Genomic DNA, 247,102 nt, shown 5'->3' on the forward strand with positions numbered 1-247,102 from the left:
CATTGTATAATACAATAAACATAGGTATTTTAAGAAATAGAATTCCTAGCAGAGCAAACTGATAGACATTAAAGAAACATGGTTCTTGAGTCTCATCTCTTCCTTGAAAGGAGCTGGTATAAAAATCATTCTAGCATAAAACCACCATCAAGGATTTCATATTAATTTAAAAATAAAAGGAAACTGTTTGAATACAGTGTGATACTAAAAAATAATAATTGCCATAATTGGAAGAGCACATAAAACATCTATTCTTTGAGAGGGATCAAAATTACTTCAGTCTATCAAACCTTACACGGATAAGTCATGGTGCAGTATGAAATGCTGTGTGCAGTTTTATAGGCATGTAACAGGCATCACATTGACAAAGAGATTCAGCTGAGAACACTTTAGTAAAGTTTTGACTGTTAAACTCCACCTAGATAAAATTAGAGCTTCTTTGTGAAAATACTACTTCCAGCAACATTTCTGCTAAGAAACTTTTTTTTTTCTTCAGATCTGTGGGGCTGCATGCCCTGTTTTTACCCTGTAATTTGAGTTTGGGTGGAAGAAAGAAAAGAGATATTGGAGAAATCAGGTCATTGCCACAGATTTCTTAGAGGTAGCAATCCACGCAGCACAGTAGGAGTGTTTCTAACTGTCCTGCCTGCAGTCCACGCAAATGGCTGCGCATGTAACATTCATGGACAGTGAAATCAAGATGCTGTTTACTGCTCAGAACTGCCCCACACCAGGGAGACAGCTGTGCCCATGAAAACCTCTCTCTTCTCATTTGAAGTTAATGAGTCCTTGTGTATTACTCCCAGATTTCTGTCTAGGACTTTCTGGACCGGAATGCAGGCATCCTGTCCTAAACAGAAAGAGAAGAATATTATCTTTATCTGTTCAGCAATACTGAGAAAGCTCCATTCAATGAAATCTATCATATAAATGTTATGGTTTCTGTTCATTTACAGAAAGGAAAACAATGTGCTTCACAGCTCAATGGCTTGAGCATTCAAGCTGCCAGTACAAAGCTTGAGTGAGACTTTTGTTTTTCCCACATTCCAACAAAGCACCAAGGGAGGATCTGCTAGCAGCCACACAAGCATCCTAATTACTTGGCAGTGGCTAACATTTTTTCCGTACACACAAAAGAAACCAAGCATACATTTCTAGTATGTATTTCTCATTTTCATTAAATGAAATTTGATTTTACAGCTAGCACTAGTTGTAACTAAGACTTACAACCTTAAGAATCAGCCTGGAAAGCAGAGAAGCACATCCCATTCAAAGAGCTCTCAGAGTAATGCATCCAGTTATCTTTTAGCTGGGAGGGAAAGCTCAGAGACTAGAAGAATTCCTATTCTGTTCATAAAAAAAAAAAAAAGATGTAATATGAATTACTACATGATTGAGAAGTTAAAATAACTCTTAACCATCTGGATAAAATAAAGAGGAATATGGTAAATCAAGAGAGAGGAGGAGCTGTAGGCACTGAACCTTATTTGTCACACTTGAAACATTGTGTGCTACGAGATGTAGGAGAGGTTCACGGGCTGTATAGCCCGTTCTGCCCATAGTACTTACACAATTACACAACCGTTTTACACTGCTCCATGCATTGCTCCTTTCCAGGATGCCATCATTTTGTTCTCCTGGCAGTCTGAATTGCCTGACTGAGTGAACATCAACCGTGTCTGCCAAGTTCTTGATGTCATCTACCTACAGAAAAAAAATCAAATCTGTAAGTCACCTAATTCTGTGCCCATTTGCTCTTCTAACAACTACATTATCTTTAAGCTGTTGAGGGCAAGGAGAATTCGTGTTTTTAACTCAGATTTTATTTTTAAAGTTATTTAATTTACTCTCAAGTTCTTATGGTACTGCAGCTGTGGTTTGTTTTTTTTTTTTTTTCAAATATACAATGACTTGAACAGCCATATGTTTCCAAACCAAGTCTGTGCTTTATACACCTTTGTCAGCTCTCCTGATGGTGGAGCGCCAGGACTTCGTAAGAGAAATTCGAAGGCTCCCAAAGACCTCTTAGTGTAGACTCCACCAAGGACAGGTACACTTCTGGGAAGTGTTTCATCTGGACGCACCTGCAAGAAACCCTGACCAGTGCTGGGGCACTGCAGCTTCAGGGAGAACACGAAAAGATACCTGGCCCTCTGGACAGAGTTCCAGTCTGAATTCATGTGCAATACCATGACAACACACTGCATTAGATGCTGAGTAAGAATTCTAGAGCATATATATGTATTTGGCAAACACACACAAATACCCATCAAACATCTTGGTTTTAAGTAGTGCATTTGTGTCTTCACCAGATAGAGTTCTTCCACCTTGCAGCACACATTTTGGATGTCTAGTATCCAGTTCCAGATTTAGGCAACCGAGCTGTTATGAACACCTTGTTTTCACAGGTCTGTGAAAGCAGAATATATTCGGGGGGAGGGGAAAAAAAGAGTTTTATTCTACAGCTTTGAGAAGAAACATATACACACAATGCCCAACAGGAGCTATGCTGGGTCCTGAAATGGATTGCTGTATGTTTAATAATGCTGATGTTTCCTTTGCAATATCTTGCTTTCACAGAATGCATAATTCTTAGTAAGATTTTTGATACATGTTTTATTAGGATGTGCTTTTTATTTAATTGAACCCATTCAAATTAAAAAGAAAACCCTGCAAAGATGGCAAATACTAACAGAAGGCACATTTGAAAGAGGGAGGCAATAGAGGGTATTTAATCCATAAAGACCTTGCCCTCTAGCTTAAGTAAGAACAAATGCACTAGCCAGATTCTGAAGGGACTCTGAAGTTAACTAGGCTATCTTATGGGGAAAAAAATGACAACACATTTTCATGTTTCAAAGTCAGTCTTCTGTGCCTATTTGCAATGAGACCTTTCAAAATTATTAGGAGTTTCTACACCAGCTACAAAGTACTTTCAGGTCAAAAGTTACAGCTAGTTCAAAATGGCACAACTCCATTTGGACCTATGAACTTCAATCACCTAAAAATTTGGACCTAAATATTAAATATTTTTATTTTATTATTATTTTTGAAAAATAAAACAGTATCTTTATGTTTTATAGAAAGGAGCAGTAGGAAACTATATAGCCTGTGGAGAGAAGAGAGATTGTATCTTACACAGAATGAAAAAGTAAAATTGAGGTTTTACTTGAAAAGCTTCAGTTACAAAAACATGTCTGTGCCTTTTTCAGTTTAATTTTCTTTATTATACAACCAAAAAGGCACGTTGGGTGAATACAAAACCAAATTCCCTAGGGAATATTCCCTGTGTAATCACTATCAGAGGCAGCTGAAATAATCAGAGGTTTCAGGCAAATGTGAGTAGCCTCCAGCTGGTTCTGGCAGAGTTATACGCAAGTCATATGCTAGGCCAGGTTCAGCCTGATGCAAACCAGATAAACCAAAACAAGGGCAAAAATGTCAGGAAAATACAAAAAAAAGGCAAATTGCCTGTTTTTGCCTTTAAAAAGAAAAAGAATAGAAGTGTAAGTCCAGCACTGTGCAGCTCCAAAGCTCAACTAAAACATCCTAGAAAGTTCTTCTCACTGAAAGAACATCCAAGAACGCATGTTTTGGATTATATCACTCTTTTCAACAACTGTTCACCAACAGTTTTTAAGGTTCCAATCTTCAAACATTTATCTGCTTCAAGAAGTTGTTCTGCTTTTTAATTTCCTCTTTGTGAAAACTTGAGGAAAGAGATTGCCTATATGCGTAGCTCATTCCCTGCATGGAGCAATGAGTGACATGCTTTCACAGCCCGTGGGTGGTACATTCTGAACTGTGAAAAAGCACAGCTTCCCATGTGCAATGCCCAGCACCACTGCCATGCCTCTAGCAAAAATTAAAAGCAACCAAAGAGAAGGATTTTTTTTTTTAAGCCTGCACGATGTTTATTCATGTTTAGTAATTGCTTAACAAAAATTTCCACTCAAATAAATACCCCACGCATTAGAGAGGCAGAGCTGCAGAAAGGGGAACAGAATGGAACCTACACCAGACCCCATTAGCAGAGGCAGAAGGAACAGCAACCAAGCAGGTCTTGCAGAACAGGACTCACCTCACCAAAATAACATATCCCTAGCCAGTAGGGAAGAGGGAATTGGTTTGGATGCTACAGCTCCAGACCTCATCCACACCTTTGTCCTGGTATCACCCCTTTGTTTCTCGTCAATACCACATGCATTTGGTAGCTGTAAAGAACAGCCTTCCCTCCCAGCCCTCACGCAATGTAGGGTGAGGAGGTGGAAGAGGTATGATTCTTATAGCATTATCCATACCTACATTTTCTATGAGCATGGCTTGGACAAGGTGAATACCTTGTGAATCAGACTGTACAAAATGCTGTGGGCTCTTCCCACGCTCACAAGTATGAGAGGCTTTTGGTCACTGGTCCACGGCCAGCAGGTGCCAGGCAGGGCCATGGCTCAGGACAGGCCCTGCACAGCACACAGTGCCGTCAGCATGGGGAAGGATGAGGTACCAACACCACAGCAGTAGCGATGCTGATGGCACATTACAAGCGCATACCAGCTACCCATATAGTCACATTATCCATGATGGTAGCTTTCTGCTTCACTCTGCCACCCTACACAGCCCACTCAGACCGTCTTTTTTTATGCTTAACCCTGCGGCATCCCTGCCCCATCTCTTCTCTGTCTCCAGGCTGTGGCAGCGCTACCAGTGTGATAGGAGCAGGGAAAGAAGAGGAGCCAGAGCCAGACTGCGCTCCCCCTCCTCTGCTGCTAGCTGTTGGCAGTCCTGTGATTCCTGAACAAACTGCTGGAGCAGAGCTGCAGCACTTCCGGGATCAGTGAGGGTCCTGGGCTGGGCGGGGGGCAGGAAAAAAAATGCTTTTCTGTTGGGGAAGGAAGAGGTTTCCAAGCTGTTGAAGGGGGAGAAGGAAAAGCAGCCCCAGGCCCACGGCTGCACATAGATCTATAAGCCACCAACATCCTTGGCAGAAGAGCTCTGGAGCTAAACCGGGACATCCTGGCAAGGGAACTCAAAGGAACCAGCAAGAGGTGTTTGCCCTCTCTGCACTCCCCCAGAGCTCATCAACCTTTCTCCCCCACCACACACAGGACAGAAACCAAGTTTTCAGTGGCTTAATTTTAGTGTCAGGATACTCAAATGCCCTGCCCCTCCAAAAAGAAAGGTACTAAACCCACAGGTCTCCTTCTGTGATTAGAACCTTCTATGAAAAGGACACCAAATAAAGCCTCCAGGCCTTCACTTTCAACTTTTAATAGGTGCCAATACCAAAGGCATGAGACAAGTAACCAACAGGTCTGAGCAAAAACCACGTTACACTTCGACAGTATTGGCTGCTTGCTCCTCTAGAACTGTATACCAGGTCTTTTACATCTCGCATACCTGATGTACAAATTTTTATTGCGTACATACAAAGGACCACATGAATTGACAGCATTAGTCCCATTTGACATTTGTGTTGGAGAGGGAGGGAAAAAAGTTATAACCCTTTAAAAGTACCACCCCTGCCAACATGACTTCAATATTCAGCAAGTCCTCTCACATCTTCAATTCATGGATTGAAAGTTCTGATTTATATGAAAAGGAAGCAGAACCAGAACATTAAAAATACAGACAGCTGAAGACCGGTAAGAAAGGTATGTAGTAAACACTTTTGGAAGTTCATTTCTAATACAGCTAAACAAAATCTATTGAGCATATCCTGCTGTCCTTTCTGCCTGGAGGCGGCTACTACAATGCCAGGATGCCTTAGTGCTGCTGCAGTTCTTTTACAGTTACCTCCTTTTCATCACTCACTTATTTTTTAAGAGAAAGAGAGGCCTTAAAACCTTAGCTAGCTGTAAAGCTCTAGATAAATCAAAGGATTTAGCAGGATTAGTTTCACCTGACTTGTAGTGAAGTCTCCTGCAATGAGAAAAGCCAGAACTGCTGGTCAATGTACAGCATTTCTGCTATGACTTTCAAATATGGCTGGAAGTACATTCTCCTCAGCTACATGCCTGAGGTGAGTAAATGTTTTGTTATTTAAATGGATGTTATATTTTTATTCATAATTTTTTCATAAGTTTGTACTTTCATATTCTTTTTCTAAATTACAATGAAATATTTTAAGAAGATATATAGTTCCAGCAAGAATTTTACGTGCAGTATGGAGTTGTTTAGCAAGATAAAATGAAAATGCAGGGACCAGAGAAATCTATGGTTTAAACGCTCTGCTTATATATATAGAAATATATCATCTACTCTGAGAGTAATAACACTGGTCAGTTGAAACATGAAGGGTAATAATTATTCACCAGTTTTGTGAAATAAAAACTGATTATATTGAGATGAAGAAAATAAGTTTTAGTTAAATTAAAACATTAATTTCTGCAACTGTCATTTATGGGCAAGATAGTGGTTTTTTTTCCATTTTTCAAATTACCATTTTGCCTTCAGAAGTTGGACACTTTAGACTGTATATCAAAAGATATTTAGAAATGTATTTTTAATGTGTTCAGAATTTTGTCTTGTACTGGCCTCAAACTCTATATTATTGGACAAAAAGAAAGTTTCTTCATAGTGAAGAGTTAAACTTTTGTTGTCTGATCTAATTGAATGCTAGATTGGTGGTGGTGGGTTTGTTTGGTTTTGCTGTTTTTTTCCTTTTTTTTTTTTTTTTTGAGTTGCCCTCTTTCAGAACCAGAAACTCTTACTTGTAAATGTTACATAGTGTATATGTTCAGATTTATGCAAGATGTTTTGATGTTTTCATGGTATACATAGAATTCTGAACCCTGTAAACACAATAATGGTATTAACAAGGACCAGATGTCAGTTGCCTTTCTCATATAGAAAAATCAAAGGTATGAGTTCTGACTATTTGAAGAATTTAATGAATAGGTGCTCAGCAGCTATAGACTTTTATGACTTAAGATTAATCCTACCAAGGTTCCAATAACATTAATTCCATTTGTTGAGGGAGGATGGCAAGTTCAGGTAATTTTTGTGGTACAATTAAATCAACAATTCACTTCAAGTAGCTTTAAATGGGGGCGGGGGGGAACAAAGTTTGTGGTAAAGTTGGTTTTGGGTTATTATTTTCCCCCCCTTCCCTTCTAATTCCTTTGCAACAAAACATATACTGGATTTATTGTGAAAAAAAGAGTAGAACTACTGAGAACATTACAATACAAAACGTTGCAACAGAGAAATGAGGGAGTATTAATTTAATCCTACGAGGTACTTAATCCTTTTCTACGTTTAGTTAAAAATTAGATGTAGTAGAACAGTTAGAATCTGTTTTGGAGGTTCCAAAACACTAACATTGCAGCCTGGTTTAATGCTTAAATACACCCCTCAAAGTGCATGACATCTCTAAGATGTGAGAAGTGTTATGACTGTAATCCACATAAACAAAGCTATGAACGCAAGATATAAATCAGCTATGTCATTAAAATGTTATTTTTCCTTTCATTGTCATGACTATCACTAGAGTTTGCAATTTAAAATTCAAAGAATTAATGTAAAGAATGTAAGAATTGAAACACTTCCTAAACCTCATTTTATATATCAGATGTATACTGTGTATATATTTGACATTTTGAGGCATAATGATGCACCACAAATTAGTTATGCAATGACCAGCAATATAGCAGGTACTTCAGTAAGTAATGAAAATATTTTTCCCCAAAATCCTTACAATTCAAGGATTCAATCCTAAAAACCTATCATGGAAGCAGAGTTGAAACAGATGCAACAAATTACATATCCACAAAATATTACTGTCAGTAATTAATGTATACCTGCCAGATTTAAGTTTATTTTGCTATTGCCTCCTTCTTCCCTGCATTATCCCAAATGCCCCACTCTACCTGTTCTGTTCTTGAAGCTCTGTTATGAATACTGTACATACTCTCTATTCATCAGAGAAGTGAAATAAATTTTAAGGACACATGTTCTAATGTTTTACCACTGATTTCAGTATAAGCAGGAGCAAGACAAATAAGTTTATAAAGTAAATTTGAAACATTCAGCCTTCAGTTAAACCCCTTTCTGATTAAATACAAAAAAAAGCTGCGATTAACTCTTGATGGGTAGATACCTTTATTAAAGGAGCATAATGAGAGATGGCATGGATTTATTTTTAAGCTCTTTAATCAACATTTTGCCTAATATTCTTCCAATCTCAATGTTTTTAATATTTTCAACAATTCTGTTATCAACATATTCTATATATTTCTTTCCTCTGAGGAATAAGGCATTTAAATTGCAAAGCAAAATTCATATCTCAGATTAGGCACATCATCAGGGAGGAAATTCTGAAAGTTAGGGCAACAAATAAAGAAATATGGTTAAATCTGCCTGGAATACTTTAGATCAAGGGAGTGAAAGACAACCTACATTATGAATTTCATAGAAATGAAAAAGAATGAGGGAATGACCATGGCATCAGTTGGACAACATTGCAAGCTTCTGATGTTTCTTGTTATTGCATAAGCCTAACATGTAAATTTAGTCCTAACCTGTAGCTGCATGTTGATGTTACTAGTTTTGACTGCTTCCACTGAAATTGTATCCTTTGATTTCTCAGCTTTAAGGATAAACTATGAAACACCAAACCTCTCAAGCCTAAAGATAAGGCATTTTTTTCTGAATGGATGTAGTATTATTTTACTAAAGTGTTCTGCAACTATTCATAATATTTTACTCAAAAGCAGATCTATTTCACTTGTAAGCACCATATCACATATCACTTCTCCAAATGCTAAGGCTTCTCTGATCATTCTCCAAATACACCTGTCTTCTTCCTTGTTTATTACAGGAGAAACTAGTTTTCTAGCTGTGCGACTTCACAGAAGTAGCAGTAAAACTGCCTCCCACTGATTTTTCGCAAAGCTAGGTGTGCATTAAGTCTTATTTGTCATATTTTTGTTGCATCTACTCACAACAACAAAGAATTAGATCAGAAAAAGAGGTTGTCCAAAGACAAGTGTTACTTCTCTTGGAGAAGAGCAGCAATACTCCCTCCAGATTGTCCTTCTAGCAAACGTGCTTAGATCACCTGCCAATGTTACCATCACAGCAGACACCCTTCTGTCTACTAAAATCAGCGAGAGTCTTGTAAATGATATCAACTTGGCTTTATGCCAGGCTTCTTTCTCATTCAAAGTTTTCCAGAAGAGCAATAGTTCCCTGATAAAAGCATTTGCAACTGAGGGAAAAAGTTATATTCTTATATTTTATAAATGTGAAGAGACAAGGGCAGACCAGGCTGTTTTCTCTCACATAAGCACAATCTCAAAATCAAAGAGATGTTACTGAGAGGAGTCTGATCTCATGCACCCATGAGAGACATCAAGTCCTTATTCTAGGGTAGTATGGGTCAGTTAAAATATGATCTGTAACTATCCACAAACTGCTCAATGGACCTTGCAGAGATCCACATCCGAATGTCCTACAGACCACATGTGTTTCCAGATCCTCATGGGAACAGGGAAAAACTCCTTGTCTCATCCCAGTCCTAATGCAACCAAAAACATCTGCAGAAAGATGTGCATGTGAGGAAGGGTACCAGGTGCAGGTTTGAGGCAGTCAGGAGAGAATCAACACGCTGTGCAGTGTTGTGTTAGGGATGTGATGAAGGGTATGGTGAGGGAGCCAGGAGAAATTTTGAGAATATTGAGAGGATGGTAAAATGGGGGGAACAGATGAGAGCAAAATCTTATGGTTAATAAAATAAAAATAATGAAGCCTAATGGAAAAAATAAAAGTGAACAAAGGGGAAATAAGAGTCTGGAGATAGTTAAGAAGAAAGGACTCTGGAGAGTCAAGGAAAATCGGAAACAGTTGGGTAGAAAAAGTAGTGTGAAAAAATAAGTGTCATAGGAATTTATGTTCGTTTGATAGTACAGAAGGGGAAGAAAAAACAACTATGGAAAGAAGGAAGAAGTAAGGAAAGAAAAAGTTTTTCTTTAAAAAACAAACGAACAAAAAAACAATAGAAAACATAAGCCAGACAGGGAGAGAATAAAAAACTGACTGACATCAAAGAGAGGAGGAGGAGGCACACAAATGCAGATGCACACACAGGTTTTCCACAAGGTTGCAATGGCTGGTACTGTGAATGCAAACCAATGTTCCTGACAATCTAAGACACTCTCCAGAGTGACAGCTGAGCTTTATTTCAAAGAAGCACAGAACAAATCCCTGGGATTTTTTTTTTTTGATTTTTTTTTTTTTAAAGGAGAAAGGTTGTAATTATCTTGTAATTAAATCCCATAAATGTTTACAAAGGAGATACAAATTTTGTGACTTGGTGCTGGAATAGAAGCTAAGAAAAGAATCATGCCTTAATAAGCACTGTCTGAAAAATAGGTTTTCCTTTAAGGGAAATTTTGGACTATGCTATTTTTCAATTCAAAAGGAAAAATGTTTTGAAGTTCTAAAATGGAAAAATAAGAACAGTGTTTTCAAAGAAAGGAAATTGTTTGATACCATAGATTTCCCCTGCAGATATCAGGGCAAGATTTTAATTGACATTTTTTCATTTTGAAATATTTAATTGCTTTTAAAATTTTTGATGTGATAATTGATAATTGTCAATTTTAAAAACTGAGAATGTTCCAACTCATAAAATTCAACTGGTTCTACCGCTATGTCATTTATACTCATCACCCAACAAAACTGAAGATAAGTAGAGACGGATGAATGAAAACATCATACACTGTGTTCATGTCAGCCTATCTTTCTCCCACTGTCCTAGGTTACTTCTCACCTTCACCACACCGCACATTTGCTCATTCGCTTTGCCTCAAACATTGCTCCTCGAGCATCTCAAACATGTTCAGTAACACAGAAGACATCTTTTGCCCATGTTTCTGGTCGCTGGATGTGTTTTTCCTTTGTGCAGATACTGTTGGAGGGGTAGTCCCTAAGTGCTCCAGGACAAGCTACATTCTGGATGCTTTTTGGAAAAAGGAAGGCTGTGCGCTGTTTCCTTCAGTAGGAACAAAACAATCCCCAAGTGTTTCTGCGATATTTTACTGACAGAGTAGCATCAAACGTGATGGCTTCTGAAGACCTTTTGCTACATTTTGTCTGTAGAAACAGATAAGCAACATCCAATCTGAACTAAGTTGACTAAACTGATGTCACAAAATCTGTGTAAAGTTATCTACAGATTTCAAATCCAAAATGGAGAAACTAACTTTGAATTAGATAATCAAAGGATTACAAGCAAAACAGTCTACACATGTGAGACTGCCCCACACGTCCCAGTTCCCATGATACAAATCATGGCATTATACGCAAGCTTGAACAAATAACTGGTTATCTGCCAGCTGGCCAAGTTCTTAAAGGTTTCTACTGGCTTCCAAAGCACTGCGGCTTGGCCAGAATTAGCTGGTTTCCTATTAAAAAAACTTAGGGAAAAAAATATGATGAGGAGCTATTACTGCCATACTAAAGCAACACATCTTAGTAAAAAGCTATTAATTAGCTTTAATTTAAAGTCATGTTATAAATGTGAGGTATAGCTGCCTCTTATTCCTTTATGATGTAAGTACTAACTTCTTAGTTACTACTCTGATTGCACTTAGGGATTTTAGTTTGACAATATCAGAGCAAAACATAGGAAAAAACATTTGTCAACTGCTCTTCCAAAAGAGACATCTTGGATGCAGAAAGTTTTCATTGACTTATACAGTCTTTCCATTTGGAAAAAAAAAAGATGTGAAAAGCCCCCTTGCCCCACCCCTGTGGGATTTTGAACACTGGAAGTCTACATCAGCACCGTAAATTTGCTTCAATTAATGATACCCCGTATCTATTCTCATTGATATGGTATGTTTATGCAAGTCTTCTGTGAAAAGTTGAGTTTGGGTCAAATTTTATTCTCCGGTTCTAATTATCCTCATGTAAATCTGGAATTGTTGCACTGTGACTTTACAACTGCTTTTGATGTCTTTATTTGCAAAATAAGGTGACCTTGAATCAGGAAAGTATACTAATCCTAGTCACTTTTAAGCATTTAAATATTCTAACTCACTTTATTTTAAATTGTGTTGGCAATCTGTTAAAGCACATATTTATGGGCTTTTTGTACCCTTAGCATTTCACCTTCCATATGTGTGTCATATATTTATTTTTATTATTATTTTTAAGTGGCACAACCCTGACCTCTTTGTTGTTCTGTTTCACTCTGGGGCAGGAAAACTGGAGCTGTGACACTGGGGAAACATGAAATCTCCAGAAATTGAGGATTTATTTTTTTTAAATAGCTAGCTATAATGGAATAGGCATCCAATACTGCTAGTAACAGGAATTTCTTAGAAAATTAACCGTGACAGATATCTAGGAGAATAATACGAGCGCAGTATTTAAACCAAGCAAATACATGGCTGCAGTCAAAGTGTTCTTTTAAACTCATGATTTTTGCAAGTTTTTCCAACACATGGGGTGTGTGGAGTTGTTCCAGCAATTCCCATCTCCCCATGCTTTTTACAAATGCTTGTAAACCTGCATCCTCAGCTCATGTTATCTCAGTGTGTTCTTTCTCACCTAAACTACCATGTTTTAGGAGACATACCGAGAAAAAATAAAAAAAGAACAGCTAAAGGAGGTATTTTTCCTATTCAGGAATAATCCTTGCTGTGTTATGAGATCCAAAGGGAACAGTGAACAACTGCCTTCACAAACAGCTTGTTAATCACACAGACACAAAAGGAGACACGACTTTATTTCATATTAGCCCCCCCACCACCACCACCGCATTCAGCATATAAAAACCTATTGACACTTTGTCACCTATTCTAAACCAAATCTTGGTGCCCTAGGCTGCAGCTTTGTCAGTGGCTAAACATCTTCATGATTAATTATTTCCATCTATCCCATTGCACAGAACTCAACCAAGTAGGTATAAAAAACAAAAACACCTTGTGGCACACGTGAGGCACACATGGCTGTAAAACAGCCAGCATAAAGTATTAATATACCATTACAATGTACAATTGTAGCATACGGAAAGCACAATTATAGCCTTGAAATTGAAGAGGGACATTTGATACATTTCAAATAATTGTGTCCCACTTCCAGTAAACTCATCTGGTTTTTGCACATGCAATTATTAAACTTTAAAACACACATGCACACACAGACAACAAAAACCACCTTTCCTCCTCTACGTTGCTCCTTTTTGTTGCTCCAGCTATAATTATCTCATTGCAGCAGAGTTTTAACACACCACTATTATCGCATTCAGGCAACTGCTGCAGATCTGCTCTCACACATACCCAGCATCTGCAATGATCCCTCAGGGAGTGCAGCTGCCCGATACCGTCCCTTTGCAGGAACAGGCCCTGAATAAGGTCTGACGAGCATGATTTCTACCAGCAGGTCTTTTCAGTTGTTCCCATTACATAACTGTTTCTACATGAGTGACAGAAAATAACCCTAGCTGCCTTTCCTCTGCTTGCCATCAGCTGAAAATGCCTCTGCCTGAAGAACTGCTGCAACAGGACTGTCCCCCTGGTTTTCAAATGGGAAGAAGAAGGCAGAGCTGAGGGTCAACTTTCCAACAGATTTTTTCAGACCAACAGTTAAACAGAGAAGGGTGTTCAAAAAAAAGAAAAACACTGAGAAGAAGCAGAAATCCAAGTAGAAAAGAATAGCCTGTCCATTGTGGTTATAATTTTGTCAGCTAATACATAGAAAAGACTTCTACACTGCTTGGGAGGAGGTGGTATTGAAAAGCAGGCTGCTCAGCAGTGAAGAGGGACTAAAAACAACTCCAAAAGCTTTGCCTATATTCTCTGGCAGATCAGCAGAACAAGGGGAGAACAGCCTGCTTTAAGTTTCATTTAAGCCTGATAAATAGAATAACGGCTTGCTAATTTGGTAGGACCAAAATGTTTAACCTCTTCTGCAGGGCATTTAACTTCCGCTGTATTGCTTGGATGTAAAAGGTTGTGTTTTACAGCTACATTGTACTAGAGATATTTGTCTTCCTTTACATTCTTACCAGTCGCGCAAATCTATCTTCATTGTGTGGGAAGCAGCAGAGTTCTAAAACTGTCTTTACTTTGATATTTTTCTTTTTTGCTCTTTTGCATTTATTTGCTCCCGTTCTGTGTTTGGCTGCAAACTCTTCTTTTTCAGCATCGTCCACGGTTTAGAGTGCCTTGATTCTGTTTGATCTATCTATATCTTGAGTTTTGTTGCAAATTGTGCTTTAGTTTAGTTGACATATATCTAAGTTTTTTCTGAAACTATTTGTTTTAAATGTTATATTATCTCTATGCACTACTGTATTATGATTTTAATGGTAAGTACATTTCCGAGACTCTATTTCTCCACTGCTTGAAGAAGTTGGCTAGAGTTTTAATTTTTGTCCTCCAAGCGAAACAAATAAACTTACTGCATGACACTGAAATCTTTATTTTCCTGAAGCTTTTATAATTCCTGAATGATTTTAAGGCTTTACTGTCCCCCAAAATAAAATCTAATGTTTTTTTTCTTCAAACTTTGGATTGCAATTCTTTTTCTAATTTGCTCTGTAAATTCTCTCTATAGCACATAGTATTCATAATTAGTGTTCCACAATTAGTATTAATAGTATTAATATATTTCTTATATAAAAGATATTAAAATATATTTTGTTCATAATATTATGATATAATTTTATGAGAATTAAAGCAGCTTTGCTTGCTTGTATGTAGACATGATTTATGATTGCCATTTTCAATACCAGCATTTTTCTTCACAATTTAATTGTTGGTTTTTATAGTGACTTCAGTTTATCTGTACGTTTCATGACATTTTTTATTTCCCTAAAGAGATGCATTCATTACTGCTGTCCTGATATTTTTTGTTTGTTTTTCTTCCCCCTCTTCCTTTCTCCTTGTATAGGAAACTGCTCTTTTTTCTTTTGATTTTTAGCCATATGATGAAAGTAATAGCTTATCACATGCTTCAAAAGTGAATTTGTTGCTTCTCTGATATTTTCATAGTTTCTGGACCATCTTAATATCAGAAAGACTTCTGACTGAGACAGGAGGATTTCTTTAAAGACAGTATTTGACTGTAGAATCTGACTTCTTTTTTTAATAGTTGCATGCATTTTATTTGGATAGTTTGAAGTCTCCTCATAACATCTTGGGCAGTTGTTTTCACTGTTTCTCTCAAAAGCTCTTTGGAGGCTACATGTTTTTTTGGTTGTTCTGTTGTTTGGGTTTGTTTGTTCTACAAAAAACATGCACCTTTGTTGGGTTTCCAGATATTAAGGCTGCACTTCCCTATGCATCTCCCACTCTATGGGAATTGTTCTTCTATATTGAAACAGGCTCAGAAAGCTTTAGTGAGTGTTCCAGCTCAAACATAAAAATAGAAAAGCAATCACAGCTAGGGAAGATAACCAGAAAAAAAAAGATACAGTTCTCATATATGCAAGAAAAACTATTCACTTTGAAAACTGGAAAAAAAATGTCAACTTCAGTATAGGTTTTTCTCATTAGTATTTCCTTTGATCTGTTATGCAGACCTATATGCATAATTAGTTCTCTGTACTTTTCAGGGTAAAAATCTACTAAAAGTCTTGTTGAGGTAATTAACATCTTGTTAATTAAGCATGTATATGTGCTTGTGTTGTATACATACTGCATAGGAAACTTATTGCATTGCTTTTTTTTTTAAGAAGTTTTTCATTTGCTGTTTTTCAGAAATGTGTTAATGGAAAAAGCCACTGACTTCTTGAATAGCAGTTGCAATTTATTTTTCAAATCACACTTTCTTTTCGATATTTTTTTGACTGTGGGTTAAAATTTTAAATATACTTAATTCATATTAAATAAGAGACCAAAGGAAGCAGAAGGCACTATGGAGCAGTGTCCTGCTCCAACAGGGCTCACTATACCTTTTCACTCACTTCTCTCTGCATTTTTAACAACTCGTGACAAAAAAGCATCTCAAAAAAAAAAAGTCACTCATTTGCAAATACTAAGGAAACCATTATATTAATAATAGCATTACTTAAGCATTTCAAATCTATTTAAATCATTTTCACCATTTAGCAAAATATTAAGCAAGTTTCATCCCATCGATAGAAGTATTCAGTTTAAGATATGTGAAAGTACTCATATAAACCCGTAGTGTTTTTTTTTTTTTTGCCTGTAAAGCACACTTTTTAGTGGATTTTGCCACGTGTCCACCACTGATGTATTCCCTGCACCAGTGTAAAGCAACCCTGCCACACGGAGCTGGGCTCAGAGCAGGCTGCAGGAGCCAACGGCTGATGGCAGCAGGTAGGTTCTTTCAGCATAGAGCCCTTACAAAGGCTGCTGCCGCCAATGAGACACATTTATAGGTGGCAGTAATATACTTGCCTTAAAAAACAAATGTTTTAAAGGTGACAAATCCTACTGAGAGGAAGCACGCACAGTAACCCACACGGAATCATCAGTTGTGACATTTGATAAAAATCAAATAAAGCTCTGCGCTGACCAGATGCAGCTCATGCCTGTAATCAGTTTTAAAAAGTTAGAAAGAATCCATACAGACACCTTTTCAGATCCCAAACCATGCTGGATCAGCAGAAGACTTACTTTCTATCTTCTTTTCATAAAAAGTGGCATAGAAGCAGCTCCAGGCAGATCATCTGCAAACAATACACTTTGCATTTGAGGGAATACAGTGTACAGACAAAGTACAAAATTAACATATACACACACACAATATTATTTAGGGATTTGCCCTAAACTTTTTAATCTTTTGAATGTTGAATTTCAAAGCTTGTTTAGCTTGTTTTCCCAGTGTATGTTCTCTAGGATTCAGAGGCATGCTGCTTAAGTATGCCTGACACTCAAGATAAAAACAGTCAATTTTCCTGGAGTTAGAGGGGTTTCAGAGATCTCAGGGTTTGAAAAAAAAAGTTGAAACACCACACTTTGAAATAAACAACAGGGGATATATGTTGAGCCAGTAGGAAAACCAAACATGGCAGTGCAATAACAGCAAACGCCGCATTTTTGTCTCCAAGATTACCAGCGAGAAGTGTACCCCTTGCATGCCTGAGCTGAAATGAACGTTCCTACTCCTGGCACAGGTTCAGACACTTGTGAAATGATAAATAAAAGTGAATGTCTCACTAGTAGTTACTGCATAACACAGACAATGATGTAAATACCAGCAGCTTGGCTTAGAATTTTCATTTCCTAGTTCAAAGAAAAAAATCTATTGTTTTAAGTCTTTGTAGTAGAAAACTCATTTCAACCTTTGAGCAGTTGTTCTAAAACATAATTATTGATGAACCAGAATAGTCAAGAACTTGGAAATACTTTAGGCCTGACTTCATCTCATTGTATCTTTGCCATTTTGCTCGAAAAGTCTTCTGCCACTCCCTCCCCCCCATCCATACCAAGTATGTTCAGTGACTGAGACATTCTACAGTTTCTCTTTGATATTAAACAGATTGAGCTTCAAGAGCTCTTTTCAGACATGCTTTTCCATTCCTTTGATCATTTTTGTTTTATCCAAACTCTTTCCACTCAATGAGTGTTCTTCTTGGAGTGTTGTTCAGTAATAGCCATACCAATGTCAAATAAATATTCTCTCCTATTGAAGTCAGTCCTCTTTTCTCATTCGAGTGCTACATAAGCGCTTTTGACCGTAGTCTTGCACTGGGAGCTGATTTCCACCATAACTCCCAAAACTTTTTGATTCACTGCTTTCCAGAAGAGAATCTCCCCATCCTGAAGGCATGATGCTTATTTTTTCTTAGATTCATGACCATATTTTTTTCCCATTTTTAAAACATTGTTTTCCTATGGGTAGTTTATCAATTAATACATATTTCAGCCATTTGTCCTCATCCTTATTTACCGCTTATGGGGCACACATGGATTTCCCTTCTTCTACAAAAGAAGCTGTGCCTTGAAGCACTTTGTAGAGACAGTTCAGATCCCTTGTTGATCTTGCGTAGATACCAGAGATTGTTCCAACGTCTTTCTTCCATATGGTACTCTATGTCTGACTCACTGATGCCAGGTTTCTCCACACACAAAGTTAGTCATAATGTTATTTTCTCACTTCTAAAAGGGTACATAACTGTAACAAATGATTTACCTTAAGTAGCAGCAAACTCCAATGGCTCCAACTGCCATTATTTGTCCAGAGCATAGCTGTGATAATATAACCTTGCTTAGATGTGGGAGGAATGTCTAGAAACCTCAGTCTTCTACACATGTACCACACAATAGAAACTACTACTAGCAGTAGATCTGCTATTACTCATTTTGCTTTCCATCCACTGCAAATGGATATCATATTACACTCTGAACACTTCTTCCATTACCTTCCCAATAGAAGCTCTGTCCTCTGATTTTCAAGCAAATCTCTTAAAATTAATCAACAGAAAAAGCCAGAGCGCTATTTTATTTCATTTTTACTATTAGATATAATTTGATCATTGCTCTGATTTACCATTTTGCTGTCATCACCAAGAAGATTATAATTGCCCAAATGATTTCTGAAAGTATCCAATGTCAGCCTCTACTAGTCACAAGTTAAGTATCTCACAACTCAGATCCTTAAAAATAAAATAAATCACCACTTAGATGTCTTAGTTGTAACATAAAGCCAATCTGTTCCAGAATATACAAAGAGAGTAAAACCAGCACACAAATCTAAGACAACACAGGTTTTATATAGAATAGAAATAGGAAAATTCCCATGCTCAAACCCGTAGAGCCTCTGACATAATCACACATAAGGAAGGAAGAGAGGGACTTGTCAAGAAGATCACGTCTGTTAATCAAAGCAGTACGTGAACTTTTAGAAAATAATAAGTGAATGAGAATTGCATGTAGTAGTCTCTCTAGAAAGCGAGCATAGAGCAACCATAGTTTTACAGCTTCTGCTTTCCTACATTCTTCAAAGATGTACTTTCCCCATTTCCCATCTTCTGAAGACATACAATTAGACAGAGCTGAAAAAATATATATATTTCTCCCAAATAAGCTAGGCAAAACAGAAATTGAGTTCAGAACACTTTAAGGAACATTTTATACAATGACCAGAATCCCAGTACTGAGGTAGGAGCATGCTTTCAAACAAAGAGTCCTGCCCTTGAACTTCAGAATAACTTGAGAACCAGAATGTTGCTTTAAAATAAATACATTTTAAAAATAAAATTAAAATAAAAATTAAATAAAAAATAAAGATTTTATAATAAATTGATGTTAGTAAAAATAAAGGAGAAGATTAGAACTGCTTACAAACAGGAAGCAAAATGATAACCAATGCGGGCAGATTAGATTCTAAATGGGGCTCATAGATAACACGGGAGAAAAGCCCCCCTAATCTGTATCTATTACACGAGAGAATATGACTTAAGCTAAAAAGAAAAAAATAAAATAAAAAACAAACACAGAACAAGCAAAATTAAAAAAAAAAAAAAAACTTTACTATTGGGGTAAAAGAAAAAACACTCAAACACACTTTACATTCCACCAGTTATTCAGAGGACAGGTACTGAAGCTGTTTTAAAACAACCAGTCTAAATCACTTACCACAAAGCCTTTAACAGTTCAGCTTACAAGCAGGGACTATCTCATAACTGAGAGGAGAATTCAGCATCAAAGAGGAGCACTCCTTCCCCCTGAAATCCTTAGGGCAGGAATCTGGAGTTCCTTCTGTAGTCAGTGCTTTAATTGATCAATCCGCTCACCCATCTTGCTATAACCCCATGGTTTCACCCTATACTGGTGGAATCGTTTCCTCTTTGAAGGAAGACTGGGTAACCAATTTAAAGCAGGTGCTACCTGTTAACTGGAGAAGCTGGGTGGGAAACATTTTCAGTAAGTCATGGAACAGCTAAATAATTTCTTATAGTTAAACAATTACATGGATAATAAGGCCATCACATGTGTGTTGGTTTGACAGAGATCTTAGAAAAACTGGAAAAGGACTTAGAGAGCTTGATTTACAAAAAACTAGAGTAGAGTAAGGAGATCACTTGTCATCAGCAAAGTCACTAAAGGAACACTACCTCTGCTTCTAATGCAAAATAGATAACTGAATAATGGATATATCCACGTGGATAACAGAAGTACTGAGAGAAAAGTAATTTATACTTCTTTTATAATTTTATAATTCTTTGGGCTCAACCTGTTCACCTGAGCCAGAAGAATATTAGGAAGTTACCTGCTCAGCTAGCCATCTCTCAGGAAGAGAAAAAAAAATCTACAGTGAAGAGAAAGGTTTAGAAGGATTCAGGTCCTGGAAAATGAAATTGAAGCAATCAGATTAACAAATCACCAGAATCTTTATCACTTGGTTTAATTAAGAATTAAGCAGTGTAATCCAGGCAGGGTCTATTAATTAAGAATTAAGCAGTGTAATCCAGGCAGGGTCTATGGCCTGCCACAGAATAAATCAGACCATATGATCTCAGTGGTCCTGTTTGGTTTTGTAAGCCTGTAGCTTCACTACAACTTTGCTCTCCCCTAAATATTTAGCAGCATATTGTTTACCCAGTCTTATTGTAGCAGCTTCTGATTATTTTCTCAAGAGCTCTTCTAAATCGTCAGTTCAATAGTCACTTCTAAATCTAATATAAACATACAGTAACAAGCCTAACAGCCATGTTACAGGCAGTATCCATAAAACAATCTACAAGAACCCCATCCTTCATACTGATCACTACAAATTTAAAATTATTGATTCCCTGTGCCTTCTCCACTTTACTGGAACAACAGCTCCCATCATTCAAAGTTGTTTCCTTCAATATTATTTGTGTCTAATTGTTTCCATTATTAACAGACTATTCTCAGTTTTAAAATTCACTCCACCCTCACTTATAGTATCTAACATCTGTATGAAACGTGAAATGAGGATCCACCCCTTTGCTTTACACACACCATCACACTGGCTAGTTTTGAAGAGGGTGTAATTTTGCCTGCTTCATTGATTTTATATGTGTTAGTTTTAAATGTAAGTGATACAGCAGACCAGACTGACAGATGTATCTAATTCATTCCTCAATATCTCTGACTCTGGAGAATGTATAATTACCTCCAGGCAAGCTATTCCAATATTTCCCTATCACAAATATTGGAAAGGTTTTCCTTATACCTCATTTAAATATTTTCTCCCATAATTTAAATCTCTGTTTGTTGCCCTTTCCATCCTGAACAAAGAAAGCAGCGGACAGAGATGGCTCTAGTAGGCTCTGAATGAGCAATAGCAGGGAGAAGAGCAAGCAGTGAAATTTTTAGTGAGTTATAGCAAGTGTAATGGAAAAGTTTCTCTCCTAATAGGACTCTAATCCCAACGCAATTGATCTCTGAACCCCAGTGAGTCATAGATTCTAGCTACTGTAAAGACTGATTCTCATACTTTATTACCGTACTAAGACTTGAGCTACGATGAATTTATGGCACAGGGGGCTCTGCTGAAAATCTTCAAAATGGAAATTTACTTTCTTCCTTTTCAGCCCATCTGAGCTCAAGTGATTTTGTTCTAAACTGTGTGGCATATATATGTGGTTTATATAATTACAAGGGTTTTGACAGACCAGTGTAGCTGCAGAAAATGAAAATAAACTCAGTGTAGTTTGAGGGAGTCTCTGTGTGCTGAGTTATCCCCCACTTATATAAATACATAGAGAGTTTAAAATGACTTCATTTATATATAACGGTAATAAATACAACATCTGTAAATCAGGGATTTTAAATATATATAAGCCAAGTCATGGTAGACATCGTGTATTCCTGCATGACAAATCTGTGTAGATTAGCTGGGTGCCTCACTTGTCGCTCTGAACTGTGCTCAGGAAGCCTCAGGCAGCCCATAAGCAGGGTTGATGCAGTCTGTACAACTTCCGCAACTGCAGCTGTGTGTATAGGGATCAGACACAGAAAAAAGGAAGGGTCTGTTTTCTTCTGGTGATCAAATGATGACTACTTTTAACAGGAGTAGACTGCAGAGAATGCCATCAATGTTATATACTGATGCTTTTGTAACATACATGCGTGATATGAGATATTTGGACCAGGAGCACGGTGAATAGAGAGGGCAGGGCCCGGCAGTTCATGCAGGCCAGGCGAGCAGGGAGTGCACTGTCACTGCTGTTTTCCAACAGTGGTTGTAACCTGCTCGCAAAGAGCCCAGCCATGGTATCCACCCGGCAGAAAGCCTTGGCCTCTGCATCCCTTGTGACCTCTCCAGCCACATCTAGCGATGTGGCTACCATACAAAGATCTCAGGGAAACACGTGGCCGTCTGGGTCTTGGGCTGCAGGGTGAGCCTGAGTCTTCTGTTGGTGTCCGACAGCAGCAGCGGTGGGTATGTCTGTGGGAGGTGTGCCCAGGTTGAAGAATTGCTCAGCCTGGTGGCAGAGCTTCAGGAGGAGGTGAACAGACTGAGGATCATCAGGGAGTCAGAGAGGAAAATTGACTGGTGGAAGCATACTCTGCCCATCCTGAGACAGACTCACGAGACAGCCACCACACAAGACACAAAGGTTCCCCTATCCCACCAGGCAGTAGGAGGGAATCTAGGTCATGGGGGGGGAATGGAAGCAGATTTCTGTTTGGGGTGGTAGGCATGCCCTCTCCCTGCCTACCTCGCCTTCCTGGGTACCCTTACGCAAGAGGTATGAGGCTCTGGAAATTGGCAGTCAAGCAAACGACGATGTAGACGAAAGCCCATCCCAGTTGGAAGGGGTGCCTAAGACAAGGAAACCTACCCCCCACATCACTACATCTCCTACCAAGAAAGAAAGAAGGGTTATCATCATAGAGGACTCCCTTCTGAAAGGGACAGAGGGTCCAATTTGCTGTCCGGACCCAGCCCACAGGGAAGTCTGCTGCCTCTCTGGGGCTCGGGTAAGAGACATAGCTAGAAAAGTCACTCACCTGGTACAGCACTCTGACTACTACCCACTACTGGTTTTTCAAGCTAGTAGTGACGAGGTAGCAAGGAGAAGTCCAAGGGCAATCAAAAGGGACTTCAGGGCTTTGGGGCAACTGATTAACGGATCAGTGGCACAGGTTGTGTTTGCCTCCATCCTTCCGGTAGCAGGGATCAACATCGAAAGGCAGACTCGGCCCATCAATGCATGGCTCCAAGACTCCATGGCTCCATGAGTCTGGTGCAACCACCAGAACTTTGGGTTTGTTGATCACGGGAAGGTCTATGCGACACCAGGCCTGCTGGCACCAGATGGGATGCACCTCTCTCAGAGGGGGAAAGGGATTTTTTCACATCATGCAATGGGTGAACAACTGGCTGACGGGTAGGGCTCAAAGGGTTATGGTAAATGGGGCTACATCAGGCTGGCAGCCAGTCACCAGTAGGGTCCCCCAAAGCTCCATTTTAGGGCCAGGTCTTTTCAGTGTTTTCATAAATAATTTGGATGTAGGACTAGAAGGTGTTTTTGAGTAAGTTTGCTGACAATACTAAACTGGGAGGAGCTGTTGACTCTGTTGAGGGTGGAAAGGCCTTGCAGAGAGATCTGGACAGATTGGAGAGCTGGGCTATCACCAACCGCATGAAGTTTAACAGGAGCAAGTGCTGGGTCCTGCACCTGGGACAGGGCAACCCTGGCTATATGTACAGACTGGGCAATGAGATGTTGGAGCGCAGCCCCGCAGAGAGGGATCTGGGCGTTGTGGTTGGCAGCGAGCTGAATATTAGCCAGCAGTGTGCCATGAGCCAGGAGAACCAACCATACCCTGGGGTGCATCAAGCATGGCATTGCTAGTCGGTCAAGGGAAGTGATTGTCCTGCTCCACTCTGCGCTGGTGCAGCCTCACCTCGAGTACTGTGTGCAGTTGTGTGCACCACAGTACAAAAAGAACATGAAACTGTTGGAGAGTGTCCAGAGAAGGGCTACAAAGATGGTGAAGGGCCTAGAGGGGAAGACATATGAGGAGCGGCTGAGGTCACTGGGCCTGTTCAGCCTGGAAAAGAGGAAGCTGAGGGGAGGCCTCATCGCAGTCTACAGCTTCCTCACAAGGGGGAGTGGAAGCAGGCGCCAATCTATTCTCTTTAGTGACCAGAGATAGGACCTGCTCACCAATTACAATCACAGGAAAAACAGACTTGGCTTGGGGAAGATTTAATTTATTGTCAATTAAAAATAGAATGCTATAGTGAGAAACAAACAACAACAACGACAAAAGCAAACAACAATTTCCCCTACCCCCTTCTTCCCAGGCTTAGCTTCACTCCCAGTTCATAGAATCACAGAATGGTTTGGGTTGGAAGGGTCCTTAAAGAACAACTGCTCCAACATGGGTCACCCACAGGTGGCAGTTCCCCCCACATCCACCTGCTCCACTGGGGGCTCCTCCACGGGCTGCAGCGTGGAGATCTGCTCCATGTGGGACCCATGGGCTGCAGGGGGACAGCCTGCTCCACCAGGAGCCTCTCCACAGGCCGCAGGGGAACTGCTGCTGCATGCCTGGAGCACCTCCTGCCCTCCTGTTGCTCTGACCGGGGGCTGCAGGGCTGGTTCTCTCAAATTTTCCTCGCGCTGCATCGCACTGTCACTGTCGTGATGTGATCAATACATCCAGTTCTTTTCCTTCTATTATTTGAAATCCAAAAGTTGTTAAGTTTGGATTTTTTTTTCACTCAAACTGTTTGTCAAAGTGTTTGTCAAAGTGTTTGAACTTGGCCTGTGTACTGTGACATATTCAATTTCTACTCTATTCCTCAGGAATATCCAGTTGGGAATGATGAGAACAGGGTAGGGAAACAATGAAAGAGTACAAAAAGGAAAAAAAATAAATGCATGAAAGGCATTTTTCTAAGGAATCTCCATGTCAAAAGCAACAGGACATAGGGGATAGCTGAAAATGAAAAGAAACAAAAGGTAGAACCAGAAAACAGAAAATAGAAATAAAAGAAGTAGGGGAGCAAGAAAGGTAGAATGAGTTCAATAACTTCAGCAAGATGCTTAAGTTAAAATCACACTGAAATTTAACAAGCAGCTTCAAATGCTTGTCTCTGCACACTTGTCTCTGTACACTTTTCTCTATACAACATGCAGAATTTGTTTTAGTAAACTCATTGTGGTTAAGGTACTGAAAAACTAGAGAACAGATAGTGCCTGGTGCTGGGCCTCTGTACCTGGGAATGAAAACGAACAAACAAAAAACTAGGGGAAAAGACTCTGGAAGGAAGAACAAAAGTAATGAGAATGAATTGAAAGAAGCCCTCCTATGCCCTTTGCCAGACTTGACTCAATAGTATTTCATAGCCTTTCTTCAATTTAAAGAGGAAGCAGAAATTTAGATGTATCACATTGGCAACCTATGAAAATTTTAATCCTAGAAATTCACGTTATTTTTTTGGTTAAAAACAAGTTAAGAATTGCACTGTTTTCTGCAGGTGATTAAGGATTTACTTAAACCCATTTTATAAAAGGGGAAAACTGGGTTCTTGCTGCCAGCTGGCCACAGCAGGGAGTGGATTGGTGTCCTGCATCGCAGGGGCATCAGGAAGACACACTCATCTGGCAGCACGTTGGGCAGATGAATGAAATCCCCAAGCTGCAGATATGTAACCACTGAGCTTCACCTGCAGTTCTGCCTCCAGAGTAACTTCTGGAAAGCCAAAGGGAAAATAAGTAGGTTGGAGAAGAAACAGAGCTGATACCAGTAAGTAGAGGCATTAGAGGAGAATTATAAAAATAGTCTCAGGGTATGTCTTGAAAATACCCTAAGCAGAAAAAAATAAATAAGTAAAAATAAAAAAGGGATTTTTGATTATGGTCAGTAGCAGATGGGCGATACACAGGATGTTTTCCACAGAAAAAAAAGCCTTTCACACCAACCTTGCACTTATGGCCAGAGGGAGGGGATAGATGTGTGCACAAGGAGACCCACTGTACTCCATTCTGTCTTTGCCACATGCAGATTGTGTGGATAACAAGTCTGTAAAAGTACTTTTGCTATGATGATTATTGATGGTGATGGTGCCCATCCACACAGCCAGCAATGACACTGCCAAGGGAGGCCTTAGGCCCATTGAGAGGAACTCAGATTCTCAGTGGAGCAGTGATATATAAAAATCTGAGGTACTCAATGTCTTCCTCAGCTTTCAAAGGTCAGGTCTGCTTTTGGCCTCCCAGGTGCCTGAGCCGAGAGGCAGAGCCTGCAGGAACACAGCACTATATACTGCAGGCAAAGATGCAGTCAGAGGGCACTTAAATCAAGTGGATGTAGGAAAGTCCGTGAGACCAGGCAGGGTGCATCCTAGGGCACTGAAGGTACGAGTCAATGCCGCTGCCTCTGTTTGTTATCATCTTTAAAAGGTTGTGGCAACAGGGGGAGGGTCTCCAAAACTTGTCAAAGGTATGTTGATAAAATTGCTCAACGCAATAGCAAACCATTGCTGAGACTCATTTCCTTGCTTCTTTTCTACATACAAGTTTTGACTGATCTTGTTTTTTTGACAATGGGATTTTTTCTCCCCAGGATGGAAAGAAAGAACCTCTTCCTGAGCCTATTGCTCTGCTACAATTTGCTCAGAGCTACCAAGTCTCACATGGTAATCGAGGAGAAGATAGAACGCAACCTGTCAAGGAACAACAAAATGAACCTATCAGATCTCCCACCCATCTCCATAGTAGGTTAGTAAAATCTGCCATTCGATGCCAAATTAGCAGCACTTCCAGAAAGTACAGCTGTTGATTAATATGTACTATTTTGATAGCTTACTACAACATTGCAATTTTGTACAATGCCTTAGTACTATACAGAAGTGCAATAGCAGTGCAGGTGCAGTATCCAAGAATGGCAATGTGGCAAACCACAGTTAAGTGTAAGAAGAAGAAAAAATGTAAGAAGAATAAAAAATCTGCCTTTTGCATTCATCCTTCTCCTATATGCATATAAACAGAATGAACATTTGACATCCAAAATACAAGAATAACTCCAAAGAGTTATAATATTCTAAATAATATAATACAATACAATATGCTCAGCTAAAACTGAGCATATCTTGGCATAATGCTCACCTTTTCTGTAGACTGCTATCTTGGTTGATTATTCCAAAAAGGAAAATACAGATGCAAAACTCCCTGTACTGAAACTCTTGTACTCCCTGTACAAAACTCTTGACCATGGCTGTGCTCACTTTCCTGTGGCAAGAGGCATCTACAGAGGTATCTCAAGGACTTCCTACAGCCCAGTTGTTCAAAGGTGAGAGGCCAGCCTGATTCTCTGCTGCCTCATATCTACACTTGGAACAATACAAAGTGAGTAAGAAAACTGAGACAAATCATTACAATTTTTCTCACTCGGTAGAATAGACATACCTTTCAAAACAGTTTACTTTGGAGCTCAAATGGCACATGCTCAAAACCTTTCCAGGTTTTATTTTAGACAATTGGAAGCCATGATACTTTTATCATTTACTAGCTAATAAATAAATAAATAAATAAATAAATAATTTGAATTATAACTTGCAAAGCTAAATATAACAGTCCATCACTTGCCTCACTCCAGCATATTGTGAGATGTAACTAGAAGCCTATCCTTTTCCCCTTATTTTTGCTGGGCTCTGTGCATTACACAGCAGCTAGATGAAGAAATGGAGCTGTGCTGAAATGAGTGTACACAAGAGCATGAGAGGAAAGCATTGCAAGAGGGAAAGAGCAATGATTTGGAGCCAGTCCTGCCTAGAACAAGGGGAGAAACAAATGCAAATGGGGAAAGCATCTGGGAAAAGCAGCCGGATATTGAAGTGGGCACAGAGATGGGTGCAACCAGCAGTGCAGTCCTACAGCAAGCTGCTGCTGCTTCCACTGCTCAGGGATGAGGGTGATGCCGCATGTGGTGGTATTTATTATAACAACAGTGCCGTGGTAAGAGGCAGATGGTATGGTCTTTCCCATCACCACCACAGAAACAATTAATTCAGAATTGATAGTAAGAGTGTTTAAATAACCAAAGCCTACTCTCTACTCCTAATACATCTAAGGAGTTGATTTCTTTACGATTTATCAGAATTTATCGTGGTGATCCACATAATCTACTACACGCAAACAGAGACATTTCTCATCGTCTCTGTTTTAATATTTACAATACCACTTCCTATCCGAATCACATTTTCTTACAAGTCCTGCTCCTTCTGATCGGCCACATAGAACAGGGATGAGGTACTCATATTTACAGCTTATTTTTTAAATGTTGCTATAGCAATACTCAAGTAATAAACCTCACTTGCAATCAAGTTTACACACCTGCCAATAAATCACAGTGGTCATGGTATCAAAGGATGTTATGAGTGGCTCTAATTCAATAAAACCTGAGATTGGAATTGAATCATGTCTTAAAACATAAGCAGAGGAATTCCTAGCATCAACTAGAACATGATGCAATCATCTAATTAATGCAGGGTTTTTATTGCAGTTGTATCAGCAGAAGTTAGAGGTATGTATTATTGATATTTGCACAAGCCTGTATTACATTTCCCTGTATTTTCATAGATGAGATTTGTAAGGAGCTGGTTAATTAAGCAGTAGTTGAAAACATGGTAAGTAGAACATGAGGAATATGAAATTACTGGCAGGTGTTTTACTTAATGCAGAGGAACTAAGGAAGAGATGACTACAGCACAAATCCTTCAAAAAAAACATTTCCTTGTTTCCCTCTCAGCTGCCAACTGGGCATCATTTTCTTTGCCAAATTGCCTGGAACAACTAACACACATTTTTGTCACAGCAATGTATAAATCTCAGTTTATGACATCATACAACATTTAAATAAACAAAATGAAAACAATTCTGTAAGTAAAACATTCCAATACAATTGCAGTTGTAATGTAGAAAATTAAATGAATGTAGAATTAAATGACTTAGAAGCAACTCAGTTACCAAAGGGTAACTCAGTTTCAAAGGACAGTATAACAAAACCAACACAATGTGCCAGCTGGAACTGGATCTAAACCCCTAATACCACTTGGTGCGATGCCTGCTTAAGCCATGCTCTTACTGAGTGGCCTGAAATTCTTTATGCCTGAAATACAGTTGTTCCTCCCATTGTCTCTTAGAGACAGATGTGTAACTCTATAATAATGCAAGGATAGTAAATTAAACTGCCAAGCAGTGCATTCTTAATTGTGTAATTCTGCAAATTCTGGCAATTATTAAGTGTTCACATAAATCTCTATAGCAAATTCTGGAAAAGACAAGAAGCCACTATTCATCAGTGGGCACATGTAAATCTTTTTATGCCAGTCATTCATTACATGGAGCTTGTGCTTATTACAAACCTCACACGCAGATAACCAAGATTTTGAAAATACCGTGATAGATTAGTGAGACAGGAAGTGTCTCACACTTTAGCAGAAAAGTCTTGCTGTGTTAGATCCCAAGAAAAGTCTTAGTCATGAAGTTAATATACACTAATAAATAATTTTAGAGCTGATATAATAATAATGCTAATATTCCTCAAAGGATAGTATGGGAAATTTCATAATACTGGTGTTTTCATCTAAAAATAAAACCAAAACTTTTACAGTAGGCAGTCTGAAATTCTCTCTCTCCACCCCGCTCCCCCTCCCCCCCAAAAAAAAGTACCAAATCAAAAATCAACTACCAGAGTTGAGAACCCAGAACATATTTGTTAATTCCTGACAAATTTATGTAGGTAACACCTCCTCCTACAGAACAAATTTTGGAATTCTGAAGGTTTTTCCCATTTTTGTTCATGTGACTGATGTGCATTAGCACCCTAATTTTTTTACAGAGAGCCCTTGAATTTTATTTATCTGAAACTATTGTTCACATTGGTCCAAATATCTAAAAAACACATTGGGCAAACATGGAAAAAAAAAAAAAAAAAAAGGCTCCTAAAATACAAATGTCAGTGCTCTTCTCTTTTACATGAGCAACAGTGACAGCACAAGTTCAGATGCTACTTTTAAGTGAGGACAGTTCCTAGAACTTCATTACTGCAAAACATTCAGCTGTGGACGACTGCAGTGGTGTGGTAGCAATGCAGGTTATCTGCTTTCTGTTGCACAAAAATAGTATCAAGCATCTCTATTAAATTATATTTGCTGTAAGACTGATTTAATAATATGTTTTGATATTCTCTTTGAAGACTTAACTAAAAGATCCCAGAGAGTCAGCAGGAAAGAGGCAGAGAACAAGAAATCTTCCAAGGTAGGTGGCTGTTCAGAAAATATCATCAAATTGGAATGGTTTGCTACTTCTGTAATTTTCCTCAGTGCATTCATTTGAAAAGCTTTTACAGTCATTCTCTGATTTAAATAATTTGCATACAGTTTGAAGCTTAATACAGTAGAAACAGATGAAGAACATGAATGATGGAAAGAAAAGTATGATCTTAGATTTGTTACAGGTTCTTGGGTTTTGTGTTTTGTTGTTGTTTTTTAATTGGTTTTGGTTTGTTTTATTTCACAGTCCTCTTATAGAAAGGTAACTTAGCCTTGAGTTGCTTTAAGTATTTGAAACACTGTTTAGATATCTGCCAAAAAATATACCATTCCCAGTCTTGCCATGTAGGTTAACTGTCCAGGCTCTGCAGCCCAGGGGCATAAACCCACTGTCTGCTCATTTTTAACTACGGGTGCTAAAAAATATAACTAGAGGCATCCAAAGAATTTCCTATTTGCTTGAAAAATATTACCAAGTAATTTTATCAAATCTGTAGATACAGATTGATAGATTTCTTTAACCTGTAGCCATTAGGTCTTAAACGTGAAATATTACCTGGACCAGACTCCTACATTTTTAAAGACTCTCTAGGAGAGTAGAGAACAGCATTCTTATTTCATTTTTAGTTTGTCACGATAGCCATCTACAGTCACGATAGCCATTTACAGCCAAACCAGTAATAGCTGCAACCAGAAACATTTAGAGCTCCTTCTTTTCCTTTCTAATTGATGTCTTGTGTGGTCAACCTTCCCTGGAACACTTCCTAAATCCAAAGGATGGCTCAGATTGAAAGAGGCCTCAGGAGGTCACGCTTTTCCACTTTCTGCTCAGAGCAGGACATTCTGGCAATCAATCTGTGTTCAAGTACTTGGTCTTAAAAGTTCCTAAAGCATTTAGAGACCACATAATGTTTTACCTCACAACTGAAACTTCTGGCAAACTTACCAAGTTAGAAAATTGCCTATAGCAGCTGTAGCTGGAAGGCTCCAGAGATCCTGCCCAGGTCCCAGGCACATGCTGACCAAGCCAAAGTTTTCTCCCTTTCCAAATCATATTGTACTAACACTCTTCAGACAGGCTAGATCTTTTTCAGCTCACTCAGCTGTGTCTGCGTTTAAGGATTCCCATGCACAAATCTGATGCACAATTGATTACCGAGCTCCAAAAGCAGACTGACAAACAAACCTTGTGAGGTAGAGTATTGCCAAACAACCTCCCCTCTCTCTCTCAGCCACACAGTTCATAAAACAAAGTGGATCCCATCCCCACAGATGACAGGGAGGTTCCACTCTTCCATTTGAAAATTTTGGGGATCCAAGAGTAACTTGTTACCTATAACAATGTCACCATCTTTGAAGATTCATGTGTCCCTTTCTTTGCTGATGCCACATTCTTCCCTTCAGCGTATAATCCAAAGCTCTATCCAGTCACATTTATAATTACTTATAATATGGGACTCTTGTGGTTTTACCCAGCTGGGCTGCCAAACTCTACCACAACTGCTCTCTCACTCCCCATTATCAGAAGAGGGGAAGAAGAAATTATGCTGGAAAGAAAAAAGGCTTACAGGTTGAGATAACTTAATTAAAGAGAAAAGGAAGAGGGGAAAAAAGAAAAAAAAAAAAGGCTGCGTGGACACAGAGACAGTAAAAAAAAAAAATATTCTCTACTTCTCACCAAGGAGCAATGTTTGGCCACAGCCTGGGAAGCAGGGCCTCAATACACGTGGAAGTTGTTTGGGAGGACAGTCGTCTTACCAATGAGAGGCTCCCCCCTCCGTCCCCTTCCCCACCTTTTATTGCTGAGCGTGACCCCATATGGTATGGAATATCCCTTTGGTTGGTTTAGGTCAGCTGCCCTGGTGACGTTCCTTCCTCACTTTTTACCCACCCCCTGGGGGGGTTAGAAAGAGTCCTGATGCGGTGCCAGCCCTGCTCAGCAGCAGACACAACACTGGTGTGATACCACTGCTGTTCCAGCTACAAGTGCAGAGCACAACACTGTATGGGCTGCTGCAGGGAAAGTTAACTCCGTCCCAGCCAGACCCAGTACAGGCTCATGCAGTTGTTACTTGATAGGCTGCGGCAAGACAGTATTTCCCGTGATCCAGTCCCACCACATCAATTCTATATTGCTACCTAATATAGGTCCCACTGCTAGCAACCACCTACTAATCTCAAGCCACAAGTTCCCACACCTCATTTTATTTGCATCTACCCTTTATTCTGACCCATACTTGTTTTACATTTGTATGAATTTTCTTTTTTGTTGTTGTTGTAGAAAAAAGCTGAACTGAAGAAACCTCCAAAACCAAGGCCCACACCTGCAGCTGACTGCGTGCCAAACTTCAAAACCTGCAAACCACACTTGAATTCATGTTGTAACTACTGTGCCTTGTGCAAATGCCGAATATTTCAGACCATCTGCCAATGTCTAACGTTAAACCCAAAGTGCTAAACCAAACCAGGAACACATTACGGCTTCTGTCTTTCATTAGCTTCTGAAGTGTATATGTCAAACTGTCTAATGTGCATAGCAATTTAAGTAGAGAGCTTTGATGCTGGTAGGTTGGATTTGCTCCTCTTCAATGGACAATGGTAGTTTTCTTCACGTGGATAATTCTGTCATAAACAAGATGGGTTTTTAGTGAGCAGACAACCAGGGAGATAGATCTTAAACAAGCATTTTTAGCAAAACTAACCTACATTTAAGAAGAATTCTGGGTTCTTGGTTTTGTTTTGTTTTGTTTTGTTTTAGGGTTTTTTGATTGATTAGTGGAATTTTTTGTTTGTTTTTGAAGGGTTCTGTTAACCAAAGAATTCAGTACAGTCTAACCAGCACTGCAAAACCTGCACCAACAGCACACAAAGAGTCACACTGAAATAGGACTGGTTAATCCAGTGAGGGACCAGAGCTTGGGTTTGCCAACACACACACTGTTTGACAGCACAACACTAGCTTCCAACAGAGCCATAACAATGCTGAAAATGCAGGTTTCAGGGTGAACTCCTTCCTTACACATTGAGCAAAAATGAGGACTCAAATCTACACAGGTTACTCTACATAGAAAGATGTGCACAAAATAATAAGGCATTTTTAATCATCCCCAGCTGCGCATCAGTATCAGTACATCCACCTCCAGAGTTTTTAGTCCTTCTACCAGTAACAAGTATGTCCAAGGTGTATAACCTACACATATTCAAACCCTGAATGTACCCATGACTCATGAGTTAAAAATCTGAATTTTTCCCCACTCGTAGCTGTAGGAAAGAAGTCTTAGGCCAGTCTCCTGCTTCCATAGAAAAGTTCTTATCACTTCACTTAGAGTACAAAAGCAGGGACAAATAACCAGGACTTTGAGGAAGAAAGGAACGATAAACAAAAAACGAATGTGTTGCCCACGTGTATATCTTGAAGAAAACCATTTAAAAGCAATCAATTTATCTTTTGAGTCCACACATTCATTCCCTTTTATGTTCAACTCCCAGCAGCTACCCCAGGCATGAATTTATGTGGTAAGCTCCACATGCGGCATGCAACCAGTGACCACAGGAGAAAAATTATCTAATGTTACGTCAACCTTTGAAGGTTCAGAAACAGCCTTGAAGGTATGGATGAAGCTCAAGGCAGCAGCAGCAGCAAACAGGTGGCTAGAAACAAGACATCTTCCTCTTGTTCTTGAAGCTTTTTGCTTAATCTTGACTGAAGGGGTACCTTCCACCAGACCAGGCTGCCCAAAGCCCCATCCAGCCTGGCCTCAAACACTTCCAGGGATGGAGCATACACAGCTTCTCTGGGCAACCTGTTTCAGTACCTCACCACTCCCAGAATGAAGAATTTCTTCTTTACTTCTAATCTAAACCTGCCTTCTTTTAGTTTAAAGCTATTACCCCCTTGTCCTATCACTACACTCCCTGACAAAGAGTCCCTCACCAGCTTTCTTGTAGGCCCCCTTTAGATCCTGTAAGGCTGCTGTGAGGTCTCCCTGAAGCCTTCTCTTCTCCAGGCTGAACAACCCCACTTCCCTCAGCCTGTCTTCGTAGGAGAGCCCCTTGATCATCTTTGTGGCCCTCCTTTGGACCTACTCCAACAGCTCCACATCCTTCTTGTGCTGGGGGTCCCAGACCTGGATGCAGGGCTCCAGGTGGGGCCTCAGGAGGGCAGAGCAAAGGGGGACAATCACCTCCCTCAACCTGCTGCCACTCCTCTGTTGAGGAGGTCCCAACAGTCTGTCCCAACAGACCTCTGAGGGACACCACTTGTCACCAGCTTCCACCTGGACATAGAGCCACTGACCAGCACTCTCTGGCTGTGGCCATCCAGTCAATTCTTTATCCACTGGATGGTCCACCCTTCAAATCTGTATCTCTCCAGTTCCGCTGCCTGTGAATTTCCTTATACACCTCAGTTTGACCAGCAGGTCTTTTCTCAACCATGCCAGTTTCCTGCCTTCCCTGCTTGATTTCTTACACATGGAGATGGAGAGAGCTCTTACACTCTAAGAAGAGTCCTTAAAGAGTTGGCAGATCTGATCAGTTACTCTGTCCCTAAGGGCAGTGTCCCAGGAGATTTTATCCACTAATTCTTTAAAAAGCTGGAAATTCACTCTTCAGAAGTTCAGGGTCCTGACTTTGCTCTTTGCCATGTCCACATTCCTCGAGATCATGAACTCAACCAGGGTGCAGTTGCTGCAGCCCAGGCTGCCTCTGATCTTAACCTCTTTAATGAGTTCATCTGCACGGGTGAGCACCAGGCCTAGTAATGCTTCTCCTCTGCTTGGTTTGTCTAACACCTGGACCAGAAAGTCATCCTTGATGCACTCCAGGAGTCTCCTGGATTGCTTACAGCCTGCTGTGTACCTTTTCCAGCAGACATCCAGATGGTTGAAACCCCCCATCAGGATGAATGTGCAAGCATGATGCTTCATGTAGTTGAAGCAAGAAGGCCTCATCAACAGGTTCCCCTTGATCAGATATCCTGTAGCAGACCCCAGCCACGAGGTGTCCTTTACTGATCCACTCCTTAATTTTCACCTACATGCTCTCAATCAGTTTCTCAGAGGCAGCCCTTTGCAATATATCCATTTCTTAACATAGAGGGCAACACCCCTACCCCTCCTTCTCTGCCTCTCTCTTCTGAAAAGCTTGTAGCCCTCTACTGCAGTGTGTCCAGTTGTATGATTTGTCCCACCATTTCCATGACAGCAATTAGGTCAGTTTTCTAATTGTACTGTGGTTTCCAACTCTTCCTGCTCATTTCCCATGCTGCGTGCATTGGTGTAAAGGCACTTCAGCTGGGCTATCAGCCACATCACCTTTTTAGAGGAACCCTCCCTAATTCCTTTGGGACAATTCACAGGTATTTCCCCGCTGCTTCCTAAAATGTCAGTGTTCTCTGGTTTTCTCTGTCACTCCGAAGTGCATCCCCTTCCCCTGCTGAATCCAGTTTAAAGCTCTGTTAATAAGGCCAGCCAGCTTGCTGCCCCACTTAGTCAGGTTCGTCCCAACTAGTGTCAGCATGCCCTATCTCTTGAAGGTGTATCTGAGATCCTGCTACTTCTCACATCTGCCAGACTTCACCTCTCTTACTTTTAAAATTCTCTGTTGCTCTTTCTCCCCCACTCCTGTACAATCCTTTTTCATCCTGGGAGCCTTACTTGATTTTAGTCTTTTCCCTTCCTCCCACTCAATGGCCAGTCACCTGAGGAGCCATGTACACCCCCAGAGCTAAACTCAAATCTTTTGTGTTCACTGCTTGCCTGCAAGAGGAGCAATGTTCCTGCCAACACCTTTTTGCTTTCACAGGCAGATATTTTCTAATGATGAATTCCTAACCCCTAAACCTGAATTTTCTAATGCTCTGTGCAGGTCTAATTTGGAGGAAAATTCTCTACTGATTTATTTCTAAGTATAGCTAGGGGGTACAAAATCTTCCAGGAAGGAAAAGAAAATATAGGTGACGAATACTCTCTAAAGTGGCTCAAGCCATACATACTTTTTCCTTCTAACATCAGTCCGAAGCCCAGAGCTTTAAACATAGGCCAGGTGTTGACAGAAATATCTGTTCACCTTCTTAGAGAGAGATACAGTTGACAGAGAGATTAATCTAAGAAAGAGCCTAAATGATGACAGGATGTCATTGTGTTCCTCATCTTTTATAAAATATATCAGCTGTCATATATGGTGCAAGCTTGAATTCTTTTAAATGTACATAACTATTTCTTTTAATCAGATATTTTGGCTCAGGAATCCATAAGCTGTAGTTAAGAAGAGGATAAGAAGGAGTACATTATGATGGGCTTAAGAAACAGAATTTGGCCCCATCTTTTACTAGGGAAGCTGTAAATCCTGACAAGCTGTTTCAAAATTTTCATAAGAAAGCATCCTAAGTTGATACTAAAATGATATCAGTAATCACACAACTTCAACCATGGGAAAAACATCCTTGTCTTATCAGAACATCCAGCTGGTCATAAAAATTGTACTTTAGCAGGAAAGAGGGGAGCAGTGGAGAAAAATGGAAGGAAGGTGAGCCAGAAATCAAACAGCTTGTGCTGTCATCTTGACAGCAGCTTCCACTCATGCTTGGTTGTCAGCTAAGGAAACAGAAAGTGCTGAGGCCCACAGTGAGGAGCTAGAGACATTGAAGCTGAACAAGCAAAGTCCAAGGCAGTGCATATCTGCAATGAAAGAAACGATTTTTTCGTATGAAAATAAGGTCATTTGTTTTTAAACACATAGGCATATATTTTTAATATAGCATTTATCCATAGTGCATTTTGACCAATTCCATTTAGTAATAAACCTTTCTTTTTTTTTTTTTTTTTTTGGTAACCAGAATTGATTAGAAAGAGATTGTGCTTTCTCTGCCATTCATCTATCACACCAAATAATATATATAATCAAGCATTCTGAAATTGTTGTTAGTCTTAGTGACTTTACTTATCTAGCTAAAGATCACATTGCATGAGGTATTGATAGGGTACAGAAATCAGTAAAATGTGTACAACTGCTATATGCTTCCTGTATTTAGTTTGAACAGATATTTATACTAAGGAGTTGTTTGTAAGTACAAGAGTGCCCTAAGGGAAATGTCATCAGCACACATATGATAAAACATATGCATGACAAAGAAGAACTGTTTAATTTTTAGTTGTCACATGCCAAAATAAGTCTGAAAACTTACCGGAATTCAAGGTTAGAGACATACCCAGTAATGCTGCAAGACAGAGACATCTCTCTCCTAAAGACTAATATAAATTTTTCCTCGATTACAGCTTAGTAGCGTTAGGTACAAATAAATCGCTATTGGCTTTTCCAAATATTGCCTGTCTTGTGGAAATTTAAAACAAATACTCCCACCCAAAGTCCCAACTTGATTGCTTATAGTCACACTCAAAGATGAGAAAATCCAACTTTACCCTGGTGGATAAAAAAATGGTAGAATTAACATCTTAATGACTACATCAGCTCCAAACTCCTCAGTAATTCACTTGGGAAACTATGAAAGTGCGTGGGAGACCACAGGAGGAAAACAAACAACTCCCCATGGCAGGCTTTAGGATCTTCTCACAAAAGCAGAAATTGTGGAGCCCAGAACCACACAGTATTCAAGGTGAGGCCCCACCAACACCAAACACAATCACCTCATTTCACCAGCTGTCTATGCTGTGTTTAATGCACCCCAAAATGCGTTTTTTCCCCCTTGGCTGCCTGGGCTCGCTTCTGGCTCGTGCTGAGCTGCTGTCCCCAGCACCCCCATGCCCCATCCAGCTGAGCTGCTCTCCAGCCACGCATCTCCCAGGCTGTGCCCATGTCCGGCACTGCTCTGTCCCAGGGATGGCACCCGGCCTTTCCCTTTGTTGACTGCCCAATGCTCTCATCTATCCAGACCCCTCTGCAGGGAGTCAGCAGCACCTCCCAGTTCAGTGCCATCAGCAGACTTGCTGAGGATGCGTCCCACTCCTGCCTGCAGATCACTGATAAAGGTGTTGAACAGGCCTGGCCCTAGAAACGAGCCCTGGGGAACACCACTAGCGATCAGCCACCAGCCAGATGCAGCCCCGTTTACTAGGACCCCTTGATCTGTGAGGGCCTTACTAAAACCATAAAGCTTATATTCACTGCCTTCCCTTCACCCACCAAGAGGGTGACCTTATGACCGCTCATGACACAAAGCTGGGAGGAGTGGCTGATAGCCCAGGGGGCTGTGCTGCCATTCAGAGGGACCTGGACAGGCTGCAGGGTTGGGCCAAGAGGAACCTCATCAAGTTCAACAAGGGCAAGTGCAGAGTCCTGCGCCTAGGGAGGAATAACCCCAAGCACCAGTACAGGCTGGGGACCAACCTGATGGAGTGCAGCTCTGCAGAAAGGGACCCGGGAGTCCTGATGGACAGCAGGTTGAGCATAAGCTAGCAATGTGCCCTTGTGGCCAAAAAGGCCAGTGTTTCCTGGGGTGCATTCAGAAGAGTGCTGCCAGCAGGTCAAGGGAGGTGATCCTGCCCCTCTGATCAGCCCAGGTGAGGGCACAGCTGGAGCATTGTGTCCAGTTCTGGGCTCCCCAGTACAGGAGGGACATGGAGGTACTGGAGCGAGTTCAGAGGAGGGCTACGAAGATGATCAGAGGACTGGAGCACCTGTCGTACGAAGACAGGCTGAGAGAAGTGGGCCTGTTTAGCCTGGAAAAGAGACTGAGGGGAGACCTCATCAGTGTGTATAAATATCTGAGGGGAGGGTGTCGAGAGGATGAAGCTGGTCTCTTTTCAGTGGTGCCCAGCAACAGGAGTGGCAACGGGCACAAGCTGAAGCACAGGAGGTTCCAGCTCAATACGAGGGGGCACTTCTGTACTGGGAGGGTGGCAGAGCACTGGGACAGGCTGCCCAGAGAGGCTGTGCAGTCTTCTTCCCTGGAGATACTCAAACCCCGCCTGGATGCCATCCTGCACAATGCGCTCTAGGTGATCCTGCCTGGCAGGTAGGTTGGACTGGGTGATCTTCAGAGGTCCTTTGCAACCTCAGTCATTCTGTGACCTTATCACAGAAGGAGGTCAAATCACTAAGGAAGGACTTTCCCTGAATGAATCCATTGACTGTGCCTGATAATAGCTTTGTTCTTTAACCGCCTTTCAATATCCCCTAGGACAACCTTCTCCATTACTTTTCCAAGGACTGACGTTAGACTAGTAGGTCTGTAGTTTCTCATTTCTTCTCTCATATCCCTCTTTCAGATGGGTGTAACATTGGCCAGCTTCCAGTGAGCAGGGGCCTCCCCAGACTCCCACAAGCTTTAGTAAATTGTTGGGAAGGGTCCAGCTATAACTTCCACTAATTCCTTCAGTACTCTGGGGTGAATCCCACCAGGCCCCAGAAGACCTCATCTTGAAGATTCTTCCACGATTATAAAAGTTCCGGGGGAGGCACCAGTCTTGGAGGCAACCATTGATGACCTGGGCTTGCCTGTTTCTTTCCCTACTTCTTGCAGTTACCTGGAGGATGCCATCTGTGTTTGAGCTGGGATGGGCTGGGGAGGCCGTGGGGGCTGCAGCCCCTGCTGACGGTGATGGCATGCCCACCCTTCTCGTGCCAATGACCTTTTCCCAGAGTGCCAGGGACTCCTGACCCCTCCCCCTCACCAGCTTCTCACCTGCAGCAACTGCCGCCACTATTACAGGTCCTTGCAATTTGAAGGAGCTAAGAGGAGGGATGTGAACATTTGCCCCCTCCACCTTCTCCTCCCACCCCCCAGTAACAGACTTCCCCCAAAAGGAGCTGTTCAGCAGTGTAAGTGCCCAGTGCCATCTTAGACACATTAGGGTACCAGAGACAGTCACTTAAGGCTGGCAGATGTGACATGGGACCCATAGGAGACTGTCCCGAGCTGGAAGAGCAGCACAAGACCAGAGGGAAACATTAAGCTGTCCAAAGGAGCAATTAACCACTCTCAAAGTACCCTTCTTAAATTTGTTGTGCCTGCAGATCACTGTCTGAGGTAATAAAAAGATTTTATTGGCAGACGTCTCAGATGATAGCCATATGTTGGCCATCTGAATAAGTCCCTCTCTCACATCTCCCAGAAGAAAAGGTAGGTTTTCAACATTTCTGCAAGATTTCTCAATAAAATGAAAAAAGTATATACAATTGCTGCACGACATACACATGTATTTCTATCCAGGAAATCCTCTGAGATGATGAAATCCTGGCCTGAAATACAGAAGCCCTAAAGTGGCTGTAATAGTGTTGTAACACAATTCACACGTGGCATTCATTTAATACAGACAAAGGCAGGAAAAGACAAAAATATCATAGCATGGTTTGGGTTAGAAAGGACCTTAAAGACCTTCTAGTTCCAATCAATCCCCACACCATAGGTAGGGATACCTCCTACTGGCTACATATAGCCACCCCAGTGGTCTGGTTCAGGCCCCTTTGCATCAGTGGAGATCTCCACTCTGTGCAGCTGCCTCAAACAGGTAAAAAACAGCATTATACAAATTAAAACAGTAATAGTCAGAAATCAACCATGAAAATACACCACCTCTCTTCCTTGTGTTCCATAACAAGCGTGACATTAAAAAATTTAAATTCATGAAAAGACTTTAGTAGATCTTTCACACACTGATGTTTCATAGCAACTTCATTTAGGAAGTAAGTATTTGCAGCACTAAATGAGCGTATCAGATGTTTACTTCCCTTTATTCTTTTCAACTTGTTCAATGTCCCTCCATTATTACTGCTTTCTTCCCAGTGCAAGCATTTGGCCAGATGTCACTTCATCTACAAAATGACATCACAATAACAGATTAGACAGCATCTCAGGCAAAGGACATAATTGCCAAAAAGGATCAAAAAATTTGAATTTACCTGTTAAAAAACAAATACATATAGGAAGCAATTTTGGAGGGGAGGAAAACCAGGACCAGCATCTCTCTGTTCTGAGTAGAAATTACATTAACAATGCAGATACCTACAATAAGCACACACTCAAGACAAAATTCTGTGTGCCAGCCTCATTACTAAGGATTTCAAGGTGCTTCCAACATGCACACATAAATAGTGCAACTAAAATGCTGTTCCATTTACTTCAAAAATACTGGTTTTTTTTTGTTTTGTTTTGTTTTTAAATCAGGGAAAGAGACCACAGGGCTTTGAACATAAAGCCCATTTAGTATTCTGTTACAGAAAAGATTTCCCAATTGATGAAATCAAAACCAGAGCGCTGCAGAAAACTAACAGGTTTGCTGAGAAGTGTCTCTAGACCCTGCAGAATGTGACAAAATTTTGGAAACTTTGCTACAGACTTCCTAAATATCCGCAAGAGCTGAATTGACTTTCTACAGAATTTCAGGGAATCAGACAAGCAGAAGGGATGCCAGCCCCCATTCAGTTCAAAAGGATGCTGCAGAATTGTAAATTCTTTATGCTTTTACCTCGGAAGTATTCTTCCTTCTGGAAGTATTTTTCCTTTTATTAATATTTTTTTTAAACAGGTAGGCAGGACTTTTTTTTCCTTACTTGGCCTGCAAGCCACAAGCAGTCACAAATGGTTAGTGACTTAAAGAAAGGGAAAAATACTTAACTGCAATTGACACTTCCTACAGTTGTGCAAAGTTGTTCAGTGGCAAACAGTGCTACTGAAAAACTACTGGGGCTTTACAATGTACATTTACTACATCTGATTTATCCTGACAAAAAAGGCCTGAAGGCTAAAAAAAACACATTTGGCCTCTGAGAAACTTCAGATCATCTTCAAGACGAACCACTGTTATGAAAACAGGCTCATACATGAATCATGAAGTCAGTGTAACTTTCATTTGCCCATTCTTTGTTCTCAGTGATCCTTAGCATTAGCCTTAGGAAATAAGGATTGCTGCTATCTCTATACAGCTCCATCAATCTCCATTTCACAGAACATCTAAGCCACACAAAAAAACAAAGAGCAGGACCTTGCTAGACTGTACTGAAAGTCAGCTGCCTCTTTTTTTTTTTTCCTAATCATAGAAACTAGTGTATCAGGTTGAGACAAGCGGTGAAAAACATTCTGCCTGTTCTCTCGCATTGCTTCTGACTCAATGTTGGAGGGAGAAATAGAGGCAAGCACTGTAATATTTAAAAGAGAATAGTATTTTTACTGGTAGCAATAGGAAAAGTATTAACAGAAAATGAATCTGACAGGCATTTAAGGAAACATGTTCTTGTTCTTCCTGGCCAAGTCACAGACCTGTCTAAAAGCTAGCAGTACAATCCGTCATCATTAGTTTCATTTCATTTTACCACCAGGTTCAGTCATTCTGCAGGGGCAGGCTGCCCACGCAGCTCCTTGCTGTCCCAGGACAGCCCAACCACACAAAAGGCATTGGCAGTGGAAACTGCTTAAGGCACTAAAAAGCAAACTGAAGTGTATAGGATATAATCCAGAACTTTTCCAAGTGTAGTAACTGGGTTTATTTTAACACTATTACTTTTTTTGCTGTTGTTGTATGTTTTGGTTTTGATCATTATCTTTTTCTGTCATTACCTGACTGAGCACAAAGTTAGTCCCTCCCCCCTTATCTTTTTTTTTTTTTTTTATAAGCCCCCTTTAAGTATTGAAAAGCTGCAATAAGGTCACCCCGGAGGCTTCTTTTCTTCAGACATGTATTCCTTGTGCTCTCCACATTCCTCTAACATATCATACACACTTTCCCGCTTTTCCAAACCGGACTTCCCTTATGCACTGTTTGATATCTCATGTCTTTATTTTTGCCTTTGAAAATGAGCCTGCAAACAAGACTGAGGGAAGCAGCTGATGCACTGGAAGGCAGGGCTGCCCCAAGCCTTCCTATGCCTGGCCGGCCTGGCTGAGGACACTCATGAGCCCAATGCAGACCGCAGCCGAGCTCCTCACTGCTCCCTAACGGCCTCATTGCTGCACCTTTCAGGAAGAACATGTGCAGACATGCAGTTAAATGCATCACCCTGCTTGCCCATCCACCAAATCTGTTGAGTTCCATACACTGAGTAGGAAACTTGCCTTTGTTCCTCACTTTGTACTTCCGCCCCTGCACATGTGAAGGTCTCTCTAATTTCAACAGTGCAATGGTCTGTCCCTACTTCTTTTGGGATTCTGTGCGTCGAACCCAGAGAGCCTGTGGCTTGCATTTCACCCTGCTTATGTAACATTTGCTGCGCAGAGTTACCAACATGGGAAAAGTTGTAGTTGTGTTACTGTCAAATGACGCAGCAGGCCAGATGTGGGATGCCATGCAAACCGATGCGTGGGGGTTCAGCACTGGGGAGCGAGGAGACTTGCAAACCACAGTACCTACAGATGCTGTGCTCTCTTCAGTGCTATTGTTCATCATTCATTATGTCTCCAGCTAAAACCACTGTAAGGGAACTGCAGTACGATTGACGATCTGTATTTAGGCAAAAATGAGAAAACTGATAAAAAAAGAGCTGATAAAAGATTTAGTTACAGCAGATGTGCCAATAAAAAGCAAGCAAGCAATAAAGCTGTGTACTTTCCTTCACTATGGATCAGACACCAATTGAGACACCAATTTAGAAAGCAGTAGGGAATCAAGGCAAGATAATATGCTTTTTTTTTTTCTTTATAAAAAAATCAGCTACTACACTACAGACCATGTTTCAAAGTCTTCCACCCATTCTGGAAAGCTTCTGAAGCAGAATTGAAATCTTACTGCAAAGGTTATTCAAAACTGTCCCTGAAGAAGGGTTCAGACCAGAGCAACACCTAAGTTTGGCCAAAGTACTAATTATACTTGTACCAGCCTTTAGGAAGATAAGCTGCAAAGCTGTACCTGACAAACAGCTATACAGTGCACAATGACAGCTGAACAAAAATATGAAATAGCACCTTACATTAATGCTGCTGAGTCACACATACTGTTGACAGGTACTGTGCATAGCTTTTCTTCTACAGGCAGCACTAAAACACAATTGCACTGTGGGGAATGGAAGGGAGGTAGAGAAATTCCACCAGTGGTTTTATTAGGTGTGTTTGATCTAGTCTTCTTGGATCAATAGAACAGAAGATCTAACAGAACATATTCCAAATATAATTTTTATATTTTATCAACTCAAAACACATTTCAAGTCAAATTCACACATTGTTACCTTGCTCGAATTATTGTATTTTCAGCAGTAAAGAAAAAATGGTTGGGATCTATCAATGAAAATGCTGCACTGGGAAGCCACCAGCCTGTTCTCTTCCCCTTCAGCACACTGGCACCTGGCTCTGCAAAGCTGACAAGATGTTTCAGAGCTGGTCAAGCTGCTGGTGCCTAGACATCTCCCTGACGCACTTAGAAAATCACAATTTCACATGCTGAAAAGGAGTCTAAACAGAGGCTGAACAACAGGAGTTTGCATTAGGCTCTCCAGAAATGGTTCTGCACACAGAAACTCTTCCTAGAGATGCTTTCTGAAACTCAGGAGCTGCAGCCCCTAATAATGTTTACTAGGCTTCCCTAGAGCTCTAACCACCAGGAAACACAAGACCTCAAGGTCTTTCTGTAGAAAACCAAACACACGTGTATACACACACACACAAATTCCTCTATATATTAAACATGATTTCTGCAGACAATCTGTGACTAACAAACAGCAGTGTGAAATAAGCCCTGACCTCCTACCTGTCATTAAATGACAACGAAGCATCATTAGCACAGAACTGGTTGCTAATCCCTGCTCAACCATCCGACGAATCTTCCTGAAAGATGATTTCTGACAAAAAAAAAAAAGAACACACTACCAAGAGTGCTGTGCATTGATCACCTAGTGTAGCATATACTTCACAAACTTAGGGTATCAGCTAGCCCTGTTTAACTTCTGTGAGGCTCTAATTCTCTGAGAATTGAGTCAGAAGTTTATGGACCAAGTGTAAGAGGACAGACTAACACAGGTTACATGGTGGTATGTATCTGATAAAGACCACCCAACGAGAATAGGAAGCAGCTGAAAGCTTCTTTAGGTAGCTGGAAGAAGCCTCTTGATAGCAAACTCCACCCCACAGAGACTTCATTTCAGCCACCCCGGTATCTGCTGGAAAGGCAGTAGGGTTGGGCACAAGCAATCCAGGAAGTTTAGCACAGCAAGGACAATTATGGACACAGGCAGTCAGCAAGCCACCTAGATGAAGTGTTCTGCTGGACATGTTACTCAAAGAAAAATTGGTCAAATATGTGAAAGTAGTCTTGCCTGTAGAGACCGTGGAAGTCTTTATCCTAAGCTATATCAGCAAAAGTAGAGCCAGCAGGTCAAGACAAAGGAATCTTCTCTCCTGTTTTGACACTTTAAAGGCATCTGCACTCAGCTTTGCTCCCCATTGTGAAGACAACATTGACATACTTGAGAGCAATTGAGATGATCAGAAAGCTGAAGAATAGGATGCATGAGGAGACAAAGACCTGAGTTTGTTCAACCTGGAAAAGATGAAGGGGAATTTATTGCTATGACTGCCTAATGGGAAGATGTAGCGAAGATGGAGACAGACGATTCTCAGAGGTGTATAGGGATAAAAGAAGCAATGAATATAAGCTGTAACACAGGAAATTCTAGGTAGATGTACAGAAAAAAATTGTTCATCTAGAAGATAGTCAAATATTGGTTGATAAGCTTAAGGAGGTTGTATGATCTCTATCCCTAGAGACAAAGCCACCTGCACAAGCTGATCCGCAACTTGTTATCATCAGTCCTGGTTTGAGAAGGATGGACCACCAGAGGGCCCTTAAATTATTCAATGAATTCATAATCCAGATAGAAGCGATCAAGTCCAACAGCAGAATTACAACCCTGGACTTCAGGAAAGCAGATTTTCAGCAGAGATGGCTTTCAAGAAGACAAAGCCCAGCTAGAGAAGAGTAATGAGGAATTTGAAGGGAAACAAAAGAGACAATATCCAGTCCTTGTTTCCCTATTTCATATGTCTATAAATTTATAGATAATCTTTATTCCATCACATACAGATATGTATGACAGAAGGTGACTATCTCCTGTCATCTACACTTGGATGTACACTGCAGCTGTGTGTGTGTGTTGGGGTGGAACTCTATATACATGGATTTAAAGGATTACTGATACTGATTATGGTTTCATTTATCATGTCTTTGTGAGATCCACACTCAGTTAAAAATAGTGCTCTTTAGAGGTTGACAGATTCTTTGCAGAATGGAAAGCAGTAAAACAGATGCATACCAAGCAACACCTTGGTTATTCATCCCCTTTGTTTACTTCTTGCAACAGTTCATACCTACCATTTGTTTTAATCACTGACATCATGACCTGATGCTTGAACATGAATCCCAGAGCACTACAGCTATTATTTTTTTTTTTTAGTATCCTATCAGATATTTTAAAAATATTTTTAAACCTTCAAACCTGTTTCTGGATATAAAACCATGAAATATCCTACCAAATATTTCACGGTTTTATATCCAGAAACAGGTGGTCTGCTGTATAACATTAACTGAAGCAGACAGTGGCAAGAGAACTTTCATGACATACGGAGAGCAAACTGTGAGTAGAGGTGTCGCATGATTCCATACCCCCTCATTCCAACCCATTCCCCGCCCTTCATCCAGCTTTTCAAATACACTTAAATTCAGGAATGTCTCTCATCTCAAGTATATGATGCAGGTTAGCCACAACACTGGCTATTGCCCTGTGAAACCACAAATGGATAAATAAAATTGTTTCATTGGCTTAAAACACAGAACTAAATAAATCCATGGCAAAACCCAAAGCATCTTGACAAAACAAGTCAGGCCACAGTCACATTTTTAATAAAAGCACTTTGATTCAGTGACAAAAGATACAGCAGACATAAATCAGAAAATCAAGTTTTGGGTAGAAGTGTGCTCCTGGTGTTTTCGTACGATCAAACAAGATCCCTAAACCTAACCATCCCCTCAGTGGTTTCTCAGCCATTCACGACACACTAGAAGGCTGCTAAAGCAAGTCACCCTTGCTTCACCCCTTCCAGAGTTGCTATGGAAGCAGGATATAAGGGTCTTAGATCTGACCAAAATCAATGGAATAGGTTAAGTCAGAAAATAACTCCTGTTCTAACTTGAGTAGATGATTATGTTGATACTATAGGAGGGAGACCAAGCAACCTACAGAAATAGTCCTCCCTACCTCCCCCGGTTTCACAAATGTACATTTCAGCTATGGCACCTTTGTGGAGAGAAGCCTGACACAGCTAGCCTCATAACAGGATTTATCTAGTTTGAACAGGGCGTGGCAGAAAGCATCTCTGTAGAAACTGTTCCCCATCTTATTGATTAGTCTATTCAAATAGGCAGCTGGCCTCATGTTTGAGAAGAGTAGGCATTTTCATCTAGCATTCTCTTTTGTCCTGCTCCTCTTATTGGGAGATTAGAAGCCAATAAAAGGAGCATAGGATCCTTTTCACTGTGACATTAGCAAAGTAACCAATTCTAATTCCAAGAGTCATAGTGATCCTCTTTCACTAAGAAAACAAACCCTGAAGCTCCCTGGGTAGGGGGATGAGTTCTGCAGCACTGAGAGGAGGATGGTGAAGGGCTTGTTCTTAGAATCCCAGCACACACCAGAGCTTTGGAAGGTTGTATCCCTGAACTTTGGTCTTTGGGTACTGCCACCTGCTCAGTATCTGTAGTGGTCTGGCTTGAATGGCCCATCCTTTGACAAGCCTAGGTATTTGGCCTGCTTCTCACTCAGCTTTGTCAGCTTCACGCACAGTTTATCCAGATGAGCAGCCGCCACAGCTTCATCCAGCTGGAAAAAAAGCATCAAGAAAAGAACATTAGCTTCAGTTCAGGAAATCATGGCCAACAATGAGGAATGAATGCCTGAAACCAATAGCAGTCCCAAGGAAGATTTAACAGACTGACATAGATGAACAGTCACTGAGCTCTCTTCCTGCTAACATTCAACTGCTTGAGTGCAGAGGCGTCTAATCTTGAGCACAGAACCATTTTCATATGTAAAAGCTCCAAGCTTTATTTGACTCCCTCAAAAGCATAAGTGAGACAGACAACTATGTATTAAAGCCCATTTCAATCCCACTTACACATTCATATCCACCAACAGGTAAAGAACTGAGGTAAAACTATTCAAAAGATAAGAATGTCCAGTTCAGTAGAATGGAAAAGCCCCAGTCATGTTTCCACTATAAATACACCTGTACATTCTAGACTATCATCTTAATATTTTAGAAACATTCTAATACTGGCAAAAGAGAATGCATTTCCTTTCTAGATATACCATCTTTGGGGTATGTGTGTTAAGAATATTCATTCAAGAATCATTAATTCAGCAATAACACTATTATCTATTGTCATGGTCTTCATGAACAATAAAGCCAAAGTGGGCAAGTATATCATATTTTATACCCAACTTTGAGCTTTTCTTTATGCCAGAGGTGTTAGACAGCCATGCAATTGAAAAACGTGAGCAGAAAGTTGGAAGATAGTTAAGTACCACAAGGGAAGAGTCAGAATACAAACAGTAACATAGAAAGCTTGCTACTATGTTAAATGGGAAGGAAGATCCATAAAAGATATTCAAAGAGACAGAGCAGCATTAAGGAGGGATGAATCAGTGCTGCTGAGTTACATATGATAGAAGGACAAGTCTTAACATCATTCTTAACTCCTGCAATGTACAAGTAATCATTGCTAAAGAAACACAAACACAAGATAAATCTAAATTCCAGCAGCAGAGAAAAGACTGATAATATTACCTCCATGCTAATCAAATGGATGTGAAAAGTCGCAATACATTTTGTCAATAACATCAACAATCAAGGGACAGATCTTTAGCTTGTGTGAACAAGCACATCCTAAACAAGAGTGTGCTAACAAACCACTACTGTAAAGTAATCCCACTTCAATAATCAGGTAATATGACAAAAAGCTACATTTGAACAGAGTAATTCAGTGCAGCTCAACTTGTTCGTAGTAACATGGAGCTGTTAAAACCTACTGAAAACCAGCATAGCCGAAGATGTACAAGACAAACAAAAACAATAAATGAAATATTTAAAGAATGTGGAAGTTAACCGCGAAAGTTGCAGAACGCTACATAAGAGTCAGGTTTTCTTTCTTTCTTGATATTCCTAACTGGAAGGACTGTATTTAGAATGGGAAACAAGTATTTAAGCTTTGTAGACCCTGCCGGTTAGAAAAACAGGAGGGTTAAAAATCAAATACATATCTGGTTGAACTGAAGTGACATAACGAGATCTGACAGGTGCACTGCCAGCACTGTTATGGCAGATTACACCTACTTGAAAAAGGAGCTGTTACTGAGTTGCTGACATTTCCCAGATCAGGTAGGTTCTCAGACTGCAGCAGAGAGAAGCTGTTTCACAGCTGCTTCAGCTTGTGGACTTCAAGATTTAAAGATAGGCTGATATTCTTACCTACTGCACACTTAAAATCAGGAAGCTGAGCATAAAAGAGGGCAGGTTTGGCACCAAGAATATGGATGCAACAGCTTGCCTAGATTTCCAGGAAAATACATTGCAGAAATACACGCATGTTCCTAATAGCTAATCAAAGCAATAGTTTGCAGTCAAAGAAAACGCAACATTATTTAGCAGTTCTTAGATTTACATTTGGATCTCAAAGTTACTACACAGAACAAGGAAAGATACTAGCCAAAAAAATTATCAAAGAAAACGCTTCTACCCGTCTTTTGTTGGTTCTGACAAGAAGACAGCCTTACTCATTCAAATTATCTGCAGAGCACAGTTGGCAAAGATGATCATTTTGTCATAGTACATGAACCTGAACACATCATTGCTATATGCTGCACAAACATGCAACTCTATTTGTAAGCAACTGATCTGGGTGTTACTTCTCCTTTTCAGTTCAAGTATGATTACTAAAAACTGTTATTCAGGAAGAATACGAAGGCACATTTCAGTGCAATGTTGCTAATATCTCTTTTTGAGGGAATTGTCAACAAAACTTTTCCTCTGAAGATGATTATGTGTGTGAGAGCTTGCTGACCAACTCATATTTCTGGTACACTTGGATCATTAACGGACATTTTTGGAAGCTTAAGAACCTGAGCAAACACTTCATAAATAAGCCCGAACACACAATTTACACTTCCCAGATGAAAAGTGTTTTCACATTTAGTCTCACACCCAGCTGCATTTCAAAGGCAGTGGGATTTAACTGTAGTATCTTTTCAATGACCATCTCAAATTCTCAGGCTTGTTTTGGAAAATTAAAACCAGATTAGTCTTACAAAGGAATTTGCAAGTTATGACATGACCCAGATTTCTCCAAGAACAAAGAACCCACAGATAAGTTTAAAGGGAAACACACGGGAATTTGTGCCATGAATATTTTGTGAAACTATTAGGATCAGATTGTGGTAAGCTCTGCTCAGGTGCAAATAGGACCCAGGCTTGCTCTCAACCACAGTAAAGAGACTTCTAATTTCACTCCAGCTTTAACCCTGCCCCACTAGACTTTGCTGTTGGATAGGCATGTGACAGCTTGCTGTGAATGCTGACACTCAGCAGAAGGAACATGTTAGCTGGGAAGAGCTTCCTGACTATCCTGAGGCAGCACAAGGCTTCATCTGTTCTTCACAACCTCCTAGGCACAAAAAGCAGCCCACTTCAGACTCAACAGGCTCAGTGTGACCAAAGGTGAGCACTTACTAAGAGACAGAAGCTCTTTGTAACATTCAGTAGGAAAATGAACTCAAGCACAAACAAAAATCTCTATTATCACATCTGAAGTTGGCTTCCTTATGAGCTTGTATCTTTCTACTATTCTACCTCACCTTCTTTGGCAGAAAATGGACTCCAACAGAGTATTTGTCACTATTCGTCCACAGCTCAATCTGTGCCAGCACTTGGTTGGTGAAGGAGTTGCTCATAACAAAGCTAGGGTGACCCATGGCACAGCCCAAGTTGACCAGTCTGCCTTCTGCTAGCAGTATAATGTGACGGCCATTCCTCAATGTATAGCGATCCACCTGGGTGGGAAAAAGCAAAAGCAGTTGTTAGAGGCAAAGGCACAGACAGCATTTTAACCCATGCAAAACTTGGTGGGCTACCTTCCCACATCAACAATTTAGCAATGGGCTTGGAACGTGGACTTTTATTAAAATTGAGACACCCCTCACAATTCCCAGCCAGCATTCAACAAAGCCTGTAACTACCCTGGGCTTCACACAACATGAATCTTGGCATCCGTTTCATGCCTAACCAGTTATCCCATTTTTTCTGATTCTTTCACACGCATATCATCTCAAGTATCTGTGGTAGGGAACATGCTGCCAGCAGTAACATGTAATTCATGTACACAATTATACAACAGTATGGAGAGCCTGGAGAGGGTACACCTCTGCATCCAACAGTTCAGAGGATTTGCATCTAACACCAGGGTAAGAGCCAGTTTGCTCAACCTGCTGAAATTACTCCCCAGTAAATCTTCCCACTTCAGTAAGGCAATCGATTGACAATTGAGACATGCACAGTTCGTTTCCTAGGTACAGGCTGCTGTAGGTATCTACAAACTCTTTGGCACCAGATTCTAGGAGAGACTGCTCCTTGAAGCCCTTTGTGGTTTGACAGCTCATCTCCTGTGATGAGGCCAGGCCCATCTGAGAGCAAGACAGGTCCAAAGACATGATGCAAGAGGATCTTCCCACTTATCAAGAGAGCAAGTCACATTGAACCTGTAGCTGTGAAGAGCTCGTATAATAAATGGCTATCCTAGATTTCTAGTACAACCTCCCCACTTTGCTCTCAGAAAAAAGCACAGACCTTTGTTCAAACTGATTTCCAGGCTGTGCTGGGGACAACCTAAAACCAGATTACTGGTTTTAGCATGTACATAGACAGTGACTATCGCAAAGAGAAGCCCTAAATAAAATTCTTAATTTCTCCTGCCCAAGAGCAATACAGCAAGGTAGAGTTAGTAAGTTTGGTTTTTTTTTGACTGAGCAGTTGTATTTTTTTATGGATGTTGATTCTCCAGTGGGGACTGCAAGAGGCAGCACTCAGTTCACCCATAAAAAATACAACGTACCACCAGAAGACTGTGGGAAGGAATAATGAAACAAAGAAAGCAGCAAAAGCAGCATGCTAAAAAAACACGAGAACTACAGCATTGCTGACAGTAAATGCTGTTTACAGATTAAATGGTTACAATTAAGTTTTGAGGTTTGAATCTGGTGGTTTGCGCGTCAAGATGTTGCATCCAGATATCAACCCAACACACACCTATACAGCTGCTGGCTTGTATGTGGTATCACATACCTTTGGCAATCTGCTGACATGACTGATTCAATGCACAGGGTAATGCAGAAAAATGCAAATTAAAGTTTTTGTACAGAAGGAAATGCAGAATAGTGGTTGTACCAGCAGAGGTCTAAGTCAGTACTGTGAAAACAAGTCTCACCCATGGGCAGATACACCAGCTCACTTATAAGGTCAAGAAGCTGCTAGAGAAGTACAACTCAGGTCATCCAAGTGCTAAGTTCACCTCCATAGTTAAACGCCTTTCCCGTCTGCATTTAGCTTACTCTGGACTTTCTGGCTGCTTTGCACTTCCCTCCATACCATAATATATACATAAATGACTTATTTTCAAAGCAAAAGCTCATCGTTCCTTGAGCTTTCCTTCCCCTCAAGAGCAACGTTTGTGCTACATATCAGCGTAATACCACAATGCAGTTGAGGGGTACTGCACCCAGTGCAAGCACATATTCAGAACAACCTGCCAGCTTTTTAAGAATAAGCCTATTTCCTCCTCAGTTGTACTTTGAAGGCAACAGATGAGTCTTATAATGGCACATTAAGACATTTTCCTATCCCAAGTGTTAAAGGTTTCTTACGCCAGCTCACAACTAGTAAACGGGGACCACACGTTACTGAAAACTACAAGGTTGGATGCTTCCATAATCACCCTTTACCTCCAGCTGATGTCTAGCAACCATGTACTCAGCTCTGGTATTAATTCTCAAGAACAAGAGACAGATGTCTTCATAGGAGGGTTTTGATCATGGATAGAGATTTTTGGTCTTGTACTATATTCCCCTCCTTGCTACAGGACATAGAAAAAAGTTGCTAGGTCTTATTAAAAATTCACATATGCAGAGAGTTGGTATTATAAAAACATACGGGTCCCCTCACCTGATGTGGAAAAAAAATGCAATTCTAAGGATAAGCACACCTTTAACACAGGACTGACCTCTGCTTGAAGCTCTGAAGACGACTAGGGACAAGATGACCAAAGTGCCCCTTTAATGAATTTGAGCAAAACTGAGAAGCCAGCAATGGCTTAACTGGCAGACCAGTAATTTCCTTCCCAGTCTCCAGCATAGGAGCGATTCTATCGATTTCTTACAGTGACTCAGCACTGTTGCTCTGAAAAAGGTCCTAACGCATGCAGATGAATTCCCACGCAGGTGGTGAGAGAATGAAGTTGCCACCTTCCTTAAAGTTTGTTTCTAAACCCGTAAGTACAGCCTGTCTCCAGCAGTAAGCAGTAGATGGGTAAGGAAGAACACAACTAACTTCAGGTAATTACTTTAGCTACTTTTAAATGTAGATGTTCATGTCCCTACAGCATCCCAGGCAGTGGCCTCTGTGTGAGCAGGTGCCTCCTTTGGGTCATTCTGAAACTCTTGCTTGCAACAGCGATGGTTTACAGAACAGAGATATTCAGGGTAGGAGGTATATCTTCGGCATTAAACCATATGGACTACCTTGACCATAACGCCAGCCTTTTAAAAATAAAACATTTGTCTTTAACCAGATGCTTTTAATGTTTTTCGTTCCTTGAACTACACTGCATCTCATTGCTCAGTGTACCCAATACATTTGTAACAGGACTAGCTCCTTCTATATGGAATATATAAAGGAAATGAACTACTGCTTCCTCCAAACTGACACTCAGATTTTCGTGTGGATTCAAAGAGCCACACTGAATGGGCCTGCACGGGTAGTTTGTACATTATCACATTAACATCCATTTCAGCCTTTCACAATGCTTACGAACAGCTCCAGTTTTAAAACCTGAGCTACCTGAAAGCAAGCAGCCTGCTACAAGCTCCTTTAGGACAAAACCTAGAGTAAGCCAGCTCTACACCAAGGCCATGGGCAAGAACAGACCTGAATATAGTAAGAACTTGAGAGTATAACTTCATACCTAGTTCAGCCCATGTTTAGTATCCCAACAGCAAATATGATACTGAAAAGACTTGCAGCTGCTTATTAAGAGTTTGATGTGGGTGCCCAATAAGCCACAGGGAAGTTATGAAAATTGGAAGAGCAGATTGAGATTTAAGACATACACTTGGATGTGGTTAAAAAAGTTAAAAACCTGTCCCAGAATCCTGCTATCAGCAACAATTTCCTTTTCAAAAGGTATGCCAATTTGGACAGAACCTGGTTTGCCTTGTGATGTTCTCCCTCAACATTGTTGTTACAAAATAATTTTGATATAATTTAGTTTTGTTTCTCTATTCCAGGACACAGCTGAAAAGCTGAAATTTTTTTTAGATGCCTACTTCCCTGTGTGTCTACTACCACAATTTGAAGTAAATACATACTGAGAATGAAAGCTGAGGAAGGATAAAATATCCTGCCTTTTCTACCCACGCTCAGACTTCTGGTCTCCACAGGTTTCTAAAACGAAGCCACTGAGCCTGGAAGAGAAGTCTGAATTTGGCAGAGCTCCACATAGGCTTTCCTGAGGCTTCAATTTCCAAACAAAAAATGCTTTGAAAAGCAAGAGGTGTGATTTTTTCAAACCTTGACAGAATCCCCAGAAGACATTCCCTTGAGATTTATTCTAATATCAGCACCCTGGCATCAGGGCTTAGACTGTTCTGGTGCAGGGCAGCTACATCAATAAACAGCTTCCTTTGAGGAAATTCAGATCAGCCACTAGGCAATTCATAAGCTCTGTTCCTAATAAATTTTATACATTCTCTTAATGGTCTGTTTTGTATTCGTCATCTAGCTTGTTTCTGTTCTGTATTAAAAAACAAGCTAGGTGATGAAAACTGAGTTATGGCTTTGTTTTCAGCTGGTGGCTATCAAAAAAGCACATTTCTATACCTCTCTCAATACCCCACACATCAATGATGACCTCCAATAAGGAACAAACTTGATGCAATTGTCTACATGACCAACATTAAGGCATAGACTCCTGTTTGTCCTGGTAGTAAGAACACGTGAACAAAAATGCATCCATACCAGGCGCCTCTTGCCAGAGACCATGCTTTACTCCAAGACAATGGCTGGAATCAGTTGCTTTAATACCAATGCAAAAATAATACGCGCAACTTGTCCCAAGTTATACAGGCAAGAGCAGATTAGAATTCACATTCTGATCAGCCCAGAACAACACTGCTTCCAAAAATAAAAGCTAGAAATGCAAAGAGAAGCAACTGAAAGGAAGTGTCCCCCTTTCTGGAAGCAGACGCTGACTTGCAATGGGGTATCTTCTGCAAGGTCTGTCTCACCTGAGGTTTAACATTCACCACCTCTACTGCATTTTCATTCAGCCACTTTGCATCAACTTCCACATCAAAATGACCAATATTACACACTATGGCATCATCCTTCATCTGCTCGAAGTGTCTGCAAAAAAAGTGTTCCATTAAAAGTTAATAAAAAAGTGTTTCTCCAAAATCAGAAGATGCTCTGGTCCATAGCTTTACTCAAGAAGTGAAGAGTCCCTGGATCACTGTAGTTGATTCTCACAAACATGAGATACGTGGGTCTCGTAATCTTTTAGATGTGAAATCTGCTGGAAAAAAAACTTCAAGCCCCTAAAAAAGGGCCCTTCCCTAGAATGTAAGAGGTTATTGGAAAGAAAGTATTGTCCCAGTATGGAAAGTAAAACATTTTTTTTTAATTGGTCAATTCCAAAAATACCTGTAGTTATTCTGTTCTTTCCTACACAGAATAAATCTTTCTCCATGACTTTAAAGTTACCAGCAGTTTCACATCTCTGAAGACTAATGGCTTTATCTCCTCCCATTTAATCTGACCTTGCACTACAACACACAGAAACCTAATGGCAAAGACAGGAATGGGTTTGTGAAGACTGTAGGGACTGTAAATTGAGATCTGAGAAGTGATAAAAACCAGCAGGGTATTTTACTGAGAACACATTAGTTTCAAGTCTGTTGTGCACACTAACAGATGGAATCACTTTTGATCTTTACCTACCTCCCCTTTTGTTCACATTTATCTAACAGAAAACTCAGACCTGCCCTTTCATTTTCCAAAGTCTATCTTTCCATCTATGCCTTTTGTTTCTCCAGCATTAGGTGCTGTAAGACAAGTGCAACTTGTCAACATCCAACAGAACTGAAAGATTGAAGTCCCAACCTCTCATTAAATTAATGTTAAGACCATATTGCTGGCAAGTTATGACTGTCTAACTGTACCAGGATGTTTTCACTAAAGCAAGTGGCTAGATCATACCTGCCCTGAACAATGTCAGTGCATCCAGTGGTGGTAACAAAGATATTTCCTTCTTTACAGGCCTCCTCCATAGTAGTAACTTCATAACCTGAAAAAAGAAGAAAGATTATCCCCCTGCCCAACCACCAAATGTTGTTCAAAAATGGGCTACAATGTTATCAGCAGAAAAGTATAAAGAACTATGAATAAAAGAAGTCTGTGCCTGGCCTACGGAGGGTGCATGATAGCGGGTGTACTTCTCTTACTAAATACCAAGGTAGCACAAAAATCTCTCTCTCAGTATTTCCAGTATGTAGATCTATACATTCAGCATCCTGTGTCCATCGGTGTAGTGTCTGCCACAGCTCTCAGATTGGATTCAGGGGCTCATGCTTGCCAAGGAAATGCACCCACATACCTGCTGGTTCTAATCCGTTATGAATGGAAATGGGATAAACTGGTACTGAGAACAGCTACATTAAACACCCACAGAATAGCTAGAGCACAGCCTCATGTTGGAAAGGCAGAAAGCATAGCACTGGTCTACAAAAACATCTAATGAAGATAAGATCTGGTGTTTTAGTATGGAAATATTCTAGCAAAGTCTTAACCCACAGTGGAGGTAGTTGCCCAAGTTGAAGATAATCAAGTTATTCAAAACTAGACAGAGCATTATGAAATTAAGGGCTTACCCCACAATGGTCTTTTTATCTTGGACTACAAATGCATCTTCAAGGCCTATACTAATGAACTCCTTCGTAAGGTACAAAAAGTTCCTCATGTCCTTAAATTAAAGGGGGAGTCACATCTACATCTACAATATAGACAGGGCTGAAATCTACTGAAACTTCCTTGACCGGGTATCATTTATTGCTCTACATTAACACAGACAGAACCAGTAGTAATTTCTACATCTTCAGTTCTCACCTTCCATGGCTGCCTGCAGCGCGTTGATGGGATCAATCTCAGTGATGATGACTCTTGCTCCAAAGCTCCTCAAGGCCTGAGCACAGCCTTTGCCCACATCACCATAACCTGCCACCACTGCTACTTTTCCAGCAATCATAACATCTGTAGCACGTTTGATACCATCAATGAGGGACTCACGGCAACCATAAAGGTTATCAAACTTGCTCTGAGGAAGAAATGGGAGTAGTTTCAGAACAAAAGAACTGCCTGGAACTGAATAGAGCATGCTAACTCAGAAGAGATTTACTGACTGGATTTAAAGACATCTGGACACAAACCTCATGCGCACCTGAAAATCCCACTATAATTCACGTGCATCCCAAAGCATCAGCACCCTCTAAATACCATTCCTACATAACCCTCAATGGACCAGCATTTATCTTAGAAAGCAGAAATACAGCTAAGCAAGGGATATATGCCTCCTGCTCCATCCTTAGGAACTGTTGCTTGCAGAAATACGTCAGACAAACCAACCTTTACCAGTCACAAGCTCATCTAGGTCATTCACTTTCTTTTCCAGCTGTTACCTGCCGCCTACCTGTGGACTTTAACTCGGTGTTGACAAGTTCCTTGACACAGAACCTAACTGTAGCCCAACAGAGGCATAATTTCCAGGGTTGTTTTCATATTATTGAAATGCAAAAAAAAAGAATGCATGTCCTTGCAAACAAACAAGCCCTGGATGTTCTAAAAATGGGATATTTACAATGGAATGTCACATTTGAGTGTGGTGAGGCACAGGTACAGGTTGCCCAGAGAAGCTGTGTATGCCCCATCCCTGGAAGTGCTCAAGGCCAGGCTGGATGGGGCTTTGAGCAACCTGGTCTGGCAGAAAGTGTCCCTGCCTATGACGGGGGGGGTTGGAATTAGATGGCCTTTAAGGTTCCTTCCAATCGAATGGATTCTGTGATTAGAGGCAACACAGGCTCTATATGCTAGAAAAGGATATATGCTGAAAATCTGCTCAGTACCACATTAAGCAGATGTAAGTCAGCAAGAGAAAGAATACTTGTAGGGGAATTACAACATCCCAGCACCAAACCAGCCATTACAACATAGTAGAAGTGTTCTAACTGCATTACCTTGGTGACAGAGTCGTTAACATTGATAGCTGGAACCTTCAGGGTCCCATTGGCCTTCATCTTGTACAAGTTGTGAACTCCAGTGGTTGTCTCCTCTGAAATACCTCTAATTCCTATGGGGAGAGTAAAATGATTCATCTTAGTTGGAGTTAATGCCACTGCAAACCAATACATTCAAGTGACAGAAGCAATTTTCACAGGCCTAGGTTATAAAATCCTTTGCAGGAAGCAGGGAAGAGGTCAGAACCCTCATTTGGATCCTCCAATAGCAGTATGAAGCTTCAAACAAGTTTCTTCCCCATGGGACTTAAAACAGCAAGACAAAATATTTTTTTGAAAAATAGAAGGGATCGATTCTAGATCAGAGAGTCAAGAAAGAGACAGTTCTATTTTCCCACAATCTGAGCAAAGAATTCTTCTGCAAAGAGCAAGATGTTCACTTCAGTGATGTTTCTAAAGCCTAGCCCAGTCTTGCAAGATGGCTTCAAAGGAGGTGATACGTAGATAACCGCATTTAAATCTAAAGCACTTGGAACAAGAAAAATTCAATTTCTCAGTTCACCATTCCCAGTCCTCCTGTTGGTAATCAACTCCAGCTCTGATTAAACACCCCAGATCTAGACACTAGCTACAGGAAAATTCAGTTTCATAGGTATTACTACCACAGTCAAAAAAGCACTGTTTCAAATATATCCTTGTTTGAAAATAGTCCAGAAGGTGGAGGCCAGAGACAAAGGACTGTCTAGAAACACAAACATCATACAACAGAACAAGATCTTGATATGACAGGAGCTGTCATTCAGTCAGTTTGCTCCAAATTACCAAATTATCCAAAAGCCAAAGCTGTAAGTGTGCTCCCTGCTTTAAGGGCCCTGACTCTTCAGACCTTTTGTCAGCCTTGAGTTTTGTCCTGAACTGGCATAACCACATATGGTACTAATTCCAGATATTTCTCCTCCCTACTGTAACAGGAATATCTCATTGCATGTAAATTCTCTGTATGCTACATTGGGCAAGCCCCCAATTACTTACAAAGCCTATCCACACAAAAAGCTACTCAATTTGTGACAATCAGAACAAATCTGAAACAAACCTATGCAGCCTAGCGGAATATCAGTAGTAGAGAATATGGTAGCTATGTTCTTTAAGGTCTGGAAGCATACTATAAGTTAATTATTCTGTAACTGTAAGAAATTAGGGGAACATTAGGTATTAGGTGAAAATAGAGGAACTGTTAAATCAGGCTGAAACCACCAACATGAGCCATATCCCTTGAAAGAGATCCAGGTGGACACCTGGAAGGGTGAGTGTGAACCACCAACAATCCCAAGCAAAATCCAGAAGTGTTTATGCAGCCTATTAATTTTGGGGATCAAAGCATCCAGGCCTGGCCAAGCCCAGCAGCACACACGAGGGGCCTGCAGGCTCCAGGGAGGTTTCTCGTGGCTGCAAGAATGACCGCGGCCTTATGTGCTCTGCAAGGGCACCCACCCAGTGCCGAGGGCAGGAACCACTGCCTTTGGCTCCAGCTCAAGCGCATGTTTCAGGGCCCTGCTTGCTCAAGGCACAGCTCCCCCACAGGCTATGTGAATGGGCTCCTGTGGAACAGGATGTAGGTGCTCGGCAACAACCCTCTGGTTTCATCTGCCTAGATGAAACGAGAGCCCCTGGAGAGGCTGGTCTCCCCTCTGGCCATCAGCCCAAGGCCACCTGTGCCAATGGGGCTGCAAGGGAAGAAGGGAGAACCCCAAATTAGTACCAGAGCTGAGTTAAGTGACAAACAAAATCCCTTGAAGTCATCTCCAAAGTTTCACAGCCTCCCCCTCGGGAAGCGTGGCTCGCTGTGTGCCCCAGCCCAGGCCATTGCCACCTCACGCAGCACCCAGGGAAGCTGGGCCCCGCCGGCCCTGACCACCTGCCGCAGACCAATGCCGCCCCCTAGCGCCCCCCTGCCAAACCAGGCCCTGGGGATGCCATCCCCCATTGTCACTCCTGTGGCAAATCGTTAGTGGAAAAATGTTTATTGATTTATCTTCCAACATCTTTACTCCCTTAGAGCACATAGATGCTGATTTCTGTTCAAAATCATCCTCAAAACCCGCTGCGATATGACCTAAGCCCAGATGAGCCATGCAAACCAAGAACCCCAGCAACTTTGGTTCAGGTCTCTGTGTGATTCAAAGCTGTTTTCAAACTGGGATTTTTACAGAGCAACACGTCTTGATAGAGTCTAAAAGACAGCCTCCAGGCCTCCCTGTCACTTCCCAGCCACCAGTTATTAATAATGGTGCTGTCACAAAGAGAAATGGGAGACCAGCACCTCTAGAAGGAACTATAGCTCCATTAGGTCAGTTGTCCCAACTGGTATACCATCACAGACCTCAGACAGCCATCGATTACCACATTTCACTTGGTTATCTGCAGAGAGAATAAGTTCAGGTTTTAGCACAATGAGGGCAGGGAGGGGACAGGACAACCTGAAGAATGTTGTCTGGTGCACAGTGACATACAGCATCTATAGCAAGTCTCTCTAAAGCAGCATTTTCCCCAAAGTAACAATTTCCCAGTGCAACTGACTAGATCAAGGATAATCTCCCCCTTCTGAAGGAAATCTTTGGGAGTTGATGGCAGAAACCTCGAGTTCAAACCTGCCCTTTCTTCTGGCCTATCTCCTAAAGAGAAGCTTAGCAGACTGCCTTTAAAACTGTGCTAAGTGAACCTCATGTTAAGCATCTCAGCAGCTTCCCTTCCCTAAAGGCCACCTGCCTGCTGTCCCCAGGAGACACATACAGCTGGTCTAAGCTGCCCTCAAACTCTGCCAAATGAGACACTTAGTTTTAATGCCTGAGTGACTTCAGAACAGAGAAGGGTCTACAGCAAGGAAAAAGTTGAAGTAAAATAAAGAAGCCTTGCTGAACATTCAGGCCTGCTTTGTTCTCCCGTATTTCCTACCTGAAATATGAGCTCTAACAGATCACAGGTCATCCCATCTTCTCAGTCTTTTCTGAACAGCAGCCTCTTGCAGAGATGCCAAAGATGACCTCTGCACAAGTTCAGATGACCTTCTTCTTTGGTTCTGAAGTTTTACCCCCTCCTACCTTTACCTATCTTGGTTTTAAGAGCATTTATCTTAGTGGAACAAGAAAGTAGTACAAAGGCCATTCTGCCCTCTAATTGCAGCTGTGAATAGGGGCAAGGAAATGCTCTGCAAGCTTTCCCACGCAGCTGTTCAACACAGCTGCTAGCTGAAGTAGACTTGAATGAATCACAGAGCCCTATTTTCAACTGCTCATTGCACACCAGGACTGAACTAACTCCTGTATAAATTAGACATGGCTGAAACACAGAAGACAGACAGTTCCCTCTAAAATTAAGTCAGGAAACTTGTCCAGCCTTCAAATAGCAAATGATGCACTCAGCTCATCATTGCTGTGCACACAGCTCAGCTCCACAAGCTGTTCTGCTCAATTCTCAGCTTTCTCCATGTCTCCAGGGGAGAACAACAGGGGCTGCAACATCTTCTGCGCTCACAATCCAGCCCTGCCAACTACTGTGCATGCTCTTATGTGACTGTCATTCTACCTCCATCCCCAATGAGGCCGTTGAAATGTGACGTCAATCCATTTTCAATGGCCTTCAAAAATCACAACAAGCCTTTAGCGTTTATTAGCCTCTGTTATCCTCAAGGCATGAAAAAAATAGATGCTGCACAGCTTTTTTTAAGCAATTTTTGCAACAAAGGGCTAAGCACAGATTTTAAATGCAACCAAGGCTCTGTACTCAGTGGGTCCCATTCTCAAAGTTTTGCTGCTTCTGAGGAGCATTGAACTGGGTGGTAAAACACACCATGTCCTGTTGCCTTCCACAGAGATTAATCTTAACTTACTGAACTGCTGCAAGGAGGCTTCTCAGCTACAATCAGTGCAGATACTACACGCATTTTAGCGAGGGAAACACTGACAGGTATGACATTCTGTCTAGACCCTTTAAAAACCCAGCTGAAGAGCCACTCTGGAGTTGGGAAGCAACCCCAGACAGTAGGGATGTTTTATGAATGGCAGACCACAGATGGTTGCTGAGAGAGAAGACAGCTGCTGCCCTGCTGCAACGTATCACACTGGTCCCTTGCACAACAGGAACACAAGACAAGTGAAGGCACAAAGGGGCAGATATCAGAAAGGCTGGTGGTGTGAAAGGAGCTCAGTGTAAACACCCTTAGGAAGAGAGACACAAATTGAGGTGTTTGTTGCAGGTATGTGGCAGGAGAACAACCCTGCTAAACAGAATCAGAGTATGAAAATGCATTTTGGGCCTGTCACAATGCCAGAGAGACGTGACTGGTTGTGGTATTCTTTGGCATTAAACAGCAGAAAAGCAAATTGTCATGAATTTCAGGCAGAGGCAACCTAGAAAGCAAAAGAGACCTTTGATGGAACAGAAGGGATCCCAGGACGGCTGAGCAAACACCAGTGAAAATCTTGCATTAGTTCAAAAAACACCAAGATGTTCGCTGCTGGAGAATTACTAACATGAGGTTCAGGGTCAAGGAGAAAGCAAGGCCTGTCTCACAGATGCAGTTTCCTCTCTTCCTTGTGCCCCTACCTACACAAGGGCACAGATGGCAAGTAGACCCAGCCTCCTTCCTTCACACAGCCCTGTGTCCTGACTCCTGATTTTTCCCTGTTCAGGCAGCACAAGGCTCAATAAAGTTGATCCAGCAAACTTTACAGCAACCCCACCTCCAAGGACCAAGAATGAACAGCAGCAAACCCAAAGGTGTCAGCTTAGTTTCTGCTTCGTATGCCCATCCAATTATCTCCACACATTCTAGGTCAAAACATATCCTTTGGCAATAATAGGCCTCTGTGGTTTGCAGCAGCACATATGATGGACACTGGCAGAGCAAAGAAGCTGTCATACTTGCCCAGCACAGATGAGCCTGCTACTAAAAGTCATGTTAAATTCCCTTCAGATACATCATTTTACAAAACATGCTAGCCACACTACACTGATGTTTTCAGTTTTACTATCTTATACCAAAGGTAATAAATCAACAAGAGTCCCAAACCTGACTCTGCCATCATCTTTGCTGACATAAATTGGATGAGTTAATACCTTGTAGTTTATACACTGTAGAAAACTGCTCCCTTACCAGGAAAAAACTACATGTTGTCACAAGTTCATCACAAGTTCATCTAGAGATGCACTAAGAGGATAGGGAACAGAAGAACATTAATGACAAAAAATATGTATTAATTGCTAGCTGACATTAAGCAATTCTAAAACACAGCCCATTTCCAGGAAGCTTTTGACCAGTCAGCAGCAGCACTGGTCACTCAGGTAATGGATACAGTGAATGATGGCCAGAAGGATACATTAATGTAGTATAAGTACTACAAAGCAGAGATGGAAACAACAGTTCCTGCAGGTAAGAGATTCTGTTTTTTGACTGTACGCAATTTTCATGGACACATCCATAGCCTGCTGGCACATGCATTTGCATCATCCCTCCACCCCTTTTACACAGGCAGGGAATTCCCACAGAAAAAATGCTTAAATGGCCTCCCAAACAGAACAGTGCCTGACAAAAACTGCAAGTTACCTTTCAAGAGCTGTGGGTATTTAGCATGAACGAGGTTGGTAAGATCTCCACCATCATCCAAAATCATGTTGAGGGGCTGCCCATCCTTGAAATAAAGAGTCTGTTCAATGCACCACAAATACTCCTCATCGGTCTCCCCTTTCCAAGCAAAAACTACAAAGGAACAAACACACAATTAGACAGTTTCTTACTCAGTGTGTAATAAAGCAGGTAAATAAAGATTTCATCAGCAGCACTCAGTAGCAGAGCCAACAGACATTATTATCCATGCCTGCAGGCCAGAAGAGACATTTGCATTGGAAAAAAAAGATCTCAGAATGGAGAAGTAAAATCACTTTGCCTTCTGTTCCAGGCCACAAACTTTATAAAAACAGACTGCACTGTTCTCCTCGTTCTTCTGCATTAAGAGGGAAAAAACAAAGCAAACTAAAGCAGACTCGTACCCACAATGCCCCCAGTTTCTCCCTTCATTCACTATGTTACCAGGAATTCAAAATAGCCAGTGGATATATTGATGCCAGGTCCTGCACTTTGGCCACAACAACCCCATGTAGTGCTACAGGCTTGGGGCAGAGTGGCTCAAAACCAGTTCAGAGGAAAATGATTTGGGGGTGCTGACTGATGCTCACATGAGCCGGCAATGTGCGCAGGTGGCCAGGAAAGCCAACAGCACCCTGACTTGTGTCAGGAATAGTGTAGCCAACAGGAGCAGGGAGGTGATCATCCCCCTGTGCTCTGCTCTGGTGAGGCCGCACCTCGAGTGCTGTGTTCAGTTTTGGGCCCCTCACTACAAGAAGGACATCGAGGCCCTGGAGCGTGTCCAGAGAAGGGCCTGGGACACAAGTCCTGTGAGGAGCGGCTGAGGGAACTGGGGTTGTCTGGTCTGGAGAAGAGGAGGCTCAGGGGAGACCTTATTGCCCCCTGCAACTACCTGAAAGGAAGGTGTGGGGAGCTGGGGGTCGGCCTCTTCTCACAGGTAACTAGTGATAGGACTAGAGGGAATGGCTTCAAGTTGTGTCAGGGGAGGTTCAGGTCGGAAATGAGGAGACGTTTCTTCTCAGAAAGAGCAGTCAGGCATTGGGACAGGTTGCACAGGGAGGTGGTGGAGTCACTGCCCCTGGGGGTGTTCAAGGGAAGGTTGGACGTGGTGCTTAGGGACATGGCTTAGTGGGTGACATTGGTAGCAAGGCGATGGTTGGACCCGATGACCTTGAAGGTCTTTTCCAACCTTAACAATTCTATGATAAATAAAAACACAACTACAGCATTCTATAGCACAGCAGAAAAGAGGCACCAGACTTTAGCATGAACAAAGCACCAGAACAAAGACCACAAACTCTCCAGCAAATTTGAGTTTAAATTCTAGTCTCTAGCACAGTGCTAAAATCCAAGCTGCCGTGATTCCGTCATTCTTATAAAGGTGTATTTCTAGATCAGTACATCTACCACCAGGTTTCAACAACTAACATGTTATATCTAGCAGTACCTTTGCCTTTCAGGCATTTGTACCTGCTTCATGTTATACTCAAGCCCCAGTGATAACAAGCTACTCAAACTTATTAGGCATATGATTTATATACCCCAACATTGGACACCTGCTAAATTGCCATGTTTTCCACTGTTTATACTGAAAACTTCAGCTCTGAGCTACACGGAGCCAATCCTACAACTGATCCTTCTGCAGAAATGTGCATTAGTATCTCTCATTGTACACAAAGGTTCGGCATTCCTCCAAGGTCTCATAAATTCAGCATGTGAAGTGTAATATTAACAAAAAAGAGCAAGTTCCACCAAGCAAGAATACCAAGGGCATAGGTCAAAAGCTTAAACAAACACTCCACCTATAAAACTGCTCTTCAGCTGAAGTTTTGAGTGTTGAAAGCAGTGAGGGAGGCAATATCTTAACATCATATCTGGAAAGTCTTCACTCATCCTTTGACATCACACACCAGCAACAAGCAGGAGCTGATGCCTGCAGCTAGTAATGCCACAGAAGCTAATGAAAGAATTGCTTTCTTCTGTTGCCTGAAAATGGACCACAGCTGAGGAAAGACTTGTGGCAACAGCTAATTATAACAGTAATGAAGGACACCTCCCAAAGCAGAGAACCAGGCTGCCAGAAAACAGATTTAGCCTCTGCCAACACCCAGGCTCAGACCATGTACTCCCAGTAGCCATGAGGACTGGATGTCCTTCAGCATGTTAACTACGTGGCAAACAGCTTAATGTATTTATACTGATCTGCAAGGAATTGCTAACAACTGGAAGATGACAGTAATAAAACAGCATTTTGATAGAACGCTGCAGGGATATTAGGCTGCAGTACAACTGGCCTGGCTTTAGCCTTAAAATATCTTGAATATTGACCTTGCTACTGTAATAGGGCACATGGCAGTAAATATCCCTTCCCCAACCCCTGTTAGAACCAAGCTTGCTGGAAACCACCAAACACCTGTCGATCACACCTACACACCAGTGTCTATTGTCCAGCCCATTTAATCATCTTACTGACCAGGCTTAAAGCTGGTTAACAGACAGCCCAGCTCTTTTGCAGTCTACCACATCAGCCATTGTCAGGAGTGCTAGACTGTCTGATGCAATTCAGCTAGAATCAAATGTCCCATTCTGTAATAATCACTGGCTTTGATGGGCTGTTTCTATCCTGAAGCTTATTCAGAGAAGCTTGATCTGTACACAGTTCGATTTAGCTAGAACAGACTGTATACCCCAATTCATCAGAGCCAAATTAGGACATGAAAACTTACCAGGGATACCAGCTTTTGCAATAGCAGCTGCAGCATGGTCCTGAGTAGAGAAAATGTTGCAGCTTGACCATTGTACCTGGAAAACAACTCAAGTTTTATTTGCTGAACAAAGTTCTGAGATATCAGGAACTCTATATCCAGACACAGAAGAGAACAAAAGCAGAAAAGCATATTAGTACAAATTCCTGCCTAAGTAGCTCTGCAAAAGTTGAGATGAAAACTAAGTATTTGACTAGGACAGGGAGAATAACGATACTTGGGTGGATAACATAATGGAGCTTTAGCTGTGCCACATATTCAGACATCTACTTATGAGCACTTGTGCCAGACAGCCAAAGCACACATTTAGCTATAGATCTTCAGCAAGTGCACAGTATGGTGGGTTTAGAAAGTCTGGGTCAATAAGTTCAAATTTTCAGAACAGCCTCATAGCAAGTGTCCAGCAAGGGATAGCTGCACAGCAGCACACCTGCTGGCACTCAGGAAAGTCAGAAACACAGCTGAAACACCACAGTCCATCAGCAGGCATTCTCTGAGATTATGCTCACCCGACTCCCACTCTGTGCCGCAGTCATGGAAGCTTTCCCAGTGAGCTAAGCATTTTCCACAGATTTCTTAACTAAGCTCAGGCACCTAGAAGAGCAACAGCATGTTGCTGAGTTGCATTGAAAAGAACCTGCACACCTACTGCAGCTCCCCAGTGGTGGCTCCCAGGTCCCCAGTGTGACCTGACAGACACACATTGGAGCTCTTGCTCTGCTCCCTACCGGGCTGACCAGCAGGTAGATATCTGCATGCTTATTTACAGCGGACTTTAAGGAGAGAGGAAAATCAGGTACAATCCTTCAACCTGATTTCAGATATTCATCCCATTGCATCAAGAATCGACACTTCAAACTAAGGGTTGCAGTAGCATACCCTGTTTTCTTCCATCTGAGCCTATAAAACCAACACTTAAGTGTTGGCAACAACGCTCTCATCTAGGGAAAACTGATCCAGAAAGAGCACAGAAAAGCTGAATTCAAAGTTAAGCACTATACCTCCTCACCTGTGTTTTTCTGATCTCCCTCCATATCAGCATAGATGACATCAGAAGGTGTCATGAAATTCAAAGCATACTGAATACCTATATACCATTTACACTTGGAGCACTTGATACAAGCCACTTTTCAACTCTGCATCCTCAGATCTGTAATGCCAGTTTGTGGTAATGGCATAGACCCAAGAATTACTGGAGTACTTGATGGGCTCAGAGCCTAATATTTACATCACACTGGTTATGAAGAGCATGTATTGCTATTACATAATATTAAAACTTATGTACACTGAAGGCACAAAGTATTTACTCTTTGTAAGCCTAACCACAAAAAGGGATACCAAGATCACTACACTGCAGCTACATCCTCACTGTGTAGGATATAGTTTCATTGTAGTTTCTCTCTTCCCTCCTCCCAAGCACTGAAACTCCAGTAGAACAGATAAACCAGGGCTGAAACCAAATTCAAGGCGAAGTCTAAACTTACATGCAGGCATCAAGACAAGAAAGGAGCTCACAATTAACACAATCAAGCACCAAGCTAATATAACAGCACACATCTTAGAGGCACAACCCTAATTTACGCTTAGAGGAACCAAATCTTTGTAGGTACCTCTCTGAATGACTTGGATGAGTGCCATATGACACTGATTTTGAGCTGCACTCAGACTAAAGCAGTTTAGCAATATTTAAGCATGCACACTGCTGCTGCCTAGGCCAGCCATACTGGGATACAGCAACAAACAGGAGCAGCAAGGAGCTTCATAAAGTTCAGCTGCTACCACTTGCTTTTAAATCCTGAAAAGGGACAAAAGTTTCATAGTTTCATAGGAGTTGAAATAAACTGTAACCAGGACTGTAACTCAAAGCTCTCCTTCAGGGCTGCACTATTTGCAACAACTCTGACCAGACAGAAGACAACCTCCACACACAACAGCACGTGTAGTCCTGGCACTCTATCTAGATCTATCCCTCCGACTTTTTGAGGAAATGCCTTAGCTGTTATAGAGAACTTCCCCTTCTACCAGTGCTTTTTGGTCAGCATGACGACGCTCGTTTCCTGTAACCATTTCCAGGCATGTACTCCCAGGAAGGGATCCCATACAGGGCATCTCTGGGCAGCCAGGGTGCAGGCAGCTAAAATTCAGGAAGAAGGAATTTCAGATCACATCCTGTGCTTTACATAATTCATCATCAAGCTCCAGCCAGTTCCCTGATCAGCTCACAAGCTATCTGGATTGTGCCAATTTTGGACTCCATTCTGCAAGACAGGCACAGGGCATGATGCAGCAAAGGGCCTATAGGTATCTGAGTCTTTAATACAGACCGGGGTAACTGGTTCAGTCACGCAGTGAATTTCAAGTCAGTAGAGTCTCCACCCTCCATCACTGAACCATGCTGCCTCTCCGGTGTTTTCTGCACAGCTCAAGGGCTATCAGGAGCTCTCAGACAGCTTCATTAGTTTTTGCTGACTTTGAGGGCACAGGGTCATTCATAACGCAGGCTAATCTGCGCTGGAGGCAGTCACTGGAGATTCAGCATTACCAGGATACCAGCAACAGCACTGCATGCCTGAACACAACACAACCACATGGGAGCAGCTTTTGGCACCACTCCTCAGGGTGCTGTGCACACCGCTGAGGGAGCTGCTGAAGCCAGTGACCCAGCCCAAAACAGACACTTGTGAAGATGCCGCCTGTCCAGAGGGAAGATACACATCACACCCCAGGGGTTTTTGCTTAATGAAAGAAGAGATAATCCACCCTTCTTTAGACTGCAGCACAGTCTCTTCCCAAAAAGGACAGAAATTTGCGAGGATCCCCTACAGTAGATATATAAATTGAAGCAGTGCCCCAGGCAGAGTGTTACCTAAGAGCATACTGATGGAGAAACTCAGACACTTTACCTCAGCTCCCAGCTTTATAAGGGTCTCTATGAGAACTGCCGTCTGCACGGTCATATGAAGGCAACCGGCGATACGTGCACCTTTCAGCGGCTTTGATGCAGCATACATCTCCCGCATCTTCATCAGCCCTGGCATCTCATTCTCTGCAATCTCAATGGCCTTGCGACCCCAGTCTGCAAGGCTGATGTCAGCTGCAAGAGAAGGACAGGTGTCAGAGCTGAAATAGCTGAGGCCTTGGTATCCCTTCACACACTTATGGGTAGGAAACAGCTGCAACAGCTGAACTGAACACCAAGCAACAGCATGGAGATAGAGCTGAGGGAAAAACAGGCCCTATCGCAGTTACTCCCTGCTTTTGCACTATGGTACACAAGCTTTCAAATAAGTTTAGATCAAACAGTCCTAAAATAGCAAAGCTCCTGTACAGGCGCATTAACCAACTGCGATCTATTGCTCAGGAGTCCTGGGGCCCATTCATTCATTACACTCCATCTTTAAGCACCCATTCCTGCAGATACTGTCCAAGGGTCTGTCACTTTCCAGAGATTTACTTTCACAGTATTAAGATTTGCACACGTGTAGGGGCTGCCTGTACAGTAACAGCTTCTGCATGTAAGAACAGACACAGAGTATTGTGCTCCCTGCCAAGGGCTCCAGGGGCTGAGCCCCACCCAGCTCCCCCCATTAAGGACAAAGCTGCAGGGCTCCCACCTTGGCTCCACAGAGGTAGTTATTGAAGCATCATTAGTCACAGGTCTGTACAAAAGGTTTCCAACAGTCTAGCGCGGGGTTGAAAATACTGCACCTGCATACAGGTATACAGACAGTATACAGAGTATACAGACTACAACCTCACCTACAAGATCAAGGGCCAAACGGCTAACACCTAGGTGCTCTATCCCGCAGCATCATTCAGTGCCAAAAGGCCCTGACACTTTTTTTTTTTAAATCTCTTCCAGAGATTTCAGGAGCTTACTGTTTCATTACAAACATGGTCAGCTATATTTCATTCAGCTACCTAGCAAAAATGGGCCCTAGAGAACATTCAGGAACACCAAGCCAGAGTGCCCAGGTTCATACTGACGAGCTAATTGCATTTTATTCCAGGATGAAGCCCAGGGCCCACTGAAACTCCAGGGCCTGGCCATTACAGCAACCAGGTCTGAAAAAGCCTAGGAAATGGATGGGCATTGAAATGATGATGACAGGGGTGGGCAGGGACTTTCTTTAATCTCACCCATCTTAAAAGCTCAGCAGTCTTACCAGGGGGTGCTAAAGGAATCTCCTGGAGTATTTTAGGTTTGTAGCTCTCACATTCTTTCCTCCAAGGCAAGTTGTTTTTATGAACTAGAACCTTATGGACTAATGTTTTCGGTCTTAATTTAATCTTCAAAGACCACAAAACTCTTTAGAAAAATGAGTGGGTTTTTTTTGTTTGTTTGCATTAGTTATCGTTGTTGTCATTTACATGAAGGTTCAAGATTACAAACCTACCCACTAAAATCGTTGGGGGGTGAGTCAGATAGGCCCCAGATTTAAGGGCACTCTCCCCTTCACAGCGCCCGGTGAAGGGCTCCTGGAGGGGAGGCAAAGCTGGCGCAGGGCTGCGGGGGCCCCGGGCAGGCGAGCAGCACGAGCACAGGCGGAAACCGCGCTCGTGCTTCCCCGCACCAAGCCCCGGCGGTTCGGGAAGCCCGCTCAGCCCGCCCGAGGGCTCCCCCGCTCCTCCTCGCTGCCCTTTGGCCGCGCAGCCCCCTCCCGCAGCTCCCGGGGGCTTCCCAGGCTCCGATTCCGCCGAGCGCTCCCTGCCCGCGCCCCCCGGCAGCTGCCATCTTCCCCCGGCGGCCGCAGCCAGCCGCAGCCCCGGGCCGGCGGGGCCCCGGAGCCTCCCGGAGCGTGGCGGTGCCGAGCCCGCGGCGCGCACTCACCCACTTTGTAGGGCAGCTTGTCCGACATGCTGCCGGGCACGGCGGCCGCCGGAAGAGGAGGCGGTGCCGGCCGCGGGCCCGCTTTAAGCAGAGGCGGCGCCGCCGTGTGTGTGCGCGGGGCGGGGCCGCACCGGCTCGTGTGCGCCGGGGAACCGGCCCCGGGGGGGGCTCTGCGTGCCCCCGGGGCAGCGGCGAGCCCCAGACCCGATGCCCGCCGGTGGCTGGAGCGGCCCGGCCCGGCCACCAGCCATCGCCGGGACCGGCCTTGGAGTGCCCGCGGCCCGGAGCAGGCCCCAGGCCCCAAAGCAGAGCTGGCCGCGGAGCCGCTGTGGGCGCAGAGCGGGCTGTGCTCCCCGGCCTGCTGGCCTGGGGCGTTCGCCACACAGTCACCTCCCTGGTCCTGCTGGCTGCGCTGTTCCTGATACAAGCCAGGATGTTGCTGGCCCTCCTGGCCACCTGGGCACACTGCTGGCTCATGTTGAGGCGAGCATCAACCAGCACCCCCACATACTTTACCTCTGCACAGCTTTTGAGCCACTCTGCCCCAACCTGTAGCACTACATGGGGTTGTTGTGCCCCAAGTGCAGGACCTGACACTGAGCCATGTTGAACCTCATCCCATTGGCCTCTGCCCATCCTGTCCGGGTCCCTCTGCAGGGCCTTCCTACCCTCTGGCAGGTCAACACTTACCCCAGCTTGGTATCATCTGCAAACTTAGTGAGGGTGCACTCAATTCCCTCATCCCAAGTCATCAATAAAGATAATAAAGAGGATGGGCCCCAACACCAACCCCTGGGGAACACCACTGGTGACCAGCTAGATGTCACTCCATTCACCACCACTCTCTGGGCCCGGCCATCCAGCCAGTTTTTAACCCAGCACAGAGTGTACCTGTCCAAGCCATGGGCTGCCAGCTTCTCCAGAAGAATACTATGGGAGAGTGTGTCAAAGGCCTTGCTGAAGTCTAGGCAGACTACGTCAACAGCCTTTCCCTCATCCACCAGGCGGGTCACCTGGTCATGGAAAGAGATGAGGTTGGTCAGGCAGGACTTGCCTTTCATGAACCCATGCTGACTGGGCCTGATTCCCTGGTGGTTCTGCATATGTTGCATGACTGCATTTAAGATGACCTGTTCCATCACCCTTCCTGGCACCGAGGTCAGGCTGACAGGCCTGTAGTTCCCTGGTCCTCCTTATGGCCCTTCTTATAGACAGGGGTCACATTAGCAAGCCTCCGCCATGACCACTGATAGATGATGGAGAGCGGCCCAGCAATCACATCCCTCAGCAAACTCCCTCAGCACCCTCGGGTGGATCCCATCTGGCCTCATGGACTTGTGACAGTCCAGGTGGAGCAGCAGGTCTCAACTGTTTCCACCTGAACTGTGGGGAGGTTCTTCTGCTTCCCCGTCCCAGACTTGCAGGTCGGTAGGATGAGTACCCCGAGGATAAGTGGTCTGGCTGGTAAAGACAGATGCAAAGAAGGCATTAAGAACCTCAGCCTTTTCCTTATCCTCAGTGGTGATGTTCCCCACTGTCCAGTAAAGGACAGAGATTCTCTTTGGCCCTCCTCTTGCCATTAATATATTTATAAAAACATTTTTTTGTTATCCTGCAGGGCACTGTGCTGATCAAGTGGCATGCAGCACAGCCCGTGAGCCGCACTATCTGCCTGACCCTTGGACTTGGCTGTGGCCTGATCTTTTTTCCAGCTTCCAAACAGTTTGCCAAGTGCTGGGGGGGGGGGGGGGGGGGCGCAGTGCAGGCAGGCCTGCTGGCTCCTGCCCCTGGCCACAGCCAATGCCTGCTGCACGGACAGGAGGCAGAGCCCTGCCTCAGCCTTGCCTGCAGGTCAAGCATACACTTTGTTCTTACTCCTGTTGTAACGTGAAAGGTTTTTCATAAGCCTCAGTCATGAACTGGGGCAAACTATGCAACCAGTTTGTTACACATCTTTTATCTATGAAATATTTAAAGGTGAGGATTTCCTCACACTTACCCACAAATTCTTGTTGAATTATTTTGCAAAGTTTGGAAGTACTATCCAAGTAGATCAGTGCAGAGTTCACCTCCACTCCACTCAGAGTACTCCCTGTAAATGAGGTTCAGTATTTGTTATCTGAGCAGCAGTTGATCCTCAGTCCTACAGTGAAAAGTCCACATAGAAATAGAGCAGTCCTAGTAGAAAATCTGTAGTCCTACAGCCACTACACATGAAATGGTAATATCTGTGTTTGATATTTGGAGTGCTGCAGGTTGCACCAACACATCTGACAGCACTCCAAGCAGTTCTGTAAGTCAAAAGGTGCCCAAAAGACTGACGTATCCATAGCTCTAGGACAGGTTCATCTTGGTCATGCTTTTGTGGGTTTACGTCACTACAACCTTTTCACCACAGCTCAAACACACCAGCTCACATCAGCAGGACAGCAGTTCACACTCTAGCAGTTTCCATCTGCTCCCCTGACACTGCATCCAAGCATTACATTGCTGGCTGACCACAGTTTCTGTGTTCCTGCATGCCTGCCTCTGCTGATGTACAGGCGAGGGTCTTGCCAACAGCCCTACATTATATAATGTGGCCTAAGGGCAACAAAACACCTCATGTAAGCTTTCTGTTTGGTGCCAGCTCCTCAGCAAACCTGATAGTCTGTAAGTTATAATGAACACTGTAACCTGCGCTAACACACAGCAACCCCTATGCACAAAACGTCCTTCCATAATTAATCAGCAAGGCCAAAACATAGACATCATTTCATATAATTCCCACTAATTTCAGCTCAAAACATACCTCCCTGTGAATGCTGGGCCCAGCACCTGATTACACCTAAGCCTACAGTGGGTGGCAGGAGCTAGTGGTGTTGAGTGTGGACAGGTCAGCTCCACCTAGTGTGAAGATGCTCCAGTGCTTGGGAAAATAGTATCAACTGTTTGTAACTGCATAAAGAGCACTTAAAGACAAGTCAAGCAAATGTCCTAGTTTGCCCCAACCCTCTGATTTCAGAGATTGAGACCTCATAGCACTGTGTTATACTATATCAATTTAGTAGTCAGTGCCTTGACTACTCGTGTACTCTCTGGTCCTTTCAGTGTTGCTGTCACTGCGAGGCTTGGGACGCCAGATGGCACAGGATAGGTGCTAAATCATAGGGAATAGGGTGGAACGAAGCAGAGAACAGGGAAAAGAACAGAAGAGTTAAAAAAAAAACACTCCAGTAGTAGAGTACAATAACAGTAATAGGAAGTTATTCATGTTATACATCCTGCTACTGTATCATTTACCGTAGTATTTTCAAGTAGGGAAGTTCTGGGTCTCCGAGTCACTGACGAGGTGTAAAACTCAGGGGAAAAAAAAAAAGCAAAAAAAAGCACTTTTTTTTTTTTTAATTAGAGTATGAATTTTGAAGAACAATGTCAAAAAAAAAAGGGGGGGGAGGGCCTTACTGGCTTGGTTATAAAATACTGTAGAGTTCAAGACTAGGAGAAAACATCAGTCTAAACTTCTGTATAATACAGGAGATTCTTCACACAGATACTCCATACTAAGCCAGTTAGTTGCTTGACTAGGGTGATGTATGTATTACATACATTATAAGAAATGTTTTATGTAATCTGACAGGCTCTTTCATAAAAAGAATGCCCATAATTTGTTCAACAGGATTCTCTCTTAACAGCGCACTGAGAGGATCTGTACTGAGTGTGAATTAGAAGTGTACAGAAAATGAGGTTGTTACCTGTGGGGCCTTACCTCATTTGTCACAGAAGGTAGAAGATGGGTATCAGCAGCATGAATGGTTTGACAATTAATCTAGAGCAGTGGGAGCATGGGGATCTGGGTTCTACCCTACCACAAGCACAGCCTTGTGCTGCCTCATTCCCCTAGGACAGGCTTTGCATGAGTGATTGTTAATTGCATAGTCCTCATTTTCTAGGCACCAGCATCAAAATAAACAAACAAACAAACAAAATATCTGACACCACATTTTATTTTGCATACAGGCCTAAGCTGTTACTAATTCCAATCTTCACAGGCTTTATGTAAGCTTGGGAGGACAGCAAGGGAAGAAAGCTTGGCTCCCACTTAGTGGTACCTACAGGTCAGCCCACACATCTAACCCAGAGCAGCTGCCAGGTAGCCCATCACTCCTCTGCAGGATGTCAGTGTCTGCTAGCAAGTCACACTGTCCCTCACTGCTGCATGCTACAAAAGCAGAGGGGAAATATGGGATGCTGAATGTCAGGCTGTCCTTCAGGCTGGGGGGTGCACTGCACCCAAGCTGCAGCTGTCCTGGAGCCCATGACAACAGGCTATGCTCTTTTGTGTCCCCCAATCAATGTTTTGCCAGGCAATGTGGACTGAAGTCCAGAGTACCTCATGGACCTTAGAAAATGTGTCACAATGCCAAATACTCTGACAAATCAAATACTGCATGTCTGAAAGTGGTACCCACAGGCGGGCAGTTCACCCTTACCCACGAAAGGCAGACAATGATTTTACTTTCCCACAAACTCACACAAACACTATAAAAATAAATTAATTTCTGTCTGTGAAGTGCAACGATATTGTGGTGGCAGCATTCAAGAGCTCCTTGAGTTAGGAGACTAATGTTTTACCCTGCATGGGGGTAAGAAGGACAGAAGAATCCCTACCCAGAACACTGCAGATGAAGGAGGGGCTGGATAACTACTATTTCAGCTAGCACAAGGTGTTCTGTTCAGTGAGGCCGGGAGAGTGTTTGATCATCCATTTAGGTTGTATCATGGTAAATATCACAAGGTGCCTAAAGAAGGTTGTAACAGTGCTGCTATCGCTGCCATCTTCTAAGTAAAAGACTTTGCTCTGTAGACAATGTTCTCAGCCAGAGCCCACAGGAGGGCTGTGAAGGACCCAGCCAGCAGCTGAAGGTTGCAGCAGCTCTTTTACATGCATGCTGTGACTCACACTGGTAATTCACCTTAGTGGGGGGCGCATGTGGTCTAGAGCTCTTGTTCATGCCTAAAATTGGCTTTTAATATGGTGTTGTTATGGGTATCATAGATATACATTTATAGTACTCGCAAGTGTGTTACAGCTCATGCTGCAAGTGAACTCTGCCAACCTGCCTCAAGCATAAACTCATGTATTGCCTCGTGTATTCACATAAAGCCCTTTACCATGAGGTTTCACACCACCACCTTGTGCAGCAGTACTGAATAACAGCACTGGGGATCCAGTCCAGCTTTGAGTTGTACTATCTCAATCCACAGCTACATTTATATTACTATAACTAGCATTAGCATGCTAACAACAATAACGTTTGTCCCAGCGATGTTAAATTCAACACATTCCACATTCACCACAGTTAACTTTCTCCTCCCCTCTCCTTAGTAAAGACTTGCTGCACTTTACCAGGTTTTGACTGTGTTTATGCTACCACTTTCCATCACTAACTGCCCAACAGAGGGCAGAAAGAGCCTTCAATTCGACTTCCCTGCGGATAAGCACTACCAACACTTAAACGAGAGATATGCATGACCAAGCTCATTCCATTTGGGAGGAGTATTGGTAGTCCAAGGGTTAAAAGGAGGCTATGTTTTTGTTTCAAGAGTGATAGAAATTAATTACTTGAGAACATCCTGCCTGTACAGCCAGTGCAGGCATGAACTGAAGCAAAGAGCTAGAAGAGAATGAGTGAACTAGATGGAGCCATACTCTTTTGCGGAGTTACACAGGGACGGTATGAAGGGCAAAAGGCAAGAGTTCCAGTAAGTGAAATTCTGGTTACATATAAGAAAAAAAAATCACTATGCAGGGTGTCAAATGCTCAGCCAGGGGTGTGAAGAGGCTGTGGGATCTCCAACCTTGAAAACGATTTTAACTCAACTAGACAAGGCCCTCTGTGCAACCTTAGTTAGTCCTGGTTTGAGCAGGAGATAGACCTAGAGGCCCACCTAAATCCTTTATATTTATGTGATTGTCTGGATTTTTGTGTGCTTGGCTAGCATTTTCATACAAAAATCCAGAAAATCACAAATCCTAAATCATTAAACACTTGTCAAGGAACTGAGAAACCCAGTTCAGTTTCTATCTCTGACAGTGACTTGCTGTGCCACCTTCAGTAAGTTAGGTAATCTTGGAAAAAAAGTAAGTTTGCCATCTGTGAGGCCAACGGGGACCTGCCGGTTAAGAATGGAGCATGGGAATGAATGAATGCAGGGTCTGTTTCAGGAAAGGGGCTCTCATACTCTCAGATAACAGAACAACCTGGGTGTCCAGTGCTTCTGTTATGTGGGCCAGTCCCAGCCCCCAAGCTGAGGGAGCCTAGGGCTTTGAGGTTTCAGAGAGCAATATCCATTTATAGGCTCCTGTTCAAAAGCCTAGTGGAATTGCAATATTTTAATGATATTGTAGGATTTTGGCAGGGAGGCGTGGAATTAATTGATCTTTAAGGTCCCTTCCAACACAAACCATTCTATGATTCTATGATTATTTTTTTTTATTAACACAACATGAAAGATTCAAACATGGAAGTGATTTACACAACTCTGCCACACAGACCCTTAACTTCGGTGGCTTCCCAGTCAACTCTGAGCATCAATGGTGCTAACTCAATGTGCTAGTTCTGATGGAAAGAACTCAGTTAAGGTTGCATTAGTGATTTGAATAATATTACTAAGAATAGCATCTAGAAGCCTGACTGTAAATAAATACTATACATATTCTGTCACAAAAAAAATCTCTGCCTTGGTGACTTTGAAATCTGGCTCAGACTGAGAAAGAATGTGAAAAAGTATTACCGATATTATCAAATATTATCTCTCAGAAGTTAACTCCCAGAAGCACTGCTTGACCATTTCAAACACAGGAAATCTGAAAAGCTATACTGTAAACACGGTTTTCCTAAAACCCTTTGTACAAGATCATTCTGCACAGATGTTGCAAACTTTCCTAATCTGTTGCAGTTATTACTGGTCAAGCAGAAGTTATGACAAAAGAATTGCAAGAGAATTCCATCCCGCCCGAGTATCTTATAGGAAGTGTAGGAAAAAATGAGCTAATCAGTAGCCTCCTCTTTTTCCCAAATAAGTAGACAAAGCAGCAGAAATCACAAGGACCAAAAGAAAGGTAAAATTTTGTATACAAACCACTTCTGCCACTCAGTTACATTATCTGTGCTTGCCATGTTGGTTTGATGTTAGTTTATTTTTTGGTGTTCCCATTCACTGATAGACCATGATTTTTAACAGGGAAAATACTCTCTTTCAGAGTTCGAATGTGAAAATTGCACTACATTCATCTTGAACTGGCAAGCATAACTAATCAGTAGCCTGGGCACCTGGAATACATTCTTCTCATGAATTTTACAGAGCACCTACCACTAGTGGATCTTGAATTAAGGCATCTGAAGCAGAAGAAATAAAAAGATTGGGGTTGCTGAGGTTGAACAATAACATTTTTCCCAAACGTCAGCTACAAAAGGAGGAAAACAAAATGATAACACAGAGGACAACTTATATGGTGTGCTTGACATGTGATACTGAATGTTATTAATCGACATTGGCTTTAGCAACCTTTACCTTAGCAAAGGTAAGACAGAAACAGAGACTGCAAATGACCACACTGCCCAAGTGATAGATACATATATGTTGAGCACATAATTGTACTTGGGGTAGCATTCAGCTCCTTCCTGCAAACACTAATCTTACACTAAAGTCAAAATCAGTTCAGATGGCTGGGGTAAAAAGTCATCGTACATCTAGAGAATCATGCCACAAGCACTCTGCAAAAACAAGCCCAGTGTTATAAACAAGCTGTGAGATAGAAGAATGCACCACAAAGGAAACCCAGCCATGCAGATGTGGAACTCCAGGTAAAGTCAACCTGGGCTTTACTGTCCTGCCAGGACAGGATTCTGTACCATGGCAATGGATGAGAGATGGCTGCTTAGAGGATGCATGAGAGAGAGATTTATGCAAAATTCATTTTTATTAACATGAATGGAACATTGTAAATATTAAACTGTAAAATGTGTATCTACAGTCAACTATCTAGGTCAAGTATCTATAAAGGAATGTAAAAACTTAAAGGTTTATGGAAAAACTTCATAGGGAAAAAAAAACTCAAATTAACTTCAGCTCTTCAGTTGGATGCTTCTTATATTGGGTTGTAATCTTGGCTTCAAACTGGCTTCCCAGGGACGTGCACTTTTTTGACAAAGCCACATGCTCTTCTGACTTTTCGGTACTCACAGGCCCTGACTGGGCAGCATATATTGCTCTGTGCTGGAACTGATGCCTCTGCTTGAAGTTATGTGCGTATATTCCCTCATCAAACACAACTGCAGGTGGCCATTGAAACATGGGTACAATTCAGCTAGGGGAAAACAGAGCTGTTTTCTAGCCTAGGCCTCATATACAGAAATGCTAACTTAATTCTAGCCATGGGATCTTTCTTACTGGGGCTTGTGTGTAACCTAGGGAAGATTTTCAGAGCCCTAGCAGTTGCAAGAAACCTCCCTCCAAACTTTGCACTTGTAAAGTAATTTTGCTAAAATATCGGTGAGGTTCTTCTCCTACTCTTTAAAAAATTAGTCTTTTCTCTGATTTCAGAGCATGGAAACTGACCCGTTATACCCCGCTGTTAAACGAGGAAGTGTTCTGTAATTTCTGTGCATTCAAAAGCGCGTTCTGATTCTGACAAAGTCACTTTAGACAAACACACACACAACAAACCCACCCTATACAAAGTAAAAACGGTATCTTAAATATCTGCAGCGGACACGTTAGGAACACAAAGCCCTAGCTGTGTCTCACTGCTGCCCAGCTGTCCCAGCTGCTCTCCCGACACCAACCCCCCAGCATTTCCCCTGCACGTATCAGAAATCCGTCGGTGCCACCCCGACAACCCGCAGCCCCAGACCCTCTCCCCGCCGCTCGCCGTGTGTCTGCTGCCACCTCCTGGCACGGCCGGCGCCCGGCACCCCGCTCCCCGCCCCCGGCACCCCAAAGCCGGGCACGGGCATTTTTGGGGTGTCTCTGCTCATTGCACCCCTGGCAGGGCCTGGGGAATTCCTCGGCAAGCAGCAGCCCCCAGCGCAGGGCAGCTAATTGTGGTCGTGCTGATGCTGTTCTGCAATCCAGGCAGCTGGCAAGAAGGTTTTTACTCTTATTATTATGATTATTACTATTATTATTTTATTTATTCTTTTTCTTCAGTGCTTTGCAAGAATCTCGACCCTAGATGAAGCCTTTGAGCCCTCAGCAGGAAGAGGTGCCGAGCTGGGGGTGCGATGAGCTCCCGAACACCCAGGTGGGATGAGCGTCATCGGGGTGACCCCAGCTGGGCTGCCCGGGTGAGCGTGCGTTGTGGGCAGGAGTCGGAGACGAGGGATAAGCAGCAGTGAGGCTTTAGCTGTCACACGCCGAAGCTCCTGGTCGCAGTTAGAGATGGGGCCTGGGCTCTGAAAGGATCAATCCGCCTGCAGAAGACATGAGAAGAGCAGGGGGGGCTGCCATGGCCCTGCCCGACCGTGGGTCCCAAGCAGTAGGGTGGGATTTGGGGCAGGCTGCCTCGTGCGAGGGAAAGGGAAAGCAGAAGGGGCAGGGATTTCTGCTCTGCTGAAATATTGATGGCTGGGGAAAAGTGTGGGTGGGGAAAGTTTTAAGCCTTGTTGGTCCCAGGAAGGGATTAGCTGTAATAAGGCAGAAGCACAGCCTAAATGCAGAGCTTGGAGCTGCCTAATTTTGAAACAAGCTGCAGGGACCAGTGTGAGGGGCAGGGTGCTGCGTTGTCCCCTGCCCCATGGAGGACCCAGAGGCAGCCATCAGACACAGCCTCTGCTCCCGGGGGTAAGCTGCTGGTGAGCTCTGCGCTCGGGCATTGCTTTGGGAACAAGCAGTGCACAAACACACAAGAGCTTTGCCATCTGTCTTTGGGAGGAGGTATCTCAAAAGGGACAGGGTAGAGCTGCACCACCAAATACCAGTTTGGTGCTGGAAAGCAGCGCGTCGCAGCCACAGCTCCATCCTGCCCTGCGTCCCGAGGGCAGGGCACGGGCAGCCCCAGAGCTCAGTGGGGTTTGGCATGGACAGGGATGGACACGAGTCCAGCTGTCCCCAGAGCCAGGCTGGCACGAGGGGTGGGGGTGCTGGGGGTGTTCCCACCTCGGTGAGCTCAAACTGCCCCAGGAGAGCCGGGGTGCTCCCAGTGCCAAAAATCTCACCCAGGGGTGTGCCCTTGCCCCTCCATTGCCACCCTCCCAGCGCAGGGAGCCGCAGCAGGAAGGAGTTTAAGGGCGTTTTGCCCAATGTTGACGTTGCCGAGGGAAAAGACCCGGTTTTTAATCACGGACTGATTATTTCGAGGAAAGGCAGGGAAGCGGGGAGTGGAGGTGGGCCCGGAGCACACCAAGGGAACAATGGGGCCAGTGTTGGGCTGAGCGCCGCGGCTCCCTGCAGAAACGCCCGGTGAGGAGTTTTCAGCACATTTTGCTTACCCGCTCAGGTATAATTACAGCGGGGAACAAAGAGCCCTTCAGCCCTGCCCGCTCCCTCCGGCACAGCCCTGGGGGGCTGCGTGCACGCACGCACACACATGTGCCAGCTCTCAGTGGGGTGCAAGGGGATGGTGACCGGGTGGATGGCCCAGTCTTTAATTCTCTGTTTAATTCTCATTAATTCTCTTTTTTTTTTTTTTGGTCCATGTCTCCCACTCAGCCCACACCCCGAAATCCTGGCGCTGCCCAGCCGTCCTTGCCATGCCAGCACCTGTCCTGGTTGCAGGGAGCAAGGACACATCCCTTCGGGTCGAAGCCCTCCAGTTGCTGCTGCCGCTTCTCCTCCAGCACCATCCTGCAGAGCCCAGCACCCATCCAGACCCCCGGCCCTTTTGCAGGAACCAGCTGGGGTGGGCTCTCGAGACTGGCCCTGACACAGAGGTGAGAGGCACCGATGTCTGCCTGGGGCTGTGCCCCCTGCAGCTCCCCAGCACAAAGCAGGGCCAGAGACAACTCCAGTTTCAGATTTCGGTCCCCAGTCCCGCACCCTGTTCTTGCTGCTGCAGGTCTGTGTGGGGCACGTGCCCGCAGCCTGGTGGGGTCCCAGCCAGGCACCCCGCAGCTCCCTCCCCAAGTCCTCACGGGCTCCCAGGCAGGAGCTGCACCCCCTGATTTCTTTCTCAGCACTGAGCCTACCCGCTCTGTAATTGTCTGCTGGTTTGCACGCATAACTACAGCAACAGTGCATGGAAATTAGGCCTGCGTTTTTCAAGCCCGGTTGTTTATATAAACTGTTTAAAAACCCACTATCCCTTCCCAGTGAACCCTGAGAAAACCATCAGGGTGGTTCTTCCGAGATGGGGATCAAAGCAGATTGCCAGCTCCCTCCATCCTGCCCTGCTAGCCTGGCTCCCCCCGCTGTGCTGCAGCATGGGGCTGGTTTTGGGAGCCATGTCCAGCCCCACAGCGCGGCTCTGCTCGCCCTGAGCCCCCCATACAGCCACCAGGCCCTGTCCTGTCCTGTTCTGCATCCCATTGGGATGCTGCCAGCTCCCGGGCTCAGTCCTTCCCCGCACTGCAGGGAGTATGGAGCTTGCCAGGAGGCAGCTTGTTTAAAACCTGTTTTTTCTCGTTTTAGGGAAAAAGAAACAACCCAAACCCTGATTTTCCACAAGGCTTTTGACTGCATGGACAAGGCTGAGTGCCTGGAGCGCGGGCACAGAGGCGTGGTGGTCTCCAAATGGCCCATTTAGGGATGGGGTTAACAACACCCCCACCTGGCACCGAGGGGGACACAGGCATGCATGGGTGTCCCCAGCCCTCTCTGTCCTTAATACAGCTTTAGGGTTTTCTGAGCCTGGCCAGTGGTGCCACACACCTGGGCCATTCCTGATGCACTCGGAGTCTATCAAGCAGGTAATTGCAATTCCTCAGCAGCCCGGCTCAGCTTATTTTGGCCTTGGCATCGTTCTGCATCCTGCTGCCCAGCTGGGTTATTTATCGTTCTGCCAGATAAAGGATAAAGTCAGCACAGGTTTTCTGGGCACTGCACAAACCTACAGCCCCATACATGCAGCTCCACTGCCTGGGGCCGGGGGTGCCCTGGGGGGCTGCTGGGGTGAGGGGACCTTGCTGGGGTCCGCACGGTGGGGCTGGGACCAGCGTGGGGGCTTGGCATGGAGGCAGGGTTTGGGCTAGTGGTGCAGGAACCAGCCCCTTGGTTCAGCTTTGGCTGAGGTCTGCTCATTCACCACGCCAGCCCTGGGTGTCAGGAGCACAGAACTTCCAAGAAAGGCACTTTTATCTGCACTTTTCCCCCTGCTGATGAGCAGAGCTGCATCCCCACATCCTCACCCTCCTGGGGTGAGATTTACACCAAACAGTGTGGCTGGGGATGCATGGGCAGCTGCTCTGGTGGTGGTGGCCCCGCGTTCCCCATGTCTCCAGCGCTGGCTGCTGCAGCCCTTCCCAATGTGGGGTCCCAGGGGATGCTCGCCGTGGTCCTGCTGTCCTCTGGGGGGGAGCTGCCACCCCCTGGGACCTCAAGGCGGGAGGTGACAGAGCTGTGACAGCAGTGGGACCTTCCCTGGGCTACCCCTGCCAATGCAAACACCTCGCTGGGTCACAACCAGGGCTGGCAGCAAGCCCACCTGCACCGAGCCCTGCTGGCACCGGCCAGCTGTCCTCCTACAGCCTCCCCTGGCCAGCCTCCCCTCTCTGCCCACCCCTCACGCTCAGAGAGATGCAAAATCCTCTTTAAACCCATTTTTTCCAACCTTTCTATAGGCTGGAAAACCTCCGACTGCCCTCTAATCAAGCCAGCCCTCTGGCCACCTCAGCTCAGGGAGCGGTGTCGGTGGGCTGGATGCGAGCTGGGTGAGCAGGAGATGAATGCTCCTGGGGGACCACAGCTGCCTCTCGCTCCCCGAGCAGTGGGTGCGATGTGGGGCAGGGCAGGGCTGTCCTTGTGGGGTGCGGGGACAGATCCTGCAGCAATGCGGGGCCGCAGGGCACGGGGTGCTCAGTGTCGCAACCCTTGCTTGCCATTAGCCGGGCTCTGTGCTGTGCTCCCTTCCTCCCCCTCGGGGCATTATTTGGAAAAAAAAAAAAAAAAAAAAACACTCCCCGAACCTGCTGCGTGGTTTGGGGCAAAATGCAACGGGTCCATGTTTAAAAAAAACAAAACAGCAATCCCTCGGAGCCGGGCTGCAGCCGTGTGCTGGCTCGGTAGGTGGCAGCAGCCCCTCTTGATGTTTTTTAGAAAGGTGTTTTGGGGGGAGAAAGCCAAGATTTTGTTTTCCTCTTGATGGTTTTGAAGGTGCTATCGCCTTCAGGACCTGTTTATATATACATATATATATATATTTAAATGTATATATATAAAGCGCCCATCACCATACTGAAGCAGGAGCAGGGCGCTGCTGCTGTGATTTCCCATTGCCTTTGGGCATTGCCATCACCCGAGGATGCTCACACAACACCATGGCCACCCACGGTGTAAGTTATTCTGAGTGTCCCTAAAAACATGTGATGCTTTTTGTAATTTTGCACCTCCTGGGGTGATATGAAAGTTTTTTCATTCTTCCTTTTAAACCCACATTTCTGGCCACCTTGGGGATGGGGGAAAGCCTGTATGTGTAACTCAGATAGTCCATAACGTGGCTCAGGAGCACAAGAGATGCCAGAGCAGCTCCACCAGGGCCCGTGGGGACAATCCGTGTGCGTCCCCATGTGTGCGGGGTCCCTGAGTGATCCAGCAGAGGTGGGTGCTGCTGACTTGCTGGTGAGCGAGACTTCACAACCGGGTGGCTGGCGCCTATCCGAGACAGTTTGTGTTAATTGGGGATTATGCAAATAAACAGCTCTGACAATGCTACCAGCCCAGGCATGGAGCATATGCTCGGGGAAGCGACTCCTCCCAGAGCTGCAAAGCTGCCCCTTTCCACTTGTGGGACCTGCTGGGAAATGCAGAGCCCCGGATAGATGCAGCCCACGGCTGGCTTTTGGGGGGATGGAGGAGAGCCCCACCACGGTTCCCCCAAGGCTACCCCAGCCCTCCCATCTTCCCTTTCCTCATGTGCTTTAAATTACTGCAGATGTTTGCTGAATCCAGCAGGCTTCAGGAATGAGCTGCTCGGTGCCTTCTCGGCCTCTCCAGCAAAGCCTCGTGCCGTAAACACAACAACGCAGGCTTGTTCAGAGCCCTTGAAGTCAACAAGTCCTCCTGCCTCCAGGGCTGGGCTGCTACTAAATATAGCGGAGGGCGCTTTCCATTCATAAAACAGGAATTATACACGGGGAGGGGGGGCCGGGATGCAGGCATGGGCTGAAACGCTTGGCCCCATCCTTCCCCCGAGCTCTCTGCGGACACAGGGGAGGAAATGCTTTTGGGGAGCTGGGAGGAATCCTCAGCTCAGGCATTTTGTCTTGGATAGGGTCGATTAAAGGGCTTTTCTTGGAGTGCATCATCAGTTCCATTAGCCGAGGGAGATTTGCAGGGGAGCAGGGGCTGGTGGAGTGGCCGTAGCAATGTGTGGGTGAATGTAACATTCTCCTGCCTTTTTCCTCCACCAGCAGCAGCCCTGGTGATGCACTTGCACAGACACAGGGGTGTCTGCAGCAGCTTCTAACCCTGTGTGGGTTTGGGGGGAGAAGGAGCTCCATCTCCAGACTGCTGGGGGCCTTAGGGAAGTGCTGCCACCCAAAAAAGGCAGGGGGTGCCTGGGCACCGAGCCAGAGGCACTGTGTGCCCCGCACTGCTTCAGGGCTGCCCCTGTTCCCCTCGGTGCTGCTGAGTTCAGCACAGGTTCAAAACCTCTGTGGTTTTGGCACCCAGCTTGTTTCTAACCCCAGCTCAGAACTGCCAGGGCAGCACGATTTCTAGGTACACCGTAGCTCCTTTGATGCCACAGAGATCTGAAGGCTAAATAAAGCTGTAAGCCCGGTCTGCGTAGCACTCGGGTCCAGCTCCAAGAAACCCGGTTCCTTTTTATGGCCTCTTTAGATCAGCAGCTTCCTGCTGGCTCCAGCCTTGCACCGCATGTGCGCGTGAAACAACGGAGCTCAGAGAGCCATGACAGCTAGGAAAGGGCTGGGTTTCACACTGAACTGTTTCTCTCTCTTTCTTTCCCTTTTCCTTTTGAAATTCCCCCATTTGGGCCTCTAATGGAAAAAAAAAAATCTGGTGCTGGGTATTCAGCTGCTGGAAATCAGCTCCTCGTTACTGAAAAGCACAGAAGTGGTGCAGGGACTCCTGGTATCGATCAATGACATTTCAGGTCACTTGCATTCATCCCTGTCCCTCCTGGCCTTTGAATATATGGACCGAGGACATCAGGGGAGCCGCGATGTTCTGTGCCAGCATGGGAGGTAAATCCTGAAGGCCAACAAAGAAGCAATAGAATCAGTAAAGAGTCCTCGAAGCATGATTTATTGGTGCTCTCAGGTGAGATCTCACCAGGGCGAGACCCTGCCATGAGAAGAGAGAAGGCAGCGGGTCAGGTAACGGGTGGGCAGTGGATGTATGGGGAGGACCCTCGGGCAGGGCCACCCCAGCCTGCAGATGTGGCTCAGGGAAGCTCCTGTCCCCAGGGCCGGTGGCAGGCGGAGCGCTGCCGGCCCCACTCGCTAGCTCTGCATGAAGAGGTGGAAGTTGGTCCTGGTGAACTCCTGGTGGATGCTGTCGAGCAGTTTGTCTGAGTCCTGCGGGACATCCGAGGGGACCGGCTGTCCCGGCAGGAGGCTCTGCTCCGGGGTGTAGGTGAAGGTGAACGAGCTGGAGTAGATGAGGCCATCATCCCTGATCAGCAGGAGCGGGACTGTGATGGGGTATCGCAGCCACCTCCAGTCACTGCCAAAGGCGGAGACGTCGGGGACAACGCACACCAGGGATTTGGGGCTCCTGGGAGCAGTGCATGAAGAAAATGTGCTTTAATAACCTGGGAGGCACATCACTTCCAACCTGGGGCTCAGCGGGAAGTCTCCAGCAGCTCTCCTCTCTCCTCCCACCTGTTTTGTTCCTCTGCCAGGGCTCCTTGCTTGTCTTCAGCCCCTGGGGTCCCTGTGGCCTCCAGCCAACCCTACAGCATGGCCCTCCCACACCAGGAGGAGCACCCGTGCACCCAGCCGAGCAGCAGCGAGGCGGGCAGCGAACCCAAACCCCCCCCCACAGCCCTCCCCACTGTTCAGTGCAATGCTCTAGCTTGGGCCTGCGGCACGGGTGGTTCAAGTGCCCCCTTCGCCCAGGCTGGCAGCCACATCCCACATGGCCTGCATAGCACATCCCACAGGCACCGCTGTGCCTGACCCAGAGGCTCCCCCACCAGCTCCGCCCCCACCTTTTTCCACTCTTACCTGTACATCGTCTCCGCCTCCACATCTCCGAACCAGACCTTGAGGTGTGCGTGGAAATGCTCGCCCTGCACCTCCAGCATGGCCACGTCCCCGCCACCGGTGAGCTGCGGCGGCAGTGCGTTACGGCACCGGCTGCTTTGCCCTGCACCCCGGCCCCGCGCAGAGCCCCGAGGAACGGGACAGCAGCCTCGCCGCATCCCCACGCCAAGAGAAACCGAGCAGAGGAGCCCTTTGGGGATGGAGATGCCCCAAAAGGCGTCCCGCAGCCGGAGCCCTGCCTACCTGCAGGGCAGCGATGAGTGGCACGGGGCTGACGGGCTCGCGGGCACAGGCCAGGCTCTCGCTGAAGGTGTACTCCACCATCTCGGTGCCGATGATGGTCCAGCAGGAGCCGTCATTCAGCAGCTCCCGGTTGGCTTCTTTCGGGCACGGAGACGCCTGTGGAGAGGGTCACAGCTCTGAAAATGTCATGGTGGGGACAGTAAGGGACCAGGGCCAAGGACGCCTGGCTTCTGCCTGGTGCCAGCGAGTGACCCAGTACCTCTGCTATAAAATGGGGATTGAGATGCTTTGCAAACACCTCGGTGATGAGTTTCCTACCAAGGCTGGAGGGAGGTGGTTCTGCAGTGATTCTTAGCTTAATTTGGAGGCAACCCCGGTTGGTGGCAGACCTCCCCCTCCCCGTGACCCGCTCCCAGCGAGCAACCAAGTGGAGCAGTTTGGATGTGGAGCACCTGGGGGTCCTCAGCCCCTCGTACCTGGAACTGGATGACTTTCTCCGTGGACAGACACAGGTACATGCGGTCGCTGCCCTGGAACTGGAAGGCACATTTGTGGAGCTGGGAGATGGGCTCGTCCACGTCCAGCATGGCGTACTGCTTGCTCACCTTCCGGATGATCTGCAGGGCAGGGGCACCTGCTCAGCATGGGGCTGGTGAGTCCCCTGCCCCGAGGGAGGCTGTGCCCCCGTGAGGAGGAAGCAAAGGGATGAAGCACACATTGCCCTTTGCGAGACCCTGGGCTCAGGGGAGCAGAAGAGCAGCATGGGCCCGGGGATTGTACCCATTGCTCAGGTCCCTACCACCCAAGCCCCGTGGGGATTGAGGCTTACCAGGGGAGGCAGGGTGACGCCAGTGGCCGTACAGATGAGCTGCACCACGGAGCCGTAGCGGATGTACCCTTCCCGCAGGGGGAACTCACTCCGGTTGTAGTGCTCATCGGCTTCGGTGGAAGGAGAGAAGCAGAGTCAGTGCCGCGAGCAGCAGGGAGCAGGTCTGGCCACAGCCACAGTGCTTTTTTATGGCTTTATCTGCACCACAGGTGCTCACTGCTCGGAGAGACCTGGCTGGGAGGCCAGCACCCAGCAGGGCTGGGATGTGGTACCACGCAGGAACATGGCTGGTGTGAGCCCCATGAGGCTCCTTACCCAGGTGGAGGGTGAAGGCCGCCCACTGCCTGGCGCTGGCGATGAAGGTTCCCCCCTCCACGGAGAGGTAGCGGGTGCTGACGGTCTGGGAGCGCAGGCGGTTGAAGAGGGACACCTTGGAGCCCGAGGAGATGCACACTGCAGGGGGAGGTGGCTGGGTTAGCATTGGCCAGCTTGCTCGGGGCTCAAGCTACAGCCCTGCTGCTTCTGGTAGTACCGGGGAGGATGAGTCCTGGTTACTGGGGTGAGCAGCACTGCAGCAAGCAGCACTTCCATCTGCCATTCTCTTTGTGTGTGCAGCAGCCCAGCCGCACCTCCCAGAGGTGCAGGTGAAGCCCACGGGGTGGGGAGCACATTGGCACCAAAGCCCTACAAATTGCAGTGGGTCAACCCTTTGGAAAATGGACATCAATATGCCCACATGCATTCTTTTTTGAGGGTGCCCATGGGCTTTGGATCAGCCCTGACTGCTTTGGAGGCAAGATGTGAGCACCCATCCCATCCCATCCCATCCCATCCCATCCCATCCCATCCCACCCCATCCCACCCCGCAGCAGACCCATTCCCATACGCACAGTCCGTGTTCTTCAGTGACTGCTTCTTCTGCGAGGGCTTGGAGATGACCTTGATCAGCTTGCTGTGGAAGGTGCCGATCTCCTGCCCATTGCTGAAGAAGAGCTTCAGGACCAGGCGGAAATGTTTGCGCTTGTCCGCGTCCGAGATGTACAGCGCCTTGGCGCAGCCAAAGCCCTGCGGGGGACATGAGGAGCAGCCGAGCGTGGGCTGGGGGCAGTGGGCATGGCCCCAGCCCCTCCAGCCTTCCTCGCCCTCCTCACCTTCCTCACCGCCAACCTGGGCACGGCGTCCCCACAGGACAATAGCGCCCTTTCAAAGAGCCCCAGGTTCATTTACAGGGGGAAACGGCCGGAGATGTTATTACAGGTGCGGTGAAGAGCCGGGGATCGGCAGAGGCTTTATTTACACAGGGGGCAGAGAATTCCTCATGGAAATTAATGTTCACGTGTGATTTATCCCGCGTAACATGAGGGATCGCCCTGGGTTTTCGGTTTCCCCGCCGTGCTGGCTCTGGCAGGGCTGATACGCCGTGCTCTAGCAGCACCTCGAGTGCTGCAAACAAAGGTCTTTTTGTGATGTTTTTGGCCCAACACAGACCCTGCACTCTTCAGGGACCCCAGATAATGCTTTTTTCCCCCTCTTTTCCCCTATCAAAAGATGCTGGGTCTCCTCTCAAGCTCTTGAACTTTGGGATTGAGCCGTGTTTTCCTTTGCTGTTTACCCACAAATGAAAGGGCAGGCTTTCAGTTCGCGATAAGCTGCGCTGCCGCTCAGCGGGAGCGCATAACGGGCTGGGGATGCTGTGCGATTTTTGGCAGTGCCCCAGGGCTGCACAGACCTGGAAAGGCGGTGAGAAGGACGGATCCTGCCCACGGGGAGCGGGCACTGCAGGGCTAACCTCGCACAGAGCATCCCCAGCAGAGCAGGCTGCGAGCCCTCAATTTACCTTTGAGTCCGGCTGCTCCTCGAAGCTCAGCTTCTGCGTCTCCATCAGGCTGCTGCCCATGCTGTCCAGCCCCATGTATCCCCACACGCGGAAACCTGCCTCTCCCAAGTCCCTGGCTGGAAGAGACAGGGATAAAAACCTTCCAGCTCCACGCTGGCACCTGCTGGGGCTCCTCCTGGGGTGGCCCAGGCTGCTGCCTGCTCAGGTCTGTACTGCAGAGGGGCCAGCCCCAGGGAAAGAGGAGCTTGGGGGGCACAGAAATAATAACCAGGATGCATTTCCCTTTGCAGAGGTGGAGGATGGCTCGCCGGGAGAGGTCTGGGGCTGCCACCACACACGTACCTGTTAGCTGCTCCTGCTTTAACTTCCATCCCGGCCCACTCAGGTAAACGCAAGGCGGGGGGCAGAAAAACCTGTGGAGACAAGAAGACCCCTCCTGACAGCACTCAAACACCCAGAGACGGTGCTTGGCTCAAGGTGTGGCTTCTGGCACCCCTGCGGAGCCAGCATGGTGCCGCTGCCGCACCTCTGGGTGCTGCTGGTGGGTGCTGGGTGTCGGGTGCTGGGTGCTGCAGCCCCCCCAGCTGAGCCCCCAGGGTCAGGCCCCCGCTCTCTGCCCTCCTGGAATGCAGAGTTTCGGCAGCTCAGGAACAGAGTTTGCATTCACAGCCAGATTCAGAGCCCAACGCAAATAAATCTATGTGCGGGGTTTTGGAAACCTATTTTCCTGTGTTTTATTTGGGTTTCCACTGTCTTTGCACTTGGGTGAATGGCACAAATTCATCCTCTATTCATACTGGGTAAAACGCGAGCAGTGCAGGAGGGGGTGATATTTTGGGGCCCTAAAGTGCTGGGCTACGGATTTATTTATACAAATCCCCCAGGCTCTGGACCCTGAATCCCAACACGAAGGAAAAAACAGCCCCAGCCCCATTCATCTGGGTGCAGCTCAGCCTTCGAGGCAGAGCCTGTCACCTCAAAGCTGCTCGGTAATAAGGGAGGATTATTTATATCACAAGGGTTAATGGAGGATTAATTACACTCCGGTGCCACATGCTGACGTCGCTGCCTGGGAGTAGCAATTTTGGAGATTCGAGCCAGAACCTCAAGGTGTTCTTGCGATGTGGGGAGGATTGTCCAAAATAGCAGCTTTGGGGAGACGGTGGGCATTGATGGAGACGTCCCAGTGTGGCCGTTCAGATGTTAAGACGATTTCCAGAGCACTTAAAACACTGACCTCTCTTCTTATTCTTTGCAATTTCATGCTGAGAGGGTGAGACCTGAATAGTTTCTTTCTTTTTTTTCCCCATCCCTCTGACCTCCCGTCCCTGGGAGGAACCCAGCGGGAGGATTGCCCACCGGTGCGGGTCAGGGTGACGGTGCCCTCTCGTGCTGCTCAGCCCATGAAGACTCTCACCTTTTTTCATTACCATACGACTTCTGGGCGACCTTTGCGTGCAGTATGAGTACTGTCTGGTCTGCCGGCAGCTGCAGGTACCTCCGCACGCCGTCTCGGAGCAGGTTGGCTTGGTAGGGGTTGGATCTACAAGACAGAGCACTGCAACACCCGGACTGGGCTCCTCACCTCGCTAGCAAATGGCACCAGCCCCAAACCCAGCCCTCAGCTCCCTGCACCATGCAGCTGGGCACCGAGAGGCACCGGGAGGGTTTTTAGGGCCACATCAAGGCTTTCTGCTCTGGTAACTGGGAGCAGTTCCCATGCACCTGCCCTTTAACTCTGCTGGCTCAGGCGGTCGGGCAGGGACAGGCTGGCTGGGTCCGAGCCTGAGGTGTCCTCTTCTGCCGTGGGACATGAGGAACCACGTTACAATTAGCCTGACACCTCCAACCCTTCACTTCCAGCTTTCCCACGCTGTGAATGAAGCCGATGCTTTCCTGTCTGTATGTGAAGATGAGCACACCTCCCATACAAACAAGTATTTCCCCAGTGCCTCCTCTGTTGGCAGATAGTCCCGCAGGGACCCGGTGCTTTGCTGTCCGCAGAGTTTCCCATCACTGCCCTGTTTGGTTATGAGATGGGCAATATAACCTCGATTCTCCATGCGTTAATACATCATCAGCAAGCATAAATCAATGGGGCTGTGCCAAAAGCAGATTTACGGCTGGCACCGGTGCCATCCACAGCATCAGCTGCCACTCTGAATTTGCTGAATTCAGCCGTCCAGACTGAATTTTCTGCCCTGTGCCCCAAGTCAAGCTTTACCCCCTGGTTTGCCACCAGAAACCTCTCCGGGATAGGTTTTCATCTTGCTGAAACCTTCTCTCCAACCCTTCTTTCTACCGAGTGGTTTGTATCCTTGCTCAGGCAAACATAAGAACGAACCGGGCTCTGTGCCTGATTTATTTTTTTCTATTTTTTTTCCCTGCGGGTCCCATCGCTCAGTGTTCAGTGCCAAATGAGGAGTGCAGCTTTGGGTCTGGCCGGGTGTCAGCTCCATGTCCCCCACTGGGTGCCCCCCACCCCACTGGGTGCCCATGGCAGAGCTCAGGGCTGCCTGGGAGCAGCTGGGCTGGTGCTGGAGGCAGCCCCTCGGCTTCAGCCATCGGCACGGAGTGTTTGGCAGCAAATTGCCAAAAAATGTGGATTAAGACGTGTGCTGACAGCGTGGCCAGCAGCAACACCTGCTTTGCAGAGCTTCCTGCAGCAACAGCTCGGGGCAGGGCCAGGCTTGTGCAGGTATCATCGCTCCATACCATCACATCCCTGCGTAATGCCAGAGGCACGGGGGCTGCTGCACAGGTCTTGTTGGAGACTTCTGGAATAATTATCCACGTGCTACTTGCTGCTTAATGCAGGAACGTGCACGCCAATGGCAGGTAAGCAGACCATGGTTCTCCAGATTTGATGTCTAGCTGTGGAAGGGCTACCCAGAAACTTGGGGAGTTTAATTTCTCCTTTCTCTGCACCCATTGCTGTCCAAATTTGGGGGTTAAATTGTTTGAGTGACGCCCCTTTGAACAGTGCTCACCATTCTGACCAGGAGCCGACCACCCAGCATCCATCATCTGGTTTAGATTTGCCTTCAGAAAGTCAAAGGGCTATTGCTAAAGTGGCTCGGTATGCTGCTCGGTACCCACTTGGCTCCTTCTGGCACCTCCAGCCTCTGCAGGGTTACAGGGAATTATTCACTCCCTCTGACATTTATTATATTAAATTATTAAAATGCTTTGATTGTAGTGCAGTGTTAGTTCAGTGTCATGTTAGCAGCACCACGCGGGCTGGGCTCTCACAGCCCGCGCTAACAGCCTCCTTTTCAGAGACGCAATTCCCAGCTGGGAATCAAACGCTCTCGCACAAAGTTAGGCATTATGCAGAGGCAGAGCGAGGCCCTGCCTCCTCGGCTCTGCGGGCCACGACCCCTTTCCTTGGCTGATTTTTGTAAGCCTTTCCCTCTCCGTGCTCAGCCTGGCGCTGTGCAGTGCTGGGGCTCTTCTCTTGCTTTAAGCCTGGTGGGTTTGGATGTGCCGCAGGAGCGGGTGTGCTTTGAGGTGTGCTTGGATGGGATGATCCCTGCGGGTCCCTTACACCTGGGGATGTTGTAGGGGTGTCTCTGGGGTGGCTCTGCCCGAAGTGAGGGGTGTGACAGCACCCAGACTCCATGCGTGCTTGCAAGCCTTGACCGCATTGCTGTGCATGGGCCAGGACGCAGGAAAGGAGAAGCAGAGCCCTGCGTGCTTTCCGTGGGAGACACAAGGCTGGACCAGCTCTGGTGTGGACACCCCCTGGTCTCCTCGTTGCCTCCTGCTCTGCGAGGGCAGGTAGGGCAGAGACGCCCAGCACCGCCCCGTGTTCGCACCCTTGGGTGACCCCAAGAGCAGAACACCCACGTGAGGGCACTGGGAGAACCAGACACCCCCTTGCCACTGCTCCCCAGCCCTGGCTGCGATGCGGTGCGTGCTCTTCCCCAACATTCACCGGCTCAGCCTGCAGAGGATGGGTGCCAGTTTTCGGGGTCCTGCTGAGAATGAAAGTGCCTGACTCGGGAGACCTAAGTGCCACCCATCAGCTCTTGTCTGAGGTCTTCAAGTCACTGTGTAGACAAGAACCTTAACTCACATTAATGCTATCCTGGAGTGCACACTGATCCAGGTGCACAGGTTTAATTTTCTGCCTTTCAACCCCAAAAGGAGCTGTCATTTGCCTTGCTCAGAGCACAGCTGCCCTGCAGCTTGCTGGCGACTTGGTGCCACAGAGTGCAATTGTTCTTTCCTGTGGCTGGGGAAAACCAAATGTCCTAATAAAGAATATCCATTTTAGAGGTCTGGGTTATATTTCGTAGAGAGCAGGGGAGAAAAAGCCTGCAGTGCTCCTGGGTATGGAGTCAGCGTGATGTTTATGCAAAAGGAAAAGCCATTAGAAATCACAGAAATGAGAAGCCTGCAGTTTCTGGCTTCCCTCATTTTTCAATACCTCCTTTAATCCAGACCAACCCAACCCACAAGCCCTTGTATATGCACGGGTATTTATAAATCCTATATTTTCATTGCTGCACACACAAGCGAAATTCAGCCTTTTCTGGGCTTGGGGGATTTCTCGACCACACCAACGGCAAACACCAGCCAGGGACGGGAGGCAGGACAGCTGTGGGGGACCGGGGGCCAGGCAGGGTGGTCACCCACGGCGTGCTCCTGCCCCGCCACCGCCCTGGCAGTGCCCGAAGGCCCATGTTTGGTACCGCAGCATCGCCTCGACTGTGAGAAAGCTCAGATAATGTGGGTGGTTTGCTGGGGTCTCCTTTCTCTGAACCGCCTGCTGTTGTTTGTGTTAGCGTGGGGAAGGCGGAAAGTGCTGCTAAAGCGTTAAAGCTCGGTGCTGTGAAGCACTAACAGTGGCTCCTGCCACCAAGGAGATGATGTGAGTGCTGCGAGGCGGTGGAAGACTGGGAAGCTCTGTTCCAGGGTGTTTAATGACGATGCTCTCCAGGGCTACAGCCCCGCACATCACTTGTCCTCGGGGGGCTGGACCAGGTTCAGTTCCCTGCTTCCAGCCCAGCTCCCCGAGCTCCCGGGTCTCTGGGGGTTTGTAGGGAAGGACACAAGGAGCTTTTGGGCTGTTTTCCGGGGCCTTTGGACTTTATGGTTCATGCACTCCGCCAGCAGAGGAGCAAACAAATAATAATAACCCAACCCAAAATACAGAAAAAAAAAAAAAAAAAAACCACCAAAATAAAACAAAAAATAAACAACCCCCCCCAAAACCCAAACGGAGGAAGCCTCTCGCTGGCCGTTCCGGTGCCGTGCAGGCAGGGGCTGTGCCCAAACCCCGCCGTTTTGCCCGGCGCCACCGCTCCCACCTGCGCGGCTCCCGCTCGCCCCCGGCCGCCAGCCCCGGGATTTTTTATTTTTTTTTATATATTTTTTTTTTTTTTGGGGGGGGGGGGTTGGCCGGGGGCTGGGGCCCCACCCGCGCTATCCCGGGCCGGGCCGGGCCCGCCCCGCCTCCCCCCGCCCCGTTAAATGCCGCTCCCGGCGCCGCCGCGCAGCACCGCAGCCCCCGCGCAGCCCCCGCGCAGCCCCCGCGCAGCCCCCGCGCAGCCCCCGCGCAGCCCCCGCCGTACCTGAGCCAGTATCGCGGCGGGGAGCGGCTCCGAGGCTGGTACGGGTGAGTGAGGGGCTCCACGGCACCTGCGGGAAGGGGAAAAGGGGATGGGGTGAGGGGGAGCCCCGACCCCGCGGGGGGTGGAGGTTGGGGGGTTCACCCTGGGCTGGGGGGTTAGGGAGCGCTGTGCCCCCTCGGGAGGGTGTCACTGATCCCCTGATTATCACTGATTTTGGGGGTTTCCCCCCAAAAGTGCACTTGTTGAGCTCCACCACCTGTATGCTTTTCCCTTTCTGTGGTGCTAGCACTTGCTGTCCCAGCTGTTTTTTTGGGGTGCAGGGCGTGGGTACTGGGGTCACAGCACCCCACTGTGGAAAGCAGCCCCCACTCCGCTCTCAGTACCTGCGGGGAGGATGGAGGCATTCCCTGCCACAGGGATGGCCCAGTTTGTAATCTGTGTGCTCTGCTCACCTTTTGCCTAGCTCTGGGGCTGGTTCTTGCTTACACAAGTGAGGATCTCTTTTAGCAGAGAATAATAAGGTCTTGTACACCTGGGCGAAGCGCACCAAGCAATAGGAGAGCTAGATCTTGCCGAAAGATAAGCTGAGAAGTGTGCCCTAAGTTTGTTCTGCACCGCTTCTGCATGACTGGAAAATTGGGGCCATGCATGCTCATAGCTCTGTTTGTGCATACCCATAAACATGTTTGTATGAGCAATCACCCACCTTTGGCTTATAACTCTGAGCATTGCACAGGAAAAATAATAGCTTTGGGCATATTGGCTGCAAGCAATTACGTGGGAAAACTTGTCTGGAAAATCAGACTGCTCTGTGTTCACCAGATCTGTGCCAACACGCAGCCGAGCGGGGCCGTGCAGGTAACATGGTGCGGCGGTGTGTACCCTCTTGGGGATTTTTTTCCCCCCCCTGTTTGGCTAGAAGGTGTGAGGACAGCTGTTGCTGCAGAGCAGGGAGCTGCCCAGTCCATCCTGGTCCTGGGAGCACCCACCTGGTGTCGGTGGGGAGCAAGGAAATGGGGCTCTGCTGCTCGTGGGACTGGGGCAGGGGGGGAGAGGGCTCCAAGAGAGGACCTCATTCACACGGTTTTACCTCTTCTACTTAACCCCATGGGATTTCTGCCTCCACCGAGGCCAGACTGCATACAGTTACTGCACAGTCCTCCCTGTGGGGCCGTTTGTAGCATCTCTTGGTGGCAATAACAAAGCTTTTCCTTATCTTTTATTTTTCTGAGAACAGGAGTGATCAGTCACAGGCAGTCAGCCTGTAGGCTCTCGGCAGCAAGTAGAAAAAGTATTTCACAAGCAGGTTCTTGCAATCTGCTTGGGGAATATCATTAGATTGGCATCCGGTACAGGCAAAAATTGTGTGTGTGTGCGTGTGTAATCTGCTCTCGCATCTCAGCCCTGATTTTTGCCACCAGGACTTGGCAATACGAAGAGCGGAGTTAACTCCTGGGCTAAATCTGGCCTTGTCTGAAATACAAATTCCCATCTGGAGGGCGTGCAAGAGATCTTCATGTTTGTAGTAAAATGGCACTTTCCATCAAAGCAGGCGGGGGACTACTGCATCCAACTGGAAAAAGCTGCTGTTCATTTTTGTGGAAGTTCTGACTGTTTGTTGTTTTTTTTTTCCCCCTGAAGAATTAAATAAATTTTATGGGATTAGTACAAGATGGGCTTGGGAGTTAATCCTGTTGGCGATGGTAGTGAACAGAAAAGATGTGGCCAACAAGGCAGCCTGTTGTAGGCAATCGGTGGTCACAGAAGATGTTTGTGCTCCGCTTGCTCATAACGTAGTATTTCCCTTGAGGTTGGGACTAGGGGTTAAAGGTTTTCAAGAGAAGCCTTTGTTTAAACATTTTTAAAGTTTCCAATAGGGGCCCCTTTGTTCGCTTTCTGAGCAGTGGGCCTGCCTTGTTAAAAACTCAGCGCTCGTAAAATGCCACTTCCAAATGCTGGATAAATAAGGCTGGAACACGGAGAGAGGCAGAGACAAACACTGCTTATACCTACATGCACATGCAAATTACGGACAAACCCTCCCTAACTGAACAAAAGGGACCCAGGAAAAACACAACAACGAAGACTGAGTGATGCTCATAAAGAGACTTATAAAAAAATCAGCTGCTCCCCCAGAAAGGGTCCCTTTTGTGCCAGATGTCCTGCACTTTTCTTCCAGCTGTGCCATGAGGCTGAGCAGCTCCTGCACCTCGTCATTAGCTCGTGAAATTGTTTTCTCCGCTTTGGGGCCAAACAGTAGCAAATTGATGAGGGGGGCTCTGCTGGCTGCAGGGGAGCTCGTGCAGCCCTGGGTCCTGCTTGCACAAGGGCTTTGATGAGCATCCAGGTGAAGAGACCTGGCTGCAGGCTGGCAGAATCGCCCTTCGATGGGTATTTGGTGGTTAGGAGGGTTCTGTTTGCTCTCCCGTCTGGGATAAATGCGCAGGGTTTAAGGCCAGCCCTGCTGAGTGCACATGCTCAGGAGAGGAGGTGTCAGTGCCCAGCCGTGGCAGTACTTCCCTGCAGGGTGCCCCTGGCCTGATACTGCATCTGAAGCTTTTCTGGCTCTCAGGCTGCTTCTCCCACCCAGCATTTTCCACTGGACATGGGATCCTTCTTCCCCAGCACATTTCTGCCTTTGCTTATGTCTTTTTTTCCCCCGAAACTTCTGATTTCTCCCTTTGCAAGCTCTTGAGTGCATGGGTGAATCCATCCCTACCCTGGTCCCCTTGGTGCACATCAGGGCATCCCATGGGGGTCAGCTGGGGTCCCTTGCAGAGAGGTGGCAGTGACTTGGTTCCTCTCCAAAGGCTGAGCCTTCCCGTCCCTGGGCTGTGTCGTGCTGCTCCACTGGTTGCACAAGGGCAGGATCCTGATCTGTGGTTTGCAGGTGGTCCACAGCAGGAATCGGTAGGAGCAGATCTGTTGTCAGCTCAGTTAGCCCACTGTGCAAGAGTCTGTCGTGGCTGGAAAATTACCAGGGGTCCATGAGCTGGAAAAGACGGGAAAACCCTGCCTTTGGAAACTCACAGCTCCCGCGCTTGCAGCTGGACTTGGACGGCTTCCTCCAAGTGTCACATTAAACACCCCCTCGCTTCTCACAGCATCTTGCTTTGGTTTTAACAGCACCAGCCAGGAGGAGGGTGACACAAAACATTGCTGTCTGCACTCAAATGCCAGGCAGAAATCTCACAACTGCTCCTCAATTTTGTTCTCCGTGTTGTCTGCTGAACCTTTGGTGTTAAGCTGCTGAGGCTGACAGTGGGCTGGTAGCGCTGCAGCCCCACCAGCTTCCCCAGCCCATGGCCGCGTGTTCCCCTTGCTCTCTGAAGTGTCCTTGTGTCACTGTCCCAGAAGGAGAGCCAACCCAGGTCCCAGTGCTGCCACAGACCTGCTCTGGTCTTGAGCAAGTGGCTTGGAGTCTCCTGGCCTCTGGTTCCTTACGCTGCACTGTAGGGCTTGCCTTGGAGAGCCTTTTGAGGCCTCCAGACCTCAGCAAAGTGACTTTGGGCTGTTCCTGGTGTCTCCAGGGATCAACGAGCCCGTAGGTGCCTTCAGCAAGGACTCAACAAGCACAACAGAATTAGATAACTTCAGCTACTTGCTCGTGGGTTGACCAAAAAGGGCAAACCTCACGCTGGGGTAAGGCTGAAATCAGCTGGGGCGTCCAATGCTGCTCTGAGGTTTCCCATGCTGCCTTCGGGATTCTCAACATGAAAAGTATCTAGACAAATATTTCAACCTTTTCTGTCTTGAGGAGGGTTGAGAAGTCTCTGCATGCTTTCCTGTGGCAGCCAAAGGCTCCTTGCTTTCTGCTATTTCAATTAAATGCGTGGCAGGACGGGCAGAATAAAGGGGAGAGGCACGAGAATATTCTCCTGGCGTCTTTCCGTGTGCCAACACATTGAGTCACGTCTCCAGGGCAAGAAATATGATATAAAGATTTAGAGAAGGAGGTCAGGCAGCAAATCTGTGATTGTGGGGCTGAAATAGCAGGCGCTCGCTGCGGTTGTCTGTGCCCTGTGAGCTTGCTGGAGGTCAGCCGGGGATACTGGTCCCAGCAGATCTGGGAGGCAGAGGTCCTGCTAGGAGCTGTCAGTCTCAGTGTTTAGAGACACCGGCTCTGCTGCATCGGAAGCTCAGCTGATGAACTCTGCACCAGCCCAGGAACTGCTCCGGGCCATTTCTTTCCTTTGTGGTTGAACATGCATATTTCTGGGGAAAAAATGCACTCCAACACCTTCCTCCCAGAAAAAGGACTTGGGCTGTGGATTGCTGCCTCAGCTTCTGGATGGCCCATGCCTCTCTTCCTCCAAGGATTGAAGTCTCCTGGCTCAGGTCAGCTGTCCTCCAGGGGCTCGTTTGCAGATGAGCATTTGCTTTTGAAAGAGTCTGGAAGGTGAGCATTTCCCCTGGTGATTATTCTTTGTCAAAATCTAGAATTATTCCAAGGCCCATCCAGTTTTGCTGAAAATGCCTGGCGGGAGCAGGGCTGCGTGCAGCTCAGGGGACACGTGCAGGGTAAGGATAATGAAGAACAGAGAACCTGCAACAGGAGCCATCTCTTGACACGGCTGATAGAACAGTCGGAACTGTCTGACCAGCTGATGTTTCCCTCTTGGCTACACCTTTAACACGTGCTTTCAAAGGCCACGGTTAATGTGCAAGTGAATATGGCATTTTATTTTCTTGCCAGCTTCTGCAGCAGCCCAGGTACTGTATGTTTCAGAGCGGAGCAGGCTGGACAAGAGGAGTTCCTCCTAGCTCAGCTGCTGAGCATGGCAGGTGTTTTAGGACTAGATCAGAGAAAGACCCCACCTGCTGTCAGGGGGAACATCCAAAAGGGGATGCTCTGCCCATTGGGTTCCCCTCAGAAGGGAAATGTTGGCTGTGGCAAATGCCACCTCATAGCACAAGCTTGTTGGGACTTGTGGGATGTTAAATCCATGAGGATAAGATGTGAGACAGACATCTGTCACTCACCTTGAAAATGGACCCAGGCAAGAAACATCTCTCTGCTCTGTGTTTTGGGGAAGATGCTAACCCCAGTGAGCGTGGGAATGGGCCCCCAAAATGGGGAACTGGCTTTTTCAGAGGAGTCCCCTCAGCATCCAGCAAGACTTTCCTGTTACAGCCCTCCCGTCGGGTCTGAAGGCACAATGTGCTGTTTGAGAAGCACAGCCTTGTCTCTTAAACACCGTGTCCTTCCAGGTGGCACTTGGCCCAGACGAGCTGCTGAGCGCTGTAACCGGAGAGCACTGCGATGTCCTGGGAAGAGGCTGCTCTCGTTATCCCACACGTGCTTCGGGGAGGGACCGAGGGCATGCCAGCCTTATAAAGGGGGGAGAATTTTTATTCTCTGTTGCTTTTGGACTGGAAATCCATTCTGTTTCTCTGGTCATGACGCGATGGTGCTTGCTGATGCTCCCTTGCTCTGCAAAACGGCCCCCAGGCTGGATGTGGGGCTCAGGGCAGCAGGGGCACCCCAGGACGGTTAGCCTGAGTTGCACGCTCTCATGCTGCTCAGGACGAGCTCTGTGTTAGGGACTGAGCCCCGACCTTCCCAAGGGCACATGGCTGGGGACAAGCAGGCACCCAGGGTGTCTGAGGAGGCCGGAGCTTCATGCTTGGGGTGCAGAAAGCTGGGAAGGGAGCTGCTGTGCCAGGGGATGCATCAGCACCCCTCTGCTGTGCTAATGAGCAGCTGAGTGCATGAGACCTGGAGCAGGCTCTGGTTGTGTTTTAGTTTGGTTTTGGTTTGCCTTTTCCCTCCTTCATTTCAGCTCAGGGAGTTTATGCTTGCTGGGGTTTCGGCAGCGTTTCTTTGCTACCTGAAGGAGCCCTGCTGCTGGAAAGGGATGCACAAGCCTTCTGCACAGGGGGTGGACACCGAGGTTAGGTGTTTCTGAGCACCCCTCTGCAAAGTGCTGGCAGGGCTGGGCTTCAACTCTCTCACATCAGCCCCAACCATCCATTGAAATGGGCTGGGCCCTGCTCTGCTGCTCTGGAGTGCCTGCTGTCATGCAGGTTACAAGCTCTAGAAGAGCACAGGTGTCACAAAAAAGGGGGAGCTGGGAAACAGTTCCACTTTGAAACTGGGCTTCAGTCCAGAGACAGAGAGAAACGGCCCTTTGGGCAGCCCTCCAGGGGAGCGTGGCTCCAGCTCCAGGAGCCTCGGCCTTTCACACTGCTTGAGTCTTGCAAACATCCAGACAACATCCCTGGGGGTTGCACAGCAAGACCCAACATCAGGAGGGGTCTGCAGGCTGATGCAGATTGCCTGTGTCTTTCCAGGCAGCAGTCATGGCTTCCTTGTTGTTCATGCCTGGGGCAGCACACGTTTCTGTTGTCCTCCCCTGGTCCCACCTGCACTTTTTTTGGGCGGAATTTCTTTTGGGCAGGGCCCAAAGGATGGCTCGCTGTCCTGCCAAGCACAGGCACACGTTGGTGTCCCCATCTTCCAGCCTGAGGCCAGCTCTGTGGTGCTGTCCTGAGCACAAGGACTCTGTGTCCAGGCTCCTGAGTGCATTTTGGGTCGTCTTTGACACTTTATTGAATAATACTCAGGCAGGAGGTGAATTATGGCCTGCAAAACTGCCTGGTGGGGTCTCTGCAAAGAAAAGCCCTGTGGTCGGGTGCAGAACAAAGCTGGGTGTGCAGAGAGGCATGGGGGTCATGGGGACACTGTGTCTGGAGCTGCTCTAATGTTGTCCAAGATCTCCAGCACAGAAATAGGTGCTATTGGGTGACAGCACACATGGCATCAGGGCCGTGCACCCCTTTTGCATCACCCATGTTAAATATGTTTGTGTCTAAGACCTAGCTCTGACCATGTAAACACAGGGGTCTGCTTTTCTCCCCGTGACACCGTGGCCAGCGCTTGTGCTGTCTGTGAACGCATGGCCATCTGAGCCTCTCACCCCCTATTTCTCCATATTCTCCATTCCTCCTATATGCCAGCAGATAAAGCCCAGTCCCTGTTTTTACACAAGGAGACGTGCTGGCTGCATCACCCCAGCCATATTGTTTCAGCTTGCCCAGGGGAGGATGCGCCCAGGTCCAACCTGCAGCTGAATCAGAAGGGGAATATTCAGAGCATTTCTGTCAACCTGCAGCCAGCAGAGCGCTGCCAAGGAGGCCAGGCTGAAACCCGAAGCGGCTCTTTTTTCCCTGAGGCTCAGCACTTGGCAGGGAGCAGGACGGGAGGGAGGCGAGCGCCCCGGGGGGGTGCCTTACCTGGCTGCCTCTGGGGGTTCATCCTGGCGTCCTCCTTGTCCCAGGGCACAAGAGGAGCCTGGGCTCATTGCCAGCCCTTCTGCCCATACGTGTGGCTCATGCCTTTGCTGCCCCACATGTTGGCCATCTTCTTCAGTGAGGAAAATCAACGGGCTGGCTTCCCCCTTTGCGTTGCCTTGAAAAGTGGGGAACTGGTGCGAGGCGTCCCGCGGGGCAGAGCCAGCCCTGCGCAGCGCTCACCCCCCCCGGCCCTTTTCTCCTTTATAGCTCGGTGTTATCTCAAGGTCCCCGGCGCTGTTTGCCTTGCCTCGCAGCACCTGCCTGCCAGCCGCCCGCTTCCCACCCATCTCCCTCCTGCTCCTGGTGGTGGGGGGCTCGGGCGTGCGGCACCCCTCGGGGTGGGGGAACCCCCCCCGCGGAGCAAGAAAAGCAGGTAGCTGTGGGAATTGCCCAGCATGGGGTAGTGGGAGGGATACTCAGGGGGTTTTCTCAGCTTCCCCATGCCCATCAGCCTTGCTGGTGGGTGCTTGATTAAATCAGGGACAGCCAAAACAACCCTCTTGGAGCTGGATGCGCGGCTGAGCTGCCGTGCCATGCCTGGTCCAGCCCCTCCAGCCACGGGGAGCGTGAAGGCTTCATCCAACACTCGGATGCTGTTAAAAATAGATCAGTCGTGAACTGGTTTTCTCCTCCTTGGTTCCTGGCCCGCGAGCTCATTCCTCCTCCTGGGCTGTCTCTGAAGCTCTCTGGATGCTGCGAGATGCAGGCTCCGTGCCAGCCTGCCGCTGCAGGGAGGCTTGGAGAGCAGAGACCTGCAGAAGTGAAATAGGTGGCACGGCTGCCCCCAGAAAATTTGGTGGTTAGTGAGCGCTTTCTCCTATAAAAATAAATAATAATAAAAATTAAAAAGTATTGCAGGAGGGGCTCAGTGAGGCTGCAGCCCCAGGGCAGCAGCTGGGGCTGATGGTGCTCCCCGGTGAGGGGCTGCATCTCGTCTGTCCTCTGCACCTCTCTGCCTTCATCTTCCAGCCGCTGGGTGCTGCCAGGGCTCTCCTGATGGATTTCTGCTCCCAGAAACCTTCCTCGTGGAGCTGGCTCTGTGAGTGGGCACAAATCAAAGTTTGGCCAAGTTAAAGGTGAACAGCAAGTCTCGCGCTGTGAGGCTGGTATTCAGGACCCCACTTTCCTCTTGCAGACCTTTTCTGTCCTTCTGAGTTCTCCAGTGTTGTTTTTCAGGTGTGAACACTGGAGGCAATTTTAAGACGCAGCTGTGCAACCTGTTATCAGCATCAAATACATTGGGTTCAGGGCTGCACACAATCTCTCAGCAATTAAGTGGAAACCCCGGTGATGAATTACAACCGAGACCTCACGGGGCTAAGCAAATATCGGCCGATAACCACCGATAAAGCGAATTTCCAGTGTGCTTTTTCAACAAGTGCTGTTCCAGCGCCTGCTCCCCATCTCCCTGGGGAAGCCGTGCTGCCTGCGGCATTTCCCTGCTGCCCCATGGGTTTCCAACCTGTGCTGGGGCTGCTCTGGATGCCTGGGCTTTGGGCTCCCTCCTGGTGATCACCGTTATCCAGCGGTGCCTGGGCACCTCCTGACTTTGCTCTCATTGCACCAAGGCTGTGCTGTTGCAGCCCCCAGGTTTGCCATTTCTTTCACTAGGCTCAGACATAGCAGGAGGGCTGGCACCTGCTCAGTCCGTGCCTTATAGCCCCCCCCAAATAAATCCATGGAAATACAGGAGCCAGACGAGGGCAGCCAAAGCCAAGGCAAGAAAACACAGAGATGGGCAGGGAGGGAGACAAGCAACAAGCTGAGGTTTTGGGTAGCTGATCTAAATATCTGTTCCCTCGGCTATCCCACCTCAAATGCCCAAATCCTTCACTCAGGTCTCACAAACCCATCTGCACAGGCACCATCACCTCCTGTGCATGCGGACGTCTTTGCTTTCTGCTCTCCCAGGGCAGCCTGGAAAAAGGCGGAGAATAAATTCACAGAGCTTCTTGGAAAAGCAGTCTTTGCCAGTGACTCTGAGAGGCTTCTGAGCAGGTTTTGCCTGGACTGGCATTTAATTTCGGGGTGTCTCTTCCCAGCACGGAGCTGGTGGCCCTGCAATGCCGGGAGCGGTGGGGCCGTGGCCGCACATCCCCGGGCACAGAGCTCCCCTCGTCTTCTGGCTGCAGCGAGCGGCCGTAGCGCCAGGCAGGGAGCACTTGGCTGAACATCCCAGCCGCATGGTTTGCAAGTGAAAATAAGGCTTGTCCGGTGGCCAGCTCCACCCAGAGCAGAAAATCAGACCGCGTTTTTCACTTGGCAAATCGTTGCTATTGTAATGAAATGTAGCAGTGCTGAGGCTGCCCGTCCTCGCTTGGAACAGTCCCCGCCTGGGTTTTGGGGAGGTGTGGGGACAGATCTGGCACAACTGCTGCTGCTGTCTGGGGGATTTGGCAGTGCCAGGGGCACCTCCTGCCCATGGGGTTTGCCAGCAGGAGCTGCGAGCCGTGGGGGTCAGCACTGACAGCACGTCTCCTCCCCGCAGTGCCCGCAGCAACGATGAAGCTCCTGTGGGTCGCTCCTCTCCTCCTGCTTGTCCTAACGACGCTGGAAGCCAGACCGAAACCTGCAGGTGAGCCCCGGCTGCTGCGAATTGCCTAGAGGGGAGAGAAGTGAGTGTGTGAGGGCAGCAAAGCTCTTGGAGGAAGGCTTGGTGGGGATCTGAAGCTTTGGGGCATCCCCAGGAGGATGCAGGGTCCCCACCTGCACCCCTCCATGCATGTGGGTCTCCTGGTGGGGGGATGAAGCAAATACAGGGGCACCAGCCTCTGTCCTCCCCAGGCAGAGGTGGCCAAATCTGTTCCAGTTTCAAAAACCATGAAAGCACCATATGGAGAAAGGAGCTGAGTATGTCTCAGAAACCTCTGGGCACTTGGGAGCAGCTGGGATGACAGCCCCAGTCTGGGCATCGTCCCAAGGGGGCTCGGAGTGTTTGCTTACCATTACGGCCAAATTCTCCCAGGCTCAGGGGCACACAAGCCAAGCAAAATATGTTCGTTGGCTTTTCACTTGCTAAACACCCGCCCAGTTTGCACTGGAAGTTGCACCCATGTATCCAAGAGAGGCTGTTTGGCTCGACCGTCTCGATGTGCATGTCTGTAGCAAGGCTTTTCATTGTCTCTTTTTTTTTTTTACCCTTTAAAAAAAAAAAAAAAAAGAAAGAAAGAATAAAATAGAAAGCTCTGGTTTTAGGCAGGAACTGGAAAAATGCAGTGAAAAACAGGAGGCTGGAGCTGCAGGAGGGACAGAGGAATTGCGGCAGAGATGAACACACCACTGCCTAAAACTGTGCCTGAGCCTTGCCAGGGCAGATCCGGACAGACAGAGGTGTTTGTGCAGGAACAGGGCAGCAGGAGGATTTGGGAATGAGAGGACACTGCCATTCCCTATAGCCCCATGGCCAGGGCGTGTGTCCCCTGCCTCTTGTTCCCACTCCCTACCGGGCACCCTCTGTAGGTTCATTTGGCAGTGGGAAGGTGCCGGTGAGCCCCGACCTGCCTTCTCCTTCCCCCATGAGCACCCCTACAGCCACCCAAAGGGGACACCTCCGCTCCTTGCAGACTAAACCACCTCCTTGCCCTCTTGCAGCCCTCAAGTGCAGGACGGGCCCCCTGGACATCGTCTTTGTGATCGACAGCTCCCGCAGCGTGCGCCCCTTCGAGTTCGAGACCATGCGGCGCTTCATGATCGACATCATCGGCAACCTGGACGTGGGCCCCAACGCCACGCGCGTGGGGGTGATCCAGTACTCCAGCCAGGTGCAGAACATCTTCTCCCTCAAGACCTTCTTCACACGGGAGGACATGGAGAAGGCCATCAACGGCATCGTGCCGCTGGCCCAGGGCACCATGACGGGGCTGGCCATCCAGTACACCATGAACGTGGCCTTCACGGTGCAGGAGGGTGCGCGCCCGCCGCACAAGAAGATCCCCCGCATTGCCATCGTGGTGACCGACGGGCGGCCCCAGGACAGGGTCACCGAGGTGGCCACGCAGGCCCGGGACGCCGGCATCGAGATATACGCGGTGGGCATCCAGCGGGCAGACATGACCTCGCTGCGGGCCATGGCGTCGCCGCCGCTGGAGGAGCACGTCTTCCTCGTGGAGTCCTTCGAGCTCATCCGGCAGTTCGGGAAGCAGTTCCAGGACAAGCTGTGCGGTGGGTGAGAGCCGCGGCAGTGGGGTGGTGACGGGGGTCCCAGTGCCTGCTCCTCGCCCTGTACCAAGAGCAGGGTAGAAGATGGCCCTCGGGGTGTTTGGGGTGGCAGCGCGCAGCCTCGGCCAGCAGGAGCTGTGCCTCGCGCAGGGGCTGAGATATGCCCTGGGGCACGCTGCCCTTCTAGCAATGCCTTTGCCTGCTGCCTCCCTGCCCCAGTGCCCATTTCCCAGCCATCTCTGCTCACGTGGACGTGCAGACATAGCTGCCTGGGCTCCTTCATGAAGAACAGCTGAGCTCTGGCTGTCAACAGTATCAATTAATACTGAGCATCTATTTAGTGCTTGGGCAGACCCAAACGCCAAAGCCGTTCAGAAACCTAAACAGCACAAGGGGTTCCTGTGCCTGTGCACGGGAAATCAGCCCTATGGGTCACCCCGCGGGGACAGGGAGCATGCAGGAGAGCTGTACAGGAGCCCGTGGGCTGCTCTGACCCCTCTCTGTCTTCCAGGGGTGGACATGTGTGTGGAGCGTGACCACGGCTGCCAACACAGCTGCGTGAGCACCCCCGGCTCCTTCTACTGCGAATGCAACCCTAGCTACCGGCTCAACGCAGATGGAAAGACCTGCTCCCGTAAAAACCTTTCTTTATTCTAACTCTCACAAAGGACTGGCAGGTGCAGGTCTTTTGGACGGGAGCTGAAATGCAGCAGAGGGCCCAGCAAGGCCAGCAGCAGCTGGGTGCTCCCAGTATTTGCCCTACCAGAGGGCAGAGCAGTATTGGCTGCTTCTGGCCACCACCTTTCCTTCTTGCCTTGTGGTGCTGCGCCTGGGGAACTGCCCCAGGGACACCGAGGCAGGAGGGTGATGGGTGTCTGCTTCCCCTGCAGCCATCGACGCGTGTGCCAACGGGAGGCACGGCTGCGAGCACCAGTGCGTCAGCGCTCGTGGGTCTTACTCGTGCCGCTGCCGCCCGGGTTACTACCTCAGCCAGGACAAGAGGACCTGCACCAGTACGTGTCCATCTCCCCCCATTGCTGCTTCTTCCCTTTCTTCTTTGTTTGCTTCTTGCTCATCCTCCCCTTGTCCCTCAGTATGTCATCCCTTCCCTTGCTAACATCCCCTGCCCTTGCTCGTGTTGAAAACAAGGGCTCGGTGTCTCCCCAGCTTTACTCTGCTGCCACAAGCAGGGTCCTGGTCCTGCCCCACACCGCAGTGGGACCTGCAGAGCCCCCTGCCAACCTCCCCCTGCTTTCTTCTCTCCCCAGTGATCGATTATTGCAGCTTTGGGAACCACAGCTGCCAGCACGAGTGCGTGAGCATCCCCAGCGGGCACCGCTGCCGCTGCCACCACGGCTTCACGCTGCAGCCCGACGGCAGCTCCTGCAGGGGTGAGTCCCGCGGGATGCAGCAGGGGTGCTGGGGTCCCCTGCATGCACGGGGATAACCCCGTGCCCTTGCCTTGTCCCCCAGCCACCGACCTCTGCAACGGAGTGGATCACGGCTGCGAGTTCAAGTGTGTGACCAGCGAGGGCTCGTACCGCTGCGTGTGCCCCGAGGGGCAGCAGCTCCAGGCTGACGGGAAGGGGTGCAGCCGTGAGTACCGGGGTGCAGCACTGAGTACTGGGGTGCAGCTCACCCTCTGGGATGCAGTGCAGAGCTGCAGTGCACCCAGCTCCCAGGGAGGGCTTCACTCACGTGGGCAGATGCGAGGCGCTCTGCATGGATGGATGAGGGCTTGCATCTGCAGAGACAGAGCCCAGAGGGTGCGACAAGAATTTGGGGAAAGTTTCAGGAAGAGGGAGACCTAGGAGGGACGTCCAGGGGACCCTGGGGTGGCAGTGGAGCAGTCTGGATGGAGGTCCCCAGGAATTCTTGCCCCACTTCCCAGCCTCACCCCGGCCCAGGGGCCCAAGCAGCGTCCCGCCGGTCCCTTCTCACCCCGCCGTGTGCCCGCAGGGTGCGGGACTGGGCACGTTGACCTGGTGATGGTGATCGACGGCTCCAAGAGCGTCCGGCCCCAGAACTTCGAGCTGGTGAAGCAGTTTGTGAACCGCATCGTGGACCTGCTGGAGGTGTCCCCGCAGGGCACGCGGGTGGGGCTGGTGCAGTATTCGAGCCGCGTCCGCACCGAGTTCCCCCTCAACAAGTACCACAGTGCGGACGAGATCAAGGCGGCCGTGATGAAGGTGGAGTACATGGAGAAAGGCACCATGACTGGCCTTGCCCTCAAGCACATGGTAGAGCACAGCTTCTCCGAGCTGGAAGGGGCCAGGCCCCTCTCCCACAACGTACCCAGAATCGGGCTCGTCTTCACGGACGGGCGCTCCCAGGATGACATCTCTGAGTGGGCCAGGAGAGCAAAAGAGTCAGGTGAGAGGGGCAGGGGGCTGGGAACCATCCCAGGATGGTTCCTTGGGATGGTTGGCTCTCATGAGTGGGGGTTAGCCTGCCCACAGCACCCAGGCTTGTGCTTCATCTCCTATATCCCAGCCATGCTTTCACTGCAGTGTCAGGATGCTCTGAACAGCACCATTAATGCCGCAGCATGCACTGTGCTGATGCTGCCGTGCCCCTGCCCGTTCCTGCCTGTCCTTCCCAAATCCATGCCACGCATGGGGGAAGCCCCAGGGTGGGGAAGTACTCAGCTTTACTCACTCTGGGTTTGGGAATCGCCTGCCGTGGGGCGCTCAGGGTCCGGCCTCACCCTGCAGGCATCGTCATGTTCGCCGTGGGTGTCGGCAAGGCAGTGGAAGAGGAGCTGCGGGCCATCGCCTCCGAGCCGGTGGAGCAGCACTTCTCCTACTCGGCAGACTTCACCACCATGACCCACCTGGTGGAGAACTTCAAGCTGAACATCTGCCCAGGTGGGTGCCCAGCCACGAGCCCTCCTCTCCCCGAGGAGCCCACAGGGTGACTCGTGCCCCTGCCACCCCGCGGCTCACCCATCATCACCATCATCACCCGTGATGCTTGTGGCAGCCTGGCAGGGGCAGGCAGAGCCCCTAAACTGAGCCCCAGGGCTGCTGTAACCCTAGGGTGCCCCTCTCCTGATCTCCTCTTGCTGTTGACGATAGAGGGGTGGATCTCAGGGAGGGATTATTTGGAAGAGGAAAAGCTGGGGGCGAGGGGTTTAATGCAAAAGGGCTGGAAAGACGAGGGGCTGGTGCTGCACTGGGGGGGATATGAGCAGAGCCGGCCGTGGCACTGTGCTCTGAGCACTCCCAAATCCCACTGACGCAGAGGAGGGCAGAGGGGAGACGGAGATCCGGAGCCCGTGCGAGTGCGAGGCGCTGGTGCAGTTCCAGACGAACACCGTGGCCATCCTGCAGAGCCTGACCGAGAGGAATATCCTTTGGGTGCTGCATGGGCGCGCCGGGGCGCAGAGCAGCCCGCAGCTCTAGGGGGCTGCATCCAAACTCCTGCTGGGGGAGGCACAGGGGCTGGCAGCAGGGATGGGAGGTGGCGACGGCCAGGGCAGTCTGTGCTGGCCAGTGAAAACTGTCAGATCTTTCAAGAGAAAAAGGCAGCACTGTGACATCTCATGGCATGGGAGCTTGGTCCCATCCACAGTCTCCCAAGGGAGGGTCCGTGGGTGCCAGCAGGCACAGGTAAGGCACAATCCATGCTCGTTTGGGGCACGTTTCTCGCTCTTTGCCCAGCTCACGGTTTCCTTAGCATGCTCACTTGCTCAGATGACAGCCAGACTGGAAGCCTTGGAGAAGCAGATGGCCCGCAAGAAGTGATCCTCGCGGAGAGCCGCGGTGCTCAGGTGGGGCACGGGGACCTTCGGTAGCTACGTGGAGCTGTTATTGCTAGATTATGTGTAAAGCATCGTTGTTTGTTCTTGTATCACAAAATCCCGAGGGGACGTGGAGTATATTTAAAAAAAAAAAAAAAAAAAGGAAAAAAAAAAAAGAACTTGAGCACAAGCCCTGCCACGAAGAGAATGGGTTCAGCCTTTGCAGTTGCCTCGTTCCTCCAAGCTGGGGTGAGCTGGGTAGGCTGGGCGCTGGAAGAGGAGACATGTGGCGCAGCTCCTACAGCACCTGGCCCCAGCCCCAGTGCTCACCAAGGGGCTTTGTGAGAGAAAAACGCGGCGGTGACAGCACCCGGAGAGCTGCTGCTGGCAGGGTGAGCCTGAGCTGCCGACAGCGCAGGGCTGGACAGGGCGTAAGCCCCTTGGCCATGGGGACACAGCCCCAGCGTGCGCCCATGTGAGAGCGGGCATCAGGATCCCCTCGTCCCTGTTTTGGCAGGGTTGTTTGGGAATTGGTCATTATCTTGTGTTTTTGTTTGTTGTTTTTTTATATCACATAGCAAAATGGTAATAATTCTTTCAATAAATATCTATGTGTGTGTACATATATATTTCATGTTGAGAGCAGGGTAGTGCTATTTTAAACACTTATTTTATATATGGAAATTTCTATCTTGACAATAAACACCCTGGAGATTTGTAGGATGTTGCTCTCTCCTTTTTGCTGGGCTGTGGGGCCGTGGAAGTGTCTGTGTCCGAGCAGGGGCCCTCTGGCTTTTGCAAAGGCCCCATGCCCTCAGGCTCTGAAAATCCTTTGGGAAAATCCTTGCTTCTTGAGCACCCCAAGTGGGTCCTTGGTGGGGACAAGGACGGGGCTCACAAATCGAGGCAGAGACGTGAGCCTAATCCCACCACGGCGCTGCAGCCCTGCTGCTGGTGATGGGACCTCCCTGCTCGGCGTGCAGCTCCCTGAAAAACACACAGTGAAAATTAAAAGGGAAAAGAAAAAACACAACGCTTAGTCTAGGATTTAATAACAGGCTTGATTAGAGCAGATAATGGTGCACACTGAGAGTTTGTATTAAGCCTCGGTTGGACTGCTGGCACGTTGGCAGTGTGTAAGGCAGGCTGCAGAAGGGCTCACGGCGAGACCTCGGGGCTCTGTGAGTGCTGGGGGTCCTGCCCCGGTGCTAAGGGATGGGAAGTGGCCAGCACAAGGAGGCTGTGGGGGCAGCGAGGGGCACAACGGGATGAGGGGAGCGTGGGAGGGAGAGCAGCAGGAGCTGGGCACCAGCCGGCTCTCACCCAGCTGGGATTTTTTGGGAGCGCATCCCAGGACAGAGCAAAACCCCATTAGGGCCCTGTCCTGCGGAGCACCCGTGGTGGCTTCTCACTAGGTGGCACCAGACACCAGCGCTAAGCAGGGTGCTCTGGGTTAGGGCACCCTGCCCCTGGGGACCCCGAGGCGAGCGGGGTGTCCTCTGCGGGGAGCTGGGGAAGGATGGATGGAGGGAGGGAGGGCCAGGGAAAAAGCACTGCATCTCCCCGAGCTGCTGTGTGGCAGGGACAAGGGCTGGTCCTCAGGGCACAAGCTGTCCCTGTGTCCCTTTGTGCACCCTGATAAAGAGGGAGCTTGGCCATACTCAAACCCTGAGCCGAGGCAGAAGGATGCCACTGGCCTTCCCCCTGCTGTCCCTGGGAAAAACAAACCAGGGAGCGGGGAAATGGAAGCACCAGCCTGCAGCACCCTGAGCGGTGCAGGGTGGTGGGACAAGGGGTGCCACACTGCGTCTGTCCCATGTTCACGCTGCCACGCTCTGGGTCCTTCCATAGGGGCTGCAATAGAAGCGGCTTTTAGACATTTCCCCTATGGACAAGGCACTATCAGCTTCCCCAGAGGGATTTTTTTTTTTCCACCCAGCTTTTCAGCTGCCGGATCCCCCTCTGCTCCTTGGTGTTTTCTCCTCACAGAGGTGCAGCTCCAAGCACCGCCTTGGCCAGACCCTGTCCGGCCCCACACTGTCCTCTCCCTCCCCCAGTAGCAGCTGAACTCCTAAAGATTGCTCCAAAATTGCTCCAGTGCTTCTATTTCCCATCGCTACTGTTCAACTATTGGTGCACAGCCCAGAAAGCCTGTTTGGGTTGGCTCAATCCTTCCCCAGTAGTTTAACAAATGACTTTACAAAGAGCTAAATGTAGCTACAGACTCATTAGGGCAGCTGGGCAATAATTAACAGCTATCCGTGAGTTAAAGGCCAGTTACCAGGGCACATGGAGACGCGATAAGGGACATCAGAGCGGGGAAGGGCATGGCGAGATGCCTGCAGAGCCCCGGGGCTCCGGGGGACAGGGCAATGGCAGGGACCACACTGGGCACAGAGGGGTGATGCTCCTGCTTTTCCGTGTCCTTGCCCTGCTGTGTGTGTGGCTGGGGGAGGGTGCCTTCCCCCCAGGACATCCCCTGCGCCTGCTTCCAGCACAGCTCTGGGCTCTGCCCGCAGCAAGGATCCCAAGGAAGGGCTTTGGGAAGCGTTGCACAAGGTGAGTGGGACGTTAGCCCGCTGGTGGGAAGTGGAGCAACTGCCCATTGCCCAAGAGCACCCGCAGAAAACAGCTTTGCCTGGGACAGGGGGTGAAAACTCCTTGTGCAGGGGGATCTTTGCCTCTCCCCAGCAAACCGCCAGAAGAGAGCAGGACAGGGTCCCCATGAAGGCTTCTCCTGGAGCACTGTGCCTGTGCAGGAGCAGGCAGACACCCCCAGGACCGGTTCCCCTCGTTTTGCCCCCCGGCCCCAGGTGCAGCCACACAGGGCAGTTGTGCAAGGCAGTACCAGCTTTTTGAGCAACGGCGCCATCCCATTCATGTCTTGTGCAAAAGGCTTCCGGAAAACACAGGGGAAAAAGGCACACGCATCGGCACCCCCCCAGCCTGCTTCCCACCCCCATCCTCCCCCCAGGAATTTAAGTGCCATCATCCCCCAGTGACCGCACACATCTCCCGGGGGAACGCGGTAGCATGAGGTCCGTGGCTGCCCTCCTCCTCGTGGGGATGCTCATCGCCTGGATGGAGCTGCCAGCAGGTAATAAACACCTTAGGAGGGAGGAAAGGTGTCCAAGGGGACGGGGTGGCACCCGGCCTGCGCATCAGGAGGGGACAAAGCCCTCTGGGGACCCTTATGCGCTGCAGCCCCCTCATCTTGCAGGCACCGCCTGGTCCTGCCCGCACGTCCACATCACCTGCGCCAGGCCCAACCCGCCGAACGCCTGTGACAGCAGCCGGCAGTGCCCCCGCCACCAGAAGTGCTGCCAGGGCCCCTGCGGGACGAGATGCCTCTCGCGCCCGCCCGACGTCCCCGCGTCCCACGGTACCGTCCCCTCAGAGCCACCTGCGGGGCACCAGGGGCCGCGGTGACCGTGGCTCTGGGCAGGGAGGTGGCCGTGGCTTTCAGGGCTGGGGGTGGCCCAGGTGCTCTGAGCGCCAGCCCCAGCCCCTCGCTCTGTCTCTCTCCCTTTCTCCAGCATGAGGTCCCGGCACAGACCGAGGGGCTTCTCCGCATCCCCATGCCACCTCTGGTGACAGCCATCCGCTCGCACCCCGGGAAGGACTGTCCTGCTGGGGATGGGGACAGCTCCTTGGCCATGCTCTGAGACCTCCCTGGCTGCAGGACTGGCTGCCACATGATGCTACCTGCAGTCTGCTCACCCTCTCCCTTCCCTTCCCCACTGCTGTTACAAATAAAGGAGCTTGTCCCAGGAGAGCTCGTGGTGTGCGTCTCCCCCTCCTGCCCCTCTTCAGGCCCACCCTGGTGCACGTTCCCACTGCTGCTTCCTCCCCGGGATTTGTGCCAGGGAAAGAGGAGGAAACCCTCTGGACTCAGCATGTGGTTAGGGGCAGCAAACCCGTCCCGAGGCACACAGACCCCGAGAGGAGGGTTGGAGGGGCTGCAGTGAGACCCGATGGGACACTTCAGGGACCTCCCAGCAGGCTGAAGGGAACCTGGTGGGCAGCGGGTCCCCGGGGTCACCCGAGCTGGGCAGGGCAGTGGGACAGGGAACGGGACCCTCTGCGGGTACCCAGCACCTGGGGAGGGGTTACACAGCCCCATAACCCAGGGGTGCTGAGCCCCTCACTGGACCCGAGCTGGCAGGGGAAATTCAGCTGAAGAGGAGTGCCTGGGAGAGCCTCCAGGCAGGGCACAAAAAGACAGCCCATGTTCTGTAATTTCTGCAGCAGATCGGGGCCAGGCATTCGGGGGATGCTGAGACAAGTCGGCAGTGTGCAGCCTGCTGGTGTCAGCTGCAGGGACAGAGTGGCACCCCACAAATGACAGGGACATGCCAACAGCTTGCACGGTGCGCGTGGGGGATTACAAACACCGGGGGCAGGCAGGAGGAGGGCCAGGGGCTGGGAGCAGCCAAACCCAGGTGGGAAATTGGACAGCACTTAGGACCAGCACAGTGTCCTCCCGGGGGGACGTCCCTTACCACCCTTATGCCAAAGTGGGGGAGCAGAGCCCCAGTGCTATCCCCAGGCTGTCCCCATGGCTGTGCGGGCGCGATGGCTCGCGTGGTCACACGTCCCATCAGTCACAGACATCGGCACCCCTCCTCCGGCAGCGCCAGCCATTATCAGCAATTAAGCAGGCATTTCCATACAGCTGGCTAATTTGATAATGCTGCAATTATCCCGGTTTGTTAGCAAGATTAAATTGCTAATTGGTTTGATTAAGCACCGAGCTCCAGGCACGGGGTGCCTCCAGCAGTGCTCGTGGCCCCAGCCAGCCCAGCCCCCTGTGCCCAGGGCAGAAGATCCTTCGTGGGGGCAGGGGACAGGAGACAGCTCAGGAGGGTTTGTTATCCTGTAGGCTGCTGTATGGGACCTGCAGTCCTCCACATGAATGCTGCAGAGGTCTGACCTGCCCTTGTCACCACTGCCACCCAGCTGGGCAGGAAGAGATGGCGAAGGCGGCCAGAGGAGGATGCCTGAGGGTCCCTCAGTCCAGGTTCTCTCAGTTCTGGGGTGCTGCAGGTTGGGAATCACTCAGATAATGCAGCAGCCTCAAATACCCACCTGGAGCTGTGGCACAAGCCTTCCTGGCCCCCCCCCGGAAGCCCCCCCACGGGGCTGAGGCTCACCTGCACTCCGCGGACAGCCAGCACCGCCCAGCAGGAGCAGGGCGACGCACCCAAATGCACACGGGGAAGGCATGACCCTGACTGCAGGAAGCTGCTGGCAGCGGGTTTTGCCTGGAAATCCTTCGGATCTGGGTCTCGGCGGAAGGAGGGAATTCCGCCGTGCATCATAGGTATTCATGCCAGGAGACAGCAGGGGAGCAGCGCGCCCTGTGCCAGCCAGGAGACGCTTCCCTGCTGGCTCTGCCTCCATCATCTGCTCCCCCGGGGCTAGAGCAGCATGGAGACAGAGCCCTTGGTCCTCTGCCTGAGGCCTGACCACAGCCTGGGGCTCGCAGCTGTGGGACCCTCTCCTGGGAGGAGGCCACAAGGGGTGAAGGCTTCACCCAAGGACCCAGCACACCCATCGTGTCCCCGTGAAGGGCGCAGAGCCTTTTGGCTCCTTTTGCATGCCGGAGACCTGCCTTACTCCACCTGCCCTCGGGATATGAGGTGGTGGGCCGGTCACTGTTGGGTGATACCAGGTGGGATCCCAAAGGGAGCACCCAACACTCGCTGCCATCCACAGGGATGGGACCGGGGGGGGGGGGGCTCCCCAGGGAGCCGCCAGCACAACGCCGGGAGCCTGGCTCCGCACAGGACGCCTTGGTCCACCCCAAAACGGAGACAAAGCAGAGGACGGAGAAGGAAGGTCTCACCCCCAGTATGCCCCTTGCACACTTGAACAACTTTTTAATATTTTCTTGCAGCCTTCTCCCTGCGTATTTCATGCTCTGGCTCAGTAGTGTGGGGGATCAGGGTCTGAATACAGAGCAGTTTGGCGCTCCGGAGCGATGCGAGACCTTTTCAGGAGATGATTCAGACCGGCCTAATAAGAATTACTACAGCTTTGAAAACCTTTGCAAAGGGAGGGTTATTTAACTAGCCCGGGCCAGGAGTGGGATGCTGTAGTCCCAGTAGGATGCAGCAATTGCATCAAACCCGTCAGAGGAAAACCCCTGGGCTGAGCAGATCCATGCTCTGCCCCTGGCCGGGTGCTGAGCTCAGCCCCCGCCTGCTCTGCGCGGAGGCAGCAGCGTTTCAGGAGGGAAAATGAGTCAACACCCTTCTGGTCCCCGCATACGAGGAATAAATACACCTCTGCAGAATAGCAGGCCATCCTCCCCGCTGAAGGTCAGCGTAGTTATGAATTCACCCTGTGCCTCGACACGTGGGGTGTTTTCTTTGTTTCTTTGAGCTCAGCTCCCCTGTGGCCAGTCCCTGCAGGCTGCAGTCGAGGTGTTCATGGCCAGACCAGAGCTCTCTTGCAGCTGGGGCACTCCAGCGTGGTGTGTCTGATGGCACGGAGATGCCTTCGTCCTGCTCCAGTCTGCTCCCCTGCCCACAACCCCCCTCACTGGCACCGGGGGTGCAAGGCAGTGGGAAGCCTCTGGGACCCTCCCTCGTCCTCTCCTCCCGTAAGTGCTGCCAGGAGCAGCTTCATCCTGGTGCAGAAGCAGCTCTGGGGTGGCCACACACGTGCCAAGGGGCAGCAGAGCTGTAAGGGCCCAGCTGAGCCGTTTGGCCCTGAGTCCCCACCGAATCCCCCTGGAAATCCTCACCAGGCTGCCGCCAGCTGGGGCTGCACGCGCAGGAAGCCATCAGATGAACCGGAGGCACTTGGGTCCCTGCGCCTCAGGCATCGGTCTGAGCATCGGCACGGACCCACCGAGGCTGGTAAGGGATGATCTTGGTGCAGAAGCAGGCATGCAGGCAGCATTTCTCTTTGGCCTTAACGCCAGGGACACAGGGACCTGCCAGCTTAGCCTGTTACTTGCGGCCAGAGCTGCTCAGCCAGGGGTATTAAAATATTTTGGGAGGTACATACTCTTCACCACATGCACAATGCCACTGTTTCAGGCTACAAACCCATGCTCAGGGAAAAAAAAAAAAAAAAAAAAAAAGGAGGAATAAAGCAGTAGCAGCCCCCTGTAGCTGGGGGAGACCCCTGCATGCCAGCAGCCCCTTGTCCCCACGCAGCGGGGATAGAAACCTCTTTCCCCTGCAGCCAGAGCTCAGCACGTGGAGGCTGGGCAGCGGCGAGGGCAGGAGCTCCCCCAGCCTCCTGCAGCCCCAGCCCTGGTGTGCCCCCAGCCTCCTGCAGCCCCATCGTGCCCCCAGCCTCCTGCAGCTCCCGAGCCAGACCCGCAGCCCCTCGGACAGGCACCCCCACCGTTCTGCAGCTAACAGCTTTGGAGCCCCTGAAGGCTCCCACATGGAACAGTGCACAGCCAGGAAATCGTGCCTGGCAGCCCACTGAGCACCAGGGGCCCCGCATCCCCTCCCGGGCGCACAGCTCACCAGGACCCCCCCAGCCATCCCCAAAGCCACCCCCGGCGGGCAGGGGGCTGTTCACGCAGTCGGGCAGCATGGACGGGCTCCAGCTGCAGAGGGGAAGCTGTTTCCAAGCTCCTTCGGTAGCATCCTGCAAGCAGGGCACCGGCAGCAGCACCAGCACGGGGGAATTCCTGCCTCTGCAGCCCTGCCTGTGCCAAGGCGCACGCAGATGCTCCTTCCCCGATGGTTATGTAGGTTAATAGCATGCGATGCGATTGCAAGGCACAGGCAACCGCAAAGCTATGTCAATATTTAGCGTTTACACATTTGGCTAATTAGGGAGCAACCTGTGATTGCCTCCGAAGGAGGCAGGGCTGTGTCGCCCATCTCCCTCCCCCCCTGTGTGTGCTCCTGGTTCAGATGGGGGAAACGTCGGCTCGTTATTTCTGGAGTTCTCTGGCCACAAACGGTCCATCCCGAAATGCTGTGCCTAGGCGCTGGATGTCAGAAATCATTATCCTAAATACAGCTCCATGCATGATTCATGAAGCTGGGCTTCACATTAATCAGGGAGATGGGCGAAAGCGGAGCAGCGTTGCAGACCGCTGTGCACAGGCAGGCGAACAGGAAGATGAGATTTGGACCTCTGGGGCTAAAATCAGAGGGATGGTGCAAATCAGAGAAACAGCCACGGTCCCAAAACAATCAGAGCCCGTATGAGCAGAGACCAAATGCAGGCAATGGGCTGATGCCCAAGTACCTTTCTGCTTCGGGAGCTGCTGCGACTCAATCACATTAATGAGCCCAGGGCAGCCGGCACCGTGGCTCTGAGCAGCCTCGGAGATGCTCGGCTGCTTTCTGCATTAACCCTGGTCTGGGCACTGCACTGGGCCAGCGTGTGGGACTCACACAATGATGTCCTGGCTCTGCACAGTATAACCACTAAAAATAGAAAAATGTGTTTTTTTTCTGAAATGTCACTGGGAGGTTCCTGGGCAAGCTGGGTTTCTGCACCGATGCCACACTGCGCTCCAGCAATCGGGATCTTCTTGGGACACAAATGCTCCTTCCACTGCTCCAGGGCTCTGGAAACCAGGGAGATGTGTCACCTCTGTACCTGGATCTGCCTAAAATACAAGCCCTGGGCCCCGACAGTCAAACAACCAGTGAGGGTTGTCCTCGGTGTGCCAATGGCGACGGAGGACGGTGTGGTGCAGCAGGACGCTGCGTGCATTTTGCAGGAGCGAGTGTCCGCATGAGGCTCAGCCCTTGAGCCCCGTCCCTGCATCCCAGACTGTTCTTTTGCCACTTGTGCAACCACTCCTGGTTAAAAATAAATAAATAAATAAATAAATAAAGCCACAAAAATGCAGTGACAAGCAGCCAGGCCAGCCGTGCAGAAGGGGGAGATCCATAGCTGGCATTGTAAAACCTAGGCTCTGAGATGAAAGCAGCAGTGACCCCTGTGTCATGGAGGAGGCAGACAGCACCACCGAGCCCCGCAGCCTGGCTGGGCTGGGAAAAGCGGGACCCCCACTGGCACGGCCCTGTGAGCCACCGCTCCGGGGTGGTAGAAGCCTCCGTGCCATGGGGAGCCCCTGTCACCAAGCCCACCCCATGGGAACCTCCCCTGGGGAGCCCCAAGGCAGCCCCCATGCAGGACACCAGCCTCACCGTCGGCGGACAGGTGCTGATCCCACCACTGGGGCACTTCCACTTCTGAAACACCAAGATCAGCGGCAATTTATCAAAATATATGGGTTTGGCTGGAATTTTCTGTTGTGCCATCCCAGCCTGGCAGTGGCCGATGGGTCCCAAAGCCGGGGGCAGCTCGCTGTCCCCAGGGCCGGTGTGCTGCCCTACGGCAGCCCGGCGTGCTGGCTGAGCAGGACAGACTGGCTCAGGGAAATGACATCTTGCTTTATGCTAACCCCTTATTTTTGCATGGAGAAGCTGGTTTGCAGCTTGTCTCCTTATATCAGGGCTAAACGCTGATGTGTAAGGCAGTGCTATTTCTGGAGGTCGCTGGGTTGCCAGGATTTTCTGTACAGGTGGAAGCTGGGGCCACTGCGTGTGATCCCAGTAAGGTGGCTGTGGCTGCACTCGTGAATTTATTGTGCCCGTGGCCATACTCCTGAATTTATTGTGCTTTGTTTGACTCTGGCACCAACACCACAGCAGGATCAGCCCTTGATGTTCACCTCCCTCTGCGCTGTGTTTTTGGGTATGTGTCCTGGCTGGATCAACCAGGGGCAGAGACAGCGCAGCGGAGGGATTCAGCACATTGGAGATGTGCTGTAAGACGTGGCTGGAGGTGATGTATATCCTCCGGGCATGCGGAAGATCTCCAGACAGTAAATCATTGCTACTTCCATCCCTCAGCACTGCAGCACCTCCCCGCTCCCCCTCCGGAGGTTCCCTGTCTATGTAAAAAATAGCCACCGCTGCGTTAGGGCTCTCCAAATTTTCTCATGCTTCTGATTATAGCTTTTAAGTTGATCCACAAGCCAAGGTCTCCGGTGAGTTCAGTGAATTTTCATCAATCTTGCCTGGCTTAGGAACCCAGTGGGCTTCATGAAACTCCAAGCCCAAAGCATTTTAGGCTGTCGGAGCCTGCCATGGTGCTCGCGCTGTGGGAGGACGGGTGGATGCTGGTGGCACATCCACGGGTTCTGGGGCAGGTTCGGGTCCGGAGGGGCTGGCTGAATAATTTCCCTGCACTGAGCGGGCTGAAATGCCCCTGCCACAGGCACCCTGTGGCTTTTTTTGGGGGGAAAAAGAGGGATGTGGAGTGGGACTCTGGAACAAAGGTGTGCTCGGGACTCCCCGTGCGGTGCTTGGGGATGCTCCAGGGAGAGGAAAAGATGCTGGGAGACAGGAGGTGGCAGGGCTAGGGGAAGGGGAAGGGAAAGGGGAAAGGGAAGGGCAAGGGCAAGGGCAAGGGCAAGGGCAAGGGCAAGGGCAAGGGCAAGGGCAAGCCCCTGGCCCAGCCCCTCTCACCCCAGGGAGACCAAGGCGGCAGCAGCGCAGAAAGCTCCAGGAACCAGGAGCATGAAGAGAAACCCAAACGCCTTTACCACCAACAGGCACAAAGAGCAGGCTTTTTCTTCTACCCTAATTTAGCTTTTCCCCTCTGGCAATGAAGATTTTTTAAATTCCCTCTGTGCTGGTGTCCCCAGCATCCATCAGGTGCCACTCGCAGCGATGTCCCTGCACTCGCAGCCACCCTCCTGCCTTCCCACAGTGCAGGTACCAGCGGCTCCGTCCCTCTCAGCACACATCCAGGGGCCTTACAAGGGCCCGAAGATTTCCCTTTTAATTAAAGGAGCTCTGCAGGCAAGCTCCACTCATTTATATTTCCCTTTATATTTTAATTTATTGCTACATCAGCTATTAACAACCCCTAAAAAAAAAAAAAAAAAAAAAAAAAAAAAAAAAGGAAGCAGAAAGCAGAAAGGCGCAGAGCTGACACAAGCCGGGCGCCTTTCGGGATGACTCACTGCAGCACCGAGATGGCTGCTGGCTTCGGATTCACCCTGCCTCTGCCTCCAGCCCGCGGGAGGGGAGGGAGCAAGGCGAGAGGCTTCGTCCCTCGTCGCCGCGTGGATGGAGGCTTCGCCGCGCGGTTATCGGCGACATCCCCCGCGGGCCTTGGTGGGAGGAGGGCTCCCTCCCAGAGGGGCAGCAGGGGGAAGACGTTGGGAGGAGGAGATGGCGAGGCGTTTCCAGCTGACCTGATTTTTCTGCCTGCTTCCCTCGCCACATCGCTGCGAGTTAGCTCAGGAGTGGCGGCGGTTCGCCTGGGGCCGCGGGCGCGCTGCTGGGTGCCCCGAGCGCACCCCCTGCACTGGGGGAGAGCCTTGGGGCCGGACCCCCTTTTTCTGCCCTGCCTTTCAAGTGCCAAAGCTGGCTAAGGAGAGAACCAGCCCTTTTTCAGTCCTTCATGCAGCAAGGGGAGAATTCACTCGGGTACCATTAATGCTGCAGCAAAGCCACCCCTGGAAGGATGCGGTGACACCAGCACGAGCCTGGGCGAGGCCAGAAGGTGACCTGGGCTCTGCAGGCACCCCCAGGGCTTTGCGGCTGCTGCTGGAAGCACAGAGGTGTGGGGACACGCAGGGACACCCTGCCCCGATCCCGGGGTGATCCCCTGCAGCCTGCTGTGCTGATGGGCAGGGGCATGGGGTGCAATCCTGCACCCAGGGAGCCCCGGCAGCTCTCTGCCTCACACCACTGGAGCTGGCAGGGCTGGACAGGGGAGCAGGCTTGGGTCTGCCCTGCAGCAGCACATAAATGGGGCAGGGGGGATTTACAAAGAGCTGACCGGTGCAGAGACCGGGTGTGAGTTGCGGCGGATGCCCTTGGAGAGCCCAGGGGTTCCCCCAAGGCAAGGCTCCGTCCCGGAAAACCAGCAGAGAATTGATTTCAGAAGGGAAGAGGAAATTCTCCCCTTGGCAGCACATCAGTGACAGGCAAAGCAAGCCCCAGGGGGCAGCACACCCTCCTCGCCCCCCCAGCCGGGCCGAGAGCCGTGCTGCCAGCAGCCAAAGCTGGCCGTGCTTATCTCACAGCCTCCAGGGCCGCACAGCCACCCCAGTCACCATAAAAATAAACGCTTTTGCCTCGTATCACAGAACAGAGGAATTTCCCTCCGTTGGTTTTCCTTTTTTTTTTTTTTTTCAATTTTTTTTTTTTCCCCCGAGGCCTCCCTCCAAGTCTTCCCTCCCCCCTCCCTCCGCTGCCTCCTTGCCATGTCAGCAGGCGCGGGGCACACGCTGACACACCACGCACATGGGGACACGGCGACGGCCCCGCGGCAGCGCAATGCCTGGCGCAGGGACGGGGCTGGCACGGCACGCAGCCACGAGAGGCGGGCACGCAGCGGGGGGAAGGATGCTCTCCGCCGACACGAGCTCCCAGCCGGCTGCCTGCATGCCTGGAGAAGGGTGAGGGCCTGCAGGCTCCGTGCCCGAGCCCCAAAGCGGATGGATTTGCCCTGGAGGGCGGCACGAAGCCTCGCACCGTGTAAACTGCCGGTCTGATTGAGCTGCTCGGTACCGGAGCAATGAGCCATCGCCGCACGGGCACGCGGCCATCACCCAGGGAAGGTCTCAGAGCCTCTCTTTGCCGTCCCTCTGCTCTGGCAGCCGACTTTTGGGGCGGTTGGAGCTCTCGCCAGGCCATGCGGGGATGGCGGCGGGTGGCGGCGTCCTGCTGAGCTGACCCCGACCATGCACCCAACCCACTGCCTTTGCCCACCTCCTGCACGGCGACAGCGGGGAGCTCGGCGAGCCGGGCAGGGCTGCCCAGGACCCCTCAGCACCCCCAGCCCCAGGAGGAAGATGGAGCAGGATGGCGTGATGGGCACCTGCGAGGGCCGAGGCACGTCGCCGGCACGCCCTGGGGCTGCACGCTGAGCTCGGGGCCCCGCCGTTCACCCCCAGCTCTCCTGCTTCGGGGCGCTTCGAGCAGGTAAGGCAATTTGGGGTGGGGGGGACACCGGTTCCCCTGCCCACCCCGCTCCCAGCCCCGTGCAGCCATCGCAGAGCTGCCTTTAACCTTCATGGGGGAAACCACAAAGCCAATCGTGAGATGGTTTTGCCAAAAATTGGGTGTGTGTCCCCCCCCCGGCTGGCAGCGACACCTCGCACCCATCCCCAGCTCTCCCAGGGGAGCTGCGGGGGGGATTCCCCAGCCCCCCCCATCCTTCCCCCCCTACCCCAGCACAAAGCCGCCGGGCGGAGCCGGAGGGCGGCACCCAGGGGAGGATGGAGGGGGGGTGACGGGGCGGGGACCCCCCCCCCCCAACCCTTCCCCTTCCTTCCCATCCCCTTCCCCTCCCCGCCCGGCCCCGCGGAGCTGCCGCCGGCCCCGCAGGGCTCCGCGGCTCCGCGCACGCTGCGGCGGGGGCGGCGCGGCTGCAGGTGAGCGGGGGGGAGCCGGAGCTGGGCAATTCGGGGGGCTGCATGTTGCGAGGGGGGGGGTAGGGGCAGGGACACCGACACACCGGGCTGAGCAGGGACCGGGGAGGAGAGGAGCCGGCAGCCCGGGATGCTGCGGGGAGCTTGGCGCACGGGGTACCCCTGCCGTGCACTCCGGAGGTGGGTGTAGGGGAGCCCCTCTGCCCCCGGGTCTTCTGCACCCCCCCCAGGAACCTCAGGGCAGGGTGTGGGGTTCCCCCTTTTCCTCCCCAAAGCTGTGCACCCAGTACCTGGGAGCAGAGGCACCGCGCACGGCAGCATCCGCAGCAGGCGCTGGGCTCCTGCTCACAGCCGACCCCGGAGCTTTTGGTAACCGCCCCCCTCCTGCACCCCAAAAAAGAGCCGGGAGTCCCCCAGCCGCCTGCACCCAGCCCAGGGCACTTCAGTGGCCTCCGAGCACACGGCAGCAGCTCACGCTCTGGCTGCAGAGAGCTGCCAGCAGCGGGAAACCCCTCCGTGCTCCCCCCACCCCGCCGCCTGAGGGTCCTGAGCATCTTCAGCTCGACGGGCACAGGGATGCTCAGCGGCGGGGACAGGGCACATGGGCATCCCAGGGAGAGTGTCACCTCCCCAGTCCTGCCCCAGCCGCCCCCAGCACACAGCCCATGGATGGGGACACCCCCCCGGGACGTCAGCCAGCCCTGCTGTCCGCCTGGATTCCCCCAGCCCTGCCCCGATCCCACGGGCATCCCAGCCGGGGCTTGCCCCAGCAGCCTGCCACCAGCACCCCGGCACACCTGGGAGGCGCAGGGCCACGAGCCCAGAGCGACAGGGTGCTTAGGGCTGGGCTGCAGGCAAGGGATGAAGGCTTTCCTCCTCTGCGTATTTCTAATGGCTCCTCCGAGACCAGCCCCACGACTCCCCGCCGGGAAGCCTCGCTGAGCTGTAAGTACAGGGCTTTTTATTTGGGCTGTTCATCTAAATCCATCGTACCTGCTTGGAAAACCCCTGTGTGCAATACTCCCTGCTCTCACCGCATCCTCACTCGAATATCTATTAGCATCTCCCTGCCCACTCCCTTGGGTCCTCTCCGCCAGTTGGAATAAATACACAGAACTTCCCTTTGAAAGGCTTTCAGAAAAAAAAAAAAAAATGCGTTGTCAAGGGAAACTCTTCCAGCATTTCTTACAGATATGCTTGATCTGTTTCAATATTTTTTTGCTGTCATAAATGCATATATCAGAGCTTTTTTTCCTCCACGAGATACATATTCATTTGAATGCCCAGTGCATGGTTCATGCTGGGTGTGCGGTAGTTTCCCTAGAAGAGCTCACAGAACATTACAAAATCGATCACAAAGAGCCTGGCTTGATCTGCTCTATTTTTCCAACCATTTATGGAGATTTTGGTGCGACTAAAAGGCAATTTTGCAAATTCACGTTACTCCAGACAGGCACATTTGTATTCTCTGCCCATTGTGATTTAAAAGAAAAGGAAAAAAAAAAAAAACAACACACCCAACCTTCCCAAAGCCAGCTTCTGTCTCCCAGCCGCTAACCCTGCCGATGGGACAGATCCTGCCAGGCAGGTCCTGGCTCAAGCCTCAGCAGTGCTCCAAAGCTGAGCTGAGCTCGCCATGAAGCGAGCAGGCAAAAGAGTTACAGAACTATTAATCGCTGCTCTGGATTCCCAGATGAAAGCCGTGTGTGGGCAGAAATAATCCGCTCCGTTCAGAAGCAAACGTCGGAAGGGAGAATCTCGGTCCGTGACCCCCCCTCGCCCCGCTCCCCGTGCAGCAGGGAGGAATTTCCCCGGGATCCAAAGCTCGCCCATCCTCAACACTCATTTTTCTCTTGCCATAAGGGCCCAAAGCTCGCCCATCCCTGAATTTTCCTCCTGCCATAGGGGCAAGGCATCACCCACAGCCGCACGGCGCAAGCTGCTCCTGCCGAGCCCGAGCATCGCATTGGGCTCACCCCACGCTGCCAGCCCCGTCTGCAACCCCCAGGCTTGCCCCATCCCGGCCCCAAAGCCACGTCCCCGCTGACCGGGGTGGCGTTTGGCCTGGCCTGGCCCCCCGGCTGCAGAACAAGGCACGAAGAGGCTCAGGGGGCACAGGACGGGCTGCAGCCCACAGGCCCACCCCCACGGCCCCTGCCTTTCCGCGCAGCCTGACTGCATGAGCATCCTTCTGGAAGGAACCTGGATTAGTCATCCCTACCCCACAGATGGGCTGTGTGATGTCTTCCCTGGAAAAGCTGATCAGTCACAGAAATCCCAGTTTGTCCCTGAACAGGAGCGCCTGCTCCCCTTTTCTCTCTTCCATGAAGCAGCTAAAAAATTGATCCTTTTATTTTTTTCACCCTCCCCCCACCCTTAAAAAGGAAAGCTGATGAGTCCATTAAGCTTGGAGGCTTTGCACAAAAGAGTTGCCTCCTCCAGACAAGGGGAAGCCCTTGCCTTGTGGTGCACAGCCTGCGTCTTTATCAGCCCCGGTGCCGAGATGCAGCCGAGGTAGCAGATGCCTCTGCCGGGCTATTTCACATCCAGCTGGCATTTGCTGCACCCACAGCCCCGCTCTGCCTAAAAACCCACCTCTGTGGGCTATTTCCAGCCCTGGCTCCAGCTCTGACCTCCAGGTTCAGATGCAAAATGCCCCCAGGTCCCTCTAACCTTTTCTATGTCACCATGCAGGCACCAGAAAACGCGCAGCCCCCTCTCCCTGCTTTGGTGCTTGCCCCATAAACCCCTCGAGGTGTCCGGTGAGCAGTGTGGGGTGAGGGAACCCACCTCGATGTCTTGGCCCTCGGGGGCTGCAGCCAGACCGGGCTATCCCACGGGGCTGGGGGCTCCCCAGCATCCCCACGGCACCTCTTGCCCCGGCTCCTGCTGCCCGTCCCCAGCCTCTGTCCTTGCATCACCTGAAAGTTTGAAAACTGCCATGGGTGACACCAGATGGGAAGGTGAGGGACTTTTCTAACAAGCAGTGGGCTGATAAAAGCTGTGGAGGGAAAGCTTTGAGACCAGAGCCAGAGTCAGAGGGTCACAAATTCCTCTGCAACCACTAAAAACTTCAGCGCTGCACAAGTCACATCAGCAATGAGAGCGACTGCAAGCAGGGCTCAGAAGCAAGGCACATCCAACACAGGGGTTTTCCCAAAGCAGCTGATGTGGGGGAAAAAAATGTAGTTTTGGGGTCTCGGAGAGCAGACCCAGTGCCCTCCTGAGGACACCAAGGCCCCGGCACCGCTCCCTGCGAGCTCCGCTGCACCCCTCCAGAAAGGGCGAGAGGCAAAGGAGGTAGGTGGAGAAGTCTGGTTCCAAGGTGACTTAGAGCACAAACCAAGTGCTCACCTTCTTATTTTAAACCTCTGGTCAAGGTGGGTAAATGCATTTTAGGGTGTGCGAATGCTGCTCTTTGTTAGATGTTGTAACTCTTGCTTGTTAGCAAATGCAATTGGTGCTGCGTGGCAAAGCCCAGTGCCCTGAAACTTGTAAAATCCTGAAACGTGGCAGAAAGCAAAACTTCCCTTCTTATTTCCCTGCTAATACACAGGCCTTTCAATCAGTCATCAATGATTCTGAATCATGTTTTTGTTATGTTCCAACACTATAAAAATAAATCTGAATATTTTACGTGATGGAGCACACGAGAGGAAACAAAGAAGGCAGAAGAATTGTTTTGACATTTCTTCCTCTGAAATTCTCCCCAAGACTGACACCTGTGAAAACGCTTTGATTTTGGCAAAACTACCACGGCTCCTGGGTAGATCATGCCATCCAAGGACTTTTTGGCCAGGTCCAATTAGCGATGTAGGTGGTCGGGCTACAAATCTCTTTGGCACAATTTGATGAGCGCAGGGCAGCACAAGATCTATTTTTTCCTTGGGGGATAAATCTTCTCTCTAGTGACTAATTACACATTTGAAGGAGGAAAGCCCCACGGGCGAGGTGCTGGAGATGCAGAAAATTGCCTTCGTTAGGTCACCGGCGATCTGCAAAGGGAGATATTTTAAGAGGTAAAAAAGGAAGGAAAGTCTCATCTGGAAAAATAGGTTTGGTTGTTGTTGTTGTTTTTTTTTCCTTCTTCCCCAGTAAAGAAAAAATGCCCAAAGCTGCTCCTTCCCCCCATCCCTCTGTCCCTCGCTGTCCCACACACAAGCATCCCCCTCGCCCCCCGGTGACCTCCTGTCCCCCCCCGAGCACCCTCGAGCCGTGCTGTGTCTCGCCCGCAGGTGGACCAGCCCCTGCTCTGCTGATCATGGTCAACAAGACCTTAACCTACTGGGGTCCCGGCTTCGAGGAGGACGTTATCAACATCAACGTCGGGGGGCTGAGGCGGCGGCTCAGCTCCAGCGCCCTCTCCAAGTTCCCTGACACCCGCCTGGGGCGCCTGCTCTCCTGCGACTCGGAGGAGTCCATCCTGCAGCTCTGCGATGACTACGACGTGAGCGCCAGGGAGTTCTACTTCGACCGAAACCCCGGCTTCTTCCTCTACGTGCTCCACTTCTACCAGACGGGGAAGCTGCATGTCATGGAGGAGCTCTGCGTCTTCTCCTTCTGCCAGGAGATCGAGTACTGGGGCATCAACGAGTTCTTCCTGGACTCCTGCTGCAGCTACCGCTACCATGAGCGCAAGCTGGAGGGCCGGCACCACAACTGGGACGAGGAGAGCGAGGTAAGCAGCGTGGACACGTCTCCGGACGAGATCTCCGACATCAACCACGAGCTGCTGCGCTACAGCACACTGCGCTGCGGCAACGCGCGCAAGCGCCTCTGGCTCACCATGGAGAACCCCGGCTACTCCATCCCCAGCAAACTCTTCAGCTTCGTGTCCATCAGCGTGGTGCTGGTCTCCATCGCCACCATGTGCATCCACAGCATGCCCGAGTACCAGGACGCGGACGAGGCCGGCAACGTGCTCAACGAAGCCGTCCTGCACAAACTGGAGTATTTCTGCATCTCCTGGTTCACCTTCGAGGTGTCCTCCCGCCTCCTGCTCTCCCCCAACCCCAAGAAGTTCTTCAAGCACCCCCTGAACCTGATCGACATCGTCTCGGTGCTGCCCTTCTACTTCACTCTCTTGGTGGACCTGACCATGGGCAGCGACTCGGAGCTGGGCAACCTGGGCAAGGTGGTGCAGGTCTTTCGGCTCATGAGGATATTCCGGGTGCTGAAGCTGGCTCGGCACTCCACAGGGCTGAGGTCCCTGGGGGCCACCTTGAAGGTAAATGGGCTCCCTATCTCCATACCTACCCTTATTATCAGCTCTGGGCTGGCCGGGGGATGCGGAGGCGCCCGTTCCCAATGGGTTTCCAGCTCTGGGTGGTGTGTGAGAGCTTGTTTGGGGTGGTGGGCTGGGCTGTTGAGGTGTGCTGAAGCAAGGCAGTGTGAGGAGTGCTACACGCGTCCTCCTTGTGCGCACACCCGGAGCAAACAGGAATTCACCCCGTTGCTGGGAGACTTGGTGACTCCTGGGTTCAGCCCCACCGTGGTGGGCCAGCGCCATACCTGGTGTCAGAGCAGAATGAGCCATGCAGGGGTGGGTGGTGACATCCCACCAGTACACCTCGCTGGGTTAGCCACGGGGTCTGGAACCACTGGGAGCCACCCCATGGCACCACAGAGCATGCAGGGCTGAGGGAAGCTGGCTTCAGGACTAGGCCCTCAGGAGGACAAGCTGGGTGAGGGGATGCTGAGAGTGCCCCAGGTCCCTGGCACACTGGGAGGCAGCACCCGCGCACGTTTGGGGAGAGGTCCCCAGGCTCCACGTCACGCCCCAAGGCTGCATCTCACCAGAGCCGCCCCCCAGTACCCAGGGAGGGACTGGGGAGAGCAGCTGTGACAAGCTTCAAGGCACGAAGCTGTTGTGAGACCCTCACCAGCCCGGTCCCATGTCCCCGACCTCCATCGCTGCAGCTCAGCCACCCCACATCAGTCTCTGCTGTCCCCACAGTCCCTCCGGCCTCCTCATGCCGAGGGTGACATGTGGCTGAGCCGGTGTGTTGGGGAGGGTGAAGCCGTCCCCTCACCTCAAAATCCAGGTGATGCAGAGGCCAGCTAGCCCAGCCTTTGATTTTCTCTGCTTCTTGGTGACCACCTCAAGAGAAACCCCCAGGCCAGTCCCCAGGCCCACCAAGTGTGGCAGCAGATGCTCGAGCTGCACACAGGGAGGACACCACTAGCACAGACATCTTTGCTCCTCCTGGGGCTGCCTCTGGCCCTGCTTCCAAAAACCCACATTGGTTCTCAGGCTGGGGACCCCGCGGTGCTGGCACGGGATGTCCTGGCATCAGCAGGGCTCGATGGCCAGGGCTGGCCCCGCTCCATAGGGCTGGGTAGAAAAAAATCAACGCTTGAGCATGGCTGGGGAGGAGGACGGGGTCCAGGGAGCATTATTTGAAATGAAGGCACCTGCAGTCCTACCCACAGCATGCTTGTTCCTGAAAACCCACCTTGGAAGAGCAATGAGCAAGCGGCACGCACACGTAAAGCAACTCACAGAATTTAAATCAAACCTTTCAGGTGGGAAGGGCTCCCCCAGCCCTTCCCGTGCTCCACACGAGTGTGAGCGACACGCTGCGGCAGGGCAGGGGCTGCCGGGCTCCCTGCACATCGTCGGGCAGCAGAGGGGGGACATGACCGAGCGCCGCTGCTCGGGGACCCCGCGCCAGCTGCAGGGGGTGAGCGACACAAGGCTGCCTCAGCAGCTTGGCGCTGTGATTTACCGGGCACATAAATTACAACGCCTTGTTCATCATAATTTACTTCCTCCTGCAAGAGCATAAAGCAGCAGCAGCAGCAGCAGAGGAGCAAAGCCTGTTAACGGCCAGGAAGCGGGGCGATGGCTCTGGCACGGCGAGTAGTTGCTGCCCTGCCACAGAAGTGCTAGCAGAGGGATTTCTGCCCTTGTGCGGCGTAAACTCAGCGGTCTGCAGATGATCCAGGGGGCATTTAATTTGGTGGGAGCCTTCCCACGCATCCCTGCTCTTCCTCGCTGCCACGTACCGACATCTGTGACAGTGGGTGCGCTTCCCGGGTGGGGGCTTGGTGCTGGCCTCCCCCCAGCAACTGATAAGCTCCATCACATGGAGCTGATAAGCTCCAGCCAGGAGCAAGTCTTCCGTGGCCAGCTGATCCGTCTGTGAAGCTTGGAGCTCTTTGTCCTTCCCCAGGATCTCCTGGAGTTTCTCTGGGACATTTGCAGCCACGGGTGACGGCGGAGGAGGAGGTTGTTATTTCCCTTGGTGTTACTGGCATTAGCTGAGCAGCTTCTGCCAGCAGTATAAGCAAAGTCTTCGTGCTCCCTGCCATGAATCCACCTCCTTCATGTCTTGCCTTGACCACAGAAGCTCTTTTCCCATGTCTTTTGCTGTTTGCTTTGCTCAAATGTTTCGTTTAGTCATTATGTGGTCTCCAATAAAGCATTCTTTGGCTGTTGGGAGACTGAAAAAATAGTACAATCAGAGCTCTGATTTCCTTTGCCCAAAAGATGAGGAGCAAGTCGGCCGATCAGTGGGCAAAAACATCCAAGAAATTTGCTTGTGGTGACCAGGCAGGGACAGAACTGCTGCATGGGCTCAGCCCTGCGAGCTGCCGTTTGCTCTTACCCTGTCTTACACCTCTGCTGTCCGTCTGTCTGTCCCACGGCCACCACACCCTGTCCCCAACCTGGCAGCCTGGGTGACCCCAGTGAGCCAGGGGCGCAGTGCCCGTGGGGATGGGTGCTGGGGCCAGCCCAGGCTGCTGCTGGATGGATCCCAGGCTGATCAGATGAGCGGGGCTGCGCCGATTCATACCGGTGCTGAGGCAGAGCAGTCGGTTTTGCTTCGAGTCTCCCATGGAGCAGCAGCAAAAGGGAGATGGAATTATCTCCAAAAGAGCAGTTCCTACTTAAAAAAAAAAAAAAAAAAAAACCTCCCCCAGCACAACAGCCAGCGGCTGTGTGTTCCTGTAGCAGCTCTGGTATCCTGTAGCCCGGTCGGACACGGGTTAAAGTCACCGAGAACCCCAGCGTTGAAATGTCCCCAGCGGTGAGGCTTCAGGGGACAGAATCGGTCAGGGGGCTGCTTCCGAGCAAAAGCCTGCTGAGCTCTGCAGATGGTGAGGGGTGCAGGAGGGGCAGGCGGTGGGGCCACCCGGGGCTGGGACAGGAGCTGGAGGCAGAGCTGAGGCTGCAGCAGAGGCGCCCATCCTCCCCATGCTCGCACATCACCGGCGTCTCAGGAAAATACAAATCACCTTGCTTAGAGCCTGCCGGTCCGGTGCTTCCTGGGGACCTGCCAAGATAAAAGGAAAATGTGTCTGGATGCTGCTAGCCCAGATCAGGCTGGAGCGAGTGATGGAGCCAGGGCACAGCGTCTGCAGCAGGAACCCTCAGTGGGAAGTGCAGGGCCCTGCTCCTCTCCTGGCTGCCCCATGGGGGTGCCAGGGGCTGGCTTCCCAGCCACCCCACTCACCCCAGGCATGGATCACCCACACACCCCAACCCTAAGCCTGCCTGGGTGAGCTCCCACTCCCCACCCTGTGTTCCCCACACTGTGTTTGACTTCCATGTGCTGCCACTGCGCCGTGATGCCCACGAGATGCCTGTGGAGCTGTGCAGGGGGCTGCACAGGGGCTTTGTTTGTGCTGTGGCACCCCAGCACCCTGGCCACGATGGTCCTCGCTCATCGCCACCCCGCTTTGCCTTCCAGCACAGCTACCGGGAGGTGGGCATCCTGCTGCTCTACCTGGCCGTGGGGGTCTCCGTCTTCTCTGGCGTGGCCTACACCGCGGAGAAGGAGGAGGATGTCGGCTTCGACACCATCCCGGCGTGCTGGTGGTGGGGCACAGTCAGCATGACCACGGTGGGCTACGGCGACGTGGTGCCCGTCACTGTGGCGGGCAAGCTGGCTGCCTCGGGCTGCATCCTGGGGGGCATCCTGGTGGTGGCACTGCCCATCACCATCATCTTCAACAAGTTCTCCCACTTCTACCGCAAGCAGAAGGCGCTGGAGGCCGCCGTGAGGAACAGCGAGAAGAAAGACCCCGAGGACACGGAGAGCTGCTCCAGCCACGACCGGGACTCGGAGGCTCTGAGCGAAACCTCCCTGGGCAGAGGCAGCCCCGACCGCCGTGGTCTGACCCCCGGCGGCCTGCCTGCCCCCTGAGCCCCCCGGGACGTGGCGGAGGGGCCGGGCTTCCCCGTCTCCCAGCCCCACACAGGGGACAGGAGGGGCTGGGGACGGTGCCCACCGGCTGCTGCCAGCCCCAGGGCGGTGGGAGGCAGCAGCTGGGGCAGTTTGGATGCGTCTCAGCTGGACATACCCCAGCCAGGGGACAGGAAGGGAGAGGGGAGAAAAGAAATGTGGGTGACCCCAAACAGGCGCTGCCCTGGGTGCGTGAAGGGTGGTTTTCCTCTGCCCTAAAGTTGTGCATCATCTAGGGCATGGTGAAAAAGCTTGGGGTGAGATGTACCCCACGCAGGTCGGTGCCAGCGCTGGTCCCAGCCTCTCCCTGCCTGTGTGTCCTCGGCTGGGAAAGGCCTCAGACAGCCCAGCAGGCTGCGGGAAGGGGACGGAGCAAAGTGAGCCTCGGAGGAGCTGCGGTGCCCGGCTTGGGTGAGCCTCACTGCCCCCAGCCCCTGCGGCAGGACCGGCTGCAGGAGGTGGGCTTTCACCGCTCCTTCCTTGCTCCATCCCTACCCGTGGGGCTCCTGCACCATGGAGCGTCCGTTCCAGAGATGTTACTGCTGCTGCTGCTGCTGCTGCTGCTGCTGCTGGCACCCGGCCCACGCAGCAGAGAAGAGGCAGAGTGCCTGCAAAGGGCTGCCGGGGAGCAGACACAAGGGATGCTCCTGGGCACCGAGAAGCTGCCTTGGCCACTGCCGTGTGCCCCTGGTTTCCAGTGCTGGAGGAGCTGCCGCCCTGGGGTGATGAATGAAGCTTGAGAGATCTGACACGTGCCCTGCTCCCCAGCCTCACCCCGCTGCCTCGTCCCCCTGCCCTGGTGCCAGGCAGGGGCAGCAGCGGTGCCAGGAGCCGGGGGGCATCGCCCCCATGCCCACAGGGAGCTGAGCCCCCCGGGGCTCCCCTTTGCAGAGGAGGCAGCCCCGGCAGGACAGAGGAGACCTCGTGCTGCTCCTTGTCACCTCCCTGCCTGAGCCCCTCCCAGGGGCACGCAGGGCACCCCCGTCCCATCCACACCCTGATTCAGCTGCACACGTTCAGGGCTGCTCCTGGCACAGCACTAATTCCCTACAGAGCTTTTCCTTGACCCCCCAGTTCTCTGTCTGGAAATCGTGCGGCAGTTCTGTGCACACAGGAATGTGCCCAGCAAGCCCCAAACTACTCCGATGGCTACAGGACGGCCCCAGCCACCCGCATCGCAGTGCTTGTCACCGGCCGTCCTGGCTGGCGTTCAGGGCACCGCGTGGGGGACACCGCGGTTGGTGACAGCTCTGCCACAGCGACCTGCTGACCACGGGGATAAAAGACAAAACCGTGTGGGTCCAGCCGCCCTGAACTCAGGTGGGACCAGGGCATCCCCGGGGAGCAGCAGGGGGTGCAGGTGCCCACGCTCCTGGCGCCATCGAGTCTTCCAGTACGGCCGTGCCGTGGTCTGTCCCGCACTCACCGCCCGCCCCGGACCAGCTCCTGCTGCACCGTTACTTGAACAAAGGAAGGAGTTTCCCTTTCTCTCCATAAATACCCCAGTAGCAAAATGTACGAAAAAAAAATGTGAAGACTAAATTACATGTATTAACTAAGAAGCATTATGCAAATAATTAAAAGAGCATGTAAATTAATTTTCTATCTATGCATGGGATGCATACGGTATATTTTATTAAAGATCTGAGTGACCCACCTCGGCGGCTGGCTCTGTTTCGTGCCCCGTTAATCCATGGGTTTGGGGCAGGGGCAGACAGAAAGTGGGAACAACCCCCAGGAGCTGCCAGGCCGTTTGCAGAGCGATTCCTGCAGCAGGCCGTGGTGCCCCTCTGCCATCTCCCATCACGGCTGCCGAAGCAGCAACCCGGGGGCTGGGGCAAGCAGCTTTGCGCTGCGGGGCTCCCGGAGGAGCAGCACGGACGGGCGGCAGCACGGGCAGCAGGGTGGCTGGCAGAGAGGAAGGGATGGCAATTAACGTTTGAAATGATGATTGCCCAAGCAAACAGCTTGCCCCATCCACAGCTCCTTGATCCCCCAGCACGCTGCTGGCTCTTTGGGAGCCAGCTCTCCCTGTGTTGCAGGGGGTGAAGTCTGGGCTCTGGTGCTGCTTGGGCTTCATCCTCTTCCCTGGAGGCAGCATAAAAGGCCGAGGTGGCCGCTGGTGCCACTCGTGGCCTCCGAAACAAGGGAGGGGACGGCTCAGTGCTGCTCCCAGCACAGCACCTGCGTACCGCAGTGAGGTGAGAGGGGAGGATTAAACCCGGAGTTTAATCTTTATTCCTTCGAGAGTTTTTTCATTTGAAATAATTAAAAAAAAAAAAAAAAGCCATTCTGCAAATCTTTCCGAGGCAAACGCTTCCCTAACCCAGGGGTTAGAAGCAAGCCGTGCCTCCCGAGGGACCCTCTGCAGCTGCTGCGTACGACGGCTGCCCCGAGGGGCTGCTTTGGGGAAAAACCACAAAGGACTTTTCTTTTTTTAGCCTCCTGCTTGCTGCGAAGACGTTCAGATTTGTATGGCGATGAGCAACCGGGAAAGTCCTCCCACTGCTCTGCAGATAGAGCTGGCGGTGCCGGAGCTCTGCAGCACCGGGAGCAGCCGTTGCAGGAAGGTGCCCAGCGTCAGCAGGGGCGACCGCCGCCGCGTGCGCGCTATCGAGGCACTGCTGCACGGGGTGGGCTGCCAGGACAGGTCTGGTTTACTGTTCCCAAGGCTAGTAGGAAATTGGTGCTCTCTTGTTAATCCCTAATCAGTTTCCCTGAGTGACTGTTTTCCTTTGGTACAGCGGGTAAATCAATTAAACACTTTATCAGGTTATGTCTGCAAAAGCAGCTCTCCACACTCAAAAAATGACGGATGAAGGAGAGACTACTTTACCTCCAGGGAACGGCGATTAAGGAGTGACCTTATTAAGCTATTTCACGCAGCTGAGAACTGGACAACTCTGCTCAGAGACAAAGTAAACTTCAGTACTTTCAAAACCTTTTCTTCGCTCGCCAGCGTTCAGACACCCTGAGGGTGCTCTGTGCACCCGACTGGTTGTGGGAAATCCAGGAGCTTTGGAAGGAGGTGATCCGTAGGAAGCAAACTCCTCGCTGGCAGCGCTCCTGGGACCTGTCCCGCCTGGCTCTGCAGCCCTGATCCCAGGGGGGTGAGTGTGGGGAGTCAGAAATCAGAGCAGGCTGCTTGAAGTGCAGATCACATCGGTGCCGCTTGTAATTCCTCCTTTTGCTGAACTGGGAGTGGCGACCAATAAAGAGCAATTGTGCTTTAGTTCTTTTTTTTTCTTTTAATTGTGGCACAACACTTTCTCCTGGTATTAGGAAAGCCCCGAGGTCTGCAAATACTCAAGGTTTCAGCCCTTACCTGAACAATAGCAATTAACTCGTCTCTACTTAAATCAGTTTCCCTTCTAACCTTTTGAGCTAGCTAAACGAACAGTCTCAAAGCGGTGGAATTAAGCTAACCAACAGCACCTGGGCAGATCACACAATTTCAGGAAATGCCGTTTGCTGCCCACAAAAACAGGGGTCAGGCATGCAGGGGAGCCCGGCACCAGCGAGCGATGCAGGAAAGCCCAGGATGCGTCCACAGCCAGCCCCGGAGAGCAGCAGAGGGGAAAAACTGGCCCGTGCCTTCAAGATCATCGTCGCCACGGTCAGCGTGTGATGGCCCAGACCCTGTGAGCCTCTCGGGGTGAGGAGAGGAGGGTATGCAGCTCAGCACCCGCTGTGACACGGAGGAAGGTCTGTACCAGGGACGTCCTGCCGCTGCGATGACTCTGGGCGGGATGCAGGGGCACCGGGCTCCCTCCGCTGTATTGATCTTAGCTGCGACAGCCTGGAGGGGAGCAGAGCAGACTGTGCTTAATGGATGGAATGGAATAGTTTTAAAGTTTTTAAACAAGTTGGCTGCCTTCCTGGACTCTTAAATTAAAGGGCAATTAAGTCACTTTCAGTCTGGAAATAGCTGATGGGTGTTTCCTGCTTTGACTCTTAAATTTTGCCGGAGTGATTAATGCAATGAAAAACTGTCAACTCTCGAGTCAGGGCTGTCAGCCAACACCAAGAGCATTTATCTGAGTGCCTGTTCAGCTCTTCTGGCCTGTGGACAGAAGGAAATGGGACAAAATGAGGGTGTAGGAAGCATCAGCTGGGTGTTAAAGACAATGCCACCTGCACCTTAGTACTGACAACTATGGGAGGAGGAGAAAAACTGGGGCTATGGCTTCTTGGCAGGTTGATTATTTTTTTTTTTCCCCCATGGTGGGGAGAAACTTGGCTCAAGAGCCCCAGCTCAGGGCTACTTGTCAGCTGTTGTCTTTGTTAGCTACATGCAATTGGTATTTCTGCAGCACGTGCACCGCTCCTAGCATGAAACGAGTACATGTGAGCACTCCTGCGGTACGGCTGCGGGGCTGCTGCTGTGCTGGGAGCACCATTTTCCCTTCACGCAGGTGCTCTGCAGTTTCCTGGTGATGTTGCTGAGAACGTGCAAGTGCTGCAGGCTTTCCCAGTCACTAGAAATGCCCGCAGTCTCCCTCCCTTTGAATTCCACGCTCCTTCCTAACATTTAAAAGCTCACATCTATTTTGTTTCTTCCGGGATTGCTAACCGAGGCTGACTCCTGAATGAATTCTGTCTCTGGTTCAGTTAGTCATCCCTTCAGAACAGATTTAGTAACTGCTCAGGGAAACCACGTAAAAGCCAACAGTTCACCATGGGAAGGCAGCACCCACTCACTGTCAACTGCCTCCTTCCCCGAGCCAGAAAGCTGAAAGTGCAGCAAGTCAGCCAGAATTAGGAGTGACTCGAGCCTCACCTTTGTGTAGGGAGAAGGAACGGATGCATACCTAGCCCCAGAGCTGACTGCAGGCTCAGGAAAGGTGCTGCAGCACGAAGCAGGGATGGCAAGCACTGCAGCAAAGCTCGCTGACCCACCTGCCAGAGCTCCCTCCTGCACCTCCGATGTCCGATGTGCATCCTCGTGGGGAAGCGGCCTGAGCATCCACCTGCATCGTCCCGAGCTGCCGCAGAGCCAGCAGCACGTGGGCCTGCCCCCAAACCGAAGCAAATAACCCCCCCAGCTCTCCTGGAGGTGTAGCGTTAGCAATGTTTTATGGCTAAAGAACTGCCTGTTCAAAAACGCATTTGACATGTTTACTGCTTGTGTTTATTAATGCTTGTATGCTCGGCTAGAGACACCTCGTGTCAAAGCTTGTCCTGGTACGCCAGATGTTTTAACGCACAAATATTACTCATGACACTGATGCTTTCAGTATGGACAGTTTATTTGCCCCTCTGAACAAATCAGGCAAGATTTGAGAAAGATCAAACAAAAATATCCTGTATCAAACTCGGAAAACGCAATAAAAGTTACTATTCCATACATATACAAACTGATGACCAACGCTATTATATACAAACAGCCAGATCTTACAAAAGAGCATTTCAAGTCAGCACTTTATGCCAGTGTTGCTAATTTCTTTGTTACAAAAAAAAGTTAAAGCTACAAACTTCACATTATTATGTCTCGCATGACTGACATCATCGGTATCTCTGGGTTTCAGAAGCAAAGTTAATGGTTTGTCCAGAACACTTTCAGCAATGCAGATGGACCCAAGGAGCACGTGAATGCAGCTTCACAATTAAGGAAGCGTTTTTAAGGAAGCATTTTGCTTAACACCTTTGTTGGACAGCTTTCCCTTAGGGTACAAGCCTTGGTCTGGGTCTGAGGGACTCTGAGAAGCGAGCAGGCACTCTGCTCCCAGACACTCTACCAAGGGACCAAATAGGGAATTATTTTCTCTAACAGATTGCAAATCAGTGAAGGAGAAAATAATTCCTCTGCATCAGAGCTCCATGTGCAAGAAACATCAAGTCTCAGTTACTGCAAGCATTTACGAAAGGTTCAAAGACAGTTAAGCCATTGGACCAGTTTTACTTCTTTTGGTTCATTTGCTGTATTTTAAGACAATCACATCAGCAAAGCAGAGCATTTCAACAGTGCTTACATTCAGTTACAGCAGACACAGGTTGCATATTCCAAAAATATGCACCACAATAGGGTGCTTCACCTAAAAACTTGGGTTTTCTAATGCCCTCCAACCACTAGAAAGTTACCTACACAGTGCAGAGGTAAAACTACTCCCAGCAGAATCTGCTCGATCCATGCATGCAGTGCAGTTTGCCACATCCTACATCCCAACATCTATCACACCAGAGGTACAAACCAGGTGTGACCTAAAGCTGAGCTTCAGCGGGCCCTGCAGGAGCTGCCCAGCCTCCTGCCAGCTGCCTCTGGTCTCTGCACGGTGCTGGGAGAGCTGCAGCCCAGCGCACAGCCAGCCTGGGCGAGCCCAGGGGGGACGGATCCATCCAAGTGACTAATTCAAGATGCAGTACTTAACAGAGCACTCCCTCCTAAGCTGTGGGAGTTTCTTTGATGCAAAGGGCTCTCATAAATATTGCTCGTAACAAATATTCAGGGCAAAGCGTATTGCAGTTCCTGGACACGCGCTGTGCGAGCCCCGGTGTTCACGCAGCATGTCACCAGACTTCAGCAGAGTCCGGACTGTCACTGGTAAGGCATTTTAATCCATTAACAACAAAGATTTTAATTACTGGGCTTGTGCTGTGGAAGCAAGCCTTTTCCAAACTTTCCTGACGCTTGAGGCTATCAAGCAGCTGATTATCCCAGGACGTACAGCTCTTACCGCCTCCCGTTCGCCCTAGGGCCAGCTGGGCCGCTGATCTCCACAGCAGCTGTGTTAGCACTGCCTATGGAACTGGGACAAACCGATGCGACCAGATCTGCAGAGGGGGTACAAATGGCTTGGTTCCTTTCACAGCAATGGAGTATACCTGTTAACAGTGGGCAAAAGTCTGCTCCGAGCAGGGAAAAAGAGCCTCTCGAGGCATGAAGTGAGCACTTCTCTCCAGCAGCATTGGGTTCAGGAGACACTGCTATTTAGTTTAATTATCTGGGTGGCGTACCAAGGCCTATTGCAGAAGAATGACATGGAAACTCTTCTCTCCATCAGAGCACAATAAAAATAAATTGCTCTGTCCGAGTATTTCATCACTCACCAGACATCTAAAACTAGGTAACTGCTGTTACAGCCCAGCGGGCAGAGGCGTCACTGGTCTCTGCCCTGCAGCCAGGCTCACTTCATCGTTGCTCTGTTTTACCCTCCTCTCCACCAGCGTGAGATAATTGCACCATCCTCACAGCGATTGTACATGCTGGGTGTTTTCATTGAGCTACGGCAGGCAGAAACGGCAAGGTAATTTAAAGAGAAAGAACATGAGGAGCATCCAGAGGAACGGGAAGAGACTGAATCTCTTCCAGTAGGATATTTTTCATTGTCTTCTCCTCCGGATCAGCTCTGCCTCCACTCCACCCCATAACGCACATCTTTGTGCATCAACAAATGTTAATTTTCATTTTAATTTTTCTCATGTGCAGAAATGTGAAGGATTGTGAATTAAGTTTTTATTCCAGCACCTAAAGATGTAAATTTGAAATGATGAAGCCTATAAAATATTTCACAAACTGTGGAGACTTCTCAGTCCTCTCAGACACAGCAGAAGTACCTAATTCGGGAGAGGTTCACACTACTTCCACCCATTCAAATACTGGTTCCTTTCCCCAGCACTCCGCCATCAGCAGGGTTTCCTTAAAGGACATTTCCAAAGAGAGAGATGAAGTGGAATCTGCTTTGTTTTAGGTCAGATAACTGATTGGCTTTTGGTTTTAAGTCAACGTGGATTTTATGTTACAGAATATAATTTCTGATGGAGGCACAACATGCTTTATCTACTAAGATTAATTCCCAAATTACATAAAAAAAGGACAAAACTGAGGTCTTGAAGAAATCACACTTGCTTAAAGCACAAAGTGTAAGGCATGGGGCTTATTACAGGCTTTTTAAAAAACTGAGATTTAAGTTTCTTTCAAAGGCTGGAACAGTTTGTTCTGTTCAGTGACCTAAAACTTATCAGTACCTTAACAGCAGAACGATACAGTTAACAGCTCAAAATCGAGTCTGTGCATTCACAAAGAAAAACATGAACAACAAAAAACACAAAAGTTGCAGCCATTAAATACCACAATTCGTATTAACTTAAAACAAAGAAAACAGACTACTGAAAGTTCAGTTGAAAAGAGAGTGGGCCAACTTTCTTTAGTCTATTTCTACCTGTTCCTCTGATTTAAAAACAGGCCACCTAAAACCAGTAACAAAACTCCTTGGGATAACGTTCTAAATACATGTCTAACACTAAAACATACCATCAGGATTTTCCACTTAATGGCATTCCTGAGTTCACAAAGGTGCTATGGAGAAATAAATGAGCAGAAGTATTGCCCTCTGTTTTGCTAGCATATTCCAATAGAAATCAATGTGTTCAGTAGTCATAAAAGCAAGGAGCTGATTGTTTGAGGATGGAAGTATTTTCTACCGGTGGCTCAAAAGTTCTGCTGCCGCCGCTTCTTGGCTTCAATGGCATCGAGGATCGGCTGCCGCTTGGACTGGTACTTCTGGCGGATTTCCTCAATCTCCTGCTCCATCATGGGGTCCAGCGCTGAGAGCCTCCTCTGAAGTTCATCCACACTCCAAGTCTTTAGCTAGCAGGGAGAGGAAAGGAGAGCAGGCATCAGCGTCAGTACAGAAACCATCCGCACATCTACAGGGGTTTTGCTGCCTGTTAGAGTCGGGGAAGCTGATGGTCACAGCGCAGCTTCCAGCAGGGAAAGGTGGATCAGCTCTGCTCCTGCTGGGCTCCTCCCTCAGTGGGACCGCCATAAGCTTCAGGATACTGGGCTGCTTTTGCTCATTTTACAGATACACTATGGATTCTGCTTAGCGGGAGCATGAGCGTATAAAACAACCAGTGCAATGTTCCCCCCGTTGAGTTGGTCCGTTTTTCTAACACTTCACGTTGCAGTCTTAGCGCAGAAACACTGTACTGAAATGCAGCAGAAACAAAATTCTCTCTCCCTCCCCTTTTCTTGCAACCAAACTTCCTTCTGCTAAGTGAAGAAAATGAGGCAGAAGGGAAAAGGAAGAAAAAATCATTGACAAAAATGCATTTGAAAAAAAACCACACACCACATTTATGTACAATCAGGCTGAACATCAATCACGGTGAGGAATTCGGACTCCTCTGCTAAGTCAGAAATCCCAGAACGCACATAACAGGTCACCTTGGGTCAGCCTCATACAAATATAAGATGCAAGTACAATTTGTATTTCGCTGTCCACATGAAGCTGTCAGGCTAGTCTGGACAAACTTCCCTTACTCAATTTACTACCTGCTGCCCTTTGTTTAATTGTTTCTCTTGCGAGTGCCAATTCACCGAGAACTGGCACAGAAAAGTTTTATTCTGTGATTAAAAATGCCAAATTTGGCTCAGGACAGTCTGAACTGTCCATAGCTGTGCCCTTTACATAATATTGTAACCTGTGGAACAGAGAAGGTTTTAGGATAATGCTAAAAAATACGGACGCTCAGAGTGTTTCGCCCAAGTCCTTCTCCCCTCCAAGACCAAGAGACTCCCAGAAACGCACAGGAGACGCTGCGTGACAGCCACTGCAGCAGAACGGGGATGACTTTGTACCACCTGCTTTCAGGGCCCACCTGCTGTGGAAACTAAGAACAGGCAAAATAATTTTTTTGGTGCAAAAAAAGCATCGATTTTAAGACCTTCACCAAATGTCATAAATGAGTGATTTATCTTTACTTCAATTAAATGCAAGCGACACAAGTGACACTGCTGTCCTGGTTTAACTGTTGATTAGTCAGCTATTGCAGTTGTTTTTCAAGCCACTTCCAAACCAAACCACAGTCAAACGCCTGCCGCCTGTTATATGGCAACAATCGAATTACTGCCTGTGTAAGGGCAGTTGTATAGTTTGATCTTTCAAACTGTACAAAGCCTGATCTTTCTTCCTGAGGTGGCAGAGAGATCAGCCCCGAAACCACAGAGTCACCTGCTCATTGATTTCTCATAAGGTCTTCTAAAATTCCTTAGCATACCTACAAAATGCAGCCATACAATCACAACCCACTCCAATAATCTAGGCACAAGAGAAACAACCCCTTCCTAGCAGTGCTATGCGGTCGTTCTGCCTTTCCAATCAGCAAACCCTTCATTAGAAAGACACAGCACTTCCTCCACGAAGATACACATTATTTATACACAGAAACACACCTTCACCAGGCAGCAGCTTAAGCTGATGCATGGCACCAGTTGCCTTTTCACCCTGATTTACCGTGGAGCATTCAACATTCCCCTTCCTCAGTGTCCAGGGAATTGAACAGTCAAATAAAAATGTTTTAAAAAAAAAAAAAGAAGAAAAAAAGAGGGAAAGCTTGAATTAAAGTATTGAGCACATACATTAAACATCTATATTGGATCGGATCTTGAGATGGATGTCAGCTCGCACAGAATAACCCCTGCTAGAATACCAAAGGAGAGTTTGGGAATCGATCTGAAGCACCTCGCTCTTGGCTTAAGCCAACCATCGGAGGTCAGAAATCATCTCGGGGCTGCAATCTTCCACAGTGAAGCAGTAAGAAGAAAAATCTGCCCTACAGGTGCTCTTAAACATGACAGAGCATCCTGGGACACACTATGTGATACCGACACACAGAAAGACTTTCTGCTAAGTGTAAGCAACTGCTGCCAACGGATGCAATGGTTTTGACAATTCCTGTGTTTGTCAGGACAGATGGCTAAAAGTACAGAAGATGCTTGAGTACAGCTAAGCCTGGAGTGGGCAAAAGCCTACATCTATATTAATAACAAATCTGGAAGTGGGTTACCTGCGCAGACGCGTGATGCAGAACAGAGTAGCTGCTCAGAGACTGATTGTGGGTTACACCCGGAGATGTTGGGAGAAGGAAGTGAGGAAAGCGAATGCACTGCAGAAATCGAAGAGCACAGAAACAAGTCCTATGCGTAACACTGCGTGTTGATGTAGATGAACTCATTGCAGAGTTTTCACCTGGAATAACGTCAGCGTGGCTGTGACTGCTATGCTATTCCTCACAGAGGCAGAGAAGCCAGAGGGCAACACCAGTAAAAGGCCCAGAACGTGACTGTTCACCACAAATGAGCTGACGAAACTGATGCGAGCCCAATTACTCATGAAAGAGAACCAGTGCCCACGCAGCTGCAGAGAGGGAGAGCAGGGATGTCCGCTCCTCTGCTCCCACTGTGCTCCCGGCCCGCAGCAACACGAGCCCTGGGACACGGGCTGTGCTGTTACTCACCTCGTCTTCTCACTCGCACATGTGTCTTTAGAAGAAATAACAGAGCTGCTTAAAACACCGTGACCTCCATTTCACTTTGCTGCGTGGCAATTCATCGTAAGTCAACACCACAGACATTTTCTCCTGGAATGAAGTTTTTAAACTCTAGCGTATCTGGCTCTACAGCGTTAGGCTCCTGGGACAGTAACATTACTCTCTTAGAGAAATGCCAGAAGCAAAATAAGAAAAGAAGGACAAGGACAGAGCATCTCATGACAGACGGCTTTGGGGTAGAGCCTCAGCGAGGAACAGCTGTAATTAGAGCTGGTTTTAGCCACAGTGCTCAGTCCCATTCCCTTCCTCACTTCTCAGCAATTCTTCTCTTGCAAGAAATCTAAGTGTCTTTGTAAAACCTATCTATTTTCATCCACGGTAATCAAACAGCTACGACAACCTTTTAAAGGAAGGAATTGCATCTCAAATGTAAAGACTGATATAAAATACTTGGTGTAAGGTTGGTGGAACATATCCAGCAAGAAGGAGAGGTAGCAGAGCAGTGGAAGCGTTCAAGCAAGGTTACATATGCAGCAAGCTAATTTTAACAATTTGATTAACAGTTTTCCTTTTACTCAGGGTTTTGAGAAAGACCGTAGCTCTGTGATAAAGCCCAGTTGAAGACAAGGTGATCAGAGGTGCAGGCACTTCCCTGGCAGTCTCTCAGCCGTGGCTGTGCACTCCGCTGGTTGCTCCTCAGGCTGCAGACACCTCTGAGAGCAAGACCTTGTTTTACCATATCGGTAATTTCTGGTATGTAATTCGGAAGGACATATATAATCGCACCCTTTAGAAGAACATAACCTGCAGCCTTTCCACGCATACGCTGTAATGATGGACAAACCCGGAACAGATCATCTGATATACAATTTCTTCCTCCAAGTAAAAGATTCCTTGGCTATCCACGACATCCCCTTGCAAGCATTTCAGACAGACTTGCTGATAACTACTCCAACTGTACGATGTTCACATCAGCAAACTGCTTCTCCGAGTTCCCATCCTTTTGAATCAGCACTTTGAAAATTGTAAAAAAAAAAAAATGCCACTTGCATTTGTTGCAGTCAGGTAAAGTGTCAACGCAACCCGATATTGTACTGAATGTAAATGAACCCAAGCAAAAAGGGAATAAACAAAGGCTTTCTGCAGAGGTGTTAGCCAGAGCCACAGGTTCAATGCTCAAGGCCACCGTGATTCGAAACACATACCTGGGCACTTCTGTCCTGAGCAAGAGGCCACCTAAAAACCTGCCCCAGTATTTTTAAGCAGACTGTGCCAGGTTTGTGTCTCATGCAAGATCTGCTGCCAAACACGAAGCCAGGAGAATCAGCTCAGCCCCTTCCCAAACCCCAAGAAAACCAACCATAAAAACCTGAACAGTGCAAACTGTTTGGATGGGAAGCCGACAACTTGTCAGGGTTCTCTCTGTATCCACAGGCCTTATGCTGCTGAGCATCCATGCCTGACTTTCCTACAGCAGGCTCTGCAGCTTGGCCAGTTTGGGACCCAGCATATTTGTAAGGTCCAGCAGCAGCACAAGGTCACCACTGGCTGGGACCAGCCCAGACCAGTGCCATAAATACAATGGTGTCCAGCAGTCCCACTTCAGCTATCATTCCTAGTGCTCCTCTTCCATAAAACACTGCCAAGAAAACCCTTTTTCTGCATGAATTCCAAGCATCAGACAGCAAGGAGCTGTCTCCCAGCAACTTTCACGCGTTTCTCCCCCAACAAAGCATTTTGGCTGAGCACAAGCTGACGGCGCCTGCCCCACTGGGGTCCCTGGAATCACAAAGACTGTGGCAGGGCACGTTAAAAACATCTTCTGACACTGAATCTGACCCCTAGATTTAACACCAAGCCTTTTCTTTGCCACACTGCACACTATCGGGGCTTTGTTTTCAAATGCTCTCTTAAAATTCCTGAAGCTCGTGCCAGACGTGAACCCATCCATCACCAGGGAGGGGATGCAGTTCCTTTATCATCATCTTTCAAACCTGCAGACGGATGCTGTCTTCTGGAACGAAATGGGAATGTACATGACATGGGTGAGATGGGCTTATTCTCCTCACGGTGAAAATATGTCAACAGTTTTGCAGAACGACAATACTTCCAATCCTCATTACTACAGGAAATCCTCCATACGAAATCAGGAAGTTCCCGCTTTCCTTAACCCCCCAGTCATACCCCTCCACCATAATTTCTGCAAGTTAAAAACATGTTTGCAACACATTCACATAGTGTACTTTCTGAATATCCTCCCACCTTTACCACCAAAAGCCTGTGTTTTTTTTTGTTTGTTTGTTTTTTTAAAATAGGGAGCACCCAGGTGCAGCTATCAGTCTGCCTTTTAACCCAAATATTCCAGGTGGCATCCACTGCTCAACATAACTCGATGTCAAACTTTAAAGTTTTAAATAGCCCTTAGAAAAACTGTCTTTAGCAATTATCACTTCATAAGGGGCAGTGGGAGTTTGAAGACTAAAATACAGAAATAATAAAACTGCAGCTTCCCACACTACACAGGGAAATAAATTCTTGGTGGAAAAGATATGAGCTAGATGGGAACTAAAAAAACCCAACACACAAAACAAACAAAAAACCACACACAAAAAACCAACAAATTGTCTATTTAGCATAGCTTTTGTTGATATATTTTCCTTTTTTGCCTGGTTTTACACTGCAATTCAACAATTCTTGACTGTACGCCCAGAGATCAAAGACCCCAGGGAAACTCAAAACATCTCAAATCACATTAGTAGGGAGCACGACTCATTTGCCTGCACGAATTTAGACAAGCAAAATTTAAACGTGGCTTGAGAAGGGTTTTCACTGAAATCAAGTTATCCAAGCTATGCTAAGCATTAAATGCCAAAAAGGAATTTGCTGCTGGAGATAATGAAAACCATTACCGCTGTAATAACAGGCCTCAGAATACAAACTTTCAAACAGACTATTAAAGCAGAATTTATAGAAATGGTGTATGTACAAGCACACACGTGGAACGAGCTCATCTGATGAGGCCACAGAGCACCTAATGATTGTTTGGCAGCTCTTGAGTGCCACAGTAGTTACTTACCAGTCGCACTTTGATTTTCAGAAGAACATGGAAGTCAAGACTTCGAGTAATCATGAGCTGGACACTTAAAAATTAGACTAGATTCAAACAAGAACAGCGGTCACCCTGCCAGCATCAAGCCATCAAGGGAACAGGAGACACACATGTACGGGGGACAAGAGCCAGAACACACTTCTGAGCTCACCTGAGAGGGAAATACCCAGCGTATTGCTCCGAATCGTAACCTGGAGTTACACCGGTCCTTGGAACCACAGCTCCAACCGGGTGCCTGCGGCACTCAGCCAGGCTCGCTCCCACACCGCCTCTCGTGATGCAGAGCGAGCCTGCTGTGCCGTGGACGGACGTGCAAATCCACTCACTGAGACACCACTTCCTGTACGTCACATTTTATACTGAGTTTCAGACCTCCAGTAACAGGGTGTTTGGGGAAAACAAACAAAACCAACCAACCACCTGGGACTACAGGTGTCTGGAAGCATGTGAGCCCCTCACGTGAGGCTACTGATCACACAACACCAGGAGCGGCTACTAGAGACAAGCAAATTCCTACAAATAACGTAGTAAGTGTCCAGATGTCCTTTGGGAAGGGACGCTCATGGAAGACACTCATTAAACTCTTGCTTCGCTTGACCTCGAATCCCAGAGAGCTGTCAGCAATGCTAGCAAGATGCTCCCCTTCCGATAACACATAGGGCAACGCTTGCATTTCATTTTCAGGATCCTGCGAATCAGTTTGATGCATATCCACCTCAACTTCTGAACTCTTCTTCTATCACCTCCTCAACCAGAGTTTTATTTTTGGGCCACAGACATTGGGTGCTTCTTGCTGTGACTATTTGTAGCAACCACCTCGGAGCGCAATTCAGCTTGCAGAGTGTGAGTGCACGAGTGCCAGAGAAGCCCATGAGCTAGGGAGTGGTGTCAGGCCTCAAGAATTCATGAATGTAAGCTCTGACAAGTGTAAGAACTTAGATTATTCTGGAATTAGCCTTCTGTAACTTGAAAGACTGTTTAAACATGGTATCAATTAAATGCTCATACCATACATACCCTGAGGAAACGGATTACTGAATAGCACTATGCACTTTTTTTTTTAACCAGCAAAAGAAGCATTCAGTTTCTCTGGCCAAAATTAAATGAAGAGGGTGATTTCTCATGCTAAGCAGTGCTCCAGAGTTTAGGTCTTGAAAATGGTGATACAAATTGGTGTTGGAATAGCATGCCATTTTTTCTTCGCATTTTTCCTGAAATGCTGGCTCAGTACCATTTGGCATACTTTCAATCGCTGATCTAAAAATTAAGTGCCTTGTTCTCATTTATGTTTCTAGCATAAGGAGGCCTCATGTAATGCATGAGCAGGCATTAACTATTTATTCACTGTAACACCGTATCCAATGCAAGGGACATGAGAATCTAAGAACCTGCAGGCACTTAACACCCACTTTTCATCATGATTGTCAGGTGCCTACAATTTCACAAATCTGTCAAGAAGCCATGCTGCACAGAGGCTACGGTAAATCAGAATAACCCCAGTACCAAGACAAACATTAATTATCTTGATTTCTCCCCCTTTTAGCATGAGAATGTCAGTGAAGTTTCACACCGTTATGAAAGCAACGGATGAAATGCAGTCACTGCGGGATTTCATGCAAGATTAAAAATAGAGATATTAATCTTTCAAAGGACTTGAAAAATAAGTCTCAGCAGCACAAGCTTCTGCTTTTAATGCATCTTAATTATTTAGGCAATGTGCTAGCAAAACACATCATGGGCTGCAAGCACCCAACACAAGTCGAACAGCACTGCGGCTGGAGTCTCCAAAAGAAAGGGACTACCGTGAGCTGCGATGAGTGCACATCTGGAGACAGCTGTTTCAGGCCACCGTACCTGGACAACACAAGAACAACAACCTCAACTTTCAAGCAGATCAACATGTGTGTTAGAGGCCAAGTCAACTTAAGTCAGTGCACGTCAGCCAGCTACAACAGCTGAATGAGTAAAATCACAGTATGACTTTTTGTGGAGGAAATACAGACACTAACACAGCATTCAATCCCTAGCTGAACTGGAAAAAGGTATTTTAAAAGAGCTAAATCAGAGAAGACCCTTCTCAGACGATGTGTTTGGGTTAGCTTTATCTTACTTTTGCAAACGTGGATTTCTATGGCTCCTGGAAGTAAAACATCTTACTGGTACAATGCCTGTAAGGATCCTAGTTGCTTTACATGCTGCTTCACTTATCTGGTTAAAATAAAGGTGCATGATCCCAGCACATCTGCATTACTCCTACTGAGTTTCTGGAAGGCCAGGTGTGTCACTGTCCTTCGTGCCATGCTCTTGGCGGCACCGTGAAGTTTCTGAACTGGAAACTCCTGCCTCTGCAGGAGGGACTCCTGCAAGACCTGTCTCTGCAGCTCAGCACCGTGCCAGCTTACCTCTTCTAGCCGGGGGACCACAGCCTGACAGGCCGTCTGGGAAGCTGTCACAGAATCATAGACTCATTAAGGCTGGAAAAGACCTCCAAGCTCATCTGGTCCAACCATCACCCTACTGCCAACGTCGCCCACTAAGCCATGTCCCTGAGCACCACATCCAACCTTTCCTTGAACACCCTGACCACGCAAGGCACTGCTGCTGGTGCCATCAGGGCCACTTTGCCGGGGAGCTCTCACTCACCAGCAGCTGCCGAGGCAAAAGCTGCTTTCAGCACCAAGGTTTGATCCTCCTGGCTCAGCACGGACCTTCCTCGAGCTTGTTTGCAGTAGCTAATTCCTGTCACTGCTACTGAAGAAAGAGACGGACACGCTGCAGACACACAGCTGCTCCTTCACCAGCTAAGAGTCACCTTTTCTTTGCTGTCTCCCCAGCTCCCATTTGGAGGTTTTTCTCCCCCCATTTCCTTGAAGCCTGAAGAGCCGGGGAGAACTCTGCTGTTGGCAAGGTGTCAGAAAATTCCCAGAGCAGAAACCAATTTTCAGAGGAGCGTAGAGGACATACAGATCTCCCTGGCTGCTCGGGCTGCAGGGACGGACGCACGCGACGAGGACGCAGAGCAGTTGGCCCCGCTGCGAGAACGCCGCACCCCGCATCGCTGGCATCCCCGCGCTGCCCTGAGCCAGGAGCTGCACTTTGTCATTCCTTTCTGTAATCCCTAAAAGGCTCAAAAAAGTTTGGGTTACTGCCAGCACCACCATATAGCTCCTGCATAGCGTTATTACCCTCAGTAATGTACAGAAATTATATTAAGGAAAAAAAATATATATCCAAAGCTTTACTCATTGATGTGACTAATCATAAAAAGTTTGGTGTTCTGCTTTTTTTTTTTTTTTTAAGAGCAATGCATTTTAATCTTCTGCGCTTCAAGATTAAATTTCCTGTTTTTTTTTTTAACTTTAGTATGAATTCTAAGTATGAATAGCTTTATTCACTATTCACTTCCACAAACATCCCACATATTGTAGACACAATCTAAACAAGGGGAATGACAAATTGTGTCGGTGTTGTTCTGCAGCACTAAACTTCATGAGGTCCAAACCTTAAGAACCTTTAGGCACTTACAAAGTGGCTGACTAATCCTATGACCACCAAGACAAGTTATCTCACTGTTTTTTTTTTTTTTTTTTTTTTTCTCCCAGTAACTGAATTAGAAATCAAGCTAAAAGGTCAGCCTGTCTGGACAAGGGGAAAAAAAAAAAAAAAAAAGAGCAAAAAAAGAGCATCACTTGCTTATAAAAGACACTTGCTTGCCAGAGATTGGATTAAAGAAAAGCACTGCAGGGCTTTTTTTTTTTTTTTTAAGCTTTTTTTTCCCCTTCTTCTTCTCTAAGTGGTCATGCTTTAATTTTCTTAAGTAAGAGTACCAAAATACCTCTGGACATGCTAAAATAAATCATTTCGCTAGGCTTTGAAGATCCTGCTAGCAGTACAAATCAACTGTAAAGTACGCAGCTGGCCAAGTTGCCTTTTTTTTTTTTTTCCTCCCCTCTTTTAAGAAAAGCAATCTCAGAAAGTGCTGATTCCTTTAAAACAAATCAAAATTTCCAGAAACAAAGAAAGTTCTGCTTGGAAGGGTAGGTGGGTCTGTAACAGAATTTCTTTCTTACTCAGACATACCCTTCCCTTCTCTCTCCCTTACTCCTATGGGCTCCACTCACTCATGTATTAACGATTAATTTATTTCTTCGGGATCACTTATCCCAAGTGAAGTAGAACACCTGAAGAAGCAGCAGTAAAAACACCTGAAAGTAAGAGGGATTCCTTCAAAACGTACTGCTCAATTCCCGGAGCATACTATTACCAAGAGACATGGCTGGACCTGAAATGGCAACGCATTAGGATTAACACTAGATCAGAAGGTGAGTGCCATCTTCACTGAGAATGTAGCGCGAGAATTTGGCTACTGGAAGTCAAAGACATTGGAAAGAAATTCAGAACCCCTGAGAAAAGGTTACTGGGGAAAAAAAGGTAAGACAAGAACAGGTGAAATACTTCTACATATCGCCAACTTGAAATTCTCCACTTTTCCACAAAGACTGGAATGGGCTTAGTAAAAAGAAAAAAAAGCGTATTAAGACATTATATTAGAAACATTAACTTACCTGAAGACATCACGTGCTTAAGTCTGATAGGCACAATAAAGGCTTAAGACAGGCAGATTCATCTTCAGAGATTTAAGACTAAATCACCCATGGTAAATATTAACCTTTATTCAACAAATGTTTTTAATTCGAGTCTTAGTCCCCTAATTTATTTCCTGCTCCAGGAGAGTTGCTGAACAAGGTTTGTTTCCAGCGAGACCACACTGCTGCCTGACCTCGTGTACCCAAAAGCATGCAAGTCACAAAACACCAGGCTGACAGTGCTCTGCCTCTCCTTCGCTACAGGAGAGGAAACAATATCTGGCAATTTGAAGGCAAGGAAGACGGCAAGAGAATTAAATGCTTTGTGCAGAAAGACTGAACTGCGGAGATTTCAAGGCCGTTTTGAAAACGAACAGCTGCATGACCATGGGAGAGGCTGTCAGCTTTAAAACCAGAGGCATGTGTTTGATATCTCAGGGACAAATATTCTTTTAGAGCAGTCCCCTAGTGAATGAACCACCTCCATAAAATCCGTGGCACATGAACCTGCAAGCTTTGCCATGCAAGGTTTTCCCAAGTGCTCGCTATTACTTAGGCATCTATTTATAATGATCCTGCGTAATGGCAAGGTGCAAAACAAGAAGGAACTAAGCTTTTTTTTTTTTTCCCCAGTTATATTCTTTTCAGACTCTGTGTGCTAAGCTACTCTTTCTCCCCCTTTCTTGAAGGGCAAAGCTTGGGTTTTGAAGTCATCTTGTCACCGGGTATATGAGCTAAGGCAAACCTCCCGGTACACACTGGCTGCTGTAGGCAGCCACGGCTGACTGCAAACTCCATTACTTTCTTTGTTTGAGAGATGACTCAAATGTGATGGAAATCTCACTGCAGTCCCCTGCTGAGGTAAGAAGGGAGACACCAGTAACTACACGCACCGACCACCACTGGAAATTTGCAACGTGTAGACTTTTCTGTAGGTTTTAGAGCGACATACGCAAAAAGGGTGCACAAAGGCAAACGCACCAGCTCCAGAAGTCAGAGCTGGCATCGCTCCTCCACACAACATAATTTCAGGCACCTGTCTGGATGAGGCCCTGGCTACAAAGTACTTGTGGAGGCTAGATGGAGACTTTATCCCGAGACTCCTCCCTTCTGGTCCTGAGACTCAGATGTCCAAGAGAGAATCCCAAGCAACTCCAGGCTCCCGATGCAGCGTCTCCAACAGGAGCCCTTTCTGCTAGAGATGAGAGAAACCTGGGCAAACTTGTCTTTTTAAGCTGCATTACCCTTTACAAACATTCTTGCTGACAGATGAGTTGCAAGAAGATTTTAGAAGCATTTCAAATAGATCTCATCTGAGCAGCAATGTTCTTTCTGTAAGGGAGACACTGTGCCAACAACACACCCAGCCTCCAAGACAGATCTGGGGGCATAACAAGGCTCGAACAGGTTTTCTGAAGAATTCAGTATGCTCCGAGAGGCTTCCAACATCACACCTTCAATTATTAATTCCTCCTCCCTTCCTCCCAGAGCAGGAACGCACGTTGCAGCCTGACCTTTTAAGCACACAGCGGCAGCGAAACAAATCCAGTGATCAAAGACCCTGGCTGAAACACAGGTAGTTGCTCAGTTCATCCACAAAACTTTCAGTCAGTCTCAGCTGATTAAACACTACATTAGGAAAGGATAGTCCAGGATGCTGTATTTACAAGTCGGAATGCTTTCGTATGAATTTGATTTCAGGTGACGTTAATTCTGTCTCCGTTAAGGGCTGCGACCTAAACAATTCCACACAAACGGCAGCAACTCGGTTTGCTTCCCACTCACCGCAAGTTTCATTTGAAAGCTTTATGTCACAGAAAGCCTGCTATATACCAAAAAAACAGGAAAAATGAAATTTCGACAGCAAGTTGTAGCAGTAAGCGCTTTGCAATCAATGTCAGCACGCAGCAAAGTGAAAGCAGGTGGTGAACAATGACCCCGTTATAAAATGGAAGGGAGAAGAAAGCTATTCTCTTCTTGTATCTCTTCAGATACAAGATTCAAGCCAGTGAGCTACCTTTTTCAAACATTGCCAACGAATTCTAAACCCAGACGCATCTTCTGATTTTTTGTTGTTGCTGTTGTTCTTGTCTCAAAGGGATTTATGGAGGTGTGTACGACCTGCACCCACCGAGCTTGCCGTAAATCACACCAGTGGTTTGAAGCAGTCACGAATTTGATGAGGTTTGCAGTGCGGTCGGAGAGTGCCTCCCTCATGCAAATGTTCAATTCAAGACCACTTAACAAACAATAAAGGAGAAGATAAGCAAGCTGTTCCAGGGCTTCTTTTCAAAACGACTGTATGTTTGATTACAAGGTAACAAAATAAACCATCCTTCCTTAATAAAGATGTCACTAGCTAAAAGTATTTGCTGGGAAGAGCATACTAAATATGCTGAAAAGGTAACACTTGAAAGAAGCACAAACAATTAGCAGAGCTTTAAAAATTCTTGGCAGATGGCTGAAAGGAAAAAAGGAAATCCATTTAAGGGACATCAATGTTATAAATCAAGGCAGGTGACATTTAAAACTGTTGAATAAAACATATAAAAAGCTGTCTCTTTGTATAAATCATACTTCACAATAGAGATTACATCTAGGTAACACACTTTACTTCAAGATCTTACTCAATTAGTAGGAGATGCGATTGGGGTATGATTTCAGTTTTGGACGTTAGTAATTGCTTATTCCAGATTGCCTTCTGTTGTCAGAAAAAAAAATATATTTTTTAATTCAAGTCTAGTCCTCTCAATAAAAAAAATACATGGTCTTAATGCTCTCCCAATGAAAGCAAGCTTATTTTAAATTCAGCACAGCACAAATACCTTAAGTTTGCTTGTTTCCCAGCTAGAAATCTGCCAAAGTTGTGGAGAACACAGACAGAAATATCTATCAGTCATCCCAGATCTGCCTTTATCTCTAAAAATGATGAATACCCTAGCAAATAAGTTCGCTTTATGATCAGAGTAAAACTATGTGAATAAATCAGTGCCTGAGAAGTAATTTTTATTCCAGCCACCACTGGGAAAAAGAGGAGATCATAGTAGATGAAGGGGAAAAACTTTTGAACAGAAATGCCCTGAGGATTCACTGGAAGTGTTTGGTCAAATCTTGGAAAAGAATATTATATATACATATTAAAAATTGTTTTTCAAATGTGCACATTCTAAAATATTTTTTCTCCTAAGTAGAGAGACTTTCTAGAGCCTTAGCAACCAGCTCGGATTATTCACTTCAGTAATTTGGATGAGGGAAAAGAGGAATAAAGATTTGTGCAGAGACACCTTTACCAAGCTACTTAAAGGACAGAGATAAGTAAAAAGGAGATAAAGTTTAGAGGACCACATTAGAAGCAGGAATTATAAAAAGATAAACCACAAAAGGCTACACAACAGCAGCTTACCCATAAAATGCAAGTACTTTCCTTCTAGCACCTGCCGTACCCACATATCCTCAGCATGCCTTTTGCCTATTGCTAGAAGAGACCCAAAGACCAGTTCCATCAAAACAAGGACCAATTGTTTAGTCTGCCGGTGTTTTCAAAGCCTGCAACCGTACAGAAAATTCTCCCAAGTTTTTAATCGATTGACGAAGGACAGACAAAAGGCAGTAAAGGTATAAAGCATCGATGTTAGATTGCTGATAAATGCTACCCAAATGAATGCTCAGAGAAACCAAAGACATTGAATGTTCCACGTAACTGGTAGACAACAAGCTGTTCACAAGACAGATGACACCTCCACAGACAGAATACAATAAACTAGAGACTCGGGTCATTGTAAAGCAGAACGTGTTTACTGTTATTGATAAGCAATAAATCACCTGCCCTCTAACAGTTCCTCCCTACAAATCACTTCCACTGAAAGAAACGGATGGTTCCAGCACACAGCCGCTCGTCACCGCAGTCCTCAGCTGGGAGAGGGAAGACACGGCACCGAGAGGTCCCCTTTCAACCTGTGGTCACACTACAGCTGCGCAGGGAAGCGGCAGGGCGATGCACGGAGCCAAAAGTACTGTGAGATACCAGCTGCAGTGCTTGCAGAGTCACACCAGGGCTGAGCAGAGCACGGAGCTCCGGTCCGTGTCGGTCGCTGCACCCCTCTGGCTCAGACGCCAGCCTGCAGCGATCCGCCGCGGTTAGCATCCGTACCTGACGTGCGGACGTAGGTTCTGATCTGCAGGCACTGGCAGGTTGGTATCTACCACCAGACTCAAAAACACAACTTGATCCTAATGTGATTTAACGTGCTTCGAAATAATGAGACTTTCTGTAAACTTTTCAGTAAGAATTTCCTGCTCTTGCTGTCTCAGCATTAACTACTTTGTCTAAACTGCAGGGAGAATCATAGGATCATTAGGGTCGGAAAAGCCCTCCAGGATCACCTGGCCCAACCATCCCCATACCACCACCATCACCCACTAAACCATGTCCCTAAGCACCACGTCCAGCCTTCCCTTCAACACCCCCAGGGACGGTGACTCCACCACCTCCCTGGGCAACCCGTCCCAATGCCTGACTGCTCTTTCTGAGAAGAAACGTCTCCTCATTTCCAACCTGAACCTCCCCTGACACAACTTGAGGCCATTCCCTCTAGTCCCATCACTAGTTACCTGTGGGAAGAGGCCGACCCCCAGCTCCCCACACCTTCCTTTCAGGTAGTTGCAGGGGGCAATGAGGTCTGCCCTGAGCCTCCTCTTCTCCAGACCAAACAACCCCAGTTCCCTCAGCCGCTCCTCACAGGACTTGAGAAGGATTCACATTTTGATTTCATCACAACCAACAGCCATCGGTACAACTGAGCAAGGTGAAGACACTGAAACTAACATGCTTTTCTCTTCTGCTGCTAAAGGTATCAGAAATGTTTGGTGGTTTTGTATTTTGCTTTTTAATCTTTCTTTCCAATGCAATGTTCCAAGCTACTAATGCACAGAAATGAGGATGTTAATAAAAAACAGTATATCCCAGATGACAGCAGTACAATGAAACCTTTCACTCAGTAAATAGAAAATTATAGTTTTCTTTACGACTTCAGCAAAAAGAATTATACCTTTATTCAGGTAAGAGGAAAGCTTGTTTTCATTGAATGTTATAAAAAAAAAAAGGTACAAGCAGTTACTGTTAAAAGCTCTGGCTAGAACCAGATTAAAGAAGGGCACAAAATAATTAGTTTCCTATTGGGTAAATATAAATGGACATAATGCCTTCTAAATCTGAAGACTTCAAAGCTATCGAGAGAAGGATGTAGATGCCATACCAATTCCTGCAGTGCAGATAATTCTAAAACTCTGTGATGTGAACATACTCTAGAAAACTTACTTTAATAAACTTAAAAAAAATAAATAAATTCCTTGACATTTTCCTTTGACAGTTTGCCAGACTGTAGGTTAGCCTCTGAGCAAATTACAACCTGCAGTGTGAAATGCATTCCTGTTCCTCTCTCCGTTGTAGCACTGGCCCCGCTTACCTTCCTGCTCGCTGCAGCCCCCGGCAGGACTCCGTGTCAGAAAGAGGAATGCTGCCCAGGGCAGGTCTCTAGATACCCACAGCGAGACGCTTCTAGAAGGGAGCTGAAGATGAACTAGTACTGAAAATAGCACTCACAGCATGGAAACACAGGACCTGAACCACAGGTTCTCTCGTGGTAGGCTGAAGTGGTGAACCTGCAAACACAGGTCATTGTGACAGCCAGCTTCCACAGAAAGCTGAGATTTGCCACATCTCCTACTCGTGCAAACCTCGGCAATCCCAAGGATATAAATTCACGCTGTTTTTGCAAGGAAAAAAAGTTTTGCTCCGAAGTTTTGCTGCTTCAGTGAGAGATCCTGCGAAGGCACACCTTTCTTTACTGAATCAAGGAGTGAAGGAAAAAAATGAAACTTCTGGCTACTGCTAACTGCGGGGAGAGGAGAGGTCTGAATCAGCGAGACCGAGATGCAAGCAAATCAAGGTCTCATCAAAGCAAGCAGGATATTTCTTAAAAGGGACGCATAAACCTTGCTTCTCTATGTAAGCCTCCTTCCCAGAGCCGCAGCAGCAGGACGAGCCTGCCGGTGCACAGAACGACCGCTGATGGCTGCGGCTCTGCACCGAGGTCCCGCAGGTGAAGGGCAGCGCTTTCTGCCCGGCTCCTGGAGTTCTTCCAGGGAAGCACAGGTAGCAGCAGCAGCTACACACAGCACAGAAGCATCTGTACCAATTAAGCTCCTGACAGGCTGCCTTACACAGGTCAGATATACAAGTGCTGGAACCAAAGAAGCTTTGGAGCAAACAGCTTCAACATCTTGTGTGAAGCCGGCAGAAAGACTTGATGTCGTGCAGCACTCTTGCTCTAGCGCGTGTTCTGGTCCTATTTGACTTCACATCCAAGACAAGGATGGGATAACTTGACTAGCAAAGACTCAGTGAAAAAAGAAAAAAAAAAAGAAACTGAACTACAGTTACAGCAAAACCCAAGTTCAACACTACAGGCATTAAAAAACCCCAGCAGAGTCCTGACGGCAAAATTCAAGACTGCCAGGGGGGGCACTAAGTGCCACTTACTTTCCCCAGTGAGACTGCATTCATGGGGTAGAACTGAAAATGTCGCAGTATCTTCACAGGTATCACAAGCCATGAATGGCTGGAACCTGATGATTTCCTATTGAAACAGACTTTCAGTAAAATGATTAGTGATATAATACACAACATTCATGCCTGGATGATCCACAAATACGTGCTGCAATAGGCTTGGCAAGACTGATTTGAAGCAGGGACAGAATAAAAATAATAATAATAAAGTGATCCCACTTTAGCCACAAGCAATACTGGAATATTTGCCTGCTCAGAGCAGGCTTTAAAAAATACGAAATGAGCCTTTTGTAGTGTCTAAGAGAGGAAACGCCACACGATTCATTCTGCTGTACGGTACAGTACTACAGAAAGATTAAAGAGAAAAAAGGTATGACATTGTCTAAACAAATGTTCTAGCATTATTAATTTAAGTTTGTGCAGTAGTATGTGACTAATGTTCGCTGGCAACATTAAATTCAACTACAAAAGTTCTGAGATCTGATTATGGCAATTAGGAATTCTACATATAATGCAGCCTGCCCATTAACAGCCTACCCCTGCAGCATTTTCATACCAGAGTTTATTATTTTCCTCCTTTATAGCAAGAATTTCTGCCCATAATTAGTATTTTGTTTCCATGTTAAATAAATCATAATGTTTTTGAAAACATTTCTGCAGTCAAGCAGGGCTAAAATCTTCACAGATCCTTGTTGAAACCTGAGTGGGGACAAACTTGAACAGCATCAGGCATTGGCTCATCAGCCAGTAATGATTTCTGCCTCAGAAACCCAAGGCTGGAAGCAGAGCAGGTTTATGTCATCTCAGACGACAACCAGGGCATGGCTAGAGCATCACGTTTTGGGGGAATGAAGTTCATCACTTTTTAGTACAGGATCTTTGGGTTTTCAGCTTTGCAGTGAACGGGGCTGACTTGAACCAAGCCTTATCTAACATGACATTGCCATTGTGATATAAATAGCTTCTTATTTGCCTGCTTCAGAGGAACAATTTTAGTCAAGAAAAGGTCAAATGGTTTTACCACAGGGGAAAAGAAGAAAAGAACAAAAATCTTTCGTAATTTAATATTACTTTTTTTTTTTTTTTTTTTATAAGACAGGAGACTCCAGGTGCTAGCCACATAGGAAGGAGAGGAATACAGAACAGAACTCAAGGCATATTTATCTAGTCTGTAGTAGCACAAAGCAATAATAATTCAATCACTTCTTAAGGCTCAGGAGGAACTAGTATTCACCCAGCATCTCACTGATCTCATCTCTGCTCGGAATCCTGCAAACTCTATAGACAAAGCTTGCTCAAACCTATTTGCTTTGGCAGTGCAGAAATAAGTGACAGCTGCACAAGTCTAGGACAGATGTACTTGATAAATCCAATGCATACTGTATTTTTTCTTATTCCACAAAGCTTATTGCACTGATGCTTTCAATTACTAAGGATTAATAAACAAGACTTTTACCCAATAGCTAGCCCTCAAATTGATCCCTTTTTAGCTGAACTGGAAAAAATATCCAGTTTTAAGTCTTCGGCTATGTTACACAACATAAGGTTACTGCTACTAGCCCTCAGATAAGGACTGTACAAACACCCGTGTGTATTATTAGGGTTATTTTCAAGCTTTTTTCTTCTCCTACAAAAAAAGGAAGTGACCAGGTAAGAAGGCAGCTATATTAAAAATTTGCATGCAAGACAGGCTGGTATATTCATAGTAGAAATAGAGAAATACACACAGCTGTCTACAAATTACTACACGAAGGTGACCCAAAGCCCGATTTATTGCTCGTTTTTATGGCTTGCTTTTATTGCTTCCAGCGCACTGGTAATCTATGCACATGGCAATACTTCAGTACTAATGGAAATCAGTAAGCAAGGTCACACGCGTGTCAAAGAGTTGCTTTGCACATTCTAAAAATACTCGCAGGTCCTGTTCACTGGAACGGCACAGATCCTTCCCTGCACAGATCCTTCTGCACTGCTCCCTGGGTGCAGCCCGCACCTAGAGCTCGCTGCGTGCTGGGTGGAGTGCATCCTTCTCGCTGGAAGCGAGGGTAAGTGCTACACTCAATAGCAACCAAATTAGAAAGAAAAATAATTACAGCAAATTTCCCCTTGGGCCGTCTTCTGCAGACCACAGAAGATTTTTAAGATACTCCAAAGCAGCCTGTCTTTCCTGGGAAATACCACACATCGAAAAATAATTGTTTGTCATTCAATTAAGTTATAGCACGTAAGGTTAATGAGATAAACTAGGCAGCTGGCTCGACCAGAAATGTGTGCTTGTATCACAGACCTGTGATACACAGTCAGTTCACAGGTTATTTTTGCAGAACATGCTTATGCAGTGAGTTTGAGCCTTCAGGCTAAGCATAACGTAGTGCCAAGGACTACAGAAAAAGTGCAGCAGGTCCCCTCAGCTAGCCATTCTTTTCAGTCTAAGCAGCAAAATCATAGAAGCAGCAGCAAAGACTGCAAAACACAGGCAACAACAACAGCCTTTACAATCCGTACAGCCAGAACAAACAGCTCCTGCTATTGTAGCCTCGAAGTAAAGCATCGCTGCTGCCTCGCGTCGTGACTAGCAGAGGGATCTCGCCTTCTGCACGGCTTTGTGAAGGTGGAGTGAATCTCACCAATGACTGAGTGCGGCGTGACATGAATCACGGGTAACGTGAACAAATATCAGGAGGGTGTACAATGCACTTAAAGCTGGAAGTGCTTGCACTGAAGTATCATTGAAGGAAAATGCAGTGCACGGAACAGTGCTCAACAGAGAACGCATCTTCTGGCATTTTAACTCAAATCAGAAATTTTCCCCTCTTCCAAAAAATTAAATCGGAACATTCAATAAATAATGGAACACAGAAAACTATGGTCTTTCTTCTGACTTCTGAAAACTTCCTGAAAATCTGATGTTCATATGCTCAGAAAAGATAGAAAAAATTAAAGACATGCTTGATATTTACATAGAAACACAAAATCTAGTGTTGAAGCTCGAGAAAAACAGTGAAATTCAAAGGTTGTAATACTGTGGTTTTTTTTTTTTTTGTTTTTTTTTTTTTTGGTCAAGCACCCCACATTCAGGATTGGCATTTTTCAACTGCCATCTGGATTTTTTTTTAATTTTAAATGTGTAAGGCAACAAAGCTTCTACCTTAAGGTCCTCATACTTTTTGTTGTTGTTGTTGTTTGTTTGTTTCTAAGCAAGAACAGCATATAGACAATGTCTGGTTATGATAACCCAGAAATACTTGAAGAAAATGACTTTTTCAAAATGCCCCATCTGAACGCATTAGCAATTAGAATCTTCTCAAGTTTCCATTAGTCTGTCAAAACAAGAAATAATCGTATAGCAGCTCTGACTGAAACTCTTAAAGATTGTCACATTGATTGAATTTCAGAGTATAGACTTACAAATTCATAGTCTCCATCCTGTGGCACTTTCCAATCAGATGAATTTTTTGTCTGGCCAGACACATTCTTCCCAAAGCTATTGATTTGATTCTCCTTCTCTTTCTGCTCAAAATATTCAAGGAATGATGGTTTGGCTGGCTGTATCGTTTCATCCCTCCCTGGAAATACAAAAGAAAAAATAAAAAAACAGTTATTTTTTAAAATATACTTTCAGTTATACTGCCTTACCTCATGCCCAAAAGTGAGTTCATCTTTTTAGCACATACTAAATCATGTAACACTGGTAACGTACTATTTTTCAGCAGCTTTTCAAACATAAAGCTATTCCTGACTGTCCAGAAGTGGAGCAGGGAAGCTCAAAGCCCACCAGAGAAGCGAAGGCACTGCTGGAGGCACTAGGCTGTAATCCATCCTTCGCAGCAAACTACCAGGTAGCCAGGCTTCGTGAGCTGCATGCTACAGGTGAACTGCTCCCAGCTGCAGCTGTTCTTTCATCCCAGCCGGGCTGCAGGCATCGCAGAATAGGCCAAGTTCTAAAACCAAACAGGATCACTTTACAAGCAGAAACTCATCTTTATATTTATGAATGGAATGGTACAAAAAACAGGCTTTCAAAGGCCACGTTTGCCAAACAAATTTCATAATTTGTCTCGGGTAGGAGTAGTTAAAGTCTACACTTCTCGGGCAGAAAGGATTAATTAGTTTGCTACACTGTTTTCTTTTTATAAACAATAAGCTATCAAGTTGACTGTCCTGGTTTTCGTTTTGTAAGTTAATTCCTCTGTACACACTTTCTCACTGCATTACTTGAATAAGCCACAAATACAGAGTAACCATCCAATTTTAGACCATGTTTAAGAAACTTGTCACAATAAGAAATGAGTAAAGATACAAAGGGAGATAGGGGAGTCTCAGTAACCTGAATACAAATGCCTTGATTTTCAGGAGGAGGCCTCCTGAGCACCATTCTCAGTGACAGAAGTCACTCACACAGACAGCAGAAGTAAGGATACAGCCACAAAGCTTCAGCACAACTAGATTTACACAACTCTAATTTTTTCTCTAGAACAAGCAGGAGTGCTACAAAGGGAGGAACGTTGCTGGCCCGCTAAAAGCAACGAGCAGTACCACTACAGTCCCACAGGGTAAGCAGGAACATCATGCGGTTGGTGGGATTATGGATACCAGCACTAACTCTTCCCATCTTCCCACCACCCGAATCCCTGCTCGTATCGTTTAAGTGCTGTTACACCACACGAATCAAGCGAACGGGCTTCCACGGCTAAAGGCAGAAAGGCCAGGCCCTACGTTCAGAGATGGCGGCGCCTCCCCGCTGTGTGGGCCCGGTGGGTGCCAGGAGCGGCGCCGGCCTCGGCTGCAGGGCACAAAGCAGCACGAGGTGAGGGGGGATGATGCTGATTCCGGGCAGAGACAGGATAAAAGCCAATACGGGAAGAGAAGACAGCATTTAAGATCACAGAGAATCGAGACTGAAGGACCTTCAGCATTTCCACAGGGGGTTTCTTTACTAGCTCAGCTGGCACAGCATCAAACGCTGCCCAGACTACACTCACCTAAAACCGGCCTGCGAGCTGCAGCGAGCATCTCGTGGTCTCGATCTGAACGAAAAGGCAGGCTAGCACAGAAAATATGTTTTAACAGTGGTGCACCACAAGACCACAACAGCTGCAAATGCAGTTAAAGACTACTTATAAGTTAATGCCACTGTGCTGCTCTTCGTAATAAAATGCCTCGCAAAAACCTGTCAGCGTAATCAAAGCGAGCACTGTGACAATACCGAGTGAAATGGTTTTGTTCCCATAAAATATGGTTCTCTAGACAGTGGAGTAGGTCCACCGTACTTAAAACATGTATTTGGCCAGTGCAGAAACCATTGTTTTCGGAAAGCAGGATTGGGAATCAGCACCCACACAACACTTTTCACCCAACAGTTATCCTAGGACTAGTGTTAACCGAACATGGCATCCACATCGCCAAACACGCACCTCACTCTGGGCTGGGAAATAAGTTCCCTGTTGAATGCCATACAGCTGAAATAAATACGATCTGTCCGGCAGGCAGACAACCACAAGTTTAGAGCTGTGGACTTATACAGGGAAAACAGAGCAGTCCTGAGTGGTTCGCTAGCTCTGCCTGACGCAGAGACTCTCCCCTCAGGGTGTGCACAAAGTTGATCACAAAGAGGACTCTCGGATTCTAAGACACTCAGCAGTGCCTTGCCCTTTAAAAAAATAAAATAAAATAGCTACTCTGGAAACCCATTAAGATTTAATCACAGAATATTATTCTTGAACGTAAAATCGCCATCCAGTGATGCAGAACTTCACAGGCAGACTCCGTCCGATCCTCAGACAAGTGTACAAATTCCTCAGTCAGCTATTAGATAACTGAGAAAGTTATTTTTCTACATGTTAAAGGGGACAAATTTCCGCAAAGTGCAACAACTCTTGGCAGGACATTTGGGTTGTGATACCGAGAGAAGCTGGGTTCTACACACTCCAAACCATCATGATGAATCTTGAAAGAGCACTGCATCCTACTGCCTTTCAAGGGTCGGCTGAAAGCTCAGGCACAAACCAAAATGCTTAATCTTTTGCACCATAAAAAGCAGGAGCAAAGGCAAATCATTCTACCACTGGCAGTAGTTCCCTTAAAAAAAAAAAAAATCACACCAAAACACCAGCTAATACAGAATTAGTTCAAGAAAGACATCTTCAGACAGACTGCGTGAAGGTCAGTCAGGAAATATCTGTGAAGGGGAGAACAGATTTGCTATTGGGAATAATTACTGAAATACAATAGCAATCCAATTACAGCTAAGTGATAAAACATTTATTTAGAATGAAGTAAATACACCACTTGCATTCTGTTGCAGTCCAGCCTGTTTGAAGCAGGGGATAAGTTGTTCATGTTATGGCCAATCATGGCAATGTTTAACACTGACAAATTTTGTAAAAATAAACGAATTCCTACCTAGGCTAATCTATACACAGCTCGCGGAGAGATAGCGTAGGTCTCAAATTGAATCCTGGCTTCCTAGATAAAAAGGCATCTAAATTAAGCTTGCCCTGTATGTTTTGAAAACAATTGTTTGCACAGGAGAATCTGAAAGCAAATGCTTCACACAGATGACAGTGGCTAACTCATTTTCTTTAAGACTGTTCACTTGTACCAGAGAGCAATTGTCTCACTTAATCACACGCGTTTCCCCACATTTTGTATTTTACCAACAGCTGCAATACTTGTAAATGTCATCTATTGAACAACCTATTGCAGCGTGACCAAATTATCAAAAGCCATATCCAGCCACCGTAGGCCTTTCGAGCACGTGCTATAATCTACATTCAATTTTGGCCACTGATTTTAGCACGTTTATAGACATCCACATCTAAAGTTACATTTAAAAAAAATAGAAGTTACTGACAAAGAACGGAAAAAGATAATACACAATGGAAAAGATCTAGAATACAGATCAAAATATCTGAAATTTTAGCTGCTGTTCTGATCTCAGCTGGGGTGCGTATACAGCGAGACTGACAGAAACGCTCCCGGAGACGGAAACGCATTACCCAAAATCAATTATCATCCCAGCACGACTGGGTTTCTTTTTGTCACTCTTGGCACTTAAAGCAGCATCATCTTTCCAAAGATGATCTGCTATTAATTCAACGCAAGAGTCACACCGCTATGTCTTTAGGATTTTGATAACAGGCAGCCGAAGACAAAAATCGATCAGTGCTATTTGCAGAATCAGGTGCTGCTGAGATGACACTGCACTGAGCTGCTCTGTGCCAAAAAGCATTTAAGTTCCCAGGTTTATCGGGTTAGACTAAAATACAAATATTTGACAGAAAGTGAGATCACAGCTGTGGCAGAGATAAGCCTTTTATTAGAAGGTCACCCTGCAGTGACAAGAAAAGGTTCCAAAACGAACATGTGGAGAACCCTAAGAGTTGCTTATAGGGTTGAGCCACGAGAGCTCTCTGAAGCTGTTAATGGCCTACCACGGCGATGTGCAGTCATCTTTTAGGAGCTGTATTAATTACACAAATGGAACGCCACGGCTCTGCTGGAGCTGCTCCAGCTGACTGCAGAACTGCAGGTCTGGGCTAGCCGCACAGAGCAGCAGGAGCTCACAGGGCCACTCGTACTTTGGCCTTCCAGTAAAGGACAAGCCCTCTGCAGAGAACTCCCAAGTGCTGCCCAGTGCAAATTCATGTTCAGAAAAACTCTAAGAAAAACATCAACATCATTATGGGTGAAATAGAAAAGATGTGAAACTGGTGGGCCCAAATAAATGGTGAACCACAAATATCTCCTTGTACTGTGACACAATTTTAAAGCAGCACTGTGCTCAGCTTACTACTGATTTCAGTAACTACCCTTTCAGTACTGCAGAGCCACGTCCAGCCACATGCACCACACACACTGGGGCAGCCCTTAACCAACAAAGAGCCCAGACAAGCCAAAAGATCATGCTGGGCACTGCAAGAAGCCAGCAAGGCAGCATCAGCAAACAGCCAGTGGCCTCGGCATACCTGATCCTCTCCTTTGCCAGGCTACAGCAAGGACAAGTTTTAAGGAGTGTGAGAAAACTCTAACAACAAATGTCCTCCCTCCCAAAAAAGTCACCTGCCTGAACTCTTGAGGGAAGGGATGAGATCAGTCTTAGAGGCTGATTGCAGCACAGAGACCTCCTTACACCGAGCAAGAGAGGACAAAGGGCGTGTGAAGAGCCTTCAAGGCATTTATACTTCCCTATGATGCTGCAGAGAAAGGGGAATGATAAAGAAGAAACAGCACAGCCAGTCACACCAGCACAAGATTTAGCTTGTTCTTCCACCAGTAAAGAATGTCACTGAAAGCAAATCATTCGGTATCATCTAGTCCCAGAAATCAAAGCAACTCATTTGGTTGATTTTGTCAAATTAGCTCTCACGACTGAAAATTTTCAGAAGTTCACGAACTTCAAAGGAAACCTTCAAAAGGGAAGTGGAACTTGCACAACCTCTCTATCTAACTGAAGGAGCTTGCTGAGTAATGAAACGATAATTTCTGCTTTTCTAAGATTATTCTTCTCTACTCAACTTGACAGCAGAAGAATCCTTGTTTTGTTATTTTTCCTCTTCAAAGCGATTGCTATCATCGAGCCAGGGTGAGCTCTAGAATCACAGAGCCTGTCACGAGAAAGAAACATAACCTCAGGAGCACGTTTTGTGTGCTCCTTACTCGAGTCACTTAAGTTAATACAGTGTTATTTAAAATACTTATTCTTGAAGCCACGGTGAGAGATTTCCTCCCTTCTCTCACAAAAATTGGAGCTACACCGGTGACTGGGAGCAGTCAGATCACACTACAAACGTGTTTGAACTACAGCTGCATCTAGCAGTAGATTTTAAGGACCGGCAGCCGTACCAGATTGGGTAAGGGGAACATTCATCTACGAAGAAGGTAATTTAAGTCAACAACCATGAAGTGATGAATTACTACACTAGCAATATCAAATTAAAAAAATCAGACACTCGGTACAAGAATACAAATTTCTCAAGATTCCAGGAAGCTGCAATCTTTAGGAAGACAATTGTCCTCGGCTTTGGAAGATACCTGCATTTTAAGAGGATTTCAGGAGCAACAAGATCACATTTTTTGAAATCGACTCACTTGTGCCAGGAAAGAATTATGAATGCCCTAAGCAAAGCTCAGGGAGATGCACCCCTATGAGCAGGAGCTCCAAACCAAGCTCTGCAGAGACACGGTGAGCACTCATGTTAACCCTAAAGTAAGCACAACCATTGCTGCCTTTTGTCAGACGTAAGGCCAGAGAGGGTCCCCTGGGAGAAGCAGTTTCTGCTGTCACATACAAAATTATAGAGTCCTTTTCACTGAGGGATCAAGAGCCATTGTAAAGCAACTGTTCTGTTTTGTCCTTGCTGTCGACAGGCTTGCTGTTCCGCTAGAGCCATAAACCCTCTCACCTTCGGTCTAAAGTTTATTGCTAGCTTGTGTACATGCACTTGTTCTTGAGAGCACCTCAGCTCTCAGGCGTTCAAAATGTTAGTCTCTACACTACTCACCCACCCCTCCTTGCCTTTTTTTTTTTTTTTAAATAGTTCTTGTACCTATTTTCATCCTTCATTTTGGTGGTTTAAATAAACAGAGATCTTCCACTGACTCTCATTTAACAAGCTTAGTCCCCAGTAATCTTCATAAAGTTCCCCTCGGCCTGCTTTAGTTTGAATTATGTAACTCTAAGACTCAAATTGCTCACGTATTTAGGATGCACAAAACAGTGCCCGATGATTATGTGCAAGCAACACTTCATTAATATTAAAATTTCAGATGGAACCGTAGTTTTATTTGCTTCAGGCTATTTCTCTGAGATCACAGATGAACTTTAACAGCTGGACAGCATAATTTGTACAGTATGAACAGGACTGAGTCATTTTATACAGCAGAGCAGAGAGATGCCAATTTATTCAACCAGAGCAAAAAGTGCTCCATCATTAATGAATTCAACTCATGGCAACAGAAGCTGAGATTTCCTCACATTAAAAGCAGACCACATAACACTTGGTACATATTGAAGATTATGAGGACGAGACTTCCCATAATTACAGCCTTTCTCAAATTAAATCAAAGCAGAACATGCCTGACAGGTCCTGCTATTAAGAGGGAGCTCCTAAACGACCACCAAAATCAATGCTGGGTATCCTAACTAATCCTCTGTTAATGAACGTGAGGCATCAGAGACATCGAAGGAAGAGCACCAGCACTCATCCGAAGCTGTGGTCTATGTAATTGAGGACTCGTTCTGAAAGGGGAGGAAATCCTCACAGTAACAAAAGCCATTAAAGACCAGATTGCCTCGTTTTGGAGATCTAATGTTTCTTCTCCATAAAAATTCAAAAAAGATTATGAATTTATAGCAGCTTTCTTCCTCCATCACAGATTTTCAGGGCACCTGTCTTTCACCTCACTTGCTTGAGCTGCTAATTTAGTCCAGCAACGAACTACATTACGTGACACAGGCTGAGAGATGTGAAGGTGCACAAAGCGAGAAGTGAACGTTTCATATCCTGCATCATCTGGCTCAGGTTCTGGTGAACTGGAATGAGAAACAACCTCAGTGATGGGGCTGCACTCCTCGGGTCCTGCATGCTGTGGGCACCAGCTCAGGCTCCCGAAATGGCATATAACCAAGTAAGCATTTGCTAACACCCTCTCTATTCATCACCTGGAAACTCCTTCGCCTGTCTAGAGAGAACAGAAAGCAACATGGCAATGAATATTTTTTTTCCCTGAAGCTCGAAGGACTGCTGGTAAAATGAATTTGGTTTTAAACTTCTGTGATTAAGAAATTTAACAATTTATAGAGGGATTATTTCCTGATCAGGATTATTTCCTGATCAGCTTTCTCTGTGCTTTATTTTGATCTAGTAGGAAGCGAGTTTATTCTCAGAGAAGACAGGTAGGCCACAGTCTGCCCGTACGTGCAAATATCTATGCACATGGGACAGCCACACTGCTACCCCATCTTCTGGTTGAGTCTCCTGAAACATATTGCCTCCTGGATGCTATTCAGCCCTCCTATAGTCATACTTCTCATCTTGCTCAAGAAAAAATCCTCTCTGCTTCCTATCCCCCCCCTCTACCCCAACACAGGAGTGCCTTATAAGAAGCTGTAAGGAACAGCAAAAAATAGCTCTGTTAAACACATACATCTCTTTCTCCAATTTCAGCATCTCTGAAAATATGAATATTAACAGACCATTAGCTTCATCTTAGAGCTCTGGCAAATACTCATGGCAATTGAAGATGGACAAGCATCCAGCTTAGATCCCAGAGTTAACCCCCCTTCATGCTCCTTTGGTTTGCACATAACCGCTGTTCTAAATGCTAAGACACCACACACAAGTCCAGTAGTCTACCACTACTCAAGTGAAGGGGAAAAAAAAAGCAACAGAAGAAAAAAACCAACAAAATGACAATACATACAATTCTTCCCATTGATCAAAAATACTGTCCTTATGTCCACACAACTCGATATTCCTGAACAAACCAGGCTAGCTGCTGTTTATGTAAAGTTTGCCAGCAAGCCTGTTATTAAGATAAAAGTCAAAAAAAAAAAAAAAAGAAAAAAAAGAATAGAACAGATGGGAGACTTATCTGTGAGATTCATATTCTCCACAATTCAAGAGTGGCAGTATAATGCTTCTTACAGTCAGAGGAGAATTCAATCAATGCAGATGTTTCTATAAACAGTGCGTTATTTAAATGCATAACACGAAGAATGTTTTATGGTTCAATTACACCTAAATGGACCCATTTATTTTAAACACAAAACTGTACCACTGGACATTAATAATGCTAAGGAGTAAGAAGCTGCTATTCCTACAGGGAAAAACAGAGGCCAAACACATCCGATGCCTTTGATAAAATGTGGAGCTATTCTCTCCAATACCTGCATTATCAATTTGGACAACATGCATCTACACGCTCTCAGGCAACCACTGACATTAGACCACCTATAGCTATCTCAGCTACATACCAGCCATATTTTATTCAATTATAATATTAATGCAATCACACAAACCTTCTGCCATCCACATTCACTCTCCTGTTTAAGTTACTGCTTTACATGAAAAAGTACAGCTTAATTACTAGGGGGAAAAAAGTTTCCAGAACCTCGTCAGTGACACCACTCTGGTTTAAGTTCAATTATCAGCCGCTGTGTGCCTCACAAACACTCCAAGACTAACAAGCTTACTCTGAATCTTTTTTTCTAATAGGAAACGGCCAAGTCTGCATCTCAGCTCATTTGACTTTCAATGAAATCCAATCTCCTCTTGAAAAGAAAAATATCTTTTAAAAACGACCCAACAACCAAGCTTACCAGCGTGAAGATGGTAAAAGCATAACAGAACCAAGACCACCCCTAACTTTATTCTAAGAATTGAACTTAGTTTGTGAACGTTCAAAATAGAAAATTCAATTAAGAATTTTCACCTGCACGTTGCATTATCAAGGCGACAGTGCCACCAGAGCTTCTGGTCTCTCCCCGCACCAGATGCTCGACAGAACGTGTGCCACATTAATAAAAAACCCCACACCCACAATTCTTCCACCCTCTCCTAATCCCTCATTCATCTCAACCCAGAAAACAGACAGCCCAGCTCCCATCACTGCTGACGGTTCCACATTCTCCAGTGTTATTTCAGGCTTCAAAAAGGAAGAGAAACTTTAACATAGAAAATAGGGCAGATTCAAGTACTAGACAAACTAGATCCTATTTCACTTGGATCTGATCGTATTACAGTCCAAGGAAGGCAATGTGCTTATCTGCTTTATTATAAAATTATGTTCCACTCTTTAAATTGAAAAGACAAACTCATGCCAAGTTTCCACTGTCTAAAGACCTACAGCAAATTAAGCAGAAAGAGCAAGGAAGAGTAAAATATATATATATATATTAATGTATATATGTGGCAGTATTTACTAGCACTATAAACACTACGTATTCTCATACAGAATAATTAAAAAAGATGATTGCAGACATATTCACAGCTCAAAAGTTACTCCAGCTCCCGACCACAATGGAAATGTCTGTTACCACAAATGTTTGTTCATCTACAGTCCTTCAGCTACTTCCAAAGTTTTCATGGAAGAGCTGAACTGCAATCTGTAAGTAATCTGTTAGCTATCAATCTGTAAGTAAAACGTGTCACGGCACAATTTACTATCTGCAGTTTCATGCAATCACTGGAGTGCTTTCCAAACGCATAGCACAATGTCATAGTGACGTTTTTAATGTTGCCTGAATATTTATATTGAGTGTCCAGAGAAAAGCCAAGCAAATGGAAGAATTTAAGCAAACAGAATTACAGCCCTGTTGACTACAAAACTAACAAAACTTTCCCCTACAATGTAAAATACTAGGGTTTCCTCTGGGCCTGAAAAGTCATGAGCTGATTTAAGCAAGAATCACCTTCAGGGCTGTGAAAACTTGTTTGTTTGAGATTTCTAAGACAAGCCTATCTAAAGCAACACATTTCAATGCCTCATAAATATTTTTTACATTACAAAAATAAAGTGAAAGCAAACTGTTGAAGACATGGATTTATTTATTTACTTAAATCAGGTGGAAGAGCGAGATCACCAGCTCAGAAGCTTGTCATTAAACAGCCCTAGCCACCTTGGAAAGCTAAATTCTCCTACTAATACCACGCAAGAAAAATCTGTACTTCTTTATTGACTTAAAACAGGTTTTATTGTGAGTCATAACACAAGCTGCCAAGTGAAACACAGACTTCTTTAAAAATATGAAACAATGAAGCTTCTTCAAACTCAGCAGCTTCCAAACGCTACCATAACTTTTACGTTGAGAATTACAAAAACTTGCTCCAGAGGGCTCTGCAGCAGGCAGATGAGCTTTGCAGTTAAATCAATTTAACTGCTTGTTAAACAAGTATGAACATGGAAATGTCGGACAGATGGAGCTAAAGGCAATTCACACGAAGGGCATTTGCAAGCTGCTAAAAGACACTGTCCAAGAAACAATCACAGAACTTCTCTGTGTGGAAGCAAGAATTTTAGCGTTATTCTGCTGCGGAAGAAGGAGAAGAAGGTGTTATGAAAAAGTTATGTTTCAATTTGGTACAATCACTTTCACTGATGCCTAATTTTTTGTAATCGAGTTGCAAGTTATAAAAGCACAGCTCAGTGCTGAGCGCAGCTGGGTTTCACCAGACACTGCTGTGCAGAACCTCTCACCAGGGACGTGCTACCAGTGTCGGGCATCACTTGCTCCTGGGATCTCAGGAAGCCTCCTCCAGAAGGCAGAGCTGCTCAAGCACTTCCACTGCATGCCTGGCTTTGAACACTGGTACGCAGGAGTAGTTGAATTACAGTGTTTTAAAGAAGGATGAAGTCTAAAGTCTAAGGGGGTTAAAAGAAAAACTCAACTTTCTAGTCACAGCTCTAGATTTCTTAAGCTTGTTCTGGAGCTCCCTCCTGAGGCTAGATGCTACACTACGTAAGCATCATCATTGCTGCACTACGTAACTGCAATGTCTTTGGAACTGATTCTGCTCAAAATGAGAGTATGTCCTTGTAAAAGAGATTATCGGAGGTGTCTCCTCAAAACGCTGTACACTAGCTCAAAGAGAGAAGCAGAGCTTTTGAGGTACAAGCACTGCAATCTCACAAAGATGGGGAGAAGACAAACACCCATTAAACAGAGGGAGATAAATCCAAGTGGTGCTTCACTTACACGGCTTTGATAGCCAGTACAGGGGCACCACTGACGATACCACCTCTGTCGTTATGAATCCTAACATGGAACAGCACAAACTGTTTCTATGTATAAAGAAACAGCCACTTCGTTTGACTGAAGGCTGGTAACACATCCCACTCTCTTTGGGTAACCTATTAAGTTACTCTGAGTATCCACCTGCCTCCTGCTAGTTACTCCACAAAACCTGATGGCATTACTCCATTGTCCTTGTTGCCACAAGCTACTACACGGGCTGACACCTCCATTTCTAAGACATTTCTACAGGGCTGAATCGGTGTTTGCCGAAGTTTGCAAAATTCTTTAAACAGGTTCCACTGAAATTTCACTGTCTGCTAGTGGAAAGCAGGATCCTTCCACAAGCTCTAGAGGGCCCCCGCATGGAAGAAGGTTTCAATGCAAGATTTCCTGATAAAAGGATTTTTCCCACACTCTTGGTGAGAATTTTTATTTCTTCCACAATAGCTAAAGCTTAAAAATGAGATAGCCAAAGAAGCCTTTGGAACTAGCACAAAAGCCAAAAGAACGAGCCTTGCCTATGACAATCATATTTTACTGCTGCCAAGCCCCCACTCAGCACTTTCCTCAGTCCTTGAACAAACATCCATGCTGGCCAGCTGAGTCATCTATGACTACCTCTGCCTTGATACTCTTGAGATAACCAATTCTGCAGGAACACACTTCTATGAGAATTCATAATTGAGACAAGATTTTTTTGTTCTTGTTATGCTTTTCCAAGGAGATTCTCATCATCATCTCACTAATCCAAGAAATACTTCCAACCTTTTTCCAAGTCATGCTCTTAGGTCTTGCACAGACTATCAGCAATCAAAGTCACATCACGTTAAATATTACTTCCTACAATAGGGCTTGTAGTTTTAGTACGATTTTCTATTTAGGGTGGAACGGATTTCAACCTGAGTGTCTCAGAACAGCCACACAGTTTATTCGGTTGTCCTTACTGAACCTGTCCTTAGCAACACTAAAAAAAGCATGAAGTCTAGAGATGCTGGCTCTTCCCACTGCATGCCTTGCTGTGTTTGCAGTGTGTAAGATATCTGTCATTTCATAAGTGAAGCCCTTTATGTGTTGCATCCATTTCCCAGTAATTTTGTAGAAGTTAAAGATGTGTTCTTACTTTTCATGGTGCCCTCCTCTTCTTCCTCCTCTGTGTTTACGACCATTGTACCCAGCTGGGATTCCAAGGTGCCATCATGTTCTATCATCGTATTGGCTCCATCACCCAGTGTGCTGACAGCTCTTATGGTACTGGTTTCATCTCCACTCGCCCTCACCATAGTACCTGAATCAGTTTCATCTTCCTCCTGTACAAAGATGTCATAAATACATTTTTATTGATGATGGTCAAGTCCTGTGGAGAACTGCTGTATTCAAGGATACTAGCAAATCTTACTAATTCAGAGATTTTGACAAATATACACGGAAACCAGTGACATTTTGGTTTATAAATGTAGATAAATAAGAGAGCACATAAACAATCAGCAGAGACGTCTCAATACAACCAGTATCTCATTCCTGACCTGGTGACCTGTCCCTAAGTAGATTACAATACTCATTCAGTCATTTATGTTTCTATTCATGCTGCCAGTTATATCAGTTGACCTAAAACCCCTATCTCAAGTGATATAGTTCACCAAATTATGAGTTATTAGACTGCAACAGTTCTAAGTCTGTAGTGCACGACTCACCAAAGGAAAGTGATTACCCTATATTTCAGAACTCTGTCTTCAACATTTGGGCAGTTTTACTCCTATAACATTCAGAAGCACTGAAGAAAACTGAAACAAATTTGCAAGTCTTTAAATGAAATAAGTTATCAAAGTCCAGTCTTTTTTCTTTTTCAGATAAAAATAGTTTCTTATTCTTCTATTTGTTAACAGATAATTGATATTGTAGAAATTTGAACTAATGCTGTCACAGCTCAGGAGGCAGAATATTTAAGAAAACACAAACTTCTGAAATAAATTCTGGTAGGACAGCTTTTTGGAAGATACCTACATTGGCCAGAGCAAGTAGTTTTGCTAGGCTGTGTCCCTCAGTATCATTTATGACTAGAATTTCATGAAGAGTGAGGTCAGAATTACTACAATCTATTTAGTTTCCTGGAAATGTGCGCCTGGTATCCCACAACAGCAATAGAAATCACCTTCTAGGTTTAGAGCAGTGCTACTTATTAAATCTCATAAAAAGTTTCTAGGCAGCTCACCTTGGAGCTAAATATTAAAAAAAAATAAAAAATAAAAAATAAAAAAGCAAATGTTTTGTTGTAAGTACAAAGCTCATGGTTCTTTAATCTATATGTGACCATGGCCTGACTGGCCTGAATTAGCATTAGAGGAAATACACTGGTCTAGCCCAAGAAGCCGTAATACTCCGTCTCCATGTCATTATCAGAAAGAAGTACACCCTTCCACATTCTGCTGTTGTATGCCTTTTCTTTGCACTGTCGAGCATGCCTATATAATTAACTTCCCAATCTCAAAACGAATAGCAAGAGGAGGAAAAAACTACACAAGATCTTAATGGAGGAAAAGTATATTTTATGTGGAGATGAGTGGGTGAGAGGAAGCATTAAATTCCTTTGCTACACATCATTTAACAGAACAACAGCAGAAATTTCCATAGCACTTGGGAAGCGCTTGAGAACACTTTTCTGCTAGCAGACACAGAATACAGAAGCTTCAGGAAAACACACACACCCCGACAGAGACCACTCAGCTCCACTACGGAGACACCATCTCTCAGCAACGAGACCCCAGACCAGTCAGAAACGAAGGGGAGAGGGTAGGGACAACACTCTTAGAGCCAACATCATGGCAAGGCGACCAATAAAATTACTTCCACACTGAATAAATATGCAGTCCTAAACTGGAAAACCAGATGAACAATGTATTAGATCTGTTTTACTGTGCAACATGCTATTCATGTCCAACCTCTGAAAGGGACTGTGGCATACACTGCCTTCTGTTGCCCATTTCGTTTACGCAGATTGAAGCAAGCAGAGAGGCTCAAGAAAAAAAAAAAAGCTTTCAACATGCTTTCCATATTCACATGCTGTAACCATTGAACCAAGGCACTCAGGACGTAAATTCACAGCAATTCCCTCAACACTTGTCATGCCCTCACCTCATATTTCTGTCGGTTGTTCTTGTGTAGTAGAAAGTTTCTATATGGGGGGTTCTAAAGCACAACAATAGTAAAACAACATAACATACTCACAGCATAGTGTATCATAGATATTATTTTATACTAACAGAGCAGTCTAAGACCTCAATCTACAATAAAAAATTCTCATTACTTCATAAAGAATATTATCCAGTTATGAACCTATATTAAAGTCTTGCATATGCTACTATATAATCACATTCAATCGCAAGTCTTTAGCTACACTTTGAGCTAATTAAATAAGCTAAATATTAGGTGGGACATGCTGACTGTCCCACTCAAATGCAAAGATTGAGCAGAGTTCAAGCATCAGGTTAAGTAGTCATAAAGTAGAAAATTCAAGAACTAAGTCAAATCCATGGGCAATTGAACAAAATACTGAAAAAAAAACACAAAAAAGCAGCAGCTAAGCATGATGCAAGGACTGAGATATTGAACCTCATATACTGTTGCTACTAAATACTCACTGAATTTTCTTCATCTTCTTGATCTAGTTCACGCTGTTGTGCCTCTTGACGTTTTAGCTTGATATCCATTGCTTCATTAATCAAATCTCGCAGAATTGACACTCCTTTGGCGCTTTTAACAAATGGGTGCTGCAAGATATATTAAAAGTTAGTAAGCACTGCACCCGAACCAACATTTAATAGTAGACACTGCTACAATTGCCCACTTCCAATCAAAATTAAGGTTTAACTCAATACCTTACTAAAATAAAATTAAAAAATCAATATTCCCGTGTAACACAAGAGGGAGCCCTCCCACCCAAACAAGATCCCACTCTAAAGGCACTTACTGCTGTGAAACATTGGGCTCGTTCCCCTCCCACAAACCCTACTTATTCCTTAACGGCTTAGCTGTATACAGCCGGTTTCATAGATTGCCATGCCTATACCATTCTGAGCAATTACATTCATTTGTGCCTCTCCTTTTTAGTGTTTTAAGAGACAGTCACTTGGCAGCGCTGATGAGAATTTGAAGGCAAAATAAAAACCTCCAGAAAGATAGGAAGCTGAAATCAGACCAGTTCTTGGGGAAGAACTGAAAAGTTGAAGTTGGCTATAAATTTAATCAGACATTAGTGAAATCTGTACTGCATGGGACCACCCAAGAAATGAGACCAACATCTCAACAGGCACAGCGCTGCCTACACTAGCGGCCTTCTCTAGAGTTGATGTTCTTGCAAGGAAAGGCAGACAGACCTGCAGAAGCTGCGTAGCAGTGGCACGCTGCTCGGGGCTCTTGACGAGACACTGTTTCACAAAATCCGTGAAATTGTCTGACCAGATCTCCGGTTTCCGGAATGTTGGAGGCGGATTGGTAGGAATCATGAAAATTGCCTGTAAACAGAAGAATATTCCAGATTTCCAAACAAAGTTTAAAACTTTCTAGCATAAACACACACAGATATACACAGGTGCTAAAGAATGACTGACACTTCGAGTTTGCTGCTTCTGAAGAGTTTATACCAATATTATACGTAAATTTGCTCAGAGGGGACACGGAGCAACAAATCAAACTTTTCTCACTAGGTGCTTACACTTCTGTCTGAGCCATTATATGTCTCAAGAGGCATGAATCTGCCATTTTTAAGTCTTAAAAAAAATGTGCTTGCATGCAAAAAAAATAACTCTGGAGAATATATAGTTGAAAATATGTTTCTTCACACCCAACGCAGGGAGATGCAGCTATGTCTTGACAGAACAGGACCATGATTTTCCTTTCCATGCAGGTTCTCCCTCTCAAAGAACTGTTTTTCATTTAATCTACAGCACAAACAACTGACAGAAAATAAATCATTTTCTGTAAATTAAAAGCAAGATGGCATGTTGGCATTTTATTCAGCCAGCTATAATAGCAAATCATTTCCACAGAGCAACACATTTTAAAAGGCCGCAGTCCTCACCCTCATAGGATGAATGTCTGCATATGGTGGTTTGCCTTCCGCCATTTCTATTGCAGTGATTCCCAGAGACCAGATGTCTGCAACACAATTATACCCAATTTCTTGGATCACTTCTGGAGCCATCCAAAACGGGGTCCCTATAACTGTGTTCCGTTTTGCCATGGTATCCTGAGAAGAAGAGTAAGATAAAAATCCAGACAACGGCAATTGTATCAGCCACAAGCATTCACTAATGAATTATCGTGCTAATTATCTGTCACTTGCACGCACATATATTACTAGATTAAGCAAGACTGGGATATGGAGGACTGCAAAGGGAAATTGAAGCATGCTTACAGAAGTTAGACATGAACTGAGGCAAACAGCAAACATCATCACAGACTGTTACTTAGGTACAGCAGCTTCCAGAGGAAGCCATGCTCTAATCTGCTGCTGTTCTAGTGTCCTATTATGTTGACACAAAGTTCTAGAAAGCAGTTTAGAACATCTCAAAGTCTCCACAAGCACATAATACTTATATGCAGTTTAAAAAGACAAAAGTGTACACAGTCATCTTAGTTTTACTTACGGTAAGCTGTCCTGCCACTCCAAAATCTGCAAGTTTAGCATGCCCCTCTGTATTTAGCAATATATTTCCAGCTTTGATGTCCCTGTGTATCTTCCTCATAAAATGCAGGTACTCTAGTCCTTTCAGTGTTGACTGCACTATTGTGGCAATTTCCTCCTCTGTGAGCTAAAGAAAAGAAGAGTTACTATCAACCTATTAATTGCTGAGATATAACACAATGCTGTTTCAGTCTGTATTTCCCTGAGATTTACTAATTGGCATTTAATTGCCTTCATTAAAGGTTGCCATACTGACTAATGGAAAAATCCATATGTTTTCAGTCAGCAACCTTCAGCATTACGTAGTTGAGTTAGTTTACAACCATCATACATGTACATACATACCACAATCCTCTCACAACTTGTAATTCTTACCCTGCAATAGCCAAAAGTAAGGCAAAGTAGAGTGTGCTACTCAGAATCAGTCTGGGTTTTCAGGAAAGCCAAGGTAACATCCTAACAAAAATTCTGACAACTGATTACTTTATCCAAATAACCAAAACTTGATTAATATAACCAGCTTCCTCATTTTCAGGGGAACAAAGGGCCTGCATCTCAGGTGGTAGCCCTGGCTGTGTCAGGCACTGAACACCTCATGAGAGTTATGCCCAAAAGGCAGTGCACACGCTACTTAGCTTCCTCGAGCTGCTGGACACCCATGCTTCCCATTTGTAACATGCAAAGGAGAAAGTACGTACAGTTTTATTTCGTAATCGAATAATATCGGACACGGATCCAGCACCGCAGTATTCCATGACTATCCACAGGTCTGTGTTCTTAAAATAGCTGCCGTAATACTTCACCACATGAGGACTATGAAATATGAAAAAGGAAGAAGAAACCAAAGGGTCAAATACTGATGACCAGTACAACTGAATAAGCAAAAGCAAAACACACTGCTGACTCCCTAAGCAGGCTTTAAAAATCCAGAGCTGAAGTACCACTGAAACCCTGACCAAAAGTGTTCCAAACCAGTCTGAACTTTCACAGGGCTACTGCAGTCCTGCCAGGCCTCTTCCCTCAACCAACCTGCTTAAAAGTTGATTCAGGGAGTTAAAATGTCGGAAAATGAGTCCTACAGAAATAAGGAAGGACCAGCATTCAGTCTCGTTTAGCTCCCAGAACTGGATTAATACAAGGTCAGTACCACGGTGGGCAAGAAGGCAGGGCACCAAGGGAATGAGAAATGGACCACGGCAGTCCCTGGTAAAGCTGCTGCAGAGCATTTGCAATCAAATGGAAACATTAAATATGGTCAAAAGTTTGCTAGAAAATAGCTACGGGGATCCTTAAGAGGAATATTCCCCCATTACCACATACACCTTCTTGTCTCTACAATTTCGTTCAGGAACGTGATGTATTTTAGGAATCCTGTACAACTTAAAACTCTCTCATACAGTCAGTTATCAGACTGCCCAAAAAGCAAACAACCTAACGAAGTACACTATAGTCAGAATGACCATCTGCCCTTTTAGGCAAAGCTAAAAACTAACAGAAGGAACTTTTCTGATTTTGTGGGATGAAAGTTAAAGAATAAAAGTGCACTTATTCTATTTCTTGCCAAATATTTTCTAATGAAGACACGAAAGACCAGCAAAATCAAGAAGTCAGTGTCCCTGAAGGTTTGCACAGAAAATCTGATATTCCATTGATTCACTCCCTCTGCTGTTCATAACTGTAAAATCTCATTTTAGGACTTACACTATTAATATTTAATTTCTTTTTAAGGAGACACCTATTAATGCTTTCCAGGTTACGCAGTAAGACTTTTCAAGAACAAATTCTTTAAAAGTTTCATTTTGTTAGCTGCCACCAGACATCTTCATTTAAAGATAGTGAGAGCGAAATGCAACAGAGTGACCGGGACCATAGCTTTCTGTTGCTAATGCCAGTTACTTTAAATGGTTTTCTATGCCTGAAGTCTATCAAAATAGCATGTCTTAAGGCTAGACTCCTAGTATCAGAAGAAATTTGTATACTTTAAACTCTCAGACTAGGATACACTTTGACAGGGGGTCTTCTGCACCTCCTGGTCTTGTCTGCCTAAGCTCATATAACATCTTTTCCCACAAGAAACATGCAAAAACAACCCAGAGAGCCAAACATCAGTCCGTAAGTTATTCTGAGCATGCTAACGTGAGCAGACAGCTTGTAACGCACTATAACCCGCACAGGCAGAAAGTGGCCCCGTGAAGGACAATTCTGCCACCTAAGCAGACGACGCACATGCAAGAGTAGTCATGCATTAGTGGCTCTCATCCACATGCCTCTTAAAAAAAAAACAGGAGCATAAAAAAAAGCAAAACCAACCCCTCTCCCAACAGTTTCTATGTCCACACCAAAACTTGCGTGTAATTCATTACCCCTCGGACATGGGAGCCGCTGTGCTAACCCACAATCAAGTTACCACTGTTCAACGAGTTACGGCGCGTCGGGACAACTGCAGTACCTGCTCACACGCCTCGCTCGTTGCCGGCAGCAAGCGCAAGGTTATTTAACTTAGTTAGCTTAATGCTCTCGCATTGCAAGCTTAATTTTCGTTGTCTTACCTTTGCTTGAATTAACACTACCCAAATGGTGGGTTAACATGACTCAGTTGATACGAGGTAACTTGACCGTACAAGTCCAGCCTTTTAAAAAACATTTAAGCAACATCATCGCTTTTATGTGATTAAATGCCAGATCACAGGCAATACTTTTCTTTACATACTGATGATAGGTTTCACATTTACCTGTCACATTGCTGCATTATGGATATTTCCTTTATAATCTCTTGCAGGTCAGATTCCACAGGAACTTGTTTAATTGCAACAACTTGACCCGTTTCTTTATGAATAGCCTTGAACACACTGCCATAGGAACTATGAAACAAAATAGCAAACAATGAATAAAAGACCGTTTTAAAAATGCAAATGTTATGCTTTTCGCAAGTGCCTACTTTGGTGGAAAAAAAATATAATACCTCCTGCTACAAATATTTTTACATTAATTTAAATAATCGGTCCACAAGCTTGTAAACACTATACATATAACAGCATGCTGAGACGGTCAGAAAGGAGCCAGTCATCATTATGCACCCATAGATTTGGAAGGGCCTTTTACACAAATCCAACCAAAGCAGCATCTCTTTCTCCAGCATACGGTACCAGCTGAGCAACAGTAAGAACAACAGCTCTGGTCAGAGAGCTCCGCTCACTCTTGTCAGATATAATTTGTCTTATTTCCAGCTTCTTTGCTTACAGCAGCCAGGCAGAATTTCCACTCAGTTTTTCAAATGAACTGCTTAAGGTGATAAACACATCACTTACTGAGTGTTCCCAAACTGCTCTGCCTGAGCAAGTGGCACAATGAAACAGAATTTCCTTCCCACCACACAGATCTTCCACAAGAGGTACCAGGGATGAACTACAAGACCTCCTGGGTTCCCACAAAGCACTCCAGTTTGCCATTTTTCAACAACATTTTGACTGCCTTCTGCTGAATCATAAGCTATGGCTTGGTTTAATGAAGACATCTTACTCCTGGCAAACAAATTATTTATTCTGTTACTAACCAAATGCAGTCGTTACACTAATGCATACTTTTGCAGTAATAGGATCATGACAAAGTGAAAAATCAAAGACCACCAAACATATATCCATTACACACATCCGCCCTTTGAGAAATGTACTTTGGGCCCACTGTAATAGAGCACATACCCTTCTCCAAGCTTCTCCAACACATCAAAAACTTCTTCAGGTTGTTTGGTTAAACTGTCTTCATCTAACTTCTTCAGCTGCCTGTATATGTAAGAATAGAGAAATTGCTACATTTAATTTTATTGCAAATGGGGGCTCTGCTGAAACAAAAGAATAAATAATGCCACTTTAGTATCTGGAAGGCTTGCATAAAGTAAGTTGATTATCAAATAAGTTTATGTCACATAGTTAGAAAAACAAGTATTATCATTATCTAATAGCAAAAAAGGACTGGGAATTACAGAGACCAGAATTTGTTCAGGCACACAGACCTACAGTGCCTCTTTGTGGAATGCATGTGAGGATCTACATGCTGGTGGTCAATTCCAACTTGGCACTGCAGTCTCTTGTAGCTATTGAACATACCTGCTAATGTTCAAACTCTTGCGTGGAAGGTAAGTACTAGGGCTGTGCAAAAGGGAACACTGTCTTCTCTGTGGTCTTACAGTACGTAAGGAATACATCTGTTGGGAGGATGCAGGCAATACCGATTTCATTTGTCCGTTTTTAAGGACATTAGTTCAGATACTGGCTTTGTGCCTGGACATATATTAGGAAAATGCTATCAGGGAGAAAGGAAAAAAAAGGGGGGGGGGGGGGGGGGGGGGGGGGGGGGGGGGGGTGGGGGGGGGGGGGGGGGGGGGGGGGGGGGGGGGGAAAGAGGGAAAGGAAACTTATCTGACTTTGAGGATCTTAATGCTGCTCGGTCTGTTCCTCTCAAATGCATTGCTAAGGGTCTGCTGAAATACCTTCTACGTATCGAGGTAATTTTAGTGCAACGTGCTAGGTACTGGGATCCTTCACTTACCAACCCCCACCCCAGTATGGCTTCCAGGGAGATTCCCTACAGAAAGCAATGAGAAAAATCGACCACGGTTGTTCCAGCTCACTTCTACCCCACCGGAGAGCTGTTCACCAAGAAACTTCCTAAAGCAGCTAATGACTACATTTGTATTTCTAAAAGATATTATAAATGTAATATGTATAAACACTAAAAATATACGAAAAGTTCTGAAAACAAACTCTTTTACTATCAAATAAGCAGTACCCAATAGCCCACAAGGAAGTTTTTTGCACAAACTACCAGAAAAACTGACACCCACCAGAGAAACCTAGCCAAACTCCAGCTCTCACAACTCTCCAAGACCCAGAACCTTGTCAGTGCCCGTGTCTTCAGAACTCACAAGCCTCACAGCAACCAACATTTAAGATGAAATACGCGTGGCTGCCTGCAACTGCAAAAAGCTCTTACTGCTGCTGTTAAAGACCGCCACTCCAGGCACGTACGTACTAATTTTCACACTAAATATGTATTTTTTCCCCCCAGTTTCTTCATAGCCAGAACGAAAAGCTGCTGGTTGGGCCCTGGTTACTCCGTTTCCGTACGAAGCCGGAGCGGAGGCGCGGTGCCCGCCTGCAGCACGAAGAATGGCTTCCTGAGGCGGAGGAAACGAACAGAAGCAGAGTCAGGAAGTGGCGAAATGCCGAGAGCAGCCGGCAGCTTCCCTGCAAAGATAAGCGCTTACCAAGAGAACATTATCCTTGGGGAGCGGGAGGGAGGAGGGCGCGGGATGGGGCAACGAGGGGAAAAAACGTGAGTGACCACCTCAGGCACCATGCCCAAGGCGCCCAAAGAGCGGCGGTACAAAAGGCGGGTTCCTCTCGCTGAGGTTAAAACAAGGCCTACGTTATTTCGAGGGGAGGAAAAGAGAAGGTTTTGATGCCTAATTAAAAAGCCTAATCACCACACGGACGGCAAACTGCCCCGTTCCTGCCGGACCCGAGGAGCGAGCCCACCCCGCGGCGTCCCGGGGCTGGCACCGCCGTGCCCGGACACCTGAGGCGCGGCACCCCCGGTGCTCCCCTCGCTCCCCCCGTCCCTCCGGGCCCGGTGGGGCCGAGGAGCCTCACGCCGGAGCCCCGTCCCTCCAAGCCAGCCCTTACCGGCGCGGGTTCCGCAGCTGCACCCCGTCCATGGCGCCGCGGGGCCGGCCGCTCCCTCACCGCCTCCCTCACGCCTCCATGGCAGCCCGCCGCCCCTTCCGCTCCGCCGCCGGAAGGCTCCGGGGAGAGCCCGGCCCCGGCCCCGCTTCCCCGAGCCCCGCTCCCGGTGCCGGTCCCGGTTTCGCCCCCGGGATGGCGGCGGGGGGCAGCGCCAGCTCCCTGCGCCGCGCCGGTAACGAGGAGTTCCGCCGCGGGCAGTACGGGCCGGCCGCCGAGCTGTACGGCCGGGCGCTGGCGCTGCTGGAGGACGCGGGTGAGGAGGGGACCGGGCTGGGGAGAGGGGACCGGGAGGGAACCGAGGTGGAGCCGGGGGGTGTCGGAGCGGCGCCCGAGCCCCTCCGGTGTGCCGCGCAGGGGAGGCCGCCGCCGAGGAGAGGAGCGTGCTGCTCGCCAACCGCGCCGCCTGCCACCTCAAGGAGGGCGCCTGCCGCCTCTGCGTCGCCGACTGCTGCGGGTGAGCCGGGGGGGGGGGGTCGGGGGTTGGGGGGGCCGGCTGTACCTCAGGGGGGTTCATCCCGGGGGAGCTTCACCCAGGGGGGGCTGCAAACTGGGGGGCTTCACCCCAGGGGTTTTTCACCTGGGGCGCTGGACCCCCACAGGTGATGCAGCAGCAGATCGCCAGCTGAAAACGCACCCCTCTGGTAAACCTTGGTGACTTATCCCACTTCTGCACCGCACTAGAGTAGAAAAAGTACCGCTTGCCTTTGATTTGCAGGTGTAAAGTTTTCAGGAGTAGCCCCCAAAGCGGGTCTATGTTTCTGGTTGCCAGCCGGGAGGAGGGAATTCCCTTCTTTTCCCTTGCGCCAGTCAGTTCATTAGGGTAGAAAACAAGACAGAAAAGCTCGCTGCCGCAGGATCTCTTCCCACGGTACCGTATCGCTTGAAGTGCACATAAAGACTTTGATCCCACCATCCAGTATTTCCTAGACCAGGCCTATTGAATGCCTTGTAGGAAGGTATCCGGGGACTTCTGCCGGGTGCCTCACAGGCTGTGTCACCTTCTCGCCCCTCACAGCGCGCTCAAGCTGGTCCCGTTTGGCATCAAACCCCTCCTCAGACGGGCGGCAGCCTACGAGGCTCTGGAGAGCTACCAGCTGGCCTATGTCGACTACAAGACCGTGCTGCAGATCGACTGCTCCATACAGTCGGCGCACGATGGTGTCAACAGGTAATGCCGAACGCTCCCTGGAGGGAAGGCTCAGGAGCAGAACAGCTCGGTCAGCGGCTGCTGGCAGCCCTGCTCCGTGTCTGCAGCGATGCCAGGAGCAAGCTGCGTCCTGAGCGCTTTAATGAAACAACCGAGGCCCCGACGCTTTGTGCGAAGGGCAGGCTTCATCATGCTTCCTGTGTGCTAACGCCCTTAGCTCCTTCCAAGCTGCTGGTACATTGTTGAGGGCTGGGAATGTTTTCTGTGGAATTTTCTGCTTAGTCTAGTACCTATTTTAAAGAAATAATAATCTTACAAGTTCCAGCATCCTGTCCTATAGGCCTCCCTATGCTGACAGGGATTACAGGCTGCCATAGGCATTTTCTCTTCCTGAAGAAAATTCTGATTCACTTCATTATTTGCCAGGCTTAGGAATAACCCACGCATCTCTTGCCCAGCTGAGCACTGACAGCCCCAACCCTCATCCTATGGTATTTTTGGCCCTACTATCAGGAAGATATTCCTTTCATTAAATCCCTGACTGTAGAAGGAGCTTAGTTTAGATGCATGTCACAGGGTTAGTGGAGAGATGCTGTCCTCAGTATGAGCCAGGTTATAAAGTGACCCTGCTGGCTCGTGAGTGGCCCATCCAGCCAACAGAGCAACTGCCAGCCATCTCTTCCAGAATGACTAAAGCCCTGCTGGAGAAGGATGGTGTGAACTGGCGCGAGAAGCTCCCACCAATTCCCACGGTTCCCATTTCTGCCCAGAAGAGATGGAGCGCTCCTTCTGCAGCAGCCCCCGCCACAGATGCACCCCCTGGGAGCACACCACAGGGACACCCAGGTGAGAGCACGTCCCTGGCCGTGCACAGCCCTTCAGCTCAGCAGGGTGATGGCGAGCGAGGCAGCTGCCATCCCTGCTTGGTGTGTCTGCAGCCTGAGATCCCCAGAAACCTGGGCCTGGTTGCTGGTTCTGCCAGAGCCTGCTTGGTTGATGCTGGATCCTTTGATCTCTCTGTCTTGCCTCTATGTGTAGAGGGGCTATTTTCTTTCTGAGAGGCTGCTCTGATCTTATCAGTTTTATAGTGTTCTGTATTCTTTCACACCGTTTCCAGACCAGATTGCTGCTGGTGTAGAGAGAGCTCGAACTCTGAAGGAAGAAGGAAATGAACTCGTAAAGAAAGGAAACCATAAGAAGGCAATTGAGAAGTACTCTGAGAGCTTAAAGCTCAACCAGGAATGTGCAGCTTACACCAACAGGTACTCCTCAGCTCTTTGCCCAAGTACTTTTTGGCCCTTTATAAAAGCCACCATGGTATTTCATCTGACAAAGCTGCCTGATGTTTGCTCCCAGACAACTGGATAAAAACACACCAACAAAACACCCACACATGTTCCCCCTAGTGCAGTCTTCCAAGTAGATTGTATAATGTTCTTTGATCAGATGCTGCAAAAAGCCTGGAGACACTCAGCTTAGGACTGCTAGGGGGGTTCTCCCTTTAATGCTTGTCTGCCAGGATTGCGTTATTCTGAGCAGTGTCTGCTGCCCCATGAATCACAGAGTGTGTGCTGCTATACTCAGTACTTCCAAGACAAGCAGGGCATGTTCTAGACTGGTATAGCTACAAACCTCCACCCTTGAAGTGCTGGCTGCTCTATTTATTGCTGTAAACATCCTCTTTTTTGCAGACTGAAAACCTACTTTTTGCCCTTTTAACTGAAACAGGTGTTGAGCTGAAAAAGTAACATGTCAGGATAGAGATTGTTTGGGGACTCCAGCTTTGTGCTGTGCTGGGGTTAACTAAGATCTATGTGCGTTGCAGCAGCAGATGCTGCTTTTAGACAAAGGTCTCTAACCAGGTATTTGTATGGCAGAGCTCTCTGTTACCTGACCCTGAAGCAACACAAGGAAGCAGTACAGGACTGCACAGCAGCTCTGAGATTAGATCCTAAAAACATCAAGGCGTTCTACAGACGTGCTCAGGCACTTAAAGAACTGAAGGTAAGTCAGGAGTTTTTGACCAGCTTTAAGCTAGGATTAGGGACCTGTTAATGCCCTATAGAGCATTCGGTGCTAGATGTCTGCCATCAGATAGTGGAGACCTGTGTGGAGTTGAAAGGCATTGTCCTTTACCTCAGTATTTACTGTTTGGATCTTGTGAGTTTCTCAGCATTGGGTCCTGCTTCTTGAAATGCTGGAAGCAGATAGATGTTATGCTGAGTTTTATCGTTCCACTAATACCAAGCGATAGTTCTCCTGCAGGGGCCTTAGGAATTGAAAATGTATTTCAGTGCACTAACACTTAGAAATTCTTCTTCTAGGATTACAAATCAAGTATTGCTGACATCAACAGCTTGTTGAAAATTGAACCAAAGAACACAGCTGCACTGAAATTACTGCAAGAACTGAAGAGAGCCTAGGATAACCAACAAGGAAAGCTTTTTCTACTGCAGAATAAAGCTTTTTTCCTTCTGAGGTTGTTGCAGGGACCAATCTTAATGCAGGATGGGTACTGAAATCTACCTTCAACTGCTGCTGAGATGTAGTAGGTTCTGTGCCAGCATAATGAATGTTAAGATACATAATCTGTATCAAAGTTGATTATATGGCTCGAAGATAATTAGAAGATTTAATGCCACTATGTAAGAGGCATATAGGTCAGCTTCCCTGGCTGAAGTCAAGGTGCCTGTAACTACTGGCCTCAGGAACTCTGCATGTGAAGTGGCTGTTCTTGCTGAAGAGCTACAAACTGAGGTGTTTTTGTTAGTCCTTATTCAGGTGACAGTTTTGCTGCATTTGTGCTGCTATTACTTAACTAAGGTTGCTGACAGACTGCTGCAGTTGCCTGAGCGCTGCATACCCCTCTTAGACCCAAGTCACAGTTACTTGCACAGGGTTGAGCATATTCCCTCTCCTACTTGATACCTGCTGGCCCTCAGCTGAATTTCTGCTACTTAGTGCGACCAGGCAGGTGTTTACAGCAGCAGCTTTCTTTTATTTTTAATTGTTCTGCACATATAAGAGAACCACCAGTTAAGTTAAACCTGCCTTGTCACACAGTGCACTACTTCTGTGAGATTAGAGGTGCTCAGGCATTTTACAGCCTTGTTTTGTTTTTTTGTTTGGTTTGTTTTAAACTTCAGCTTGTCTGTGCCTTCTGATGCAGTTGCTGCAGGGTGTTACAGGGACTAGGGTATGCAGTAATATCAGAGCTGAGGCCTGGCATACTATTTCAATGCATGTTTATACTTTTTTTTTTCCTTATTGTATTGATGGCACTGACTTAAAACGGTAGATAGAGTGTTGGAGTTGTTCTATGAACCGTTACAACTGTTCACATTAAAGCCATGTTTATTTTCACTCTAGATGTGTGTTTTTTATGGGATGGAAGGCGTAGGGAAACTGGAACACTTTCTTACTGCTTTGTTTCATTCTGACCCCACTTGTCAGAGGAGTTCAAGCACTGCTCTAACTGCCTTGCTTTGGAAGCCAGCTGCCAGACAGCAGGCTCCAGCCATTGCTCACTCTTACACCTTGTACAGGGGTGTTGTGCTTCCACCAGTAGAGTCACGATGGTGAACAATTGACCTGAACCAGCTGCTTACAACAGAGACTGAGAGACAGAAGCTAGCCTGTAAGTCTGGGTTTGAGTACCTATTTTTCCCCACCTTCTCTCTCCCAGCCATTAGTGCTCCAGGCAGGTGCTCCATTGAACTGAGTTTAGAAGGCAGGCCTCACTTACGCTGTTACGCTCAGGTAACACAAAGACTTATCTTAGCTTGATGCTAAGTAGCTCTTTGTAGGTCCCGGGCCTGTACACCATCAGCTGTAATGCACCAGGGTTTGAAACAACACCTCCCCCGGGGCACGACTTGCTTCGTTCGCTCCATTCCTCTAAACACCGCAGCTCATTGATCCTGCAACCACCATTTCCCCAAGCTATTAGCGAGCTAAGCCTGATGGATTTCAGGGTGGGGCAGCACAGGCCAGCAGTGCACAGATAAGCAGAGGAAAGTCTGGCATACAGGAGGAACTGTCTGCTCTTAACAAAAGAGCTCTCCTTTTAACAGCCGTGCTGTTATCAGGACTGGCAGATACCTGCCCTGTTCAACTACACTTCCTTACAGTAGGTCCAAGCAGCAGCAATCACTCTCTCTCCCCCCTCTAAGCACAGAAAGCTTTTTTTTCCCCCCCTCTACCTTATCTCTAAGGCTTTCCCCACTGAAGTGCAATGCCACCAGATAGACACAGATCAAGCACAGCTACAAGACACCATGCTTCAAGCCCAGGGTCACTTCTGCCTGTGTCCCCTTCTGTTCCAGGAAGGGTGCTGCTATCTGCACACGCTGCTCCCCAGGCACACGAAGGTACTGCTATCCACACGGGCAGCTGGAGAGTGCCTGTCACAGAGGCATGCCTCCATCCGCCCTTTTCAGAAGGCGCAGCAACTACTCCAAGCTGGACTCACGTGTGCATTGTTGCTCCTGCCTCAACTTGCTAAAGCCTCAGACTCCCCGGAGGAGCTCAGAGAACTACTCTGAAAACTTTCCGGTATTGTCCTTGTCTCACTACACAGGGATCCAAGTGGCAAGTTTACCTTTCCACTTAAAAGTTTTAAAAACCCTGGTTTTTGATCATATCCTTTCTTAGGCTGTTCCGTACTCTGCCTCTTCCTGCACCCCCCACTCTGACTTCCCTCTAGCTTTACAGCTGTCTTCCTGAGCCAAGGCATCCAGCACTGTCAGTGGTGGCACAGGCACATCTCAACTGATCCGTTGCACCTGAACAACCATTTCAGACTCAAATTAGGCAACAACAGAATTAATTTTACTTGTACAATTCTGTCCCAGCTCCTTATATGCACAACTGAGACGCAATTTGCATTTTTCTCCTCCTGTGCAAATAGATTTAGTCCTTTGTAGACTTATCAGTGAGATGTTTAAGTAGTATACAGTTCAGGCTGGGGGGCATCCTCTGTAACAAAAAGAAATACTTAAGGAGATCAGAGCAGGAATGAAGAAAAGCCCCAGGAAAGAATCCCAGCTGAGCAGAACATATACCATGGAAGAGCAAATATGTAAGTGCTATTAAAATGCTGGAAGGAAAACAAGAGGTAGGAGGGATGAATCAGCAACGAGCTGAAGTCAGGGTATGATACAGCACAGAAGCAAGCCCAAGAGAGCAGCACCAGCACACATGCTGGATAGAAAGCAGGTAGCTTGTGCTGATGGAGGTGTGCTCCTATAGACTAGGAAAAGCAGTCAAATAAGGTCAATACATTGACAGCACCAAGGAGCCTCCAGGGAATGGAATTCCATTCCTAAATAGGAAGAGCAAAGCATTAAGGCCAGGATGACTATAGCAACTGCAGCATGCTCCAGGAGAGGCTGAGAGCACAGAAGACAGCAATAACAGGCCTCGATGCCCAGGAGCAGAGCATCCCACTGAGCCAGGGTGCAATTATCAGTGTTTTCAGTCCTTGAAATTGGTCAGAAAAACCCATGGGAGAAGCAAGTTCTGATTTACAGATTTTGGTCACAGTATCTCAAGCTGGGTCTTGTGCACCAGAGCCACGCAGTATGATGACCAGAAGGTACTCAGTCCCAGTACTCTGCAGGCATACAAGCTCTGTTACAAAGGAAAAACCGCAAGAGGATGAAGCCTTTTAAAAGAAAATTAAAAGGGCTAGCTAGAAAGGATAAGAATGGAAGTGGATGCTGTGAAATTTGCTCAAAGTCACCCTTTGAGAGTGGAAGGATCAGGAGAGCTGTTGGCCAGCAATTTGTTCGTTTAATCCTACACAGCAGTTCCTGTCCCTGAGCCAGCTCTGGGGACTGCCACCCTGCCAACACCACAAGCTTCAAGCACTAATTACAACAGCTTGGCTTGAGTCTGTCCCTCCACCTGCATGAAACAGACACAGCATTTGCTGCCCTTCTGCAAAGGAAACTAACCCATGCTTTGGGGAGTGGAAGCATCAGCTCTTTATTAGTGTCAGCTACAGGAACAAGTAAAACTACAGAACCCAATCAATTCACTAAAAGGATGATTCATCTGCGCTTGTCATTTCCTGGGCAACTGAACTGGGCTGGGTTCCACGCTACATCTCACAAGACACTTTCAGAAGAGAAGAGAATTAACTTTGGAATTTTTATACAGGTGCAGGGAGGAAGCAGCAAGGTTTACAATACGCACAAGAAAACAGGATGGGGCATTGAAGGCAGACCAGTGTCGCTATACAGTCATAATTCCAGAAGCACGGCGGGGTGGCTGCTGTTGTTCTGCCAAGGCAATGTTGTCAGGACTTGCTCCCAATCCTAGTTAGAAAAAACACAAAGAACGCACATATGTAATTTTCAGCCGCTAGAAGAACAATTTGATCCAGACAAGAATTCACAGGTCATCTCTGAACTTGGATTAATTCGGCGTTTCCTTGTGATCACAAGTCAAAAAAATTATCACCTTCAAAGGGGGAATTGCTTGCTGATGAGTCTGTCCCACGCTCAGCAGCAGGGCTGGCTCTCCTGATCTATCCCATGCAGGAGCACCAACATTTTTTAAGCGTATCTGCTGACAAGGTTCTGCAGCACCAGCAGGGAAGTCCTAGGAGAGGTTGTGCCAGTCCCCCCAAGGAGGGCAGAAAAGCGAGGTCCTTCCCTCTGTTCCTTCCTGGCAGCACAGGTGTTGCCCTCATGAACACAAGGGGAAGGGGGCAAGGAAAGGACCACACAGAACTATGTTGTTGCAGTACAATTAAGTCTGGAAAATGGAGGATGAATCACATGATTTAAAGTGGAGTATTACAGTATATACAGCCTCACTTGGTCTGCACAAGAAACCCAATCCCCAGCTTCAGTCATAAGCCACAGACCCCGAGCGCACGCCAGCTCCCGCAGCCACCCCCGCACCTACCTGGGCTCACTGCAGGAACGCCGCCGCGCTGCCCTTGTGCGACGTCTCGGTGGCCTGGTGCGCCTGGAGAACAGCCACAGCTTCCTCGATCTGCGCAGAGAGCACAAGTTGGGGAAGAGAGGAGCTGCTTTGACACAGGATCACACTGCACAAGAACTGCAGTGCTCCAGGTCTCAGTGCAGCCCCCGCACAAGCCCCACTTCTAGGGGGTAAGGGGATTAATAAAAACAACAACAATAAATCTAAGTCCATTGCTTCTGCTAGAACGTGGATCAGCCCACGGACATCTTCTGCCTCCTCCCTAAGGAAGGGCTGGGGCATTTCTCCTTTTCTGTAGGAGTCACAGAAGGCCAGAGTGAACTCAAGCTTCTCCATAGGCGAAGCTGCCCAGCAGCACCCAGCAGAGCCTAGGCTCCTCTGAAAGTGCCAGCAGAACGGTGAAAGTGCATCCTGCCTCCGAGCAGCAACAAGGCAATGCAGTTAATTCCTTGCGACTGTTTTAATGGGAACCGGAAGCTAAACATTCACCGGGATTAAAAACAGAACTAAGTAAAAACCGTTTCCCTATTTCATTCTGGGGAGCAATGCTCACCCTGCCTTCTCCCCTTCTCGCTTCCTATCCACCTCCAAACCACCCCTAGGGCTTGGCCGTGCTTACAGAGCTGCTCTGAGCTCTTCTTGCTGAAAGCAGGCAGACGTGATCAGCCTGGGGCCCTGTCTGTCTGTCTTTCACTGTACAGAGGCAGCTACTTTATCTTTCTATGGATATCAAGTCCTTGACCCATCTTCTGGGCCACAGCCACCTTCCCTCATTTAGTGTTTGCAGCAGCACATACTTTGCCCTCGGGACGTGATGTGCTTGGGCACCGAGTGCCCCCTACCTTGGAGTGCAGGGAGTCGGGGGACTCCAGGAGGAGCAGCAGCTCCGAGTTGTCGATCTCCAGCAGCATCCCCGTGATCTTGCCAGCCAGCGAGGCGTGCATCGCGTGGATCAGAGGGTAGAGGCGCTCACCTGCTCCGAGCACCGGGGAGGACATCAGTGAGCACTATACAAGACCTCCGGTGGTTTCAAACCCCGTGCAAGCCCCCCTGCCCTCCCAGCTCTGTGCTCCCCTCTCCCCTACCCAAACTACTCTGCTCCCAACCCTCCCTTAGGCAGGGAGGGTTTCGGCACACGGAGGGAAGCTGCCAGGTGAAGCAGGCACCAGCTGCAGGAGTTGGGCAGCACAGGCACCATGGAGCTCTGCCACATCCTTCCCTTTTTTTTTTTTTTTAAAGCAGCATATTATCAGAGCAATCCAACAAGGGCATTCTCCTTGCAGCTAAGTTTTCCCTGGTGCATTTAAGTCTGCCTGCCTGTGCACGCAGCCCCGTGGTCAGGCAGCAGGACCTCCTCCGGCAGCAGGGACACCCACCTATCATTTGCTTCTGCTCCTGAGGAGGGGCTGCTGCAAGCATGGATGCTGTCAGCGGCTCCTGCCCCTGGACATGCACAGCGGGTTCTCCCACCTGGATAAAGCAACGCAGAGAGCAGCGATCAGGCTGGAAGCAATGCACAAGTTCACCAGCGTGCAGCAACGGTGCTGGTCCCTGGGTGCAGCGGCGAGTTTCACCCTTCAGAGCTGCTGCTGCAAGCTCTGGCACTGCCTACTTGTACCCCAACGCCAGCTTTTAGGAAAACCAGAGCCAGGCATCGCCTCCACATTGCTGCAGGACCCAGATCTGCAGCCCCAGGAAAGGAACCCATCGCACCAGTTATAACCAGAGCCGCGGGGATCCCACAAGGAGCACGCCCACGGCGCAGGCGGGCGCTACCTGCGGGGCCCCGGGCGGCACGCTGCCCAGCGGCTGGATGTTCCTCACGGCCGGCGAGTACTTGTACTGCGGGGCGCCCCGCGGCAGGGTGGGCGAGGAGGGCACCCGGGCGCTGACCGTCTGCGTCCCTATGTTGGCTGCAAGAGGGAGGGATGAGACGGTTAAAAACACACCCACACCCAGCTGAACCCTGCCACGGGCTCAAACAGCCCCCAAGACAAAGGCAGCATCCCCAGGATGGGCGCTGCCCTCCCGCCCACTGGTCTGGGCAGAGGGCAGGAGCTGGCCAAGGCACCCACATCTCACCCCCCTAGAGACCCCCTTGTCAGGCCACAGCTCCAAGCAGCCCTGACACGAGCGGGTTTTTCTGGAGTCAGCCTCGGCAGCAGGTGAGAACCTCTGAGCACTGAGCCATGGCTGTATCACCATCTTTAAAGAGCAGCGCCCAACACAACCAGTCCGGTGCCACAGACCTACCCCTTTACCTGAACGACCACAGCATTCCCCAGAATTTACTGGGGACACTGCTCCAGCCCCAGCACCACCCAAACTCCCCCACGAGCAGTCACACTATCCCTGCACACCCAGCACGGCGGGGCCTGAGCCGGGTCCCCCTGCGCTCACCCACTCTCTGGGCCTGGGGGGGCACGCGAGGCACTTGGGTGGACGCCTGTCTCATGGTGCTGATGTTGGACAGCAGGCGCCGGGGCTGCACGGCAGCTCTCAGGATGGGGGTGGCTGAAGGATACGCTGCTGGAGAGATGGAGCACAATTAGCGAGGCTGCCGGGTAGAAATAAGTGTGGAAGAGATGCTGGGAAGGGGCCGTGGCTGGGAAAAGCCTCCATGGGCAACCCGAGCCCCAGTGCCTGTCACCAGTGAGCCCCGCACCAAGGTACCGCCTGCTTTCCCAAGCACTGACTTCCCGTGGCTGCACGTTTTTACATTTTGTGGTGTTTTTAGAGAGCCCTCGGTCCCCAGCGCGGCCCAGCTGGCCCCGAGCACCCGTGGGGACAGACGGACGCACTCACGGGGAGGCCGGGAGGGCTGCGCACTCCAGCGAGTGGCGGGGCGGACGGGGACAACTGGGCTGGGGCTGTAGAAAGTAGCTCTGGTTTGTGGCTACGGAGGGAGAACACGTTATATCCAAGGTGACCCGGGAGCTGAGCCACGTCAGATCAGCACAGAGCAGCATCTCAGCAGCCACCACAGACAGGTGAGCCAAAACCACGCTCTGCAGCATGCCAAAGCTTTTTTAAAGATCTTAAAGATCTGCTTCCAGTCCTGACAACTGCGTTTCCTCCAGCACATCCACTTATCTCCTCCCCACAGGCTTTTGCACGCCTCTAACCCTTCTCCCTCCCCTCATTTCATTACTGGGCTCTTTCTCCACATTTGAACCTTCACACCAAACTTCTCCTTGGTGATCCACCAAATACCCGGCCCATAGCTGGAGCACCTCAAGCCAGCCTTTCCACAAGCCCTGCCGCTGACTCGGCAGCTGGGCACCACCAGCAGCCGGCACACACACAGCTCTGCACAAAACGGAGACGTGCTCCTGGACCTGATCGCCCACCTCCCCCAGCACACGGCAAATTCGGGTCCCCAGGCAAGGCTGTCACCGCAGGACGGGAGCGGGGACTCACCTGAGGGATGGGGGGTAGGAAGTACCCCGGGGGGGGCTGGAAGGAGCCAAGGAGGGGGCCGGGCAGGGCCCTCATGGTAGCTAATCGCTGCATGTACTGGTTGGTGAGAATTGCTTTCCGCTCCTCTTTCCTTTGGGCGAGGGCGACGTAGAGAGGCTTAGTGCTGACGATCCGCCCGTTCATTTCGGTCACGGCCTTGGTAGCCTCTTCTGGGGAGGAAAAACATACAAAGCCAAACCCTTTGCTGTGGCCACCCTCTGTCATCACCTAAAATTGGATTAGAACAACACAGCTAAGTCCACACATCAGCACGGCCACCCGCGAAGCACCCCGTGGGGCCCCCCCCAGCACCCACACCCCAGGCGGGACGGGTCGGCACGGGGTGCTCCCATGGCTGGGCTGGGCTCACAAGGGTAGATTACCCCAGGGAAGGGGAGGACACAATGGGATGAAACCCAAAGGTTCGCTAAACACCAAGGTCAGTCTGGGCCAGCCCAAGACCTGCGACCTGTGACCTTCCACAGGGTCTGTGCCAAGCCCTGCAGGACCCAGAGATGCTCTGGCATCTGCTGCTTGCTCGTGAGCAAGTGAGGGTTGCATGCTGTCACGTCAGTGCAGAACCACGTGAGCAACCGTGCGGTATTGAGAAGGATCCTCTTTTCAAGTGCCACATCCTGCGCTCAGCAGGGCTGGGATAACTCAGCAAGGTTACAAAGTACTTGCTGAATCAGTAAGCGTTGGACACAAGTGACACATCCTTCACGCTTGGCTTGAGATACAAGCCAGCAGCAGGGAGCTCTAGCTCAACAGGACGACTGTCCTGACCCCTTTCCAAGGGCTGAACGTGCCGGCCAGCCCAGCCCTGGCCCCTCACCTTCGCGCTGGTGATGGTGCCGTAGGGAGAGAACTCCTTCCTCAGCCGCTCGTCGTCTATCCCATCGTCCAGGTTCTTCACATACAGGTTGACCCCCTGCAAACAGGCAGAAAAGCGGCTTGGCCTCCTCCAGAAGGTACAGCGGGCTCCCAAGATTTACAGCAGCTTTTATAGCTGACGTTTCGTCAGCGGCTTAGCCAAGAAGTGGGACAACCCAAAAATACTCCAGTGAGATCAGTGACTTGAAGAGGAGCCAGGGCTGTGCGTGTGCTGTGCCCGCAGGGGAGATGCCCTGAGCAAAGCGGGGCTCGGGTCACTGCTATGAAGTTGCTCCAAGAGCTCAGGAAACCTCCTAATTTCCAGACTAATATTTTATTTCTGGAAAAAAGCAGGCCTGTTTGTTCACCCGTCAACACTACCCTGCATTTAGATCTCTCCCCTCTTTGCTGATACTGCTTCCCTGGACATTAAGGATAGTGACCAGAGCCCGGCGTGGGTACTTGCATCGAAAAGGACGCATCCATGGTGTGGGTCCTCAGGACGCAGCGTCCCACTCCTCTCTTACCTGGTACCTGCTCACTCGCTCCTGCTTGATCTGCTCAAATTTCCGTTTCAGCTCGCTCTGCCGCTCCAGCCGCTTCTGTGCCCGGCCCACGTACACCACCCGCCCGTTGATCTCCTTCCCGTTCATGTCGGCCACGGCCTGCCAGCAGAAAGCACGGCTCTGAGCAGCGCAGACCCCAGCCCAGCCCCACCACGAGCAGAGACCTCCCCAGGCGAGCGCAGGGCAGGGGCTTTGCTCTCACAGAGCCCCCACCAAGGGCTGGCCCTCGCGGGTGCTGCCCGTCCAGGCACCCACGCTGGCACCCAGACCAGCAGATCCCCACCCGAGGACAGGGGAGGTCCCGGCAGGTGACCAGCTGGGACAGCCGACAGGCAGCCGAGCTGCCACTGCCTCGCCCCAGTGATTTGCGGCTTGCCTTCTGGGCTTCTTCGTGCTTCTCGAAGTTCACAAACCCAAAGCCCTTCGAGCGGCCAGAGCTGTCCATCATGACTTTGACGCTCAGAGTCTTTCCTGCAAGAGGGAAGGAGAGATTGTTCTATAAAAGGGTGCCCACCCGGGGCACAGGAGCAGGCAAAGCCACCACGAGGCACCGGTGCGGTGAGGAGATCAGTCGAGTGGCAGGAGGAGCTGCTGGATCCCTGCTGCCACACGGGAAATGGAGGCTGCGGGGTGGACAGCACAATCCCTCCCCCCAGGGTGCAGCTCACATTGCCACTGGCTTTTTGGGCCCTATGGCCAGAAGTTCTCATCTCCCTTCATATATGAAGGCACACATGGGACACTGCTGTGCTAACGCATGGACTGCACTAAGCCCTGGTGCAAGAGGCATCCTCCAGTAACAGGCTGAACTGGGAAAGCCACTTTTGCTTTAGAAGAGACTTAACATCTCTTATTTTCGTGGCTCCTATAACCAGTATGCTGTTTTCAAGACAGTTTCAAAAACAAAAATCAAAACCTGCAAACCCACGAAACTTTTATTGGGAAGGAAGTGGCTCCAAAAAAAAAGAGAACACCTAGTAGTATCCTCTATCATTACAGGAAAGTGCACATGACATCCTGACAACTTAAGTCACTGCAGTCCTGTGGCCACACGGTGTTTAAGCAAAGCAGATCACATCAAGATAAGGGCTCTGTATTCCAGCCAAGCATTCTCCCCGTCTTCTTTGCAGTTGCCCCAGCACCAGTTTACCAGACATTAGGATATTTGGCTTCAACAACCACACTCACCAAACTTGGAGAATATTTCCCGCAGTCTGTCATCATCCATGTCATCCCCAAAGTTCTTGATGTAGACGTTGGTGAACTCCGTTGCCCTAGCCCCAAACTCTGCATCGCGCTCTTTGCGGGATTTGAAGTGGCCAACAAACCTGCAGGAAGCAAGCAGAGGCCCATGAACTCCCCATGTCCTTTGTAGAGGGAAAAGAGAGGCATCTGTCTTGGTAGGGGCCAGGAGAGACCCTCGCGCTTCAGGCACCACCTGGGTCACCATAAGCCACCAAGTGTTTCACACCCAGCACCTCCAGACCCCACTGAAGCAGGGTGAGCACTGATACGGGCTGCAGCCCCGTCCTGGGCACAGCCAGGGGTATCACACAGAAAAAAAAAAAAAAAAGAGAATGCCACCACATTTCAGCTCTTTCTCTGAAGTTATCACCAAGCCCTTCAGGGAGCTGCTTGCCTCCACAAAAAAGGGATGTACAGAAGCAGCCCACAAGATCTGAGATGATGCAATATCAGCAGAGGGCTGGAGAACAACCAGACCTCTTCCTGCCCCAGATTATCTGACCCCTGATAGCAGCGATTGAGGACCAGCCCTGCTTGGCGGGCATTCATTACACTGCCTCAGCAGTAAAACACAGCCCTGGGTCAGGCTCCTTCCCCACCACCAGGAACAACTCAAAACCACGATCACACTTCCATCAGCATGGACCACAAATGACTCACAGCTCCGGAAAGCAGAGCTGTAACGCTTAACCAGGAAGGGAAGAGAGGAGACACCGAGGGCAGGAGTCAGCAGCCTGAGCAGGGCACGTGTTTGCTCACAAGCACGCACCAAGCTGAGGGAGGAGTGCCACGGCAGGCCCAGGGACGCTCCTCCTCCCACACTTACACCTTGCGGTCGTTGAGCAGCATCCCGTTCATGGTCTCGATGGCCCGAGTTGCTGCCTCCTGAGTCTCAAAATGAACAAAGCCATAGCCACGGGATCCGTTTTCATCACAGACCACCTACAACAGCAGGGCAAGGAGAAGTTAAAAAAAAAAAAAGTAAAAACCACAGATGGTAGTTTTCTCCCTACTTACACACAAGTAGGTCTCAGGAAAGCCCACCCTCCTTCCCCAGGGGCGTTACCCTCCCCTGACATCCCGCTCCCACAGCGGCAGAGCGGCGTTCAGGTGCTCACAGGTTGCAGGTCAGGGACCACGAGGAAAAGAGAGGGGGTGGGTGCAGGGAGGAAAAGCACCCTGTCCCCACGGGAAACACAGGGCCTTGTGGCTTCCATCCAGGCAAAGGGTGGGAATTCAGAGGAAATTTAGGAAGAAAAGCAGGAAAGTGAGTTTCAACTGATGGGAATGCACTGCCGAGAACTTGGGGAAGCTCTGCAGCAAGCCCCCTTCTCCGCAGCACAGCCGCAGACACATACCTTGCAGGACAGGATGTTCCCAAAGGCCGAGAACGTGTCGTACAGGGCTTTGTTATCAATGGAGTCATCCAGATTCTTGATAAATACATTTCCAACCCCTGATTTCCTGAGCCCGGGGTCTCGCTGGGACCACATGATACGGATAGGCCGGCCTTTGATCACCTCGAAGTTCATGGTGTCCAGGGCTCGCTCAGCTGGCAAAGAGGTGAGCACAAAGAGAGAGAACGGTCACAGAGATGGACCTCCTTCCCCGTCCTACAGCACGCGAGACAGACACAGGAATCGGGGACACTGCTGGGCACCTCATTAAGCCAAACGAGGCAGGAGGCCTCAGCACATTCCAGAAGCACCTGGCAGCAGAGCATTAATTTCGCTGCAAGCTCAAGTTTGGCCGATGCCCAAGTCATTTACTGGGTAACGACTCTGGTCTCCAGGGCAACTAACCCAACACCTTCCCATCGCTGCTGCCTCCCTCCAAAATAAGTCTCCTTGTGGGTAATTCTGCCATTCAGCGCTGTATTGCTGCAGTCAGCAGGGTGAGAAGGCCCTGCCTGCCAGCAGGGACATCAGGAAGGGGACCTCGCTTCTCCTTGGCACGAGCAAGCAGGGCAGAAGGGGTTTCAGTGCCCTTCCCCATGAGCTCAGAGGGAGGAGACTCTTGCAATTCCCTTCTTCTCCCCTTGAAGGAACCCAAAGCCCTGCTGCTGCGTCATCTCCCAGTCCCTGAGATGGGCAATCACCCAGCCACAGGAGAAGAGAGCACAGACTGGGGTTAACTGCAACCAGAACCCAGCCTCAGCAGGATATCAGCAGCCCTAGCAGCTGACGCATCCCCTCAGACAACTGCCGACCCCACTCCTCTCGCACCACCCCAAAGGCATAAGGCAGCCCCTCGGGGCCACCCTACACAGGGCTCACCATCCGCCGGCTGCTGGAAGTTTATGTAGGCGTAGCCCAGCGATCGGCGCGTGGCAACATCCCGGCAGACCCGGATGGACATGATGGGCCCGGCGGGCGAGAACTTCTCGTAGAGCATGGCTTCGGTCACGTCTGGGTGGAGGTCCCCCACGTAGAGAGAGGCTAACGGGTAGCCGGGGCCGCTGGCATTCATGGCGTTCAACTGCAAAGCTCAGCTGCGAAGGGAGACGGGTTTGAGACGCAGAGCGTGGGTTTGGGGTCAGAGCAGCCCTTCCCCATGAGAGACCTCCATGGGATGAGAAGCCCCAGAGCACAACACAGCGGGGTGCGAAGCTGTGAGGAGACACCAGCCAACGCTAGGACCCCTCAGAGAACAGAAGCGCAGCTCCCAGCTGGAAGCACACCTCCGGGGCTCCTACCTGAGAGCCCCAAACCCCCCGGGACTTATTAAAACGCCCCGCGGACGCTGAGGGGAGAGGCACGGGGGGAGGGGGGGGGGGAAGATGCACCGGGGGACCCCCGGCTGCAGCCGAGGGCTGAGGGGAGGCCGGGGCCACGAAGGGGGCCGGGGGAGAGGCCCGGGGAGGCGGGGGCCCGATCCCCGCGGGCACGGAGGGGCTGTGCGGGGCTGCGAGGAGGCTGTGGGGCCCCCCCGTCCCCTCACTCACGACGAGCAGCTCCGGCGGCTCCGCTCGCAGCACCGCTCCCGCTGCGGCTGCCGCCAGCCCCCGCCTCTTCCCGCGGCGGCGCCGGGGGCGGGCCGGGGCCGGGGCCCTCCCCGGGGCCTTCCCCGCCCTCCGGCGGCTCCGCCCGGCCCGGCCCTGCCCGGCTCGGCTCCGCCCGGCCCGGCCCGCGGCACCGCCCCCGGGGGCAGCCGGGCGGCGCGGCCTGGTGCGTGCCAGGCCCCCGCGGGTAGTTCCCTGGAGGGGCAGCCCCAAACTCATCCCACAGCCGAGGGGTACGAAATAGGAGGATGAGAGGCCCAGGCGACACGGGCCCGGCTCGGCAGGAGCCCCTCGCCCTCCGACACCCGTGGGCGCCCCTCAGCACCCCGCACCCCCTCGCCCCCAGAGGTCAGAGCCCAGCTGCGCCACGGCACGGGGCTGTGTCACGGCTCGGGGCTGTTCCTGAGGCCATGGCCGTCACCAAACGACCTGCAGCGCAGCTGGAACGAGGGATGAAGAAGCAGATGAGCCCAGGGTAGAGCCAAGGCAGCTGGGCCAGCAGCCTGCCGAACAAGCATCTCCATCCACGCTTCTGCCGGGCTCGGGCCTCGTGGCCACGCTCCCTCTGCCTCCGCATTTCAAGGAGGGCAGTTAGTGCAGCAGGGCGAGTGTCTCGTGCTGACTTCAGCTGAACAGCTCTGGTGGATTTCAGGACAAAAGGCAATTATTCCTCTGCTGCTGGAGAATGCTCCAGCACTGCTCAGACTTGCCTCCAGCCAGCACCGCACAGCCCTGCGGTCCCACACGGCTAAAGCCAAACCGATCTGACCATGCTTGCCTGGCTCCACCCCATGCCCTGTTTTCCTTTAGCACCCAGAAGGGGCAGCGGCAGCACAAGCCGGGACAGAACTTCATTAAAACGTCTTCTGGTGGTGTCCCACACCGAACCGCCTCACCCAGGGTCAGATCAGCAGTGCCAGGAACAAGAGGGAACAGCAGCACCAACTGGATCAGTGCAAACATGCAGAGTACGCCCGGACTCCTACAGTGCCTGGACCAACCTTCCCCAAAAGATATAATTACTTGAAAAATACCCTCTAACTCATCATCACTGGAGACCAGTCTGCCTGAGATTATTACTCCTAAACAAGAAAGTAAAAATAGATGTTATCTGAAAGAACCGGTGCAAGACCAGCGCTCTTCAAGCAGCTAGCAAGGCCCAGGATTTTTCCTTTTAGGAGCTGACAATGGCATTAGCATGAGTCAGACTGGGAGTTAGCATACGCTATAAAATTCTGTGAGAGCAGATATGACTATAAACACTGAAGAAAGTGGCAAAGCAGTAATAAGTACAGATGCAAACAGAGGGTGAATCATTTAAAAGCAGGGCATAGGACAGATCAGTGCTTGATCAGCAGCTCATTTTGTTTTGGCCTAATGCGTTTGCAGTGATCAAACAAAAGAATCCAAGTGGCATTATCCACAGAGCACACTGCTGTACCATCACCCACTTGAGCGAAATGGGGTTTTGAAGCAGTCAGGACATTTGCTTGGTCCTCAACCAACCGCCTCAGCACCCTTAGGACGACTGGTATCAAGTAGCCGGACTATTGCTCTTCAGTTCTTCAAGCACTGCTTCCAGGAAGACAGTTCCAGCGTGCATTTGCACGCACAGTACTGCTGCTTTTGTACACCACCAGCTGAGAGCAGTGAGTTAACTAGAGCATATGCAGGTTATTCACCAGTGCAACCGGGTACACAAGCAGATGATTGTTGGAGGCCCAGCTGGAAAGCTAACCCTGCATTCAGAAGTATGCATTTAAAAGTTTCCCTAAGGGAAAAAGCTTTAAACGTAATTGGCCAACTGCAGCAGCAAGTACTGTAACAGACTTTTCCCATGTACAGTGTGCTCACCCATACAATATGCAGTGACTCATGGCAAATTAGATAGATATTTATAGCTGCGTTTCTTTTAAGTCCTGCAGTGACAATACAAATGTGACCTCAACAAAAATGAGGAGAAGTAGCATTCTCTACTACAAATGTGGGAGCGTGAGGGGGAAAACTCTCTCTGCAAAGGAGTGAGCAACTACATAGTACCATTTGGAAACCATGAATCAACTCACACACTTCAAGACTGAGCGTTTAATTGAAGGAAGTGGTGGCATCACCGCCCCTGGGGGTGTTCAAGGAAGGGTTGGACCTGGCGCTTAGGGACATGGTTTAGTGGGCGACAGTGGTAGTAGGGGGATGGTTGGACCGGATGATGTGGAAGGCCTTTTCTCACCTTAATGATTCTACAAAGTGGTGATTCTACTACCACCAAGTAGGCAAGGATGGCAAAGATAACAGCCACAAACAACTGATAAAATTTTTTTATTATTCACTTTTGAATTCTTTTACACTTTCCTGATTATTTTGTGTAAGGTGAAACTAGAACTGTTTAAAAGACATACACAAATCTAGTACATCAATAACCAGGTTTTTCTTTTTGCTATACTATTCTCACAACCACGTGTGCGCTAGGCAATATAACCGTCACAGAAGCAAACTTTAGGCAGAATACTGGTCAGTAAAAACAAAGCGAAAAGAGCTACCAGATATACAGACAGGCTCGGTTCCACATTCACTACTGCATTTATCAAGCGCCAAGTATTAACTGCACAATTTGTTCAGCTAGTAGAGGGGAGTTTTAAAATCAGTGCATGAAATTCTCTCTCCAGCAGACGGATGGACAGACAAACAGATGGATCCTATACCTAAGTGGAATGTGAAGGCAGGGGGATGATACCGCGAGACTGATAGGTGACTATTCCTAATCTTCTCCACTGCATTATTCACGCAACTCTTATTAGGTTTTATTTAATGGGACATGTCTGAAACATAACTAGGTGAGGACATTGGGAGCTCAAATATTACAAGCATTGCAAATGTGTAAGGTCTGCATTCCAGTACAATAAGTGGGAAAACCTGAATATTTGAGCCAGATCTTCGTATTACGAAAAAAAAATGGCAGATGAGCTGAAGACCGCAAGAGCACTGGCAGCTCTCAAACATCCAAGACAGAAACCTGTCCTCTAGCAGACTCAGGTCTCGCCTACCATCCTGACATCACCCACAACGAAAGGATGATGTACATGTGGGAATCCAAATTGTTTTAATGGAGTTTAAGCAGGTGAAAGGGTCAAGGATGAATAGAGTCCGATGGGAGAAAATTTCCATAAAGCAAACTTAAAGACGGCTCGGTGGACTACTTAAAAGGCTTTCAAGATAAAATCGAAATGGGAATACCATGGAGTTTTCAATTCACCCAAGAGTAATGCTAAAGTGGCAGATCGCTTCATGGTATCATCCAAACTAATAAGGCCATTCAAAAAATTGAATCTTCTCCTATTGCAAGTCCATGGTAGCGAACCAAGAATTCTCACTACTGAAGAATATCTAAGGTATAATTAGGTACGTTATTGCTGTGGGAAGGGGCTTAGTCATGCATCTTGTATGGGCATGAAACCACTTTTTGAAGTCAAATCCCAGTTATCTGCCAGTGTAAAGAGTTTGGAAATCAAGCTGCTAACTCCCCCGTTACCCTCCTCCCCAAAACAAACCCAATCCCCAGAAAGATAGGATTGACAAAGTGAGCTTTTGACTGAAAGCGGTGCCTCAGACTTGGTTAAAAATGTCTACAAAGTGTGCCTGTTAAACTAACTCATAGCAGTGTGTTACTAACTGGAATGCCATACATTGGATTGTTTTCCTTCCATGCCCCAGTGTCACAATAGAATCTCTATAACTTTCTGTACAACTTTACAACAGAATTGTACTTCGACTATTTTGGTGCCAGATTATGCTTGCCATTGTTACATAATTGATGTCTACTTTTCTACCAATAAGAGTTTTGTAAAGTCAATTGCAATCACAAAACCCATAATCACAGTGTTCAGTTAAAAATATAAACACGGTAATCATAACTGTAAATGTTCATAATAGGAAAATTCGGAATGCCATTATAATAACCGACCTCCATTTTAAGTACACAAAACACCAACCAACCGTTTTTACCCCACAGACAGTTTTTGCTACGTTGAGGTTGTGAAAGTCGATGTACTATTCTTTTTGCTTGTCGCACAAAGGGATATATGTGTAGGATACAGGGTGACATTGAACATATAGTGAAGCGTGACAGCCATTAGTTCTCTCCCTCCCCAGCATCCCCTTCATCTCCCTGGTTTTCCGACGTCCATAGCTGTAAGAAAATACAAACATGTTTATGCTAAAAGCACACGGTTAATTACAACTGTCAGGAAAGGGAAGACAGTAATTAGCAGTAGCTGTGCAATTTTCTCAGCTAAGAGTAACAGAGAATTGAACTTAACAGTAAAAATAAAGAATGAACTAGAAAATGGGTAAAGGATTACAAGTAAAAACCAAACAAAAGTCTGCAAGCTGAACACAACCTGACTTGAGAACAGACATACTGCACTGTGTGTTACAGAAAGGCTGAGTTTGTTACAGAGGTTAACAAGCGATCTCTGATCTAAACCAGCAAGTCTAACTGGTCTGGTTACAAAAAGCAGTGAAGACATGCAGTTAATGCTTCAGAAAAGGCAATTTTAATGGCACAGATCTACATAAAGCTTCAGATGCTGAGTCCTACTTAGTGGAGTCCAGCAACCTAAAGAAGTAACAGCACGGAATGCAGCAGTTTGCCCTGTAATACTTACAGTGAGGTTGTCCCTAAGCAGCTGCATGATGAGAGTGCTGTCTTTGTAAGACTCTTCATTCAGCGTGTCCAGCTCTGCTATCGCCTCATCAAATGCCTAGAAACACAAAAGAAACTTTTACTCTGCTCTGAACTCATGTCTGCTTACACAGATCTTATAAATTTGCCACGAAAGCTTTGTGACGAAAGCTTCCAGTATTTTTCTTTTTCACCAAGGGAAGAAAGTAAGCCAAAGCGAGCACAAGATCACTAGATGACCAGTGGAAAAAGCGAAGGGGCCAGATTAAGGCCACTCTACTGCCATGCCAATAGCAAGCACTGAAGAGGCAAGCACACACACTGCCATACTGAAGAATGATTCACACAGCTCACAGTCAGGTCTAAGAGGAACACTTAACAGCAATACGTTCATTAAAGATGAAGGCCTCAGTGGTTTAAAGTGCCAGTAAAAGAGAAAGGTACCACCATTAAGTTGATGTACATTATACACGTAAATGGCAAACAAGGTAGTGGGTTTTTCTTTTGAGAGTGGAGTAGAATTCTTTGGTTTTGTTGTTTTGTATTTCTTTTCAAAACAGCACAAGGAATCAGGTACATTTTAATAGAGATTAATAACGCCTCACTGCCCATCCGTTACACATGAAAGCACACGATGCAGGTCAGAGCTGAGAGCCATGAGTAAGCGTCCTCTCTCATTCAGGTTTCAAACAGATGTAAGCATATAAACTAAGAACAGGAATAGCAGCAGTATTTTGCAAAGCAAAACATCACGACTTGTCACAAAATATTGTTAATGTGCACATAAATAACACAAATCCAGCTAATGCCATACTAAAGTTACTACCAGAAAACTTTCACAGATGTAAAAAACCTCCATTCAGAAGGTTCTAATCCTGTTTTAGGGAGAAGGCTAAAACCAAGCGACAAGCTATCTGGCATCATGCAAGTTCCATTTGGTCTCTGGAGAGAGAGGCGCACGCAGTTGCCCAGTGAGCTATGCTATAGTCATAACTCAAAAAGACAACACGCATCTGCAAAGCCTTCAAATTTAAAAAACTATTTCACTTTAAGAGTGTTTTCAAACTTGACACAAGAGCATTCTAAGAGAATTACATGGACATTGGAAGAGGTACCTGGTCTCCCCTTTCACTAGATCAACCGCCTTAGCAAATTGCCTTTGCTTAACTTAGCCGGACTAGCTTAGCCGTAACTAACTTACCTGAAAATACACTAAGATGACTATAGTTTAAAGATAACAGCATTTTTAAAGGATTTCATATGAGAAAGTATAACAATTTGCAAAATACTACTGTAACCATGTAATTATCTTCTTAGCCCCCACAAGAACTGGTAATACGAGGAGTCTGCTTACCGTCTTTGCCAGATTACAGGCTTTTTCAGGAGAATTGAGTATCTCATAATAGAAGACAGAGAAATTGAGAGCCAGACCAAGTCGAATGGGGTGCGTTGGCTGCATCTCTTTCTTGCTAATTTCAAATGCCTCCTGGTAAGCTTGCTGAGAGTTTGCTACCGTTGCTACAAAAAGCAATTGCAATCATATTCATGCACAGTACATCCACCGTATTTCATGGGGGAAGCTACTATATTCTTTGTCTAGACTGCCATGCCACTAGATATTCATATAATTACAAACACGGAAGCTTCTTTCAATGACTTAAGAGGCAAAAGCCTACCACTTGCTGAACCATTAAGACAAAGATTTGTTCAAATAAAGGTTTGAACTACAGAAGTTAAATTCTAATAAACCCAGACACCACCATATGGGGAAAAAGAGGTATCTAAACCACCAATTTAAACACTCTTGGAGAAGGAAACTTTTAGCAGGTAGGCCATGAATTCTGTATTTCAGGTTGAGGTTTCAGAATAAAGACAACAGTCCCTTCCCTGGCTAATGGGTAACAGTTTGACATCATTCTGGAGCTTACTAAGTTTGCGAGCTACTGACCAGATCAGACACTCACCAAGAATTCAGGATGTTGCTTTAACACTTCAGGATTAATTGACTTAGCACTCAGTAACCCGATATCCCATATCTGAATGCAGAAAGCTTGCAAATAACCAAGACTTGTGAGCTAAATTCATAGTTTAAACAAGAGATGATAGCAACAAAGCCTTTTCCATGAGAAACAACACATTCTCTTCCTCCATACTCTAGGAAAAGGATTTTACATTGTGAAATGTGCTTAGAAATCTGCCACTGAGGTTGTGGCTGCAAACAGAATCTGACTGGCTTGATGAACATCTGTCAATCACTTCTATTAATTTCAATGAAGTCTGTTTCTCTAAAAGTGACTCGCACTGCACTCATCTTCAATACTATTGAAGAAAGAAATATTTCATGTTAGGAGAAAAGGACTCAAGTATTTTTCATACTTTATTCTGCCCAGCCCCCAACAGAATGAGAAATTCCACCTCCACCTACTTTGCTTATTGTCCCCAGACGCCACCTCTGAGAGGTATCTGTAGTAATCGCCTTTCATTTTCAAATAGAAGACCTTGCTTTCTGGCTGCGTGGCGTTGACAATAAGGTATTTATCCAGGAGTTCCTGAGAAAGGAAACACTTTGTTTTCCCCAAGTCATACAAATAATGTCTGAAACAGCCTCCATTACAATGGTAAACATGAACTGTTAAAACATTAACAATGACTTATGCATACTCCTGTATTAGTCATATTGACGTTCCCTAAACTCAGGGAAAAAACAACTACTTTTATCCTAGTCCCTGGAAAGCAGAAAACTTGCTACGCTGGGGCTGTTGACAATTCACTCCTGCAGAACCTAACGGCCATCAGAGCTTAAGACTGCAAATACTTCCTTGAAACATACTGAAGCAAACCTACATCCATGGGCAAGCTAACAAAGGGCAGCAGCTCGACATCAGCACAGATCTAGGCACTTTTCCTGCCACGAACTTGAATTCTATACAGAGCAGTGAAACTATCCGTAACAAACTGGTTCTATCTGCAGCTCCCTCTGAAAAGCTGAATAGTGGCACAGTCAGCACATGCACCTTCAGAAAGAGGCAAAGGCTGAGAGTACTGACAGCAACTGTTCCTAAGAGCATATCTTTAGCAAGATGAGCAGCAATAAGAAGGATCCCTCGTATCTAAGTAGGGGAAACAGCAAAACTAACTTGGGGGAAAAATATAGACCTTTTACTTCCACCAAAAAGGTAGTACACAAGCTTCACAATGTCAGCACTCATCGACAAGAATTTACAGAAACAGTAGGCTGTTTAGCAGGACTTATGCTAGTGCCCCAGCAGGTTTAAGTTTGTTTTCATGGTGATCACTAGCCAGCAGTTCAGGGTCTCCAGCGTTGCTTTGTCTACATCCTTATATTTAAAAAAAAAAGTGTTCTTTTGTAACAAGAACAAATGAATTCCTTAAACTAGACAATTTTGGACCTAGAACTGGACTCAAATGGATAGATATGCAAAAATATTTCCCTGCTACAGTGCTGCAGTATCTACAACCTGAATAAGATTCTTTAAGCCTCTCTGAAGAACGCTGCAGTACTAGTTACTGTTATTTTTTGCTGTTTGATTATTACCAGAACATCATTGCAGATATCCTGCAATTCAGCCTCAATTTTCTCACGATATTCTCTTCCCATCTGCTGTTTCTTCTCATTCCTCTCTGTTTTCTGTTCAATGCTGGAAATCACACGCCAGGACGAGCGACGGGCACCGACCACATTCTTGTAGGCAACTGAGAGTAGATTCCTTTCTTCGTTGGACAGTTCGTGCCCCTGCTCGGTGACAGCCTTCATAGCAGCAGCCATGTCATCGTAACGCTCGGCCTGTTCGGCCAGTTTGGCTTTCTGTACCAACTCACTTTTATCCATGACTGTCCTGTAATTAGTGGGGAATAAAAACAGAAAACTATTTGATTGTCTACACAGTGGAAGTTAACATTGATGGGTGAAGCACAACTCACAGGTGGTAACAGGTGGGAAGTTTATCAACTGGAATAAATATGAAGGTTTTGTAAAAAAAAACTCTTGACAATAATTTACACAATTTAGAAATTATACATAATCACAACCCTGAAGACTCATAAGCATTATTCTTCATAGTGCAGAAAAATCCATGTCATCATTAGTCTAAGCACAGCCATATGTTCCCCGTGTAAATCTCTCCCTATTCCCATACAGGCCATAGCTCAGCGAGGGAGACAATTCATGTTCTACTGCAGAAACCAGCAGGGCTGTTTTAGTTTTCTTTTCTTTCCCTTTTTTTTTTTTTTTTTAACCTGCATTAGTCTTCAACAGCAACTGTTCAAGAGTACTGAAGGACTGGGCAGATCCTCCCCACATCAACGCTTGTCTGCACACTGCAGGAGCTATTTCTGTGGGGTTAAGTAAGCCATACCCAGTACAGGGGCACCTATGGGCAGCCATGGAAAACAGATTTATACTGTCCTGCTACATGTTTTTTTTTTTTATACATGCTTCAGCATATATTTAATAGACAATTCTACACACCTAGAGTGGCTGCAGTCTTTGGTTTCGAAGAGCTTTTAAATAACATTGACATTCACAAAGACTCAATGGGATGTAATGGGATGTGGCCCACATGAGAGTCACTACTGCAAAACCAATTGCTTGCATGGAGACAACTTGTTTATCGTCTCTGATAACGCAGTTTAGCATATGAAGCCAAGAAAAACACATCACATGGCCACTATGCCGCTGAAGAATTTGAGCAATGAAAAATGAAGTTGCTAAAGAATGTGTCTGCGAGGCAAACTGAGTGTTGCTTGCTTCTACAGGACAACGCCAACATTAATCAACTTGGAATATACCGTTGTTAGTTCAGTGGCCATCACCTAGGCCCAGGTTCATGGGAAAACTTAAATCTCCTTGCTTTCATCAAAAAAAAGTGGATACCTCAATACCTCAAACTCTCAGGTGTCCCAGATTCATCAGTAAAATTTCTCCAGGTAGGCAGATCTACATTTTCAGACAGACCCAGAACTGTCGTTCTTGTTAGTACCGAGCAATAATGTTCCTCTCTTACTCCCTGAAGTAAAATCAGGACTCTCACTGTCTAGATCAGAAGCTTTCAGCCTGAGACCTAAACAGCCTAAAAACAACTCTAAAAGAACAAGAAAAGCTAAATGAGAACAGTAAGTTTACATTTAGCTTTCATATGCTTCTGTTAATTAGGCAAGAGACTACAGCTCTATTTGAAACAGCAACACACTGGTGCATATATACGTACATAAACTAAAGAAATCAGCAGACATTTACCATTGAGAGAACGCACTACATTTATAACTGGTGCATCTACCCAACCTTGTCAACCACTCACTAAACTCAGCACTAAATTTAGATCACGTCCGTAACGTGGGAAGTAATGGCATTTACTTACCCACCAACACAGTACACCTGAAGAGTGCTCTTCATGTCACAAGAGCCAACTTTAAGTAACAGGCCACCTAAACAAAACAGTTCTAATTTCCTCACCGTCTGCACAGCTTATTAGAAGCAGTTCTACTGCAATCTTCTTCTCTTCCTCTCGGGGAAAGTGATTATTCTGTAGAAGCAGCCTGTTTGTTGAAGCCCAGAGACAAGTAACTCCAACAGTTTATGTTTTGCCATTGAAAGGTCAGTATCATCTTTGGTCTGCATTTTGCCAATACTGTTCTAATGCCTACTCAAGTTATCCATGCAGAATTCTGTTTACAAACAGCACACAGTTTAGTTTTGAAACGGGGTAGGGTTTGTTTTATCAACCCCGCTGACGTATTTATCCACAGATGCGGGTCAGTTCACGGCAGTCAATGGGTTCGTATAAGGACATGTTAAGGAAACCAGACAGAACTGCAAGGACAGAGCTAGTGGATAAAAGAGCTCCACAAACCAGCTTAACATATCATCAGCTGTACAGCCAAAACACCAGCACAAAGCATTAGAATGTTGTTTCTCAAACAAGAAATTTATGCACATCTTAAATGCAACTCAAACTGACTACTGAAGATGGAGCTCCTCAGAACTTCACTGTCTGACAAATTAAGAATTCACGATGCAGGGGCTTGCACTGTTTATCTTAATATCCGTACTGTTAGTAGTTTTGCCATGAAACTAGAAGGTACTATTCCAAAAAGTGGGTTTGACAGAACGTAAATACAACAAGGAAAACATTGCCCACACCAAAATGTCTGCAACCCGACAGTAAGCCTACCTTTATTTCGCTCACAAAGCGCTGCATAAAGGAACACTGTTAAAACCTTCATTTTAGTCTCCATTGCTTACCTTGTTAGAAGGCTGGAGAAGAGCTTTGCAGAGCTATGCTGGCTTGAGCTCCAAAAGAGGGAAGTGTTTGCCAGAAGGAAAAAAAGATACAAGGAAAGGAGTGATGTTTGAAAAGGCAAAGAAGCAACTATCAGTTATAACTGGTCCCTCCCATAAAGGAGATGAAAGCCACGCTCTAACAATGGATCAGTGTGCCACAGTCTGAAACAAGCAAAGCCCAGAGCTAAAAATAGTCCTAGGCCACAAACAGAAGCCATCTAACAAAGGTTACCTGCAGCTAGGAGCAAAACACACAAAGGTGACAAACAGAAGGCCGACAGGAACGATCTGTTCTAGCACTACTGAAGCCATGCCGTGTTGGCAAGGGGGAAAGAGGGGAGATGGAGAAGGAGCAAGGACGTGCAGATCACAGCCACGGAGGAGTCCCAGAAGTTGCCCGTTCTAAGCAGAAGACTCTCAGATGCGTTAATACAGGTAAAATTCATAAGGCCGCCCTCTTCAGAACCTATCAAACCACAACTTAGTGGCCTTCCACAATGCAGTGGCTGGACACTATTTACAGTAAGGAATGCCAACCACTAGCCTGCAGCCCACAGCACCGGCAGCCAGAAATTCGGAGCACTGTAGTTCCCCACACTCTGAATAGGAGATAAAAAAAATAAATCTCTCCCCAATACAGCCTGAAGTCTTCCAACCCCTGTTACAAGGGCGTAATCGCATGTATACAGATACAAAAAGATTACAACGGCTTACTTCCCACCTCCAAAAAAAAGGCTGCGTAGGTGAGATCTGATACAATCATACGACAAAGGTGGTAATGTCAAACATTAGTTTACGACTGCCTGGCTACTTTCAGAAGAAGCTGCAAAAAGCAGAAGGTGTGACCAACTGGAAATGGCACCTAGGGGCCGTATGCCCCCAGAGCTCTCAAGGGAGGATGGATGCACAGAACTGGAGGTCTACATCTCAGCAACAGCTGAGGAGCAAAACACGTAGGCAGTGTTCTTCAGGAGACTGCGCGTGCTTGAGGAGTGCATCTTGCTACCCGGCAGTTACTACATCTGCTCCACAGCCTTTACCGTTTCCAGGCTCAATGAACTGTTTAGGACGAAGCCGGAACAGATCAGAAGTAACCGTGTTTAAAGTCTGTAGAAACCAGATGAAAACCGACAGTGAAAAAAATCTGGCTTATACAACACATTGAACCGACAGGACAATACTAATAAGCCTACGGTGGCCTGAAGTCTGCTGCTCTCCATGACCTATTCTTCTGATGCTAATTAAGTTATTGATTTCTGCGTATTGTTCTTTTCTTTATAGCAAGCATTAGAAGCTGTCAAACAAACGCTTCCACTGCATTAAAAACCTGGTGAGAAAGCAGTGCAATTAGTAGCTTGACATATCAGTCGCTAATGAGCCAAGTAGAGACGCAGGTTAACAGGCTGCTTCACTACGAAAAAGGGACGTAAAACCAGATTTGGTGAAGTGGGACACAATCAATTCTCAGTCACCATCTTTGTAGATCCATTCAAATTCTACCATGAGAAGTAGAAGTTCGGTACAAAATTTGTAGTGCAATCCCAACAACACGTGAACACGCCTTAGAGATTTCTGGATGGGCAATTCAGTCCAAAATTAAGCATTCATGTGAGGAAAGTGATGTCTCAAAGTACAGTTCGATAATTACCAAGACTAAATGCTTTGGAGACAGTATTTCTGAAACAAATGGCAAATCCTTCTGCATGCTTCAGGTACACACATGCTGACAATGGAGCTCCAACGCTGGCAGAACCGCGTGACATTGATGATATTCGCTGTCCAGCAGGCATCACTCCCAATAAATGTTCCTTACAGGAAAGGAATGGGCTCCGTAACGGACTGCAAGGATCCTTCCTTTCTTTAGCTTCGCATCAGGCATTTCACTTCATCAGCTTTGTCTCTCTACTCCAGTTCCTCCCAAGGTAACCACGTATTGTTAAGTCACTGATCACAAAACGAACCTGTCTGTTCTATCTGACCACTGCAGTCCTTTACAACTATCACAAGCTTGGGTACAACAAGTTCAGTAAAACATACCGCTAACTGGATGAGGGGAAAAAAAGCGACTTCCCAGTTCTGACACTCACTGACCTTTCGTAGCACGTAACTTCAGCCTCCTCTGCATCTACTGATTCACCACACGCCCTGGCCTTCAGCGCAAATCTTTACACAAACATTAAGATAAAATTAACATTCAATAAAGCCATGCCTCCACTTGCTCTGGTTACCTTCTACCATCATTAATTGTTGTTTCCTAAAACTGACCAACACCATTTTGAAAAAATTACACACAAGGCTTTCAATCTCTGTAGACACCTGCAGATTTTCCATCAGAGGTAACAAGAGCATGTAGGGGCACTGATATTGTACGGACAAATTAAATTTAGTGGCAGTATTCCTGCTCTTCTTAACGCCTTCTAAACGAGGAACTTCAGGCTGACAAGCACTGCACTGGCACTTGGTACGGGAAAGCTGCAGGTGGAGACAGGCACGCAGTTCCAAAGTACAACATCCTCACACGGTAACACCTTTTTGTTCCAACCAGTGTAATTGTTTTTGACTAGAGTCCAGGCGGAAATAGTGAGTTACCCCAAAAAAATCTTCCCCCAGGCACAAAATTCATGCCAAACTAATGCATACGTATCACGGGTAAACCACTTTTGTTAGCAATAAACTGAGAATATTTATATCGGAGGGTGGGGCAAAACGCGCGGCCATGGAAAAGACACACTGCCAGAAGGCCTGGTCTCACTGGGATGCATCCGATACCAGGAGGATCGGAGTACTAGCTTTTTACCTCGTTATTCAAGTAATTATTTTCTTAACTCCTCCTCATCTGCGTTTATTCACATACAGCACAAAAAGCTGCATACTGGCAGAGGCCTGCTTACAAAAAAAAAAAAAAGACTCAACATCAAAATAGCGGAGATCAGAACATGCGGTACTGACATAATGAGGTTGAGAAAACTGCACTAGGCCCATCTGTGCGACGAGTCTACCACTTCACTGGTACCGATTCGATAAACAAAGTATTACATTGATATTAAAGGACTGCAGAAACAGAGCCAATGAAAGAGGTATTGTTTCTTTTTTCTCTTCTAGATCAGTTCACATCTCCATATTACTTTGAAACAAAAGCAAACTTCTGACTAAGGTCCTGCGGTAGCGCATGTGTGAAAACAAGCGTTCCAACCACTGATGCTACAAAACCTCCCAAAGGTTCTCAAATTCATTTTTTAACGTAGGGATTTAATTTTTTACAATGCTGCACAACAAGCAGTTTGCTTTTCTACTGCCATAAAAGTTGTTTTAACTGTTAACACGGAATTTAAGCAATCACTTTATACTGTAATGGTTGCAGTAGACACGTTTTTGCTCCCATGTATTAACAGAGTGACTGTATCCCACTGAAAGTCGCTCATCCCAATTAACATCCAGTTATACATACCTTAAATAAAGCCTAGGGTTGTTAGCTCTGGGTTACTGCCCAGCCTTCTTATACGTTGGGAGTGGCTTCAAGCAGCCGTCTTTCCCTTTGCAGTCCTCCCTAAACTCATCTCTATTCCCAAATGGACACGAAGAGTTAAAATTGGAAAATATCGTTATTTTGTTTCCTTCTAAAGCATTCTATAATCACCTCTGTTCCTACGTGAGCGAGCTCACACGACCTGCCATAGAAACAGCACCACCCCGGGGGGGCTGAATGGGCCTGACGGGTGGGTGGCTCCCGATTTTGGGAAAACCGCGAGAAGGGCCCCGCGGCGGAGCCTGGGCAGGGTTCAGTAAGGCAGGAGCCGTCGGGAGGAGGAGGAGGGCTCGAAACCGTTCCTCGGTGGAGGCCGGCTCCTTCCCCTCACCGCAGGAGGACAGAGCCGAGCCGAGCCGAGCCGAGCACTCCAACGCCCGGCGGGAGAGGGCGCAGGGCAGGCCGGGGCCGGGGCTCCACATAGGTGTGCGCGGCCGGCCTCGCCCCGCGAGCGACTCAGGCGGGCGGGGCCGGGCCGGGCCGGGCCGTGCCGACCGCTGGGGAGGAGAAGGAGGCGGCGGCGGCCGCCCCACCCGGGCCCCGCAGCGGCGGGGGCGGCAGGGGCACACCGTTACACCGCCCGCCCGCCCGCCACCGCTGCGGGGCACGGCCCGACGGGGGGGGGGGGGGCACAAAAAGCGGCCTGGAGCCGCCCCGCACCCCCCGGGGCCCTCCCGCCGCGGCCTGCAGCGGCCTCCCCCGCCCGGCCCCGGCCTTCCGCGGGCCCGCAGCGGCGCTGCTCGCCCCAAGGGGGGCTGCGGAGGGGGAGCGGGGGGCGCCCGGGGAGCCTCACCTGGCGGGGGCGGCGGCACCGCGGCCTGGATCCCGGCGGGCGAAGCGGCGGGAGCGCACGCACGCACACACACACCCTGCGGCGCTGCGGGCCCGCTTCCGGCCCCGAGGCCACGCCCCTTCCGGCGCCGGGGGGCGGGAGTTGCGGGGAGAGCCGCCTCCTCATTGGGCAGCCGCCGCCGGGCGCCAGCCGGCTCTCGGTTGCTATAGCAACGGGGGGGAATGGCGGGGGGGGATGGCGGGGGGGGAGGGGCTGTTGGCGCGCGCCCGCGCGCGGGGAGGGGAGCGGAGGGGGGGAGCCGCGTGCTCGTGCGCGTGCCCGCGGGGTGGCGGCGGCGCGCAGAGGGGGGTGGGGGTGGGGCCGGGGCGCCCTCCCTGAGGGAGCGGGGCGGGAAATGGCGGGCGCTGGGGGCGGTGGGTCGGGGGGAGCTGGGTGGCCTCCTCGGTGCTGGCCTCCCCGCGGTTCAAACTGCACGGTTTCAGTCACCAACAAAACCAAAACCGCAGCAAAACCCAAGAAAATAAACAAGATCCTTATCTGCTGGCTGAGTGTTGTGCAATTAGGGTGTTTTGTGTAATGAGTGGCATTTACTGGAGGGTGGAGAGGGGGCGTTTTGGGGGGCCTGAGGGAAAGCCTAGCTTGGTTTCCATGAAGAGTCTGAGGAAAATCACTCACTTTTACAACGCCTGTAATCCCGTAGGACACGAAATGACATGACCCCTCTGAGTCACAAGTTTGTGGCAGCACCGCCTGTCAAAGCTTTGTTACTGGGGCTGAAAAGCAAAAATCCTTTCAATTACAGGATGCTGGCATCCAATTTTCTCCCTCAGATAAAATCCCATTCCTGTCAAAGCTGCTGTCAGACTTGTTGGCAATGGGAGGACTTCTGCAGTTTCCTGCTTCGCCTCAGTCCAAAGGTCAATGACTTTGGAAAGTCAGGAGGAAAATCACTCGGTGCCCATGCTTTATCTTCAGCCACGAGCACTGATTCAGCTGGATCAGTTATTACCATCTTTCTCTTGCTTCTCCTCCCAGGACCAAGCTTTCTTTTCCGCTGCTCTTCTCAACAGGCCTCATCTCCTTGGTTTGCACCCTGGGCTGCTCCCAGCGCTCTTGCTGAGCTGTGGAGGTGCTGGGAGAGCTGGGAGAAGAGCTCCAAAACTTTGTGAAATGACAGCCGTTATCTCGGGGACACGCTTGGTCCATCAACATGCTCAACGTGTCCCCAAAACAAACATATCTCAGAGGAACATGACCATCGTACCCGGCCCTGGCAGCTCATTATGTGGATGTGCTCCCGGATCCTGCTATAGAAAAAGAGACAACCGACAGGGAGCCACTGCAGTAGAGGAGAGGATCATGACGTGAACTGAGAGCTTTCGTTCAGAAATAAAATCTTGATAAATTACTCAGTTTTTGTAATTATTTTTTTCTGTCATTTTATTTTGGAAGCAGTAGATCTCAGCTGATGTAGCTACCAAAAGCAAACAGGCGATGGCACTACATGATCGTAATCCCTGCAGTGTAGGAATCCCTGGTTGCCCAGCAGTCTGTCACAGAATAAAAAATTCTCAAAATACTCAAAATATAATTGTGATCTACTAAGTATAGTTTATTTCTTGATTCTTCTGTTACTCCTTTTTCTCTGTCTTCTGCTCTGTCTTCTCTATCTCTTTATGTTCTCTATCTACAGTCTGCACGTTTCTGTTGTTCCACAGCTGGATCTCACAGATTACTAAATAATGGACTAAGGGATGAATCCCAAATGGAATCAGCATATTAGTTTATGGCATCTACCATGGTTTCCCTGTTGAAGCTGGTGAAAGGATGCCCAGCAGAAGCCCAGGTGGTACATTAAGAGTTTCATCATTTGTCAGCTCTGGTTGTGGGGATGGTTGGAGTTGTATATGGTGGAGATAAGAAAGGAACCTAGTCAGGAAGCAACACTGAAGACAGAAAGGGACAACAATCAGTGTCTTTTCAGATGAATACTTCTGCAGTAGGAAAGAAAAAAGCCCCAGTGAAAGAATTTCTACATTTCATGTCTGTCTTGTATTTTCTCTCTGTACATAAACTGCTTGTGACACTGCGACCAGCTGTGACAAAGTTAAAACTGGAATTAGATTAGCTGGAATTAAGATTACAGAAGATACTAGTACTTCTGAGTGGACTGAACCTAAACTGGGATCAGGGATAAACATCTTGCATAGGATAGAATTAATATTAGCATTGTCATTAACTTTAATTAAAGTGACATTTAAAGCAAAGAGCAGAAGGTTTTCCTCATGGTCCCTGCTAGTTAAATACTAGACTAAATAATACTTTCTTCGGGCATCTTTCAGTTCTTCCTTCTGTCCAAGGAATGCAAGTGGTTTAGTACAGATTTCTATTAAATGCAATTTGGACTGAGGTCAAAATGGCCATTTTAATTTGAAGTTGTTTGAAGGTCTGAAGGTGACTTTACAGAACATAGGTAAAAGCATAATTGCAAAGAGACAGAGCAACACATGACAAGTGACTGTGAGAGCAAGAAAATATAAATGACCTAAATAGTATAAAATAGTATGATGGGAAATATGGGTAGAATAAATGTCTTGGACGACATAGGAATTCAGCTCCAGGAATGCAGTCTTGGCAGTAGTGTCCCAAACAGAGAATGCTATTTCTGGGGAAGTGCTCTGAACTCTAGGTCATGAATTAAACTCAGGTAATTTATGTTCTGCTCATGAGTACTGGCAGTGCAGAAAACAAACATAAATGGAACAGAATACATAGCTGTAAATTTTGTATCTGTTGAGACCTGTATAGAGTTGCTGTGCATATCTGATGCCAGGTAATGGCTAAAAAAAATCAAGCCAAGGAACAAATAGCAAACTCTTCAAAGCTGCCAGCTCAAGGAAACACAGCTTCCAAGCAGGGTAGGAGAGGGCTGGAGAAGTAATATCCCAGCCCTGGTCCGTATTTATTAGCTGTTTCTGACAAGCCCTAAAAAGAGGCAGATGTCTTGATGTTTTGAGACAGAAAGGCAAGTGTTCATTTGATAGGAAACTCTGATCTTTAGGAAGTACAAATACTGTTGCAGTTCTTGATTTCTCATGTTTTTCCTCTCTCAGTGTTTCCACCCATATGCTGTGTCCCAGGCCAGCATCAGGCCCCAGGCCAGCATCAGGCCCTAGGCCTGGCTGCCCATGGCTCCGGCCTGCTCACCAGCAGCCCTTCTCTGGCTGCCTCTGAAGCATGGGTTCTGTTAGAAAAGCAGCTAGGAGAGACCATAACTCCATGTTGTGGTCAGGGCCAGGTCTGCTCGATTTTGGATGGTGTTTCACCGCAAGGAGAAGTCTCCCCTTGGCAGGAGGAGGCCCCTTTGGGGCCTGATGAGACCAGCTTCTAAGGCCTGATGAGACCAACCTTTGGGGTCTGATGAGACCAACTCAGACAAGTCTGGGCTCCCTATGGCCCACATGAAAGAAACCTCCCCCTAGTTCATGGCATGGTGGATCTCCTTTGGTGGAGCACAGGGGAGCCGGAGGTCTCTGCGGGATGGCAGCTCTTCTTGTGGCTCCGTGTGTCTGGCTCGGGCCATATGTCAAAGGCCACCCTGCGCTTTTGATGTTTGTTGTGCTCTTTTTAAGTAAGGACTGTCTGGAGGCCTAAAAACCTGAAGCTTAAAGAATAACATTAGCTGCCTAGAGCTCTGGAGAGGTTCTTTATAATGTTAATAAGTGCATGGATTGTTTAGCTTTCATCCTGTGCAAACCCTGACTTTCAAAAAAGAATTTACAGCATAGGGTGGAGCTTTATCCCCTTCTAAATAGGACAGTGATTTCCCTCCTCCCATTTCTGCCCAAAATCTTTGGTTCTGTTGTTTGATGTATCAACTGCAGAAGAAGAGGTGACTGTTCCTCCACCTCCCCATGCAAATAACTGTCAAAAACTTAATTATTCTCAGTGAAGTCATGGTGAGAGCTCTGAAGCAGCATGTCTCCAACAGGATTTTTGATCTTTATTCTGGCTTGCGGTTCAAGGTGTCTTTTTCTTAATAAACACCTACCACTAGACTATTACCAGTTTAACAATCCACAGGAGCTTCCAAGGAAATGGCTACTAACGGTCAGAGCTGGGAAATAACTCTGAGGATGGTACAGGGCTGATAAAAGGATTAATAAGTCACAGCACTGAGAGCTGCGAGGGCAGGTTTGTCTGAGACTGGCACTGAGGATTATTTCGTATATTCAGTGCTCATAATTGCTTTCCCATCCCAGAAGTTCAGCGTGCAGCTCTGGGATGGGCTTTCTAGAGCTTTCCCCAACAACCTAGACAAGATTTCTTTCCAATTCATTTTTATACTCCAGTGCTATCAGGAAGCAAGCTCTTGTATATGAGGTGTGCTGATTAAACTGATACAGGCAGAGGGCGTGGGGTGACACCCACTCTCACATCCATCATGGCAAAAGTAGAATATTTTTTCAGATTAAAACTGCAAACTATTCCAGCCTAGCTCCACGACTCCACTTTTCTTGGAATTGTTCCGTCGGTTTCTCTGAAAATTAAAGTCTGTTTTTCCTCCTGCCACCTGCGATTTCCATATTAAAAAACTGTTTTGTTATCATGAAGGTAGCATCACTCCCAAGGGCAAGCTAAGGACATTTCATCACACCGATCTGCATGAAATTTCAGGAACCAAATTCAGTACATTACTAGAACTGATCTATTTCTTCGCAAAGCAGGTAGAGCCTTGAAGGGAAATTTGAGCTTGTGTCTGTGGGTACAGAAAAAAAATGAAAAAAATGCAAAAATGCAAAAAAAAAAAAAAAAGAAAGCAAAATGTGATCTCTCTGCTGAACTGAAAGACAGTCAGATATGGCAAAGCAAGAAAGAGAATCCAAAACCAAGATTCACTTTAGCATTGAGTTGTATCTAGTGACAAGCATTTGGAAACCAGGGTACGATTTCCAAACGCAGACCCTATTTTTATCCCAGGCACAGATGGAAGGATGCTGTGGCCAAAAGTTTCTTCGTGGCAACCTCTTGGTGAGAGGAACAGTGGGACAACTGAGGTAGCCTGCAGTTTGTCTTCTGTGCAGGACAGCTTTTTGCAGATTCACTTGTGCTTCTTAAAAAACAACTTAAATTGCCCTTTGACTTCATGAGAAACTCTCCAAATAAATCATCTTTCACACCCACCTTCTAGTGAAGCTTAATATCATAGACAGGAGAAGAGCAGGGCTGATGATTGGCCACCAGAGTTTCTTCAGCAGGATCATGCTGACACATTCCCAGGTAAAAATCACAGAAAACCAACTGTCTTTCTCACGTTTGTACAGACAGAAAATTAAAACCCAGCAGAGAAAGACAACACAAGACAGCCAGGAGTTTAATGTGCTGTTAGTCTGTGTCTGCAGTCCTGGATGCGCTGTGGGAGACACCCACCAGGCTGCCCAGAGGCTTCTGCGTGGAGGTGGCTGGGACGCGGGCTGTGCTTTCAGCTATTCCCCAGGTTACTTTTTTCTGAGCAATGCAAACACAAACATTAAATACGAAAAGACTGCCCCTTTCAGAGCTGTATGATTTCTCCTGGAAGCCTGGCATTCCCCTTGGTTGAGATATACTCTTTCCCAAAGTTAATAAAGCATCTTGAGGGATGGAAAGGAGTAGCCACTCTCTTTTGTTGACAGCTGAAGAGAAGACACCTGATTTTCTGCTCAAATTCCCAGAAAGCCACCAACCATCACCAGATCTCTGGACAGGATGTTATAGCTGGTCTGAGACTTTCCAGGCTCAGAAAAACAGAGACTCACAGAATCACGGAATCACATTATGCCAGAATCCCAGGATAGGCAGGGTTGGAAGGGACCTCTGAAGATCATCGAGTCCAATCCCCCTGCCAGGCAAGATCCCCTAGAGCACATTGTGCAGGATGGCATCCAGGTGGATTCTGAATATCTCCAGAGACGGAGACTGCACAGCCTCTCTGGGCAAAGGACATTAGCAGCATTGATTCATTTTTGACTCCTTTACGTTTTTGTCCAAGGTGAATCCTGCAGGAATAAGGCATGGGGCCCATAACATCCTGAGGCTGTCTTGAAAATCCCAGCTGAGACTTCTCTATTCATATTAAAGATCTGCCTGTCTCTGCAAAACAACTTTATTTCAGACCTGATTCATTTATTGAATACTCTCAGATCAGCCAAAGGCCAGGACAGTATATGGGAAAGTGTTAATGCATTTACCTTTGGATTGCCAGAACATTATCTAATTACCCATGTTAATGCCAGCCACCTTGGAAGGCAAAAACAAGCCCTTAATAAAGAAGCAACAGTGGTAAAGAAATGCTGAAACGAAAATAGCAGGGGATGGCTCCCCAAGCTGGGTGAGTTTGAGATGTGAATGGATAACAAAGCCACCATAAATGCATTCATAAACATTTTGCAAATCTAAGTGTATCAAGGAACGGAGCTGTCAGTGGCTGTAGCACCAGAAACGGAGCCACACGTCTGCTGCTTTGTGCACGCTGCTTCTCCCTTCATTTAATTGCTTTGTCTTGTTGTTCAGAAGGTTTTGTGGATGTGACACAGGAGGAAGTTAAGAACAGGAAAGAAACATAACGTGTTTCAAGCTTTCCTGGTCCTTCCCACCAAAGGTTTTAGAAACATGCACCTTCCAACGTCCCGACACCCACACTTGGAAGGCCGTGGTCCTGTGACTTACCCGGTGACACCTCCTCTGTCCTCGCTCTCCTAGGCTCACTTGCCATTCGGTTGCTATTTCTTCTCTGCCAGAGCCGTAACACAATAACACGTACCGGGAACCAGCCAACATATCCAGTAAGGGAACAGGAGCAATTTCGTGTGATTCACCATCAGTCACAACTAAGCAACAAAGCACATTTTTTGGCATTCGTTCCTGGGAGTAAGGACTCAAGAAAAAAAAAATCTTGATTGGATTCAAAGAAAGAATGAAGCAGAGGAGTCTGCAACCTCCTCATAGACAGAAAGGAAGGCAAATTAATCTAGGACATTATTTTTGCAAGCCACGCACTGCACTGCTGGATATGGAGGGAGAAAGGCTTGTGTCTTAGCCACCGCGGTGCCACCACTTGCCTCCTCCCAACCATTCCTGCCAGAAGATACGAAGAGTTTCAGGAGATAAGGCTGGGTGTGGTAACACAGGGTTCTTGCGGTGCTCTCATCTCTTGCTTCCCTCCTCTGGAATATGTCAGGCACTAAGCAGGGTGAGGTAGAAATGGGGTTTGGAGGCAGAAGGGCGGCATGGGGGCATCTGCTCCTGTTGTGGTGCAAGCTGGGTGCTGCCATTTGTGCTTGGCAGGTCCTGAGGATGAATGAGAGAGGCCTAATGAGAACATCAGGAGGAAGCTGTTTCATAATGCCTTCCTTGTTAGGAAAATCCATCATATCCTTCTCCCCTCCCTTCCACCTTTCTTACACCCCGGTGGCACTGGGTGACATTTTTAGCTTAGTCGTTTCATGAAGCCCATGAGATAAATCACTGCCCACTGAGGGAAATGAGCTCAGCACCACTTTCAACAGTGTGGGGTCTCATGAAATCTTAATGCAGTGACCTCTAAGTAGGAATAGAGCAGATCCACTCCACTGTCAGGGCACCATATCCTGTCCCCCCGGGAAATGGATTCGATCAAATCCCATCATTTGCATCTCTGACAACTCCGAGCCTGTGCTGCAGATAGGCCCAGGTCTTAAATGTGACTCTCATTTAGTCTAATGAAAGAGCGCTGAGAGCTCATTTCTGCAGCCAGAGCTACCGGTGGAGGACCAAAGCCTTTTTCCCAGGCAGTGCTGGAACTTCTCAGCTGGTGACAGAGCCCTCAGCACCCAGGAGGGCAGGCACAGGCATGGCGGGGTGCCCCGATACCATCTACAAGCAGCAGGGAGGGGAGCGGGGGGTACTGCAGTCCTGCTCTTCTGCAGTTTTTCTGCAGGAGCTGCCGGACAGGACTTTTTGCAGCACTAGCAAAGCACATTGACCCCACGGAGCTGCCGTGTCGCACCTCGGTCCCGGGGGAGCCCCGTGGCGGGCAGGACAGCGGCCAAGCCTCTGCCTTGGCACAGCAGGATGGGCACCTCCCGCGGCACGGGGAGCGCGGCAGTTCGTGGCATGGCCTGGGCATGGGCAATAGCCGCGATAGATGAGGGCAGTGTGTTGGCAGCCACATCCCAAAAGCCTGGCAATGCCAAATTCACGCTGCAGCTGCCCCGATGGGGTGAGCAGATGGCAGTGGGACACGGGGCAGGGCGGTCTGTTTGAGCAGGTGAGCTCAGAGAGCCCAGGCTGTCGGGTGGCCCTGGTCTTCAAAGGACGGTTCTCGTTATCCTTCACAATGTGTTCCTTTGATGCCTGCTTCTCTTTTATATGGCCGTACCTCTGTGGTCTTCTCTGCGCATGGAGCTATATGCTGAAAGAAATCAGAAGCTGCAATGCCACCATGATCATCACCATTGGCCAGATCTGCTCCCAGTTACGGATCGCTTGTGCCGCTTTTCTTCCAGAACCACGGAAATAAAATACTCCTTGGCGCAGAGAACACGCGGTGCCAGCTAGGCGTGATGCAGCAGATGGAGGTGGCCCAGACGGGCAGGGACAAGCATTCCTGCTTCGGCTGCGTGGCTCGTCCCCACCGCACAGCGAGGAGGCAAAGGCACAGCGCTCGGTGCCAGCGACAGAGGAGCGCTCGTCAGAGACAGAGGGCTGCTTCTGCCAGAAGGCTGAGCTCCCAGCAGTGGGATACCGCTGCCGGGAAGCCTGGCAAAGCGTCTCGGTGAGCCGGTGACGCGGCGCTGCCTCGCCATCACACGCACGCCATCTGCCACCCCGCTGCGGGGCTGCTCAGCAAAGCAGGGCTGGAAGTCAGCTCCGGGGGGGGGTCGGTGACCACAGGCCCCCACACAGGGTGCTGAGCACGGCATCGCTGCGAGCACGGCACCCGGAGCATCTCCCAGGCCCAGGCACCCCCTGGGGAACACCCGCAGGACCCAGCCTGCCTTTCCTTCGCAGCACGGCCAGAAATACACACACCTTGCTCCTTCCCCGCCACGGGGGCATGCAAAACGTGGAGGTGGCCGTGCCCTGGGCTTAGCCCCAGGGAGGACATCTCCACGCAGCCCCGGGCGCAGCAATGCCGGCAGCCAGCACAGTCTGCGAACACTGGGACGAGGAAGCCCCTTGGGAACTGGGTGAGAAAACAGCAGCCCCGGGCGGGTCTTGCTCTTGGAGCACAATTCTGCCATCGCTTGGGAGGCTGGGGCTGGAGGCTGAGAGAGGCTGCGACGGGCTGCCGCTGCTGCGCGCCTCTGCCAGGCTTCTTTCACCATCCCCAAGCTACCGGGCACCGGTCTACCACCCAGCTCAAATCCAGAGCCTGCCGGAAGGAATGATTCTTGCAGAATGCTGACTTTGTGGGCTCCTTCCCAGTGAGAAAAGTGAGGCTTTAAGATGCAGCTCGTATGCTCTGGTGTGTTACAGCAGTCAGCTGCAGCCTGGTAGCACTGGGGCAACTTCAGCAACCCCAGGGCCGTGCTGCAGTCGGCAGAAGCCGACTACCCTTAAACCTGCTGAATTTGGCTTCTCCAGGCTCTGCAGGGCTGCCAGCCACGGAGTCAGTCTGTGCCCTCTAACTCGATGGCTGGCAGCTGCCGGCTGGACGCGGGGCTGCCGTGTGCATCGGGAAAGTGGCACTGCTGGCCTCTAAACTTAGGGGAAAGTCTCCTTTCTGAGGGAGGTGGTGCTGGAGTCCTTGCTGAGGGCTGTGTCGTGCTGCGCCAAGCCCTCCTGACTTGTGCTCCTGCTGAGGAACCGTCCTGTGCACAGGAGGATGTGCCCCTTTTTGGGCTTGTGCTGGGCTGCCTTTGCTGGCTCGTGCAGAGCTTCAGTGCCCCAATCTCTCCTGGCAGCAGCTTGATTTTTGATAAAGCAGCAGCTACGTGACCGGGGGTGAGACCCAGAAGCACCCCGAGCATCACCCTCCTGGGCCTGCCCCGCTGAGACCGACAGCGAAGTGAAAGCAGGCCGCTGGACCAGGCTTCCTCTCGGAGGAGACCTTCGCCCCACAGGGCCTGGCCACGCCACCCCTAGGTGCTTTCCAGGAGCTCTTTCTGCTCGGTGCTCCCGACCCTGACGAAAACCCTCTTGTCCCAGTGGAGCTGATGTCTCTGGGTGAGACACGGGAGCTCTGCTGGCGTCGGGGATGTGCTGGCACCCAGGCACCGACCTCAGCCCTGAGCTCCCGTGCCGCCCCTGGGCCCTCTCCTATGTCCCATCGCTCTCCAAGAACCATTTTTCTACTTAACCACCAGCCCCAACTTTGAAAGTTAATTGGGGCTGGTGAGGTATAAATAGACGCTGGGCCAGATGGAAACTCTGTCGTGATTTATAGCTAGCTGAGCTATCACATGTTCCTCCTGCAGCCTGAGCGAGGGCACTATTAATTATGACACTGCCCAGGCAGATCGCAGGGGAGGTTACGACCATGACATTCAAGCCGAGGACTTCAATATAACCTGGCTGTGACGTTTTGCTGAGTGAGCAGGGCGCAGGCACAACCTGCCTGCTGCAGCCGCACAGTTTTCAGGGCGTTTCTCCAGCAAGCCACGGGGCAGTGGCATTTTGGAGAGCTTCGGCTGGGCGAACGCAACCCAGCTGGCACTTTGCAGTGACCGCTCCTTCTTCTCCAGGCGAAGTGCAGTGAAGCTGGGGGCATTTCCTCTGTACTCTGCTTTCTCCGTACTCGTTGCTCTCCAGCAGCTGCTTTGGGAAGAGCCCACGTTAGAGCATCTCTTTGCGACCCGGACAAAATCTCCTGCTCCAGACAAGGAATTAGGATGGAGTTTCACCTGCAGGGCTTCTCTTACAGCCGTTTCCATGCTGTGCTGGCTGCGTGGGACATTTCCTGCGGGCACAGAGCATCACAGCACGGGGCTGGAGGGACGTGATGCCCCGAGGGGCTGCGGTCCAGGCTGGTGGAGAGGGACGGGGGACTCGTCCCTTCCTGGGGGGACACAGGGAGCAGGGGATTGCTGCACGTCCCCTGGCACTGCACCAGCTCTCATTCAGCTCTCCACTGTGAATTGGGATGTCGCTAATTACTGGAAGAAAGTGAAGCCCTGGGGCAAAGGGGGCGGAGGGGAGGCCGGCTGTTTCTGCTTCATCCTAAGCTTTTAGGCCCGAGGAACAGATCCCCCTTCTTTTCTGAAGCAGGCATTTAGGGAACAGTTTGCAGATGTCCTGGTTTTTCTGGGACCTGCTGCTGAGTGGTAAAATGAGACCAAGAGCACAGCCTCCTCTTGCCTTTAGAAATCATCGGCCTCGTGCATTGCATGCACTGCACAGTGCTCAAACTACGCACCGGTGTCACACAACGCTGTCAGACACGGGGGAATCTTTGCAAAAGCTTCCTCGGGAGCTCCTTGCATCACAGACTGAATCAGATGTGCAATTACAGAGCCATGACTTAAGAAGATAAAACCCTTCTAAGCTTGATAGAAGGTATCAGACTTACAAACAATATGTAGAGAGAATTTAATCTCGCGAGGACTGCAATTATTTGAGATTGCGTTTGGGATTAAGAGCCAAATTACTGCATAAGTTTTTATTAAGTCTCTATATTTTCAGCCATACCTTATTATGGCTGTTTTGGGACAGGATCGTGGTTTTATGATGGGCATAAATCCAGAAAAATGTTGCAGCTTCTCTGGAACAGGCAAAACATGAGCAAAAAATGGCTTTGGATCCTCTCTGAGCTGCTGACTACTTAAAGCTCACATACAAACGTTTCATTAAGGCAAGCAATTTTCTGAAAAGCGTCAAAAGGAGAGAAAAATATCTGATTTCCCCCATATTCCTAGAAGCCAAAGGGACCCCCGAGCATGTACACGCACCCCTCACCGGGAACCCCCCTTTCTGCATGCGCTCACACTGGGGTGCACGGGGCCGAGCATCCAAGCACCTCTGTTTGGAGCTGACCTCGGCGCTGACCCACCACAGAAATGTTCGCTCCAGGGACCAAACTCGCTGCTCTGCCGGACCCCAAGGGACCAAACCCCGTCCCCTCCCGTTCCGCCTGGGGCCGGACGGCTGCAGCACCAGCGGGACGTGGGTGATGGCTTTGCAGCAGCGCGGGGTAACATCCTGCCGTGCAGGTGCCTCCTTGTCACCCGTGGCTGTGCTCACCCGCCACCGCAGACTGGTCCGGGCTGAGGCCTCTTTCTGTCAGCCAGCAGAGCGTGTCCTGGAGCAGCCGGCTTGGCTCCCGGCCCTACAGCAGGAGGGAAGGTGCCAAGTGGGAGCCGCTCGTCCTGGCACCCAGCGCAGCTCCAAAAAGCACGAGTGATGCCGAGCGCCTAACGTGGGGCTTGTACCAAGCCAGCCCTGTACATCCTGGGACCACACGGATTTACACCTAGCACAAAGCCCCCCAAAATGGACTGAGGACGTACGGCGCGAGGTCAGCACTAGCCAGCAGCTGCAGCTTTTTCAGAAATCCTCCTCTCTCAGACACTCATCTGCCTCTCGCTGCCTCCAGCACCCCATGGGCCAAGGCCCAGGAGTCGCCCTCCAGGTGGGGAGCCCACCCCGGGCCCCCTCTCCCCGCGTTCAGCTGCAGCTCTGGTGCCAGCCCTGTCCTGCTCTGTGCCCCAGGGGTGCAGCAGGATGTGCCCACACCCCACCCACACGTTCCCCCTGCCCCTTGCTGGGACCCGCCGGCACGGGGACGCGGCCAGCAGCAGAGAGCAGTGAGACCAGGGCTGGCTTCTTCCTGGAGAAAGCAGGACGAGGACTTCTAATTTATGGTGACAGGGGGAAGCAATTTGATGTTTTCTGGCATCCGCGCTCCTCTATGAGCCGTAACGTAATCGCAGCTGTGCGGAGAGCTGGCTGAGCAGCCTGGACAGGGCTTCTCCCCGAGCACAGCAGCTCAGTGCCACGCTGCTTCCCCTAACTGCAGCACCAACACTGCAGGGACGCAGCATCGGGCCCCTTCCCTGAGCCCTCCCGGGATGGAAAACCCGCTCTGAGCATCGCTGTGCCCCCGGGCTCTGCACAAAATTTCTGAAAAGCCCATCAGGCCCTACAGCTCCGCAGCAGAGGGGGAACAGCGAGCCCCTTCCCGTCTCTCCGCGGTAGGCAGGCTCCCTTCCCACCGCTCCCCGCTCAGCCCCCAGCGACCCCGGCTCGCTCCCGCTGCGGTGCTGGGTGATTAATTCAGCGTGAGTAATTTCGGGGCGGATGATCTCATTCACGTGGTTCCTGCTCTTTCTCCGGCGGAGGAGAGGAGGGGGGCGAGGCGCTCGCCGTGCCCGCGCGGGCGGTGGGAGCAGGGCCAGGGCAGCGGGGCGCAGCGTGCGGCCCCCCGGGGCTGGGGGTCCCGTCCCGGCTGTCCCTGCGGGCACCAGGCTGCAGAGCACTCGGTGCTACTCGCCGAGCAGAAGGACATTTGCTGGCAAATTGGTTTCCCTCAACGGAGGGCAATTTAATCAGTGAGGCTACTGAGGGCTCGGTCTTGGCTCTGCGACAGGGCCGGTGCTGGGGCAGCGTGCCACTGCTGGGGCTGAGGGGCAGCCCTGCTTGCTCGGCTCCTGGGGGCCGGGGAGGGCTCCTGATGGGGGGTGGCCGAGCCATCGGGAACTGCCAAGCTCTGTCCCCGCCAGCAGACAGGGAGTTTTGGGTCCCCCCTCCGCTGTCACGGCCGTGCTGGCTTGTGGGAGGTGGCAGGGACCCGCCACGATCCCCTCTTGCCAGTGGGGCTCCCAGGGGATTCGGCACCCTCTGACTTCCTACTAAGAGCTGGGGATGCCAAAGAAATCTGAATGTGGCCCTAATCCGTCACGTGTGCGTACGGATGTGTAAAGGTGCAGGGCTTCAAAAACACGTCGCGTGCGCAGCTCCATGTTAGGTATTTCCCACTCCTCTTGCAGGAGCAGAGCTGGGCTGCTGCAGAGCCCCAGCTGGCCCCGGGGCGGCTGCAGGCACGGGGCAGCCTCGGCTGGGGCCAGGGCAGGAGCACGAGGGCAGCGCTGCCCTGCCCCGGGCTGCCCCGCGAGGCACCTGGGGGGAACCCTGGGCGAGGGGATGAGATTAGCAAAGGGGTTGAATTATTCTAAGCTAATAAACGAGCCGGTCCAGATGGCTCCCACCATGAACACTCTCAAAGAGAAAAAGTCGGGGTAAATTAGGAGATTTGAGGCTAACGCTTTTAATTCATGTGCAGGAGATGCTCCAGGGGTGGGAGCAGCCCCCGCTCCCCGGCTGCCTCCAGGGGCGGAGGGTTGGTGCCTCATTGCAGCTCTGCAGAGAGCAGGGTGTGCTCCTCCCCACCCAGCTGCTGTTGCCCTTCCCTCCCGCTCTTCTTGCCTCCGGGCACCACCGATTTGGAGGTCATGGAGCAATTTTCCTGCCACTTGCACTCAGACCTTGCTCTGGCTGAGCTCAGCTCCTCACCAAGCCTGCACGAGGAGCGGGCTCCTGATGGAGCCTCCCCTCAGCTGGCAGAAGCAAGACGCAACATTTCCGGGGCATTTCTGCTTCTTGAGGCAGTCTAAGCACTCTGAAAACCTTAAAAGCTATGTTTTTAAGCAGCAGGCAAGGGGCCAACCTGGATGAATCCTAGCCATTGATTTTGGTGCCTGAAATGAGCTGCAAGCAGCATTGGTCTGCTTGTGTCTGCTTGCAAAGGGCTGAGCAGCAGCCAGAGATACCAAGAGGCTTGGGGGAAAGCTCCATCGAAGGGCCGGCTACAAACCACAACGTGTCGGGTGCTGCTCATCCCTCCCCACCCCTGTGAGAGCTGCTGGGGGCAGAGGGAAGCAAGAAGGCAGGACCCAGCGGGTACCAGAGGCAGAGCATTTCCCACCCGCCGCAGGGTTTGGCTGAGGAAGGACGTTGAGAGCACACCCGTGCTCCTGCAGGGGCAGGGAGAAGCTATGGCAGGGAGAAAGGAGCTAACTCCATCCTCAGCCGAGAGATGGCTGGTGTGTTTGGCTTTTGAATTACCCCGATGAGATGCAAAAGAGTGCTATTTGTCCTGCTTGACCTGAAGGAAGCTGCCAGAGCTCCAGGAAGCTGCGGGGCTGGCCTCTGCTGCATGTCTTGTGCTGAAGGCATCGAAAGCCCTGGCTTAGAGGGACGTCGGACAGGATGGGGTGCAGGAATGGGCAGTAAAACCCCTGTTGTTTTTTCCTCTTGGTGTTTTTTGGGGGCTCTTTTGGAGGTTAACGTGACCAGTGTGTGCTCCCAGCCCCAGGCTGAAGCTGTGCTTGCCCAGGAATTGATTCTCCGTGCTTGAGATGGAAGGGACGAAAGATTAAATTTAAGCTGTTTGTTCACTATCTCAGTTATGCAACTGGACATCGAAGATTAGGGAAGGTGACCTCTTGTAGCACAGGGGGGATTTGCTGACATGTTCAAGCAAATATTACACGTCCTGGGATCCAGCACAGCTCAGGATGGAGAAGGAGAGGGCGCCAGCCCCGCTCACAGCCAGCCACAGCGGCTGCACTGCTGCCCGTGCTGCGGCCCTGCCCTCCCTGCTGAACGCTGCTGGTCTGCGCCTGCTGGAGGCCACGGGAAGGTTCGTTCGCTCCAGAGGCCATTAGTGGAGCAGCAATTTAAAATTTCAATCTGCGTGCTTAAAAAAGGAAAGAAGAGAAGCACGCTGGGCGAGGAGCGGTGTGTGCCTTGCAAGCTGTCAGCGCCTCTGTTTGCTGAAAGGCTTCTGACTGACAGCAAAGTTTGTCGGAGGCATCCGACGGCAGAGCACCGGGGTGACGGCAGCAGCCTCTGGGCAGCCCGAGCTCTCCCCTTCACCAAGGTGTCTGGGCCCCGAAGGCTGCCCTCCGGCACCGACCTGCCTGAAACCCGTCTGTGGAGGGGGAAGGAAAGATGCCTTCGTGCTGGATCCGCGGGGCCGTGCAGCTGCTGAACCTCTGTGACATCCTGGCACACACAGAGCCGTCTGCCCGGGGCCAGCTCCTTCTCCCGCAGTCCCGACCTCCCTCTAGTCCCTTCTCTGGCTTCTTCCCCATTCAGACAACTCATGAATGACCCAGGTTTGCTCTTTTGACGTGAGGTCTCCCAAATGGAAATGATTTGCCAGGAAAGCATCTGTTCCTCAGGCAGCGGCTGTACCACTGCAGGCATCCTCCCGAGATGTCGCTGGTCCTGTCTGCAAACGTTACACGAAATAAATAAATCAATGAAAGCGGTGGCAGCAGCGAGGGATTCGGCTGCCCACGCTTGGAAATACCTGAGCCATGCAGGATAATCGCCCCGTGGCCACGGATGGATGGGTTTTCTGAGCCCCGGGACACCTGCTTGCTGACGGAGTGGTTCAGCCCATCTGCTTAGTGCTGTGCTCGCTGGGAAATTGTTTCTTTGCTTTGGCTTTAAATGATGAATTGTTGCCTGACAGATTATCCTTTGTTTATCTCCCTTTGTTCCAGTGACCCTCTTTGCTGCCTCCCCTCCCACCCCAGCCCAGCAGCGCAGGACAGGGGCGTTATTCCCAGCCCCGGATCGGGTGCGTGCTCACGGGGCAGGGGCTCCTGCACAGGGACAGGGACACGTCCAGGGACAGAGGGACACGCGTCAGGGCTTGGGAACGACGCCTTCGGCCCAAGAGGCTGCTGCTGCCAGGGCTGGACACAGGGCGAGAGGTGCTGGGCTTGGAAGAAGCACCCATGGGTGGCCCCAGCTTCACCCCAGCACCCAGAGCACCAAGAGACGCAGGCACTTGGATGACCTGCAGGGTGAGGCTGCTCAAATTGCCCCTCTATTTCCCCTTTCTCCAGCAGAATGGTCTCTAGATTAGGAATTTATCAGCTTTATTTGTGGTTTAGATAATCTCCCTCGGAAAAATCCCCGGGCCGTGACTCTCTTTGGGGTGCCAAGCCCAAACTGGGCTTGGTTTGCTGCTCTGGGGGTGCTGTGTGAAACCTTAAACACCCCAGGTCAGCTGGGTCTGCACGTGCCTGTATAAATCGACAGGAACAGCGAGACCCCCGCGGGAAGCTCCTCCTTCATTGAGGCGTTTCTGAAATCTGGAAGCCTGCATCCATCTCCATTTCCTGACAAAACGAGCACGCTGCTCGGAACCAGGTTTCCATGCAAATGAGTTTGCTGGGGGGGGGGAAAGGGGGGAACCACTCACCCGGGTTTGTTCACAACTCACGGCTTGGATGAACGCCTCTGCTCGCTCGGGGGGGGTGAGCAGGCATGGGCAGACAGCTGAAGAAACCCAGCCATTTCCAAAACGGGGAGAGGCTCCCTGAGAAAGCTTTGCAGCACGAGCCCTGCGCAGCACAGGAGGCAGAATAAAGCAGTGAATGAGAGGATGGGTTCGTCTGTAATTTGGGTAGATCTGGGGTGGGGAAACTGCAGAAGGTCACAGTGACACTGGAGAAGGAACAAGTGACTTGTAGCAAACCCTGCTTAAGTTTTCGTGTCTCGGTAAAGGAGCTGGAGCATCTATAACTAGTAGCAGGTTATTTTTGGCATCCTACCCTATTTTGCAGCTCCCAGGAGGATGAAACTGCTTCTATTTGACTTTGCAAAGCCTGGATTTCTTTTTGTGTCTGCAGGATGCTGGAATCTGCATTGAAATTCTCCTGCTGCCGCCTGCCTTAACACAAACACACAGGTCCAATTACTGTCCTCGCTTTGCACAGAGCAGGGAGCCCACAACCTGGAAGAGGGCTGCACTGGCCAAGGTGCTGTCCAAAATAACAATGCATAAGGCTGTCATGGCCCTAAAAAGCCCAAAGTCTGAGCAGATGCGATCGGAGGGGGCACTCCGTTGTTCTCTGTCTTACAGGTACATCACTGGGCCACGGACATCTGCCTGAGGTCACTGGGGGAGGCAGAAACAGAGGCTGGTATGGTCCCAGAGCTCTGCAGGACTCCTCTGTGACTCTTCATCTTCATTACCGTGTCCTTCCCCGAGCCACCGATGCGCCCGCTCCATCTTCCCACCCTTCTGAAGGCTGTTTGCTAGGTGGGTGCCAGATCTCCAGTCATCCAACACACTGGGTGACATCTGCTCTGCCTTCCCCCTGCTTTTCCTGAACTGAGAATTAGAGATAGGCAGAAAAAATATTTAAGCCAGAACACACAGAGCCATCATAATCAAAGCACTTTCACAAAACTGACTGCATTTCTCTGGAATTTTGTTTTGAAAGGAACCAACCAAACAAAAAGGTCTGGCAGCATCGAAACATCTTGTTTCAGCATTTTCAGGAGAAAGGAAACCTTCCTGTTCTATTCTGAAAAGGCTTTTCACTGCTGAAATTGTTTCAGAAAATAGCTAAATCAAGCAGAAAGTAAATTAAGAAATCAAAGTCTTTTGGAGATGGGTCCAGTCTCCAGATTTTGCTGTGATTGGCAGTGCTGCTCCGAGCATCCCTTCGGCTCCCCGTGCGTGCGGGGTGTGCAGGTTCTGCTGCAATAGGAGAGTTTTAGGGAATCAGTGCTTAAACCTGGCCTCCAGTCACCCGAACATCTCTTGTGTCAGCATTTCACTCCTGGATGTACGCTGGCAGCAGGAGCACGGCCAAGCTGGGCAGGTGCCTGCAGGGCCATCAGCCGGGTCTGAGGGAGGGCTGCGTGGGGCAGCATCTCCTCCAGAGCATCCAGGGCTCCAGCACCAAGTGCATTTAGCCTCGAAAAGCAAAAAGAAGCAACTGCTCCAATCGCCATCAGAGCTGACATTTATGCTCGTGACACACACGAGTTTAATCGGGCGCTTTGTCTGGGAAAAATGGCAGTGGGCTCGGGCCACTGGAGCTCCCACGGAGCTGGAACAAAGGCTGAGGGGCTCGTTACCAGCGCAGAGCGGGGCTTGGGCAGATGCTGCTGGACAAACAGAATTCCTGCCTCCTTTGAAGTGCGTCGTAGATAGGCAGGAGGGAAAGAAACAAATGATGTGTTTGTAGCACTGAGGAAAAACCTAAATCTGACCGTCCCTAATGGGTGTTATACGGTCCATCCAGTACCCAATGGATCCAAAGACGGGCTGGTACCTTATGTGCTGCTACATAATCCGTGATGTTACCTTCTTCCCATGTTTCTCCATCCTCCACAATGCTATTGAAATAAACTGCAAGCAATTCCTGGGCCTTGTAAGACAAGGTAGTTATCTCCACAGCCAGCCAGCAGCAGATTTATCGACCTCTAAGATACACTGAAACCATATTTCCTCTCATATGACAAGTGTGCTATTTTATTAAAACAGTTTTTCAGCAATTCTGAATCACTGCTGCAACTCCATTTTGTCAAAAGCAAACTGAAGATGTTTTCCACCAGAGACAAGGAAATTGAACACGGTGCCGTCCTGGCCTGTGACAATAGGATGAAAAAAAACAACAACCGAGACAGGTTTTCAGACAATAACGATCAACTCCTTAATAATTGAGCTTGGGAGTGAGGGAGTCCTTTTGGCAGCAAAATTAAAAAATCTGGTAAATTGTTTTCACAGTACTTTCACTGAGTATTGGACGGAGTGGGCCTAATATTTTGAAGACTGGAAGTAATTTGGATGAACTTGAAGATTTCTGCCTAGCAAGAAGTGTGAAACCCAGCAGGAATTGCATTAGTAATGTTGACAGAGCTGCACTCAAAAAGATTGACAAAGGTGAATGATTTGATGAGCGTGCAAACGTAAAAAAATATTGAAATTAAATGTGAAGAGGGGAATAAAAATGAGATTGGTGAGACAGGAAGTGGAATGATATATTCAAGTACTTTGTGCAAAATATAGGCTCAGTAAAAACATGGAAACATTATCTGTGGTTTTACTGGTACTACCAGGAACCAATGTATCTTCACAGACAGACGATAAGAAATACAATAGCCCTGAAACCACTAAAGCAATCAACATAAAAATAAATTCCCAAGATACGCTTGCAGTGTACTTTAGATTATGCTCCTTTAAACTTAAACTTTTGGAAGATATACCCTCTTCCCAGTCCCTCAAATCCCCTCCTGTAGTTTCCTATAGTTAGAGACCTAAGAAAGGAGTTGGAACACTTGGAAAAGCAGTCTGCTGATGACACGTTGAGACGAGGCACTTCGAAAGGTACAGCACATTATTTTTGGTTTTAGGACAGGTTATGTCAGAAGAGAAAAGAGAGTTGTGAGCTAAATGTGAGCTTGCCAGCGAAGGCTACAGCACGTTATTGAGCTCTCTGCTTATTTTCAAGGTGATGCAATGTTTTAGGGCATTATGATAAAACTTGTGCTATCAGTTGGTTAGTCTGACCTTCGGGTTGTGGTTACATAGTTTGAGTCACAGCTTCGAGTTATTTGTCTTGTATAGTCTGCTATAAACAGTCTGCCAAGGGTTTCTTATGTAACATCGTTCCTATCAACTTCAGCAAAAAATGCTGCGTCGTGAAAAATGTGCATAATGTGTAACAAATTTAGCCCCGCCGGTACCTACAGACAAGTGAGTCCTTTTCATCATTTTGGAGCAGTTATCACAGCCTGAAGGAAGGAGGAAGGGAAAAGGCAAAGCAAAAGAAGAAAAAGGGCGAAAGCAGCCTTTAAGGCAGCACCATGAAAAAGCAACCCCATTTTGCCAAACTGTTGCTGGCTTTCGAGGTGAAGAAAAAGCGTTTTCGCCTTTCCTCGTCGGCTTCCAGGGTCTCGCCCAGCTGCCGCGCGCTGCAGGACACAGAGCCCTCCTTGGCTGCTCGCCGAGTCCAGCCTCAGCACAGGTGCCGGAGCAAGATGGTGACATTTGGAGTGAGCTGTCCTCAAGTGCTTGCAGCGACTTCGCCTTCCAAATGCGGCTTTGCAGTAGCTGCTATGTTGCATCACCTCTCATTCTATAAATCTGTCACTGTCTATCCAAAGCCCGCAGCAAATCCATTTGCTACAACTTTTACAAGTACTAAAGCCCATCTGTGGGAAGTCACACACAGGATTATTTCTGTCCTCTTCTTATTACAGACTCAGCAGTCTCGTTTAAAAACTATATTACCCAAACCAGGCTGGGAACGGGTGCGTGGCAGTCCTACAGCCAACGACTTCAGTCGTGCCAGCGATGCCCAACGTGCAGCCCCCGCGGAGGGAGCAGAAACGCCGAGATGAGGCGTGCTGCAGCGAGGAGCATTTCGTCCACGTGGTTATATGTTCCAGCAACCAAAGGACCCAGCTCATAACATTAAATCGAAATTAAATTACCATCCGCTGAGCTCCTTAAAGGTGCCTATTTTAAGAGTGTGTTTTCGCCGCAGACCGCAGAGCTACCCAAGCAAATCAGCTCCCAGCTAGCCCCCGGGGAGCATGGAGAAGCCCTCCGTTTGCCGCTGCACAGAGCTCCTGTGGCCTCATCGGCTGGGTTTGCTGGCCTCCTGGCCGGGGGGCTGCTGCTAGCCAAGCCACTTCAAGCTGGCTCGGTGCTTCGGGATGCCCAGGGCATGGGCTGGCCCCGCCATGGGATGCTTGTTCTGGTGGCTGGAGGAGTCTTGCGCTGAGGGCTACTAAACCCCAGCACCTGGGGCCGGCTCATCCTAAGCCAAAAATCTCAGGTTCACGCCTTCAGACTCAGAAGCTAACATTGGAAAGCTGAGAAGCTTTCTGTTTTCCTTCAAAGCAGCACGCAGGAAATTGCTAGTTGCACACGTAGAAGAGCTTCGCAGTCTTGGCACTGAGTTTTGATATTTCAACTGGATTTAAACATTTATTTGCCTTTCACACACACAAACATATGCCTACGTGTGTGCACAGGGGAATGGGGTGCAGTCGCAGTCCTTTTAAAGCCAGTGAGAGAAGTAAAGCCTGAATCTTTCTAAGCATGACTTGGGATGGGTGCCATACTATTGCTATGTAATTTGTCTTCATAGCTCTGAGCCATCTTAATTCTCCAGCCATCATTACTTTGCTTGGTTATCACTCATACATTTCTATATGCTAGTTTGCTTGGAGGAAAGAGGTTGGAAATTTACAGCCAGAGTGGATGAGTCTATATTTTTGGAATTGGAGCTAAATTACCCACCAGTTGAAGCATTATTGTGTTTTACAATAATTGCTGATTAAAATTCAAATGCACTAAATTCCACCTGTCATTCCCAGCATCGCCTCCGCTTGTGACAATGCCAAAGCCACGAGCGGGTATGAATGAAGGGAGGGAAGGAAGCAGTTTGTCTGCACAATTCCTTGCTTTCATTCAGCCACAATCTGCTACCCCCCCCCCCCCAAACTCTCACGATATTTTCCACAAAATGTCTGCTCTGTAGGACGCTTTGTACAGCGCAGACACCGTGGTTCAGATTTTCAGAATCAGCCTCTTTGTTTTGACACACATGCAGGACAGGCAGCCTGAGCTGCAGCTCTCTTATTTGTGGCCAGTCAAGCTGCTACTTTAATACACGGGCACTTAGGATTGTTGATCTGGTGTCCAGGTGGGCTTTTCTCTTACGAAGCTTTTGAGAGGAGCTAGATGTGCTGTTCCAGTACCTGAGCTCCCACTTAGTGTCCCAGGTTTGCTCCTGGCCATAGGATGTGCCCCAAGTCCATTTCTCTCCAGCTGTATTGAACTTTGCCATGGCTGCAAAACTTCTTTTGACTAGTTAAACTCTTCAGTCCTTTCCTTCTCCCTTTGTGCCTCTTGCAGCTCGCATTTTTGGTCTTCTTGCTTTTGATCTCCTATTCTCTTTTTCCCAGCTCCGTCAAGCTTCTCTTCGCTGCGCCTAGCATTTCCAAGCCTGGAGAGCTGGGGAATAGCACAGTCCCTTGTGTTTGTGATAAATCCGGCCAGTGGATAAGTAAGTACCTGCTCCTAGCAGTATTTTCTCCACGTAGATATTTCTTCTTTCCTTTTGCTTGTTGCTGAATATTGCAACAGACAGCATGTGTCTGCAAATGACGACTACATGCACTTCATCAGTCTGGGCCCACAGTGAGCTGTTCAGAAAAGAAACAGCCTGATTTAACATCGTTCTCCATCCTTGCTGCCTAAACAAAACAAAGCAAAGTAAAATAAAACAAACAAACAAAACAACAACCAAACAAAACCACCAAACAACATTTGGGAAGGCACGGTGAAGCAGAAAATGGTCAACTGAATTATATCCCACGGCAGTAGCCAACCCGTTCACACTCCAGCTCCAGAGGGGTGGAAGCCACTGGATAGGCTGAAGCTGTCTGGATTTAGCAGATGCCAGCAGTAATAACAGTGCAGAATCTGGTGTGAAACCTTGAGTTTTCTTAACCCCTGGGAGAAGGCTGGCTAGACAAATGTGAGAAGAAACAGGGATAGCAAGGAGAGGGAACGTGGGACCTAAGGCTGATGGCTCAGCATCGCATTACTCACCCTCCCAGCTCTGTCTCACCAGCGGTTTAGCACCTTTGTGGGCTTGGTTTTGATAGCTGAAGAGAGAGAGATGACTAAGACAGGACATTAGGAGAGAAGGGTGGAAGAACAGCAAGACTGTAAACAAATCTGCTTCTAGATGGGGCTGGGGGTTTAAAGAAGGGCAGTGCATTTTGAACTGCTCTGTGCATACAGAGTACTGCGCTGGCTAGTTCCTCACGGCAGCGTTTGCTGTGCCACAGCAAGGCAGGGATGTCGATGGGCTATCACGAAACCAGAGCACTCTCGGCTCGCCTGGATCCCAGCCAGCAAAGGATGCTGTAAAAGCCTGTCTGGCTGCTTTGGCAATGTGCAGAATTTCCCACGGACAATGTAATTTTGCTGAGGCAAGAAAATCAGAATGTTTATATTAGTGAGAAGATGGAGGTAGGCTTGAGATCAAAGCAGGAAATCTGCATTCAATTCCCTGCTCCTGCAGAGCTTTTCCTTGTGGTCTTGGGCAAACCAAGTAAAACTCCCGTGCTCCATACCCTGCACCGTATAAGAAAAAATATACTGCCTTCTGGTTTTTGTCTAGACTATGTAGACAGCGAGCACCTGGGGAAGAAAAAGTCTTTCACCATGTATTTATACTGTGCCTGGCTCTTCGGGGCATCAGTCTTCAATATTCTCTCAGCACAAATAATATGGAATAACAAGTAAGTTAAAATGAGTATTGTTATACAAACGTACAATAACCAAATCCAGTGAAACTGTGGTACTCGGTGTAATCGGCTGTGAGTCAGTATCTCTCAGCGTCATCCCACGGTGATGCAATGCCACAAGACAGGAGGTGGCAATGCCAGGCCGTTCTGCCGGGTTTAGTCCCCGTTTCTGTGTATCCATGTTCTGCACGATCTCCTCTCCTGCCCTCCAGGTTGCTCAGCAAGACCAGGAGGAGCTCACACCAGGTGAGGGAAGCAGTCAGAGCCCCGGAGAGCAGGGTGATCCATTTTGCATCTGCTTTTGGGAGCCAGATCCCTTTGCAGACCGCCAGCTACGCACTGCCCAGGCACCAGCGATGGCTTTGCCCTGGGAAAGGAAAGGGCAGGACGAGGCAGGGAGGACCTCAGCCCTCCTTACTCTTAGGGCTGTTTGTCCTGAGTAGATTTATGCACGTGACGTGTTCTCACTAGCAGGGTTTGTCTCCCCACTGCGTTTGAGCTCCCAGCACAGGAACCCTTTGGAGCAAGCAGTGAGCACACAGGGCAGAGAGAGCACCGTAAACAAAGCAGGGAGTTTGGTTTTATTTCCAAACAGGCATATGCAGAACAGTAGAGGAGTACAAGGGGGGCAGGGCAGCATACCCTCTCACCCCAATACATGAAAAATAATCTCCCAGGCTGACCCAGACACCTAAGACTCAAGACAAAAATATAAGCTACGTGACTAGTTGGAAGAGAAAGAGAAAGCAGGAAAAATCTATCAGAGCTTTCCATGGTTCAATCAGTCAGAGCCTGCTCCACGGGGAAAACAATCAATTCACCACTTCCACTAGTGCAGACACAGACGGGCTACTCTGGAGGTAGTAAATCTTTGAGTTTATTTGTTCTCGGTTGACTCTCAGCTTATTTACAGCATCGCAGGAGTCTTCCTCCTGGCTTTTCCTCGCTTCTCTGTTTCTCCCAAGGATCGCTCTGTCCACACTGACCAATGAAGAACACTTACAGACTAACATTTTCCAGTTTGACTGCTTATTTCCCTTAAAAAAGCAACTAAAGCAAACTGTTTCCTCCAGGCATCTGGAGGGCATTGCAGCTTTAACTGTCCATCTGAATTCCAGTTGTCAATACATTTCATCTTACTTCAAGGCAGAGGTTTTTGGTTTAGGAAGCTTTGGCCCAGCCAGAAATCAAGGAGCCCTGCAGTACACAAATTAGGCAGGACCCTGCCATGAGAGGCAAAATGTTGTAGCATGCAAATGTGAGGTAGGTGACGCCGAAGGTAAGGGAGGATGCTGAGGGCATGCAGCTCAAAACCCTCTGTAGCGGAAGGTTGCAAGAAAGGACTGGATCACAGCTGGTACCACAGGTATGGTGAAAGAGAGAGGTGTGAGCCTGGAAAAAGCACACAAAAGGAGCATTGAGGAGACGTAACTAAGGTAAAGGGCAGGGCTCGCACAGAGATTTTGGAGGAAGTGGTGCTGAGAAGCTGCACAGGCACAAGGGGTTCGAACTGTGCCTGGAGGGGGAGACGAGGCTGGCAGGGGGGTGGAGAGCAGAGAAAGGTGCACGACTGTGATCTGGATGGTGGAGATGTTCCTCCTCGGTGTCTGATATGTAGATGTCAAAGCACTTCAGTCCCAGAGTGAAGATGAAGAAAGAAAAGGACAGAAAAAAAAGCACTGGAAATCACTTGGCAGCCGTGAGGACAGAGATCAGTCATCCAAACCACAGGCCTACTCTCCATCCATTAGGCACTGGTACCTCTGCCATCACTGTGCTTTCAAAATGCAGTGAAACGAGCCATTTAGGTGACCACAGCATGAAGTCAAGCCTAAATTGCTCTTCCTTCTTTAAAATTTTCCTCTCTTGCTTTGAACAAACAGAAAGCAGCTCTCAGCACTTCTAGGTAGCTCCTGCGCCTGGGAACCTGGAAGCAGATTTTGATTCACAGATGTCCCTTGCTCCTCGGATCGAATGCGCTGCCAGGACTGGTAGACAGGAGCTGTCTAACAGCTTTAATGCACTTGGATTTGTCCCGATAGCGGCGGTAATGCCTTGATTGGTGCTATTGAAATCTCTCCTAAGCATATGGTAATACATTCCTCACTGATGTTTCTGCCTTTCAGAACTCAGACCTGGAGTCATCGTTGTCTGCAATAAGTTCATTCTGTTCCTGCCTCTTTACTGCCTGCCCAGCCAAGGTTTGATGAAGGAATTAATGTTATTTCAGAACAAAGTTTGATTAGTTTTTGGATTAAGAAATATATTTTCTCTCAGTAAGCCTTGCAAACTCAGTTTGGCTTCTGATACTCAAATGACCTTTGCTATTCTGAATGGATCACCAGTAACAAAAACTGTGGATGTCAAAGCCAGGGAGTGCCTTAATTACCTTTATTTACCCTTATTACCCTTATTTACCTTTAATTACCCTGATGAGCCTTACCTGGGACCCCCACCAGACACTCCATTTAACCTGGGGTTCCTCAATGTTGGAGGTGAGTCTTCCCCAGATCTGTTCTAGAGCTTTGCTTTCTTTGGTTGTCTTTGGAGCTGGTGTATTGGTAGGACCCATTTCCATTGCCACCCTGCTCTGCTACCCACGGTGTGGGACTGTGTCCAGTCGGTGAGGTTGTTCCCCCCCTGGGCTGGGGGCTCCTGGCTCCGTTCCCCAGGGAGCAGCACTGTACTGGCAGCCACAAACATTTTGCAGCTCCGGGAGGGTTTTCAGTAGATGTAAGATTGTTCATGAGCTTATTTATTAGCTGTTTGAGAGAAAAGTACAGGTGTTATTATGGGCTATAATTCTTATGTTTCTTACTGTGCATGGAAATAAAAAAGAAAAGCAATATTTGCAAGTATGAGGTCTTTAGCTCTGTTACAGTCTTAGAGCTTAAGTGGGGCTGAGCCAAGCATTAGGTATAACTGATCCCAGGGTGTCCTCCCTGGTTATCTGCTGGTTTTCTGCAGCTGGCTTCTGGCACTTGAAAGTTATTTTTTGAATGCAGGCTGTTGTTCTGCAGCACTTACAGCAGCATTCTCCATGCTTTTTCCTGCATGGAGATGTAGGGCTCCGATATGCCTCTTGTAAGACCAGGCCTGTCACGTCGTTTGCTGTGGGACGGCATCTTGTTACAGTGATGGGTGGATGGAACAAGTGCGTGAGAATGTCTTCCTTTGTGCCACCAGATGACAGCATCCTCGCTGGGGACACCACGCCACAGTCAGGAAATATATTCCATTTCTCCATCTGAGGTCTAGCTGCAGTGAATAAGCCATGACATGGCAGGTTCCCTTCCCCAGAACGGGCACAGGCGATGTCACGATGTCTGTTGCACTTCAGAGCAAGCGGCATTCAGCTGGCACATCTGAGCCAGCACCGGTAATTCCTCATGAGGCCTGCCAGCAGAGGAATCCAAGCAGCCAGCCTTTGGGAATGATCTGAAATTCACTCTGTTGCTGTGGTGCCCCAAATTCCCAGCAGCATCTATCAAATGGTGTGTCGCAGAACCAGTTTAAATGCTAAGCAAGCTCTACCTGGTAACTTGGATATTTCCAAATTGTGTTTATTTTTTTTCTCCTTGATTTATTTATTTACTGGTACCCAAAGAGAAGTATCTGGGGGAAAGAAGACTTTTGCTGATGAATGGCGATGACAGTGCCCTATGGCCTGTGGGATGGGGAGGAAGAAAGGCAAGGAAGTTCAATGCATGGCATTAAATACCACCACGGCCGGGCTGGGTACAGACTTCTCCATGGCCACAGAGGGCCTTCTGAAATAGGTAATGAGTGAAACCTCTTCTCAGAGGTTTTCTTCTGAAGCAACTATTTCTGAAAAGAAATTTTTCAGAAGAAAAAGGTATGAATCTTCCTGTTGCTGCTGGGCCTTTATTCTGCAGGAACCACCAATGTCATTCTCTGTCTCAATGTTCGGAACAGGCAAAGAGCGACGTGTGTCCACCTCCTCTGGGGGACCTGCCAGCCTCCTCAGGTCTTCTCATGGCCGTTCTCTCTCCTGCACAGAGCTCCTGGGAGCAATCTGCCCACCCCATGTTCTAAAACTCTGCAGAGCACAGGGAAATGGCTCCCCGAGCCGTTTAGGGCATAGAGCTGGGGAACGGGGCAGCTCCTGGTGTCGTTCACCTCCTCCATCCCCACATGGTGCCTCGCACAACCTGCCAGCAAACGTCGTTCAGTAAAACCAGAAGCATCTACGGGGCAGCCAGAGGTGGTAGGGCTCTGACTGACGACCACCCTCGGGACCACCTTTGTGAGAAAAATCTCCTCAAAGCCT

General features: G+C 48.1%; 10 protein-coding genes and 1 long non-coding RNA gene across 18 annotated transcripts; 5 read left to right on the forward strand and 6 right to left on the reverse strand.

The window, feature by feature from the left end:
* The first annotated feature begins 5,532 nt into the window (after positions 1-5,532).
* LOC121079229 (agouti signaling protein) lies at positions 5,533-33,250 on the forward strand. Its single transcript, XM_040576191.1, has 4 exons — positions 5,533-5,651; positions 26,475-26,629; positions 30,108-30,169; positions 32,465-33,250. Exons 2-4 carry the CDS (start codon positions 26,476-26,478, stop codon positions 32,639-32,641), a joined length of 393 nt encoding a protein of 130 aa, XP_040432125.1. The 5' UTR covers positions 5,533-5,651; position 26,475; the 3' UTR covers positions 32,642-33,250.
* Positions 33,251-46,942: 13,692 nt separating this feature from the next.
* On the reverse strand, positions 46,943-72,056 carry AHCY (adenosylhomocysteinase). Its single transcript, XM_040575742.1, has 10 exons — positions 71,906-72,056; positions 69,978-70,168; positions 67,036-67,111; positions 64,271-64,423; positions 58,669-58,781; positions 57,545-57,752; positions 56,639-56,726; positions 55,669-55,786; positions 50,971-51,165; positions 46,943-47,940 (listed from the first exon to the last, which is right to left on the reverse strand). The coding sequence occupies exons 1-10, from the start codon at positions 71,931-71,933 to the stop codon at positions 47,809-47,811; spliced, it is 1,302 nt and encodes a 433-aa protein (XP_040431676.1). The 5' UTR covers positions 71,934-72,056; the 3' UTR covers positions 46,943-47,808.
* Positions 72,057-87,499: 15,443 nt separating this feature from the next.
* On the reverse strand, positions 87,500-104,018 carry RBPJL (recombination signal binding protein for immunoglobulin kappa J region like). Its single transcript, XM_040576362.1, has 12 exons — positions 103,997-104,018; positions 96,761-96,827; positions 92,599-92,724; positions 91,524-91,594; positions 91,182-91,297; positions 90,235-90,409; positions 89,660-89,797; positions 89,345-89,454; positions 88,992-89,132; positions 88,516-88,671; positions 88,234-88,337; positions 87,500-87,781 (listed from the first exon to the last, which is right to left on the reverse strand). The coding sequence occupies exons 1-12, from the start codon at positions 104,016-104,018 to the stop codon at positions 87,508-87,510; spliced, it is 1,500 nt and encodes a 499-aa protein (XP_040432296.1). The 3' UTR covers positions 87,500-87,507.
* MATN4 (matrilin 4) lies at positions 96,662-112,676 on the forward strand. 2 transcript variants are annotated; one of them, XM_040575992.1, is made up of 11 exons: positions 96,662-96,804; positions 106,545-106,631; positions 107,648-108,217; positions 108,726-108,848; positions 109,105-109,227; positions 109,483-109,605; positions 109,688-109,810; positions 110,174-110,587; positions 110,929-111,081; positions 111,458-111,562; positions 111,902-112,676. In XM_040575992.1, exons 2-11 carry the CDS (start codon positions 106,559-106,561, stop codon positions 111,958-111,960), a joined length of 1,866 nt encoding a protein of 621 aa, XP_040431926.1. In that variant the 5' UTR covers positions 96,662-96,804; positions 106,545-106,558; the 3' UTR covers positions 111,961-112,676. The 2 variants fall into 2 exon arrangements, with proteins under 2 accessions (XP_040431926.1, XP_040431927.1); XM_040575993.1 differs by having other exon boundaries at positions 96,668-96,798.
* A 2,235-nt stretch (positions 112,677-114,911) lies between these two features.
* Positions 114,912-115,791, forward strand: LOC121079118 (caltrin-like protein 2). The gene is made up of 3 exons (XM_040575990.1): positions 114,912-115,053; positions 115,177-115,338; positions 115,493-115,791. The coding sequence occupies exons 1-3, from the start codon at positions 114,990-114,992 to the stop codon at positions 115,495-115,497; spliced, it is 231 nt and encodes a 76-aa protein (XP_040431924.1). The 5' UTR covers positions 114,912-114,989; the 3' UTR covers positions 115,498-115,791.
* Positions 115,792-125,271: 9,480 nt separating this feature from the next.
* Positions 125,272-136,304, forward strand: KCNS1 (potassium voltage-gated channel modifier subfamily S member 1). Of its 2 annotated transcripts, none has more exons than XM_040575406.1 (3): positions 125,272-125,346; positions 129,579-130,570; positions 134,040-136,302. In XM_040575406.1, exons 2-3 carry the CDS (start codon positions 129,605-129,607, stop codon positions 134,493-134,495), a joined length of 1,422 nt encoding a protein of 473 aa, XP_040431340.1. In that variant the 5' UTR covers positions 125,272-125,346; positions 129,579-129,604; the 3' UTR covers positions 134,496-136,302. The 2 variants fall into 2 exon arrangements, with proteins under 2 accessions (XP_040431340.1, XP_040431339.1); XM_040575405.1 differs by lacking the exon at positions 125,272-125,346 and adding an exon at positions 125,431-126,288 and having other exon boundaries at positions 134,040-136,304.
* A 3,461-nt stretch (positions 136,305-139,765) lies between these two features.
* On the reverse strand, positions 139,766-186,305 carry STK4 (serine/threonine kinase 4). 2 transcript variants are annotated; one of them, XM_040575411.1, is made up of 11 exons: positions 186,167-186,305; positions 184,184-184,264; positions 183,218-183,346; positions 181,184-181,298; positions 180,448-180,612; positions 179,880-180,047; positions 179,176-179,313; positions 178,441-178,569; positions 175,926-176,112; positions 163,477-163,634; positions 139,766-143,121 (listed from the first exon to the last, which is right to left on the reverse strand). In XM_040575411.1, the coding sequence occupies exons 1-11, from the start codon at positions 186,196-186,198 to the stop codon at positions 142,963-142,965; spliced, it is 1,461 nt and encodes a 486-aa protein (XP_040431345.1). In that variant the 5' UTR covers positions 186,199-186,305; the 3' UTR covers positions 139,766-142,962. The 2 variants fall into 2 exon arrangements, with proteins under 2 accessions (XP_040431345.1, XP_040431344.1); XM_040575410.1 differs by lacking the exon at positions 186,167-186,305 and adding an exon at positions 184,589-184,747.
* On the reverse strand, positions 146,369-158,028 carry LOC121078849. Its single transcript, XR_005824764.1, has 3 exons — positions 157,833-158,028; positions 157,348-157,353; positions 146,369-146,379 (listed from the first exon to the last, which is right to left on the reverse strand). It is a non-coding gene; the product is annotated as an uncharacterized LOC121078849 (long non-coding RNA).
* Positions 186,197-190,733, forward strand: TOMM34 (translocase of outer mitochondrial membrane 34). The gene is made up of 7 exons (XM_040575412.1): positions 186,197-186,479; positions 186,581-186,680; positions 187,242-187,394; positions 188,059-188,219; positions 188,491-188,635; positions 189,251-189,377; positions 189,698-190,733. The coding sequence occupies exons 1-7, from the start codon at positions 186,197-186,199 to the stop codon at positions 189,794-189,796; spliced, it is 1,068 nt and encodes a 355-aa protein (XP_040431346.1). The 3' UTR covers positions 189,797-190,733.
* A 1,500-nt stretch (positions 190,734-192,233) lies between these two features.
* Positions 192,234-203,495, reverse strand: PABPC1L (poly(A) binding protein cytoplasmic 1 like). Of its 5 annotated transcripts, none has more exons than XM_040575408.1 (16): positions 203,415-203,495; positions 202,747-202,961; positions 201,829-202,022; positions 201,297-201,412; positions 200,414-200,553; positions 199,602-199,696; positions 199,187-199,324; positions 198,622-198,717; positions 197,748-198,014; positions 197,133-197,223; positions 196,728-196,853; positions 196,104-196,240; positions 195,704-195,797; positions 195,170-195,300; positions 194,289-194,378; positions 192,234-193,693 (listed from the first exon to the last, which is right to left on the reverse strand). In XM_040575408.1, exons 2-15 carry the CDS (start codon positions 202,937-202,939, stop codon positions 194,295-194,297), a joined length of 1,902 nt encoding a protein of 633 aa, XP_040431342.1. In that variant the 5' UTR covers positions 202,940-202,961; positions 203,415-203,495; the 3' UTR covers positions 192,234-193,693; positions 194,289-194,294. The 5 variants fall into 5 exon arrangements, 3 of the variants coding, with proteins under 3 accessions (XP_040431342.1, XP_040431341.1, XP_040431343.1); XM_040575407.1 differs by having other exon boundaries at positions 196,728-196,856; XR_005824763.1 differs by lacking the exons at positions 192,234-193,693; positions 194,289-194,378; positions 195,170-195,300; positions 195,704-195,797; positions 197,133-197,223 and having other exon boundaries at positions 196,105-196,240.
* A 2,278-nt stretch (positions 203,496-205,773) lies between these two features.
* YWHAB (tyrosine 3-monooxygenase/tryptophan 5-monooxygenase activation protein beta) lies at positions 205,774-218,911 on the reverse strand. The gene is made up of 6 exons (XM_040575722.1): positions 218,770-218,911; positions 211,706-212,006; positions 210,575-210,698; positions 209,504-209,667; positions 208,133-208,228; positions 205,774-207,654 (listed from the first exon to the last, which is right to left on the reverse strand). The coding sequence occupies exons 2-6, from the start codon at positions 211,997-211,999 to the stop codon at positions 207,598-207,600; spliced, it is 735 nt and encodes a 244-aa protein (XP_040431656.1). The 5' UTR covers positions 212,000-212,006; positions 218,770-218,911; the 3' UTR covers positions 205,774-207,597.
* Positions 218,912-247,102: the final 28,191 nt, after the last annotated feature.

This window comes from Cygnus olor, chromosome 16, assembly GCF_009769625.2.
Source record: "Cygnus olor isolate bCygOlo1 chromosome 16, bCygOlo1.pri.v2, whole genome shotgun sequence".
In the NCBI taxonomy this organism is placed as follows: Eukaryota; Metazoa; Chordata; class Aves; order Anseriformes; family Anatidae; genus Cygnus; species Cygnus olor.

Excerpts from the sequence above, each read along its gene's own strand:
- YWHAB (XM_040575722.1), bottom strand. The coding sequence starts at position 211,999 with ATGGATAAAAGTGAGTTGGTACAGAAAGCCAAACTGGCCGAACAGGCC. Across the intron at positions 208,229-209,503 it reads CCTGTAATCTGGCAAAGACG|GCATTTGATGAGGCGATAGC; the intron begins GTAAGCAGACTC and ends TTGTGTTTCTAG. Across the intron at positions 207,655-208,132 it reads TGCTTAGGGACAACCTCACT|CTATGGACGTCGGAAAACCA; the intron begins GTAAGTATTACA and ends ATTTTCTTACAG.
- STK4 (XM_040575410.1), bottom strand. The coding sequence starts at position 184,719 with ATGAAATCGGTATTGCCTGCATCCTCCCAACAGATGTATTCCTTACGT. Across the intron at positions 184,265-184,588 it reads AAGAGTTTGAACATTAGCAG|GCAGCTGAAGAAGTTAGATG; the intron begins GTATGTTCAATA and ends TTACATATACAG. Across the intron at positions 183,347-184,183 it reads TTGGAGAAGCTTGGAGAAGG|TTCCTATGGCAGTGTGTTCA; the intron begins GTATGTGCTCTA and ends TTTGTTTCATAG.
- KCNS1 (XM_040575405.1), top strand. The coding sequence starts at position 126,009 with ATGGATGGGGACACCCCCCCGGGACGTCAGCCAGCCCTGCTGTCCGCC. Across the intron at positions 126,289-129,578 it reads CCGGGAAGCCTCGCTGAGCT|GTGGACCAGCCCCTGCTCTG; the intron begins GTAAGTACAGGG and ends TCTCGCCCGCAG. Across the intron at positions 130,571-134,039 it reads CCCTGGGGGCCACCTTGAAG|CACAGCTACCGGGAGGTGGG; the intron begins GTAAATGGGCTC and ends TTTGCCTTCCAG.
- TOMM34 (XM_040575412.1), top strand. The coding sequence starts at position 186,197 with ATGGCGCCGCGGGGCCGGCCGCTCCCTCACCGCCTCCCTCACGCCTCC. Across the intron at positions 188,636-189,250 it reads TGTGCAGCTTACACCAACAG|AGCTCTCTGTTACCTGACCC; the intron begins GTACTCCTCAGC and ends TTTGTATGGCAG. Across the intron at positions 189,378-189,697 it reads AGGCACTTAAAGAACTGAAG|GATTACAAATCAAGTATTGC; the intron begins GTAAGTCAGGAG and ends TTCTTCTTCTAG.
- LOC121079118 (XM_040575990.1), top strand. The coding sequence starts at position 114,990 with ATGAGGTCCGTGGCTGCCCTCCTCCTCGTGGGGATGCTCATCGCCTGG. Across the intron at positions 115,054-115,176 it reads CTGGATGGAGCTGCCAGCAG|GCACCGCCTGGTCCTGCCCG; the intron begins GTAATAAACACC and ends CTCATCTTGCAG.
- AHCY (XM_040575742.1), bottom strand. The coding sequence starts at position 71,933 with ATGTCGGACAAGCTGCCCTACAAAGTGG. Across the intron at positions 57,753-58,668 it reads TTAACGACTCTGTCACCAAG|AGCAAGTTTGATAACCTTTA; the intron begins GTAATGCAGTTA and ends TTTCTTCCTCAG. Across the intron at positions 47,941-50,970 it reads TCCATTTTCTGCCAAAGAAG|CTGGATGAAGCTGTGGCGGC; the intron begins GTGAGGTAGAAT and ends CTTTTTTTCCAG.
- RBPJL (XM_040576362.1), bottom strand. The coding sequence starts at position 104,018 with ATGAACCCCCAGAGGCAGCCAG. Across the intron at positions 90,410-91,181 it reads AGGAGCAGCCGGACTCAAAG|GGCTTTGGCTGCGCCAAGGC; the intron begins GTAAATTGAGGG and ends TGTCCCCCGCAG. Across the intron at positions 89,798-90,234 it reads GTCACTGAAGAACACGGACT|TGTGCATCTCCTCGGGCTCC; the intron begins GTGCGTATGGGA and ends CTCCCCCTGCAG.
- LOC121079229 (XM_040576191.1), top strand. The coding sequence starts at position 26,476 with ATGGAAAGAAAGAACCTCTTCCTGAGCCTATTGCTCTGCTACAATTTG. Across the intron at positions 26,630-30,107 it reads CCCACCCATCTCCATAGTAG|ACTTAACTAAAAGATCCCAG; the intron begins GTTAGTAAAATC and ends TTCTCTTTGAAG. Across the intron at positions 30,170-32,464 it reads AGAACAAGAAATCTTCCAAG|AAAAAAGCTGAACTGAAGAA; the intron begins GTAGGTGGCTGT and ends TTGTTGTTGTAG.
- PABPC1L (XM_040575407.1), bottom strand. The coding sequence starts at position 202,939 with ATGAATGCCAGCGGCCCCGGCTACCCGTTAGCCTCTCTCTACGTGGGG. Across the intron at positions 199,697-200,413 it reads GGAAATATTCTCCAAGTTTG|GAAAGACTCTGAGCGTCAAA; the intron begins GTGAGTGTGGTT and ends TCCCTCTTGCAG. Across the intron at positions 195,301-195,703 it reads GGAGCAGAAGCAAATGATAG|GTGAGCGCCTCTACCCTCTG; the intron begins GTGGGTGTCCCT and ends TGCTCGGAGCAG.
- MATN4 (XM_040575992.1), top strand. The coding sequence starts at position 106,559 with ATGAAGCTCCTGTGGGTCGCTCCTCTCCTCCTGCTTGTCCTAACGACG. Across the intron at positions 108,849-109,104 it reads AGATGGAAAGACCTGCTCCC|CCATCGACGCGTGTGCCAAC; the intron begins GTAAAAACCTTT and ends CTTCCCCTGCAG. Across the intron at positions 111,082-111,457 it reads CAAGCTGAACATCTGCCCAG|AGGAGGGCAGAGGGGAGACG; the intron begins GTGGGTGCCCAG and ends CCACTGACGCAG.